The following is a 288,358-nucleotide window of genomic DNA, read 5'->3' on the forward strand; positions in this document are numbered from 1 at the left end:
CTCTTGTGTTCACATTTCATTGGCCAAATGAAGTCACATGGCTAAGTCTATGTCAGTGAGGCATGGAAGTATAATCTCATAGGAAGGGCAGTGGACAGTTAAGAACTAATTACAGCCTACCATATGTATATTTGGAGTAGGGTTTAACTTTATATACTTTCCAAGTGCTCAGCCAATTGTTTCAATAAAACTTAGTAATAGTCTTATTTTCCACGCTGCTCTGTGATGCTATTTTTTCACATGCCACTATCTTACAGATCCTTCTTTTAGTTCCTGGACATTGGGTTGGGTTTTATTGATTTATTTTTCTAGCCTTGCACCAAGACTGGTAGTACTTTTAAAATCATCTCGGGAAAGGCCCACTCTATTTCCCTTCATTAAAAAAGTCTTAAATATTCTCTGCATTGATTACTTGAATTTTTGAAAATCTGTATTTATTTCCAAAAGGAAGTCCTATTGAGATATTGGTTGGATTGTACTATGTTTGTATTAGTTTAAAGAACTGATTTGTTTACAATATGAAGTCCTCTCATTCATGGACACAGTATGCTACTTTACATGTCCAAACTATTTATGTTTTTTTAGAGTTTTGTAGCTTTAAAAAGCATGTCTTAAAATTTTTTTCATGAAATTTCATTGTTTTTGATACTTTTGTGAAATCATTTTCTCCTGTGATATTTTGTAAATGATTATCACTAGGATGTGAAAAAGCCATTGTCTTGTTTCATACATATTTTTAAAATAAAATTAAAACTGAACTCATTTTTAAAAAATTATTTAGTTTTTTAAATTTTAATTCCAGTATAGTTAATACAGTGACATATTAGTTTCAGGTGTACAAAATAGCGACTCAACAATTTTATATATTACTCAGTGCTCATCACGACAAGTATGCGCCTTAATTCCCATAAGCTATCTCACCCATCCCCCCACCCACCTCCCCTCTGGTAACCATCAGTTTGTTCTCTATAGTTAAGAGTCTGTTTCTTGGTTTCTCTCTCTCTCTCTTTCTCACTTTTTTTCCCTTTGTGTGTATACTTATTTGTTTTTAATTGATTCTTTTGGCTTTTGAAAACAAATAGTCATATATACTATTGTAGTTTACATTTTTATTTATTTTTCTGACTTACTGCACTGGCCAAAAATTCCCAAACAATATGGCTAACTGTGGTTATTTCAGGCCTTGTTTTCCTACTCTTGATTTTAGAAGAGGAAATCTTATTGATATTTATGAACTATTCTTCTCACCCTAGTGCAGTAGCATTGTTTAACCAGGCATGCAGTTGAAGTTCATCAAAGTGTTTTCTTATTTTTTTAAATGTTTATTTATTTTTTGAGAGAGAGAGAGAGAAAGAGAGAGAGAGAGACAGAGTGTGAGCAGGGAAGGGGCAGTGAGAGAGATGGAGATACAGAATCTGAAGCAGGCTCCAGGCTCTGAGCTGTCAGCACAGAGCTGGAATCAGGGCTCAAACCCAAGAACCATGAGATCATGACCTGAGCCAAAGTCGGATGCTTAACTGACTGAGTGACCCAGGCACTCCCAAAGTGTTTTCTTATTATCTTTCAAGATCTTCACAGGGTTTTCCTGTTTGGATCTGTTACTGTGGTGAATCAGATTGATGATTTCATAATATTGAACTATCCTTGCACATTTGGAAATAATGTTCATGGGACACAGTGTATTATTCTTTGAATATATGGTTTTATTTAACTTGCTATAATTTTTTGAATGACTTTTGCTTCCATATTTAATATGGTAATTTATCTTTAAATTTCCCTCTTTTGGGGGTACTTTTGTCAGATTTTTTATGGTATCAGAACTATACTGATCTATGAAATTAGTGTCTCCCTCTTTTTCTACATTTTGGAGCAGTTTCAGGAGTATGGGAAATAATTCCTTTCTTAAAAGTACTCACCTGTCTGGTCCTTATACATGTTGGGGAAAAATTGTTTTGACTTCTTACATTGTCGTTTGTGTTTTTGACTTTTCTACCTCCTCTTAAGTCAATTTTAACTATTTATAATTTCCAGTACATTTTAAATTTCATCAAGATTCTAAAATCGACATAGCATCTAAAGTATCTTGTACCATGTAAAATATTCAGAAGCTATAAATTTAAAACAATTTTGAAATTTCAATTTGCAAGATTCTTAGAGGTTAACAAAGCCCAAGCAAAGGTGTCAACTCTGTGTGCCACCAACAGATGGCGATAACAGTCACTTTATATTGCTAATTTTGATTTAAGAACAAATGGACTTTGAGTTCTTCCAAAACCTGATCACTTCAGAACGGAAGACCTTTTTATGATACTTAGCATTATGTAATTGCGCCCTGTGTATTCCTTTCCCTTCCTGCTTCCCTCATTTCTTCCTTCTTTCCTTCCTTCCTTTCTTTCTCATTCTCTCTTTCTTTCTTTCTTTCTTTCTTCTTATTTCATTTGTTCCTCCACCTCGCTCCTTTTTTCCCTCTCTCCCTTCTTTCTCTTGCCTAGTCTTGGAACGTGTTGGTGTTTTCAAAGAATCAGAGCTTAGATTTATTTTTTGAGTGTCCTTTATATCTTTGTTAATTCCTTGGTTTTAAATTTCATATCTTTCCCAGTTTTTTAAAATTAAGTCCTTAGTTTATTTGTTTTCAGCGTTACTTAATAATGAAAGCATTTAACTCCATAAATTCTGCCACTGATAAACACACCTTCCCTGTACTCTATAGTTTTGACACCACCTGTTTTTGCTGTGATTAACTTCTAAATAAGCTGTCATCGCAATTTTGATATATTCTTACACATAATTATATAGGACAGAGTTTATTTTACATTCCACGAAGGGAGAGTTCAGTATCGAGAGTTCAGCATCTAACTCCCTGCAGTTATGAAGTCATAGAGGGGAGCAAAATTGTCATGACATGAAATGTTTGTGGATGAATTAATCGCTTAGGAAATTGGTCTCATCCTCAAGGTCCCTTCACTATTGAGATCAGGAGCTTTACCTGTTTAGCTGGTCAGATCTCTTTGTCCAGTCACCGCTAGCTGATTGTGGGGGTGTTTTCCTGACAAAACAAAGCACACACATTATCTTGGATTAAAAAGAAAACCTGCAGAATTTTGTAAGGTTGGAGGTGATGTTGGAGAACTGCTAGAATCACCGAAATTCCTTTGACAACTAAGGCTGTGGCAGAATACAAGAGAAAGAAGTTGAAATTCTACAAGGTAATGACATGATAGCTTCAGAGGAGTAATGTCCAAATAGAAAAACATTGAAAGGACCCTTGGGAGACTGATAAAAGCTTTCATCTTTCTTTTAGGAAAAACCCGTCTTTTTATTATTCAAACACGAAGGATGTTATCTCAGGAGATCTCAAATTTTGTTGGAACAAATATGCCAAAATCAATATTTTTGTTCTTTAATTTCATTAAATATGCAATAAAATAAACTTACTGTGACAATTTTTTTTGTTTCATTTTTCAAAATAATGTTCCACTCCAACTTTTCTCCAATGCTCATTGTGAAAATTTTGAACTTCCTTTTAAAGGGATTTACTTTAAAAGGATTATTCTCAAGATCAATTATCTTCAGGTAATGTCTGTCACTAACATGTAATTGTATTGAATTTTGAGTTTTATGTTTATATGTTCTATATTTGTCACTTTTATAATTGTCAGAAAAATGTACTTTCTCCTCACCCCACTTTAAAAATTAAACTTACTAATTTTATGATTTAGATTATGTTTTTATTTTTTGTTTATCTTCTAGTAACAATTTATCTTCTAGTGCTGATGCGTCACAAAATCACAGTATTTGTGTTAATTTTTCTTTGTATATCTAACAATTGTTTCTTTATATATTTAAATGGAGTTTTGTCAGAACAGAGTAACTCAAAAAAGTTATATATGTTATTTTAAATTTGAGGAGTATCAAGCGTTCAGTGTTTCATATGTATTTTTTAATTTCTGAAAAGCTGTGGGAATTGATAAGTGTTTGCTGACTGTTGCACCATTCTTCATTTTGAATGATACCCATCACTATTATAATGTGTCCCCCTTTGTCCCATTTAGTTTTCTTGCCTAGATTTCTTTTCCCTCCAGTATTCATTTTACCATGTCTTCTTGTGTTCTCTTATTTTTTGAACATATTATATTGCCATACATATACTATACATGTATGTATATATACATGTATATATGTTATGTGTGTGTGTGTGTGTGTATTTGTGTGTGTGTGTGTGTGTGTGTGTGGCCAATTTAAGAGAATTTAAGCGTGTTTGCTACCAGGGCGCCTGGGTGGTTCAGTCAGTTAAGCGACCGACTTTGGCTCAGGTCATGATCTCTGGTTCAAGCCCTGTCAAGCTGTGCTGAGAGCTCAGAGCCTGGAGCCTGCTTCGGATTCTGTGTGTCCCTCACTCTCTGCCCCTCCCCCCTCTCACGCTCTGTCTCTGTCTCTGTCTTTCTCTCTCAAAAAAATAAATAAACCTTAAAATTTTTGTAAAGTGTTTGTTCCTCTTAAAGGCATTTATCGCATTTACTTTTATTATTATAATAAGTATTATTACTGTGACCTTAACTCCTGTCTTTTTGTTTTTTACACTTCTTTGGTATCTCCTTTATTTTCTATCTTATGTTTTGTGGACTATATTGACTTTGCTTTTATATTTGTCTGTGTTTTAGAGGCTAAGAGATAGTGTGAATTCTTGTAGTGGTTATCTTTAGTGTTTCAAATTTATTCTCTGGTTGCTTTTTTCTAATTGCAGAGTCAGGAGCAAAGGAGTGTCTTTGGGCTTCCCAATCCTTCAGCTCCAACTTGAGACAAAGTATTTAGTACAGTTTACTTCCCCTTTCTACACAGGTTTAAGTACAAGATATTATTACATTGTGACTTTTACATTCACTTTCAGTTTTACAACTAGATTTAAAACAGCTATTTAGACTTAACTATTTTGAATGATTTTAGCGTTTATTGCTGGCCTCTTTATGGTTGTTCCATTCCTGAGGCTTTTATTTTGATTGGAGTATAATATATAATAAGGGAAACTTTTTTCAACAAAGTATGTTTTTTGAATTCTTGTTTGTATGAGAATGTTATTGTTTTACCTTTACATGTAAATGACTACTTTCTTTGTATAAAATGGTTCACATTATAGATTTCTATAAAGTGGGAAGTCTTTAGCTCACCACTGTTTTCTTCTATTATATCCCCAGATTTTCCTTCTGCTCTGTTTTTCCTCTTCTTCAGTTGCACCTTAAAAAAAAATTTTTTTTTAATGTTTACTTTTGAGAGAGAGAGAGAGACAGAGTGTGAGTGAGAGTAGGGCAGAGAGAGCCAGAGACACAGAATCTGAAACAGGCTCCATGCTCAGAGCGGTCAGCACAGAGCCCGATGCGGGGCTTGAACCCACGGTCTGCGAGATCATGACCTGAGCTGAAGTCAGACGCTTAATGGACTGAGCCACCCAGTCTCCCCGCCCCTGCCTTTTTTTTTTAATTAAAAAAAAATGTTTACAGTTACAGTTTTTAAACATCATCTTTTTTCTCGATTCTCCCTTGGTTATCTTACTTTCTCTTTTTATCTTAATCCTTTGTCTTTTTATTTTAAATTCTGAGAGGTATTCTTAAGTTTGCTGTCTACACCACATACTGTCCTTTATTATCTGTAATGTTGATTCTCATTCTGTGACAACATTGTAAGTTTCCTTGAAATCTTTGTATGACTCCCCTCCCTTTTTCTCACTTTCCTTTGCCCATTCATCTCAATCTTTTCCTATGATGCTCTGATCATTACTTATGGAACCTATTACTTTTGCCCTTTTTTTGAGAATCCCAACCAGGTTTTTAAATTTTTCTTCTGAATTTTGGAATAGCTTATCTTTGGAGGCAGGTTCTTCCCTAGATTCTTCCTCTTGAAATGTTTCTTGTTGTTTAGGTAGGTGTTTCCCTCAGATAAATTCACTGTCTTCCCTCCTATTTTGTGATAAAGGAGAATGCAATCACTGCCTTATGGACATCTATATGTTCAGAAAAATGTAATATTTCACTCTTCTTCTAATGAAGAGAAAAATATTCCTCCTCTTAGTGTGTATTTTTAGCTATGTGTTAATTGAAATTAATACAACAATATTTTCCTCCAGAAAAAAACCTTGGCTTTCATGCCTTGTACCTATCCCGCAGAGGTAATTTCTAAAAATGCTTTTATTTGTTACAGAATGTTGCTTAAAAAAAACCTTCCTCTATATCTTAGGATAGTTTTACATTTACAGAAAAATTCTGGAGAAGTACAGAGAGTTCCCATATACTTCTCACCTGGGTTCTGCTATTATTAACACATTACATTAGCATGGTACATTTATCATAATTAGTGACCAACACTGTTACATTATTATTAACTAAAGACCATACTCTATTTATGTTACCTTAATTTGTACCTAATATAGTTTTTTTTCCATTCCAAGATCCCATCCAGGGTACCACATTACATTTAGTCATCAAGCCTCCTTAGACTCCTCTTGGCTGTGACATTTTTTCAGACTTTGGTTATTTATGATGAGTTTTTGAGGAGTACTGGTGTGATATTTTGTAGAATGTCCCTCAGTTGGGATTTGTCTGATGCTATTCTCTTGATTAGACTGGGTTCATGGGATTTTGACAAGTCACAGGGCTAACATACCATTTTTATCACATCATATCAAGACTGCATACTGTTGGCATGACTTACCACTGTTGACCTTCATTTTGATTACTTGGCTGAAGTTGTGTTTATCAGGTTTCTCCACTGTAAAATTACTGTCCCCTCCCACTTTCTATATTGTGCTCTTTTAGAAGGGACTCACTATGTGTAGCCCACAGCTAAGGAGTGGGGAGTGATGCTTCACCTTCTTGAATATGGCATATCTACATAAATTATTTGGAATACTTCTGCAAAGGAAATTTGTCTCTGCTCACCTATTTATGTATGTATTTATTTATTCATTCATTCAATAATTCATTTATATCAGCATTGATTCATGAATATTTATTTTATACTTTGGATATAATCCAATGAGACTTCATTTATTTCATTGCTCAAATTGGTCCAGCTTTGGCCATTGGCAGCTTTTCCAGTTGGCTTCTTTGACTTGCCCTCATAATTAGGGGCCTATTTATTAATTTTGAGCACTTTCTTATTTACTGGTAGCATAAGATATTACAGGCTCATTTTATGTATTTCCTACCTTTGTCCTAGAATCAGCCATTCTTCTAAAGAGCCCTGTTCTTTTATTGGAGAACGGTATTTGAAACCAAGATTTGGGCATTAGATGTGCTCAATACTACTGAGGTGTCATTACTCCTAGGCCCCCTCAGCTGACAGAGCAAAGAGATATGTGTGTGTATACTAATCTGTATATATACACACATCTGTAAATATCTGTATGTAGCTAGTTGTATCTATATCAAGCTAAACATGATTCTGATGTCTCCAACTTCAGCTCATCACCGTATGAATCATTCTAGCCTCCCCGCATTGCTGTTCTGTAAACTCCCACTCCAGAACATTGTTTTACTTTTAAAATACCATTTTCTTTTAAAAAAAGTCTTGGTTTTGGGGGCGCCTGGGTGGCTCAGTCGGTTGAGCGTCCAACTTCGGCTCAGGTCATGATCTCGTGGTTTGTGGGTTTGAGCCCCGCGTCCGGCTCTGTGCTAATAGCTCAGAGCCTGGAGCCTGCTTTGGATTCTGGGTCTCCCTCTCTCTCTGCCCCTCCCCTGCTTGTGCTCTGTCTCTCTGTCTGTCAAAAATGAATAAATGTAAAAACACAATTTGAAAAAACAATGTCCTGGTTTTATAAATATGCCTGTTTAGGTGTGTACACATTATATGCTTATTGTAGAACGTTTACAAAATTCAACAACGTCTATGGAAGAAAGCCCAAATGTACTATATTCAATCAGTGTTAACATTTTACTACACACACACACACACACACACACTCACACACACACAATTTTATGAGCAATACTAATTACACGAGATACACTATTTTAAAAAGCTGTCTATTTATTTATTTTTGAGAAAGAGAGTGAGAGGGGGCAGAAAGAGAGGGAGAGAGAGAGAGAATCCCAAGCAGTTCCATGGTGTTTTCACCGCAAAGTCCGATGTGGGACGCATTCCCATGAACCAGGAGATCATGACCTGAGCCAAAATGAAGAGTCAGTCACTTAACTGGCTCAGTTATCTTGGTGCCCCTAGATACACCATTTTTTAATCTTTCTTTTCCCACTCAATTATGTATGTTGAGCTTTTCTTCCACGTCATAGCTATTCTTAAAGGTCATGAGTTTAATTACCTACAGAATATTATTAACCTTTTGGATATTTACATTTTAATAATTTTTGGTGTTATAAATAATGATAATAAATACTCCTAAACATAAGTCATTATGCACATACCTGATTTTTATTTAGAAAATTTTGTGGAAGTTAAATTACTGGGCCCTAGGGTATGACCATTTTAAGGAGAATGATAAACAATGAAAATTTTTCTTCCAGAAAAGATAGCAACAATTTAGTGTCCTGTCAACATCGTATATGAGCCATTTTCTCTACATCCTTAGCAATACTAGGTATTGGAAAATTTTTTAAAATCATCAATCAGTTAATACATTAATTGCTATATATTTTTTACATTGAATTTCTTGTATTACAAGTGTGTTTGGATAGTTTCTTTTTCCTAAGTTAATTTCCCATTATATATGTTCATTTCTCTATTGCCTATTAATATTTTGCCCATTTTTTCAGTTAGATTAATTAATTAATTAATTAATTTATTTATTTATTTATATAGAGAGACCGCATGTGTGCATGTACATGCAAGCTGGGGAGGGGCAGAGGGAGAGAGGTAATCTTAGACAGCCTCCATGCCTAGTGCTAAGCTTGACGTGGGGCTTGATCTCATGACCGTGAGATCACGACCTGAGCTGAAATGAAGAGTGCGACATTTAACCAACTGAGCCACCCAGGAACCCCTCCCCCCTTTTTTTTATTGTTTCAAAGTGACATTGTAATGTATATTCAATATTCAAAGTAATTCAAAATTATTTATTCAAAATAAAGTATATTCAATGTAGAAAACTTTAAAAACAAGGAAAATACAAAGACATAAATTACCCATGATCTCATCACTCATTGTGATTTCATTGTGATTATGTTCGTTTAAATGTGTCTATTTACATACCAGAAATCAGTATTTTACATTTTACGTATGGTCAATGAGTAAAATGATATGTTGGACTCCTTTTGTAGTCTTCATTAATCACTTAGTGTCATATCATTCATATTTCCTCAGCCAACACACAATGTCCTTTTCTACTTAAAGGGAAAGACCTCTTGGGAATGAGTTTCCATGCATCTATGTGTCTTTTCTGCAACCTTCCTTCATCAAGAAGTCCGACTCCATTCAACAGGTTGATATAGACCCAAATCCGGACCATCTATTTCCATGGCCCCATTCTCCATGCCACAGGATTTCTACAGGATTAGCCTTCACCCTACCTCTTGAAATTGTGAGCCATTGCATTCCCGTGTGCTGCTGCTGCTGCTACTTTCCTAGCCTTGGGGCAGGAGATAGGAGGGATGGCCACTTTCTGCTTTATCACTACATTCCAATCACATACACAGGCTTGTCTCTGAATTTTCCATAGCCCAACTAAGTTACTGCTGTAACATTTCACAAAACCTGTGTAAAGACCTTGCAATGAAAGAAGATAAATTAAACACAGAGAAAATTGAAATCAATTATTGGGCTAATCCTTGAGACCACGGACAAGTTCCTTCCTCTGAGTCCCCAGCTGACACTGCCAGGGCCACTTCCTTGTCTGGGTAATTCTGGTCGTTGTTCAGCTCATTTGCCTCCATTCTCAAAGGCTTCCTAAGATGCCTTTCTCTTTCACGGAGCCTCACGTTCCCTCCCCACTGAAAGTACTCGTTTGTCATCTCCAGATTGAGTCCCTGCCATGACGATTGACAGTTGCAGCAGCCACTCCTCTCAGAAATAGAAATGAACCTAATGTTCTGCCCGTAGTGATGGGGCTTGTTTTTGGACACCTTCTCTCCCAACATTGTAATGATTAGTACCTTGAATTCCAAATAATGCTGAAGAAGATATCCAAGATATAATGTTTAGTGAGAAAAGCAAGGTAGAGAAAAATGTGCACAGTATACTAGCGTTTATCTAGGAAATGACGATATATGAATGTATGTGCAGATTTGTTTATATTAAAAGTTCAATAATAACCCATGAAATAAAATGGTTAGCTACAAGGGGAGGGAGGAAACAGAGTGGAGAAAAAAATGGTAGGAGCTAGACTTCCCTCAATATATCTTGTTTGTAGATTTAACTCTGGAACCATGTAAATATTTGCACAATTAAAAAAATTAAATAAAAATAAAAATATTGTCCCTAAAAATCAAAATCAAAAAGGAAACATGGAAACAAATGAATGTAAATGTGTAGTGAGTTGGTGACTTAACCAAGAAGTTATTTCAAGTGACTCTAAAACAAAGTAAAGTGGGGCACCTGGGTGGCTCAGTCGGTTAAGCATCCGACTTCAGCTCAGGTCATGATCTCACAGTCTGTGAGTTCAAGCCCCACGATGGGCTCTGTGCCGACAGCTCAAAGCCTGGAGCCTGCTTCAGATTCTGTCTCTGCCCCTCTCCTGCTCATGCTCTGTTTCTCTCTGTCTCAAAAATAAACAAAAACATTAAAAAAAATTTTAAAACAAAGTAAAGTGACTGGATATCCCTTGTGGCACATACCCTAAGGGCTAAAAGACCTACAAAAAATTTCTAACTTTGTCCATTGAAAAGGCCCCCAAGGGGCGCCTGGGTGGCGCAGTCGGTTAAGCGTCCGACTTCAGCCAGGTCACGATCTCGCGGTCCGTGAGTTCGAGCCCCGCGTCAGGCTCTGGGCTGATGGCTCGGAGCCTGGAGCCTGTTTCCGATTCTGTGTCTCCCTCTCTCTCTGCCCCTCCCCCGTTCATGCTCTGTCTCTCTCTGTCCCAAAAATAAATAAACGTTGAAAAAAAAAAATTTAAAAAAAAAAAAAAGAAAAGGCCCCCAAATGATGAACTATCTATAAGCACAAGTTGGTGTTCACTTCATGGTAACCTAATGCCATTTCTCAGTAAAAGGAACAATGGATCATTGGTGAAATGGTGGATTCCAGGTCTGGTGCAGGAAGTGGTTAAGATGTCTGAGCATCTTCTCAAACCAGAAAGCAAGGATGTGTTTAATGTCTCAAGAACCAACTGGAAGAGGCTCCTCCTAACTGCAAGAGGCTCCTCCCAGCCAAACTAGGACCAATTTGAGCCATAAGAAGAGAAACATTGGGGTGAAACATACTAAACATGTTAAAATTCACGGGTTCATAAAGACAGTGAAACAAATGTATCCTGATTCTTTGGAGACGTTGGAGAACCAACTCATGATTTGGAAGACTGATAAATAAAAGGAACGAATGAAACTTTTAGCCAGCCTTTCCTGTACAAAAATATCTTAGGACAACCAAGGAGTTGATCAGGAAAGAGTTCATGGCATTATCCAATTGATAAATAAGGAAGACATGATAGATAACACCATTTGGCAACCCCAATGAAATGAATCTAGCCAAGAGTCATCGGTGGCAGCTAAAATCACAAAAGATAAGCAGACATATTCCTTATGGCAAGTACACAACACCAGCTATGAAGCACTCTTGCCCCCAAAATAAACCCAGATTAGATCTAGCTACCCACATGTAGGAACTACTGGGGAAAGAAGTACATGCTAAGTGACACTACTGACAAATGATCTAGTTTCTCTAACAGCACCAACAACAAACTTATAAGGAAAATAAAAAGGAAAGAGATACCTAAAGTTTAACAAAATTTTAAGAGGCATAGCAAGCACGTGCATGTGTAGACGTTTGGATGCTGATTTATACAAACCAATTGTCAAAAAGTATTTATGGCACAACAGGGGAAATTTGCACATTGACTGAATATTTGATATGAAGGAATTAGTGTTAATTTAGGTGTGGTGGTGGTATTGTGGTTACATTTCGAACATTTAGAGATACATATGGACACATTTTCAGAAGAAATGATAGGATGTCTGAGAGTTGCTTCAAAATAATCTAGCCTGAGGGGTGAGGGAATGGGGTGGTAGAGATGGAAGCAGAATGGCCTTGGACTGTTGTTTTTGTACCTGGGTAATGGGTACATGTGAGCTCACTACATTGTTCTTTTTCTTTTGCATAGATTTGGAATTTTCATATTATAAAACAATAAAAAAAGAAGAGAAAAATGAGGAGGAGAAGGAAGGGGAGGAGAAATTTTCCTGTAGGGCTTCACCAGTACATTTGGTTGTGTTTCCTTGGGTTTCCTTGTGTTCCAGAAGCTTGTGGTGGCAAAGGGCCCACTCAGGTCCTGTGCAGGGGGCTCTGGGCCTCTATTCTGGGCTCCTCTGAGGGAACTTTATGAATGAGAACATGCACACTCCCCTCCCAAGATGTAAGAGCAATGCAGCTTAAATGTATTTAGTTAAAAGAAAACATTTCTGTACAATCTTCAAAGATACAATTTTACCTATAACAAAGATAGGTTTTACATGATTCTGTAGAACTATAATTGTCAATGTGTGGTCCAGTCAACCTTGGGGCCACTGAAACCATTTCAGGAATCCATATGGTCAAAACAATTTTTATAATAATTCTAAGATATTTTTGCCTTTTTCACTCAATCTCTCACAGGGTACTGGAGAGTTTTCTAGAAGTTCCATGATTCTAGATAACTTCATTGCTCTCGTAGCTAACAGAGTGTGAGCTTGTGTGTTATTTTTATGTGCGCGAATTCCTGTGTTTTAAAATTTTTTCAGCTTAACAAGTCCAAATTCCTCCTTCTTACAAAACACACACACACACACACACACACACACACACACCTAAAAATTTAATATTGTTTCCTTCCTAGAATCCACTCATCTCCCACCCTAAGATTTCTTAGTTAAGACTCCAGATCAAATACTTGGGTTTTCTTTCTCCTGTGATGGTCTCTGCAAAAAATCTTTCCCCCAGTACACATTGCCCACAGGGAGTCTGGGCTACTTTAGGCCACAGAAGCTCTACCTGCCCCTTGTAAAGCATGTCCCTTGGGTCATGGCCTTTTCTTCTTGCATCGATTAAGATAGGGGACCAATGGTTCTTACCTTGTTGAAATGATAAAATGATACAACATGCATATATTAACTGAGTTCTGCCTATAGTGACTAGAAGGAATGGCAGGTTCACTTTCTTATCAGAAATCACTGGACGTCATGAATAGCTCAACACATTTTCCCTTCTTTTAAGGTCAAAGAATATCTTGGTTGGGTTTTCCAGAAGGTCTTTTTTTCCTCTCTCTCTGTCTTTCCCTCATTTCTCAGCCCCACTCCCAGCCCCAATAACTGTGGTCTTCCCCCCCATCCCCCGCTCAGTTCTCACCCCAGATTCACCCTCTCTTCTTAATGTCTTCAAGGTTCTGAAAATTGATCCTGTTGCCATCCTCCTGATACAACAGCAGGTCCATACAGCATGAGTAAGGAAGCAAGAAAGAAGTGAAGGAAACAGGATGGTCATGCAGCCCAAGATAGTTGCTCAAGAGTGGTTAGCCTTCCTTACTGACTGCCCCATTTCCAGAGTCCTAACTCCATCAATTTTTATTCCAATCCATTGACCAACACCTTGGTTTTTATCCTCTCCATTGCAGCCCCCCTGTTATCACTCCCTTTCCCCTCTCTTCTTCCATTGAACACACATGGCTAATTCCAACCTTGGTTAAACCCAACACCCAGCTTGGCCCTGAACAACTAATGTGACTGGATAAACCACCATCATGTTTACTGGTTGATTAACTTATTAATAAAAATATCCAGTGGGTTTTTAGTACCTTCCCACAATGCCACTCTATTTTCCTAGTCAATCCTACTCTTCTCTCTGACTCAACTTCTCATATTTTTATTAAATGTTTATTTTTGAGAGAGCAAGTGAGCAGGGGAGGGACAGAGAGAGAGGGAGACAAAGAATCCCAAGCAGGCTCCACTCTTTCAGCAGAGCCTGATGGGGGGGAGGGGAGGCTCCATCCCATCATGACCTGAGCTGAAATCAAGAGTTGGACACTTAACTGACTGAGCCACCCAGGTGCCCTGACTTCTTATAGTTTTAGATCTGTCCTCAAACATCAAATACTAGAAACACCATACATTTATTGTCTAAATATGGGTAACTTTGGGAGTGAAAGGGGATACTATTAATAGATTTGGGAGACAACAGACTAAACCAATGTTGTTCCAGGCAAATCACATTCCCCTATCTGATACTTTCCTTTCCCTTCACTTTCATCTGGTGATTTCATGGATTATCTCATGGAGAATACAGAAATAAGAGAAATGGGTTCCAAACCTGCCAACAACTTCATCTACATCCGTGTGCTTGGACTTCCTTGTTCTTTCGGTGGATGGTATATTAGTTTCCTGTGGCTACCAGAATAGCTTACTATAAACTTGGTGGCTAAAAACAACAAAAATGTATTCTCTCACAGCTCTGGGGGCTAGAAGCCTGAAATCAAGGTCTTGGCAAGGCCACCTTGGTGGTTGTTTGCAATCCTTGGCATTCCTTGGCTATACACACATTGCTTCAATCTCTGTTCGCATTGTCACATGGCATTCTCTTGATGTGTTTCAGTCTCTATTTTCTCGTCTTATAAGGACACTAGTTATTGGATTAGGGACAAGCTGAATGTTATATGATCTCATCTGAGCTAGCTACATCTACAAGCAAGGTCACATTCTAGGTTTCCGGGTGGACATGAATTTTAGAGGACACTATTCAACCCACTACAGAGGGACTCCACTTCCAACCCCTCCACTTTGGCCTTCTGCATCTCTTCCCCATTGGCCTTTCAAAGACTCTGTTCCAGCATTGCTCTCTTCTTCCTGTTGCATGACCATTTCTTCCCGTTTAGTGCGTCATTCCTATCATTGCTCAGACGTGCTGTCATATTGTCTATATTAAAAATCCTTCCCACATGTAGTGTTCCCCTCCATCTACTGACCCACTTCTCTGCTCTTTATAGCAAAGGGCCTTGAATGAGTCACCTGTGCTCACCATCTGCACCTCCTTTCTGCCCAAATTCCCTCTAACTCGCTTTAATTTACACTTCAACTTTACTGCTCTACTAAACCTCGTCCCATCAGGGTCACCTGAGATTTCCATGTTGCCAAGTCGTATGGTCAGTGCTCTTTTCACCCAAACTCTCACTGACATTTAATGATCAGCCCTCTGTCTCTCACTTGGATTTGGGACACAGCACTCTCTTGCTTCCTTCCTGTTTCAGTCCCCTCATTTCTCAGATTTCTTTGCTGGCTCCTCACCTTCTTCTTCCTGGTCTTTAATGCTAAATGGCTTTAGGCCCTCTTCTCTTTTGGGTCTTCGCCCAGTCCATCAGTGACCATAACTTGTCCCTTTGCTTGCCATTGGTATGCTGACCACTCCTACCACATGTCCAGTCTGAGTTTCTGACTTACATGCTGAATATTCCTTCATCTTCATTTGCATACCTAATTCACATCTCAAAATTAACATGTCCTAGGAATAAACCGTTGATTCCCCCCCCCACGATTTATACCACCTACAAAATGCACCCCCCCATTTACCCCATTTCAGTAAATGGAACCTCCATTCATCTAGCCTCTCAGACCAAAAATTTAGGATTCTTTTACTTCTATACATATATCCCTGTGTCCCCTCAATCCAACCACTCCCCCCCATCTTGATGCCATCCTTCTTAGGCCATGACACTAGGATCTTACATCTGGACTTTTGTAATGCTGTCCAGCATCCCTCTTGTCCCTCTCCATTCCATTGTTTACCCAGGAGCCAATCCTATCATGGCATTCTCTTATCCACTCCCCTCACTGACCTCTCATTTCACTTAGAGTGGAATCCAAATTCTTTGCCTACAAGTCCCAACATATACCTGGACCTTGGTTAGCTCTCTGGCTTACTTCTTCCTGAGTTCCCTCCTCTTCACCTATATTGGCTTAATTGCGGGACCTCGAACATACCAAGCTTCTTCAGCCTCAGGGCTTTGTCTTTGCTATTTTCTCCCTCTGACATTCTCTGCCCTCTGATTTGATTTGTGTTCTCTCTCACTTTGTTCAGGTTTCAGCTCAAATGTCACCACTTTAGTGAGGTCTTGCCTAACTACCTTATCTAAACCAATTCCCCCTCCTGGTCCCTGTATGCACCCATCTCAGTTCCTCTCTGTCATCTTACTTAGCTTTATTTTTCTTCGTACGTCATATCAATACCTGAAATAATATTATGTATGCATTTTGCTTTCTTGTCTGTTTCCTCACTGTACTGTAAACGTCGTGAGGGCAAGGCGTAATTTGTATTGTTCAGTGAGAATAATACCTAGCATGTTGTACTGGATAAGTATGACTTTACTTCAATTATTCTTATTATTGAAGTAAAATATTTTTCAATTAATGCTAAAAATAAAGGTTAATTAGTAACAAGAGCTTCTGTATGGCTTGAGAAAAATATTCCTTTTGAAGGTTTTGATTTAATGACTTTCTATAGGAATCTTGAACATTCAAGGATATTAGTGATACATATCAAGTTTGAAACTGGCATTGGTAGGTTTTTTAAAAGGTAATTTATTATTCTTTAAAATGTTTATTTATTTGAGAGGGAGAGGAGAGAGTGAGAGAATGTGTGTGTGCGCAAGCAGGTGTGAGCGGGGGGAAGGGCAGAGAGAGATGGAGAGAGAGAATCCCAAGCAGGGTGACCTGATCTGAAATCAAGAGTCAAATGCTTAACTGACTGAGCCATCCAGGCACCCCAGGTATTAGTAGTTTTAACAGTAATTACAACAAACACCATCATTCAGCCCGTATTGTAGTGGTATGTGCTTTGCATGGATTATCTTATCTAATTCTTAAAACAGCTCTATGGGGTATTTATCACTTCAATTTACAGGTGTGGTGGGGTGATTTAAAAATATGCCTACAGATTCTTTGATAGCCCTCCCTTTAAAAGGTGGGAGCCAGTTTGCCTCCTCTTGTGTTGGGGCTAGGCATAATGGCTTAGTTCTAAAGAATAAAATAAAATATGATGGAAGTGACAGTGCTTAGCTTCTAAGATTAGACGCCCAAAGCCATTGTGACTTCCTCCTTGTACTTTCTCTGGGATCACCCAATGTAGGTCTTAGTTTTCTCATCTTTAACATGAGTGGTGTGGACCCGACATCCATAGTCGTACAGTCTGACGTGCTACAGATCGCCTCTGCATCAAACAAGGTTAGCATGGACCAACACACCAGCTTAATTAGGGGCTCTGTTCTAGAAAGACCTGAAGCTTTGGCAGTTTTGCTCTATTTTGTTGGGTTTGGGGGACTAGATGAAATGGTGTGAGGGTACTCAAGCAACGCTGTGACGAGATCTGCATGGTTAGGAGCTGAAGCTCCTTTGTGTGGGCACCATCTTGGAAGTAGAGCCTCCAGATTCAGTCGAGCCTTCAAATAACTGTAGTCCTAGCCAACATTTTGACTGGAACCCCAGAAGAGACTATAAGTCAGAAATTAGTGATTTCTGAAGCTGCTCCTGAATCTCCAACACACAGACACTGTGAGATAAGAAAAACCTTTTGTTTTAAGCCACTAGGTTTTGGGGGTAGTTGATTGTGCAGCAAAAAATAACAAATACATTTGGAAATGGAAAGACAGAATGGTTAAGTCAAGAACCTCACAGCATCTAGCCAGTAGTGGTGATGCAAGAATTCGAACCCAGGCCTTCTGACTCTATGGTCTACATGTTAAACCACCATACTATACAGGCGGTCAAGATTCACGTCTCAAGTCATTGTCACATTGTAATCCGCTGTCAGGGCAGTGAAAACAATCTGTCCTTGGCTATTAAACTGGCTGGTCTTGCTCCATCGCAAGGTCATGTTCTAGGCAGCCACTGACCTTGCTTCTACGTCCTCATTCTGCCCCAGGTTTGTTCCTCCAGATAGTGGATGCCTATCTTCCCACTATACTTTCTCCCATTCCTTTGGGCTTCTGCTCATCCCCACTTCCAATCATGTAATTCCGGTAAAGCTGCCAATCATTGTACTCTTCTTGCCCCATAGGTGGGTGTGTGAGTTAAGCTGGCCAATCACAGAGTACTATCAGTGACTGACTGCAGTAATTGGGCCAAAACAAGAGCATATGATCTACAATCAGCCAAGCAGAGCCTTTGCCTGGGAATTTTATGTGTTTGTTATGTTATGTTATGTTATGTTATGTTATGTTGTTATGTTATGTTATGTCCTGTGAGATCTTGAATCCAGCCAACCCTGAGAGCAATTCTATCCTTTTGTAATCTGTGTGAGTCAATAAATTCTTTGTTTTAAATCAGTTTGCGTTGAGTTTTATCACTTGTCCCTGAGTTATGAGTAGCATGAAGAGCTTATCCCAGTTTTTGGAATATTGTAGGTGTCTTCCATTCTCCATGAGCAACAATGGGTCCATGTCATCTGAAGAACCTGGAGCAGAACTTTCCATTGGTTGGGTCAACCTTCCCACAGAAGATGAGGAACCTTCCCTTCATCCTTCAGGAAGCATCTGGCTTTTCTGGAGGCCAGCAATGGTCTGGAGGCAAGCTCAAAATAGAACAATGTTATGACGGATGGGTCTCTCAGTCACTCAGTTTAAAACCTTAGTCATCTCTGTATCCTTTCTTTCCTTAGTTGCTGACCCCTCCCCCAACTCCCAACACATACACACACGTACACACACATCCTGTTAGTCATCAAGTCCCGTTGATTTGGATCAAATGCTTTATGGAAGTAAGTGGAATAACCATAATGAAAGTTGGTGGCTGGTGAGGTTCTTCCTTGCAAGTCCAGTTTTCTTCATTTCTATTGGCACCACCGTGGACCACGGCAATTGGTCTCCCTGCCTCTAACCTCAACCTCTGCAGTCCATTTCTCATATTTCTTCTAGAATTTGTCTTCTAAGGCACCCTTTTGATTGCCACATGTTTTTGATGGATTTGCAAGTCTTCACCAGTTTTCCACTGCTGACTTGCTAAATTGCAAACCTCTTAGCTTGGCATCCAAGACTCTCCATGACTGACCTGCATTTGCTATCCAATGTCCTATGACCTCCACGGATCAATCTTCTAGTTTTCTAGCACCCCTCCCATTGCGGCACTGACTACCACCTACTCTTACCTCTTTCCCAAATTAAAACAGTCCTTCCTTTCCTATGAGTCTTCAAGATGCATTTCAATTCTACCTCTTTCATCAGCTATCCCCTGAGCATGCCAATCCACAGTGAATATCCTCTTCTGTGAACTCTGTAACAATTGCTGTCTAGACAAGGGTTTTTCAAAGTGTGCTCACATTCCCAGGGAGCATTTGGCCAGCACAAGTCAAGTTTTTGGTGTTTTTATAAAACTAGTGATTATATATTCAAATTTGGCTGAGCAGATTATTTCCAAACCCAGTTTCTTTCTTGTCTTCTACTTCCAAATTACATCCTCATGCTATGGTGGCACGTTTATTCCCAAGTACAAATTAAGGATCATTAAAATTTGTTTTGTGACCTACAGATTGAGAGCTATTTATTATTGTTATTTAAAACCATAACCATTGGGAAAATAGTATAAAAAGAGGAGAGAATTGCTATAACTATTTCTACAGTTTTTAAACCAAATACACTTTGTTATTTCCACACACTCACCCTTCTCCCCCCCGCCCCCACTGTTTTAATATGGGATTTTAACTAGAAATTGGTATAAAATCTGTTGTATTGGCATAGCCTGACAAACATTCATTGTGTGCTCACTCTCTGCCAGGAATAGTGATAGATGCTTGTGATACAAAGATAAACAAGCCCCTGCAGGAAGAGGAAGAGTTTTCCAGATGGATTCCATGTGGAAGGACATTCTAAGCAGAGGGAACAGCATATGCAAACTCACGTATCTTAGAATGAGCCAGACGTGAAAACTTTGTGGTTCAGATTCTAAGAAATTTTTTTTTGAAATGAAAAATTTGATGTCCTTTAAAAGTCTGACAGCTTCTAGATTAAACCCTTTCTCTTTGTCACACATTCTCCTTCAGCATCTTTCCACAAGGGCAGTTCAGGGTCCAGATTCAGACACGAATAACCTTTATTGAGTTCTGCTGCTATATGCCATTTCTTATACACATAGATCCCCTATTTAATTCTGACATCACTTTAGGTGTTTATCACCATTTCCAATTTAGAGATGAGTATAGCGACATGTCCAAAGTCACATACAGAGGAAATGAAGGAGGAAGGATGTGAATTACGTCCATTTCTCATCTGGAGAAAGTAACCAACTAGGCATTTTGGGGGCTGGGATGTGGAAGACCTTTCTTCCGAGTTCAGAACCGCCTGTCTTCCCAGGTTCTGAGTTAACCGTATCTCTTATAGAGAGAAGTCTTCAAACAGAAGGAAGACCATTTATCCAGGATCTTGGTAGGAACAGACGACTTGATTAAGGAGTTTGGACTTCAGGGAGCTTCTTCAATACCTCGAGCTGGAGCCTGGCACATAGTAGGAACTCCTCTGTGTGGCACGACTGAATCCTCCTCACGTCTGTGAGGCCAGTTTCTCCTCTTGGATTCAAAGTCCCTTGAGGGCAGGGTCCCGGTTGAGCCTGTCTACGGACACCCGTGTAGTTGGGTAGACTGGAAAATGTTTGTTGAGTAGTGGATGAGTGAATGAATGGGGGGAGGCGGCTGTTGAAGGGAGGCCACGCCTGGTTCTAAAGACTTTCCAGGGTTTATGGGGTGCTGTCTTGGCGCCTCTGTATGGGCCATGTCGTCCCTCCTCCCTGGGGCCTCCACGTCTTACAAACCAGACTGGAGGGAGGGGCTATGTAGCCGGGGAGGGGCTGCAGAGCCCCAGAGGGGCCAGGTCTCCCGGGGTGGCGCCCACTCCCTCCCTGGGTTGGGGGTGGTAGGTGGGGGGTGGGGTGGGGTAAGAGGTGAGGCCCCCGGTCGGCTGAGCCCAGCTGGGGCCCCTTCCCTGCGACCGGCCACCGCTGCTCTCTACCTGCCTCCCCGGCCGCCCCTTCGCGGCCCCGGGGCCGGGTGCGCCCGGCGGGCACCTGGCCGGTCACCCCCGGGGGGAGCCCCGCCGCCGCCTCCGGAGCCGGCCCGGGGCGGCGGGGCGGGCCCTGGCGCTCCCGGACTCCGGGACCGGTCCCCCGGGGCGCGGCCGGGCAGCCGCCCCCGCCCCCCCCTCCCCGGGGGCCGGGCCGGGCTCCCGGGGGGCGGGGACTCGCCCAGTGGCAGCAGCGTCCGGGCCGGCGGCGGGCGCGGGGCGGCTTCCTGCAGGCGGCGCCGGGGCGAGCCGTTGCCCGCTGCAGCCACCGCCGCCGGGTCGCCGGGTCGCGGGGGCCGTGGCGCTCGGGCCGCGTCGGTGCCTCCCGGGCGCGCTGCGCGGCCGTCGCTGCTGCCCGCGCTCGTGCCGCCGCCGCCGCCGCCGCCGCCGCTGCCGGTTACGCCAGCCCCGCCGCCGCCCGCTCTGATTCTGCGCATAGGCAGCCCCCAAGCCTGTCATTCTGCAAAAACACAGTTTACTCAACACACCACACACACACTCACACACACACGCGCGCACACACACGCGCACACTGGCCCCCTCGCGCACACGCACGGAGGGCGCGAGCGAGCAGACGCGCACACCCGGCGAGCCAAGTTCCGCAGCCTGGCATGGCTTCTGGGGACCTTTACGAGGTACGGGGACGCGGGGGCGCGGCCGGCCCCGGCCCGCGGGGCGGCGGGCGGCGGCGGGCGGCGGGCGGCGGGGACCGGGCCGGGGCCGGGGCCGGGCGCGAGCCGGAGTTGCCGAGCCCGCGGCGGCGGCGGCCGCGGCGGCGGCCGGAGGGCGGCGGGGGCCGGGCGCGCCTCCCGCCCGCCGCCCGCCCGCCCTCCCGCGGCGCCCGCGCCCGCTCCCTCTTTCTCTTTCTCTCGCACACACACTCTCTTACTCCATCTACTTTGCGGCCTTGGAGGGGAAGGAGGAAGCCGGGCGGAGCCGGGGCGGGGGAGGTAGCGGTCCCGGGGAGGTGTTTCTCGCCCGACGAGCCGCCTCGAGTGCAGAAAGTACAGGTAAAAGTCGGCGCCGGACGTGCCGGGAATGCCGGGGGCCGCGCGGCGGCCGGCGAGGGTGCGGGGCGGGGGGTGCGCGGCCCGGGCTGGGCCGGGGGCGCGGGAGAGGAGGGGGGCGGGCGTGGGAGCGGAGCCCGGCCCCGGCCAGGCGGGGTCCGGGGGGCTGGGGGGAGACTGCGTGGGGGTGGGGGCGGCCGGGTGGGGGTACGGGGGACACCCGCCAAACCGCTCCCCGGGGCCACCAGGCCGTGTCCCCCCTCCCCCCACCTGCTGCCCCCGCCACGGGCTGGGAAGCCCTCCAGGCCGGGGCGTGGGGGCGGTCCTTGCGGGTGTCGTGCACGCCGGGGGCGAGAGGGGGCGCTGCAGAGGGCCCTGTGTGGAAGGGAAGAGAACATGGAAGTCAGAGGTGGGTGGTAACATGTTGCTGGAGGACGTGGGATGTGAGCCGTGCTCTCGACGCTCTGCGTCACCCTCAGTGGATACCTGTCTCCGGGTCCACCCAGGTCCACACAGGTAGTGGCCATCCTGGGAGACTTTGAAAGCGTCTCAAAAGTGGTCAAGGAAGACGTTAGTCTGGCATCTGTGAAACAACGGAGGAATAGCCGTGGCCTCCGGGAGCTGGGTTGTAGCTGGCCCTGGACACAGCTGTTCCAGCTTTTGGGTTCCCGACGAGTGGACAGAAGGAGAAATGAGCCCCACACCCCGGGGAGAATGCGTTCAAAACGGTGTTGGCCCCAACCAAGATGGGTGTCAGAATAAGGAAGTGAAGAGGCCAGACGTCTTCAACCAGAAGGCCTAGTGATCCTCCAAGAAACCAGCGTCACCGCTCAGCCTGGACCTATGCTACCTGCGCACGAATCTGTGAACCCTAGCCCTGCTTCTCGGGGCTCCTGACTAAATCGAGACGAGCACCCCAAAAGGGTGAAATTAACCTAGTGGGTAAGAAACTGCAGAAGTGATTCACCCACGAGAGACTGTAGGGGTGATTCACCTACCTTGAGCTTTTCCCCCTGGGCCCTCTGGGCGGCTGAAGCTTTTCAGATGGTAGATTTGCTGGCTGCAGTGGGAGAAGAATGGAGAACGGGCAGATTAGCTCTTGGCGTCCTGTGTGACCAGGGTCTTTGGAAGATTGTGGACTTGGTGAGGCCCAGTCATGGACCACCAGCCAGTGGGCTCAGATGGGACAGATGGGTGATCTTGGCAGTCTTTGAAAGAACCTCTGCAAATTGACCTCTTCTTAGCGCTATTGCCTTCCTCATCCTTTTGCTGATAAGGAAGGTGAAGTTGGGTAGAAAACTGGTGAAGAACTTTGGCAGATCAAGGCCAATGCGTGGTGCAAGCACTTTGGTCTGTTTCAAGATGGCGGAGCAATTTCTGAAACCAAAAGTTGAAGCACAGCAGAATGGGAGGTCTGATTGGACTTTCCTGAGTATCAGCAGCACTGTTAGGATATTGGTCAAGAGTCGATACTGTTCAGGGGCAAAACTTGACTCCTTAGGAGTATGGATTTTTCTGTCCGTTGATACTGAGTGAACCTAGAGATGCTCCCATTGCCTGAGTGCATCCTGAAGGTGTTAAGAGGATGTATGAGGAGCTGTCAGTATTTCTCCATTTAAAGTTTGGAACTTATGAACCTTCTGGGGATAATTTCTTGTTTAATGTTCACTTGAAACTATCCTCCTTAACACTGGTAATCGTAGTCGGTTAAGGGGAATTTTCACACTGGCCTTGGAACTATGTTAGCACCTCAAGAGTTCTTACTGGAGAACAGGACAATAATAATCATTACCTCTGTGACAATAGGTAATTGTACTAGATGTAAAATAGTTTTCCCATAGCTGATTATTGGCATCATCGTTACTAAAAGGGCTAAATTGCATTACAAGGGTATAACCAGTGTCAACATTTTCGTAGTCTGTGTCTGTGTTATATAACCTATACTGAAGAATTTAATTTGTTGTCCAAATTTAGCTTGAAAAACAATTAAGTGCTGGGAGCTGTACATTTCTAGCATATATATTTCTAACTGTACATTGTTGTGTGTGTGAAAAATAGGATGTTGATTTGAGGGCAGATCTTGGAATACCTAGTACGTTGATTGACCTTGAGAGAAAAAAAAGAAGAAAACTGATCTTACTCTCATTTATGGTATTACATTAATTGACTATTATATTCAAGCGTATATAAAATGGCTTCTCGTAACCTCTAAGAAACCGCATCTTGAGTGGGCTGAGAACTATTATATTTGTAATTGATGCACTGTACCTGTGTGTCTACTGACATTATCCTTGACCTTTTGTAGTGAAGATGTGATTTGGATTGTAGAGATTCTTCATATTCTCTTTGGTGCTTCAGATAATTTAAAGAGTCAACCCTCCTCAGATAGAATTTTTTTTTTACGGAATAGGTACAGAAAATGAAAAAAATGTATGTAATGGCACTCTTCATAATGAGGAAATACAGAGTCAAGCTCACTTTCCAAAATTTTGGACCTTGACAGATGGTTCCACTTTGTTTCCCCTGTAGAAGACTTCTCATCTCACCAGAAGGTGTGTTGTAGCCATCACCTATAGAAAGGTGATCTTAAACATTGGTTGATCTTCTTAGAGTCAGGTATCTGGCTACAAAATGAAATGCTAATCCTGATGCTCAGGTCTACATTCTGCTAAATATGACGGTCATAAAGCGGCAGTCTGTGAACAGGTTTGGGCTATCTATTTTTTTTTTGTTTTGTTTTTTTGTGGTTTTTTTTTTTTGCCTCCACAGTAGATAAGAAAAATGGATTTGAGTACCTTTAGATGGTACATGTGATCTCTAGTTTGTCATTGGCCCAATGCTCCCTGGTACCGCGTACCCATTCTGGTTCACTCGTATATTACTTACCCGGCTCGAGCAGGCATTAGAGTTTGCAACCCCAGAAATTTAGTTAATCTATTCGCTAAATGTTTGGGTATCAGGAAGACATAGGGAATTAGGAACCTGGTTCTCTTGTCTTGTCCCTCTCTGTGTCCCTAGCTCCTTGCACATTCAAATACTTGTTGACAGAGTCAGTGAACAGAAGACCGAATTAAGCGTGGTTGAAGTACCTTGGCTGACCTTTCTTATCCTCATATTGAGTGTTACCTTCTGTTCTGTTTTCTTCCCCAGCTTGTGATCTCTCAGTGGTGGCAACACCATGTGTATGGGTAGCTCTTAGTTCTCCCTGGAAGGAAGTGTGGCTGAGTCTCTTTCCCGAGAGCCAGTCTGTTATTCATTAGAAGGATTGATCGCATCTAAGCTTCAACCATGTGGCTTTCCATGTGGCTGTTGGGTGGTGTTTTACACCCCCTCCCTTGTGATTAGCTGACAGTTGTGGAGGCGGTCTCTCTCTACTTCTTGGGCAAAATTGTTCAAAGAGAATGCTGTCTGTCTGTAGACAAAGTCAGTTGTGGCCAAGATGAACTTGACAGTGATAGTTCCTTTTGGGTTTGTCAACATTCAGTTTATGCATCCCAAGGTTCTATCCTAAAAGCAGGAAATGTGCCCTATGTCTTGTTTTTGGGTGGGGGTGTTGATAGGCATGCATGCACCCATCCATATCTAATATATACGTGTGTGTGATTATGTGTATGTTTGTGTGTGTGTAAATACTGCATTTCATTCCAAATAAGATAAATAATAATAATAATAGGTTAATTTTAGTTTTGTTGAAAGAAATTTGCTTCTGTTAAAAATCAACTCTGCAAAAGTGATGACCATGGGCATTTCTGCCCTCGTGTTCTGCAAAATCACACACTAAAAATATGGGAAGATATGGGCTTATTGGGAAAACAGGATTGAGGCAGACTGCTGAAAACTTCTGGAACTTTGTAACCGGAAGCAAAACCAGAAGTGACTCTAATAAAAATACAGCTTGGTTAAATCTCCACCTGGCTGGTGTTTGCCCTCAACAGGTCAGTCTATCCTTCACAGCATTCAGACTGGGTTTGTACCTCCCTTCTCTCTGTAGGTCGCCGAGGGCATTTGCTTCTAAAAGACCCCATTTTCATCAAAATTAAATCCTCCCCAGAGCACAGCCCTCGTCATTCATCTCTATTGGGAGAAATGTTTTCATAGCTTCTTCATCTGTAACTTCTAGCTTCGCCTGGCAGGTTAACATAGTGGAAATCATAGTGGTTCTTAAAGCCACAGTCTGCTACCACTCGTATTAAAGGAAGGCACTGGAATGCATTTCCAGCTTTGTTCTATGATCTTCATACATCATTCAGTCTTTCTTTTTCTCTGTGACAGGGCTTTCCTATCATTGCTTCAGAATATTAACAAGCTAGGAAAAAGAACACAAGAGTCAACACAACTTACTTGTTATACTGACATCGTTTCCCTATTTACCAATCATACCTGAGGCAGTTCCTGTCAAACGCGTAGTAGCAGAATAGATGATCAGTGATACAACTTCTCGAATCTCTGTACCAGTGTTAGAAGGGACAGATCTCTGCAAAGAAAATTTATCGGTTCAGTTGAATCGATTCACCTGGTGAATATTGAATGGAAGTATGATTCTCCCATCTTTTGAAAGTTATTTTAAATTGTCGTCTGTGGGCAGATACCAGCTTATTTTCAGGTAGACTTTTATGTCAAGTCATTCTTCATTGCATGAGATCATTTCTTCAGGGGATTAAACTGTCCTTGAAAGGGGTTTAGATAGCTCCTTGCTAAGGAATGGTTCAGGCATGGTAGTTTTCAAAGATCTGACATATTAGAGACACACATTTAGAGTCCAAAGTTATAGGTCTTTCCTCATCTCTTGGATGGTGAAGACAGGTATAGATGTGGCTGAATTCATAGCACAATCTTTCATGTTCTTTTTACATTCATAGAACACCAAATATATGGCGTGCACTAGGGAAATGGTGAGATTGTGTTCTCCAGAAGTCTGTGGTCTCGTGGAGATATAGTTAAGAAAATGGGCAGTTTACAGGGCAATGGGGAAAGCGTTAATACGGGGGAAGATGGGGTTCTGTGGGAGCACAGAAGGCTTATTAAAAGATGTGGTGGCTACGGAAGAGTAGAAGTTAGGAAATGAATGGTACCCACCCCTCATCCCTTCAAATTGAGGGAAAGGCAGGAGTTGAGGGATAACTCTTTGGTTTTCATTTTGGTCTCTTAGGTGGATAGTGGAACCAGTCATGGAGATAGAGAGCCTGGGAAGAAGCATTAATTGAAAGTAGTGAATCTGTGGAAAGGACAGTGAGTTCGGAGTGTTTGTGGAACATCCATGTATAGATGTCCATTGCCATGGTCATGTGAGCCTAAAGCTCAGAAGGGGCACCTGTTATGGGAGTTTGGGAATCATTAGTGTATAGATCATGATTAGAGCCAAAAGACAACGTGTAACGTGTAAACCTGAGGGGGGCCCAGTGATGGAATATTGGAGAAAATGGACATTTAAAGGATAGAAGAAGAGAGAGCAGTGACACCAAATTCACAAGGACTAGCAAGAGAGGTAGGAGGCTTTGCTGTTACGGAAGGCATTGGGAAATTGCATTTCAAGATAAAAGGTCTACAGTGGCCTTTGGAGTTAACAACCAGGAAGTCATTGGTACCTTAGGGTGCATCTATTCCATAGAGTGTGTTGGTGGTGGGTGAGGGAGGACCTGATTGCAGTATGATGGTGAGCAAGGGGATGTGGGAATGTGGATGCAGGGACGTCTTCTGTGGACAACACTTTTAAGAATCTTGGGCATGATAATGTAGATAGAATGAATGTGATATCCGGGGGTGATGTTAGAGACTGGATCAGCCATCTCCATTCCCCTGGTTCTGCACAAGGCTCTGCTACTTTGGATGGTTTGGATGGCAGTTGTCATGTGGAGAGTGGGTATTGGACTTACATTTGCAAGAGAAGGGATTTTCCATAAACCCTACAGAGCCCTCTCCTGCTGACCTACGACAGTTGGGTCTGACATCTTCAGTAATTTAGCTGGAGAAAAGAGTAGAACACTATAACGTAGTCATGCAGAACCTTTCTAAAGGGGTTGGTCAACTAAAAGATCTCGCTAAGTTGAGTACAAGGAGGTAAGTAAAGTTCTTCATTAAGGATTTTTCATACCAGCATTTTTCCGAGAGGAGCGGTATGGTGGACAGATCACTATGGTGTTATTGGTAAATGGACATGATGGAGTTTGATGTGTTAACTTAGCTGGCTCCAGTCCCTAGTCATTCTGTCAAACGCTAATGTAGGTCTTGGTGGGAGGCTATTTTGTAGATGTGATTAAAGTCCACAATCAGTTGCATTTAAGGGAGATTATTCTGGATAATCTGGGTGGGCCTGATTCAGTCAACTGAAAGGCCTTTAGAACTGGGGCTTACTCGAAGAAGAAATTCCACCTGTGGATAACCGCTTCAGCTGGGAGGAGTTTCAGCTTGCCCTTCCTAATGACCTGCCCTATGGACTTTGGACTTGCCTAGCCAGCCCCCTACCCCCCCCCCCCCCCCCCCCCCCCCCCACCAACCACATAAGCCAGTTCCTTGCAATAAATCTTTTAAGGTGTATATCCTAGTGCTTCTGCTTCCTTGACTGAATCCTGATTGGTACAGTCAGGTTTCTGGTCCACACGCTACCATTTGATAACAGTGTGCTGTTCGCGGTGTCCGCTAGGCCTCGGTGGCCTCTACCGTACGATGGGATCTCTTCTGTGTTTGAAGTCTCTCCGTCCGATTGAGTCTGCCACCTCTTCGAATAAACCTCACTTATTAGCGGGTGTCGTCATCTCGTTTTGTCTGCATGGGTGAAGGGCTTCAGGAGCCCTGCCAGGCCTTGGCATTCTGGCACACGGGGCTCATTCTTGAGCGTGGTGGGCACACACGGCCATGCCAGGAATTCCCCAACCAAGGGGCCACCACCCTATTCTCATTTTCGTCGTCAGGGAATTTTCCTCTCTGGTTTTCATTTCCTTGTCTTCTAGTCCAGTGTTTTAAAAATGGCATCGTCGTGGGCCCTACTAACAAGCCATGGAGCGTCTACAAGTTCTGGATTTGAATTTTATTTAAAAATAGTCGTTTTCTAAATAGTCCATCGATCAAACATTTATTATGTGTCTACTGTGTGCCTGGAACAATGCCAGGTGCCGGAACTACAGCCACAAATGTCTTTCAAACTGTTGTTCAGAATGTGGTGGCTAAAGGCCTAACACCCACATATGGTTGTACACCACGCTTTTAACACGTTGGGCTGTTCAGTACATTAAAAGGGACAGCCAGGTCAACTCTTTTCTTTGGTGAGTAGACCTCAGAATATAGCTTTTCCTGCCATCTCTGGGCATATATTTGAACTTCTGGTAAATGCACTGCTTTAGCAACATTTTAGGTCTGCAGCATTCTTAAAAATTCAGACCTGTTTATATCTCCTCACAGAAAATTATACAGGCAAATATGCTTTTACAACACAACGCACCCACTCAATGAAATACCACTCAAGGTTCAAATGGTGGTGGTTGGTGAATATTCTGGACGTGGTGTCATAATCAGTGTGTGATAATAGCTATCTCTTTGTATTGTACCAAAGGTGATACTGGGGTTTATTGAGAGTTCTAGGCCATTCTGCCCTGACTTTTTAATTTGAGAGAAGGAATGCGGGTTGTTGTTACATGTTAGAGGGTCAACCACAAAACAGACATTTCCTCTGTTTCTTCTTTCAGACTTTAGGGTCACTTAGAATGCAGAATACCCTCAGCTTGTGCGACAAGATCATGAAAACAAAGCAAACCTAACCTGACACTACTCACAACCATTTTTTATAGCAAATCAAAAATTGCTTTCTTATTTACAAGCAGGCCAAATGCAGAAATAAATTGTTGAGGCTGTAATAGGAAGACAGCTAATGTTCTTGGGCCTCATTGAAAAAAATTGTTATTAGTCAAAATAGGCTGGCTTTATTGCTCTCATGAGTTATAAGAAAGTAGCATCACTTAAACTTACAAAAGGCTTCTACATTAAAAAATTATTGCACGTATCTGATTTTATGTTGTTAGGTTTCCTGGAACCATTTTGATTGGGAAAAGGGGTCCATAGCTCAGCTCCAGGGTTTTCTGTGAGGCTCTAAGCTCTCCGAGGGCAGGACCATGTCTGTATTAGTTGTGATGGCATTCCCAGCTCATGGCACTTTACTGGGTTCATGGAAGCTTTTCAATAAATATTTGTTGAATGAATGATTGAAAATGTTTGAAGCTGATGGGCTTCCGCCACCTTGGCCTTCTCTTGAGTGAGCTTCCTTTATTGCTTCCCATATGGTTTTACTCTCTCCCTTTACTAAGATGATGCCTTCAGATTGTCCTTGACGTTCCAGATTCCATTTTGCCTTCCACCAGATCTTGTATAGATTAGGTAACAAAAGTCCCTTAAAGCCGGTTGGAACATTCAAGGCATTGTCCCTCTTGATAACTGAATGGAGAGTGGCCATCCTCTGAATCCGGCCTGTGACAGAGCCCCTCTCACACAGGCACACACAAAACTGTGGTTCGTAGCTGCCCCTACTGTTTGCATCTCTCTGCCTGTTGGCTCTGCTCTAGCCTCAGTGGCTTGGCCCCTAGTTTGATATACACCATGCATTTTAGCGGGGCCACCTGGAACCAGACTCAGAAATGGAGAATTACAGGTGGAGGGTTTACTGAAGAAGGCTCTCATGAGATACACTCGTAAGGAAGTGAGGAAGGCAAGATGGGACAGGTGGAGAAGCTGACTTCCAGTCAAGTTACAGTTGAGATCTCACCTGGTCCCACCAAAGGCTCTGCACCTGTGATAGCCCTTCAGAAATGACCTAAGCTGAGGGCAGGGAACGGGGCCCTTGTATCCCTGTACCATGTAGACACTGCTGGTAGGCTGTCCCACGGTGAGTGGGGAGGGGTGGGGGTGTATTCTTGGGCAGAGGACAGTTCCCTTTGAGGGACACAGCTGTGAACCTTCTGCAGCAGAGATCTTGCTACACGCGGAGGGGATGGGCATGTAGACCCTGAAAAGAAGACCTGGGTGTAATATCACATGATCTACTACACTATCAATTCTTGCCATTCATTGATTGGTGAGTCTGTCGCCAATCTGTCTGTCCAATATGCATCTGTCTCCCTGCTTCTATTTTATGTTTTTGGTGCCTCCCTTGAAGACATGATTTGTCATTTGCCTGCTTCTTGGGCAGCCCAGGTCTTGAGTACTGACAGACCAGACATGTGTTAAGATCGTGCCTGTGGTTTGTTTCCCCACACAGCATGTAGCACAGGGTTGCGAGCAGGGAAGTATTTCAGATGCCTTCATTTCTGTTGGGTCTCCATCCCTTATTCTTGAACTGTTTTCCTTGACTGATTCTCCCACTCCTGAGGTGCCTCTGTGTCCCCATCTTCTGCTGTCTGTTTCTTAAAGTTTGGAGATTCTTACAGTTTTGACCTTGAGTTCTTCTGCTGATTATGATGCAGTGGCTGTGTGGATGATTTCCAAGTCTCTGACACTTGCCTGGATTTTTTTCCCCCTCAACTCCAGGGCTATCCATCTAACTCCACTTGGACTCTTTTCACTCAGAATATCCTAAGTTGAACTTACGATCTTCCTGTGTAAATCTTGCTTCTCTTTCTGGGTTCCTAGCCTCAGTAGTACCTCTATCCGTTGGTCTCTTAGCTAGAAATATGGCCTCCTTTATTTTGCCCAGGCACCACGTATATTCTCTTGGATCAGGCATCCTGCCCGTTTCCTGAATCTGTCCTTTCCCCCTGCATATTCTCTCTCCCCACTTGAATTCAGAAGACAACTCCCACGACTTAGATCACTCCAGAACCTCTTAGCTGACATCTCTGCATCTAGTCCGGTGTTTCTCCAAATGCTTACAAGGATCTTTCTCTAAAATACCAATGTTCTGGGGCGCCTGGGTGGCGCAGTCGGTTGAGCGTCCGACTTCAGCCAGGTCACGATCTCGCGGTCCGTGAGTTCGAGCCCCGCGTAGGGCTCTGGGCTGATGGCCTGTTTCCGATTCTGTGTCTCCCTCTCTCTCTGCCCCTCCCCCGTTCATGCTCTGTCTCTCTCTGCCCCCCCCCAAAAAAAAAAAAAAAATAAAAACGTTGGAAAAAAAAAATTAAAAAAAAAAAATAAAATACCAATGTTCTCATGTCTCCTGATGAAATACTATTAAGTGATGTATTAGCTCTTTGTGATGTGACCCCTTCTCACTTCCTGCTGGTTCTCCGCTTACAGCTGTAGTCTCTTCAGAGGTCTGCTCTTGGTTTCTGAAACACGCCACATGCTCTCTTTACTCATACCTTCCTGAATGGCTGGGGCGCTCTCTGTTACCAACCCTGCCACCTTTTTGCTTGCTTAAATCCCGTTCGTCCTTTATGTCTCAATTTGGATGTTGCTCTTGGCAGACCTTCCCTGGCTCATCAGGGGTTTTCTTTGGGCTCCTGTAGCACCCCATTCTTATCTCAGTAGAGCATTCACTTCAATATGTTGTAATTTATTATCTTATTTTCTGAGTCTCCTACCAGGTTTCAAGTGTTTTGGGGGCAGGGATTCTCTCTGTCTTGTTCGTTCTTTAGCACCCAGCCCATGCAGGATGCAGAAGGCAATCTGGGTAATGAAAGAATGAATGTATACAGGTCTTTCGTTTACATGAACGTTGAAACTGATCTTGACAACCTGTTTTGTACGGAGTTTGAAGGACTGTCAGTCTTTCAGTTTTCCTCAGGGCATCTAACATTCAAATCTGTTTTCTATATCTTTTATTGATCAGTTGATCAGTGGACATTGGTTTCTTATAGGCAGAACTCACGGACAGTGTTTGGCCTTGTAATATCAGTAAAGCTAATGCAGTCTTACAGTCAAAGGACTGCCGAGTCTTGGGTTTGGGTTGCAGTTAAGTCATTTGCTTAGTCTTTCACCAACATCTCCAAGAAAGGATCGAAAGCAGGGCCTCTTTTACTCTACTGAAGGAGACAAAAAGCTTGAAATGCTAGAACTGGCTATTTTCTTCACTAAATTCTGAGTGCATCATACATGAGCTAGACGATACCTTGCCGGACTCTTCCCGAGAGTTGCTTGAAAATCGTGACGTCGTTATTGCTTTCTCATGCAAGACTTACTAAAGGAGGACAGTGAGGCTCAGCACAGCCTTGAGTCGTGTTTAATCGTCTTGGTGATGAAGAATGGGATCAGGACCCGCCTCACCGACTCATACCACAGGCCTTGACATTATGGGAAACATTTGATGTCTAAACTTTTCCTGGAAATCCAAACTTATTTGTGAACTATTGGAAGTCCGACTGAGTAAGGAAATCCAAACCTCCTGTCAGGACAAAAGGTGAATGGGTAAGATTTTAGTGTCTTATTGTTTACATTGCTGTATTGGCTGGTCTGCGTTGCTCCCTGAAACCACATTCACTTTGAAGAGTGTGGTACACATGGTGACTGGTGAAACCGACTTTGGTGAGGGTCTTATAGTTAATAGAAGGATAAAGGGAACCACAGAGTGGTTGGGATGCAGACACATATGGACCTTCTTCAAGTGATAGACCTAATTTTCTCTCTGAATTGGTGTGTATTTTGGTACTACGCAGAAAGTCATAGCTTGTTTTCTTACCTTGATCATCACACATGGAAGAGATTGCAAAGTCTTTGATATCTTGAGGCATTTCTGTTTTACTACCCTGGCCCTCCCACTCTCGTGTGGCCATGTCTATGGTGTTATGATATTTCAGGGAAGCTGGTGCAAATCCCATTTGCTTTTGACGTAATGAAACAGTATGGTCTTTTGAAGAAATCTAATCTCTGGTCCTGGCTGATGCATGAAGAGGTTAGTGAAGTGCAATTTCCTATGATTCTCTTTCAAGATAATATTTTGTTTTAATTTTAAAGTTTTAAAAAATGTTTATTCATTTATGTTGAGAGACAGAGAGTAGGGGAGGGACAGAGAGAGAGGAGAGAGAGAATTCCAAGCAGGTTCACTCTGTCAGTGCGGAGCCTGATGTAGGGTTCAAACTCACCAACTGCAATATCATGACCTGAGCTGAAATCAAGAGCCGGGCACTCAACCAACAGAGCCACCCAGGCGCCCCTAAGATGATCTTAATGGTTAAAAACAGTAACAATAGCATTCAGTGAGTGTTTACTATACATCATACACTGTCTAAATTCTTCACATTATCTCATTTAGTACTTCTTTTGGGATGGGCACTAATTTTTTTTTAATCCCCATTAATGATTCGGAAACAGACTCACAGCTACCAGATGGTAGAACCAAGATTTAAACTAGGTCATCTGAAGGGTGCCTGGGTGGCTCAGTTGGTTAAGCGTCCAATTTCAGCTCAGGTCATGAAGTTGCAGTTCAGGGGTTTGAGCCCTGCATGGGGCTCTGTGCTGATGTCTCAGAGCCTGGAGCCTACTTCGGATTCTGTTGTCTCCCTCTCTCTCTGCTCCTCCCTGCTCACGCTCTGTCTCTCTCTCTCAAAAATAAATAAACCTTAAGAAATTATAAAAAGATAAAATAAACTGTTCATCTGAGGTACCACCACTTAGCTCTTGTTAAGTTATAAAATGCCCACGGTTTCCCTTCCAACTTCCCTCCTTTTCTTACTAGGTGGTACTGTGGCTGTAGCATTGTCGGTACCTGTGCTTTGCGCAGGATCATAGGCACGGGTAGGTGAGTGTTGCACTGAGAACAAGAATATTCTTGCTTGTGTACCATGCTGGTGTTGATACATCCTGCCGTACTTAAATATAGACCTATCAACTGACCTTTAAAAAACCCCTTTTAGGATTTTTGCCAAGAATTCACAGAAAGCTCTCTAGTTAGCAGTTTGTAGAACAGGAAAATCAGGGTATGTGTTTCTGTTCTACGTGCAATTCTTATTTTCCAGGAATAAAAAATACTGGCGGTCATCCTTCTACAACTTTCTTTAGAAGATTTTCAGGTCTTTGGGGCACCTGGGTGGCTCAGTTGGTTAAGTGTCCAACTTCATCTCAGGTCACGATCTCACTGTTCATGAGTTCAAGCCGCGTGTCGGGCTCTGTGCTGACAGCTCAGAGCCTGGAGCCTGCTTGGGATTGTGTGTCTCCCTCTCTCTCTGCCCCTCTCCCACTCATGCTCTCTTTCTCTCAAAAATAAATAAACGTTAAAAAATATTAAAAAAAATTTTCAGGTCCTCAGGCTAATAGTTTTGGGGCTAGAGGTTTGAAATCAGCTACAGTAATAGGTGCTTCTGTGTCTTCTCAACTATCTTAGTTTCTTCTCTCCATTATTTGTTCCCTAATATATTAAAAAATCAGATTATAAAGCACATACACACTCACAGAAAATTTTTAAGAAAGAAAAAGCAGAAAAAAATAGCTCATGATTCTTTAATTTAGCAGTCCACTTTTAACATAGATGTATATCCTAAACTTTGTCTACTTACATAAAGAATATCCAAGTATATGTATGATAAAACTAAATATGGAATTATGGCCATACTATACAAGACATTGTACAACTCTTTTCTCTTATTTTATTTTATTTTTAAGTTTATTTATTTATTTTGAGAGAGAAAGAGAGCATGAGGGGGGGATGGCAGAGAGAGAGAGAGAGAGGGAGAGGGAGAATCCCAAGCAGGCTCCCCACGGGCAGTGCAGAGCCCGACATGGGGACTTGAACTCACGAACTGTGAGATCATGACCTGAGTCAAAATCAAGAATTGGATGTTTAACCGACTGAGCCACCCAGGCACCCCTGTGCAACTCTTTTAAACAATATAAGTATTTCCTTTATTTAATCGTATCCTATAACATCATTTCAACATGCTGTCCCGTATAATTCATCACCTTGTACTCTATTAGATTCCATATTTAGCTTGTTTTTAAATTTTCACTATTTTAAGTCATATATAACTAAGCTCTCTTTAGAAATCTTTGTATATGTTGCTGGTACTTCCTTATGATAAATTTGTTTATGGGGAAGTTCAGTGAGTACACCCTTGATAAAAACTTTTGCTAATACTGCCGATTGCTCTCCAGAAGTGATGTGCTTGCCACGCAGTAAGGGTATTACCAGCCTTGACTGGCATGTTTATTTTACTCGGCTCTTAGCATTACTGGTATTGTTCTTAAAAACTGTAATTTATGAGGTGTTTTTCATTTCTTATTGATATATAAAGATTTAAAAAAACTATTAATTTAATCATTGTCTATAACATTCATTAACAAAAAAGATATTTTTTTCTTTCTGGTTAGTTGTTAATTTCTTTCTGGTTAGTTGTGATTTTTTTTTTTTTTTTTTAATAAGGAGCGTGACTTAAACATTTATACTAGATTAGATATATGTCTATTTAAGATTCTTTCTTTTTCACTTTCTAAATTTCCTCCTTCCTCCTTTGCTTCCTTCTTTCCTTCCTTGAGGAAGAGAGAAAGTTCTCCTTGTGCGAAAGCCTATACCGTTGATCTTAAGCCTCTTCTGTTTCTTTTATGGAATAATTTTTGTACACTTAATATAACCGTAATTTATTTTGCTGGATGGTGTGAAGTAGGGATATGCTTAGTGCTGTGGTTAATCTGTTGTTTCAACACCACTACTTATTAAACGATTCATTGTTCTCTCTCTGATTTGAAATGCTAGGTTTATCTTTGATGAAATTATTGCATATAGTAAGTAATATGAATGTGTTTTTGAGTATTCTCTGTCATATGGTTTTAATTGTTGGGGTTTTAGGAAACATTTTATTGTTTGGTAATTTGAGTCTACTTTCATAATTCTTATCTCAAAATATTGTGATTATTTCGGTTGATAAAGTTCCCAAATAAGATCCAGATGAGATTCTTCCTTTAATTGCACTAGATTTACAGATCACTTTGGGGAAAGTTGACATCTTTGAGATCTTGAGTATTCCCATTCAGGAATCTATTTCTCCTCGTTCACTTAAACTCTTTTCTATGTGTGTTAGCAAATCTTTCTAGTCTTCTTGATACAGATCCTCGGTTTATTATTAGGTAGTTTAAATTGTTGTTGCTTTTGTGAATAGAGTTTATTATTGTTTATGTATTAGAAGAGTGATTTTTTTGTATTTGTTTTTAATTATTCACTTTCTGAATTCTTATCAGTCTAATGTGTTTCAGTCAGGTCTTTCTGGTATTCTGGTCACATAATCCTCAAATAATCTTACTGTTCTTTCTATTAGTTATACATTTCCTGTATTTTTCTACTCTTAGTTTTATTAGCCAGAATTTTCAGAAAGCGCTATAGAATAGTGTGATAGCCAGCATTTGTATCTTATTTCTTTCTTCTGATTTAATAAAACTACCCTTTGTTTCACCATTAATTAAGACAGTGGCTGTTGATAAAAGGTAGATAGGATGTTTCCCATTAATTAAAGTTTCTGTACCTCATTTACTGTTTTCTTTTTAACAAGGAATGGGTATTATACTTTATTAGGTATTTTTTTCATACTTACTAAGGTTATCATGGAATCATTCTCCTTATCATAAACTTGCTATAATTTAGTAACTGTAATTTCCCAAGGCGAAGTTTCCACATTTTGAACGAAACAGACTTGGTGCCAATGCACTTTTAAATTTTAATATTTTGCAAAGTTCGGCCAGCTGCTATGTGTGTTTAGGATTGCAGTATTGATATTCAGAAATGTGGTTGGTCTTTGGTTTCTTTGTGTGTGTGTACCAATTTACTCAGATTTTAATGTCAGGATGATGCTGGTTTCATGAAAGTAATTGATTAACCTTTTATTTTTTCCTCTGTTTTTGGAAATAGTTTATACAACATGTCAATTAAGCTTTCTCTTGAATATTTTTTTGAAAGAAATAAGTTGATTATGATATTTTCTGTGTCTGGAATATTTTTTGGAGACAAAGTTTTTTTAAAATGTTTATTTATTTTTGAGAGAAAGAGAGAGAGAAAGAGAGAGAATGTGCACGCACGCATTTGTGGGGTAGGGGGAGAGAGAGAGAGAGAGAGAGAGAGAGAGAGAGAGAGAGAGAGAGAGAGAATCCTAAGCAGGCCCTGCACTGTCAGCACAGAGCCTGATGCAGGACTCGAACCCACGAATGGTGAGTTCATAACCTGAGCCCAAATCAAGAGCCAGACGCTTAACTGACCAAGCCACCCAAGTGCTCCTGGAGACAATTTTTGATAGCATTTTCCATTGTTGATTTTTTTTTTCAGGTGTCCTCTTCTTGAGTAAATTTTTGGTAATTTATATTTAGTAAGAATACCATTCATATGTCTCTATTTTAACATTTATGTGAAGAGGTGTAAATAGTTTTATATTTTCAAAATCTCTTTCATATATAGTATTTGGTAATGCTTTTCTCTTCCTAAGGCTGTAACTTCATGATTTTCTTCTTTTTTCCTGTTTTTTGGATTGTCATCAGTTTGATTCTTATGTTGATTTTTTCCTATAAAATCAACCTTTAATTAAGCTTTATTTTCCCATTTCACTGTGTCTGCTTTACATGAATCATTGCGATTATTATTATTCATTCCTTCATCTGTTTACCTGTTCTGCTTTTATTTCTGAACTATACTACACAAACAAAACTGTATATAATGTATGTGTAAAATTTAATAATAGTAATAATTACGAGTGTACTAAGCACATACTTTAAAAAATAGGATGTATTTTCACCCCTTTTTGTGCCCCTTTCTCCATGTATATCCATCCCTCTCTCTGAGAGGCAACTATTCTTCTGAATTTCTGGTTATTTCCTTTACTTTCCCTACAGTTTTGCAACATAATTTTGGATCCCTAAAATTTGCATTGCTTCATTTTTCCTGGGTCTGGACCTTATAGAATTGGATTCAAATTGTGTGAATTCTTGTGCATCTTGTTTTTTGCTCAGTATTATGCTTTTGAGATTTATCCTTGTTCATGCGGTTCATTTTTTTATTGGAGTATAATGTTTCTCTGTAAGAATTTATGAATATATGTATTTACACATACACAAAAATCTAGTAAGATACAGTATATGGTATTATATAATATACAGATATAAGGTATGCAAATGTATGGAATTCCTTGACCTGTTTTATTATGGTTGGACGTTTGGCCTTATTTCAGTTTCTTGTTTTATTTTCATGCTTTGCTATTACAAACAGTATTGCTATGAGTAATTTTTGTCGCTTTCTCTTGGTACATCCACAGCAGAGATTATCTGTGGTAAATACTTTGATGCTGGATTCCTGGGTTCTAAGTGTACTCAACTGTTCAACTTTTCTAGATTATACCAAATTCATCAAATTGTTTCCAAGATATTTATGTGTTCTGTAGGCCTCATTTATTCCTAATTTTCTAGCTACTTGAGTTCAATACTTAACTTACTTCTTTTCACATTTGATATTTGAAAATAAGAAACAAAAATATTTATAGCTGTGAATTTTTTCCAGAGTATGGTTTTGACTACAGAAGTTTTATCATGTAGTCTTCTCTAATTGATATTTTTTCTAAATACAATACATTTTCAGTTGCTATTTGCTCTTTTACGCAAGAGTTATTTAGAAGAGTGTTTTAAATTTTCCGTATAATAAAATTAATATTATTTTTTTGATTCTCCTTTTGTTGTTCTTAACTTCAAGTTTTTATGCATTAATTGGAGATTAAGACAGACATTTCACTCCTTTTTGCAGTGTTACTAAATTTTTTGTGACTTAATATGTGATCAATATTTTATTCATATTTGAAAAATGTATAGTTTTGGGAGCACAACATTTAATATCTATATTATAAAAATTAACATGTATTGATAATTAAGATATGTACCTAGTAAATGAAGCTATTTAATTATAGCAAGTAAATTGTTTAGATCCTTATTGACTTTGTCAGGAGACACAGCTTGAAGTCTCAAGGTCTCCTTGTAGATGCATTTATTGGGTAGGTTTCCATGACAGTGCATATGGGTAACATTTATTGTGAATACTAATATGTTTGAAAGTATTTATGGTATCATATTTTATATTTTCTGTTTATCATGCGTCTTTGTCTTCCTTTTCTTGGGATTATTTTATGACATTTCTTTTTTTTTTAGTATTCTGGTAGTTATGTATATTACTTCTTTAAATTCTTTTTTTTTTAATGTTTATTTATTTTTGGGAGAGACAGAGTGTGAGTCGGGGAGGGGCAAAGGGAGAGGGAGACACAGAATCCTAAGCAGGCTCCAGGCTCCCAGCTGTCAGCGCAGAGCCGGACATGGGGGTCGACTCCACAAACCATGAGATCATGACCTGAACCGAAGTCAAGACACTTAACTAACTGAGCCACCCAGCCGCCCTGATTATCTTTAAATTCTTAACAAACTTAAAACAAAATGTTTATTTATTTTTGAGAGAGATTGAGCAGGGGAGGGGCAGAGGGAGAGGGGGACCAAGGATCTGCAGTGGGCTTTGCACTGACAACAGTGAGCCTGATGCGGGGCTCAAACTCACCAACCATGAGATCATGACCTGAGCCGAAGTTGGACACTTAACTGACTAAGCCACCCAGGTGCCCCTATAGTCTTAAAAAACATATTTGGAACTAGTTTTTCTAGTAGCGTCTAGAGGCAAACAAGTGTTACACTCTCGCTCTTGAACAAGATAAGCGACTCAGTCACTCTTTGTTTTCTCTCTGTCCAACCTCTCTCCTGTCTTTTAAATATTTTAATTTTATATTCAGATTTTTGTTATTATTGTGTTTTTATACTGTACTTACTTAGGCATTGCATCTTTAACATTTCCTTAAGTATACTCATTAAATTATCAACAACGACTCAGATTTGAATAGAAATTTACTTATCTCCTTACTTCTTATGTTCTTTTATATTCCATAATTTTCTTTTTTCTTGGACTTGTGTTTCATGATATTGGAGTATTTTTCTCAGATTGCTCTTTCAGGTGGGAAAAATGCATGGAAAAAATCTTCTGATCCCTTGAACATGTTATAATTTTCTAACTTAGAGAATTCTTTCTTTCTATTTTACTAAATCTTCCTCTTTTGATCACTTGATATAATTTACAACAAATTACTGACCGTCTATATTTTAGAATAAGTTCTACTTGGTGGTGATGTTTGTTTGTTTAATATGCGATCAGTTCCTCCATGTATTCTTCCTGTCGTGGCCTCTGCCTGTATCTTACTAACCTTACCTTTCTTTTTGTACTTTGTCCCTTCTGACCTTCCTATTGACCTTTATTGTATCATGTTTCATCCTATGAACTATTCAAAATACTCTCCCATCTTTGCCTCGAGTGCTCTCCTTTTGCTACACGTGTTAATTTATATTCATTTTTTGACTGTTATTTCAGATGTCTCTTTCTGTAGGAATTCTTCCTTAGTATCTGAGACCAGAATAGGTTTCCCTGTTTTGTTCCAGTATCATCCCTTTATTTTTTTTTCCATAGGGCTTATTATGATTTGGAATTTATTTGCATGACTTTTGGTTCATGTCTGTCTCCTCTGAAGTTCGTGAGGGAAAGAGCTTTGTCTCACTATTCCATAATCCTGGCCCCTAGTCCAGTGAGTGATACATAGGAACGTGCAGCGAGTGTCTGTTGAATTAATTCTGCTTTGGCTTGGTCTCTTTGGATTTCTTTTTGTTTTAATGTTTTTGTTCTATTTTATCCATTTATTTTAGCGTGTGCTTATTAATTGCCAAAATTATAAATATGCACCGTAACGTGTTATAAAGTGAATGCCTGTCTCCTTCTCATCGGGTCTTCACATTGTAGAAATGCTGTCAGTCCCTGAAGCCCCCTGTGCTTGACGTGTGCTTTGGCCATTCCTTTACCTCTTTAAGCTCAATAGTCATTTTCCCTTTTTCGTTCCTGAGGCTGCTTACATTTATCCCTTTTCTCCTTTTTTTCCCCTGAATATTCTTGTCAGTGGTTCAATTTTTTTTTTTTTTAACATTTTGGGTGACTCTTAGCTTTGTGGATTTTTCTGTTGTATGTTTTCTATTCCATTTATTTCTCCTTTTATCTTTATTATTTTCTCCTTTCTCCTTTTTCTGTTTTCTTTTTTGTTACAAAAATTCTTTGCTTTAATTAATTAATTTATTTCAATCTTTTAAAGTTTATTTATTTATTTTGAAAGAGAGAGTGAGCGGGGGGTGGGGGGCAGAGAGAGATGGAGAGAGAGAATCTCAAGCAGGCTCCACGCTGTCAGCCCAGAGCCCAATGCAGGGCTTGAACTCACAAACCATGAGACCATGACCTGAGTAGAAACCAAGAGTCAAATGCTTAACCAACTGAGCCACCTAGGTGCCCCTGTTAAAAAGTTCTTAATGTGGTTGTTAGTTCATTAAATTTCAACCTGCCTTTCCCCCTAAGTATATCCATTAAAATCATACCTTTTTATTTAAGCACTGCTTTAGCCATATCTTGAGTTCAAAACATTTTATAGTTTTCCTTTCGATTTAGAAGTGTATTTCTTAATTTCCAAACATGATGGTTTTCTAGTCATTTTATTGAGCTTTAGATGAACTGTGTTGTTAGAGAAAATACTCTGATAGTGACACTTTATTTTTAGTTTTTTCTTATTAAGCTTTTAGTTTTAATTCCAGTGTAGGTAATATACAATGTTATATTAGTTTCATGCTAGTGATTCTGGCAATCAGATTGCTGATTGATCAGCAATCAATACAGTGATTCAGCACTTCCATACGTTACCTGTACTCGTCACGACAAGTGCATTCCTTAACCCCATCTCCTGTTTCACCCATTCCCTCACCCCCCTCCCCTCTGGTAACCATCAGTTTGTTCTCTATAGTTAAGAGTCTGTTTCTTGGTTTGCCTCTCTCTCTCTTTTTTTCCTTTGGTCATTTGTTTTGTTTCTAAAATTCCACATATGAGTGAAATCGTATAGTATTTGTTTTTCTCTTATTCCACTTAGCATTATACTTTCTAGCTCCATCCATGTCATTGAAAATGGCAAGGTTTCATTGTTTTTTTTATGGATGACTACTGTTCCGTTGTATGTATATACCACATCTTGTTTATCCATTCATCTGTTGATGGGTGCTTGTGCTGCTTCTCTATCATGGCTGTTGTAAACAATGCTCCAGTAAAAATAGGGGTGCATATATTCTTTTCAATTAGTATTTTCATATTCTTTGGGTAAATACCCAATAGTAGATTGCTGGATTGTAGGGTAGTTCTATTTTTAACTTCTTGAGGAAACTTAATACTATTTTCCAGAGTGGCTGTCCCAGTTTGCATTCCCATCAACAGTCCACGAGAGTTCTTTTTTCTCTACATCCTCGTCAACACCTGTCTCTTGTGTTTTTGATTTTAGCAGTTCTAACAGGTATACATGATATGTCATTGTAGTTTTGATTTGCATTTCCCTGGTGATGAGTGATGCTGAGCATGTTTTCATGTGTCTGTTGGTCATCTGTATATCTTCTTTGGAGAAATGCCTGTTCATGTCTTCTGCCCATTTTTTAAATTGGATTATTTGTGGTTTGGGGTGTTGAGTTGTATGAGTTTTTTATATATTTTGGGTACTAATCCATTATCGGATATGTCATTTGCAAATACCTTCTCCCATTCAGTAGGTTGTCTTTTTGTTGATAGTTTCTAATCTGAATGATATTGACATGTTTAAACATGTTGACACTTGCCTTTTTAACCTAATATGTGACTACTCTTTCTGTTTTGTGTGTATTAAAGCAGTTGTATTCTGAATTTTTTTGTATAGCATTATGGGTATGTCCTTTGTGTCAAGATTATTAATTGTATATTCAAATATTTAGCTTTGCTGGATTTTTGGTCTGCTTGTTCTATCAGTTATTGAGAGGAGTGTATGAAAATTTATGTTCTGATTATGGATATATCTGTTTCTCCTTGTAATTTTGTTACATTTATATTTTATATTTTGATATAGATCTGTCCATTTTTACATTACATATTTTGAGTTTTTGATGTTAGGAGCACACATTTATAATTTTTATATATTTCTGGGAAATTGATCCTTTTACCATTATAAAAGGATACCCCTTAACTCTAGCCAAGCTTTCTGTTTTAAAGAATACCTTGCCTGAATAAAAAAAAAAAAGAATACCTTATCTGATATTAGTAGAAACACAGCATATTCTTTCCATAATGTTGGCATGGCATTTCTTTTTTCATCATTTTACTTTTAGCTTTTCTGTATTCAAATGTTTTAGATGTGTTTTTATGTGGCATGTTAGGATTTAAAAAAAAAACAATAAACTTTATGTTTTAATGAGAATATTTAGACCATTTATATTTAATATAATTATGCATATATCTATCTGGGTTTAAAACTAAGACTAAGAAATTTTTTTATCCCATTTTACCTCTATTATTTTCCTTTTCTTTTAGTAGTTACTCTAGAGATTACAACATACACATTTGACTTAAAATTTAATGTTAATTAGCATGTTACACTCTTCTTGGACAACGCAGAAGTCTTAGAAATCTTAATGTTCCAGTATGTCCTTTTTTGCCTTAGATGCTATTGTGTTCCTAACCTGACTTATTTAGGGAGGGCTATAACCAATGCAAAGAAAGCTTGTGGACCTTAAGAGAGGTTAGTTTAGTTTAGTTTAGTTTTGTTTTTGAGAACAAATGGGAAAAAAGGAGGTCCTTGTACAACTGTATGGCAATTCAAAATCATCTTCATCACAGCTGATGCCCTTCTTCCATCTCCATTCTAGAGAAAATAAAATCATTCCAGGCCTCAGTTTAGTTCTACAAATTTTTTTTCCAAATACAATTCCAAGACACAGTTATAGGTAAACAGGCACAAGAGGGAGAAGACAACATTAGGTCGTGAGAACTGGCAGAAATACCAGACTGTACAAGCAGATATACAGGGGTTCGAGATGTTGAAATGTCAGACAAAGATTTTAAAGTAACTATCCTTCATATGTTCAAGGAGCTGAAAGACCACACTAAAAATTTCAACAATATATGGAAACTGAGAAAGAACAGCTTTCTAGAACCAAAATATACAATACCCCAAATTAAGGTCTCGGGGGAAGAATTTAAGACATACTGGACACAAATGATTAAATAGTGAACTGGAAGGTGATTTGGAATATAACAAAAATGAAAGAGGAGAAAATGATTAACAAAGAAGACACCGTGAAAAAGGTTTTAATGTGCATTCAGATGGATGCAGAAGGAAAGAGGAAAAGCAGGGAGGGAGAAGGCTAGGCTTCGCCCCTAAATCAGTGAAAAATGTCAACTCCATGAATTCAAGTATCCCCATAAACACCATGCAGCCAGAATACAATGGAATGGCATCTTTAATACACTGAAGAAAAATCATTGCAACCTGAGATTGCTACTCAATAGAAAAATTCCTGGAATATGAATTAAAACAAAGATTTTTAGTTGAATAAGAATGAGGGTATTTGTATTTACCCAGCTTCTCACTAAAGGAAATAAAAAGAGTGTTCCTCAGGAAATAATTTCAGATGAAAGGTTGGAGATGCCTAGATTTCTTAGACTTCCTTCTAAATATTTTTAATGCATTCATTTACTTAATTATTTAAAAAATTGTATTCATTTTTGGTTTAGGTAAATATCCTCATGTACAAAACTCAAAAGGAGCACAGTTACAAATAGGGAAAGTAGTTTTAAATTCTTTTGTTCTGCTGTTTTGTCAAGAATGAAATAGAATTTTTAGTGGTTATCTGCTTTTTAAGCAGTTTTGTTGGAATAATCAACAGTCAGTGGTGTTATATATACATATATGTATTATATACATTATATATATGTATATAATACGTATATATACACACACACACACACACACATACATATATAGGAGGAGCATGTGTATGGGTAATGTAGTTTTATGCGCTCTTACAGATGTGCAGATGGAAAGTATGGATTTTTTTGTCCTTCTGCATGAACAATATTTAGTTTCACTGGTTGTGAAGACTTTGTTGCATGTTTGTTTCTTTGAAAACCATGATGTGGAGGAGAAGTCTGATGCTAACATGATTAAAAAATTAATAACCTTTCTTTCTGGTTCTTCTAAGATTTGTTCTTTTATCTTTTAAATTAAGAAATTTTAGAAGTATATATCTAAAATGGAGCTTTCATTAATATGGGTTATTACCTGGTCTTTTCATCTGTGAAGTCCTTCAGAATTTTGTCATTGGGTATTACTTTCTTCCTTAAATTGTTTTACATTGATTCATATATTGTAGTTTTCCTGGATATACCCTCAGTATGTTTTTTGTTTTTGTTTTTTTTTTATAATTTTGCTTATCATTTTTTTCCTCTTTAATTCTCGGAGAAATTTTTAGCCCGTCTTCTAATTCACTATTATGATTTTTTGCAGTGACTATTGCTGACTGGCCCCATTTGTTTTGTAAAATAGTTCCATTGTTTGCATAAAACCTGGTTCTTTATAGCATAAACAGCACAGAAGCCTATATTTCATTTAATCCTGTTGTACTTAATTTATTCTTAAACCCTTCTTTGCCTGTCATAGGTATCATATTTTCAGTATCATCGAGAATACACAATATATACTGTGTAGAGGCTTGCGAACGTTTCTCATTACTGTTGTACTGGGAAATGGGCAATCCCATTTGTCAGTTTAGTCTTCCTACTTTCATCTATGCAAATATGTTTGTATTTTTTTTTCCAGTGCCCTTACATATGTTTATTTGTCCAGTGTCAGGAGTTTAGCTGAGATTCTGCCAGCAAAAGTCGTGGTCTGTGTTCAGAGTTTTCATGCTGACGTGAAGGGAGCCAGGAGGAGTTTATACTTCTTGCACTTTTGCTTTGCCATATTAGCAGAAAGAACTGTAGCCAGAGTGTTCACATACCAGAAGTTTCTAATCTGTGCTGAAGGATTCCTTCTCTGTGTTCATGGTGACAGCCTCATATCAGCAGGCACAGGGTCCCTTCTCTAACTGACGAGGCTTTCCTCATTAGGGGCCAGCCACACAGTGATTGTTATTTTACCTAGCATGCCAATACTAAGGGATGATAATGGCATCTACCTTTTAGACTAAAAGAATTAGTTGAGGCAATGCTTGTTAAGTTTCAGTATAGTTACTTGCACCTAATAAGTCCTCAATAAATGTTGGCCTCCACCCTTACCTCCGTCAGCTTATGCTTGGGCTAATGTTTTTCTAGTTCTGTGGCTCTTTGATCCATCATCTCGATCACACAACGACTTAATAAATCACAGCCGATTAGAATGTGACCGTATACCTGAATACACGTGACCTTTAGTGCTTGAAACCCTTCCATTTCTTCCATTTACTCATGAAATGTGGAGCCATGGGCTCTAGGCATGGCTGAAGCACATGGTTGGAGTTGTGGGGGGTGATAGTGTAATGAACGTTTGGTGCCTGCTGGATGTAGGCTGTCAAATTTCACGTTAGGAAGTTTGGTCTTGATTCATAGGTAACAGGGAGCCCTTGAAGGTCTTAAAGTAGGGGGATGGTGGTTAGAACCATGCTTTTGAGGGTATAGGCTTTAGGAGTAATAGAATCGTGTTAGTAACAACAGCTAGCATGTATGAATACTCTTATGCCAGTTGCTCATCTAAAGTGCTTTATCTGCATCATGTCTTTTAATCCTCAGGCCCCTTTTTTACAGACATGAAAGCTGAGTCACTAAGAGGCTGTAGAAGTAAGTTACAGAGCTAGTCGATGGGGGAGGCAGGGTTTGAACTCAGGCTCTTGTGCTTCGAGTAAGAGTCCTGGAAGAATGGACACCAGGTAGTGCAGCTGAGAGCTTCCTGAGGCGTTGCCTTTGGGGTTAGTAGCAAGAGCAGCGAGGAGAGGGATGACCAGTGATGCTCCACAGGGAACATGGTGCCATTTGGTGACAACTTTAACTCAAGCTCCTTTCCCACCTTTTAAGAGAGCTCCAGATCCTCCAGTGCCTGACACAGAGTAGGTGCTCGGTAAATATCGGCGGGATGAATTCTTTGGTGCCAGCCAGCGTCTGGTTCTCTAGCGTCCTATGACTGTGTAGACAGAGCAGAGCTTCTACTGAGTGCGTAAGAGTGGCCTTGGCCACCTCTGCTGCTCACGCCTCATCTACCGTGTTCGTGATTTGAAGTCTTTGCGGAAGCCTTGGGCAAGAAAGAAATGATTGGAAACAAAATTATCTGCCATCACATGTTCAGATGTTATGACCACCTGATGGTTTTTCATTTAGATGGCCCATTTTCTGTAAATGCCATTGAATAGTGGAATCTGAATGCGATGAAAACCCTGTGCCAGCATCAAGGGCTGCGGGTATTTTCCCCGTTGCATGAAACCCCTGTTGAAAGTCACAAATGAAGCTTTCCTTCCCTGAGAAATGCAGCGTGGTATATTTAGTCTCCTCAAAGGAAAATCCGCTCAGAGAGTTCTTTGAAAAGTGCTCTGCAGAAACACAGTTGAGGTATTCCTTGATATAGTTTGGCATTTAGGGAACAAAAGGAAAGATCCGTCTATGGATTTGTTATATAGTTGAGTCAAAGTTCTATCCTGCTGGAGGCTGATTGTCTTCTATTTCTCTGCCTTTTGGGAGACTGTAAAAAAAGGCAGTATGGCGTATGGGGGGGAGTGTACAGGTTCTGGGGCCACATGCTTAGATTCAGAACCCAGCCCTGCCACTAAGTAGCAACGTAACCGTTGGAAGATTTACTAAACCAGTCTGTGCCTTAGTTCACTCACCTGCAAGACGGAAGTCGTAATAGGGAGTAATAGCCGGCTTCGTAGGGTAGTCGTGGGGCGTTAAGTGGGTTAGTATATAAATCTCTGTATATAAACAGTGCCTGATGTGTATTAAGCACTTCGTGAATGTTTTATTGTGATAGACGCCTGCAAAGATTGTGTGACTGGTACTTCTTGCATTTTCCCCCATTGATCTCTGTTTTGTGGTGTTGCTTTTATACTTCTGTCTGGAGAGGCAGTTTTGCCTCATGTTCTGGAGCTCAGAATCTGCAGTCAGATGTGTGATGTACATGGAGTCAGCTCCATGAGTTACTAGTTGTGTTACTTTGGACAATTTCTAGACCTGTTAAAACCCCAATTTTCCCATTTGTAAAAGAGGTTAAGTGAGAGTAGTCCCTACATTACTGGGTTGTGTTATTTTTTAAAAGCTTTGATACTGATTACTATCCTTTTTTTTTCTTCTGGAAAGCTTATACCTGTTTATGCCTTCGTTACCAATTGGAGAATGCTGTTTTTAATTAAACACTGACTGACACTATTACTATTAAAAAGCCATCAGTAAATTTATAGTTGAAAAAATGGATTTTCACTTTAATTTTTAAAATAGTTATTATTTATTTGAAGGAGGGAAGGAGAGAGAGCGAGAGCGAGTGAGCACAAGCGCAAGTGAGGAGAAGGGGCAGAGAGAGAGAGGGAGGGAGAGAACCCCAAGCAGGCTTCTGTGCTGTCAGTGTGGTGCTGGACATGGGCTGCGATCCCATGAGCCATAATATCATTGACCTGAGCCGAAATCTAAAGTTGGACGCTTAATCGACTGAGCCGCCCAGGTGCTTCTGGATTTTTCACTTTAAATTTATTCTTTGATAGTAGAGGGTTAAACTTTCCCCTCTGTGTCTCATTGGCCATTTGCAGGTACGTCCCTTGTGATTTCCCTTTCCTTGTCTTTTGCCAGTACAGTTGTATTACGATACGACTCACATAACGTACAATTGACTCCTTAAAGTATGCAATTCAATGGATTTTAGCATATTTACAGAGCTGTGCAACCATCGCCCCTCCGTAAAAACCCATACCTATGAGTTGTTATTCTGTATACTGCCCTCTGCCCCAGCCTCCAGCTGTAGGCAACCCCTATGGATTTGCCTGTTCTGGACATTTCCTGTAAATGGAATCACATACTGTGTGGTCCTTCTGTCTGGCTTTTCTCACTTAGCAGTGTTTTCAAGGTTTATCCATCTTGTAGAGTGTATCAATCCTTATTCCTTTTGTTGCTGATTAATATTCCACTGTATGTAGATGCCACATGGACACGGTGGGTTTATACGTTCACCCACTGGTGGACATCTGGATGGTTTCACTCTTTGCCTATCATCCAGGTACAAGTTTTTATGTGGGAGGTAGGTTTTCATTTCTCTTGGATGTAGTGGGTCATGTGATATGTCTGTGTTTAACTTTTTGAGGAATTGCCGGACTGTTTTCCACAGCATCCCTATTATTACTTTTAAGTTTTATTTAAATTCCAGGGGCGCCTGGGTGGCTCAGTCGGTTGAGCATCCGACTTCGGCTCAGGTCATGATCTCGCGGTCCGTGGGTTCAAGCCCGCGTCGGCTCTGTGCTGACAGCTCAGAGCCTGGAGCCTGTTTCAGATTCTGTGTCTCCCTCTTTCTCTGACCCTCCCCTGTTCATGCTCTCTCTCTCTCTGTCTCAAAAATAAATAAATGTTAAAAAAAAAATAAATTCCAGTTAACGTACAGGTAATATTAGTTTCAGGTGTGGCAGTACCGTGATTCACCCTTGCATACATCACCTGGTGCTCATCAGGACAAGCGCCCTTCTTAATCCCCACTCCTGTTTCTCCTAACCCCCCTCACCCACCTCCCCCCGGAACCATCAGTTGTTCTCTGTAGTTAAGAGTCCGTTTCTTGGTTTGCCTCCTCTCTTTTTTTTCCCCTTTGCTCATTTGTTTTGTTTCTTAAATTCCACGTGAGTGAAATCATATCGTATTTGTCTTCTCGGACTTATTCACTTAGCATCCATGTTGTGTGCAAATGGCAAGATCGAATTCTTTTTATGGCTGAGTAATACGCCTTTGTGTATGTATACCATATCTTTTTTATCCATTCATCCTATTGATGAACACTTGGGCTGTTTCCATAACTTGGCCATGGTAAATAATGCTGCAATAAACCTAAGAGTGCGTATGTCCTTTTGGCTTAGTTATTTCGTATTCTTTGGGGAAACACCCAGTAGTGTGATTACTGGATTGTAGGGTAGTTCTACTTTTGAGTTTTTGAGGAGCCCTTCATATTGTTTTCCAGAGTGGCTGCCCCAGTTTGCATTCCCACCAGCAGTGCAACGAGGTTCCCTTCTCTTTGCATCCTTGCCAATACCTGTTGTTTCTTGTGTTGTGGACTTTAGCCATTCTGACGGGTGTGAGGTCGTATCTCATTGTAGTTTTGATTAGCATTTCCCTGACCTGTTATTTTTTTAATGGGGTAGAAAAGTGCTTTTCTTAGAGGCTGGCTTCTTTCTTGCTTGCTCTTTAAGTTAGGGATTTTAAGATCTTTGTCGATTTGTGAAACATTTAGCCTGTTTGCTTTTAATATATATTTACATATGTATGTATGTTGTACAATTTTGTGTAGTTAATCTAGTATCTGTGGTCTTTGTCATTTCCTCCATCACTTTTAAAACTCAGAACCTTCTGCCAGCAGGGATTCGATGAATGTTAGATGAATGTGGCGCAGGATGTGGCCAGCCTGGCCACCTTCGCCTGTTCCACACCTTGTAGTGAGCTTTTGCGCTGAGGACCCATGACACCAGAGCCCTATTTATTGGGCTCTGCAGAAAGAGGTACAAGGCAGAGGGCACCCCTGTCCATTCCCCACCCTCCCTCCCTTCCAGTGTCTCCCAGGCCACACGCTCTCACGGTGGAAGTGGCTGGGGGAGGGCCTTTCCCGTGGGTGCCCTTTCCAGTTGCTTGTTTTGTTTTCGTGGGAGAAGTCATCAGAGGCGAGTTGGTCCCCAGAGCATCCCTGAAATAACGAGGTGGGTGCTAAGTCCACTTCGGCTCCTGGCAGGGCCTCTGTTTCCTTAAGAGTCCCTCCCCCCCACCTGCTGTCCCCACCTGCAGGTGTCTTTCCACCAGAAAGCAGCTGGCATCTGCCCCAGCCTTTTCTCTCTGAATCCGGGCTGCCTCCTCATGGCCTCACTTCTCAAAACCTCATTAAGACCGTCAAGGTCTGTATGTGATGTTGGTCCCACCACTTTATATTACTCAAGGGGATCAACACAGTCTCCTGACCATGACAAAATTAACTCTGTTTTATTGCACATTTAGATGAAAATGTCCTATCGGACACTAAAAGTAGACAGCATGCTTTTTTTTTTTTATTATTTTAATTCTCGGATGTCCAAAGGGAAACCATAATAGCAATAGCTTGTGCACCGTTCTCGGTTGCCAGACCGACACTGCCCTTTTGCTCATCCTCTCCAGTGAGATGAAAACCAGGGGACCTGTAAGAACTCATTTATGCAATATTAATTTAGCTTTTGCTTGGCGTATAATCAGTATGGAAATTAATTCAGGCATATTCTGTGAGGAGCAGAATTCATCCTATTCCGGGTTCCTAACCAGTTGACACAGCTCCATTCATTTGCCACGTCTCTTTCTCCACTGATGGAGGTGACTCCCGTGGTAGGTACCCGAGACCACGGATGCTGGTGTCTCACTGCTCGTAAATGTGCATCAGCGAGTTTTTACTCTCTCTTCTTTTCTGTACATCTGTTTTTGTCCTGGCAACATACCCTTTCATTCATTATAAATATGTTAGTATTGACACTGCTGTCTCTTCTAATTACTCACAGTAAAAGATTTTACTTCCTGTTTCTCCCCGCTGGATAGGGATTGGAATTGGATCCGTCTTAAAGTTTAATTTGGGGAGATTTCGATACGTTACTCTCTTCGGTCTTCCTCTCTGGAATAAGACACCCAGCTCCATTGTTCCAATCTCTTTTAGATCTCTCAGAACAGTTTTGGCAGTTGTCTTTATATAGGTCATGTATATTTCTTAGGGCCGTTCTTAGGTTTGATACAGTGTCTGAGGCTGCTACCTAAAGAAGGTTTAAAATCATGTTTTATAATAGCTGTTGCTGGAATATAGGACAGTATGTGATTTTTATTTATTCATCTTATACCTACCTACTTTTATTAGATGCTTATTTTTAATTAAGGTGCCTATATTTCACATTATTCTTTTTCAAAACATATTAAATCAGACCATATTTAAAGACTTTTTTTTTTCTTTTTGGTCTTGTCGTTTTCAGCATTTGTAACTGTCATATCTTTTATGTACATCCCTGATTTCTCCAACTGATTTTCCCGGGTACCCTATTTCCATTTCAACACCCCCTCTCGCACCTTGTATCCCCTTCCCTACTTTGTCTTTTTTCCCTAGTTCTGAACACTCTTTGATGTACTATATATTTCCATTAAAAAAAAAACAACCTTCTGTATGGTCTCCCAGGAAAGTGTAAGCTCTTGGAGGATAGGGTTGTTTGTTTGTTTGTTGTGTTGTTTTTGGTTATCTTCACATCTCTAATCCCTGAGACACAGCACAGCTTTATGCCTCAGCAAATCTCTGTTGAGTGAATGAATCTGCATTATTTTGGAACTGCAGATTATAATGTGAGCTCGGAGTTCTGAAACTCTAAAGTGGACTGGTCCCTTCTCTCTGACTCTTTGCTTTACCCTTTCCGATCAGAACGACCCTGGTCTCTACTGGACGTGGCTTTGAGCAGCTCCAGTCGGTTCTCACTGTCATTCATTCTCAGTGCCCACTAATCCCAGCAGTTGTGTTCTTTATAAAGTCGCCCTTAACATGGAATCAGCCAATATTGACTATTCCCCCAGGGGAAATAATAGGGTTTGTTCTTTCCAGCCTCTGGTCACACTTTTGCCAACCTATCAATGTATTTCCTCGTTTCATGTGTGCGTTTGAAGACGCTTTGTTTAATACACATTGTTGATTCATTATGAGCCTTGAACTCACGGCCAGCCGCTCTAATCGCTCCCGCCTGAAAGGAAGCTCATCTAACACACATGGGCGTCCCCACAGGGCCCATCACAGCCTTCCTGTGCTTACGGACACCAAACAGCACTTAAGCACTGTTCTTGGGGCTAAACGGCAAAATCACCAAAAAGCACACGAATGCAAAATGTGACACGAACAGACCCCCACGGAGGACACCTGCCTGCCGTATGAGCCGGAACAAAAAGGCAGAGCCTCACCTCTTCCCACCTCAGCTGGGAGCATGCCAGTAGGATGATTCCATTTTCCCCTTTCTGTGCATGTCCCGGAATGAGCGCTGAATCCCCTGGGTACCGATTTTGGGGGTTGGACACAAATTTTAGTAAGTAGGCAAATTCGTGTATAGGGAATTTGCGAATAATGAGGCTTGAATGTCCTTTCGTTTGCTACGATTGTAGCATCTTTTCCCCATGGTAGAGCCACCTCCCTTGAATGGCCTTTCCGTCTGAAGTGACTTGATTCTGACAAGTCACTGAGTCTTGATTCTGACAGCTTGGCCGCCGTGAGCTTCCCTTTGGGTCTCCGCGTCGCCCCTGTATTTGGCCAAAGTTCTCTTCTGTTCCTTCCCCCGTTGGGTCGTGTCCCTCTGGAGCCAAGCTCACCTCTTGCCCAGTTGTATTCTCTCAGGCACTTGCTTTTTTCTCTTTCCTGAGATTGTCCCCCACCTGCATGGTCAGAATTGCCTTTAGGGGCTCCCTTGAAGTTCACTTGAAACCGTTTTTTTCTTAGCATCCCTGAATAATAGACATAGCTTTGAACCTCAGAATGTTTTCAGTTGGCTTTTCTGAGTTCGGGTTCTCAAATGGAGGCACACATCTAAAATCACCTGCGTGTTTTATGAAATACCGTTGTTCTGGCCTCACCCATACATCCCGAGTCAACAGTGGCAAAGGGTGTGGTCTACGTATGGATATGTTAAAAAAGTTCCATGGGTGATTCTAGAGTGAAACGTGAGAGGCAGTTGTATTGAGATACAGATTGTGATAAAGATGACTATAATTAAAAAACATCAAAACCATGACTGACAACATTTATGATACCTTCAGTAGGTATCAGCCTCCTTATTAATAAGGAGCTCCTTGTGTGTTTCAGTCCGATAACCCTTTGACACAGATACCTGAACCCAGATTTACAATGAGAATATAGATGTTCACTTAGCTTCTAGGCAAATGACTGGAACCCAGATGGCTGCTCAACCTTAGTGGTTCAACCCGAGCTTCTGCCAGAATCCCCTGTAGGGCTTGTTAAAGCAGATTACTGGCCCTATGCCCTGAGTGTCTGATTCACAAGGTCTGGAGTGGGGCCTGAGAATTTGCATTTCTAACAAGCTCCTTGGCTGAAGTTCTTTACCTTCTTTCCTTTGTTACAGTGGATTTGTAGCTTTTCCTTCATTAATAGCTATCTCTATTCTAAAATCAACATGGTGTGGTCCACTGGGTCTAAAATCAGCAGGGTGTGGTCTAGATGGTCTAAAATCCACAGGGTGTGGTCCACATGGTCTGAAGTCTGTAGGGTGTGGTCCACATGGTCTGAAATTCACAGGGTGTGGTCCACATGGTCTAAAATCAGCAGGGTGTGGTCTAGATGGTCTAAAATCCACAGGGTGTGGTCCACATGGTCTGAAGTCTGTAGGGTGTGGTCCACATGGTCTGAAATTCACAGGGTGTGGTCCACATGGTCTAAAATCAGCAGGGTGTGGTCCACATGGTCTAAAATCCACAGGGTGTGGTCAACATAGTCTGAAGTCCACAGGGTGTGGCTCACATTCTCTAAAATTGACAAGGTGTGGTCCATATGGTCTGAAGTCCACATAGTGTGACCCACCTGATGTGAAGTCCACAGGGTGTAGTCCACTGGGTCTAAAATCAGCAGGGTGTGGTCTAGATGGTCTAAAATCCACAGGGTGTGGTCCACATGGTCTGAAGTCTGTAGGGTGTGGCCCACATGGCCTGAAATTGACAGGGTGTGGTCCATATGGTCTGAAGTCCACTGGGTGTGACCCACCTGATCTGAAGTCCACAGGGTGTGGTCTAGATGGTCTAAAATCCACAGGGTGTGGTCCACATGGTCTGAAGTCTGTAGGGTGTGGTCCACATGGTCTGAAGTCTGTAGGGTGTGGTCCACATGGTCTAAAATCCACAGGGTGTGGTCCACATGGTCTGAAGTCTGTAGGGTGTGGTACACATAGTCTAAAATCGACAGGGTGTGGTCAACATAGTCTGAAGTCCACAGGGTGTGGCTCACATGGTCTAAAATTCTCAGGGTGTGGTCCCTATGGTCTGAAGTCCACAGGATGTGATCCACATGATCTGAAATCCACAGGGTGTGGTGCACGTGGTCTAAAATCCACAGTGTGTGGTCCACATGGCCTGAAATTGACAGGGTGTGGTCCATATGGTTTAAAAGTGACACAGTGTGGTCCACATGTTCTACAAGGTGTGGTCAACATGGTCTGAAGTCAGTAAGGTATGGTCCACGTGATCTAAGATCCACAAGAGTGTTGTCTACAGGGTCTGAAGTCTATAGGGTGTGGTCAACATGGCCTAAAATCAACAGGGGTGGACCACATGGTCTGAAAGTCAACAGGGTGTGTTCCTACCACTTTTACCTGCCCAGTTAATTCCTTTTATTACCTTTATGCATTCAGTCCACAGAAGCACTTCCCCTCAGTGATTCTTTAACTTTTTGAGAGAGAACTTGTCATTAGGGTGAGTCCAATCCTAAGTTTCTATGGTTAAAATTTTTTTTTAAATGTTTTTATTTATTTTTGAGAAAGAGAGAGACAAAGTGAGAGCAGGGAGGGACAGAGAGAGAGGGAGACACAGAATCCGAAGCAGGCTCCAGGCTCTGAGATGTCAGCACAGAGCCTGACATGGGGCTCAAACCTATGAACCATGAGATCATGACCTGAGCCAAAGTCAGATGCTTAACCGACTGAGCCACCCAGGTGCCCCCTAAATTTCTATGATTTTGAGACTATGTCCTCGGATAACTGGTCACATCTGAATCTTCTTGCGCTCATCTCATTCCTCCTGTGTTCTAGATGAATTCCTCAGTGTTGTGGTTAGTGACTGGTCTAGCCTATAAGAGTTTTGTCTTTCTGCCAACAACAGAAGTCTACGTGAGATGATACTTACAAGGAATAAAATCATTTGGGCAATGTTTTTCTTTTTTTTTTTTCTTTTTTTTTTTTCTTTTAGCATGGCAGAGGCAATGCACTTTCTCAGGTTGTCGAGGATACTTCCTTAGGGCTTATTTCTATTGACATTAACTTCTTGCCTAGCTTAGTTGGGCCTTGCCTGTTGAGTAGATTGATGCATTCGCAAGTCGGATAATATTGCAATTGCATGAGGGCAACCTGCTAATTTTAAAGGAGTCCTATAGCACACCATCTTTGTAAAGCGATCCGTGACACTCAATTAAAAAATCTAGATTTTCACCTTTTCCCCGAAAGGGAAATATGCCTTGCAGGTTGGAGCCCTGATTTCTGAAGAGAGTCTTTGTGCCTCTGCAGTCAATTTACCCAAAGACAGTGATTTCTAGGAATTCCTGTAACTCTAGTAATTTCAAAATAGTCTGAGTCAATTCTGATAGAATTTAGGACAGGACCTCAAAGAAAAAAAAATAATACACTTCAAGATTTTTCCACATATTTCAGGGAATCTTAGAATTCCCCTGATAGTTTCCCGGTCTTAGGGAAACTTTTGCAAGTGTGGTTACACTCGAAGCAACTTGTGCAATACCTGAGCTGGTTATTATTATAAGTTTGTGTGTTTGTTTTCCTCAGTGCGGTTCCTCCGTCGCAACCACATGTTTGTAGTTAGGCATTAGCTTCCAGGTACCGTCTCATACCCCTGAGTGTGGTCTGTTTTGCTGCCTCAAGGGGAGGATAGGTTGTCACTCCCTGTCCTTTTACCCAGATGAGCGGCAGACACTATCCACAACCAAAAAGAATAATTTGAATGCTGTACTCATAGCCACGAGCACAAAAGTACGCCAGTATTTATAGTGATTACGATTTATTTATTGTTTCCGGGCCATTCTTTCAGCGTGTTGCTTTAAAATGAGACAGTATTCCTTTGGCATATGGGTCACAACCCGAATCAATAGTTAAAATCATTCACTTACCCGAGAGTACACATGTGAGGCCAGTTCATGTTGAAGGGCTTGCTAAAAACCACATTACTTTAGGACTGAACCTTGTTGCATATTTAATAATCGTCAGTACCTATTATATTATATTATAATATTATATTACATAACACCTTTATTTTTATATTGGAAAATTGTATTGACTACACTAGCCCAGTTATCTTCCATATGAATTTATGCAATTAATTTTCAAGTAAAAAAATAAGTACTTGGTAGCTGGGATTAGAATGGGTACTTAATTTATTAAACTTGGGAAGAGTGGACTTATTTATAATAGACCAATTGGCTTATCTCTCTCATCAGCCCAGGTCTCATATATGTCTTTTGGTAATTTTGTTTGTAAGTTTTCTTCATGTGGATTTTACATATTTCTGGTTATAATTTTTCCTATATATTCTGTTTTATTTTTCTTGTTATTGAGAAATATATCTTTATTATATTTCCTGTTTACTAATTTTATAGGGTAAATTATCGGTTGACTATTTTTTATAACATGCCCTAGTTTTTTGATTCTCTTATTAGTCTCCTGCTTAATTTTTGTACATTTGAAAATGTTTTTATTTATTTTATTTGTTTGTTTTATTTAAATGTTTTATTTATTTTTAGAGAGAGAGAGAGAGAGAGAGCGAGCATGAGCAGGGGAGGGGCAGAGAGAGAAGGAGAGAGGACGAACTGTGAGATCTTGACCTGAGCTGAAATCAATGCTTACCTGACTAAGCCACCCAGGTGTCCCCTGTACATTTTTTAAGTTCAGTTTTACCTCAAGCAAATCATGGTCAATTTCTCTGTCCTTCCTGATAATAGATGCTCTCATTTCTTTTACTTGCTTTGGTTACCAGTGTTGAATACTTTTATGTTTCTTTACCGGGGTGAAATACTAATTGTGATAGGTGCCTTACCCATGATTTTAATGGGAATGCCTGTATTATGTCACCTGAAGTTTGATGTCAGCAGGTGGTTTAAGACTAGGGATGTTCTTCTGGTTCTAGTTTGCTATTTTTTAAAAATAGGGAATGACTTATCAGATGCCTTTTATTTATTTATTTATTTTTTTTTCAACGTTATTTATTTTTGGGACAGAGAGAGACAGAGCATGAACGGGGGAGGGGCAGAGAGAGAGGGAGACACAGAATGGGAAACAGGCTCCAGGCTCTGAGCCATCAGCCCAGAGCCCGACGCGGGGCTCGAACTCACGGACCGCGAGATCGTGACCTGGCTGAAGTCGGACGCTTAACCGACTGCGCCACCCAGGCGCCCCATCAGATGCCTTTTAAAAACTATTGAGATTGTGTGATTTTTCACTAAGTAATATGATTCTGTTTATTAATTTATTTTTTCTGGGACAAATCCTTGCTGATAGAGTTGTATTTTCCTTTATTATCTTGGTGGATTTAAAAAATATTTTAGTAAAGAAAAAGAAAACATAAAAAAATATTTTATTTAGAATTGTTTTGTATATATCTCTAAATAACACCAGGCTGTAGTGTGTGTGTGTGTGTGTGTGTGTGTGTGTGTGTGTGTGTGAGATTTTTCTGTCAAGGTCACTAAATGTCATAAAATGAAAAGATCATTCCTTTTTTTACTGCATCTGGAGCATTTTCTAAAGCTTCAGAGATCATTTTTTAGCAACTTCTTCATATTCATATGTAGCTTTTGCTTATTTTGATGTTCTTAATTCTTATTAAGTCAATTGTGTTCATTTGTATTTATTTAGAAAATTCTCTATTTCATTGAGAATTTTCAAATTTATTAAGTTGTAAATAATTTCCGCTCATTTTTGAATGACTGCCATATTTTTTTGCTAATTATCATTTTCTGTTCTTTATTGTGTCTGTATTTTCTCGTTTCCTTTAATTAGACTAGATAGAGGTTTGTCTGCTGGCTATAGTTTTTCTTTATAGTAGTGTTTTTCAGAGAACCAGCTCTTGAATTCTGCTGGTTTTTAATGAATTCATTTGTGCTTTTAACCTTATTAATGCTTTGATTCTGTTTTTCTTAGGTTTTGTTTTGCGGTTCTCTTTCTAACTTCTTGAATTGGATTGTTGGCACATTATACTTTCATATTCAGTAATAAAACCATTATACTTTCATATTCAATAATAAAACCAATAATAAAACCATAATTTTGTTATGATTATAGTTTTGGCCATATCTCTATTCTGGCATATGCTATATGGTCTTATCATTATGGCTATTTTCTAACTAATTTGTAATTTCATTTCTTTCCGCATTGACCCAACAATTATTTAAAAGCATCTTTCCTAAGTGGCCCAGGGTTTTGTGTATATGTTTGTAACTTTTTTAATAACCTCGTAATGAATATTTTACATTTTTTATATCTAAAATTGTCCTTTTAGGATAGGTTTCCAGAAGCAGGATTAGCAGGTTAGAGGTAAGAGTATTTCTAGGTTTTTTTGATGGATATGGCCAGATTAAAAAAAAAAATCTTTTAATGTTTGTTTATTTTTGAGAGAGAGGGAGAGGGAGAGGGACAGAGCGTGAGTGGGGGAGGGGCAGAGAGGGAGACACAGAATCTAAAGCAGGCTCCAGGCTCCGAGCCGCAAGCACAGAGTCCAACATGGGGCTCGAACCCACGAGCCATGAGATCATGACATGAGCTGAAGTTGGACGCTCAACCGACTGAGCCACTTAAGGCACCCCTCAGCCAGATATGTTATTGGCCTTTTTGGCTTTGGAGCTATGCTTCTTCTTGGTTGTAGGTATTAAGAGTCATTCCCATTAACCTTAAAAAATTAGAAAAAAAAAAAAAAAAGCGTCATTCCCCACAGCTACCAGATCTCTGTAGCCTGTGAAGTGCTGAGTGTGTCCTCCACTGTTTTCTTCTCTTTCAAGCGAGGTCTCTGTGGTGAGAGGTCAGGAAGCCCTTTCTGCTCATCCTGACATAGACCAAGATGCCCCGACTCCTTGATAGATGAAAGCATAAGAATTCACAGTTTTCTCCACTCTCCAAATGTGAGCAGCCTCCCAGCATCCCTGCTGACACACGGAAGTGTGTTGACACATGCTGAGCAACCAGGAAATGTGTGGCATTTTACATGTTGTGCCATCCTAAAATACCTCTACGCGTTAAATGGAACGTGGATGAGGAAACCAAGACTCCAGGGGAGGGGAAGTGAGAGCTGACACCTGAAGTGGGCGGCCAGTAGGGATTGGAGCCCCTCACCGACCCCTGCCCCATCCACTTACTGCGGGGGTGGGTTGTGCAGGTGGCCATTGCCCAAGATCAGGAGTACAGTTCTGAGGCTACTCCTGGGAAGTCATGTGGGCTTCTCACCCAACCAGCAGTGTCCCCCTTCCCATCTGAGACCCTTCTCTTCCCTGCTGCGGGAGGGTCCCCTGGTAGCCCATAGCTTCCCTGGTTCTTTAATATTTGGGAGGAAAGAGGGCAGAACCCTGTCACGCTCCCAAATGAACTTTAAAACCTTAACATAGTAATATATTGCCGTGTCTCCCCATGGATTCCCCTGCAGAGTCCTTCCTGGTGGAGGATTCTTCTCACCTGCACTGTACAGATAAGGGCTTAGAGTGGCTCAGTGACTTGTCTAGAGTCATACCATTGACAAGCCGTGGAACCTCATGGCTAACCCTGGACTGCCCTTCTCTATGGTATTATTCCTGGCTGCATGAGGCCACACTTTCTGGATGGGCGGATGTGACAGCTCTCAGATCCTGGCGTATTTTCCAAACTATATAAAGTTTCTCTGCAAAAAATCCTCTTTCCTAATGAGCATCCCTTAACTTCTGATACTGGGGAGGACTTGGCTGTTGGCTTAATCTCCATTTGTCCTGAATCCCAGACTCTTGTCCATGTGGCCCTCAGAAAGCCATGTAGTCTAAATATCTCACCCTGGGCTCTGACCCACCCTGTGTTGTTGCAGCCTTTCTTCCCACGTGGACCTGTGACATATTCACCTCCTTGTTGGCGCATCACAGATGGGCAATGACTGATTACAGCTTGGGTCTAACAAACAACTCCGTCCCCTTCCCTGTGCATGGTGGTGGCTCTTGGGTGTGTGTTAGAGACTAGGTTTATGCCAGGCCTGTAACATGGGGATAGAAAGTGTAGTTTACCTCAAAGGGGTACTGTGGGGATCACATAAGATGATGCGTAAGGCATGCTGCTGTCATCACTGTCCCACCGTAACCCACGCTCCTGGGGTCTCCTTCGTCTGTTCTCCCCAGAAACCTGGGCATTTACCCTGGCTTTTGACAAAATGGATTCTATATTCTGGAAATAAATCCTTTGTCAGGAATATGTATTTTACACATCTTCTCACCATCTATGAATTACCTTTTTATTTTCTTAATTGTGTCTTTTGATGTGAAGTTATTAATTGTAAATGAAGTCTGATTTATCAATCTTTTTCTTTGTGTTGCTTTCATGCTTTTTGGGTCCTGGTTTAAGAAAATGATGATGAAGAGAGTCTCCTGTGATAGCTTCCGGAAGATTCATTGTTTTACCCATTGTGTGTAGATAGATGGGGAGTCTGGAATTGATTGTTTTGTATACGATGTGAGGTGTAGGGGTCAACCTTCTTTTTTTTTTAATGCTGGGAAGCCACTGTTTCTTAAAAAGGCCCTTCTTTCACTATTGCAGTGTTTCCTTTATGATAATTTGATTGACCATATATGTGTGGTTCTGTTTCTTTGACTTATTGAAGACTAATATAAATGAGGATTTTACTATTCTGCAGGGCTTAGAACATTGACTTCATTTGCCCCACTTTTTATTATTAATCTTGTCTCATTTTAATTCTACATCCATTTTTTTGACACTATAAGCCACCGTATTGTTTTCTACCATGAAATCAATATTCATTGATATTTACTCACCTGTTTATTCTTTTTGTTGATTTCCACTTTCTTACATTTACAAATTTCAGTATGGGAGAATTTTTCTTTTTCCTAAAGAATTCTTTTTTATTTTATGTTTTTTTCAGTTTTGTTGGTGACAGTGGTGTCCTCCTGAGAGCTGACTGGGTACCTCTCTTTCTATTTCTGCGTTCGGTGATATCACATTGGTAGCTTAAACTCGGCTGTGGTGGGAATACTTACATCACAGAAGCTGGCAACTACAAATCGGTGCCTTTTTGTTTTTGTTTTTGTTTTTGTTTGCCATTCGTTAAACATTTACTAGCACATCACTGATTGGTAGCGAATTCTTTCAGTTGTGCATCTCAAAGTGTCTTTATTTTACTTCACCTTAGGAGAGTATTTCCGTAGAATAAAACATTCTAATGGTATTTTCTCTCAGCTTTTCTATTTTTTTTTTTTTTAAGAGACAGAGCCAGAGAGCACATGCATGGTGGGATAAGAAGAGAGAGAGAAAGAGAGGGAGAATCTTAAGCAGGTTCCATGCTCAGCATGGAGCCTGATGCAGGGCTCAATCCCATGACCCTGGGATCATGACCTGAGCCAAAAATCAAGAGTCTGACACTCAACCAGCTGAGCCACCCAGGTGCCCCTCTTTTGTTTTTACTGAGAACTCAACTATTGGTTTTACTGTTGCCTGCCTTCCTTCCTTCCTTCCTTCCTTCCTTCCTTCCTTCCTTAAAGATAATGTGACTTTTTTCCTCATCTTGCTACTTACTGGTTTTCTGAAGGTTTTTTTTTTTTTAAATATTTTACTTATTTATTTTTAATTGATTTTTTAAGTGTTTATTTTGAGAGGGGGGTGGGGAGCGCAGGGAGGGGAGGGGCAGAGAGAGAGGGATGGAGAGAGAGAACCCCAAGCAGGCTCTGTGCTGACAGAGATCACTGTGGGGCTTGATCTCATGAACTGAGATCATGACCGAAGCTGAAATCAAGAGTTGGACACTCAACTGACTGAGCCACCCAAACACCCTTTGAAAGATTTTTATTTTTTTAAAACATTTTATTTATTTTGAGAGAACGCAAGCAGTGGAGGGGCAGAGAGAGGGGAACAGAGGATCTGAAGTGGGCTCTGTAATGACAGCTCTTGAGCCCAGTGCGGGGCTTGAACTCATGAACTATGAGATGGTGACCTGAGCTGAAGTTGGTTGCACAACTGACTGAGCCACCCAGGTGCCCCTTAAAGATTTTATTTTTAAGTACTCTTTACACCCAACGTGGGGCTCAGCCTCACAACCCTGAGTCACATACTCTACCACCTGAGCCAGGCAGGCACCCCTGTTTTTCTGAAGTTTTACTAAGGTGTTTGTTTCTAGGTATCATTTTCTTTTTATATATTTTGCTTGGGATTTTTATGACTTGATGTTTGCTTTATTTTTACAGGATTCTTGGTAATTGTCTTTTCACATAATGCTTCTATGCTATTCTTTTCTCTTTTCTTCTTGGATTCCTATCACACCTAGTTAGACTTTGCCTCCACGTTCCGTATGACTACTATTGGTTTTTTTTTTTTTTTAATTTCTTCCTGTTTTTGCTTTCCGTTTCTACCTGGATATTATTTTCTAATCTTTCACTTTACTGATTCTGTGTTTCATATGCTGTTAAACTCACGTATAGAATTATTGATTTTAGCTCTTTTGTTTTTCAGTTTCAGATTAACTCTGCTTGGTTAAATTCTCCATGTGGTTATCCTTGTCTCATTTATTTTGAAGGCTGTGTTTGATAACTCCAGTGTTTCTGTTGCCTGTGGGTTTAATGTTTACTTTGACTCTTGGTTGTGCTTCTTGGTGTGCCTGGTAATTTTTGATTGAGTGGTGGACATTTATTCATGTCATGGGTGATGCTCCCTTTTTACCAAGAAGATCCACTCAGCCTCTCTCCTTAGCGGATTACCTCTTCCTCCTTCAGGCAGCGAAGAGGTAGATCATCTCATTGTAATCAGACCCTGGGGCTGGTTTGTATTCTTTTTAAGTCTTGGTTACTTCTGAGAATCTTGTGTGTTTATTTTTTGCCTTGGTTAATCCTGAACTCCCAACATCATTTCCCCAGAACCACGAGCATCCTGAAAGCTAAGCCCAGATATCCAGCCTCTAAGTTCTGAGCACTTTTAGTATTTCACCCTTTTTTTGGTAAGAATCATCAAATACTTTGAAGGGAAAGTTTGTGCGGAGCCCATTCGTACTTCTCTCTGCCTGCTTTCTCTCCCGGCTTTTGGACCCTCGAGCCTCGGTTGGACCCTCAAGCCCTTGCTAGCTGCTAGCCCCAGTATTTTTCTTCCCATCTCTGGAAGGCTGTATGAAGCTCTGCTTAGCTTCCATGTGCTTCTTTGCCTTCTGTTTGTATTTCTGCCAACGTGTGTAGCATCTAACCCCACACCGTCTAAGAGCTGGTGAATAACCCTTGGGGAAGAGCAGCACGCAGAATGTCAGGCACACCTCTGTGAATTTCTTTCCTGGCATTTTGGTGCTTTAGATCCTGGCTGCCTAGGCAGTTCTTGAGTGTTTCAGAACAGGTAATGGATCTTAGCAGCTTTCCTAGTTGTTCTTGGCAGGGACATTGGTTTCCTAAAAGTTGCTCAGTCTTGGCTGGAATAGAAGTCTAAGGTTTCTTGTTTTTTTTTTTTTTATTTTTTTTTTTTTTATTTTTTATTTAAAAAAAAATTTTTTTTTTCAACGTTTATTTTTATTTTTGGGACAGAGAGAGACAGAGCATGAACGGGGGAGGGGCAGAGAGAGAGGGAGACACAGAATCGGAAAGAGGCTCCAGGCTCCGAGCCATCAGCCCAGAGCCTGACGCGGGGCTCGAACTCACGGACCGCGAGATCGTGACCTGGCTGAAGTCGGACGCTTAACCGACTGCGCCACCCAGGCGCCCCAAAGGTTTCTTGTTTTTATTTTTCTTGCATTATCTGTGTTGGCTTTGTAACTAGAGTTATGCCAGCTACAAAATAGACCGCGAGATTCCCACATTTTCCTGTAATCTAAAATCTGTTGATTAGCTTTTATATTATCCTTTGAAAGTTTGAAAGAACTTAATAAAACCATTTGGGCATGGCACACCCTCCCCCCAGCCCTGCTTATTCGTTGGCAGCTTTTACTAATTTCTTTCCTGGTTATTAGTTTTGTCAGGTCTTTTGATAATTGATTTTGGGGGGGATTGTTTTAATACAGTCATTAATTCTGTATTTTCCAGTTTATTGGTTGCAGATGAAATTCAAGAATTTAAGGTCTCTCTGTGTTTATAGCCTCTTTCTCATAGTGTTTTAGGTTTTGTGTACTCTCTCTTTCTCTCTTTCTCACTCTGGTTTGGTTTGCTAGAGGTTTGTCTTTTTTTTTTTTTTTTTTTTTTTTTTACCAGTCCTTTTATAAAGAACCAATTATTAGTTTTTTCTGACCCAATCTGCCCTTTTTACTTTTTATTTTTTCTTAATTATTTTGTGGTTAAAAATTAATCCTTTTTTCTTTCTTTGATTAGGATCATTTTGGGTTTTTTTTTCAGCTTTTTGTACTGAATACTTCACATATTTTCATTCTTTCTTTTTTTAAAAGTTTCATATAAGGTTATTTTTTTTCACTTTGAGCTCAGCTTTGGCTGAATCCTACACATTTTGTGGTTTGTGTTGGAGTTGTTATCACTATTTTGTATGTATCCCATAATTTATTTGGTTTACCTTCCTTAGCCAAGACTTTGCTATTGACTGGGGTGTTTTTAGGTTTGATTTTATGGCTATTGATTTTGCTTTTTATTATTTTACAGACAGCCAAATAGCTGGTCAATTTCTGGGTTTTGATATTTATTGAGTATTTCTGCTAGTCTAGTACTTGTTCAATTTTTTGGTAAATGTTCCAGGGACATTTTAAAAGACTGTGTTTTGCATTTGTTATTGTGAAAAACCTTAGACTACCGTAGACAAATCACCAATTCCTTTCATATCATCTTTTTAAATGTTGGTTTGTTTTTGACAGAGAGATAGAGAGAGACAGAGAGAGAGATTGGGGGAGGGGAGAGAGAGAGGGAGACACAGAATCTGAAGTAGGCTCCAGGTTCTGAGCTATCAGCACAGAACAGGCTTGAACTCATGGACTGTAAGATCATAACTGGAGCTGAAGTCAGATGCTTAACCAACTGAGCCACCCAGGTGCCCCCACCAGTTGCTGTATACATTTTAAATAATTTCTTTACTTTTTAAACACCTATTTAATTGATTACTTACACTAAATAAGACACTGCTACACATTCAATAGGGTTTCACCTTTTTAAGTCGTAAAATAAAATGTGATTACTGGAGAAAATTTGGAAAATTAAAGTAATAAACCTGAGTGACCCATATCATTACCTTAACATTTCGGCCGTTTCTTTAAGTCTGTTTTGCTGTATATATTTTGTTTAGACACAAAATAGAACCAAACTCTGCCTACAGTTTTGTATCTACTTTGTATTTTAAGCCTTACTAATATCTTGACTATATTTTTATACCTTAAATATTCTTTTTTTAATGTTTTTTATTTTTTTTTTTTAAATTTTTTTTTCAACGTTTATTTATTTTTGGGACAGAGAGAGACAGAGCATGAACGGGGGAGGGGCAGAGAGAGAGGGAGACACAGAATCGGAAACAGGCTCCAGGCTCTGAGCCGTCAGCCCAGAGCCTGACGCGGGGCTCGAACTCGCGGACCGCGAGATCGTGACCTGGCTGAAGTCGGACGCTTAACCGACTGCGCCACCCAGGCGCCCCTTTAATGTTTTTTAAATAATTTATTCTTGAGAGAGAGAGAGCGCGCGAGCACACGCGTGTGCACGCGTGGGGGAGGGGCAGAGCGAGAGAGGGACGCAGAATTGGACGCAGGCTCCAGGAAGGGTAGTTATCAGCAAAGAGCCCAACATGGGGCTCGAACTCACAAGCCGTGAGATCATGACCTGAGCTGAAGTCGGACGCTTTACTGACTGAGCCACCCAGACACCCCCTATATCTTAAATATTCTTTATGGCAATATTCAAACATGTACAGAGAGACCATACAATTAGGTTCCTTTTTTTTTTTTAAATATAGCGTTATCTTAGTTTCAGTTGTAAAACATGATTCAACAATTCTGTATATTACTCAGTGATTATCATGATAAGTGTACTCTTTTTTATACCATAATCAACAGAATTTTAATAATTGAATACATATAATGATTACATATATATGTATATGTGTGTAAATGTATATGTGTGTGTGTATGTATATGTATATACATATACGTATATTCATACAAACACACGCATACACACACACGCATAGAGTGGTTTAGTTCCAAATATCCCTTATAAGAGAAGGGTATTTTTGTGTGTTTTTGTTTGTTTGTTTTAAGTTTTTATTTAAATTCCAGTTAGTTAACATATAGTGTTATATTAGTTTCAGGTGTACAATATAGTGATTCCACAATGACAATACCCTTTCAACAATTAATTAATTCAACGATTAGTCCCCTTCACTTCCCCCATTCTCCACCCACCTCCCATCTCACAACCACCCGCTTATTCTCTGTATGTAAGAGTCTGGTTTTTTGTTTGTCTCTTGTTTTGTTTTTGGTTTGTTTGTGTTTTAGATTCCACATCTGAGTGAAATCATATGGTATTTGTTCTTCTCTATCTGACTTACTGAACTCAGCATTGTGACCTCTAGGTCCATCTATATTGTTTCAGATGGCAAGATTTCATTCCTTTTTATGACTGAATAGTATTCCATTGTGTGTGTGTGTGTGTGTGTGTGTGTGTGTGTGTGTGTGTGTGTATACACTGTATCTTCTTTATCCATTCATCTATTGATGTATACTTTGCTTTCATATCTTGGCTATTGTATATAATGCTGTAATGAACATAGGGGATGCATGTATCTTTTTGAATTAGTGTTTTCATTTTCTTTGGGTAAATACCCAGTAGTGTAATTACCAGATCAAATGGTAATTCGACCTTTAGATTTTTAGGGAATCTCCATGCTGTTTTCCACAGTGGCTTCATCAGTTTGTATTCCCACCAGTGCACAAGGAGTCCTTTTGCTCCACATCCTTGCCAACACTTGTTATTTCTTGTCTTTTTTTTTCTCTCGTACCCCCTCTCTTGTCTTTTTAATTTTTTTTTTTTAACGTGTATTTATTATTGAGAGACAGAGAGAGACAGAGCATGAGCATGGGAGGGGCTGAGAGACGGGAAGACACAGAATCCAAAGCAGGCTCCAGGCTCTGAGCTGTCAGCACAGAGCCTGACGCGGGGCCTGAACCCACCACCTGTGAGGTCATGACCTGAGCCGAATGCCCAACTGACTGAGCTGCCCAGACGCCCCTTGTCTTTTTGATTCTAGCCATTCTGACAGCTGTATGGTGATACCTCTCTGTGGTTTTCATTTGCATTTCCCTGATTGTTAGTTATGTTGAACATCTTTTCATGTGTCTTTTGGCCACGTGTATGTATTCTTTGGAAAAAGGTATTTTCCAATTAGCTTCCTTCTCTGACGTTTTCCTGTGATGCATTTCTTTGTGCAGAGTGGGCTGATTTGGAGCCTGTGGCCCTTCTGGGTCCCTTACAGCTCTCAGCAACGAGTTGGAAGTTAGGAAAGTGCAAGGCAGGGCACAGCTCAAGTTCAGGGCTCCCAAGTTAAGTTGGGGATGGGGAAGAGGGGCGTTGTTTTTGGTGGTAGTGTGGCGCTGGGGCTGATGATGGCTGAGGGTGCTGACAATAATGTGCTGTGTTGTTTTGCTAATGTTATTCTGTGGCACGTTTTGTAAACTCCTTCTTCCATTTGTGCAAACCCCGGCTCTGAGGATTCAGTGGACTTGCTCGGGATTTCCCACCTGAGTTTTAAATGGCGGAGCAGGATACACACCTGTGCTCTTTCCTTTATGCCCTGTGGTCTTCTCAGAGTCACCTACTGGTGTGACTTGACCACATGGGTGACCTCACGTGCTCTGCTTTCGAAGGGCTCCTAGTCTAGTGGGGAGGACGAATCCATGTAGAACAGGATTCAGGAATCTTGCCCAAGAATTCAGGAAAGGCTTCCCAGTGCCTATGTCTGATCAGAATCTTTAAATGTAAGTAAGGGCCTCCTGGGGAGACAGAGGTGGGAAGGGTGTTCCATTCAGAGGGGAACAGCAGAAGTCAGATAAATAGGCATGCATGCAGGAAACAGAGAGGAGATGTGGTAGGAGTCTGCAAGGCAAAGAAACGAGGGTGCACATTCCGTGGTTCTAGAGGAATCTGTAGGGACAGCTCTTGGGTGTGGCCATACCTCTCCCGAGTGCTGCGGGCTTCCCTGGCCTCAGGAGTTGGGAGGGAAATAAACCCGTTGCTGATTCAGAAGGGGCTCCAGAGGGCAAACTAGCATCTTGTCCCTACCAGCTACCACTGCGGCCGCCATCACTCTTGCCGCCGGTGACAACATTAATAACAGCGGCTGCCACTTACTGGGTTCCAGGCCCTGTGCCTAGTGCTTTGTACGCAGTATCTTTTTAAATCCTTTCCTAAGCCCCATGAAGCCTATTCCTTTAACAATGAGGAAGCTGAGGCTTGGAGGGGGTAAGCACATACCCGCGGTCCCAAGAAGTTGCCCCGCCAGGATTTGAACCCAGACACCTCTGTCACTACATGCTGTGCTCTTCTCCGTGGGGTCCAGGCTGGTAATGCAAATGACAGAATGGCACGTGCTGGACCTTTGCCCATTTTTCTTGAAACACGTGGGCTTTTTTTTGTCTATCTTTAGTTTTACTTTTATTTGTTTTTGATGCTTTTGAGTACAAAGAGATATTTACATGTTACAAGAAAATCAGCAGCACATATATGATGATGAATGGCCCTCAGCTTTGGGGCACAGTAGGAAGTAGTGGGGATTGTGGTAAAATCCAGGAGGAGTAATGGTTTTTAAAACCCAGTCAATTGTTGAAATATAGACCCGGGGCTACCAATTTTCCCTTCTCTTAATCCTTTGTTTGTTTGTTTGTTTAAAAAAAATTTTTTTTTAACGTTTATTTATTTTTGAGACAGAGAGAGACAGAGCATGAATGGGGGAGGGTCAGAGAGAGGGAGACACAGAATCTGAAACAGGCTCCAGGCTCTGAGCTGTCAGCACAGAGCCTGACGCGGGGCTCGAACTCACGGACCGCGAGATCATGACCTGAGCTGAAGCCGGCCGCTTAACTGACTGAGCTACCCAGGCGCCCCTGTTTGTTTGTTTTTTACAGAGATGCTGGGATCTGGATTTTAAGTAAAATCTATCAGTTTTTAAAAGTCAGCTTGGGGTGACTGGGGGCTCTGTCGGTTAAGTGTCCCACCCTCTATTTCAGCTTAGATCATGATCTCATGGTTTCCTGAGTTCAAGCCCCGAGTCAGGCTCTGTGCTGATGGTGCAGAACCTGCTTGGGATTCTCTCTCTCTGTGCCCTTCTTCCGCTCACGCTGTCTCTCTCTGTCTCTCTCTCTCTCTCTCTCTCTCTCAAATAAATAAACTTAAAAAAAATTTAAAAGTCAGCTCAGTTTTTAAGTGACTCTAAGCCGACAATAGTAGGGGTTGGAGGAGAGCATAGTCTCCTAGTGAGTGGTGTCTACGCCGTGCTGTCCTGCCCGAGACCCCCTTGCAACCTCAGGGGCTCCCCCACACCAGGGAAGGGGCTACGCTAACCTACCTGGCAGAGTTCTTTCCTGGCATGGCTGGTGGCCAAGCGAAGATCCTGTCCGGGCTGTCTTTATCCAGGAATCGTTCTGAGTCTGTCTTGGGCACTTGACTTCCAGTGCCTTCCATTCTTGGGGTTACTTTTCTTGTCTTCAACACCCGATTCAGAATAGTCAGAAGATTCCAGAACACTTGAGAGGATGCAAGGAAAATTGCTTAGAATCTGCCCTTGAAAAAAATCCGGCTGCGAGAAGAAAATAAGAGGTGACTACCAGGGTCATTGCCAAATGGAACATTTTGAGCACGTTTAAAGAAGCCCTTTTCAAAAGAAAAAAAAAAAAAAAAAAAGCCCTTTTCTTCCCAGTGGCACAATTCACTCCTGAATTCATAGCACTCAGGATTAGAGAGTCACGTCTTCCCCGGCCAGCGGGCTAGGATAATTTTGTGTCCATTTATCACACACTCAGCCCGTGCTTTTGCTCAGCTTCCCATCGTTTGAAGTTCTTCAAGGGCATGGGGGGATCATCGCCCTTCCTTTCACGCTGGCCCGGGAGCTGGCAGAGAGGCGCCTTGTCCCCGAGCCCAGAGGGGAAGGAAGGGGGTGGGGACAGGAGTAGTCTCGTTCCCTTCCCTTTCCATACTGCTCTTCAAGGTCCACGGAATCAGGTGTGGATCAAGCTGACTGAGCTCAGTGGCAGACTTGCTGATGGACAGTGGGAAGTGGTGTCCTAACAGCCAGAGGGCTGTTTCTTCGGGGGTGGGGGGGAGCGACAGCATGCTCCCTGCTTTGGGTAGACCAGCAGCCTAGAAGCGTTTCCAAGCAGAGAAGGACAGCTCAGTGTTTGGAAACCCTGGCCACAGGTGGAGTTGACTTCAAACTCAGTGACGTGACAGTAGTGTCCTCCTGCTGCAGAAAGCCACCTCCGGGAGCCAGATCACCTCTTGTTACACGCTACCAACTTTTGTGGAGTCGTCCCTCTATAGCAACAGTGATGCTAGTCGTGATCGCGAACGTGAAGGGTGCTCGTCGTAACACACGTCGCCTGAAGTGTTTTGCAGGCCTTAGCTCATGTAATCTCCATATGAGCTCCAACAGGTGGCTCTGTTATCATCTTTCATGGATGAGGAGCTTAAAGCACAGAGAGGTCCAATGGCTTTCCCAAGGTGACACAGCTAGTGTTGCGGCTAGGATAATCGATGCAGCCCCGGTGCTTTTGATTCCATCCTGCGGACTGCCTTTCGCCTTGCTTGGGGTGGTTTGAGCGTTTGGTGACGAGGTTTCATGTGACTCCCGGTTTCAGGGTCGCTGATGTCATGGGAGGGGACATGGGGCTTTCCGGGGGTTCGGTTCGCAGAAAAGAGGTTGCCTGGTACCATGCACAGACCCTGGGGGTTGGAATCAGAGAGGCCCAGTGAAAGATCGGAGGCCTCTGTATTCTACCTGCAGGACCCCTAGGCGGCTTGCTGGAGCGCCCTACCTCGATGGCTCCGTTCGATGGGCGGGGTGCTAACAACACCTGGCCCTGGGGGTGCTTGTGCAGGACAGGGAGACAAGTGTTGTAGGTGCCCTTGATCAGCTGGAGGGCCTCTGGAATGGGGATTTTGTTATTTCACGTCTGTCACTCACCCCCAGGTCAGGGATTTTGCACCTCTGTGGCACCAGAAGGGCCCCCCAGGGGGCCCGTGTGCAGAGCTTTCCTGAGGGGGGAGGGGACCAGTGGCTCAGAGCCACGGGTTTCTTTTGCTGGGCTTCTAGAACCCACAGTAGAAGGGCGGTAGTCCGAGACTGGCACCTTTGTGATCACGCGTAAGCGTGCTGCCGCTTGTCACGGGGATAAAGTCACTGCCTCGCTACCCTGTCGGTTGGGAAGAGAGCCTTCCAGCGCTCAACTTAACTTGAAAGTCCTTTTGCTGTGTGGACGTAGGCGGTCCAAATCTTAGTTTGGGTGAGACCGCCGCGTGGCCTTTCACTGGGGGCCTTGGTGAGCTGGTGTGACAACTGTGGCTTGGGCAGGTTGCTCGACCAGGGACTCCGTTTCTTCACCTGCGAGTTGGACACAATGACATTTTCTTGGAAGGGTGTTGGTAGGTTAAATGGCATGGTGGAGGGGAGGTACCTAGTATAGGGGCTCCCACTGCTTCGTTGCCTTCTGAGGTCAGGACTACAGAGCAGGGCTTCTTGCAGGAAGGAGATGTCACCGTGTCCGGTGTCTGGTGTGAAGCAGGTGTTAAGGGATTCGACATGCGAAAGGGGAGGCATCCCCGAAGGCTTTCCGGGGCTCTCCAAGTGGCTTACCGGGTTGCTCTGGGAATGGGGATGTGGGAAGATCAAGGCAGGAAAGGAAAAGCATGGGAAACTGGGTCCCATCTGCCCACATGTGCTACCTCCTTCCCAGAGTGAGTTTCTAGGGGTACCCACCTCTTCTACATCTCTAGGCTGAGAATCACACTGATTTGGTTTGAATCTCTTGCTGCTTTAAGCGTGTGGCTTTGATAAATGGCTTTAACTTCTCTGTGCTTGGGTTCCTTTTCCTTTCTTTTAAAAATTTTTTAAAGTTTGTTTATTTTTGAGAGAGAGACAGAGCACAAGCAAAGGGAGGGGCAGAGAGCGAGGGAGACACAGAATCCGAAGCAGGCTCCAGGCTCTGAGTGTCAGCACAGAGCCCGACGCAGGGCTTGAACCCACGAACCATGAGATCACAACCTGAACCAAAGTTGGATGCTTAACCGACTGAGCCACCCAGGTGACCCTCAGTTTCTTTATTTTTTAAATGGGAAGGATGATCCCTAACACCCGGGGGTTTGCAAGTATTAAATGAGTGAATAAATCCATCAGTGGGGGGTGAAGTTTCCATGTGATGCACTCAAAGACTAGAATGTTCCTTTCCACTCAGGGGTGTCAGCAGGGGCAACAGGAACAGCATAATCTCACCACCAGCCCAGCCACTAACTATGATCACTCGAGCACTTACTAGGTGCCACTCCTGTGTTCAGATGCTTTATCTTTCTTTTGGTTTCTTCTAATCACCAGGCTGTTGCCTTCAGTTACCAGTTCATCCCTAATCTCATTTGAAGGGGTTGAATGTTTTAAAAGATAAATATAAAAAACTTAAACTAATATAATGGTTGTTCTGGAAAACAATCTCACTTGGATCAAGGTAACAATTGAGCAGAGAGCTCACAGTGTTGTATGGTCTTGGGGGGGTTAATGCCAGACCTTCCTCACCTAGGTGAGGCGAGTTCCATTCACTGTACCAGGAGGTAGGGAGCATCTCTTCTGGCTTTGTTCCGAGTCCTCTGATGTTGTTCTGATTTTTACACCATCCTCAGTAATCTTCTGTGTCCCTCACACTCCGGTCCACACTGGCATGCTGGCTTCTTCTATCAGAGCCACTGCATCAGTGCAGATGGTTACCAGACTTGTTGTCTGTGGTTCTTTGAGACCTAGACTTTAAAGATTTCACACTTTGTGACTTCTTTTGAGCTCTCCCTATTTTATGAAAGAGAGAGGTTTTAAGAACTTTGGGAAGAGGACACCTGGTTTGAGGGCTACCTCACAATGTCTGTTCTTGCCATTTCTTCCTGGGAGCAGAAGCCTTCGGTTTTGCCATTTAATTTTTTTCCTGCCAGTTTTGGCAAGGGCTTAATGGTACTTGAAAATTTGCCCGCCATGAAGTTAATGTTTAATGCGTGTGAGTAGAAGGAAAAATGAGGACAGATCCCCAAATGAATGTTTTGTGAATTGAGCCTTCAATGCCCCCACCTATTTCCCTATCCATCCTCCAACCCATACCCATCCACCAACCCATCCATCCATCCGTCCATCCATCATCTCTCCATCCATCCATCCGTCAATCAATCCATCATTTCTCCATCCATCCATCCATCCATCCATCCATCCATCCATCTATTAATTCTCTTATGTGCATATGACGGGTATATTTATTCAATCCCTTATCGTTGGACATTAGGTAGGATTAACATTTTGCTGTTGGTATTGAAGCTTTCCTGTTGGCATCTTAGTGTTTAAGCATCTGGGCCAGGTGGTGCTCCCTGGCCTGGTTTTGAATCCTGGTTTCAGTACATATTAGTTGTGGGACTTGGGAGGATTTTCTTGATTTCTCTGTACATCAGTCTCCTCATCTGTAGAAACAGAGATCATATCAGGATCTAGATACTACTTTTTTAAGGATTAAATTCATAATCAATTGAAAGCATAGAACTGTGCCTAATAAGTAAGTGCACATGGTGCCCATAACATGTGATGATGATGTTGAAACTTTGCACATAGTTCTGGTTATTTCCTTAGGCCATTTTCTAAAAGTGGAACTACTGATCAAAAGATGTGACTATTTCAAAGATTTTTCATGGGCATTGCCAAATTGCCCTTCAGGAATGTTGTAAATTAGCCCAGCATTTACAGCTCCCCAGCAGTATATTTACCTGAACATCTGCCAGCTCTGGTCCATTATTTTAACTTTTGCCAATTTTGCAAAAAATGCCCATTCATTGTTTGATTTTTCAAACTTTCATTACTGGTGAGTTTAAATATCTTTTATAGGTTTCCTGGTCATTTCATGTTTCTTTTTTTCCTCCCATACTTCTTTTTCCTGATATTTTCCATTGATGTGTTTATCTGTTTCTTACTGAATCATAAGATTCACTTCTTTTTTTAAGAAAATTTTTAAAGTTTATTTGTTTATTTAGAAAGAGACAGCATGAGTGGGGGAGGGGCAGAGAGAGAGGGAGTAGATAGAGAATCCTAGGCAGGCTCTGCACGGTCAGCACAGAGCCCAACACAGGGCTCAAACTCCAGAAACTGTGAGATCATGACCTGAGCCAAAACCAAGAGTCGGATGCTGAACCGACTGAGCCAGCCAGGTGCCGCATAAGGTTCATTTCAATATCAAAATGTTTATCTATCACTTATGTTATGAGTTTTTCCCTTGTAACGTATTTTTTCAAGTGTAGTTTATGACATTCTTTGATATACAGAAATTTAAAATATTTATGTGATGAAAGCTTTAAAAATTTCCTGTAAGCTCAGAAAGAACTTGATCCCGAAATCACACCTGTGTGTTAATTGATTTATTTTACATTTAATTCTTGAATTAAACTGTATTCATGTTGATTTTTGACATGATGTAGGCATCTTATAATTTTCCTTTATACAGTTCACCACTCAAACCCACTTTCTTTCCTGAATCCGGAATGTAACATGCCGGTAAAAAAAATTTTTTTTAATGTTTATTTATTTTTGAGAGAGAGATACAGAGTGCGAGTGGGGGAGGGAGAAACAGAATCCAAAGCAGGCTCCAGGCTCCAGGCTCCAAGCTTCAGGCTCCAAGCTGTCAGCACAGAGCCTGATGCAGGGCTTGAACTCATGAATCCCAAGATCATGACCTGAGCTGAAGTTGGACGCCTAACCGACTGAGCCACCCAGGCGCCCCTGTGCCATTTTTATTATATACAAAATCATATGTTTACATGCACATACATGCATATATATGATGTATACATAGATATGTTTCTGGGATTTTTATGCAATTTCATTTTTCATCTATGCTTAGGCCAGTTACTACTTCATTGTAGTTTTATGTTTGAATAAATGGTAGTACAAGTCCTGAATTTATTTTTCTCTTTGCTTAAAAAACTTCTGGGATATTCCTGCTTTTTATTTGCTTAAAGTAAATCTGTTAATTAAAAAAAATCCACATCAGATTTTGACTGAAATTGCCTAAAATTTAATTTTGAGAAATTAATGTGTTTATAGTAATAGAAATGTTTATTTGGTAAAATGATCTTTTTTAAGTGTATCACAGTGGTTTTGTGGATTTCTTCATTTGATATTGTACATTTTTTGCTTAAATTTATTTCTAGGCCTTTTGTATTTTTGTTGCTACTATAAATAGGACTGTTTTCCTATTGTATTTTTTAACTAGTTGTTGCTGAATGTTGATTAGATCTTTATTTTGAAACCAGACATCTTTGTGCATTTTCCTAGTCATTCTAAATTCTTCCAATTCATTCTCTTGGGCTATTTATTTAGATGTATGATGCAAATAACGCAAATAATGTTGTTTTGATTCTTTCCTATAGATTACCTCCATATTTTTGTTTCCTGCTGTATCGCATTGGTTGGAAGTTACTTTTTTTAATGTTTTTTTTTTAAATCTATTTTTGAGAGAGAGAGAGAGAGAGAGAGAGGCAGAGCACGAGCAGTGGAGGGGCAGAGAGAGGGAAAGACACAGAATCCAAAGCAGGCTCCAGGCTCTGAGCTGGCAGCACGGAGCCTGACATAGGACTTCAACCCATTAACTGTGAGATCACGACCTGAGCTGAAGTGAGATGCTGAACTGACTGTGTCACCAGGTGCCCTTCACTGGCTGAAGTTCTAAAACAATATTTAAAATAATGGTTTTGGACATCAGGGCTGCATTAAAAAAAAAAAAAACAAGACAAAACATTTATTTTGTGAGAGAGAGAGATAGTGAGTGTGCAGGTTGGTGGGGGGGGCAGTGGGAGGGAGAGATTGAGAGAGAGAGAGAGAGAGAGAGAGAGAGAGAGAGAGAAAGGGAGGGAGAGAGAATCCCAAGTAGGCTCCACACTCAACACCTGAGCCTGACCTGGGGCTCGATCTTACAAGTGTGAGACCGTGACCTGAGCTGAAGTCTAGAGTCAGATGCTTAACCATCTGAGTCCCTCAGGTGCCCCAGGGCTGCATTTTTAATGGTGGAATTTTATGCATTGTAGTGCTTGAAAGAGTGGGTGTCATAGCCGTACCTCTGGGTTAGGCCTTCCAAGTACTTCCCAGAGTTGTATGCCTGTGCTTACGTCTGGCTGTTTCTGTACTTCCTCTAATGCTCCCCCGACCTCTATCATTTTAGAAGTGAAAGATAAAAAATGAGAATATATCTTTAGGATCATGGGCCTTTAAATGGAAGGGAACACAGCAGATTTTAGGCACCCTGGTTTTTTTGCCACATCTCCCGGGATATGCTCATTCCACATGCTGCTTCGGGCCTGAGGGGGGACACCCAAGGGACAAACATCCTGTGCATGTTAACCCTGCAAAATGTAGTCTTTTTTTTTTTTTTTTTTTCCAAGTTAGAGACCTGGAGGCAGCTCTCCTGTCTTCTGGAATTTCTTCTTAGACCCCTGTCCCGCCTCCTCCAGCAACCCCACGCACAGCCACGTGGGGGAAAACCTAACAAAGGGCAACTGTGAGGTCGCCCCAAAGTCTGATGTTGCTGCACCTCATTGTGACTCAGCTTCATTCTCGGTGAACTTGGCATTTCTGGGGAATTGGGCTGTAGGGCCTGTGCACGGATGGGAGGTCCTAGGTGGGAGTCTTCTGTTCTGGGGAGTTCCCTCGACTGGCAGGGGGTGAGTCGGTCTGTCTGAAAGCAGAGCTCCCGTGACTCACTCTTGATCCCACGCCCCCGAGCTCTGAGCTGGCACGTCGTGCTCCGTGGGCCGGTGCTGGGTGGCAGAGCGGATGGCAGAGGCGGGAGGAAGGCAGAGCGCTTCTGGAAGACAGTGCTGGGGTCTTTCCTGGGGCCGCCGGCGCTGAGATGCTCCAACCCTCTGTGCCGTTGAGGCGTTAGCTCCAGGCCTCTTGTCCTGTGAGGCTGTCCCCAGCTTTCTCCCTCCTTCCCCCAGCATCCCTCTCTGCAGCTCTTACATCCCCCCCCCAAACTTCTTTTTTATTTGTAGTAAACTACCCATAACATAAAATTGGCCTTCTTAACCATTTGTACGTGCGCAGTTCGTTCGCGTGGTCCGCTGTCCCTGTCCGGAGCTCAGCATCTTGCACAACTGAGTCATGTTCTCGTTAAACGCTAACTCCCCACCCCCCAGCCCCTGGTAACCACGCTCTACTTTCTTTCTCTATGGGTTTGGCTGCTCGAAGCACCTCTGTAAGTGGACTCGGCATTTTGTCTTTTCGTGTCTGGCCTCCTCCACTCGGCATCATGGCCTCCAGGTTCACCCACGTTGCAGCAAATGACAGAATTTTCCTTCCTTTTTAGGCTTGAATAATATTCCATTGTGTGCGTATACCTCGTTTTGTTTTTCCATTCATTGTTTGATGGGCACTTGGGTTTCCTGGACCTCTTGCCTATTCTGAATGGCCCCCTTCTTTTATAGCTATCCCTCTGGTTTTCCACAGGCATTTAAGAAATTTTTTTAATGTTTATTTTTCAGAGAGAGAGAGAAAGAGAGAGAGCGTGAGTAGGGGAGGGGCAGAGAGAGAGGCAGACACAGAATCCCAAGCAGGCTCCAGGCTCTGAGCTGTCAGCACAGAGCCCAGCATGGGGCTCGAACCCACGAACTGAGAGATCCTGACCTGAACCGAAGTTGGATGCTTAACCGCCTGAGCCACCCAGGTGCCCCTAGAGTTGCTTTATTTTAAAAGCAGCATTATTAAGATAAAATCCACCCACTTAAAAGTGTTTAGGTCAGTAGATTTGAGTGCATTCACAGATGTATGCAACCATGACCATTTTTTATCACCTCACAAAGCAACCCTTGGGTGCCTGGGTGGCTCAGTTGGTTAAGCATCAGCTCAGGTCACAATCTCCTGGGTCGTGGGTTTCAGCCCCGCACTGGACTCTGTGCTGACAGTGCAGAGCCTGCTTGGGATTCTCTCTCTCTCTACCCCTGTCTCTCTGCTCCTCCCCCAAGAGCTCGCTCTCTCTCTCTCTTTCAAAATCATAAATAAAGTTAAGAAAAAAAACAATAAAAACAACCCCTCTCCCCTCCCTTTTCCTCCCCAGCCCTTGGCAACCACAAACCTACTTTCTGTCTCTATAGATTTCCCTATTCTGGACCTTTCCTATAGATGAAATCATCCACTGTGGCCTTTTGTGACTGCTTCTATTCCCTGCCATCGTGTTTTCAAGGTTCATTCAGCTGTAGCATGTATTTGCACTTCATCTGTTTTGGGGGCCCAGAGTTACTTTCCGAACCCGAGCCCCCGACTTCAACCCCACCACTGCCCTGCCCTCCCTTCTCTCACAGACAAGGTCATGTCTACTGGCTGTACGTTCCCAGCTCCTCCTCAGATCACGGGGCGGGGGCTCAGCCCTGTACTCCCGTCACCCACCGCTTCTGTGGCGCGTCGCAAGCGCTTAATAAAATGAGCGAACGAACAATTAAGTGCTTCGTGTGTTGACTGCTGTGCGTCGGACAGTTTTGTAAACCAGACGCACGCGAGGGGTCATTCACATTAGTATTCTGTGCATGACGGTTATGTGTCATGCTTTACCATTAGAAATGAGAACAGACAGACGAGAAAATGTTCATTAAAGGGCTCTGAGACGAGGTGAATCATAAATGTATGATGGCGGGGATGTGTGACTGTTTGCAATTAGATTCCGGAGCAGACAGATGCCTCCCGGAAGGAGGTTTAGACACGTTGCCCCTGGGCCTCTGGCCAGTGTGACAGCTGGGTGTTCCAGTCTCAAGGTCACTGGCCCGTGCCATGAAGGGCCGGTTACCGAGGGCAGGCCGGGCCGGTGGCCCTTAGTCCAGAGGCCGCCCCTGACCGAGGTTGGGGGCGGCTGTCGAGCCGCTCGAGGCCCCCTGAGCTGGTGGGTGGAGCCCGGGGCCCGGATGCTCTTTTGCTGCTGTCCCTAGACTTTGTCTTGGGCCCCCCTGTCTGTCGGAGGCTGGCAAGGGACAGATATCTCATCCGGAAGAGGGAGCTGATTGAAGCTCCCCGACTGGCTTAGGTTTCTTTTGGAGACACTGTGCTCAGGGAAGGTGTGGCCCGAAAGCAGTGCTGTGGCTCCCAGAGCACTCTCTATGGAGTCCACCTATTATTTCCATGAGGTCCTTTGAGAAAAAAAGTCTCTACGAGCAAAACTTCCAGGGTGCTCTTCTAGACCACACCCCCAGAGCTCTAGTTTGAATCTGCTGCCGTCTTCTGGGGGGTCCATGCTGCCTCAGAGCATTCCCTCCCCACAGCCCGCTGGGCCACCGGAGCCTCCTAACATCGGGTGTAGGGATGACGATCACTCCCCTTCAGTGAGCGCCTGTGTTGTACCAGCCTTGGAGGAAAGTGCTCACAGGAAATATGTCCCTTATTTCTGACAGCGAGATGGTCCTTACCAGTCCCATTTTACAGATGAGGAAAGGGAGGCATAAAGTGGGGGGAAACTTCCCGAAGTTTCTAAGGATGTGATGGACTGCATTTCGTTAGGTACCGCTCTAGGCAGCACCGCTTATGATCTACGTACTGACCCGTTATAATACCGGAGAGTAGAGTTCAGTGTCAGTGTTCTTCCTGGCTTCCTGGCACGTCCATCAGCTTGGGCGTCGTTTGTCTTCCTGGCTGATGGGTTCTAGCACGTCCCTTGCTTTTGAGGTCCATCTCAGTCTGTGTGTTTAATTCACCGGGCCTGGCTTCCTGCCATCGTTCTGTGTTCTTTCGAAGAGTTCTAGCCCTTGATGGTGGAGAGGAGGTGAGCAGGTGGTGTGGCTAGAAGAGCCAACCTCTGTGGTGGCTTGAGGTGGGTGCACCTTTGTGGGAGGGGTGCAGGAGGCAGTTTGAAGCTTGGCGCTCAGTGATCTCTGGGGAGCCTTTGACCGGAAGGGCCTCGGCCATATCACAGTAGCCTGGTGTGTCCAGTGACTGTTGGGGGTTGGAACATGCTTTCATGGGAGCTCCGTCATGACCTCCTGTGCCTTAAATTGAAGAAATGGCAGTGTCTTTCAGGTTATAAAATTGGGGACCAGCTCTCGAGGGAATGTGCACATTCAGGGAAGGAGTTGTCCAGCCCTCCCATTTCCTGGGATACATCCTTTTTAAAAACACTTTTCCTTTAAAGTTTATTTATTTATTTTGAGGGAGACAGAGACGGCATGAGAGAGGGAGGGACAGAGAGAGAGGAAGAGAGAATCCCAAGCAGGCTCTGCACTGTCAGCTCAGAGCCCGATGCGGGGCTTGAACTCCGGAAACTGCGAGGTCGTGAGGTCGTGACCTGAGCCGAAACCAAGAGTCACACGCTCAGCTGACTGGATGCTTAACTGACTGAGCCACCCAGGCGACCCTGGGGTACACCCGTAAACTTCAGGGAGCAAATGTGTATCCCTAAGGCTCATCACAGTGTCTCGCACATAGTTGTAGGTGTGAATGCAGTAAGTCTTGTTGAACGAATGAGTCCAAATCCTCACCTCTGATTGCCAGATAGATTGACCTCCTATGAGAAGAGCTTCCTCTCATGCCCTTTCTCACATCCACTTCCCTTTGCTGAGTTTCTGCCTCATTGCTTTTTACCCACATGTCTTCTCCACCCAGGTGCTCCTGGTCTACCCACTGTGTGCCTGGTCTCCAGCTCTGCCTTCACCCTCGTGCACCTGGAGCACTCCCTTGTCTCCATGGCCCAGATGTCAACTGTCACTACCTCATGCCCTGGTGAAAGGCCCCCCGAAACTCCCTAATAGTGACACATAGGTCATCGCGAGCCCAAAGTTGTACTGTGTGTAGCCTGGCTACCACGGTTGGTAAATTGAAAGCTTATTTTTTCCCCCAGAAAGTTCAATAAGACTTACTCATTGGCCAAATAATGTCTCAAAGTAACACTATCGAAATACCAAACTTTGGGTGATGGCATTTTCATAATCAAGGTCTATGAGAAGGTAACTGCCGTGAAATGTCCATGTAGGTAACAAAATGAAGTATGGCGTTTTGGTATCATTAGGTTAAATGAGTATAACTTTTTTTTTTCCCCGCATATACTAGTTTATCTGTTACCTTCCCTCTTGACAGTAATGAGTTAGCAAAGCCAGTTTCTCATTTGGAATAATTCCGGGAGGCCGAGTATGTCTTGCCCCCGGGAAGGGACTTAATCCTATGGTGAGCTCTTGCAGAGTTTTAAGAGGGGCATAAGAGGGTAAGGTTTAGATTTTAGAAAGCTCAGCCTGGCTTCTCAGTGGAGACAAGATGGGAGGAAGGAGAAGGAGGGCAGAAGGTCATTTAAAGAGCCAGTGCAGTAGCTCTGTGTGATGGTGGCAATAATCATCGTGGATGTGACCCGTTATGAGAGCATCTCGGACCCTTGACAATGTCAGTGCTGCATGACTTGTCCTCAGAGCGTCCAGGGTAGTGGCACCAGTCTCTTTGCTTGAGTTTATTGGCACAGCCCTGGGGAAGAGGCCCGTCCAGGACGCTCTACTTCCTCTTGCTCAGATGGGCACTTCTCCATATTGGCGTCGCAGCAATGTCCCCAGGGGCATGGGGCTTTAGAAACTGCCACGTCCTACTGGACATCAAGAGAGGCCACAGATGCCTTCCAGGAAGCTTCCATAAACCTGTCCAGGGAGCCTTGGAGCATGTCCAGAACTTTCAAAATTTCTGGAACGTAGGAAGAGGCTAGGCCATCCTGTGGCTGAAGTGGCTTTTGTGAAACTATTCCGAGTGCTTTCAGCAGATACAGAAATTGGTTTCCTACCTGTTCCATCCCTGCCCACTCCCCAACCAAGGCTGCAGTATCGTCCCTTTGAGGGTCTCAGGGCATCTTAAAATACACACAGCTGAGGTTCTGGAATAACGTCAGGAGGTTTTTGTCTTCTTGACAGCTGATTTTATGAATCCATTTCCTCAGTTTCCTCCTGACTTCATACTCCTTCTGGTAAACTGCCTTGGTCCCATCATCCACCAGGGACCCCAGGGTGTGGGGGTGGGTGGCAGTGGTTGTGGGAAGAACATTGCCCAGAGACACAGGGTACCTTAGCTTCTTGCTACAACCTTTGCCCTTTTCTGTCAGTGTCTTTGGGTCTGTTTTGGTCAATTGTCTTTTCATATCTTTTGATAGAGTGAATAGATCATGACAGCCTGAGACATGACAAAATTAAAATGTGTGTGTGTGTGTGTGTGTGTGTGTGTGTGTGTGTGTGTGTATGTGTGTGTTTATTCCTCAGTGTTCCTAACTTGACTCTTGTTTAGAGAGAGCTAGCACCAATCCAAGGAACCTTAAGAGAGATTAGTTTACTTTTTTGGGAACAAATGGAACAAAAGGAAGTCCTTACACCGCTGTGTGGCAATTCAAAGTCATCATCTGATACCCGGACTCTTAGGCTTCTTCTGAATGCTTTGTGTATATGCACTTACTTGGTTATTTAAAAACCTCCTTCATTTTTATGATATTTGGTAAAGCATGCTCATGGTACAAAATTCAAAAGGAGCAAAATGGTAAATGGAGAAAGCAGTTTTCCTCAAACGTCTCCCAGGTAAGGCAAGGATGAGTTAGCAGCCTCGTGTAAGAGACTCCGTGCGTATTCCATTATGCCCAGAGAGGAGAGTTGATTGGGCAGATTTGTGTCTTGCTCTGTATTGCAGCCTACGGAGAGCAGAAGGCTCTTGCCAGGATCTGGATGAGAAGGGGCCTCCAGGCTTGGGTGTAGCTACTCATGTAGGGAACATACCCGGTTTCACTGAAACTAAAATGCTGTCAATGACAAGATACACCCCTAAGACAGAAAACAATAGGCGGCCAGTTAAACTACGATACCCCCTCAGTTGTAAGATGTATCCCCGTGTCAGAGATGTTGAAATGTGGAAAAGGTGGTCTCGGCCTCGGTGAATAATGGTGTTTATCTCCTTGTCATTTGGTCCCCATCCATACCCTGATGTCATTATGAAGCTCATCAATGAAAGTGATGGTTCTAGAAACAACATTATGTCCGTTTTTCTGGAGAAAAAGTGGCTCTGAATACAGAGCCTTGCACTATGGGAGGCCAAAAAAAAAAAAAAAAAAGAAAGAAAAAGAAAACAGTCGCACCTGCTCCAGTCTGGACTGCTTCCCCCGCCACCCCCCGCCCCCACCGAGGTCTGCACGGCTGTCCCCTGGGGTCCCTTTACTATCGGTGTGGGGAAGTCTCTGTCTTTTCACCTGTGCTCCATTTCTTACATAGTCTCTTTCTTGATTTGCACCCTGACGGGGAGCACAGTCTCAGGCAGTCCCTTGAGAAGGGTGGATGGACGTTAAGTTTTTGAGATTGTACATTTCTAAAAATGTCTTTATTCTGCCGTCCCCCTTGGTTGCCGATTCGGCTGAGTATAGGATTCTAGAATCCTGAAGTCTTTAGGATTTTGAAGGTACTGCTCTATTGCTGCTCATGTTCATGTTGCTTTTTGAGAAAGCAGCAGCCGCTCCGACTCCTGGTTCTTTGCATGTAAGACTTTCTTTTTTTCCTTTATGACAGATTTTAGAATCTTAACTTGGAAATCCGGTTCTAAATTTCAGTAGGGATGTGTTTTTGGTTAGTCTGTTTTTGCCATTGTGTGAGATACTTGATGGCTCTGTGAATCTGGAAACTCATATTATTTGTTGTGGGAATTTTCCAGAATTTTTTTTTATAGGAATCTCTTCCCTTTGAATTTCTCTCTTCACGTCCTGGAACTACTATAATTCAGATGTTGGATTTCCTGACTCTGAGCTTCTTACGTTAAGTGTCCCATGCTCCTTCTGACTGTATCATTGTCTTAAATTCTGTGTCCCCTTGTCTTCATCTTCCAGTCCTTCTGTTTCTGTCCTTAGGTTTTTAATTGTCACGAACTTTATTTTTATTCTTATTTATTCCAAATAAGAATCCTGTTCTTCTTTTGCATGCAAATTATTTTATCGTTTCTTATTTCTTGGAGGGTATTTACCTAACAGCTTTATGGAGATACAGCTGATATGCAATCAATCATATGTGTTTGAAGTATAAAATTTAATGTTTCAACATGTGTACCTGGGATATTGCCACTTCAGCCAATCTAATGAACATATCCATTACTTCCAGATGTTTCCACTTCTGGAATCATCTGGAACAATCCCTCCTTCCCCTCCCACTGCTTCCACCCATCCTGAGTTAACCACTGTTCTTTTTTCTGTTAGTTTGCATTTCCATAGTTTTATATAAATGGAATCGTACAGTGTGCTTTCCCTTTCACTCAGTGAAATTATTCTCTCAGTGTAATTATTTTGAGATTTACCCGTGTTCTTGTGCGTATCAAGAGTTCATTTTTAAAAAATTTCTAAGTGATAGCCCATTGTAAAGATATACTGCAATCTCTTTGTATGCTTTGATTTCTTTTGGTAGGAACGGAGTACAGAGATCATACAGGAGATGTGTGTTTTAAATTTTTAAGAAAGTGCCAAACTATTTTCCAAAGTGGTTGTATCATTTTACATTCCTATCAAAATTAGAGGAGAGTTCTAGTTTCTCCACATCTAATATTTGATATGGCCACTAATGTTAATTATAGCCATTTTCCTACACGTACAATGGTATCCCATTGTGGTTTTAATTCACGTTTCCTTAATGAATAATGATGTTGAGAATCTTTTCATGTGCTTATTTGCCATCTTTCTACTTTCTTTGGTGAAGTGCTATGCTCAAATCTTTTGCCCATTTAAGAAATTTTATTATTATTATTATTATTATTATTATTGAGTTTTATGAGTTCTTTATTCCGGATATAAATCTTTATCAGATAACATGTTTGAAATATTTCCTTTCAGTCCATAGTTTTGCTTTTTCATTCTCTTAATGGTTTCTTTCAAAGAGCAGAGGTTGTTACTTTGTTTAACTACAATTTTCCAATTATTTTCCTTTATGGATTGTGCTTTTGATGTCGCATCTAAGAAATCTTTGTCTAACCCGAGGTAACAAAGGTTTTCTTGTATATTTTTTTTAGAAGTTTTTAGATTTTTTTGGAAGTTATTTATTTATTTATTTACTTACTTTGAGAGAGAGGAAGAGAGTGGGGGAAGGGCAGATAGAGAGAGGGAGAAAGAATCCCAAGCAGGCCCCGCGCTGTCAATGCGGAGCCCGATGTGGGGCTCCAACTCACGAACTGTGAGATCATGACCTGAGTTGAAATCAAGAGTTGGATGCTTAACCAATAGCCACCCAGGTGCCCCTAGAAGTTTTGTATTTTTAGGTTTTACATTTAGGTCTATGATCCATTTTGAATTAATTTCTGTATATGGTGTGAGGTATGGAGTAAAGTTCTTTGTGCATATGGATATTCATTTGTTCCAGCACCGTTTGTTGAAAAAATTATATTTTCTCTACTCGATGGCTTCTGCCCCTTTGTCAACTCTCAGTTGTCTGTATGTGTGTTTAGATTGACTTCAGGGCTCCTTATCCTATCCCACTGGTCTGTTTATCTTTATACCAATATCCCACTGTTTTGAATACTGTACCTTTGCAGTAAGTCTGAAAATTAGATACTGTTAGCAATTCAAATTTGTTTTTATAATGTAGGTTCTTTTTAATTTCCATATGAATTTTAAAATCAGATTTTGCATTTTTACAAAAAAGCCCATTGGAATTTTGGTTAGAATTGTGTTGATTCTGTAGACAAGTTTAGAGAATTGAAATCATAGCATATTGAGTTTTGGACCTATGAACATGATATTCTTATTTACTTAGGTTTTTAAAAATTTTTCTTGAAAGTGTTTTGTAGTTTTCAGTCTATAAGTCTTCCACATCTTTTTATTGTTTTCTTAATATGGTGAGTTACTTTGACTTTTTTTTGCATGTTAAACTAATCTGGTATTCTGGGGATAAAATTCTACCTGATTATATTCTCTAATCTTTTAAATATATTGTTGGATTATATTAGCTGAAATTAAAGAAATTTTGCATTTATGTGCATGATAGATACTAGCTTGTAGTTAGTTTTCTTTTCTTGTAATATCTTTGTGTGGTTCTGGTGGCAAGATAATGTTGCCCTGGGTAGAATGAGTTGGGAAGTATTCCCTTCTCTTCATTTATCTGGAAGAGTTCGTGTTGAATTGGTATTACTATTATTATTATTATTAGTAGTAGTAGTAGTAGTAGTAAATGTTTGGTAAAGGTGGAGTTTCCTTGTGAAAAGATTTTAAACTACAAATTGAATTTACTAATAGATACAGAGTGATTCAAGTTGTCTGTTTCTTCTTGAATTCAAGAGCCTTGTCTCTGTGTTCCTCCAGGAATTTGTTCATTTCATATAAGTTGTCAAATTTATTGGAAAAAAAGTTAAAAAGATAATATTTCCTGATAATTCTTTAAATACTTACAAAATCTATACTGATATCACCTCACTCTTTTCTGATATTATTGCCTTATTATATTCTTCCTTTTTTCCTGATCAGTCTCCATACAGGTTTATCAATTTTATTGATTTTTCTCATTGAATTGGCTTTTGGTTTCATTGATTTTTCTCTCATTTTTCTGCTTTCCATTTTATTAATATTTCCTCTGATATCACTTTCTTTCTTTTGCTTCTTTGGGTTTAATTTGTTTCTCTTTTTTAGTTTCTACAGGTATAATCTGAGATAATTGATTTGAGGCTTCACTTCTTTCCTAACACAGTCTCTTGCAGCATATCACAAATTTGATATGTTGTGTTTTCATTTTCATTCAGTTTATTTATTTTTAGTTTTTAAGTGTTTATTTATTTTTGAGAGAGACAGAGCATGAGCAGAAGAGGGGCAGAGAGAGACACACACAGATCTGAAGCAGGCTCCAGGCTCTGAGCTTTCAGCACAGAGCCTGACCTGGGGCTCAAACTCACCATCTACGAGATCATGACCTGAGCTGACATTGGACTCTTAACCAACTGAGCCACCCAGGTGCCCCTCATTTTCATTCAGTTTAAAACACTTTCTGGGGCGCCTGGGTGGCTCAGTCAGGTAAGCATCTGACTTCGGCTCAGGTCATGATCTCACGGTTTGTGAGTTCAAGCCCCATGTTGAGCTCAGTGCTGACAGCTTGGAGCCTGGAGCCTGCTTCAGATTCTGTGTCGCCTCCTCTCTCTGCCCCTCCCCTGCTCATGCTCTTTCTCTCTCTCTCTCTCAAACATAAATAAAACATTTAAAAAAATTTTAAACACTTTCTAATTTCCTTTTGATTTCTTCTTTGACTTATGGATTATTATTATTTTTTTGACCTATGGATTATTTAGAAGTATTTTCCTTAATTTCCAAATAGAGATTTTCTAGGCATTGCTGTATTATTAATTTCTAACTTAATTCCACCTTGGTCAGAGAACATACTTTGTATGATTTCACTTCTCTTAACGTTACTGAGACTTGTTTTAAGGCCCAGTCTGTGGGCTATATTGGTAGATATTCTATATGCATTTAGCAAGAATGTTTATTCTTTCATTACTGGGTATAGTGTTTTAGTCAAGTAGGAGTCACTAGTACTGGTGGATTGGCCACGAGGTCAAGTTGGTTGATAGTAGTGTTCAAATTTTTCCGTATTGCTCTTTTATATATGAGCTGAGTTTTTGTGTACTTGTTTTATTGATTTTTTTTGAGAGAGGTATATTTAAGCCTTTGACAATAATTGTGGATCTGTCTTCTTCCATTTTTTATCAGTTTTTGCCTTTGGTATTATGAAGCTCTGTTATTAGGTACATAAATGTTATGCTTATGTCGTCTTGATGAACTGGCCCTTTCAACATTAGGAAATAACTCCTTTTCCCTGGTGATAACGTTGCTGAGTAATCTACTTTGACATTCAAATGGCCACTCCAGCTTTCTTTTGAAATTTAGCATGACACATCTTTCCCCATCCTTTTTCATTTAACCCATTTGTGTCTCTGTATTTAAAGTATGTTTCATGTAGCCAGCATATAGTTGGTTTTTGCTTTTTTAATCCAATTTGGCAATCCCTTTCAATGGGGGTGTTTAGGTCATTTAAATATAATATTGTTATTGGTATGTCTAGTGTTATTCCTGTCATTTTGATGTTTGTTTTCTATTTGTCCTCTCTATACATTGTTCCTTTCCCCAACTTTTCTACCTTCTTGTGTAGTAATTGAATAACTGAAAAAAAATTTAAATCTCCTTTGTTGGAGTATTAGCTATACATATATTTTTTTTGTTATTTAAGTGTTTGCTTTACAAGAAATACTGTGTTGTTTATCTTGGGATATCTTTACTCTGCTTAATTTTTGAAAGTTATCTTTGCTACATATTGTATTCTTGGTTGATAGTTTTTCTTTCCTTTGAATGTGTTGTCCCACTGCCTTCTAGTCTCATTGTTTCTGGTCAGAAGTCACCTATTAATCTTGTAGTTCCCTCATATATGATGAGTCATTTTTCTCTTATTCTTATATTGATTTTTTCCATATCTTTGGCTTTCAGCATTTAACTATGATATATTCAGATGTGATATTGTGTTTATTCTGTTTAGCATTTGTTGAGCTTCTTGGGCTTGTAGATTAGTATTTCTCATCAAATTTGAGATATATTCAGCCATTATTTCTTTTAATATTTTCTCTTCTCCTTTCTCTTCTTTCCTTCTGGCATTTCCATTATGCATATATTGGTGTTTAATGGTGTTCCGCATTTCTCTAAAGCTCAGTTCATTTTCTTCTTCTTTTCTCTTTCTCATTTTCAGGTTGTATAGTGTCTACTGATTTATCTTTAGGTTTGCTGATTCTGTCTTCTACTAACTCAGATCTGTTGTCGAGCCTTGCTAATGATATTTTCATTTTGGTTATTGTACTTTCAACTCCTGGATTCCATTTGGTACTCTCTTTAAAAAAATAATTTCTATCTCTTTATTGATAGTTTCTATTTGGTGTGTCATAGTCATCATACTTCCCTTTAATGTTTTAAACATGGGTTCCTTTAGTTATTTGAACATATTTATAATAGCTGTTTTGAAGTCTTTGCTATATCCAACGTGTGGGCCCCCTCAAAGACAGTTTCTGGTGCCTGCTTTTTTCCCCCTGTGTATTCGACACACCTTCATGGTTTCTTCCATCTCTCATAATTTTTGATTATGGGCGTTTTAGGTAATATATTGTAACAAATCTGGATACTGGTTCTTCTTCTCCACCCCCCACCATGCTTGTTGTTGTTTATGTTTGTTCATTTATTTGTGTGTGTTAATAGGTAGGCTGAGCTAATTTTGTAAAGTCCTGTTTTTCCCTGCATTGTGTACCTTCTGATGTCCTTGCTCAGCTTTTCCCCTCTTATTTTTATCTGTTATCCTGGTTTCCCGAGGATTCAGGAAACCTTGGGTTTCCTTGGGTCAACATAAGATACTTATTGGTTAAAAGTCGTGCTTACGCCCCTCCAACCAGTTAGATTTTCACTCTTGACCATTGGGTTTGTGTGTGGTTTGGAGACTACTTTCACAGCTTAGATGGTTTACGATTTTGCTCCGTGCTGGGGTCTGGTATCTGGGGTGTTCCTTCCCTGGTTGCTTCCGAAAGGGTGTAGCTTAGGCATGCACACAGTCTTAGGCATGCAGACAGACCAACAGGGATGAGTGTGGTTTTAAACCTATCTTCCCAGGAGTATTGTAGTTTATTGTTCAGTCATGTTTGGTCAGAGGTTATACTTAAACCCCCTGAATCAGTAAGGCTCCTGTGCTTAGCTAATGGGTCCATTAGGCGAATGCTTTCAAGTCTGCTCCACATCCAGCTCTGATTGCTTCTGAGTGGGCATAGCCTGACACATATGCCCGGGCCTCTGGATTTCCAGTGATGACTGTGATCCCAGAAGGTCCCTTCTTGATTGTCCCTTTCTCTGCTTCTCTCTTTTAAACTTATGACTTGTCTGTCATTTTGTGTATTCCTACTAGTTTCATGGAACTACTAGTCCCCTCTTAAATGCTTGCCATGAATATCTCCATTGTTTTCAACAATGTCCTTAGGCATGATCTTCTCCATGCTCTGTTCCAAATAACATCAGTTTGCCCAGGCCACTCCTGATGGCCTCTCTCCACTGGGGCAGGACCTCTAGCCCACTGCAAGGCTAGGGATGGGGACAGAAGCTCACATCTCCTGGAGTGACATTTATGCTGTGTGCATGGACACTGGGGAAAGGATGATAACCCCTGGTCTTCTCATTTGTCACAATGAGATTGCTATTGGTAAATCACTACTGATTAAACTTTATACTTTGTTTGGACTTCGTTAGATTTTCCCTGACATGCTTTTTTTGATGTTGTTATTCCCAAATCGAGGGTTTTGGGGGCTGGTCAAGAAAAAAGATAGGACGGTAAGGTGTCAGTAGAACGCACAAGCTTTATTCCGGTGATGCTTTGACAGGTTTGCATGTGGAAGATACCCTTCTCAGCATGAGACTGTCCAGAGGCTATGGTAGACAGAGGTCGCTACTCAAGGGGGAGAGCGGAGAACTCCCAGGGGAGAAGGGACAAGTGAAGGGGTATTGTTTCCCAGCCCAACGAAGTGTCTTTGGGTCAGAGACTTCCAAAGGGCAACAGGAGCCTGTGGTCTTTATAGTTACAGAGTTTATCTTACCTATCACCAGCAAATAATGGGCACAGTTTTGCAGAGTATTCAAAGCAAGCAGACTGTCAATGGCTGGAAACTGCTCATCTGGGCTATATTTAAAACAATTAGATGTGCAAGATTTTGAGTTTTGCACCATGAACTTCACAACCTGCTATGAAGAAGTAAACAACCCAGAGGTCAGTAGACAGACGCCGTCTCTGGCTCATTTATAGAACATAGGATCCCATCCAGGCTAACACATTACATTTAGTTGTCATGTCTTCTTGGCCTCCTCTGATCTGTGAGTTTCTCAGACTCTCCTCATTTCTGATGTTCTTGACAGTGTTGAGGAATACCCGGCAGGTATTTTTTGCATAGTGGTCCCTCAGTTAGGTTTGCCTGATATTTTCCTCATGACGAGACTGGGTGATGAGTTTTTACGAGGAAGACCCCAAGAGGTGAAGTGCCTTTCTCATCACATCATCTCAAGGGTGCCTGCTGTCAACATGACTTGTCACTACTGGTGTTGACTCGATCACCTGGCTGAGGTCGTGACTGTCTGGTTTCTCCACCGTGATGGTTCTTTTCTTTCATATGGAGCTCAGCCTACACTCAAGGGTGGGGAGCTAAGTGCCCCCTTCTTGATGGGGGATATCTACATAAATTATTCAGAATTCCTCTCTATGGGAGATTTATCTCTTCTCCCTTAGTGGTCTAATTAGTAGATCACCAATGTTATGATCAGATTCGTGGATATTTACTTTATAATCTTGGTTATCTGCTTATAAGCCGCCACTGCATTATTTGTCGTGTTTGCTTTGTTGTTTCAGCTTTGGCCCCTGGATGCTCTATTCAGCTTGGCTCCTCTGTCCTTTTGATGTGCCTCTACCCTCTCCCCCCCTTTCCGGTCACTTTTTTACCTGTTGGTGCCACAAGATGCTCAGGGTTCATTTTGTCTACTCCCCGCCTCGCCCCTAGAATCAGCCAGTTCTCCAAGGAGTCCTTGTTCCTTTTATTGGAGAAGGATGTCAGAACCAGGATCTGAACCCTAGATGTTATGAATCTGTTTTTTTCATTTTAGTTAAGCTAAAAATAGCTTCACTTCTTTGTTTTTTAGATGCCTCAGCTGGTCTTTCATTCAATAAATATGTGTCGAATGCCAAGCTCTGTAGTTGAGACTGTGTTTTTAGTTATTTAAAACTTGCTCTAAATAGAATTTTACTTTTTTTTTTTTTAAATTTTTTTTTTCAACGTTTACCTTATTTTTGGGGGACAGAGAGAGACAGAGCATGAAACGGGGGAGGGGCAGAGAGAGAGGGAGAACACAGAATCGGAAACAGGCTCCAGGCTCCGAGCCATCAGCCCAGAGCCCGACGCGGGGCTCGAACTCACGGACCGCGAGATCGTGACCTGGCTGAAGTCGGACGCTTAACCGACTGCGCCACCCAGGCGCCCCAGAATTTTACTTTTAATGTAATTAGAAATTCATCCATAGTTTAATGTTATTTAGTAAAGCATTATAATTACATTGGAGATAGGGTTATACTATTGTTTGTTGTACTAAAAGCAATCTCTTTATTTACAGACTCCTTCATTTCATTGCCATTTTTTTTTTTTTAATTTTTTTTTTTCAACGTTTATTTATTTTGGGACAGAGAGAGACAGAGCATGAACGGGGAGGGGCAGAGAGAGAGGGAGACACAGAACGGAAACAGGCTCCAGGCTCTGAGCCATCAGCCCGGAGCCCGACGCGGAGCTCGAACTCACGGACCGCGATACGTGACCTGGCTGAAGTCGAGACGCTTAACCGACTGCGCCACCCAGGCGCCCCAGAATTTTACTTTTTAATGTAATTAGAAATTCATCCATAGTTTTAATGTTATTTTAGTAAAGCATTATAATTACATTGGAGATAGGGTTATACTATTGTTTGTTGTACTAAAAGCAATCTCTTTATTTTACAGACTCCTTCATTTCATTGCCAGTTTTAAAAACAAATTCTTATTGGAAGCAAACATATGGATGAATATTGATTAGAGTCACTCAATACTCGTCAAATATTTTCAGTGTTCATGTGGAAAGTGTCAAATATACACAAAAATAGGATATTGTACTGACCTTTCAAGGACTCGTTAGCCAACTTCTGCAGTTTGAACTCATGACCAGTCTTAATTCATCTGAACTTGACATTTTTTTCTGGATTAGCAAATCATTTTCGAACTTGAAATAGATGTCACTGCTTTTTTTTTTTTTTTTTAATTGTCACCCATCTTCAGAATATGAAAGCTCGATGTCCCAGCATATTAGAAGCTTGTGGGTGGAATGATACCAAGAATGTTTGGGGCAGGTGAGGATTTGAAAAAATGGGGTTCACCTGCCTGGATCCTAGAGAACTCTGATCTCCACTCCCCCGGAGCAGGGGGACACATGCTTGTCACAAAAGCACACCACCCACATGAGGCCGGCAGGCTTTCAGGAGAAGAATGTGCCAAGTATTTTCCAGTTCTTCCTGGGTTCAGGTTTCTCAGGTTAGTCGGACACTGACTTGCTTGAGCACTGCTGGGACTTCCGATACAGTTTAGGGCACGGTGACTGAGTAAAGTTCCTAAGCGTGAAAATGAGAATTTGACGTTTGTGGGCTGAGATTTGCAGAGAGTAGGGTGAGATTTGTTGACTGAGTCATTCAGTGAGATATCCATTCTTGGATATCTACCGGGGGCCAAGGGGACCTGGTGGGGGACGTGGCGGTGGACAGGACACACTTAGACCTTGCTACATGGGGCGTGCCGTCCACCGGTGAAAGGGGACAGTCACCACGAATCACAGATTGCCCATTATAACTTCAGTAAGTGTTGCAAGGGATAGAAAAGAGCGCTAAAAATAATAGCGTCCCTGATATAGGGTGTCAGGGAAGATACTCCGAGGAGGTGATGTTAAAGTGGGGACAAAAGGGTGGACAGGAGTTGGTGAGGCATATGTGAGTGTATGTGTATGGGAACTGGGAATATTCAAGCCCCTTCTACCCCCAACATAGTCCGTTAATGTATTTACCTCACTTAACGAAGCCCCGTTCAACCCCAGCATCCAAAGGGATGATACCTACCCACAGAGACTCTGGGGTGGCCAAGAGCTCAGCATGTCCCAGGAGCTGATAGAAGGCAGCTCGGTTGGAGTGTGGTACCAGAGTGGGGCAGGCAGGCAGGCAGGCTCCAGACCATGGCTAATGCCATGGGCTGGGATAGGAAACCTGGGTTTAGTTCCTAAGGCCGTGGGAAACCACTCGGGGGCCTTTCGGAGTTGGCCACCGTGTGCCGAATGCATTGGTAGGGGGTCAAGGCCGGAAGCAGGAAGACCTTGCGGGAGGCTGCGGCACAGGTCCAGGTGAGAGGTCTTGTGACTTGGTGTTGCAGAGAAGTGGGTATCTGTGAGATCTAATTCATAGAGTTCTTTTTAGCGTAGTGGCTTGCAGACTTTTTGAGAGTGAATCTCCCAAAAGAAACTTGCATTGTGGGCTCGGTACACAAATGTGTGTGTATGTCTATGTGTGTGAAACAATCGCTTCATAAAACAGCGCCCCTTACTGCAGGCAAGGCGCACATACCCTTCATGCCATGCATGTGTCATGTGTTTGAGGTGGATGGAAGGTCTTACAGGATCTTATGAGCCATGCTAATGAGAGGATCTTCACCTTGAATGAAGGAGGATGTCTCCAGAGTTTTCTTTTCTTTTTTTCAAAATGTTTATTTAGAGAGAGAGAGAGGAGAGAGAGAGAGAATGAGCAGGGTAGGGGCAGAGAGAGAGAGAGAATAGGCAGGGTAGGGGCAGAGAGAGAGAGAGAATGAGCAGGGTAGGGGCAGAGAGAGAGAGAGAATGAGCAGGGTAGGGGCAGAGAGAGAGAATGAGCAGGGTAGGGGCAGAGAGAGAGAGAGAGAGAGGGAGAATGGGCAGCATAGGGGCAGAGAAAGAGAGAATAGGCAGGGTAGGGGCAGAGAGAGAGAGAATGAGCAGGGCAGGGGCAGAGAGAGAGAGAGAATGAGCAGGGTAGGGGCAGAGAGAGAGAGAGAATGAGCAGGGTAGGGGCAGAGGGGCAGAGAGAGAGAGAGAGAGAGAGAGAGAATGAGCAGGGTAGGGGCAGAGAGAGAATAGGCAGGGTAGGGGCAGAGAGAGAGAGAATGAGCAGGGTAGGGGCAGAGAGAGAGAGAGAATAGGCAGGGTAGGGGCAGAGAGAGAGAGAGAATGAGCAGCGTAGGGGCAGAGAGAGAGAGAGAATGAGCAGGGCAGGGGCAGAGAGAGAGAGAGAGAGAATAGGCAGGGTAGGGGCAGAGAGAAAGAGAGAATGAGCAGGGCAGGGGCAGAGAGAGAGAGAGAGAGAGAGAGAGAGAGAGAGAGAGAGAGAATGAGCAGGGCAGGGGCAGAGAGAGAGAGAGAGAGAGAGAATGAGCAGGGCAGGGGCAGAGAGAGAGAGAGAGAGAGAGAGAGAGAGAGAGAGAGAGAGAGAGAGAGAGAATGAGCAGGGCAGGGGCAGAGAGAGAGAGAGAGAGAGAGAGAGAGAGAGAGAGAATGAGCAGGGTAGGGGCACAGAGAGAATGAGCAGGGCAGGGGAAGAGAGAGAGAGAGAGGGAGAGAGAGAGAGAATGAGCAGGGCAGGGGCAGAGAGAGAGGAGAGAGAGAAGAGAGGAGAGAGAGAGAGAGAGAATGAGCAGGGTAGGGGCACAGAGAGAAGGAGCAGGGCAGGGGAAGAGAGAGAGAGAGGGAGAGAGAGAGAGCGAGCCCCAAGCAGGCTCCATGTTCAGTGCAGAGCCCGACGTGGGGCTCAATCTTATGATCGGGAGATCATGACCAGAGCTGAAATCAAGAGTCACGTGTTCCAACGACGGAGCCACCTGGGCGCCCCTATCGCCAGAGTTTTAGAGCAGATGTGTTCTTTGAGAGAAAGAGCCGTCCTAGCACGGAAGTAAGAGCCCTGTGACAGGAATGAGCAGGGCAGGGGCAGAGAGAGAGAGAGAGAGAGAGAGAGAGAGAGAGAGAGAATGAGCAGGGTAGGGGCACAGAGAGAAGGAGCAGGGCAGGGGAAGAGAGAGAGAGAGAGAGCGAGCGAGCCCCAAGCAGGCTCCATGTTCAGTGCAGAGCCCGACGTGGGGCTCAATCTTATGATCGGGAGATCATGACCAGAGCTGAAATCAAGAGTCACGTGTTCCAACGACGGAGCCACCTGGGCGCCCCTATCGCCAGAGTTTTAGAGCAGATGTGTTCTTTGAGAGAAAGAGCCGTCCTAGCACGGAAGTAAGAGCCCTGTGACAGGAATGAGCAGGGCAGGGGCAGAGAGAGAGAGAGAGAGAGAGAATGAGCAGGGTAGGGGCACAGAGAGAAGGAGCAGGGCAGGGGAAGAGAGAGAGAGAGAGGGAGAGAGAGAGAGCGAGCCCCAAGCAGGCTCCATGTTCAGTGCAGCGCCCGACGTGGGGCTCAATCTTATGATCGGGAGATCATGACCAGAGCTGAAATCAAGAGTCACGTGTTCCAACGACGGAGCCACCTGGGCGCCCCTATCGCCAGAGTTTTAGAGCAGATGTGTTCTTTGAGAGAAAGAGCCGTCCTAGCACGGAAGTAAGAGCCCTGTGACAGGAACGTGAAGACGGAAGTCATTTCTCCCAGCGCCCTCACCCTCCTTTTCTTCTTTGTTTCTGGCGGGGATCAGCAAACTGGTTAAGTGGAAGGGCAGAGAGTAATAAATATTTTCAGTTTTGCAGGCCGTTCATTCTTTGTCCGCTGCTCAGTTCTGCCCTTGTGATGGCAGAGTGGCCGCATAGAGACAATATGTAAACAAACGTTGGCGTGACTGTGTTACGCATAAAACTTCATTTACAAAAATAGGCGGTGGGCCAGATTTGCAGGCTGTGGTTTGCCAACCCCTCCGTGGGGAACAGAGGGGAGCAGCCCACGGGATCAAGCAGAAAAGAGGAGGATTTGTGTAGGTAAAGTCAGTGTGCCAGGGAGGGAGGGCCGTTTGTCTCACCTCGTCCCCCAGTGGGATCCCAGCATCTGGAGTGTGGTGGTGCTTCCCAAGGCAGGGTGCATTCTGACCCTTGAGGTCAGCATCTGGTGAATCTGGGGTTCGGGAGGAGTTGGACTTACGGTGCTTACTTAGCCACGTCCCATCTCCCAGCCTGAGTCAGCCACAGACAGGATACAAACAGTAGATTGGATGTTTGGCTCGGCTCCTGAGGGCAGTGAGGCCAAAGCTGGACTTGATAACAGGCCAGGGATTAATTAATACAACCCTTCTGGGCAAAGCTCCCTACTCTCGGGGCCACGCACCGGGAATGCAGCCTTTGTGCCGGGAGACACGGCTCCTAGGAGGAGACGGCTCGAGACGGCCCTTGGGGGTGCTTTTCTTCTCTCCAGGAACTCCCGGACCTACGTCGCATACCTGCATGCACCCAGAGGCAGACGGTAAGCCTAAGCAGGTGCCGGAAGCTGGCCCCGTGGCAGTTCAGGAGGCTCTAGAGGGAGGGTATACAGCACGCCTGTCGACCTGAGCAGGTCAGAGGCCTTCACCCTGCGGCAGGGTGGGGTCACGGCTCCAGGGCCCCTCTGTGCCTTTGCCCTCTCCCTCTGCTGTGCTCGTAGAAGCCCTTCTGATCCTCCAAGGGCCAAGTCCAGAGAGTTCTTCTTCATGGGAGACGACTCTTCCTGTCAAGGGTCAGCTTTCCTCTGTGGACTTCCTCAGCCCTTGGCGTGCTGGAGAGCTCAGGGTGATCTGAAGGATGATGTCTCGGGTGCCGGTCTGCCGCCCGGAGTGGATTATAAGCTCTCGGAGTTCAGGGTTTGTGGCTCACGTACCCTTGGATTCTGTCTCCTAGCCCTGTATGTAGAGGGAACACAGTATATGGCAAAGCCAGCACGCTGTTTTGGAAAGGGCACAGGCTTGGGGACCTGCCAATGACTTCCTCTGTAACCTTGGGCGAGTTCATGGAACTTCTTTGAGCGTCAGCTTTCTAATATGCAAAATGGGCCTTATAAAGCCAGTATTACGTATGTTCTGAGGAAGACAGAGAAAATATACACGAAGCCCACAGAGCCATCCTGTTGCGGATCGTTTCGCTGTTGTTGCCCTGATGCGGTTTCTCATGAAAAGGAGCGGGAGTGTTCGGGGCATCTGAGTTCCTTGGGTAAATTCTGAGCGTTGAGCACAGCCTTTGCTTTCATTGACTCTGAGACACCTTTGATTGTAAGGTGCTCTGTTATTTTACGTACCTGTAAACATTGGAATCACACCTTGATGCCCAGGCCATATCCCAAACCCAATTACATCAGTAATTTGGGGTTTGAGCATTGGTTTTCATTTGTTCATCCATTTATTCATTCTTGCCTTCTTTACTTACATTTTATTGGTATTTAAAAATTTTTAAGTATGTTTGTTTAATTTGAGAGAGAGACAGAGTGCGAGCGGAGGGAGGGACTGAGAGAGAGAGGGAGACACGGAAGCCGAAGCAGGCTCCAGGCTCTGAGCTGTCAGCACAAAGCCTGACACGGGGCTCGAACTCACGAACCGGGAGATCGTGACCTGAGCCGCAGTTGGACGCCTAATGGACTGAGCCAGCCAGGCGCCCCTGTTGGTGTTTTAAAGACTCCCCAGGTGATGCCAATGTGCAGCCAAGAACCTCAGTACTAAAAAGAGTGCTGCTATCGATTATATGACGACTCAGTGCTCGCTTATCCCTGGGCACTTTTGTTTTCATTTGTTTACAGAGCTCTTTTAGAAGTTCCTTGAGCTCCTGAGGAGTTCCTAGCCCCCTCGTCATCAGGGAGCATTGGCACAGCCGGTAGGTACCGGCACTGGGCAATGGTCGGAATCTCTCCCTGGCCTTGCCTGGTGCCTGGCCCCCCAGTGTGGAGTGGGGGTGGGGTGGGAGGCGCTCCTGGCCTCGGGTTCTGTGGGTGGTGGATGGGCGGATGGGCCACTTCCTCCAGTAGGTCCCAATGGAGGGACTCTCCTGCGGGACAGCGTTTTCTCTGCTCAGACCTGCTTGTGCCTTGGGAAAGAGCTCAGGCTTTAGTCAGTTTTGGGTTTGAATCCAGGCTCCAGGGTGTGACTGTAGGCAGACCCCTGAGTTTTCCTGAGCCTCGGTTTGCTCACCTATCAGATGGGAACGAGAGCAGTGGTTACTGCGGAGGATTTCTTCGGGGAATCTGTGAGTTCCTGCACGTGAAGCCTTTCACGGGACCCTGCACGTGGGGACAGCCAGAGAATGGCAGTGATCGTTCTCCTCAGTGTTCTTGTCCTGGGGAGGGGGGATCGTTCTCAACGCGATTTATTGTACTCCTGGTTTGGTTCAGGCCCTGGGGACACCGAGGAGGATGCCTCCGACTGCCTGCGAGCAGGTGACATTTTTCTGGGGTCGCAGCGGAAACGTGTGTGCCGTGTTCAGAGTCTCTTGAGTATGAGCACATCATCTCTCTGTGGCCACTTCCTCGTGATGATAAGATGTGGGTTCTCTCTGGTTATTTTAGTCTGTTCTCTTATTCAAGATCAGTTACCCCCGTAGTGACTCTAAAGAAAGCCTTTAAGCAACCACACACGCTCCATTTCTGAAGTTGGTTGGGCTCTCAGGGTTTAATTTTAAAACCGGAAACGGTATTGCAAATATTACAAGCCCACTGCCGCGGTCACTCGCTAACGAGCGAGTGTAGCTGCAGCCAACCCTCATTTGTGTAGTGGCCCGGGAGGAAAATGCATCCTGGGGCCCAGGGAGAAATGCCCGGGGACTTGCATTTCGGGCAGCAGCGACTTGTTCAGAAGCCACACCGAAGGCACGGGTAGACAGTTCCTGGCAAAGTGCCCTCGACGTTGAAAGACTGTCAGCAGAGCACGGTGTTCCTTTGCTCTTTAGAAGAGCACACACTCCTCGCCCGAGTATTTCCTGTTGGGATCAAATGAAAACGACAACAAGGTTCGTTGGAGGCATTCATGTGCGTGGCTTGTTTGTGCACTGCCCGGTCATTGGGCACTAAATGGTGAGTGTTCGCAAACATGGCAGGAAGTAGCATCAACTCTGCACAGGCAAACCTAGTCCCTAGTCCTTGCTTCATTGGTTTCCTGGCATTCAGAGTTCTGGTGAGTGTCAGTGGTTTCCAGGATCCAGCATGGACCGGACGGGGAGGGAAGGGGAATGGAGGTGTGCTCCCAGAACCAGCTGAGTGCGTTCATCTCAGTCTGTGTGCATGTTATGTAGTCTCGGGGCCCTGGAGAAGCCCCAGTTCCCTCTCTTCCCACCTTTTGCTCTGTCATTAAAGGCTGGTAGCTTTACAGTATGGAGGCATGGGGGGCAGGGAACACTGTTGGGAAATGGTCCAGCACGGGGAAAGTGGATGGTGCTTTGGAAGCCCCCCTGAATTAACGGTGTTTAGAGGCAGAAATGCCAGAGGAGGGCTGGGCTGGGAAAGAAGGTGAGCAAGGAAGACCTCGGTTTCCCCTTGGGCCGATTCTGTTGCCATAATCTCTGCGCAGACAGACACAAGCTGTGAGCAAGGTGCTTCCTGTCCTCCATGACTGCACAGCGTGAAGCTTGTTGGGGACGTCCTCCTTGTTTCCTGTCACTATGTCTAGCCTCCTAGGACAGATGGCAGCACGAAGGGGTTCAGGATTGGGATCCCAGGTGACCGTGGTTTCCTCCAGGGAGCTTGGGGTACAGATACTTGTTTGTCTCAATTTTGAGTTGCTGGCTGGTCCCCATATTGGAAAAGCAGGAACTGTCCACAGAGGTAAAAACAAAATTTATCGCATGCCAACGACTAGTGAGTGGTCTTGTTAAAATGAAGACTTGTAGGGGTGCCTGGGTGGCGCAGTCGGTTAAGCGTCCGACTTCAGCCAGGTCACGATCTCGCGGTCCGGGAGTTCGAGCCCCGCGTCGGGCTCTGGGCTGATGGCTCGGAGCCCGGAGCCTGTTTCCGATTCTGTGTCTCCCTCTCTCTCTGCCCCTCCCCCTTTCATGCTCTGTCTCTCTCTGTCCCAAAAATAAATAAACGTTGAAAAAAAAAAAATAAATAAATAAATAAAATGAAGACTCGTAGACCCTATTCCCAGGTGATGATGCAGAAAATGAAAATGATGGTCATGATGATCTTGGCTTGTATTGAATCCCTAGTTCAAGCTCACGGTGGGTAAGGACTGCATCTGTCTTATGTAAGGCTCTATCTTCAGGGCCTCTCCTGGGCCTGGGACATAACAGGTGCTCATTCACTACTTGCCAAAAGAATGTTCTTCTCTTCAAAGGAGTTCTTTGGGAACCTCAGGAGCTCTTGCTCGGTTCTCTGGGAGCATTTAAGTTGCCAAGCTCAGAACTTTGGTCTTGTTGCCTAGAACAATTCCGCCTGGCTTCCTGATTCTGCTCCCGGATCCCTGCATTGTTCCCTGACCCTAAGTCCTTGCCTCCTCTGTACCCTCCTTGTGTTTCCAGATCCCAGGCCTTGCCTTGCTCTGGTCAGTACCTTTCTTCGGGACTGGCATTCTGTCTCCACAAAGGCCTGGTTTCTGGGACCCTCTTACCTGGGCAGGTTTCCCCATGCCACCTGCTGGCCCACTGTTCTGGGTTCTCCATCCCATGACCCACCACCAACCATCTGCTGCTGAAGCCTTTGGCATCAGGTTAACACTGAACAGACTAGACTTCGGCTCTTTCAGCTACATCTTCGTATGTAGTGGCCAGTTCCGCTCCTGAGCCTGGCCAACTCTCCTCCAACCTGACTTGTATCAGAGTATAAATCAACTGTGTTTATGACAGTCGGGCGATATGGATCTCAGGTAGTGGGGTAGGTAGGCCTGGGTTCAACGGCTGGTCCTTGAGCAAGCACTTCAACCCTCCAAACGTCAGTTTCTACATCTGTAACTCTGGTATGATGGTCCTAACCTCTTCATCAGTGAATTGATGCGAAGAGCAAATGGATTTGTGCATGTCAGGTGCTTAGTGGCATGGCAGCCATGAGGTTGTCACTGTTTTGTCTGTTATGTGACAGTTTCTCATCCATCTTTAAACAAGTTGTGAGTTTTACTTGCAGATTATTTTGACAGTTATTATGCATTAGCACTTTATTTTTTTTTAGCATTTATTTTTTTTATTAGCGTTTAATTTGATTTATTTTTTAAATGTTTATTTATTTTTGAGCAAGAAAGAGAGACAGAGCACAAGCGGGGGAGGGGCGGGGGGGGGGGGGAGACACAGAATCGGAAACAGGCTCCAGGCTCTGAGCTGCCAGTGCCGGGCTGGAATCCACGAATGGTGAGATCATGACTTTAGCCGAAGTCGGACACTTAACTGCTGAGCCACCCAGGTGCCCCAACATTTTATTTTAAATTAGGTCCCTCGGTTTTGTGCAGAGCCAGAACAAAACCCATGTCTCACTCCCTGTGTGTTGGTGTAGCAGTAAGAGCGTGAGCTTGGGGAACAGTCTTGGGTTACCCTGCTGGCTTGGCCATGTGACCAACTCACTTAACCCCACCTGAGACTCAGTTGCTACATCTGTAAAGTAGGGATAATCACCTTTCCTGGGTTTCTTGGGGTACTTCGGTGCCAGTGCTTGAAAAAGCACCCAATCTGCCCGGGACAACAGAGGCACATCACACATGTAGGGAGAGCTGGGCACCCTTTGTGCCTCTCTGTGAGTCCTTGTAGCGCTGTTTGGCCTTTCTGGTGAGAAACTGAATCGAAAAATGCCTTCCCGGTGCTCCCCTCTTTTGCCTTCACCGACCACACGGGAGAGCTGTTCTAACAGCCGTGTCACATTTTGCATGCCAGGGAGTCTCTGGTATATGATCGAGATTCCTCCCCCACCACCCTGCATTCACTTGTATGCCCTGTTATTTGCACCCTTGTAATTAATTAATCACTTAATTATCAGCTTCCTGTCTGTCTTCTACATACCGTGGACAACCCCCAGGGTCAGGGGCCTCATCTCTCCACTCCATGTGCCCAGCATGTCTCATGAATGCCTCCCTGATAGTGGAGAAGACCTGAGAAGGGATCCGGCTCAATCTCCAATTTTTCACGGAGGTTTGCGCTTCTTGGCTCCAAGAGGGGCAAACAGCCTCCTTAGATGGCGCCCTGGTAGAATCTTGGAAGGAGGGCCAGGGGCTTTCGAATGCCCCACCTCAGGCTACCTGTGTCTCTGTTGACCTCTCTTTGAGGCAGTGGCTGTGTTCAATGTTTTACCATTAGGGTATCTTACTGTAGTGCCATCAGGAAATTCAGTCCCCCTTGGACTGTAAGATGGGGCCCACCGAAAATAGTGAGGTGGGAAAGAACCGTTGATGTTCAAGATCATCATAGAAGATGCACAAGATAGTCCAGGATTCTGTGTAATCCCGAAGGTGAAGGTGCTGGGTGTAAGGTTGGTTAGTTAGGAGTGGCTAGCCTCCACACTCTGTCATCTGGACTGTCTTCATCCATCCATCCATCCATCCATCCATCCATCCAGTTACCCACTCATCTGTCTTACATCTATTCATCTTCTCATCTATGCATCCATCTATGTGTCCATTCATCCATTCATTTACTCTTTTATCCATCCATCCATCCATCCATCCATCCATCCGTTATAGGATTTTGAGTATCTACTGTATATCAGGAGCCATGCTACGTACTGGCATATTGGGTGAGCAAAAACAGACATATACTTTTGTGAGCAGTGGGTAGAACCTACAATAATCAAATAGTCCTACTAAAGGTTGCATAATTATGAAGCGGCAAGTGTTTGAGGCAAAGGACGTTTAGGAAGGAATCTTATTATGGGGAGCCACAGAGGAGGCTTCTTCTGTGGAAGTGATATTTGAGCGGTTTAAGAATAGGGAGCTAATAGTTACTGAGTGCTTTTTATATGCTAGGTCCTGTTGCAATTGTTTTTACCTAAGTTACAAGTGTTAACTCTTTTGTCCTCATAATGACCCCATGAAGCAGCAATGATTATCATCCCCAGGAGCAACTGAAACACAGAGATGTTTAGGTCTCTGCCCCGCCCTCCCCCTGGGGCATAACTACAAGTCATTGGCAGGGCTGGACTTTGAACCCAGGAAGTCTGGCTCACAACCCAGTTCTCCTTGAATCTAAGGAGTGGGTTGGAGTTAATTGGAGGAAGAGGTGTGGGAGATGAGAGCACCCTCCAGGGCATCAGGGCCAGGCCCTTAGGTGAGGATGGGAGGTATAGAGGATTCCAGAAAGCAGCAGGCGAATAGAGAGTGAGGAGGCAGGAGGTGTAGGTAGATGTAGATGCCCAACTTCAGTGCCTTGTAGACCATATGAAGGATTTTTCACTTTTTCCTTTGGGCACTGGGAAGCCCCTGGAGTTTTAAGTGGGAATGGCGCAGAGGGGTTGAGTGACAGGATTCGATTCTTGTCATGATAAAGAAATCTCTCTGGAAGCAGTGTGGGGAATGTGGGGAAGGTGGCTGAGATGAAATAGGGATTTCCCTTTTTTTTTTTTTTTTAAGTTTATTTTATGTATTTTGAGATAGACAGTGACATTGTGAGCAGGGGAGCGGCGCAGAGAGGAGGGAGAGAGAGAGAATCCCAAGCAGGCTCCGCACCTCCAGCACAGAGCCCACTGCGGGGCTCGAACTCACAACTGTGAGACTATGACTTGAGCCGAAACCAAGAGTCAGACGCTTAACCGACTGAGCCACCCAGGCGCCCCTGGAATAGGGATTTCGTCTGGAGGGCTGCTGGGAGGCTATGGCCTGCTCTTCCAAAATGGAGAACCGTAAATGTCTTAGAAGGACATTCAGGAGGTAAAATAACAGGTCTTTAATGTGACAGGTAAGGATGGAAACCCCGTGGTTGTCATGATAACTACTCTCCTCCGACAGGTGGCTTCGTGGCAGTGTCAGTGGTGGTGCTTATGGTCTCCCAACGCCCTGGGTGACTGTTGACCATGAAGGTGTCATGACTTGGGGCCCACAGAATCCCTGTGTCCTCCCTCAGGCCTGTGTCAGGATACAGGAAGGTAGTGTGTGCTCTCAAGTCCCTCCCCCTTTGGGGCCTGAGCCAGACACAGCATTTCTGCCTCTTTGCTGCTCTGGTCCGCGCAGCCATAGTTAGCTTACTTGGACCGGGGTCCCGGTTCTGTCGGTGCGACGTTGCTTCGGTTCCACTTACTTAGATCTCATCTCGGTCGCTCCTTCAGGGAGTGAGATGTGTCCACTCAGATGCAGGAGCTTAACCGTCCCTCAGTGGCTATTGATATTCCAAAACTGGGGATTATGTCTGATCCTGCATGCCTCCCAGGGCTGCGAGCCTGTTCCAAGGCTCTGGAGACCTCCCACTTGGCGGGATGGATTGCAACACCGTAGCAGAGCTGCTCTTCGGCATCTTCCTGTCCACGAAGGAGCTTTTTAAATGCTCTCCTTTCATCTGATCTCTACAGTGGAGTTTTTGATTAGATGCGATGATAGTCTGGGGCGCCTGGGTGGCTCAGTCGGTGAAGCGTCTGACGTCGGCTCAGGTCATGATCTCACAGTTTGTGGGTTCGAGTCCTGCGTTGGGCTCTTTGCTGACAGCTCAGAGCCTGGAGCCTGCTTCAGACTCTGTGTCTCCCCCTCTCTCTGCTCATCCCCCACTCACTCTCTCTGTCTCTGAAAAATGAATAAACGTTAAAAAGATTTTTTTAAATGTGGTATCAGACTATCAGTCTATTTTTGGAGTAATTCACCTTTCACTGAGCAGCCTTAAGTGAACCTTAGAGTCAGTTGGATTGAATATGAAGAGCAGAGATGGTATTTCTTCTCAGGGTTTCCAGGTTAGCATCTGTACGAGGTATGTTTGGATTTTATGGAATAGAACAGCTGGAAAGCAGAGAGAGCTGGTGTCAAGGATAGGCTAAATGACTTTTTTTGAAGTGTCCAGAACTTGTTGCAAAGTCTAACCTAATGCCCAAGACGCAGAACAGGTGTATAAATGGTGGGTGACAAACCAGGTCGACAGCAGCCTCTTGGTTTATCTATTTTGTTGGTGTTAGGTATTAAGACCCTAAAAAGTATCTAAGGCTGTAGGAGGAAAGGGCACCCCCTGCACTTCAGGGCTAACAGGACAGAGGCTCGACGTCACGTCAAGGCTCAAGCTAAGTGGTCTGGGTTGGGGACAGTGTTTCAAGTCTAGTGTTGCAATTAACATCGCCACAAAACAAACCATCCATCAGTTAATTGTAAACATTCTTATTTTAATGCTCCTGGATTCTGTAGGTCCGGGATTCAGACAGGGAATGTGAGAATGGCTTGTTCCTATTCCCTGATGTCTGGGGCTTCCACTGGGAAGACCTAAAGCCTGGGGTGGCTCGATGGCTGAGGACTGGAACCGTCTGGAAACATTTTTGCTTGCACGTTTGATGGTTGGTACTGGCTGTTGGTGAGGACCTGAGTTGCGCCGTTTGCTGGAGCACCCACGTGCGGACTCTGGGTGGGGGCTTGCTTAGGCTTCCTCACGTCAGGGCTGCTGGGTTTTAAGAATGAGTGTCCCGAGAGAGCATGGTGCAGATGGATGGCTCTTGATTCTCTAGCCACAGAGCCCCACACAGGATCACTTCCACAGACTCGAGAGAGGCAGGGTGGTAGAACAAATAAATGTCAAGGTCTCGGTCATCTCTAGATGACTATTGACTCCGGTTGAAGCTAATCAGAAGTTCAGAGGGATATTTTGAGCTCTGGGTTAAGCCTCAATATGCGAACGGAACATCTTCGACAGTAACCCACAACTGCTGCTACAGGGCATCTAAGTGGCCATTTGATTTAATTTTAAAATGACTGCCAGTCTCCTGAATGGTTGTTTAACAAACGACACATGACAATCTGGTTGAGCCACCTGAATTATTTCAGACTTTTCCCCCAGTGCACTGTGCTCACAGCCCTCTCAGCTCGCCTCAGAACTTCATCCAGCTAGCTATCCATCAGTGCGTTCGTCCGTAATTCCACTGCCCCTTGCACGCATCCACCTGGCACTTAGTAAGTACCTACTATGCGCTGGACATCGCACGGGGCATTATGAGCAGGAGGCGGAGGAGAAGACAGAGCTCAGTTGATCATAGGCCATACCCTCAAGGGCATACCCACATTGTCTTGGAGAGAGATTCTTGTTCAAGTTTGCATGCAGCCAAGTGCTTCGTTTATGAACCCACACCCATTGGACCTCGGTGCCATTGGCTTCCAATGTCTGTGTGGCCTCTCCTCTCGTCCCTCTGTTAGATAATGGCAGAATGTCCACCTTTGCTACCAAGGAGGCCAGGACACTTTGGGGCTGGATGTCATTGAGCTGGCAATACCCAATGGACAGCAAATTGACGAGCTAGCTGTACATCCTACGTGAATCGGATGAGGGAGAAGAGATGTGTCTGGTGGCCATTGCATTTCCTTTTAGCCCCTCGTCTCCTTTTCCTCTCAGAGCTGTGCCCTGCGGCTCAGGGCTGCGTTACTGTAGGCACCTGCCAGGGTGGGGGCATTCGGAGTTTCCTTCCCAAGCGCCCTGCTCGGACCTACAGAGCGCTCCTTCCTGCCTCCTTCTGGCCGCCCGCCTTCTCCCACGTGTCAGAGGGAGGTGCCACTGCCCCTGTGCGGCTACCAGGGGCAAGGGGGGGGTGGTTTGGGAGTGTTCATCTTCTCGCTGCTGTGGCGAGGCAACAGGGAGACCCGAGGGGCTAGCTGATGTGTGGAGAGGAGCCGGCAGCCAGCATCCACGCGATGCTGACAGATGAATCCGAGAGAAGTACAAGGGCAAATGAAGGACACCAGGCAGCGATAATCTACACCGGCGATTTCACGCACAGACCCCAGGTGATCAAGTGGTTACTTTTGAGGGACTTTCTGGACATGACTTTAAAGCGGGCACAAACTTAATTGCATTCAGTTGAATCACAATGAGCAGGGTTGGATTTTTTTTTTTTTTTTTTTTTGTGAGAAGAACATTGCTTAACACTTAACACTCTCTTGCCTCCCAATCTCACCGTCCCCTACACATACTGGTGAAGCTGGTTGGCCTGATCCAGTGTTGGTTGGATGGTTGGTTGGATGGATTCTCCATCCTGTTGTATTCTCCATCCCTCAGTGTCCTATCAAGTGTGTTCCTTCTGGGGACATCAGGCCTGATGTAAACTTTGGGAGTAGAGGCAATAGGAGTTGTCTCTTGAAAATTAAGCTTCAGTTTTAGTGAGTATTTATTAAGCCCCTCTTAGGGCCAGGTGTGTTTCTCATAAAAACATCTGTTCCACAGAACAGCCATGCGAGAGATACTATTATACCTGCATTTTCTGAAGAAAGGGAGGCTCTGAGAGGTAACGTCGTTTGCCGAGGTCACACAGCAGGTAGCTTCCATTGAATCCCACAGCTGTTAGGATGCAAAGCCTGAGCACTCTGATCTACAATGCATCCCAGGTGTTCAGAGGAGGAGAGAACTCTCTGGTGTGGGAAGGCTGACTCATGAACTGTTCATAAAAACAGGACTTTCTGTTAAACATTCCAAGTAATTCCGCCTTTGCCCCCTCCCAGGTGTGCGTGCAGGCCTGCCTGCCCACCCTCAACCCTCCCCACCCCACAGTCAGCATCTGGTTCTCTGCATGAGACGTTGGGCTGCTGAAGAGATTTTGACCCCAATGGCTCAAGATACGGACTTCGTATTTTTCCATTGGGTGATTTCTCCTGTGCTAAACATGAAAACACCCCACTTCTGTTGGCTGTCTGGTTTGTCCAGAAAGTCGTCTTCATTGGTAATAGCCCTGCTTACATCAAACCCTCCCACCAGCTTTTCTCCTATGAACACAGTCAACGGGCAAGCTTCGAGTTGTTTGGCAGGCATTTGACAAAACCTTTACTTTCTGTTGGTATGTTTTGCCCTGTGTGTTGACGTGTTGCAGAGGGACTATGTTTCCCTATTTACAGCAAGAATCAGGGCTGCAAATTAGTTTTAGTGGACTACTGAAGATAACCAGCTGTGGTTCAGGATTCAGATTGGTCCTGTTACAAAAATATGTATTCAGGAAACTAAATTTCAAATCACTTCCTTCACGTCTTGAAATAAATAGTGCGTTGGGTATGTGATACGCAGTGAGAACTATTTCTGATTTTAGCACAACTGAAAATTAGCATATTTAAAAACCCTTCTTGGTGACTCGGCTTTCTAAAATTCAAAACGCAAATCCCGCTTGTGTGCGCATGTGAGCAAATACCATTGTCTTCTCAGCTTTTGTTTTCATACTATTCAGTTTACATCCCTTTCTCCCCCCCTTCACTTCGCAACCAATATGTTACGATCATTTGCCATTGGTTACACAGCCTTTGTAATTGCAATGTTTGTAGCTGTACAGACACACACACACACACATCGGTATCACAATGAGCATCTTCATGCACACATCTAGTTCCTTTTTCATGTTGGATTATGCCCACAATCCTCACTGAATTATGTTTTACTTGGCCCAAAGATATGGGATTACTTGCTCAAAGGACATGGACAGAACCAGGTAAATGCTGGCAGGTGACTGCTACAAGGGTAGTGGCATTGTGTAATGCTGTGTTACTGCCTTTAAGTAATCAGCCATGAAGAACGTTCTTCCACGTACGGTAGAGCGTGCTGTCATGTGACTTAGGTCTTCCTCAACATCACCACGCTCTCCAGAATCAGGGCTTCCGGGAAAAGCGGGGGTTAAAGGCACAAAAGTCAAAACGTTTTGTCAGGGACAGTAAAGAAAGAAGGGGGCACAGTTTTGCACGTAGGAAGCAGCTGAGAAACCACAGGCCCGCAGAAGGGCTATGAGAAGGCCAGCAGCGTGGGAGTGACCCCGAGGTGGGGCGAGGAGGGCTGCCTGACCCAAGGACGGCGTGGACGGCACGCCAACGGGGAATGGAGGCAGCAGACGGCCGTGTGAGTGGGTGCGCGTGTTGGTGCGTCCTCGGGGGCTCCGTTCGGGACCGGCGTGGGCTTCTGCCTCCCCTAGTATTTCTCGCGGGTGAAAATCGTGTACTAGCAGATGCCAGATTCACATTAGGCCCCAGTTGTCCCCTCCTATGATTTACGTTGGAACAGATTTGTGCTTTCAAAACAAGTTCTAGCAGAACTCACTGTACCTTTCCTATTGTATTTTCTCTTGTACGGCGACTTACGCTTCTATTCCATTTGCAAACGGGCTGCGTGGCCCGAAGAGCGTTTTTATCTTTGTATTTAAAAATAAGAATGTAGATAGGTAATTGCCTCATCTTGCTTGATAACAAATAAAGATTGCCTCAGTTTTACTTCATAATAAAGATTCCATCATTACCTGATTCCTGTCTGCTCTGTCTTCATTATTTGGAACCGAGAACAATTTGTACTCCAAAATGAGTGTCTAGTACTTCCGTTTATAAGGGGAAAAACCACATGTCATTCATTCATTCATTCATTCATTCAATTTAGAAGGAAGTCTGACTCTCAGTGAATATTTATCAATTGCCTCTTGGGTACAATGGTGCCTTTTGCAGTCAAGGGGTAGGTTGAGTTTTCTCCTGGATGGAAATCCTCTCTGAGTCTCATCCTCAAAATGGGGTGTGTTGGCACCCTTGGAGGAGAGTGGTGAGGCTGTCCCCTGATAAGGATGTGACTTTTTCCATTCCTCTTGGATGATTGAGAGTTTCCTCTCATGTATCCATCCCATTCTGCTTTTCCTTTCTTTAAAAAAATTTTTTTTAATGTTTATTCATTTTTTGAGAGAGAGAGAGAGACAGAGTGTGAGTCAGGGAGGGGCAAAGAGAGAAGGAGACACAGAATCTGAAGCAGGCTCCAGGCTCTGAGCTGTCGGCACAGAGCCCGACGTGGGACTCGAACTCAGGAACCGTGAGATCATGACCTGACCTGAAGTAGGACGCTTAACCAAGTGAGCTACCCAGGCGCCCCTCATTTGGCTTTTTCCATTGACCTGACATCTTCCTCAACCTTCCGATGGGATACTGGGGAGGGAAGGGCACTGTCTTTGCCCCAGCAATGAGGAGCTTGGTGCCGGAGCCCTTCTGGAAGGGATACCATCTGCCTTGCTTTCTGGGTAACTGTAAGGTGCTGTGCTGTAGCCTGCTTCAGTATCCTGACGTCCTACTGGAGAGAAAGCACTTACGGTCCAAGGGACATCGACGATCTCTTACTAAAGTTTTCCCAGAAAAAGGTGATGAAATGCTTGTGCCTTATAGTGCCCTTGAAATACCAGTGCTTGACCCATGCCCGGGCTCACATAAACTGCGTTCCCCTAACTTTATGGGGCTGTCTCTGTAGAGTGCTGGACTTGGTCATTCTGTTATAAACAAGGATTTTTTTTTTTTTTTTACGTAAACATGAATTCTGTTAAAAATTAGGAAAGGATTATGACCTCACTGTTGGGTGTGGACATCAGAATGACCGCCACTAAAATGTCTGGAATTTGGGGAAGCCAACCTGAGGAGGCTTTGGGTTCTGGCCTCTCTGAGGTTGCCTTCTTTCCAGGGTATTTAAAATCACACAACTAGAGAAGGTAGCCTTGGCTGTCTGGAGTGTTATACTGAAGAAATAATTCGCTCAGTGCTTTTGTGTACTACATTCTGTGCGGAGCATCTTGGGTTCGTCCGGGGGATTGGGGTGGAGGCTGCGATTGATTAGTGATGTCTGGCATGGGTGAGTGGAGGGTAAGAAAGGAAGAAGGGAGTTAGTTGGTGAGTATTCAGAGAGCACTGCGTGATGTATCTGACTGATCAATGGGGCAAACAAACATTTTGTTCAACTCAGGTATTTGAGTTTTTACTGGTCACTTTCACTGTACAGCCCCTCCAACCGCATGCACACATCTGCCACCTTGTGCAGCTCAAGAAGTCGCCCCATGTGAGCTTGGGGTTGAGTGTAAGGTGCTGTGAGGGGCACACAGAGAGCTGTGCAGCTGGGAAAGGGGGAGTGGGGCCCCTATGCCTACCTGGATGCAAGGTTTGATTCCAGCACGTTGGTTACACAGGGTGAGGATGTTATCCAAGGCTGGGCAAGGCTAGGTGTGGTTCTGGGAGGGGGTTGGGGAATCCCCATCAGGGAGCAGGACTCGGGGAGCCCACTTACAGGATCCAGGCATGGAGTAGACCCTGGCCCCTATGTTCCAGTTCTGGGGGAAGGGCTGGTCACTTGTCTCTCTCCTTGAGCCCGAGGATGATGCAGGGTAACCAGAATGGTGCCTAGAGGACCCCACAGTCCCTATGGCCCGAGCCACCACAGGCTGACCAGGAGACCTTCTGTAGGGCATCTGGGTTGAGTGGCCATTGACCCACGGGCACCTGTCTCCACCAGGGGATGTTAGGGCGATCCAGGGTACGGTGGACTCCAACAGCTGCAGCCCCGTCCTGAATCTGGGAAGGTAACAAGCCTAAGGCTGCCCATGTTCTTTCATTATCAAACATTTATTGGACACCTACTGTGTGACAAGCCTCATAGTTCACGGTTGAAAGACATAGCCTCCACTAACAAGGAATCCACAGTGTAGTTGGTGAGATAACTTAGTTCATTGTAATGCTATAGATGTAGATTTTCTACGAATAAAAGGAAACTTTGTAAATATAAGAGTATAAAGAAGATAATTAGCTCTAATCCTACTTCCCGAAAATAACATTCCTATTAACATCCCTTCTGCCCTTTTCACCCGTGTGTGTGTGTGTGTGTGTGTGTGTGTGTGTGTGTGTGTATTCTACATGTTTGAGATAATTCTATAAATAAGGTCTTATATCCCCGTTAACATTTTCTTCTTTTTGTTGAGGGTTATGTGTGTTATGTGCTACATGACGGAGCTAACTCTGTAATAAAATTTTGTATTGTGGTGTATCAGTTGTAGACTCAGTGACTGAAAATAAGTTCACAATTTCTCATGATCGGTGGGTGCCTGTGTTGGTGACATCTGGGCTCACTCATGTAGCTGGGATGGAAGGTCCAACAGGGCCACACCCACCCTTCTGGTTTGCAGGTCTGGCAGATGCCTGGGTACCTCATGTCCTGTCATTCTTCAGTAGGCTAGACTAGCCTCCTTCATGTGGTAGTTTCAGAGCAGTGAACCAAGGAGGCAAAAGGTAGAAGCTATAGTGTCTCCTAAGGCTTATTTAGCATCTAGAGTTGAATAACGTCCACTTCGACCACATTCCGTTTGGGTAAAGCAAGTCACAAGGCTCGTCCAGATTCAAGGGTTGGAAAACAGACCTCACCCCTGATGGCAAGAGAGGGAAAGTGGCACTGCAAAGGGGCATGGGCACAGAAAGATTGGTTCACTGAAAGCCATTACTGGAACAACCTAGAATTCCCTGCAGTTATGAAAATCACTGTGTTTAATATTTCATCACTTTAATATTTCATCACTATCCACATCATTAAAGCCTATTTGTTAGATACATTTTTAGAGCATGCATGTTCCTCTTAACTTCTTTGTGAGAGGGTTAGGTTTTAGTTAATTTCCCCGTTAACGCTGCAGTAAACACGCTTGATGCTTTGCCAAGTTTTCGGAGTCCTTGAGGAGACCTTGCTGGGTCAAAGCACAGGGACCGGTGAAGACTCGTAATACCTATGGTCACAGCCCTTTCTGAAAGTTGTACTATTTCACAGTGCTGCCTCAAGCGTGCCCATCCCACCTCCCCCCTCGCCAGCTTCAATGCATTATTGATTTTCAAAGAAATCATTGCTAATTTGATGGATTAAACACCACAATCTCCTTCTTGTTTTGTGTACATTTTTTGTTCTTTTATGAGATAAAATGTTTTTACATATTGAATAGCCACTTGTGTATCCCATCTGTGAAACACTTTCTTCCTGTCCTATGCTCATTTATGTACATTTCTTGATGATATTCTGAGATCCTCGTAGGTTGATTTATTAAGTAAGCTTTATCTGACATTGGCCTTGGTTTTTTCCATTTTACTGTGTGCCATTTGATTTTGTTTCTGTTTATCTACAATTTTTTTTGAATGAAAAAGTATTCCTTTTTTTTTAATATTCTTTAAAACGTAGGCTATCTTGGGGTACCTGGGTGGCTCCATCATTTAAACACCTGACTTTGGCTCATGTCATGATCTCATGATTTGTGCGTTCGAGCCCCGCATTGGGCTCTGTGCTGACCGTGCAGAGCATGCTTGGGATTCTCTCCTGTCTCTCTCTCTCAAAATAAATGAATAAACTTTAAAAACTGTAGGATATCTTTCAGCTAAAATCAGATGGCTATTTACCTTTATTCCTTTTTTATTTTCTTGGATTTCATGGTTTTGTGTGTGGAGTGGGGAGTGTGTAGTATTGTGTGTGTGTTTTAACTTTCTGGCTGTTGAGACCACCTGGAATTAATTGGTAAATAAACCCCAACTCTTATCCCTCTACTGTGAAGTGAGGATGTGTTTTCCATCTCATCCCTATTTAATTGTTCCAGTGCCACTAATCCAGGAATTCTCCATTCGGCATTGATTTTTGATGCTACTTTTTTTAAAAAATAGATTTTCTGTTTACTAAGGTGTGTTGTGGGCTTTCTGTCTTGTTCAGCTGATTTTTTTCTTCCTCCGCCCCAATACTACGCAGACAATGATTGCGGCTTTATACTGTTTTATTATGTAATTGTGGCAGTGCTTCCTCATTATCCTTCTTTTTCAAAACTTCTTGACTATTTTTGTTTAATTCTCCCGGAGTTACTTGAGAATCATTCTGTACAGTTCTGAAAATGGGCCCCACTGGGATTTGGGTTGTAACTGCATTATATTTATGACTAGCTTGTTGCAATCTGACATCCTTAATATATGAAGACTTCCCATCCAAACACATTGTACATACTGCTCCATTCATTTGAGCCCTTTAAAATATCTCTGCAGGACTTTGTGGCTTTTCTTCTGGTTTCTCAATATTTCTTGTTCAAGTTAAACTTTGCTATTTTAATCTTTTTGGTTGCTTTTTTAGAATGTGTTCATGCTTCCCATTATGTCTTCTCACTGGTCATTTAAGTTGTATGGGAAATACGTTAATTAAAAAAAAGATGTTTTTGGGGCGCCTGGGTGGCGCAGTCGGTTAAGCGTCCGACTTCAGCCAGGTCACGATCTCGCGGTCCGTGAGTTCGAGCCCCGCGTCAGGCTCTGGGCTGATGGCTCAGAGCCTGGAGCCTGTTTCCCATTCTGTGTTTCCCTCTCTCTCTGCCCCTCCCCCGTTCATGCTCTGTCTCTCTCTGTCCCAAAAATAAATAAACGTTGAAAAAAAAAAAAAAAGATGTTTTTTATTTTTTAATTTTTTAAATGTTTATTTATATTTGAGGGACACAGACAGAGCGCAAGTGGGGAAGGGGCAGAGGGAGAAAGAGTCAGAACCCAAAGCAGGCTCGAGGCTCTGAGATGTCAGCAGAGTCCTGACGCAGGGCTCAAACTCAGGAACCATGAAATCATGATCTGAGCCACCCAGGTGCCCCTATGTATGTATATATGTGTGTATATACATATATACATAAACATTTAAATAAACATCATATATACGTAGATACATATATATGATGATAACATATCATCATGATAAACATGATGTTATCATCATATATATGTATGTACGTATATATGATGTTTATTTACTTGAGAGACACAGGTAGAGCAAGAGTGGGGGAGGGCAGGGAAAGGGAGAGAGGAATACCAAGCAGGCTCATGCTGTCAGGATGGAGCCCAATGTGGGACTCGATCCCATGACCGGTGAGATCATGACCTGAGCTTAAATCAAGAGTCCGACACTTAACTGACTGAGCCACCTAGGTGCCCCTAAAAAAATATATTTTTATTGATTTAAATGTGGCACTGAGGCTACATAAATAGCTTGCAATTGAGAAAGTTTAAACAATACAGAAGATATTGAATAAAAATGAAAGACCCCCTTGGTGCCTCTTTCCCATCCCACTCCCTGCTTGAGAGCCAGCCATTTTTTTTTTAATTTTTTTTTTTGATGTTTATTTATTTTGAAGGAGAGGACAGAGTGAGAGGCAGAGGGGCAGGAGAGAGGAAGGAGTCACAGAATCCGAAGCAGGCTCCAGGCTCCGAGCTGTCAGCACAGAGCCTGACGCGGGGCTTGAACTCATGGAGTATAAGATCATGACCTGAGCTGAAGTCAGACACCCAACCGACTGAGCCACCCAGGTGCCCGAGAGCCAGCCATTTTTAATGATTAGGCAGTGGTTACAGACAATTAGCAGTGGATTATTCTAGACCTTTGTCATTGCATATGCATATATTTTTTTTAACATTTATTTATTTTTGAGACAGAGAGAGACAGAGCATGAATGGGGGTAGGGTCAGAGAGAGAGGGAGACACAGAATCAGAAGCGGGCTCCAGGCTCCGAGCTGTCAGCACAGAGCCCGACATGGGGCTGGAACTCGTGAACCACGAGATCATGACCTGAGCCTCATGACCTGAGCCGAAGTCGGACACTTAACTGACTGAGCCACCCCAGGCGCCCCATGCATATGCATATTTTAACATAAGTGGGATCCTACTGTCCTTTCAAAGCATAGAGCTCTATTTTAGTTCTGTAACCATGCTCCTTGGATAGGTGGTTACTTATAGTCTACGCTTCGTTCTTTTCCCAGAATTGGATACCAGAATCCAAATTTCTGGGTCAAGGGTTTGTTGCAGTTTTTTTTTTTTTTTTTATTCCCAGGGATCAATGCAACAAAGGTTTATTTTCTCAGTCCTCCTGTAGGTGCAGGGATGGTTGGTGGGGTGGTTCAGTTCCACCCAGTCCCTCAGGGGCCCAGGCCTATGTTGGAGGCTGGACTATTCCTTACCTGCAACCAGAAGCAACTCAGGGCATCCTTGGGTACTAACTAGCATGAAAGAGAGAGAGCAGGAAGTGGAATGCTATTGTTCAGAAAAGACACACATTTTTTCTGCCCAGGTCCCTTTGGACTCAGCTAGTATAATGTGACTCTATATACCCTGTGTGTAGCAGGGGGCATTTAAAACATTTAAGATGTCTGTTAACGTGCTTTAAAATTTTCTGTAGGTACCCAATTACCCTCCCTAGAGGAGATACCATTTTACCTCTGACCAAGGGCACGCGTGGTTGTCTTTTTCCCTACACCCTTGCCAACATATTATCAACCTTATTTCTGCCTAACTCTCTCATTGTTTTGTTTTTATATTTCCTGATGAAGGATGAGATCGACCTTCATTTTTAATTTGTTGTGTTCGTTCTTAATTCTTTGAATTTTTTATCTTTTTTTTGGCCCATTTTTATTGGTTTTTAATTTTTTCAATTGATTTTAAAAGTGTTTTTTAATAGTCTGGATATCAACCCTTTGTTATATATGTCAGTATCTCATCAATCTATCATTTGTCTTTTTTTTTTTTTTTTAATTAATGAGCGTACATTGAAACATCATTATCACTCAAGGCCTGTAGTTACATTAAGGCCACTCTTGGTGTTACGCATGCTATGGGTTTGGAGACCTGTATATGACATGTGTCCAGCATTATACTGCACAGAGTAGTCTCACTGCCCTAAACTTCTCGTGTTCCTCCCCCAGCCCATGGCAGCCATGGATGGTATATCTAAGCGTATCTGGGTCTCTGTGGTGTCCATTCGCTCTTTAATTCCTGTTGTAGGTAAATTGTCTTTTCGCTTTCTTTTCTTTTTTTTTTTTCCTGTGTCTGGCTAGAAGTTTACAGTTTTATAATGCTTTCAAAGGACTAGCTTTTGATTTCATTGATATTCTCTGTAATCTTACTGTTTTAAGTTCATTTATTTCTTTCTTACATTATTCTTTTTCTTACATTTATTTTCTTCTTTCTGCTAGCTTTGAGTGTAATTTGTATCATTGTAGTTTTTTAAGGTGGAGGCTTAGACTTTTCTTCTTTTCTTAATAAGCACAGAATGCTATAAATTTCCCTCTGAATGCTGTTTACCTGCCCCGCCATGAATTTGAATATGTTACCTTCTTTTCCCTATTATTTAGTTTAAAATATTTTAAATTTTTGTTAAGACTTTTTTGCCCCATGGGTTAATTTTAGAAGTATGTGTAAGGGTGTGAGATTTCCAGATGTATTTTTTTTACTTGGTAGTTTTAATGTTGTTACGGTCAGAGAACCCAGTTTTAATGATTTCTATTCAGGAACTTTCTATGGTTGTTTTATGGCCCAGAGTGTGGTAGTTCTCTGTGTGCACTATGTTTTTAAAGTATTTTGTTTCCCTTATTGATTTATATTTTCTTCCTCTGTTAATTACTGAGAGTAATGTTGAAATCTCCAACCATAATTGTGTATTTTTGTCTAAATCTTCTTCCAGGTTCACTCAGTTTTGCTTCATGTATTTATAACTTTGTTAAGTGCCTAAAAATTTTGGACTGTATAGATTCGTAGAGAATGGACTCTTTTATTGTTGTGTTATGTTCCTGTTTTTCTTTAGTTTTATTCTTTGTCTTGAACTCTACTTTGTCTGATATTAATATAACCATCCAAGCTTTCTTTCATTATTGTTTCACAGTATATTTCCCATCATTTACTTGTACCCTAGCTATGTCTTTATATTAAAAAGATTACTTACAACAGCATATAATAGAAGGGCACCTGGATGATTCAGTCTGTTAAGCTTCTGACTCTTGATTTTGGCTCAGGTCATGATCTCATGGTTTGTGAGATTGAGCCCTGCTTTGGGCTTTGCCCTGACTGTGTGGATCCTGCTTGGGATTCTATTCTCTCTCTCTCTCTGCCCCCCCCCTGCTTGCTCACATTCTCTCTTTCTCAAAATAAATAAACAACCCCCCCCCCCCAATAACAGCATATAGTGGAGTCTTGCTTTTCATCCAGTTTGACCATATGAGTTTTTTAAGTTGATGTTCATGCCATTTACATTAATGTAATTATTTATAATGGTATTAAAATCTTGCATTTTGCAAGCTGTTTTTTATTTGACCCATCTGTTCTTTTTTCATTTTTTTCTGCTTTTTCTGCCCTCAGGTGAATTAAGCTTTTAAAAGCTTAACATTTCTCATGATGCTTTTTTTAACCTTCACAATTATTTATACCTCCTGTTTATGTTTTCAATATTTGCCCTAAAGTTTACATATCTTTACCCAGTTTACCCGCATGTAGCTTACACTGTTTCACAGTAGTTTTATGATCTTGCAACAGTATATTTCCATTCCTCTCCCCCTTCTGTCTTATTGTTGTCTTTCACATTACTTTCACATTTGCTATGAACATACATATGTCATTACTCTTTTTACTTAAGACATTTAACTTTAGAGCAATTCAAGGTAAGAAAAATTTGTATTTTTACCTTCATTTATCCCCCTCCCAGTGTTCTTTATTTCTTTGTGTAGATCCAAGTTCGTGTCTGGTGTCCTGTTCCTTCATCTGAAGAATTTCCTTTAAAATTCTGTGTAGAGTAGATTTACTGGTGGTGAAGTCCCTTAGTTTCTGTCCGAGAAATCTTGCTTTTTCCTTTATGGAAGATATTTTTGCTGGAAATCAAGTTGTTGATTGATAGTCTTTTTTTTTTTTTTATCACTTTGAAGATATTATTTCTCTCTGTGCTGTCATGCACACATGTTTGTTTTCGGTGTATATATATGTTCATTATCTTAAAATAACCTTTTTCTTTTTTTATTATTATTTTTATTTTTTATACATTTTATTTTTTAATTTATATCCCAGTTAGTTAGTGTATAGTGCAATAATGATTTCAGGAGTAGATTCCAGTGATTCATCCTCTCTGTGTACCACCAGTGTTCATCCCAACAAGTGTGTTGCTCAATGCGCCTTGGCCATTATTCATCTCCTCAACCTCTCCAGCAACCCTTAGTTTGTTCTTTATATTTAAGTGCCTCTTATGTTTTGTCCCCCTCCCTGTTTTTGTATTATTTTTGCTTCTCTTCCCTTATGTTCATTTGTTTTGTGTCTCCACATATGAGTGAAGTCATATGATTTTTCTTTCTCTGACTGATTTTGCTTAGCATAATACCCTCTAGTTCATCCACGTTGTTGCAAATGGCAAGATTTCATTCTTCTTGATTGCCGAGTAATACTCCATTGTATATATATACCACATCTTCTTTATCCATTCATCTGTTGATGGACATTTGGGCTCTTTCCATACTTTGGCTGTTGTTGATAGCACTGCTATGTCATGCATAGTTTTTGATAAGAAATCTGATGTAATAGTTTTTTTGTCCTTTTATATGATATGTTCTTTCTCTCTGATGGCAAAATTTTCTCTCTGTATTTGTTTTTCTGCAGTTCCAGTATGCTATGACTTTGTATATTGTATTATATTATGTTCTTTTTTGGGGGGAGCACTTATGCGCTGTGGATTAGTGGTCTTGTACTATCACTAATTTTCAACATTTTTGTCTATTCATATTTGAAATATTTTTTTCTGCCCATTCTCCCTTTCTTCTCACTCTGGGATGCCAATGACACCTATGTCAGAGTATTTGGTTTTGTTCTACAGATCTTAGATACCCTTCCCCCCACCTCTGTTCCCAACTTTTAAACATGTGTTTCTATTTGACTAATTTCTATTGATCTACTTCAAGTTTTATGATTTTTTCCGTTAGTTATGTTGACTCTCCTGATCACTATCAATTGCAATTCTTATCTCTTTTGTTATGGTCTTGATTTCTTGCATTTTTACTTGATGATTTCTTATAGTTTCTTTAAGAATTTTTTTAGGAATTTAAAAAATTTCTTTAAGAATTTTTCATTAAGAAAATTTTCTTTAAGAAAATTCCACTGAATTTTCCCATCTGATCTTGCATTTTTCACCTTATCCATTAGAGCTGGTATCCAGGGGCATCTACTTGAGATAAGTGTCCTCTTTAGTCTCTCTCTGCAAGCATCTGAGATTGTGAGCTAGTTGTTTTTTTCTCAGTACCTGCTCTCTGATGAGTTTTAGATAAGTAATGAACATAGGTTTGTCTGGATCTTTGTTGTTGTAAGTGGGGAGCAGTGCTTTCTTCTAACTCCACATATTGAGTAGAAAATGGAGGGCCAGTCCTTAGATTTTTCTTATCTATCATTTTTTGTTGATTCATAATTTTATTAGAACAAATTGAGAAATTATGGCTTGTGTTATTTTGTTTTCTAGTGTGTTGACATTTTCCTTGCAGTGTAATATCTCCTGTTTTTGTGAGTACTATTAATGCATTTGAAGAGAATGTGTTGTTTCATTTTGGAGCAAAGTTGAAAGTGAATTATTATATTTTTATACTTAATCATTTGCTAAATTTTATACATTCTGGTCAAATTTTATATCTCATTTTCTAGACATATAAGATATGTAATCATATTATCTACAAATAATGATAATTTTGACTTTTTTCCTATCTTCATGTCTCCTTTTCCTATTTAATATTTTCTTGTGCTGTTCCTTTCACCCAAAATAGCTCAATATTGACTATAGTGGGAGTGCCTATTACATTTTATTGTTAACATTATGCAAACTGCTAATTTAATATAGCTTTTTTTGTTATATATATTTTTAGTCTCTTTTTTTCAAGGGAAGATGGTCTGGAGTGAATTTAAAATTTGGGTAATTGACTGTTAATGCATCTATTAAGAGCATGTCATTTTTCCTCTTTTACCAATTAATGTGAAACTTATCTTCGTACTTTTAAAATTTAACCATCTGTAAGTGCAAGGTATTTTATTCTTTAAATATATTATTTCTTTGAATGTTTGTTCAGTGCATTTGGAAGCTTTTCATTTTTTCTCTCTGCACTAAAATAATCTGTACTATTGGAACTACTATATCTTAAATATCTGAAAGATTTTTGGGTAGTCTTATTTTAGTTAGAACCTTTTCTTAGGAAATTATAATAATTACCCATTTTTCCCTGTAGTTATCATTCTGTTCAGATGTTTAATTTTAGTAACTATATCTGTTTCTTTCCAATTTCAGTTTTTTTCTGAGTCATTTTTGCTAATGTGTATATTATTTTACAATATGCATATCACCAGCATTTCAAACTTTCACCTATTAGAGTACATGGTATTGCATGCATTTAATTTCAATCTGTTATATCTCATTTAATTTATGATTAATTTTATTTGTATTTTCTCTATTTCTTCTTCAGTGGGATTAATCAGTAATTCATCCATTTATTGCTTTGCCTCAAGAATCAGTTTTGTATTATCATGTTTTGATTCCCTTGTCATTCCTTTACTGTACATTTTAAAGATATTTTCTTAGTGGTACTATGCGGTTTACCACTAACATCCTAAGTTTTGATTTCAGTGTAGCTGCAATATCATAGAAAAACTCAGCTTATGTACAGATCCCTCCACCTGTTTTTATTATATCACTAATTATATCTTTATATAATGTACCCATTAACATACATATGTAATTATGCTTTATTCTTTTGTCTTAAATCATATAGGAAACAAAAAGTTACAAATCAAAAATACAGTAATGCTGGATTTTATATTTACTTATTGCTTATCATTTCTGGAGTTTTTTATTTCTTCATATGGCTTCATTTACTACCTTTCATTTTAGCCTAAAGGACTCCTTTTAGTATATATTGTAGGGCAGGTCTAATAGAGATGTCATTACCTCAGTTTTATTTATCTGGGACTATCATAATTTTCTCTTCATTTTTAAAGTGTAGCTTGTCAGATGTAAAATTCTTGGTTGACAGTTTTTTACCCAGTACTTTAGATATGTGACTCCACTGCCTTCTTGCCTCCATAGTTCCTGATGAGAAATTAACTGTTAATCTTGTTGAGGACCTCCTGTACATGATGTGTTATTTCTCTCTTGCTGCTTTTAAGATTCTCTCTGTGAATTGTCTTTCAACTATTTGATTATAATTTGTCTCCTGTAGATCTCTTTGAGATTATCCTACTTGGAATTTGTTGAACTTCTTAAATGTATAGACATATATTTCATAAAATTGGAAAATTTTGGCTCTTATTTCTTCAAATATTCCTTTTGCCCATTTCTTTTTCTCCTCTCTTTTATTGTGTGTATGTTGTTACCCTTGATGGTGGCTTACAGATCTCTTGGGCTGTGTTTTTTTTTTTTTCCATTTTTTTCCATTCTGCTCAGACTGGATAATTTCAATTGAGCTACCTTCAATTCTTCCTTCTGTCTGCATAAATCTTCTAGTGAAACTTTCTGGTGCAATTTTCATTAAGCTGTTATAATTTTCAGATCCCAAATTTCTATTTGGTTCCTTTTATGATTTTTAAAAATCTCTATTGATATTTTCTATTTGTCGAGACATTGTTATCCTTTGAAACCTCCTTGCCATGGTTTCCTCTTGTTCTTTGAGCATATTTAAGACAGTGATTTTGAAGCCTTTGTCTAGCAGTCCAATGTCTATCCTTCCTCAGGAGTAGTTTCTATTAATTTTTTCTGTTAATGAAGGGTCATATTTCCTGTTTATTTGAGTGCTTCATAGCTTTTTTGTTGAAAACTGGACAGTTAGAGTGTTATAATATAGTCACTCTGGAAATCATACTCTTCCCCTCCTCAGGCTTGATTTGTTCTTGTTGTGGGCTGTTTGATGTTTGTTTAGAGACTTTTCTAAGCTCTTTTGTAAGGTTCATATTCTTCATCATGTGTGATTCTGAAGTCTCTGTTCCTTTAGCTTGTGCGAAGTTATTTATAACAGATTTCCTTGTATTCTAGGAGAAATAATATAGAAATAAGGAAAAGAAAGAAATGAAGATAAGAAAGAAAAAGAAAAGAACAAAGGAAAGAAAGAAAAGAACAAAAGAAAAAGAAAGAAAGAGAAGAAAGAAGAAAAGAAAAGAAAGAGAAGAAAGAAAGAAAGAAAAAGGAGGAAGGAAGGAAGGAAGGAAGGAGGAAGGAAGGAAGGAAGGAAGGAAGGAAGGAAGGAAGGAGGAAGGAGAAGGAAGGAAGGAAGAGAAAGAAAGAAGAGAGAAGCGCGACTGTCCTATTCACTCTGTTGGGACATTCCTTCAGTGCCTGGCCAGGCCATTTACAACTGCCTTAGTTGTCTCTTGTCCTTGCACTAAGCCTCGAGATCAGCCAGAAGTGAAAAGTGTAGGTCTGGCTTAAGTCTTTTCTGAGCATGCGTTCTGTCCTGGGCAAGTGCGTAGCTTTCTAAATTTCCAGTATACATGGGCACTTTTGAATGCTTTAATTTTATGAAGAAACTCTCCAGCTTTTCCTCCCAGGCTTTCTGTGCATCTATTGTTTTCTCAACAGCACTCTTTTGCCCCAGTTGGCAGCAGATTGTTCACTTGCCTTCATTGTTTTGAAAGAATGACTCTGCATAGCTACTTTTCCAACCCGAGTAAGTTTCAGGATTAACAAAATGAAAGCAAGTGCTTGTAGTCTTTCAGGTAGCCCAAAGACCAGATAGAACAAGCACAGTTCTTTGAGGATAAGGTCTCTGCTCTCTCCAGAACCAAGGATCATGGTCCTACCCTGGGGATGTGGGCCGCCATGTTCAAGACTGCTGATGAGCTGGAGAATGGGAGGGTCATGGGCAACCAAAATGACGCAAAGCTGATGTTTTAAGTTGTGTTTTTCTTGATTTAGTGTTGTTTGGTGCTATTAACTTTGTTTTCCAGAATTCTGAAAGAGTTGATTCTGATGTTTTGCTTGATTTTGGTGTTCTCTGGAGGGACAGGCTTTTAGAACTGCCTACTCTTCCATTTTTGCTCTTTATTTTCATTTTTTGAATGTCAGTAGGTTCATCTTTGGTGTATTTTCTAGTTTGTTAATTTCTAATTTGGCATTTATTCTTTCTTCTTACTTCCCAAGAGTGATTTTTCATTTACTGATTAGTCAGTGTTGATATTGAACTCCTTCCTTCCTTCCTCCCTTCCTCCCTCCCTTCCTTCCTTCCTTCCTTCTTTCCACATCCCAACTACTTTGATAATATGTATGTGTTCAGTTTTTACTTTTAAAAAATTATTATTATGAATTTTCTTAGGCCTTCATCTGATAATTGCTGATTTTACCAGTTACCATTATTTTTTTATTTGTAAACTGTTTAGGATTTATTTTTAAATTGTGCTTTCATTTAGTGTTGTAGCGTATTTAGAGAACACAGTCTGTACAATATTTTCTTTCTGGCATTTATTAATTTTTCTCTCATATTGTTTATAATCAATTTTTATAAGTGTTCCAAAGTGGTTTTCTGTAGATTTTTTTGGTAGATTGTATATTCTTTACAAATTATGAAGTTAAAGTTTTTGTTTATAAAATACCTGCAATATTTACTAGAATGCCTATCATATTTACATTATTCAGATTTTTATATCCCTAGTTTCCATCTGCTTGATTTCTCCATGTCTGAAAGTATTGAGTTTAAGTCTTCAGTTCAAATTGCTTCTGTCAATTTCTGTTGAATTTTTTAGTGATTGTTTGATCTGTTATTTGCTGTAGAAAAGTTCATGCCTATTATATATTTAGTGAATATTTTTAATTTAAAATGTCTTCATTTTGCTCCTTAATTTTACTTTGATATTCTGTACAAATTTTGGTACTGCCTGGTATGTCTTTGCTCATTCTTTTCATTTCTATCACTAAGCAAATAAGTACATAACAAGTGCTTAAAATTTGTTAGGTTTTATGATCGTGGTTACTATTCAGATTCTTTTTTGTCTTTCGTTTCATTATACAATTGTGTATACTAAATGGTACACTTATACTTTTTAAAAAACATTTGGAGTAATTATAGACTTTTGGAAGAACTATGAAGATGGGGCACAGAGTTCCCGTCTCCCCTTGAACCAGTTTTCACAGTTACTTACATTTTATACCATGCACATTTATCGGAACTAAGAAATTGACATTGGTGCTACATTAAACTGTGGACTTCATCAGGATTTCACCAGTATTTCACGGACATCCTTTCCTGTGTCACAATCCGGTCCAGAATACCACATTGTATCTGGTTGTTACTTTCTCAGTGTCCTCTAGTTGAGACAGTATCTTCATCTTTCCTTGCATTACAAGACCTTCGTAGATAGTTTCTCAGTGTGAGTTTGTCTAGTGTTTCCTCATGAGATGATGGGTTTGGGGAATTACACTGCAGAGGGAAGTGCCCTTGCAAGTGAACCGTGTCAGGAGTATACATGGTATCAGCATGATTTATCATGGACGACATAGCCTTGATCACGGTCTTTGCCATATCTCTCCTCCACTGTAGTTACTGTTTTTCCCTTCACATACTCTACTCATTAGAAAGAAGTCATTAAGCCCTGTCACTCGAGGGGAGAGGAATTAAGCTCCAACCCCTAAAGGAGGGAATATCAGTAGGTGGGCATCTGTTATAATTACCATGGTGGTCAGTAAGTATGTTGGGGGATATTTTGATGCTATCCAAATATCTCATTTCTCTTCAAAATGTTACCCACTAATTTTAGCATCTGTCTGTGGATCTTTCCTATAGCAATTATTTCTGTGGTATTCTGGTGGTGATTTTTCTATTTCCCTTATTCCTTTTTTACATTCCTTATGTGGAATTCTTCTGTAAGGGATATTGGTATTTTCTCCCCTACTTGTTTGTTTCTTCCAGAGTCAGCAAACCTTTTCTGTTATAGGCCAGATAGCAAATATTTTAGACTTTATGGACCTTGCAGTCTCCACTACACAGCTAGCCCTACTTTTGTGGTTTGGAACACCCATAGATGATACATAAATGAATGGACATCGGTACGTCCCAATAAATCTTTATTTTTAAAACAGGCATTGGGCCAGATTTAGCCTGCAGGCAACTTCTGATAAGTAATTCATTTATTTATATCAGATGAACTCATGGATATTTATTTTACTCCTTGGGTTGTAAATGTAGTACTATCACTATTTATTTCTTATTCAAATTTTTCTAGCTTTGGCCACTGGGAGCTCTTTCAGTTGGTTCCTTTTGGCATTCTCCCATCACTTAAGGCTTGTTTATTTTAATTTTTAAGTAGTTATTTTCTGGCACTGCAGGATAGAGTCATTTTTTAAATGGATAGTTATATATATTTTGTTCTTCACACAGGAGATCTTTTCCTCCTTCGTTTTCATCTGAAGGCCCACCTCCCCGGTTTTAGAATTCTAAGTTTGCAATATTTATTTTTCAGTTTGTATCCTGGTATTTTAATGTTCTCTGAAGTCTGCCTAATTTTTTTGCCTACCATTTTGGAGAGTTGGGGTGTGAGAGGGGGGGGGTTTAATTTTTTGAAGTTAAGAAGTTCTGCAAGAAGAGAAATAAAGAAACAAAGTTGATTGATTCTCAACCTCTGCATTCCCCATCACAGATCTTTCCTTTTTTAAAAGTCTTTAATGAGGTAATATTGTTAAGCTATTTTATTATTTATTATATTTTTATTTTAATATGATTATTGTCAAATTGGTTTCCATACAACACCCAGTGCGCATCCCAACAGGTGCCCCCCTCAATGCCCATCACACACCCTACCCTCCCTCCCACCCCCCTACAGACTCAAGATGCAGGGATTTCTTCTGGAGGAGTTGTTAGTGTTTGGCCTATTTTGGTTTTTTTTCCCCCTCTCCCAGACTTTACCTTGGTTGGATCTCTGTTAGCCCTCCTAGATAGATGTCTGTTTGTCATGTTCCTCAAGGTTTTCTTTAAAGACCTCTGTGTCCTTGGAGAGCTTTTCAAGTACACTGTCTCCATCACGGATTTGATTTTCTGCATGTTGATTCTGTCCTTTTCTGGTTCCAATGGGAATTTTATTTCTTTGCTTGTGTTTTTTCCTTTGGTTCCCTTACATCCTTTCTGATGTAAATGAGCCTTCTTTCATTTCAGCTTCCTGCTCAACCTATTGGTTTCATTTCATCTTTTACCTTTCTCTCTTTTCTAAAAACAGGGGTTGTATTTTCTGTCGTCTTTGAAAACATGACACAAATGCTATGTAAAAATGCGCAGTGGTGCTTTTCCTGGTGAGGATTTTGCTGAGAACTTTTAGTGATGTTTGTGTTCGGATGTGTTTTAGAAGTTCTCATAAATATGTCCTGCAGTGATGTTGCTATTGCCGGGTTCTGTCTGCGTGTTCTTGATCAAGGAGCGGTCTCTCTGGTTCAGTGTTTCCCAGGAGAGGGGTGTGGGAATTCCTCTCGGTCCCTCATCACTTGGATGCTGCTGAATTTTTCACTTTAGACTCTCACCTGGAGGCTGGCTTAAATTACGTGGCTCTGAGCCAAAATTCTTGGTCTGGCATCTGTTTCTCTAGTGCTTTGCTGGACTGGGTGGGAAACACTGCCTATTTATACTGCCTTCTCTGATTAGATAATCTGGAGAGCAGTCTTCCAGACCTGAAACAGCCCATGCCTAGTTGCTTCCAGAACGTGTCCTGTCTTTATCCTTCCTGAAGACTTCATACCCCAAGTTGTAGTGACGGGGTCCGCATGCCTTTCTGCCCCCACGGGAGTTATCCCAGGATGTTGGAAGGATGCAGAGAGGTCCTTGCAGATGTGGGCTAGGGGTCCAGAATCTGGGGATGTCTAGGGTTGAATGTTCTGGTGTATCCACGGGTACACAGCAGGCGTGGGCATCTTCCTTTATTCTTTCTTGCTTTGCTCTTGGCATTCAGAGGGCAAGGCATGAATTAGTAATGCAAAGTTTCTCTGTCCAACTCCCTCTGATGTGGGAGGCATTCCTTCGAGCGTCTGGAAAACCTTTGGTAACCCTGGGTTCGTGAGCTATTGTAATTTCATATACTGTTTTCATTTGGTGGGAAGCTAGGGTTAGGGAATATGAATGATAATTGGTCTGTTTCCATTTGAACCGATGGAGAATTGGAGCAGCCGTAGCCGGAGGCCCTCAGGGCAGGCTGGGAGAGTCAGGTGCAGGAGACTCCTAAGCCACCTAAAGGTGATAGAGGTCTTCTGTGACCTTGGCAGTGCTGAGGGCAAATGTCTGAAGCTATACATAAGCTGTCAGCCTCAGTCAGGTTGGGCCTACTGGACAAGGGGGTGATGGATGTAGTGTAGTCACTGAAAGTATGGGGTGGAGCCAAGATGCTTCTGACCGAGCCTTACCTCTCCACTGCCTGTCAGAGGTGAGGCCTTGGCCAAGGACCTTAACCTCTTGGTGCCTCAGTTTTATCCTCTGTTAAAAAATAGAGAGGGGGTGCCTGGGTGGCTTAGTTGGTTGAGTGTCCAACTTTGGCTCAAGTCATGATCTTGAGGTTCGTGGGCTTGAGACCCGCGTTGGGCTCTGTGCTGACAGCTTGGGGCCTGGAGCCTGCTTCGGATTCTGTCTCCCTCTCTCTCTGTCCCTGCCCTGCTTGCACTCTGTCTCTCTCTCTCTAAAAAAATAAACATTACAAAAAAGAGAGAGAGAGAGGTGCCTGGGTGGCTCAGTTGGTTAAGCGTCCATCTAAGTTGGTCTTGTGGTTTGTGAGTTCAAGCCCCACGTGGGGCTCTGGGCTGATAGCTCAGAGCCTGGAGCCTGCTTCAGATTCTGTGCCTCCTTCTCTCTCTCTCTCTCTCTCTCTCTCTCTCTCTCTCAGAAATAAATAAACATTAAAAAAATTTTTTTAAGAGAGAGAGAGAGAAGGGCCACTGGGTGTCTCAGTCTGTTAAGCATCCAACTCTTGATTATGGCTCAGGTCGTGATCTCATGGTTCATGAGTTTGAGCCATGTGTTGGACTCTGTGCTGGCAGTGCAGAACCTGCTTCAGATCCTCTGTCCCCATGTCTCTGCCCCTTGGCACGTGCTGTTGCTCAAAAATAAACATTAAAAAAGAGAATGAAATTACCTGCCTTGTTGGGTTATTTTCAAGATTAAATGAGTTCACATATATAACATATGGTCAGTCTATGGGGATCACTTTCAGAAGTGGCTGGCATTTCGTCAATTCTGGATAAATGTTGGGTGGTGGTGTTTTTCGACTGGCCTGCTAGCAGAAGGCTGAAGAGGAAGGTGGGGAGGGACCTTTCTCCTTCTGCTTGGAAAGTCCCCTCACTTCACCAGCTCAGATTTTCTCCGCCTCTGAAGGCCCATTTTGGTGTTAGCTTAAATCGTTCTTTCTCAGAGTCTGCTACCCTTCTGATCTGAAGTAACCCCATTCCCTCCGCTGTTGTTTCCCATGTGACATTATCTTCACCATCATTTGTTACCGTCATGTTACTTCACGCTCGTTCATTTAAGGGCTGTGTCCCCCAACCCGATGGTTTCCCAGGGGTGAGGTGTGGCCAGGGGGCCAAGGACTTGGGCTGAGGGGTCTGACGAACTAGAATTCCAATTTTGGCTAACCCCCTACTGACTGTGTGATCGAGGGAAGGTTTCCTACCTTCTCTGAGACTCAGTTTTCTCACCTTTCAAAGGGTGAGTATAATGTCCAGCTGCCTGCCTGGGTGCAGAGATCGAGTCTAAAACCTCATGAGTGCTTAGCACAGTTCCTGGAACAGCACGTACCGATAAAGGTGATTAACATCATTATCATTCCTAACGAGACAGCCATCCGCTCGACATCCTGGCAGTGGTAATAACTCCGTTGGAAGTTCCCTGCCATCCCCCCCTGCCACTTCCCCCTGTGGTAGAATATTGTCTCATACTGGCTGGGATCACAGGGAGTAAACGGTAATTAATGATTTGGTTGAGTTGTAAGAAACAGTTCAGGGTCTCAGATTGCTTATCTTTGAAAGGAGCCAGTGGGTGTGTGTGTGAGCATACAAGGTTTTAATGCCGTTCATGTGTTTGTTACTCATTCCAAGGGGAGGGAGTTGATGATTGTTTCCATCTGGAGGGACTGAACTTCAGGTAGTGCAGGGCAGGTAAGGTGGGCGTGGTGCGTCAGGAACAGCGCTGCTGAGACCTGGAGACCCAGGTGCGTGCTTTCAGCAGGTGTGAGGAGTTAGGGGTCAGCAGAGGAGGCTGGGAGAGGGGAAGGGGAAAGAAAGGATTTCCCCAGAGACTGTCGGAACCTGAGCAAGATCAAGTCCTAAATAACGTGGCCGTTGTTATCACCAGCACAGATTAGAATTCTGGTTCTGTTTGAGACTCTCCTGAGAAGAAGTGGAAAAGAGGGTCAGAGAACCTATACAGGGATGTAAGGAAGGGAATTCGGTCCTAGGAGACTGCAGATTCCAAGTATGATGGGAAATTTGGAGCCAGCTTTCCTCCGAGCTCCCGGTGGGTATTTTCATCTTTCAGAAAAAGCAGGTTCATTTTGTGTACCTCTTTTACAGATGGGGAGACTGAGGCCCAGAGAAGTTGGGCAACTTGTTCGGGTCATGTGGATAGAAAATGGCAGGGCCAACAGTTTCCCCACACACATCAGACTATTTGGGATGATCCCGTTAATACTATTTGTTGTTGGTATTGGGTTAATTTAAGTAGAAATGGCTGTCAAGGCACCCAGTGGCTTTGTGGACGGGACCAAAGGTGGAGGCAGACCCACTTGTGACTCTGTGACTCAGTCTTCCGGTAACTAGGAGGGAAGAAACCAAGCCCCCCACTCACAGTGTGGGCCTCAGTAGCCGTGTAGACACTGCACCCTTGCAACTCCCCAGGCTTCTCGAGCAGGACTGCTCTGCACAGCCATCTCCCACACTTGGAAGGACTTATGCAAGTAGGTTGATTGTCTCTTCAGGGAGGAGTTGGTTATCCTTAGGGGGGTCGTATTCTGCAAGATGAGGAAACATTCTGTCTTTAGATACCACCAAGATTTGTATTCACAGGAGGATATGCAAGATTCAGTGACCTTTACTATGGAATGCAAAACTACTTACTTGTATATTCTCCACAACCACCCTGTGAGATAGGTGCTATTATTTCCCCCTTGCCTGGTGAGTCATCTGAGGCCCAGAGAGGTTTCATTTGCTCAGGAACACATAATAAAAGGCTTACCAGGGGATTTAAACCAGATAGTGTTGTTCCACAGCCTGTGTTCTTAAATACTATGCTAAGCTCATTTTGATGAGTGAGTGCCATCCATCATCTGCCCATTCATTTCTGAACTCATCTCTTTACCCTCCTTTCACCCATCCAGCCAGTCATCTGTCCATTTATCTGTCCTTTTTGTCATCCACCCGTCCCATGTGTTCATCTCTCTGCCAGCCAGCCATTTTTCCTTTCCTTCCTCCCTTCCTTCCTCCCTTCCTTCCTTCCTTCCATCCATCCATCCATCCCGTGATCCACCTATCTATACATTCATCCACTCAGCCATCCATTTTCACACATCCACCCACCCACCTATCCATCATGTTGGCTCTTTGTCTAACATGGTTTTCTGCTTTGTCCTGGGGAAGGAGTGTTCTCCATATATTTTCTGAAGCTGGAGACCTCCATGCCAGCACAAATCCCTTAGCTCCTAAGAAGTATCTGGGCTCACTCCTGATACTCCTAGGCTGGTGCTCTTGGGAATGCTGCTCTTTCAAGGCAGTGCCAGCTTGCTTATTCCTTGTTCCCTCTGTAAACCTGCAGAGGGTTTCCCCCTCCAAAGACCTCCCAAAGTGCAAAGGTGCAGGCTCCTCCAGAAATACTCTGGACTTTCTGAAGCATTATCACAAATAAATACTCAACTAGTCCCGTTCCTCGATCCAAAGATTGGGACTTGGATTAGTTTGGCATGGTTTTACTTTTTTAAACTGTTACAGAGTTTGTGTGATACATCTAAAAATTATGTAATGAATCTAAAACAGATGTTCACAGAGCATTTTGTAAGGAAAGAAGTTTTAATAGAAATAGGCCAATTTGATCGTAGATAAATCAATTAAGGAAACCATTTAAATTGTCTCTAAAGAAACAGTATTATGAAGAGGCAGCATGGCCTAGCTATTTACATATTTATTAAGTGCAAAGCAATGAACATCGCTTAATTATTTTGCATAGCCTCTGTTGTACAAAACCATTGGGAGACAGTCTTTTCAAAGTTATTTTTTTTTTATTATGTAAAATTTCAAACAGAAAAATTCAAACACGTAAACATAAACAGTCATATAGCGAACCCCCCATGTATTTGATAGCCATCTTGAAATATGATCGACTGTACGTGTATTGATTTCTCCCTTCTCGCTTTGTTTTCTTTTCATGAGTTTCAAGGACATATTCCTCACTTATTAATTTCATGGGGTCAAAATCCCATGATTTTGGATGTAGTTGTTTTATTTTTTGAATGTAGTTGTTTTATTTTTTCACTGAAATTTAGCTTTTTTAGGGTAGAGCATTGGGTATTTTCTGTCGGTTGTTTTTTTTTTTTTTGTTTTGTTTTTAATTTAAAGAATTTTACATCTAGGGTCAAGTTGACAGGGTAGTAAAGGACCCTCACATGCTCTTCCCCTGGATTGACCAGTTATTAGCATCAAGACTGGCATTTTCCTAACCGTGTTCTTCCGGGAGATTACTCGAAGGCAGGGATTTTCATAACTTTGAAGGTATGTGGACAGTTAGCACAGAGTTTTAGAGCCAGATGGATAGAGGTTCAGACCTCACCTCTGCCACCGCTTAGCCCTGCCTGGTAGGCAGTTTACCTCATACTCAATCACTTCATCTATCAAACAGGAAAACAGCAGTTACACCCATGGGGTTATGCAAGGCATATAATAGGCTCTCAGCGAGTGTTACCTATCACCTGGCCTACCAGCTGTACCCTTCATGTTGTGGGGAGGGGCGGTTGAGTTTTGTTGATGCAAGTCATTTTTGATCAGTATGGAAGATTTTTGTAGTAGAGAGAGTTGGTTTGGCCTGTGATTAAGAAAATAAGTCCGGGGTAAGAGTGGTTCAAATCCCAGCTCTGCCCTTACCAGCTTGGAACTTGGTTAAGTGACTTAATCTCCCTGAAGCCTTGTTTCCTTAAGTATAAAGTGGGGATAAGAACGAATCCGTACTGACTGCACTGGGTTGTTGTGAGGGGAAAATGACATGGGAGCGTCCAAGCCCAGCATTTAGTCACTCCAATGAGTGTGACTAATCATTCCCATTATTATAAATAAGGATACATTAGCATAGTGCCTACCATGTGAATGCTCAATAAATGTTGCTCGCTATAAGTAAGGGTGAAAAAGTCACACCGCACTGGTCTCCAAACGTCTGATTTTACTTCAGTGCAGTGAAAAGAATAAAGATCTTTAGTGAAAGCTCGTGCTGTGATTTCAAGCAAGAGTAAGCCTTGGAAGGACAGGCAGGTGCCACCAGCCAGGCATGGCCTCACACAGTTGTCATGGGAAACAGCCGAGTGCCTTTGGTTCCATTCAGTGATGTCCTAAAATAAACCAGCCTTCTTGAACGCTCCTGGAAGTGTCAGCTTCCGATGTTGAACGGCCTCTCCCCTGGCCCGTGTGTCTCTGTCCTCAGGGCTTTGTGCGGTTGTTGCCTGGGCCTGACTTCTTTCCTCCGCCCTTTTTTTCTGTCTCTTCCCTGACTCTCTTATCTCGTACCTCAGGTCGAAAGGATTGTAGACAAGAGGAAGAACAAGAAAGGAAAATGGGAGTATCTCATCCGATGGAAAGGCTACGGCAGCACGGAGGACACGTGGGAGCCAGAGCACCATCTGTTGCACTGTGAGGAGTTTATCGACGAATTCAACGGGCTGCACGTGTCCAAGGACAAAAGGATCAAGTCAGGGAAGCAGGCCAGCACCTCCAAGCTCCTGCGTGACGGCCGAGGCCCGTCGGTTGAGAAACTCTCCCACAGACCTTCAGAGTCCGGGAAGAGCAAAGGGACTTCCCATAAACGGAAGCGGATCAACCCCCCCCTGTCCAAGCCGAAGAAAGGGTATTCGGCCAAGCCCCCCGCAGGAGGTGACAGGGCCGCCAAGACGGTGTCTTACAGGACTACCCCCAGTGGTTTGCAAATAATGCCGCTGAAAAAGGCTCAGAATGGGATGGAGAATGGGGACGCCGGTTCCGAGAAGGACGAGAGGCACTTTGGAAACGGCTCCCATCAGCCTGGCTTGGATTTGAACGACGTCGGAGAGCAAGACCTGGCGGAGTGTGGTGTGAACCACGCGGCACCGGCAGAGAACGGGCTCGGTACGTGGCTTGTCTTTGTCTTGTGTTCGCTTCTGGCTTAGGTGGCCGGGCACTTTGCATGCAGCCTGGGGGAGTGCTTGAGACCCCGACTCTTAGCTAGGCGGTCATTCCCCTTCCGGCTCGCTCACCGAGAGTCGTGTGGACTTGGTCATAGGCCCACACTGGTTGCAGATGCCTGTGCATGTGTGAAGGCCAAGCCACAGACACTCCCTTACTACTCGAACACACCCAAGGCCACGGTAACCCCTCGAGAGCCCCTGTTCTGGAGGACAGCTCAAAGTCCTCACCCACGGGGACCTGAGACTCATGTCCCCAGAGGGCTGGCCAGTGCCTCTCCGGGGTAGAACGCCTCCTAGAGGCTTTGCTTTCAAACTCATTGAGCCCCCACCCCCAAAACCGTGTAGCCCAGAAAGGCGGGGTCTGCCCCTCTTCTCAGACCCAGTTTGGACTTGAACTTCTCCATGCCAGTTCTTCAACTGGAGCCTCTGCCCCTCCTCTATCACTAGCATGGGTGCTCTGGCCCCATGTCCAGGGTGGGTGTGAGAGCGCCCTGACCCCGTCCTATGCTAATTCTCTGGGTTTGCACCTTCTTACTCCACCCTGGAACCAGCACAGCAAAGGCACAGAATTCCTCTCTCTTACCAAGTCCCCACAGGCAGAGTTAAGGAAAGAGGACGCAGAAGGTCATTAACGCTCCCAAGCCTGACGTTTCCTTAATGGTGAAGTTACTCCTTGACTGGGCCTTAGTGGCCTGGGTCCGCCAGGCCATCTGTACCTGTTTCGTGCACCCCCTCATTTCTCGGATATCCATGTGCCTTGGTGGTGACATTTCCCTCTTGAGCTGCCAGAACCCTAAGCCTTGGCATAAGCGTGGACGACCCGTTCCCGACCGAGCAGGGACCTCTGATGCCCTGGGTGGAACTAGAGTGTGTGTGGGAGTAAGGGAAAGGACGCAGGTGGGATGGGCTGGCAGCGCTCCCAAGAGGGGCTGATGGAGCCGATGCCCAGGAGCGCGACGGGGATTTCAGAGTTCGGAGTGCTCAGGGCACGCCCCGCTGCAGAGAGAGCCCCGCGTCTTGAGGGAATCTTGCTGGGGAATCTGAGGCCTTTCTCCAGAGAGAGGGATTTCACCCAAACAGGATTTATTTAGCAGTGTCTGCCCCAGATTGACTCATGTTTCCGTCTGGGGATCCCTGATGCTGACATGACTCTGCCTGCTAACATATGTAAAAGCTGTTTGTTTTAAAAATTCATCTCTCGGGGAGGAGTGGGCTTGTGTAAATGAGGCCTGGCATAAACATCCGTGTCTGACGTTCCGCGACAGCTGCCGGCGGGAGAGGGATTCCCCGGCTCGGGGAGGGTGGCTGGCGGGCGGTCGTCCGTCTGAGGCTCCTGGGGTGTGGGTGCAGGGGACCCGGGGGTGACTCCTGGGTCCCCGGCCGGCCGGCACGGTCCCCTGTCCTGCTTCGAATGTGGCCGCCTTGGGAGTGGGAGGAACAGCACGGGGGAGGAAGGCTCGCGGACTGTAGCCGCCAGACTGCAGGGGGAAGCGGGGAAGCCGGACGCGGAGAGAAGGGCAGATGGAGGTAGGCCTCTCCTTCCACACGACTTTCCGAAGTTGCCCTCCATCTATGGGCCTGGTCGGTGCCCTCTGGTTTACGATCTGCCGGTGGGGCGTGGTCCTCCCCCACCCCCCCAGCAGGAGGAAAGGCCAAGGATGAGCCTGCTGGGATGCAAGGTGGCCTTGTTAGATCCCCGCCTCGGCTCTACGATGCTTCTCTAGACCTTTCTCATCTCTGGTCTCTTACTGGCCTCATTTTTTTTTTTTTTCCTGACGTTGAACGTTCTCCACCGGGGCCGGTGCCTGGGTGGAGAGGAGGAGGCTACCTGCCTCTGTGTGTTGTTCTGTTTTGGGTGTTCTCAAAGGGCTCTTTTGCTTGATCACATTGCCTAGTGTTGGTGTCCTTGAGATTCCCCTGCAAGGTTAGGGCTGTGACTCTCACATGTTATGTGTGTAAATTACCCGGCCCCTTGTTAAAAATGAAGGTCCCGTGGAGTCTGATTTACCAAGGGTGGGGTGGTTAGGCCAGAAGATGGGTTTTTAAATAAGCAGCCCCACGTGACTCTAAGGCATTTTGAAATGTGCTCTGTAAAATGGGGGTGGCCATTAAGGTTCACATCAGGTGTCAGTTTAAGTCAATTCAGTGTTTTTCTTTTCTTTTCTTTTCTTTTCTTTCTTTTCTTTTTTTTCTTTTCTTTTTTCTTTTCTTTTCTTCTCTTTTCTTTTCTTTTTAGCCCTTCCTAAGAGTTAGCCACCATGCTAGGCGTTTGGAGTAGCACAATAAAATGATAGGGACTTCTGCCTCCAAAACTTGCAGTTTAGGGACACCTGGGTGGTTCAGTTGGTTAAGTGTCTGACTGTTGACATTGGTTCAGGTCAAGATCTCATGGTTTGTGAGTTCGAGTCCTCTGTGCTGACAGCATGGAGCCTCTCTCTCCCTCTCTGCCCCTCCCCTGCTATCCCTTTCTCTCTCAAAATAAATAACTAAACTTAAAAAAAAAAGTATCTGAAACTTAGTTTGCTCTCTAGTTAAGTTGAGAGTGAATGGTTCCATGTCAGTGTTGAGAAGGTTCCTGAGGCTGGCTCATTGGAAGAGGTAATGTGTTTATTTAAAAAAAAAAAAAATTTTTAACATTTATTTATTTTTGAGAGAGAGACAGAGTATGAGCAGGGGAGGGCAGAGAGAGAGAAGGAGACACAGAATCGGAAGCAGGCTGCAGACTCTGAGCAAGCTGTCTGCACAGAGCCTGATGCGGGGCTCAAACCCACAAACTGTAAGATCATGATCTGAGCTGAAGTCGGATGCTCAACTGACTGAGCCACCCAGGCGCCCCAGTAACATGTATTTTATACACATGGTATATCTTTGCCATGCCCACTTTCACATTTTCTGTGGTCATTGGGCTGATAAGTTCTCCAAACACAGTCAGCCTTTAACATTTTAGTTAGAACTAGCTTACTGTGTAGGTCTTGGGGAAATTGGGGAAAGGAAAAGATGGGGAATCCTTGCCAAAGAGAGAAAGCAGTTTGGGGCTCTTAGATAAGACTCAAGACAGAGGGGCTTTGTGCTTCCAGAACTTGTCAGCAAGGGGCCAGAGGTGTAGTCAAGAAAACATGGCTCCACTTAGGTTTTCGACCAGAGAAAAGTCTCGATGAAGCCAGTGTCCCTGCCCACGTGGAAACCTGAGCGTCAGCTCTCCCTACCTCCACCAAAGGATCCAGCTGCTTGTGGCACAAGGTGAGGGGGTTTGCAGCCCCACGGAGGGCTCGTCTTTGCCTGGCAGAAGGCGATGGGGAGATCCTGGCTTCGCTTTCCTGGCATTTGTTTTGGGGGCGGGCTTACTTTTTTTATGATTTCAACTTCTCGTTGGTGAATTAAGGTTCTGCATACAGAAAAGCAACTTATATAACACGTTACTCATTTACTGCTGACTTCCCTGATCTGTGCTGTGGGAACAAATGCTAAATTGGGGCTCCGGCGGGGGGGTGTTTTGGTTTCAGACTGCATTTTCCCCAGCAGTGTTTGTATGCGGCCACTCAGTACTGCTTTGATTCTCACTCCTCTGGTAATGACAAATGGCTCTGTGGTCCAGAACCATCTGCCTCGGTAGCCCTTGGGGAGCTTGTTAAAAAGTGGGCTCCACCCCAAATCGAACGAATCCAGATCTCAGGGGCAGGGTGTGGGTTATGCATGTTCAATGCTGAATTTCAACTATACAGTAGTTCCAGGGGAGGCATTTCGTTGTCGGCAAGAACGGTTCCCGGATCCGTTTGCTGGTAGAGCCCAAGTTACACCTCGGATTTTAAGCTTGTTAAGTGGGAATGTGAACCGGTCCTTCAACGGTTTAAAACATGACATAACTTCTTGCTGCGGATGCACTTTAGTCCTGAGCATCTCTCCCTCCTTCTCCTCTCCTTCTCACTTAAAAAAAAAAAAATTTTTTTTTTTTTTTCTAAAATGCACCGGTTTATCTGTACGGAAAAGCTGTTGACTTAGTTAGCTTCTCCCGAGGTCTGGTCCAGGAGAACTGGTGAGCACGCTCTAGTCTGAACAGATCAAAGCATCCGTGCTTTACTGACTCAGATGAGCCTCTATCCTGTGGCAACCCCCTAACCAGGAGCCAGCGTTCTGCTCAGAGCCCTAGCGCTGCCCACAGACGCCCAGCGTTTTCCAAGTGTCCGTGAAGCCAATGCACTTCTACTGTTGATGCATTCGCATTTCTTTGAATTTTGAGAATTCTCCTCATGTCCTGATGTTGTCTGTCGCTTGGGCACTGCATCTCAGACATGGCTTGATCAGAATTGTTCTGATCGTTGAGTGAGCCGTCCCACACAAACGGGCAACATTTGCCATTTTCTCTCCATTGACCTTTTTTTTTTTTTTTTTTTTAAATTTTTTTTTCAACGTTTATTTATTTTTGGGACAGAGAGAGACAGAGCATGAACGGGGAAGGGGCAGAGAGAGAGGGAGACACAGAATTGGAAACAGGCTCCAGGCTCCGAGCCATCAGCCCAGAGCCTGACGCGGGGCTCGAACTCACGGACCGAGAGATCGTGACCTGGCTGAAGTCGGACGCTTAACCGACTGCGCCACCCAGGCGCCCCTCTCCATTGACCTTTTAAAATGATCTCAGCTTTCACTCCTGTAACGTTTGTGTATCTCTTTCCTACTTCCCTTCCAACATGATTATCCTTTTCCTCTTTATTGATCACAGGGGAATAGCCATCCTTTAAAAGCCCCTCAGAACCCAGCAAGAGCCTGGGTAGTTCCCTGTGGCTTTTAAAAACTTAGGGTTCTCATTCATGGAGCCGGCATCAGAATCCCCTGAAAAGTGTGTTAAACACAAGAGTGTGGGGGCGTGGGTGGCTCAGTCAGTTCAGTGTCCAGCTTCAGCTCAGGTCATGATCTCGCTGCTCGTGGGTTCGAGCCCATGGGGGTTCTGTGCTGACAGCTGGAGCCTGGAGCCTACTTTGGATTCTGTGTTCCCTCTCCCCACCCCTGCTCCCCTGCCCCCCCCAACCCTACTCACGCTCTGTCTCTTTCAAAATTAAATAAACATTAAAAAAAATTAAAAAAAAGACCCACAAGATTGTTATGCCAACCTCCAGAGTGTCTGATTCAGTACATGTGGAGTCCAGCCCGAGAGTCTGCATTTCTAGAAAGTTCCCGAGTGCCACTGCTGGTCCAGGGATCCCACCTGCAGAACCATGGCTCTAGCCTAGTAAGTGCCAAGAGGGTTGAGATGAGAATGACAGACGGTGGTTGTAAGTGCCAGTTGGTGGTTCTGGAAGGAGTGGAAGTACTTTTGCTCTGGACCTGGAGTTGGCATTCTCGAGAATTGTTAAGTTGAAAGTTTGTGAAGTGAAAGGTTATTCAGTTGAATGTTTTAAGGCTATGGGGACTCCCTTACGATGTGGCCTTGGGGTTTACGAAGTATTTTGTGTGATCCTCATAGGGTCTTTAGAGGTCACTCTTGTTATTCTACCCATTTTACCGAGGAGGAGACTACGGATACATGTGCCCAGATTTGGGACTAGGAGAGGAATCCAGGCAGTTCGACTCCAAAGCCGGCCTCTGCATCCCTGCCCTGCTAGCTTGCTGGCAGGATAAGGCAGTCCCTAAACCCTGATCCCTGGCAAACACATGCCCGATTTGGGGGGCGGGGGCCGCTTCATGGACTTGCCCTTGTTGCTTATTATGGGAAGGATAATCAATCCTTCCAAGCCTCAGAGAGTGGGACTAACACTGTGCCATTCAGTTTGGAACCCTGGATAAAATGGTCAGTCTCCAAAAAAAAAAAAAAAAAAAAAAAAAATACAGCTTAATGGAATGGACTTAGGGACGACCAGAAAACCTGCACAGATCACTAAATATTAAAGAAATTATTAACTCCGTCATCACCCAGCTCATAGAAAACAGGAAGAAGGCACACAAGGCCCAGATGGTTTCACAGGCAAGCCTACCAGATATTCTAGAAGAGATAATCCCTCTCTTCCCCAAACGATTGCGCGGAACAGAAACAAAGGAGATACACTCCAGCTCCTTCGACGAGGCCAGTGTAACCTGGATTTCCAAACCAGACAAGGAGGGAAGAGCAAGGAACATTATAGATCAGTTCTACCTAAGGGTATAGTGCTAAAAGACCCAGATACTTCCTCAAAATTGTGACCTCCACAAGCTTCTCACGTTGTGCCCTGAACTTGCCCCCAGTTCGTGACCTTTGAATCACTACTGCTTCTTGAGGTTCCCAGCTTGTCTCCGGAAGCGGCCGAGGGTCAGCTGGCTGCGAGTGTCAGGGTCAGCGGCTCCCTGCCGTGGAGTGAATCACATCGGCGGTGTCGTTGACGCAGGTGTCTGTTTCCCCGGGGCCCAGCTGTTTAACACACTTCAAACACACACGCTCCCAGGCCAGCAGACTTGGACCAACCTTTTTGTTCCTCAAAAGTGGGTCCTCTTCCAAACCAGTAATGACAACAACAGCCTAGGGGGTGTATGTGGTTTGTCTTTCAAAGTGTAGCACGTAAGTGACTCTGTGCTAATGGATGAACTTTTAAAAGTCTCTTCTGTGCTAACATGAAGACCTTCCAGCTTGGCCACTGCCTTGGAGTGCAGACTGCCAGATGGTGATGGAAAATCTGACTATCACCTGACCCGTGGCAAATCCGAGGGGGAGATCAACATTGTGGTTTGCTCCCCACTCCTGGATTTGCTTTTTGGCATCCATTGAGGCTGATGTCAAGATCCGGAGATCGACTCATCACTTTCCTTGTCAGCTCAGACATTTTTTCCTCTCTCAGCTACTTGAAAACAAGTCTCGGGAACCATTTCCAAGTTGCCATTCATCATGGTGAGCCCAAGCACGTGGGGTGAGGAGTGGAAGTGCCCCCCTCCTCCCCCGCCGCGTGCAAGCAGTAAGGGTGTGTGTTGTCTGCAGAGGGTCTCAAAACAGTAATGAAAGTTCCCTTGCCACCTTTGGTGCAAAGCTACTCCTTCCCGTCAGGGTGGACCCCCGCGCCCCTGGCCCACCCCACACCCCCACCTCTCATACGAAAGGTCAGCCGTCTTTAATGATTATGATAGTGGTGGTGCTGAGCTCCTTTTTTGTGTTCAGCACACTGGATAGCATTTAACCCCCTTGGCGTTTCTCTGAGTTAGCAACTTAATAACACGGCAACACAGCAAGGTTTGCTATGATTGGCCTTGCCTCTCGGTGGGGAAACTGAGGCTCAAAGAGGTTGAGACATAGAGGACCAAGGGGAGGAGTTGGGGTGTGGTGCCGGGATTCACTGATACTGAAGCTCTCGGTGGTCTGTGATCAGTTTTTGTCGTTGTTGTTGTTGTTTTTTAAAATTTTTTAATGATTATTTTTGAAGGAGAGACAGAATGTGAGTGGGGGGGTTGGGGAAAGAGAGAGAGAGAGAGAGAGAGAGAGGCAGAATCTGAAGCAGGCTCCAGGCTCTGAGCTGTCAGCACAGATTGGATGAGGGGCTTGAACTCAAAAACCATGAGATCATGACTTGGGTTGAAGTTAGACGCTTAACTGACTGAGCCACCCAGGCGCCCCTGTGATCAGTGTTAAGAAGGGAAAAAAAGGCACTGTAGTGATTGAAGTTCAAACCAGCAAATGTTTCCCTGTGTCCTAGGGCATGATTCTGGCCAGCACCCCTGGGGCCTTCCTTTGAGACATCTTTAGTGGTTCCAAAGATGCTGACCTGGTGTTCCAGGGAGGTAGAATGACGAGGAGTGAGTGATTTCCCTCTGGGCCTCAGATGAAAAGACACGAGCGCACACGCACACACACACACACACACACACACACACACGCACGAATCCCAGGCCTCACGGAGAAGGTGACATCCAAGCAGAGACTGGAAATGGGGAGAACATCTTGTTTTAAGTTAAAAATCCAAAATCCATCTGTGTCACGCATTTGGAGAGCTGCTTCCCCCTTTAGGTGCCCGGAGTTTTCTAAGTGTCCACATAAGCTGTCCTCTCCCTGATGGACGTTTAAGTGGCGTCCCGCGATACCCCTGGCTATAGCCAGTCTTTGTCATGTTTTTCCAAACTCTGTTGTTGTGATTTCAGTTAACAAACGAGGGTGAGCGTCTTCTCATGTTCTTTCCCTGGGGATGGCCGAGCGAGGTCTTGCCGCTGACGCTCTGTGTGGTGGGTGGAGGGTGTTGGTCCACGTCGCCCCTGGCCAATGGCTCAGCCTCTCTGGGTCATGTTCTTCATTCATAAACTTCATTCATACAGATATAATCCTACCTCGTGGGACTGGGGTACAACATCAGTGAATTCATTACTCATAGCACACCCTTAGAATATGACCTGCCATGGGGTAGACATTTGGTAAATATTAGCTGTTGGTATTTCAACGCTTCCCCAGTTTTCTAACTGTATTTTCCCACTTGCGTTTTAGAATACTTTATATCTTGTGAGTATTTTTTTCCCTAAAGTTTTATTTATTTATTTTAAGAGAGAGAGCAGGAGGGTCATCTGAGAGGTTAAGCGTCCGACTTTGGCTCAGGTCATGATCTCACGGTTCGTAGGTTCGAGCCCCGCGTCAGGCTCTGTGCTGACAGCTCCGAGCCTGGAACCTGCTTCGGATTCTGTGTGTACCTCTCTCTCTCTGCCCCTCCCCCACTCCATCTCTCTCCCTCTCCCCCTCTCTCTCTGTCTCTCAAAAATAAATAAACATTAAAAAAATTTTAAGAGAAAGGTGCACATACCTGAGAGAGTGTGCACGAGTGGGGAGAGGCAGAGAGAGAGGATCCCAAGCAGGCTCCGTGCTGACTGATGTGGGACTCGAACCCATGCACCGTGGGATCGTGACCCGAGCCAAAATCAAGAGTTAGATGCTTAATCGACTGAGCCACCCAGGCACCCCATTAATCCTTTCTTATATATGTTAACTCAGCCAGTACTCATTGGGTGACTACCATGTACCAAAAAGCGTTTAGACAGGTAATTTCAGTGCCTTATACCGCGAAGAGATATGCCGGTGATATTGAGGCAGCGGTGGGCAGGGATGCCTAAGCCAAGTTGGGAGTGGAGTTAGGAGACAGGGCTTCTTGGAGGAGGTGATGCACAAGCAGAGTCTGATAGAATGAGCCAGAAAAAAGGCAGGGATGGTGGGGGTGATGACAGTAGGCACAGGGACATAGAGCCAGGGGTCCACATGTGGGTGCCGGGAGCCACATCGCAAGGAAGGTAGCGGTCCAGCTACTTCTGGACCAGCCCGCAGAGGAGGCTGAAGCTCCAGGGAATTCTCTGCGCAGTCGGGGTTGGCTAAAGACCCAGACAGGCGGGGCCTGCAGGAGGGAGGTTTTGGGCTCTTTCGGGAAGGGGCTGAGGAAGTCCTTCCCACAACCCGAGCTGTGGCTCAAAGCCTGCCCGGTCCGGCCTGCCTTGCACCGTATTCACGCCTGTCTCCCTGTGCTCCACATCCGTGTTCCCGTCCTGCCAGCCCTCGTGTGGGTGGTCCACCTCTCCTCCTCCTTCGGGCCTCACCCAAGAGGCGATTCCCCGAGCAAACCCTCCCGGACTCCCAGTGTAGACAGCTTTCAGTTAGTGCACGCTGAACAGTGTCTCTTCAGCGACAGCCCTTACCTCTGTGTCATGATCCCGGCCTGATTAGGTGGATAATCTCCGCCCCCCTCCCTCCAGGAGATCCTGAGCTCCACGAGGGCAGGGCTGCCCTCTGTCTTGCTCACAGTTGTGTCTCTGGCACCTCACAACGCTGGGCACCTAGTAGGTGCTTAAGAAATATCTGCCGAACGAGGGAGTGGATGTGTGAATGGACCAAAGAGAGAAAGCAAGAGTCCGTCACTGCTGTGAGGTGTGGGTCCTGGCCCAGGTCCACCCCCCTCACCCCATTCACTCATGTCAGCGTCTCCCCCCCCCCCCACCTCGGGCTGTCCTGTGTGCTCACACTGGGCTCCCTGCTTCTGGGGACGTGTCACAGAGAGCTCATGTTTTGTCAGGGTCTGTAGCCACGAAAGATGTCTCTCTTTCCTTATCTGTCTGACAGTTGTTTTCACCATCTGCTGTGAGCGCCCTACTTGCTACGCTCCTTCTCCCTTAACAGTCACGCTGTCTCACAGGCTCTTAATTAACTGCATGGGCTTTTCCCCAACCCTCCACCCTGCCCCCCCTCCCCACCAAGGGTCCTGGGGATCCATTTCAGTAGAGTGCATTTCATCTGGGTTGCATTTTCTGTGTTTTGTATTGACCTTAGCCGTGGAAGAGAAAACGCAGTGGACTTCTGAGTAGAAATCCCAGTTGCAGAAAGGGTTAGATTTCTCCTTTAAACTTGCTGTGAACTCTGGAGGCAGCATGGCCAGGAAGACACGGGAAGGGTGAGGATGGGCTTTGGAGACAGAGGGTCTGTTAGTCAAGTATAAAGTCTGCCTCTTGGGGAGCCGGTGACTCTAGGCGAATCTTGCCAGCTCGGGAGCCTCGATTTTCACCTCTGTGCTCTGGGAATCACAGTACGTACCACAGAGGATGAAATGGCGGGGTCTGGCTCCTGGTCATTGCTCAGTGAATGCCGACCTCTCTTCTTCCCCTTTGGTAGATGGTGGTGCTTCTGGGGCATGCTTTTGGCCCTACCCCCAGATGCCCTGCAGCTTTTTCATGGACGCTAAGATATTCATCTTCATTCTGTGTGTAAACCAATAAGGCGAGTTCAGGAGGCCCCACTTCTGGGCAGGAGATGACCAACCTCGTCACTTCCATCCCTGATGGAAGTCAAAGAGTCTTGAGTCTTCTCTTGCCATCTTGGTGACAATGGTACTGGGTTGGAGGCTCCGGTCTCTAGGTGTGTTTTCTTCTATAATATAGAGATCTGGTGGGGGGGGGGGTTCTTTTTTTTCTTTTCCCACCTTTGGCCTCTTTCGCTTGATTCCCTCCTACTTCTCCACCCTGGTGGAGAGTGAACTTGTGCTGCGTTCCTGGAGTTTAAACAAGATGTCCCCTTGCTGGCCTGGCTTCCCACCCACAACTCCTCACCTTCACTGGGTGGGAAAGAGAAACCAGAGTGCCAGACATGGTGTAGGATGCTGGGACTTCCGCTGTGTGTGAGGCATGATGAGGTCCTTGCCCAGCTCACCCTCTTGTGGGAAAGCCTGAGGAAGTATCCAAACATTGCAGTGCATGGTGATGTGGGAACGCCCCGTGTGCGTGAGGGAGTGAGGGAGGGACCCGCCAGAATTAGGAGGTTAGAGGCCAGATTTGCAGGTGGAAGCAGGATCTGATCTGAGACCCGAAGGATGCGTGGAGTGTGGTCGGGCAAACAGGAGAAGGAAGAATGTTCCAGACAGTAGAAACTGGGTCTTATTAAGATTTGTAGAAAATACATAACATCTACTTCGAACATCATCAATAAACTACTCTTGTGTTTTCTTCCTCAAACGTTTAGTTACTGCTGTAAGCCAGGCACTGTGTACCTAGAAGTGGGTCACTGTCCTGGGAATATGATGAATGGCACAAGATGCTGACAGTTGAGGGAAGAAAAAAAATAAATGGGGAAAAGACAGATCAGTCATTTCCATACCACACCAAAATAGCCAGTGTTTGTTTATCGAGTCCATACTATGAGCTATACCCTGTTCTAAGCACCACATACATAGCAACTCAATTAATCCAGGAGGTGGGGCCTATGTCTCTCCCCATTTTACAGGTTAGGAAACTGAGGCATATGGAGGTGAAATAATTCCGTGATCTATCGATTCGTAGATGGCCAGTCCAGGATTCAGATCCAGTTGGCCTGGCTCCAGACCAGTGTTCTTAATTGCTGCTGTTTTGCTTGAGGGATGGAGATACCTGGGAGCTCAGAGGAGAGCTACGTTAAGTTTGAAAATGATTCCGTGAGTGGGGCAGGGGGCACCTCCGGAGCTCAGTTGGTTGAGCATCCAACTTCAACTCAGTCCTGATCTTGCGCTCTCTTTTTCTCTCTCTCTCAAAAATAAATAAATAAACATTAAGAGAAAAGAAAATAATTTCTTGGGGTGCCCAGGTGGCTCAGTCGGTTGAGGATCCAACTCAACTCTTGATTTTGGCTCAGGTCAAGATTCCAGGGTCGTGGGATCGAACCCCATGTCAGGGTCAGGGTGGAACCCACTTAAGGTTCTCTCTCTGTTTCCCCCTTCCCGTCTCCCTGGTTCATGTATTCTCTCTCTCTCTCTTTCAAATAAAATTGAAAAAAAGAAAATGCTTTTTTTTTTTTTTTTTAGCTTCTTGAGATCACTTTTTCTACAATTCAGTTAAAGAGGGGTTTCCTGGTGCCCCCTGTGTGCCGGGAGCTCGCCTCACCTTCCAGAGAATTTGAAGCTAATGAAACCACGTAAGGAATCAGAAGGTCCCAGACGACCCGCTGCAAAGCCGGGTGTGCTGAGAAGTCAGGGGCTGGACGGTCGGCCAGTAGGCACTTGGGGTGGAATGGACAAGCCGCCTGCAAGAGAGGTCTCTCGGGGGGCCCTGAGGGTCCCACGTGGGAAGGTTGAGGGAAATGGCCAGGGTGCAGCTGAAGCAGTGGCCCGGAAGCAGGAAGTGCAGGGGGCACCTGAGGACTTCGAGCCATCCCGGGAGGAGGGTTTTTAGGGGCAGACAGGCGAGGCCAGCTGGCGAGGTTGGGAGCAGAGCCGCGGCAAGAGGATGAGAAAATGGTTTTTTTTTTTTTTTTTTAATTTTTTTTTTCAACGTTTATTTATTTTTGGGACAGTGAGAGACAGAGCATGAATGGGGGAGGGGCAGAGAGAGAGGGAGACACAGAATCGGAAACAGGCTCCAGGCTCCGAGCCATCAGCCCAGAGCCTGACGCGGGGCTCGAACTCACGGACCGCGAGATCGTGACCTGGCTGAAGTCGGACGCTTAACCGACTGCGCCACCCAGGCGCCCCGAGAAAATGGGTTTTAAACAGAGTCCCTGTGCCCTTTGAACACCCTGGGGAGCCCCTCCGAGGTCTAGGATTCTGGCCTGATGGTACTTTGAGGGTGGGCGTGGCTCTGGAAGGGTTTTAGCACCGGAGACGTGATGTGAGCCGTGGAAGAAGTTATTTTTCATCAGGTCTTTTTGCATATTGGATCCATGCTTGGCTCTCCCGTTTGAAGCATTTCGTCATCTGGCCATAAGCGTAAGATGTACGCTCCATCCCTCCCAGCAGTTCTAAGTAATCTTGGAACCTCAGCTTTCCTAAGATGCATGGTGTGTCAGGAGGCATCATTATAACATGCCAGATGATGGCTAACATTGCTATGTGTGATTTTTAAAAATCTACCTGCCATTTTGGGCTTGGCTCTTGAGTTCGGGGACAGTTAAGGGTCAGGACAGTGACCAGCCATGAAATAAGCATACATATATTGAGTTCAGGTGCAGGTCGGGCACTCTGAACTCTCGGGACATCAGTGGGTGCAGTGATTTGGGGGGTCTTTTCAACTGCAGCCCCCCACCCCCTACTTCTGAAGGTCCTGACCTCTGAACCATGCTTCTGTTGAAAGATGCTGCTGAGTCTGATTCCTCCAGACGTGCGATGTGCTGGACACATAAACGTTGCACCTCCCCTCCCCACCCTTCCCCTCTCAGCGTGCTCTCAGAACGGTCCACAGCGCTTTAGGGATCTTGGGTGAGTCAACCACAGACCAGGAAACGGCTCTCATGCACAAGAACTATCACTTTCTCTTCTGAGAACTGCAGCTGGAAAACCCTGATCCTGCAGTCAACGAAGAGGTGGCTTTGCTTAACTGTGGAACTGATGTGTCCTCTCAGTGCCTGCACACAGTGCATGGTAGACAGCAGTGCTGTGCTCCGGTGTGAACTGCCCTTAAGGTGGTCCCAGCCCTCCCTTCTCTCTCTGGAACTGCTGACGGAGACTGGAGCAGTGGGAAGGATGGGCAGGAAGGGCCATGCCCAGGCTTGCATCTTCCTGTGAGGCCAGCAGCACCATCCCTACCCTGCTCTCCAGCCTTTGGTGCCCAGTCTCTCCTTCCATCAGGGGACAGAAACTTCTATAGGACTTCCATTGTATGTGTAGCACTTACTCAGTTATCCACTCGTTCACTGGTTTAGCAATGACTGAGGCACTTCTGTGTGTTGGGCGCACTGGTTCTGGAGATTTAAGAGTGATTGTCTCACACTTGATGAGTTCAAGCCCCACGTCGGGCTCTGTGCTGACAGCTCAGAGCCTGGAGCTTGCTTTGGATTCTATGTCTCCCTCTCTCTCTCTGCTCTTTCTCTCTCTCTCTCTCTCTCCGCTCTCTCTCTCTCTCTCTCTCATATGTGTGTGGTGTGTGTGTGTGTGTGGTGGTGTGTATACTTACATAAAAAATAAACATAAACATAAAAATTTTTTTTAATTAAAAAAAAAAGAATGACCAACACGGCCCTTGTCCTTATGAATCTGGCTGAGAGTGAGGAGGGAGTCAGACATGTGAGAAAAGGTATGTTAGGATTCCCAAGGTGAGCAAGATAATTATGCTGCAGCATGGTTACCTGCACTGTCCAATATGGTGGCTATGGGTCACGTGTTTAGATTTCAGTGAATTGAAATTAAACAAAAATTTTAAAGTTTCAATAGCCATATGCGACTATTGACTACTGTGTTGGGCAGTGCAGATATAGAACATGTCCATCGTTGCAGGATGTTCTGTTAGACAACATAGAATGTGGGATCCCTGTCTGGTTTTGCCCATCAGTGTGTCCCAGGTGCCAGGCACGCCATAGGCACTCACTAATTACGTGCCAAATGGACGGTGGAAGGTAGAGTAAAGAAAGGCTGTAAAAAAAAAAAAAAAGAAAAGAAAAGAAAAGAAGGATGTACAAACAGCCACAAGAAGACGGGGAGCTTCCCTGGAAGAATTGCCAAGCAGGTAAGAGCAGAGCCGCGTTGAGAGGGGCGAGACCTTCAGCAGTTGGGCCTTCCAGTACAGAGAAGGGCTCCGGTGTCTCCACCTCTTCCTTCTGTGTGCCGATGGCTCCGACCGCGAATGGTGTTACTACTTTCTGTGCAAGGGAAGGAACATTCATAGCACTCACACTGCTCTCTTTTTCTGGGCGTCTCAGAAGTGAGATCTCGCTCGGCTGCGGTGAGGCAGAAGGCCTAGGTGGGATATGAGTCATCTAGGTGTGAGATCAACCTGATTTCAGAAAACAAATGTTTTTCTGCACGGGACTAATACACAGGTGTGGGAGCGTGACCAACACATTGAGCAATGAATACTGAATGCGTCCCAACGTCAGAAGCGTTAATTATGAGGTTGGCACGTAGCATGATGGGGTTGCTCTATTTGTTTGTCACTCACTCGTTTCGCCAACGAATGCTCTGCAGAGCCGTTGCTGTGTACCAGGCACTGGGCTCCGTCTTCTAGCCACAGAGGTGAGCAGCTCTCAGACTCATCCCCAAAGAGTTCAGTGGGGGCATCAGGCAAGTGTACAGATGATGATAATCCAGCAAAATGAGCTTGGCTTGGGAACAGCATCACATGACACACGACACCAGGTGTCGTGTCCAAATTTTCCTTCCTGCATTGTTGAGCAAAGACTGAGCTCTTTGGAAGAAAAGCAGAGCCAACACCAGCGGGAGGGCCCAAGACTAGTGTTAGGTTTGAGTCTTGGTGCTTGAATTAAGTGTCAAGTTTGAAATCAAGATGCTGGAGGTTAAACCCTATCCTGGAACTTCCTGATGGCACAGTGACCTTGGCTTTTGGTTTTCTCTTCTGTAAAACAGGGGTAAAATAATGCTTTACAGGGCTGTTGTTAGAATTGGATGAGGGAAGCTACGTGAATCACATAGTAAGCCCCCGACAAAATATAGGTATTGCATATGGTGAGCCATTGAGAGAAAGGATTGAGGATGAAGCTTCCTGACCCTGAAGTCTCCATTTTGGTTTGTTCTGGGCAGGTGTAGATCTCTCCTAACCCCACTGTCCATGATAACCAAAGAGCTGCCTGAGTTTCTGTGAAAGACCACGTTAAGTGTGGAAGCAGCATGGACAGTACATCCCTCAGTTGGCGGTAGCATCCTCTGTGATCTGTCTAAACTGCCCCTTCCTTCTTCCCTGTCCAGAGGAAGCCTGGTGCTCTTTTGTGCCTGAGGTTTGACATGGTCTTGGTGTGGAAATTGGGCAAAGACCCTGAGTCCTGCCTGGCCTGGCTATGTTTCTTGAAAACCGATCCTATATGGTACAAGTCTCCTGTGGTCCATCCCTCATCCGTCCAGTCCTCTGTGGCCCCCTCCAGCCCTTTGCCTCTGCCTTCCCCCGTCCCAGGGCAGGTTCTGTGTTTTTCTGTTTTTCTTTCTGTGTCTTGCAAACTGTAGGGCATTTCCTGACACATCTTTCTTTCCTCCTGCACATTGACAACCGCATGCCATTTCTTGGTACTTTCAGAGTCGTTCCTCCGTTTCTCGGTTGATTGGCCAGGTTTCCTTCTCCCTGTAGCTGAGCTAAGATGACCTTTTCTGGCTTGAAGGGTCCCTCCCTAGGGAATCCTTCACACACCCGGATTCTTTCATCTTTTATTTCATCTGATTATCCATATCTTTTAATATATTAATCTAATCTTCTCTCAGATTAATGTGATTACTAATATATATTTGGTTTTTTTCTTTTATTTTGCTCAACTGTGAAGTTTTTTTCAAACAAATATGATGTCCTCCTATTGAATATAGCAAGGAGGACACTACTTGGCTTTAAATTCTCATTGGACATCTTGTTTTTGTTTTGTGCACCCTATGTTGTTAAACACCAAAGATTATGTTTATTATTTTTATAGCCAGTCATCACATTTATTGAAATTTTTTAAGGCTAACTTTGTTTCTTGTGTCCTATGTCTCCCTTTGAATTAACTGTTTTATATGGTGAAGTTTCTCTTTATAGTTCCTCCAGACTCTGATATATAAATGCTGTTAGCAGTGGGATATCTGAAAATGCCCATTTACTCAGGCCTTTAACTGTTGTTTTAGCTGGGTATAAAGTTCTTGGTTGACATTGTATTCTTAGCATTCCGTTGGTAAAGTTCCTTTTTCTTTCCAGGCTAGTGTTATCGCTGTTGCTATCAGTCTGTCAACCCTTTTTGATAATGTGAGTTTTTTTCCTCTAGGCTGCATTTTAAGATCTTTACCCATGACATTCTGCAGTTTCATTATCATTTGTCTCTTTATCTTGCTTAATAACCAGAGTGCTCTTTCAAACTAAGAACTTGAATTCTTTTTAAAGTTCTAGAAAACACTCAGCTATTGTCTCTTCAAATACTCTTTTTCTTAAATGTTTATTTATTTTGAGAGCGAGAGAGAGTATACGCATGAGTGGTGGGGGGTGGCAGAGAGAGAGGGAGAGATAGAATCTAACGCAGGCTGCAGGCTACACACTTAGCGCAGAGCCCAGCATGGAACTTGATCTCACAATCGTGAGATCATGACCTGAGCTGAAATCAAGAGTTGGATGCTTAACCGACTGAGCCACTCAGGTGCTCCTCAAATACTCTTTTCTTACAGTTACCCCATGTATGGAATTTTAGTTTGATTCTTACTTGCAGGATATTTGTTTTTAAATGTGTATTTAACTTTTTGTTTTAAAGTAATTTGAAGCTTACAAGGGCGGCTGGGTGGCTCAATCATTTGAGCATCAGACTCTTGATTTTGGCTCAGGTCATGATCCCTGAGTCGTGGGATCGAGCCCCTCATTGGGCTCTGTGCTGGGTGTGGAGCCTGCTTAAGAGACTCTCTCCCCCTCCCTTTACCCCTCCCTACAACTTGCATGCTTTGTCTCTCTCTCTCTCTCTCTCTCTCTCTCTTAAATAAATAAATAAATAAATAAATAAATAAATAAATAAAGTAATAAAGTAATAAAGTAATAAAGTAATGAAGTAATTTAAAGTTTATAGAAAGCATTGTAAAGAAGCTCTTTTCAATTCATCAGGCTTTTATTTTTAAAAAAAAATGTTTTAATGTTTATTTATTTCTGAGACAGAGAGAGACAGAGCATGAGTGGGGGAGTGGCAGAGAGAGAGGGAGACACAGAATCTGAAGTAGGCTCCAGGCTCTGAGCTTGTCAGCACAGAGCCCGACGCGGGGCTCGAACTCACAAGCCGTGAGATCGTGACCTGAGCTGAAGTCAGTCACTCAACCGACTGAGCCACCCAGGCGCCCCTCAGTTCATCAGGTTTTTTAATATTTTACCATGTTTTCCCTCTCTTGGTACCTATGTTTATGTACATATATGTATATGTTTAGATATAGACTCACATACATGTTATGATAAATGATTATACAAATTTTATATAGATTATTGTTCTTTTTCTGAACTATTTGAGTATGGATTACATACATCATGCCCCCCATAGTAATCTTTTTTTCTTTAAAAAAATTTTGTTTATGTTTATTTATTTTTGAGAGACAGAGAGAGACAGAGCATGAGTAGGGGAGGGGCAGAGAGAGACACACACACACAGAATCCGAAGCAGGCTCCAGGCTCTGAGCTGTCGGCACAGAGCCCTACATGGGGCCCGAACTCACAAGCCGTGAGATTCTGACCTGAGCTGAAGTTGGACGCCCAAACGACTGAGCCGCCCAGGTGCCCCAGTATGGGTATTTTCTAGGAAAAAGGATATTCTCTTAAGTCAACACGGTACAGTTGTGAATTTCAGAAATTTTTTTTTTTTTTTTTAATTTTTTTTTTTTTATTTTTTTTTTTAAATTTTTTTTTTTTTAATGTTTTTTTTTTTTTTGGATAGAGAGAGACAGAGCATGAACGGGGGAGGGGCAGAGAGAGAGAGGGAGACACAGCATCGGAAACAGGCTCCAGGCTCCGAGCCGTCAGCCCAGAGCCCGACGCGGGGCTCGAACTCCCGGACCGCGAGATCGTGACCCGGCTGAAGTCGGACGCCTAACCGACTGCGCCACCCAGGCGCCCCAAGAAATTTAACATCGATACAATACTTTAATCTGTGATCCACATTCCAAGTTTTCCTGTTATTCCCCAAGTTTCTTGCATTCTAATCCCACTGAATTCTTCCTCGCCTTCCCCCATTTCGTATTCCTTTGACCCTTGTTGCGTCGAGAGAACGCCGTCTGTCCACAACATCACGCGTTTACTTGTTTGCTCAACCCTAGACTGCCTATAAAATAGGAGGTGGAACTGATCCACCCTTGCCACTGTGCAAACCAACACACTAAGGAGAGTTCAAGGTCTGTTTGTATATAAGTCGTAATATTGCATTCAGAAGTCATTCATATCGGCTCTCTATTCTCCCCCTGTGTACCTATGTTATTCATTTGAAATATGATTAAATTCCTTTCTTTTGATTTATGTTCAGTTTCTTTTTCTTCATCCTTATTGATTTTGTTTTCTTGACGCGCTTCAATATATTTCTGGGACTTAAAAAGACACACTCAGAGAAGTGTCAGCCCTCCTTCACCCCTTCTTCTCTTCTCTCTGCCAACCACTTGTGCTTGGGTAACCAGTTTCATTGTCTCCTGGTTTATTCCTCCTGTATTTCTTTTTGAAAAAAAAAAATCAGATTTATCCATTTCCCCTTTCTTCTCCTTTTTAAAGTTTATTTGTTTATTTTGAGAGAACATGAGCACAGGAGGGGCAGAGAGAGAGAGTGGGAGAGAGAGAACCCCAAGCTGGCTCCACACTGTCATTGCAGAGCCGACAGGGGGTTTGAACTCATGAACTGTGAGATCATGGTCTAAGCCGAAGTCAAGAGTCAGACACTCAAATGAGTGAGCCACCCTGGCCCCCCTCCCCTTTTTTCTTACACTAAAGGTAAAGTACTTTTGTACCTTGTCTTTCTCCATGTGAAGATTTATTTTGGAAACTATGTCCTATTAGTTCATGGAGAAAGAGCTCGTTCGGTTTTTTTTTTGTTTACAGCTGCGTAGTATTCCATTGTGTGGATGCACCCTAGTTTACTTCTCCAATCTCTGCTTGGATATTATTTAGATAGTTTCCAACATTTTGAAATTGCAAATAGTGCTGTAAGGAGTCACCTTAAACATATATTTTTGTGTTGTTAGAGGTGTATGTTCGTGTCACATTTCTAGAATTGGATTGGTGGGTTGAGAGTAAGCGCATAAATAGTTTTGTCATGTGTTGCCAAATTCCCTCCTATCACTGTTGTGCCATTTTGCCTCCTACCCACAATTAAGAGAGTGCCCAACTCCTCACATCCTCTCTGGCAGAATGTGGTGTTAGGATTTTGAACTTTTGCCAAGCAGGTGGGTGAGAAATGGCATCTCCATATAGTTTTAATTTTTACTCCATTAGTACGGGTTTTAATTTGCATTATTAAAGGAAGTTGAGGTCTTGTGTTTAAGGGCCATTTTCATGTAACATTTGTGAATCCCCGCCCATATCTTCTGTCTTTACTAAAGGAGGAATTTGAGGGCTTCTGTCTCCAGCCTGTGAAACTTCTTATGGAGGGGGGGCACGTGGGTGACTCCGTTGGTTAAGCAACCTGCTGTTGATTTCAGCTCAGGTCATGATCTCACCGTTCTTGAGTTCAAGCCCTGCATCAGGCTCCGTGCTGGCAGTGTGTGGAGCCTGCTTGGGATTCTCTGTTTCCCTCTCTGTCTCTCTCTGCCCCTCTGCATGCTCTCTCTCTTGCTCTCAAAAATAAATAAATAAGGGGCACCTGGGTGGCTCAGTCAGTTAAGTGGCCGACTTCGGCTCAGGTCATGATCTTGCGGTCCGTGAGTTCGAGCCCCGTGTCGGGCTCTGTGCTGACAGCTCAGAGCCTGGAGCCTGTTTCAGATTCTGTGTTTCCCTCTCTCTGACCCTCCCCCGTTCATGCTCTGTCTCTCTCTGTCTCAAAAATAAATAAACGTTAAAAATAAATAAATAAATAAATAAATAAATAAATAAATAAAAATTTAAAAAATAAATAGGGGCACTTGGGTGGCTTAGTCGATTAAGTGTCCCACTCTGGATTTCAGTTCAGGTCATGATCTCATGGTTTATGACTTCGAGCCCCATGTCAGGCTCTGTGCTAAAAGTGTAGAGCCTGCTTGGGTTTCTCTCTGTCTCTCTCTCTCTCCCTCCCCTTCTCTCCGGCTCTCTTTCAAAAATAAACTTAAAATTTTTTTTTTAATTTAAAAACTACGTAAATAAAACTTCTTACAGCGTGGAATCTTAGCTTTCTATCTGTGGTATGGAAATACTTTTCTCCCGTTAGCTGTTTACTTTTTCATTTGTTCTTTACCTTTTTGTTTTTTCTGTCTGCTTTTGTCTGAGAATTTCTTGTTTATTGTCAATGAATGTGTTTTTGTTTTTGTTTTTTTTTTCCTTGCACCTGTCACTTTGAATATTTGAGGCATTCCTGTTTTAAAGTCCTTGTCACATCATTCCTTGATACTCATTTCATCTTCTTCGGAGCAATTTATGTCACAAGCGTTGATATTGTTGGCAAGGTTTCTAAGCATGTCTTCAGGTTTGGGGATTCTGGTGAATGGGCTCGTTCCAAGAGGGGGGTTTTTGTTTTGTTTTTCTTTGCTTTCTCTCCCCCTGCACCCCTGTAACAGTTGGTGTTTGCCTCTACCTGGCCCAGAGCTGCCGACAGAGCCGTGGTCGTGGACGTGGTCGTGTTGCTGCTGTTCTGCCTTCACGGAGGGGACCTCATGCCACCCCCTGGCATCCGGCCGTGGGCCTGGGTCCCCTCTCCCGTCTCGCGTGGGACCCTGGTGTGTGCCGTCCTCGAGTGTGCTTCCTGCCCGGCGCTCCCGGCCCCACGTAGTGCTTTGTGTTGACATTCTGCCTGTCACGCACAGAGATGATTATCTTGTTTGTGAGTCCAGTATTTATCTGCCACTTCCGCGTGCTTGGAGCAGAGGGGCTGTGTCAGGGCGTGATTTTATGGAAACTTCTTCACGTCAAATACTCCTTTGTGCTTAGTCTGAAGGAAGGAATGTGGGAAGGTTTGAAGGGAAAAGAAGGAAGGAAACTGTCCTATGTCCCAGGAATGCAGCTGACATCACTTCCTTTCATGGGCGACAGTCCCGTGAGGCAGGAATGTTTTTTCCCAGTCCACAGGGGGGAAAGGGGGCCTGGAGTGGGTGAGTGAGCCACCCAGCCTCGCAGCTCATGAGAGGGAGTGTGGGGTGTATACGCTGGCCCTTTATTGGGTTTCACCCTGACTTATGGGTTCACAGTCTGCTCTGTGCCTGGAATGCCACCTCCTGGGTTTGTGCCTTAGCCTTAGGGGCTGGGAGGACATGGCCGGGAGGACTCACCAGTTCATGCCTCTTTTTTGCAACGACTTGGGGTCCTTCCGCTAACATCTGTGACGTGCCTAGGGTGAGCCGGGCACTTGCTAACCCCATATTAGTTCTTCAGCTGAACCCAGAACAACCCGGGGCGCCTGGGTGGCTCGGTCGGTTAAGCGCCCGACTTTTGATCTAGGCTCACGTCACGATCTCACCGTCCGTGGGCTTGAGCCCCGAGTCTGCGCTCACGGCACAGAGGCTGCTCGAGATTGTCTCTCTCCCTCTCTCTGTACCCCTCCTCGGCTCACACATGTGCACCCCACCCCCCCCCCAAAAAAATAAATAAATAAACTAAAAAAAAAAAACCCAACCTCGAAAAGCAGGTACTGTGAACCTCATGTTATCATCAAGGAGACTCGTGCTCAGGAGCTCACGTGGCTTCTTAGCTTCTGGCAGGTACCAAACACAGGCTGGGGTGTCCATGCTTCGGGCATGTTGTGTTTCCCCCGGTGTCTTGCTGGTCCGCCTGCCAGGCTTGGGAAGTGTGATGCCCCTGAAGGGGAGACGCTTTGAGGGCAGAGTCCGAGGGGCTCTGGGGCGCAACTGTCCTCTGCATCTCCGAAAATGCAGGGCCATGTCAGCCACTCAGGTTCCATGTGAATTCAGGCCCTGGGGGGGGGGGGGCGGGGGGCTCTTCTCCTTGTTTTGGCCCAGAGATGGTGCACCTTCCAAGTCACCAACAGAGGTCTGAGCCCAGGGTCCTGACAGAGGATAAACAGGTCTGTTTTCTTCAGAACGTTTTATAGTTTATTTGGTCAGATGGTCTTTTGGGGGTTGGTTTTTCCTGTGCAGACGGCCATGCAGAGAGGCCATGGGCGTTGAATTCAGAGGCCCCTGCCCCTATTAGTTTCCATCTTGTCTCCTGTATTTTCCCATCTGTCACTATTTTATTTAGGTAATAGTTTGCTGGTTTCCTTTTCATCTCCTGGACACGAAGCAAAGTCTGTGAGGTCAGGGTGAATAAATACAATGAGGGAGAGCTGGGCTCCAGTCCTGGCTCTACCATGTAAAAGTTTTGTGGCTTCCTGCAAAGTTACTCACTTTTCCTTACCTGCAAAACGGACACAGAATGGCACTTTACCTAGGACTGCTGAGAAATTCGTAGACCTCACATAGAGCTGCTCACAAAAGGTAAACCCCATCTCCTCCTCTCTAATAGAATTGTAAATTAGCGCCTTGACCTGGTTGGGGGACAGGAGGACTCGGGTCAAACCTCTCCCAGCTCTGGAAGGCGCTGACATGCAAGGGCCCCGGAGCTTCTGACTTGTCACCGGCGGGAACCAGTGTCCTCTGAGAGCCGCTTCTGCGACGTGCTAACATCCGCCAGCAGGGCCGTGGCACGGACCCTGTGCCCGTGGCACACGATCTGCCTGGGCTCTACAGAAACCAGGGCCAGCTCCAATTAGGAAGCTCTGGTGGGGAGCTGAAGATTTTGAGGTTAACCCTGAAGAAACAGCTCCCTCTACACCCGCCTTTTAATTAAATGCTCACGTTTACTTTCCGGAGTTCATGGAGTCGTTTCACCTGCATCGCGGGGCTTGACGAAGCCCGGTTGCCTTGAGTAACAGAAAAGTACAAAAGGAGGAGGCTTCAAGGAAGCTGTGGGACAACACGGGCCTGCTGCTTCTGTGCCCCTTTGTGGCTGATCGCTCACCTCGATAGGGACCCAGCAGGCGGAAGGAGGGGTCCAGGGAACCATTTCTGCTCCCTGCCTTGGCCTTGGTTCTTGAGATCCCGAGACCCACCCAAGTAAGGATGTGAGTCCATCCATAGGGTGACCCAAGACTCCAGGGGCCAAGGAACAATTCCTGTAGACTTCTTGGTGCACAGGTAGTAGGCTGTGCTGTGCTGTGTGTGCCAGCATCGTGCCCTTAAGACCCTTGCAGTATTGTTGGAGAGACAGGGTTCATGCAGAAAATATTACCGGAATACTTTGGTGCTGAGCAGGGTGATAATGACTATAAAGCAAGTAAGAGCCACCATCTATTCATTGCTTATTATATACCGGGTCCTTTAAATATATTCTCTCTTTTTTAAAAAAAATTTATTTATTTTATTAAAACAGTTTTTTAAAGTTTATTTATTTATTTTGACAGAGACAGAGACAGCGTGAGTGGGGGAAGGGGCAGAGAGAGAGGGAAAGAGAGAGAATCCCAAGCAGGCTTGAACTCAGGAAACTGTCAGATCATGACCTGGACCAAAACCAAGAGTCGAATGCTTAACCGACTGAGCCACCCAGGCGCCCCAGATATGTTCTCTCTTGTAATACTCATAACCTGCTCTTGGAGGGTCAGCAAAAGGCATGTTCGCTCTGTCCATGCAGTCGTTTTCTGAGGGTGGGGGCCAGCTTCCGGTCGCGTTCCAGCATCCCTGCCAAAAAAGGTTCCAACAATGGTCCGCACGTAATAAGTCCCTCTGTGTGTCTCCTTGTGCCCCTCCTCCTACACCACGGCAGCCCATCCTACGTGGGTCAGTCACCCACCACCCCGGGCAGAAATGGTGACACTCCGCACGATTTTCAGACCTTCGCCAGCGTTCAAGCATGGGGCTCGCTCGACATGAGGGAGGCGCCTGGTGATGGACGACCCCCTGGGTTGTCTGGACCCTGGTTTTCAAAGCCTGGATGTTGAAGCAGTGGTGGCAGTTTGGGATGGGCCCAGCAGGTGGATTTTTAACAGTTCTTCAGGTGTTCCTGATGTATGTTTAAGCGTAAGAGCCACTGGCCCGGGTTCTCAAACCTGCCTGCCTATCAGAATTGCCTGAGAACTGTTTTGTGGGGTTTTGTAAATTTTTTGTTACTAACATAATTTTAAAATAAAGGAAAACTTTTAAAACCGCTTTAGATTTACAGAGATATTGGGACGATAATACAGAGAGTTCGTCTACACACCACACTCTGCTTCCTCCCAACGTCTTACATTAGTGACGCATTTGCTACAGTGACGAACCAGTAACAGTGCATTGTTATCAACCGAAGTCCATGCTTTATTCGGCTTCCCGCAGTTGTTGCTTAACATCTGTTCCAGAAACCCTTCTTGGGATTGTCGTGTTTCCTTAGGTTCCTCCGGGCTGTGACAGTTTCTCCGACATTCCTGGTTTTTGATGACCTTGACAGTTTTGAAGCATACTGATTCAGTATTCTGTACAGTGCCCCTCAATTTGGATTTGTGCGATCTTTTACTCCTGCCTAGACCGGAGTCGTGGGTTTGGGGGAGGAAGACCGCACACGTCGTGAGGGCACACGCCGTCGCCGTTAACTCATCGCGGTTGATGTTGGTCTTTGTCACCTGGTGGTGGGGGACACTTTGACTTCTCCATCTGCCCCAGTCAGGTGTCCCCACTGTCCAGCTACTGCTCCCGGCCCCAAACTTTCCACACTGTGCCGTGTGGAAGGAAGTCACGGGGCACAACCCGCGCCTATAGAGTGGGCACTCAGGCTCCACCTCCCTGTGGGCAGAGAGTCTCCGTAAACTGTTGGGAATTCTTGTGCCTGGGAGACTCGCCTCTTCTCTCCCATTTGTTTATTAATTTAATGATTTACTAACGACATTATGGACTCCTGGATATTGATTTTGTGCTTCTGGTTAGAATGCAAATACTCCTTTGTTGTGTGGCTCAAGTTGGTGCATCGTTGGCCGCTGGGAGCTCTTTGGATCGGCTCCCCACGTGCCTCATCGTTGGGGAGGTTATTTTTTCATTTTTTATTTTATTTTTTGCTACTTCATTCCTTTTCAGCCACTACAAGCTTATCTCATGTGTTTCCTGCCCCAGGCCTGGAGTCAGCCATTTCTCCAGGGAGTCCTGGTTCCTTTTGTTGAGAATTGCATCAGAGACCACCATCTGGGCCCTAGGTGTGCCCACTGCTGTTGGGATGTCACTGGTTCCGGGCCCTCTCCGCTGACAGAGCAAGGACATACACGCACGTCTACTAACCTTTGTACGCACACATACCTGTAACTATCAATGTAACTGTCTATACCAGTATTGAGCTAAGCGTGATGCCTTCCACTCTGAATCCACTATCCCATGGATTGTTCTAGACCCCGCCCCTCATCTATCTATAACCTTATACTCCAGGCGGTCGGACGTGTGGATCCTACCATCTGCCATCCATTTACTGAATTGTCCAGTTCCAGCATGCCTGGGTAACGGTATCAGAATTCTGAACACTCCTCCACCTCCTTAGGAATCGGCTTTGCCAACTACAGTACAGCATTTCTCTAGCAGGCTGTTTTGCTTTTAGTTTTTACAGACTCCAGTCATTCCTAGAGTTTCTGAGGTGCTGAGGCACTCCTGCCCCCTTCAGTGAGATTGTTTCTTTTCTTTCTTTTTTTTTAATGTTTAGTTTTGAGAGAGAGAGACACAGAGAGAGACAGAGACAGAGCATGAGTGGGGGAGGAGCATAGAGAGAGAGGGAGGCACAGAATCCGAAGCAGGCTCCAGGCTCTGAGCTGTCAGCACAGAGCCCGATGCAGGGCTTGAACCCACGGACCGCGAGATCATGACCTGAGCCAAAGTCGGATGCCCAACCAACTGAGCCACCCAGGCGCCCCGAGGTTGTTTCTTTCATGCATTTGTCATACAGTCAGATTCTTTGATCACATTTCTGTATTCCCTCCTTGGATCCCGCCAGTCTCGTAAACGTATTTATTTTAAATGCATACTTTAAGCCTAACTGTCTGTGCTGCAAAGTTCTTTGGGTTTTGACAGATGCTTAATGTCCCGCATTCACCATCAGGGTATCCTAGAGAATAGCTTCCCCACCCTCAGAAATCCCCTGTGTTTCATTGTTCCACCTGCTCTGATTCCACCTGATCCTGGTAACCACACATCTCTTGCCTGATTCTCTGCTTTTGCCTTTTCTAGAATGTCATGTAATTGGAATCATGCAATGCACAACCCTTCTCACTGGCCTTTTGCATTCTGTGTTTAAGATTCATTTGTGTATTTTCATGGCTTGGTAACTAATTTTCTTTTCATTGCTGAGTAATATTCCCTTATACAAACGTGCCGTTTTGTTTATCCATTCACCTAGTTAAAAGACAGATTGGTTGCTTCCAGTGTTTGGTAATTACGAATAAAACTGCAGGGTGTTTTTTTTTTTGTTTTTTTTTTTTGGTTTGTTTGTTTTGTTTTTCAGCCATCAGATTTCAAAGTAGAGGGTTCCTTGTTGCCGAAGGCCTCGGAACAGAAGCTGAGGCTCACAGGCTATCAAAGATCATATCAGGCCCTCCACAGAGCTCTCTCTCTTAGTTCAAACTTGGAGCTGTGGCAGTTAAGCCCTGGGCCATTCTCCACCCAAGGACAGAGGAGGGTGAATGGGGGGGTCCCAGCCACCTCCAACCCTTTCTGTGAGAATCTGAACGTTCTGTGATCACGCTCTGGTGTGATTGCTCCTATGTTGGTTTCTCACTTTTTTTGTCTGATTTTGGAAGGCTCTGCTCTGACCAACGGGGGATTAAACTTGCACAGCCCCGTGAAGAGGAAGCTGGAAGCAGAGAAGGACTATGTCTTTGACAAGAGGCTCAGGTACAGCGTCCGCCAGAACGAAAGCAACTGTAGGTTTCGGGACATTGTCGTGCGGAAGGAAGAGGGGTTCACACACATCCTGCTGTCCAGCCAGACCTCGGACAACAACGCGCTGACCCCTGAGGTGAGAGACAGGGGACCAGAGGGGAGGGTCAGGCTGGAGAGGGCTTCTTGTTCAGAACGGGGCTCTGGCTTCCTCTTGTGTCCCACACACAAACTTGACTGGGGGGCACAATGCGCTCATCACTTCACCTACATTACCCATTTGATCTTTGTGTTCGGGTAGTGATCCTATCCCATTTTATAGATGAAGATCTCAGCAGAGATCAGAGAGAGATTCAGAAAGAATCAGAGAGGGGCGCCTGGGTGGCTCAGTCGGTTAAGCGGCCGACTTCGGCTCAGGTCACGATCTCGCGGTATGTGAGTTCGAGCCCCGCGTCGGGCTCTGTGCTGACTGCTCAGAGCCTGGAGCCTGTTTCAGATTCTGTGTCTCCCTCTCTCTCTGACCCTCTCCCGTTCATGCTCTGTCTCTCTCTGTCTCAAAAATAAATAAACGTTGAAAAAAAAAAAAAGAATCAGAGATATTCAGAGAGAGATTCAGAAAATGAGTCAGGGTCACACAGTCAGAGGGCAGCCCCAGAATCCAAACACCATATCTTGGGCTTTGCGGCATGTCAAATTTTTTTTTGCTTTGGACAGAATTATGTTCACTCGGCTCTCTTGCTGTTTGTTTGTTTTTTTTTTTCAATTGAGATATAATCCACGTGCCATAAATTTCACCCTTTTAAAATGCACATGTTTTTTTTAGTCTGTTCACAAGGTCATGCAACCATCACCACGATCTGGTTCCAGAGCATTCCCGACACCCCCAAAGGAAACCCTCCGTCCGCCAGCATCCCCTCCCCATTCTCCCTCGCCATGTCCCCGGTGACCACAAATCTCCTTTCTGTTGCTACGGATTTGCCAATTCCAGACATTTTACATAAGTGGAATCGTATGGCGTGTGGTCCTCTGTGACTGGCTTCTTCCACTGAGCGTGAAGTCTCATCCGTGCTGTAGCGCGTGTCAGTACGTCATGACTTTGCCATGGTATGGGTGTGCCACATTTTGTCCCTTAGTCATTCCGTGATGGACATTTGTGTCGGTTCCACTTTTGGCTACTACGTTGTGACTCCTGTTGCCACGAACACTCGTGCACGGGTTTTTTTGTGTGTGTGAACATGTTTTCAGTGCTCTTGGAGATACTCCTCGTCACGGAACCACTGGGTCGTGTGGTGACTCTGGATGTAACTTTCTGAGGAACTGCCAGGCTGTTTCTCACAGAGGCTGTGCCATTTTACATTCCCACTGGCCGTGCGCGAGGGCTCTGATTTCTCTGCTTCCTCGTCAACACTTGTTATCATCTGTCCTTTTTATTATAGCCGTTCGAGTGGGTGTCGGGTAGTGTCACCGTGGTTTTGATTTGCATTTTCCTGATGACTAACGATGGTGGGCATCTTTTCGTGTGCTTATTGGCTACTTGTCTTCTTTGGAGAAATGTCTCTTCACATCCTTTGCCTATTCTTAAAACTGTTTTTAATTATTGAGTTTTAAGCCTCCTTTATCAGATGTAGGGTTTGAAAAGATGCTCTCATCCTCTGAGTTGTCTTGTTTCTTTCTTGATGGTGTCCTGGGATGTGCAATGTTTAAAATTTTGATCAAGTCCGTTTTACCTGCTTTTTTTCCACCTTACCTTCTTAATGCTAATGAGGCTTATATTTTAGGTGAACAGAATGGGGAAACAGTGCATACTTAATGCTCTTACGTAGACAACACCATTTAAGATGTTGTCTGTGGGTACTTGGGGGGAGCAATGAAGAAATAAGATGGGTAATTTTTAAGAGATTCTTGATGGTGCAAATGTGGGAAAAGATGAATCCAAGCAGCCCTCTCCAACTAGACCGACCTGGGACAGGGTGGCAGAGTGGTCAACAACAAAAACAGTGACAGTACCAGCTACCCGTGGCTCTTCATGCTCTGTGTTTGCTCTTTATCTCATTTCCTCATCCAGGAGCCTTCCGATGTAGGGTTGTTACGACCCACCCCTTACAGACAAGATGATGCAGGTTTAGAGACCTTGACAGGCTTAGGATCTTGCAGCTTAATGGAATGTAACCTTCAGGGAGCAGGACCCTTGCTACTTGCGGTCACCGTATTGTTTCTTACACTCAGACCAGTGCCTGGCCTGCGGAAGACGGCGAAGTCCACACCCCCCTTTCCCTGTCCTGCGATATCCTCCCCCCTCTGATTTCCGTAGGAGCAGCAAAGACACAGAGGCTTAACCGCATGGGTGTGTTTTGGGGTCTCTCTCTTGCACGTTCAGGAACCACCTGAGGGTTCTCTGCTGTATAGACCTCTGTCGTTTACCCTGAAGGCTGCCCTTCCCATATTTATACACATGGAAACCTTGTTATTTTAAGCTCATCATGAAATATTCACATGAGACCAATTCTTCTTGGATTTTTTTCTACTTCACTACATTTTAAAAGCATGCTTTTAAAAGGCACAGCGTTTTCCTTCCGCAAGTCGAATAAATGTGAAGTCTCCCAGTTCATTCTGTCTCTTTGGAGCAGCTTTGTGTGTTAACCGTTGCCTACTCACCACGGACGACATGTGGCATCCAGCTGATGTCAGGTGCACAGCTTCTCCGCTCCTGGGACGCGGGCTTGGTTAATTAGGGGTTCCATTCCTAATTGGTGTCTGTCAGTAACAGAACAGGAGGAAAGCGGAAAAAAATATTGATCTGGTATTTTCAGCTGTCTCAACAACCAAAGTGGATTGACTCTACAGATAAGCTGGCCAACTGGGTAAAGTAGCCCTGAAAGAAAGATCCCAGTGAAACGAACAGGCGGTGTTAGAGCAATCTAGATTTCAGAGGCTAGTAGACTAGGCTTGCATCCTGCCTCCGCCATCTCACCTTGGGAAGTTACCTTGCCTCTCTGGAGCTTCCTCATTTGTAGAAGTTATACTATATCTTGCTTGTGGGATTAGAGATCATGTCTGCAAAGAGGCTCACAGAATGCCTGGCACACAGGAAGCGTTCAATAAGTGTTCCCATCGTTGTTAAAATGAAACAGAGGTGATTTAATGGTCTCCAGCAGACCAGCCTTACTTATTCATGGAGCAGCTGGGGTGAGGCCACCCTGCATGTCATGATTGAATTTCTTTTTCTGGTTGTACGTGGGACGTTGGTCGGATTGGCCTCATGGGCAGAAATTCGTACATTACTGGGTGTGTTAACTAGATTCTGAGGCTAGAGGGTATGTTGTAATATTTCTCCTGTCTGTAATATTGCAAAGAACCAGGAAGATAATGAAAATGCCCCTTCAGGAGAGAGCCAGCAAAATAGATTGCCCAAAGTGTTGGTGATTAAAAGCTCATCTACTCCCCCTTTGGGAGACGACCCCAAGCCTTCGCTCAGCTCCCGGTTTTCTGCAGTTCTCCCAGACTCAGAGAGCCGCACCACCGCCATCCCCGGGGGCACAGTGGACACGCGGGAATCACAGCTCACACCCCTGGATCACACCCACCACGTCCATACTGCCCCCAAGGCCTGTTAGCTTTAATCCTTGAACGGCCCGCTAACATGCTTTTTTCTCCCTGTTTCCATCCTGACCAATATGTTCTGGACGGTTGCAGTAACCTGCTAACAAGTGTGCTCTTTCATATTTCCTCCCCTGCAATCGGTTCTCCGCACGGCAGGCAGAGTGATCTGCCGTGAATGCAAATCTGATCAAGGCACGCCTTCTACACACGCACGTGCACATGCACGTGTACACGTGTGCTCCTGCATTTCAGATGCATCTGTGATTTCCAGTTGCACTGATTAAGAATCAGAACGATTCCCGCGGCCTGGTGAGGCCGCTGTGTTCCGACCTGCCCAGCTCTGCGACCCTCCTCGCCTTGCACCACACAGCCTCCTTCCCTCCTCCTGCACTCCAATCAGCCTGGCTTGCTTCGTGTTCACACCTGCACCAGGGCCTTTGCACATACCTGTGCCTCCTTCCCTTCCTCCTTGCCTAGTGGCCTTACACTTCGTTCAGGTCTCAGCTCAGCCTCCACATCTGCAGGAGTGACCCCCCACCCCCACCCCTCCCCACCCAGCTCCCTGCCCAGGTTATATCCTTCTCTCACTATGCACCCCTCCCCTCTGGAACTCGTTACGGTTGTTAGTGAACATGTATTTGTGTGGTAGGTTGTTAAATGTCTGGTTCCCCCATTACACTGCAAACTTCTTGAGGAGGTAAATACTGTGCTACTCATTCGATTCAGTAAACACTAACTAGGTTTTGTTTATAAGCAGGGTTCTGGACTAGGTGTTACAAGGGTTATACAGATGAGTAGAAGACTGTTTTAGCTTTTAAGGAATTATATTAGTTATCTGTCTCTGTATAACAATTTGCCCTAAACTTAGCATCTTAAAACAACGAATATTATCTCACAGTTTCTGTGTGTCAGGAATCCTGGTGTGGCTTAGCTGGATGCCTCTGGCTCAGGGTCTGTCAAAGCCTGCAGTCAAGGTATGTTGTCTGGGGCTGCGGTCTCAGCTGAAGGCTCAGTGGAGGCGGATCCACTTGTAAGCTCACCCAAGTGCTGATGGCAGGTCTGAGGTCGTCACTGTCCAGTGACATCAGTTCCCTGTTATGTGGTTACTTCCTATGGGCTATGGATTTGCCTCTCCCTATGGCAACTCGTGACATGACACCTTGCTTCCCCAGATGAAGAGCTCCAAGAGGAGAGAGAGAAAAACAGGATAGCCAAGACAAGCTGTGCCCTTTCGTATCCCAGTCTCCTCTTGAAAGGCACATCCCATCACTCTTGCTATATTTCACGGTTGGACGTGAGTCACCGGGTCTAGTCTACCCTCAAGGGGAGGGGATGCCACAAGCATGTGACTACCATGGAGGGGATCCTTGAAGGCCATCTTCGGGGCCACCTATCGGGGATTTAAATCAAGCAGGAGGTAGGGTGAGGCCAAGATGCTCACATCCTACAAGGGGGCTTGTCACAAGTGTCTTAGGGGGGATTTAAGACACTTGGGGTGTCAGGAGAAGGAAAAGTTTGCATTTAGTCAGGGATATGTGGGAAAGCATTCATGAAGATGGTCACAGCTGAGATGGGCCCTGGGTGACTGATTTCAGCAAGTAGAGATGAAGTAGAGAGTGGGGCTCTGGTCTACTCCCCCCTTTTGACCCACTTTTTTTTTTTTAAGTTTATGTATTTATTTTGAGTCAGAGAATGCACATGGGAGGGGCAGAGACAGAGGGAAAGAGAAAATCCCAAGCAGGCTCCATGCTGTCAATGCAGAGCCCAGTGTGGGGCTCAAAGCCACAAACCGCAAGGTCATGGCCTGAGCTGAAATCAAGAGTCAGCCGCTTAACCGACTGAGCCACCCCGGTGCCCTTGACTCCCTTGTGATGAATTTGGTTATCTGCTCCCAAGGCATGGCAGATCAGAAGGTGGGGGTAGCAGTGGGGATTGTGCTTTCGCCAGCAGATACATCTGGAGCAAGTGGCAGCTAATGAGGGCAGTCAATCTCAAGAACGTATTTGGGGCTTCAAAATGCGTAGCAGTCTTGGACCATTTGTTACAGATGCATTCCCTGGGAGCCTCTGAGGGGAGTGCTCTGTTACAGGCTAGCAAGGGACCATCGAGAGGCAGTTATGTGTGTGCCGAGTATCCTGTTTGGGAAGGCAAAGGAAGTAATCATTTTAGAATGTTTCACTTTAAGCAAACCGGTTGTGTTGTACAATTTGGGGTCCTTCAAGGAGGTAGAACCTCCAGCCATCTCTCCAAATTGGATTATCAACATGAGAAAGAAAAAGGAAAGCTATACTAACCAGACATAGCATTCTTGAAATTACAACATATAGTTTGTACTTTTCTCACATGAACGAAGCACAGGTCGACTTGGCGCTTAATTCATAAAGGAGGTGGCCGTTTTGCTTGATTTTGTCTTTACTAATTGACTAGTAAATGTGGCCTCGGTGAGAGAGGCCACTCTCTTGAGTCATGTGTAGCATGCCAGTTCGCATCTTTACAGCAGGGTTTTCTTTTATTTGCCTCTCAGAGAAATAGAGTTCATGGATTGTTCAGAGCATGTCTATTTCTGGAGGCAGATGGTTTAAAGGACCCACAAGATAGTGGCCCATTCGCTTTTTTTGATGTTCAAAGGAAATCTGTGGCTTATACCCAGTTAGAATGGAGAATGACTCTCCCACCCTCACAGAGCACCAGCTGGGAGATTCTCTATTTAGATTGACATCCAGCCCTACTTTTGTCCGTGAAAATTCACCCATTTACTGAAATCATCCTACAGTATGGAGTAGTAGAAAGAGAAGGGGTCTGGGGGTGAGATTTTCACCGTGGTTCTGCCTCTTGCTTCTGACCTCGGGTGACTTATGTCACTTCTCTGAGTTTTCCTCGCTCTCCCTGCAAGATCAGCATCCCATTCCCTCCTCTATGGGATTATCGTTTGGAGTAAAATATGTGGAAATTACTCGATGTAGTCCCTGGCACCTCCAAGGGCTTAATAAGTGGGTTCTTTAAAAAGTCTAATTAAAAAAAAACTGGCTCTCACAATATTTTCCCATTGTACCCTATGATGATGCCTAATGACAAATTAACAATGATCCTTTAAAAGCCTGTTCACTTATTGTCTCCCCAGTTGGACTCTCAGCTCCACCCAGGCAAGTGCATGCCTTGTTTTCTCTTACCATGCCTTTTCTGCACTGATTTTTCCCTCCTTCCCTGACTTCTGTTGGATTGAGTGATTGAGCTTTCTTTATTTTACCCCCCTCCCCATTCATTGTAATCCATGTACTTTTAAGAAGTTATCCTTAAGTTACAAACACATAGTGAAGCCTAAATGTGATCATCGCCTCTCCACCACTCCCAGACATAGAACCTTGGCATGTGGTTGTCATTCCTCTCTCATCAGACACAATATTATCGCCTGGACTCCAGTTCTACCCTTGTGCAAACCCTCACCCTCAGTTGGTCAATATCAGTATGATGAATTTATAGTCATTCTTATATTGATTTATCAACACATTCACCATGTTTCTTTGCTGGCTGTTATTATTCCTTGCATGTCAGTCTTTTCTTTCTGAATATAGTTTTCTTCTTTCTGAAGTGCATCCTTTTTAAATTCTCCCAGTGAGGGTCTAAGAGTGGTAAACATTCTTTTGCTGAAAAAGGCCTCATTTTTACCCTTGCTTTTGAATGATAGTTTAGCTGGATACAGAATTTGTGTTTGACAGTTGTCTTCCTTGGCACCTTGAAAATTTTATGAGTTCTGATGCCACAGCCCTCTTCCCACGTGCCACCTACAAGCCATGCAGAAGTCTTAGTTGAATTAAGGACAAGCAAGAGTATAATTAAACCTGGCCTCCTAGAGAAGGCTAACATACTTCACCTGGCTGCTCATAGGAATTTTTTCCCCACACCTTTGAAAAGAGCCAAACGTGTAAATGCTGGAAGAAGATTTGCAGAGACTTACCAGGGATTACACGGCTCCAAGCCAGGCTTCCCAGCCCGTGGCCAGTGACCTCACTGCCACCTTCTTAGCACTCCGTGCCAGCTTCGGGGATGCTGCAGGGGGGCTCTGGTTTTGGTGTTTCTTTGCTTGGTCTGGATGTGGCTTGTATTCAGGGGAGACTTCCTACACAGGAGGAGAACATGTACTTGGCTCTGCCTTCAGGGGTGAGGCCTCTGGCAGGCTTGAGGTCTGAAGGCCCCTGGCTCATAGGTAGACACTTAACATCCCCACAAATCCATCTCTGCCCACAGATTATGAAGGAGGTCCGGCGAGCGCTGTGCAACGCGGCCACGGACGACAGCAAACTGCTGCTTCTCAGTGCAGTGGGCAGCGTATTCTGCAGCGGCCTAGATTACTCCTACCTAATTGGCCGGTTGTCCAGTGACAGGAGAAAGGAGAGTACCCGGATTGCAGAAGCCATCAGGTGAGCTCTGCTCATGTTTGGACACTTTGGGACCTGCCTCCTTTTGCTAAATGTAGCACATAAAAATACAGGCTGCTCAGCAGAATTTGAATTTCAAACAACAAAGAATTTTTTTATCATAAGTACATCCTATGCAATATTTGGGATATACTTATACTAAAAATTTTTTTTGTTGTTTATCCAAACTTGAGATTTTAATTGGGTATCCTGTATTTTCTGCCCAAATTAGGGTTGCCTCTGCTGTCTAGATTAGATCCCACCTTATTGTTTCCCTCAAAAAGAGATTTTATTTCCTTATATTAATTAAGCACAGCATCCGGTAATGCCCATGTGTGAATCCATACTACTCCTGCCCTTTGCCTGATGGTGAAATCTTGGATTTTCTGGGTGTTCCTGTGTCCTGGAGCTGATGTGGCTCAGCCCTGGGGAGAGGATGGAGGGCTACCCTGGGAAGCTGGGCATCTTCAGACCCAGTGGGGTGGGGAGTGCCTCTCCCTCTCTTGTTGCTTTTGGGATAAAAGTTGGGATCCTGGGGTTGACATCGGATCCCAACAATCAGTATCTCTTTTGGGAGCACTGAAAGGTCGTCATTTCCCCATTATTCATAGGTTGATCAAAAGCAAGTGAGTGTTCTTTCGAGCAAGGGCCGTCACTCATCCTCCACCCCGGGAAGGGCTCACGCTTGCTGCATCTTGTGCCGTTCTCAAACCAGAGTCACGGTGCAGTAATGCCTCCTGCTGTCTTGGAAAGGGGCACCCATCTATGTGGGCTCATGGAGGCCGACGCCACATGGGAGGGATTTTCTGGGGCCTCTAATCTCACTGTGCCTGGCAGCGTCCTACGGAGGCTAATTTTTCTGAGCCCAGAGCCAGGGGCTATAGTCTCCATGAGCTGATGTGCAGACACTGTCACTGGTGAAGTTCTGAGTCCTTTCTTCAGGGTGAAGCATCTGGTGAAGTCTGCTCCAAAACACCCGTGTGCTTCATGTTGCCGATTTCTTGCCCAAAGAGACCCCGCAGAAAGGCCGAACACGTTATTAGAAAGAGCACCCTGGTTGCATGATGCTCCCAGGCATCGTGGGTGCAGACAGTCCTGGCCATGTCCACAGCGGTTTTTTCTCTGCTTGGACTCAGCTGTGCCTTTTAGCAGCTTCCTCGTCACATGGTGAGGGGAACAGTAGGGGCCCCAGTAAGCCTCCTTCATTTACGGGACCATCAGAGACGGGGCTCCCATCTCTGTGGCCTGAGGAAAGCCTTGGTGGTAGCTATCATGTGGTTTACGAATTTCAGTGGGTGCATTAGCTGGATTCCCAGAAGTCCCAAATTCGAGGAGAATTGGGAGAATGCATTCGCTCACCTCTCAAGAAATGCAGTCGGTAAGATTCAAGACATTTTCTGTCTCGTCAGGAAGGGGAGTTTCTCCTTGGCAGAGTGGAAGGGAGGTGACAGAGGGAGTCCCTCCCAGTGCTGGAAGGGAGTGGACGTTCCTAATTTCTGAGCCGGCAGAGACCCCGGACGAGTGAGGGGAGGATGTCCCCTAGACCAGTGCTTCTCAGCCCCAACAGCACAGAGAATGGCAGGGAGCTTTTCTACGACCCAGTGGCTCGCCAGCAACCCCAGAAGATTCCACATCAGTGAAAGTGGGGTGCGGCCAGGGCAACTTTGGTTTTCAATTTCCCTCAGTGGTGCTCCTGTGCAGCCGGGGTGGAGAACCCCCACCCCACCCTAACCCAGGGGTTTCTGCACCACTGACTGAGAGCACTGGAAGTTCTAGAAACAGCAAGATCCTTCTTTTTGTGTAACAGAAAAGGTTGTTAGAAGAGGGTGAGGGAGAAGGTGCTGGAAGGAACAAGGGTGGGTGAGGAGCTTCAAGGGCGTGGATGGGGTACAGAGAAGACGGCCCTGTAGAGAAGAATGCCCATGGGGTCGGAAAGCGACTGTGTCCTGCTCTTTGTCACCGGATTCCTGAGGGAAGGCTCCAGCTCCACCAACTTTGGAGTGCTCCCCCCGGCAGCCACACTCCAGAGTCTGGGACACGGTGGAGCAGGGAAGCGTTTCCCAGAGAATGTTCTGGATTTCCCGAGAAGCATCATGAGCGAGGGGCACTGTGGTTAAGTTTAGGCCAGCCGCGAGTCCTGTCCCTGTGCCTGCAGATTTTCCAGGCATATTAACGTATTTGCAATCTGAGAAGTCTCTTGAGAAAGAACTTTTTTCAAAATCTAGCATGGCTGGAACAGATCTTGGCCCCAGAACCTTACAACCCACTGACAGTCCCTTGCAGTTTTCTGGGGGCATGCGTGCTGTTGGCTGGGCCGACCTCCAGGATCCGGCATGCCGCGGGTCCTCAGCGCCCCCCAGCGCTGCTCCCGCCCCATCCTCATCGTGTCCTAGAGAAAACACGCGCACACATGACCCAGGACACCGTGTTCACTCTGCAGATGTTTGTTGAATGAACTAGCAGATGTGAGAAGGGCTCAGATGATTCATTCGGTGCAGGCCTCTGTCCAGGACCCAAACGAGGCTGTCTGCCCCATCCTGAAAGAGAGGGTGCCCTCACCTGAACTCCTCGCAGGTGATGCAATGGCCTGCTGGCAGGTTGCTGGGATTAAGAGTAAGCAGATAACCCGTGTGAAAAACTTGCACTGGCCTGGCACGCAGTTGGTACTTCCAACAGCTGTAAAGAATTATCTCCATCGCTAGTTCTGTGAACGTCCGGCCATGAGTTCTAGCTGAGCCTGGTCTGACTGTGGAGTGGGCTTCGAGAGCACCCCTGTGGGGGCCCCGGGATGACCGTCACCATGTGTGTCTGGTGCGCGTAGGTCCTGTACCGGCTGACTTGGCTCTGAACATTGGCAGTGGGAGGGCTGCACCCCTCAGCTCTGGTTAAAGGGACTGGGTAACCGGGTCACGCAGAAAATGCCAGTTGCTCTGGGTGGAATGTGGACATCCCCGCATTCGGACTATGGCTTCAGAGTCTCCTTTGGGCCTGGAGGGCGGATCTCCGACCGCTGAGAGTGGAGCGAGAGCAGCGCCCGCCCTCCCCGGCAGGTGCACTGACTGTAATAATAGCAGCAGTGACCGAGGGCTCCTGCGTGCCAGGCAGGACACGTTTGTCCCTCTGGGGACAAACCATTCGCTTTGCCATTTGACAAGGAGTAAAATGGGGTTCCAGAGAGTGAGTGACTTGCCCAACATCTCATGACTAGTTAGGGGCAGAGTAGAGACCTGACCCCAAAGTTCCTGCTGTTTCTGCCACATCACAGCAGCCCAGCACCCAGACAGGCAGAGGCCACAGGGCTCAGGCTCAGTGGAGGAAGTGGCAGGGGCCGGGGTCAGCATAACCCCAATCCCAACATATGGACTTGAAGCCAAAGAAGACGGCATGTCATCCCCCCCCACCCCCACCCCCACAGTCCCACTGCCAGAGTCAGGATCAGATATCTGAGCGGCAGTGTCTGTAACGCAATATCCTGTTTGCTGTCTGGCTTCTGTGTCCACTGGGCCCTTGTGATAGAGATCTCCTCTGAGTGAGAGGAAGAGGATGGGGAGAGTGGTCTGTGCATTTGCATTTTCGTATCTAGGACGGGAGCCCACCGCGTGGCTTGGACAGGAACAGGATGGGGTGGGGGTGCAGGGGCAGAGCTGGGCACACTCGGTCCCCTTAGCCATCCTCGGGGTACTTAATGCCTCTGCACAGGGCTCAGGTTGGAGACCGCAGAGGGAAGGGTTCTGGGCTCCAGCGCGGTGTGCTTTCCGTACGGTCGTGAGGGCGGAGGTGAATTCCCGAAGGGCTGCCCTGTGCATATTGGGGCAGACTGGACCTGCAAGAGGTCCAGAGTGGGGAGGCGTCTTGATAGGGAAGAACTTTACTCAACGTGTTCCACAGCAGCTGGGGTCTGGTGCGTCCTCAGGGTGCCCGGAAGGGAATCCTGCACTGAATGGAAGATTTGGCCCCACGACTTCCTGAACTCCTTCCCGGCTCCAAGATGCAAGGTTCTGAAATTGTGTATGAGGGGGTTTAGATGTGGAACGTTGGCCCCAAATCACTCAGACCCTGTGGTTCCGAGGACCGTGTGGTTCCAAGGACCCTGCCAAGAAGTCCCACGTACCGTGCAGCCTCCAAATTACATTTGGTAGAAATCACATGTTAAGGCCAGTGACTAAAGCCTTGAAGTTAGGAAGTCTGGCTGGGAAGGGGGCCACCAGAAAACCAGGAATCCGAGGGCCATGGTGCCAGAATGCAGCAGCATCCTTTTGGGGGTGAGCTGCAGTGGGGCCGGCAGTGGCTGAGAGAACTCCCCCCTCGACTCACACATCGCTGCTCAGGAGTCAGGAGATGGGACGCCTCCAGCCTGGATTAAGGGTGAGACTTACGTGGCAACGTATAGGTCGTGAGACAGTCTTCTCACAGTTGAATCCAACCCCAGCCTATCACTGTGGTGCCCACATCTCTTGGTGAGGACTGGGGGGAAATGCTAATCCTTGAGAAAGGATAAATCAGCCAGCCGTTTGTATTAGTGAAGTATTAGCTGCTGTAACGAATGAACCCCAAATGTGTGTAATGGCTCAGTTGTGATAGAAATCTACTTCTTATATATGGGAACCTGAAACAGATGTTACTTATCAGCCCATGGCTGTCCTCCAAGTGTGACTCAAGAGCACAGACCCCTTCCATCTTGTGGCTCAGCATGTGCCTTCCGAGACTGCCATTGCCTGTCAAGGTGAGAGGGCTTGCAGACCGCATGGCGGGAGGTTTCCGTGCACGGGCTGGAAGTGTGTGTATGGCTTCCATTCACATTCCGTTGGCCAGCATTTCATTCCTTGGCCACAACCACCTGCCAGGGAGGGGGAAATGTGCTCCAGTAGCAGACTCGGGAAGAGGAGGGAAGGGAAATCGGGTCTGGTGAGCAGCTAGTGTGTCCCTGCCGCACGTCTTCCATCTTCAGTCTCAATCAGAGATTGCTCCTCTGTTCGTTCGGCAATCATTTGCTGAGTGTGGACTCCGGTACGTATGGGCACCAAGCCGTGCACAAGGCAGACCTGTAGGTTTCCGTAAGGAGCTGGAGAGGGAGGAGAATCCAAAAACAAGTAAGCAAGCAAGTGATGAGGATAATTGCAAATTGTGAGACTGGTGTTTCCCAAGAACTCTCAGAAGGCCCGTGCAGCTCACGCATCATGAGCAGGCACGAGGGAGACGAGATGTGCCTGGAGCGGTAAGCAGAAGCAGACCAAGGTCATGGTCAGGGGTGTGGATTTTATTCTTTTGAGGTCTCGGTAGTTTCTCGTCTTCTACCTGGGAATAATGAAGGATGCAGGCTTTACTAGACATCTTGGATCTTTCCTCCATGTCCAGATGAATATTAACATTTTATAGATCTTATATAGCAGCTAGGGGAAGGGCGAAAGGCATTCTAGGGCAGAGGAAGTAGAGAGAGGTGTCTCTGCTTAATAGGTACAGATGCACGCAGGAACTTTGCTCACTGCAGAAGGGCAGGGTGATAAAATGTCTCCTGATCCCAGAGCCATGATCCCAGATGCCTCATGCCTCCATGCCCAGTGTCCTTCCCCACTTTTGGTCAAAGCCACCCTAACATGTGGATCCTCATCAGCCCTTGATGAGTCTGGCATCCCTTTGGGTCATTCAGAGTCAGACAATCGTAGGACTGAAAGAAATGTTAAATATCATCAGTCCTCACCTGTGACCACCATCTGAAGCTTGAGTTTCTTTCTTTCTACACCCAAAGTGATCATCCAGCCAAAGTTGGAATACCTCCAATATTGAGGATTCATACTTCCCAACATCAGCCTTTCCACCCTCGGCCAGTGCCGTCAGAACTTTCCTTCTCTCCTTGTGTTCACATATGCCTCCTTTGTGTTGTCTTTCTGGTTCTGAACCTTGACGTTCAGGTTGGCTTCCTTAGGATATTTACAGTTTGTCAATATCCAGGGAGTGAGTGCAGTACTGGGACAATGGGCATGACCTAGGACCATCTGGGCAAACTGGGAAAGGCGGTCACGCCCATGAATTTCTTTCTGAAAACCTGCCACCAACCACCAAGTGTGCCCGGCCTGTGACTGCAGCTCAGTGGCTCAGCGTTCAGGAGGATGAGACGCTTGCCTGGCACCCTCTTCCCTCTGATGACCGGAGGGTGCCAGGCAGCACTGGGGAAGCTTGTCGCAGCCTCGGTAGGTTCAAGGGTGTCAAATAGGTCTCGGCAAGCCTGGCCACCTGCTAAAGAGGGTCTTCTCTTTTCTCCCAGGGACTTCGTGAAGGCCTTTATCCAGTTTAAGAAGCCTATCGTGGTCGCCATCAACGGGCCTGCCCTGGGCCTCGGTGCCTCCATCCTGCCCCTCTGCGACATCGTGTGGGCCAGCGAGAAGGCCTGGTTTCAGACCCCGTATGCCACCATCCGCCTCACGCCCGCCGGCTGCTCCTCATACACCTTCCCTCAGATCCTGGGCGTCGCACTGGTAAGCCTCCTCGGTCCTTGGGCAAGATCCCTCTCTGGGATCCCGACAAGACCCCTTCTGTGTCCTGGGTTTAGGATATGGCCCTTCATATGAATAAGGACCTCTGGGGTGCCCCTCGTGGCGGAATCTGCTGACTGTCTCAGCTTCCCCTGCCTCCCCAGAGCAGCTGGGAGGAGGGCAGGCTGATCTTGGAGCCTTCCCATGCTGGTGCCAGACGGCACTGGCGGGTGTGGCCAAGGCCGAGAAGATGATGGCGATGTTTGCTTACCAAACGCACACTTTGTTTACGTAACCGAGTTAACTCGATTCAGTTAGTTCACATAATAAGCACTTAACTAGTTAAAGCACGAAGTCGTCTGAGCGAACTGAACTAAGTTCAAGCACTTTGCATCCATTTTTTTCATTTATTCCTCTCAACAGCCTGATAAGATCCCGTATCAGAATGGACTGTGTGCTGTAACAAACGATCCCACAATCCTAGGGTCCAAACAACAAAAACTTCTTTCTCCCTCTTGCTGCAGTCCAGCCGTCCACACTGACTGGGAGCCCAGGCGTCTTCCATCTGGTAGATGTACCTCCGCTTTGGCCAGTGGATGTGAAGAGAGAGGCTGGGCATTTTCAGGGGCCTGGCTGCAAAGGGCATCTTTGTCCCCACTCACTTTTCAGGGGCCAGGGTTCCATGGTGTGGCCACACCTACCTGCAAGGGAGGCTGGGAAATGTAGTCTTGCTGCGTGTCCCAGAGGCAGGAAGGGATTTTGGGTGATCACACGGCAAGTTCCACCTGGAGAACCTGTGTTGTGGTTTCCATCACACAGATGGCAAGCTGAACTGGAGACATTAAGGAACCTACTGAGTCCCGTGTCAACAGGCAGAGGGGTGTCTGAGTGAGTGGTGGCGTTCACTGCAGGCTGCGGACAGATTCTGCGCCAATAGCCAGAAGCAGGTGTGGTCAGGGGCCGGTAATAATAACAGCTAACACTTGGAAAGCACTTACCGTGGCCAGTGCTTGATGGCTGCTAACTCAGTCCATCCTCCCACAACCCTGTAAGGTAGGGCTGTTGTCATCCCCACTTGACAGATTGGAGGCTGAGGCTCGGGGAGGGTGAATTGTGCAGGGTCACACAGTGGGAGGGGCAGTCGTGGCATCTGAGCCACAAACTGTCTGGCTTCAGAGTCTGTGCTCTTAACCAGTGTGTCCCAAAGGAGGACCCGCCTCCGAGGAGTGAGTCTGAAATGGGGGCAGGGGTGTGTGTGTGTGTGGTGTTTGTTTGACCAAGACCCTATTGTCCAAAATCAACTTGAGTCTCCTCCTAATGGCTTGTCCCTCCAAGAAGGACCTCCAGACCAGTTCTGGAAGGTCCCAGCACCCACATATGCAGGTGTAGGTGCTCTTTCTTGTCTGATACTGGAGAAAAAACTGGCCACATTCCATTGCATGGGACACCTGTGACCTCCTGTTAGTTGAGCGTGGTGGGCCTGTGGTCACCCCTGACATTGTCTGCTTGCTCTGCCTGTGACAGATGCTCCTGGAAACTCTTTCCTCCATTCTCTCCGTTCCCGGCTTCTTCTTGACCCTCCGGTAATCTATCTGTTTGTCTCTCACAAAGCCTTGGGGGGGGGGGTCTTCTGGTTTGAGTGGGAGCCCTTTGGCAAGGAGCAAAAGGTTTGAATGACCCAGGCCTTCTGGTTCCTTCTCCTGTTTGGTCTCTGGCCTTGATGTTCACATCCCACAATTCGGAAAGGTTAACTCCCGTGTGACCTCCGAGGCCTTGTGGGCTCAGTGTGGCCACCACCTGCTGAGCAGACCAAGGTTCGTGCCTCTTCCATCCTTAGGATTCCGGATATTCTTGGTCTCCCCTCCCCACCCCCCCCCACCCCCGCCTCCCCTCAGGCTGAGGTCCTTGGGTGAAACCCTCAGGCCCAGCTGCCTCCGGGAGTTAGTGGGGCCCCTAGTGAAAGTGCTCTTGGTACTGAACTCCTGCACAGGGAAGCCCGATCATTTTGGCACTCCCTGCCGTCCCTTTGATGCCTGCACTCTGCACAACGTGTCCACTGTGTTGCCATCACACACCAGAAACACGTGGGCACTTTGATGGCAGGGGACTGAGTGGGTTGTCCCAGTAGGATTCTCCAAGCTTGTGCTCACCATCATATGCGGGCTAGTTTACTGGTCACTTTCCACATGATGGTCTCACTCACTCTTTCTCAATACCTGCAAAGGTAGGTCCTGTTGCCCTCCGTTCTGCAGAGAAACTGAGGCAGTGGGGTGATAGCCTAGCAGGTGCTGCTCCTTCTTTGAGCCCACAAACCTCAACGAGCTCCCGGAAGGCAGCAGGCCTTTTTGCCCTCCCTGCTTAGAAGTGCAAAGATGAGTAACCCAGGGGGCTCCGTCCCTGATAATCCTGTCTGTGGGCGCTGATGCGTGGCTGGCGTGGTGTTTCCCTGCTCTCCTGTTGTCTCGTTGGATCCTCACAGGTGGCAATTGGTACCCACTTCAGAGATGAATAAACAGATTCAGAGACGCAAAGAGATTTGCATAGGGTCACAGGGCAAAGCCAGAGGCGGAGCAGGGGTGTCTGATCTGCGGCCCATGCTTCCCTCTGCCCCGGTCCCGTTAACCTTGGCTTTCCTACCTGGGAAGGGAAGAGACTCGTAAGCGTCCACACTGCTATACTGTGGTGAGGTTCAGAGGTGGTTAGGGAAGGCCCCCAGAGGGGGCACCCCCCCCGAGTGAGTCTGCAAGAATGGGCACCCCCGTTGTACACCTTCCGTGTGGGCTCGTTGCTCTCTGATGGTGGCACGAGAGAGGAGGAGCAAGTACGAGATCAGTGGAGACCCCCAACAGCCCATGCCCACGGCACCACCCCGTCCACAGGGCAGGGCCAGCAGGGGGTCGGTAAGGCCATTCGGATTCAGGACCTTGGGGCCTGCTCGAGGCTGCTCACGGTCTCAGCAGCGGCAGAAAAATGAGGCAGGCGGGGAGCCCAGGAAGCAAACACTTTCCCTTTTGATCTCGGCCACTGTGCTCTGCCCGAACTCAGTGCCACTCCTGTTCCTCCCCGTCCTCTGTGGTTGCAAAAATGTGAACACTGTACAGCCTTATCTCTTTCTGTCTCTCTTTTATTTCAACCATTTCTGAAACTCCAAGAATGTTGCTGACTGAGACGTGTTCTTGCCGACCGTGTCCTGTTTGGCTCCTTCTATTGAGTTCCTCGCTTTCGTTTCCCCTTCCTGAGACAGAGGTGTTTCTAAATAAGTATAATGACATATATTTGTCTTCAGACCTCTAACCAGATGCATGCTGTAGGCTCGTTACCGGCCTGATAAATTTCTCTACCCCGGCATAGAAAGATGGTCCTCTGGGTCATCATGACCCATCAGTGACAACCGCAACAAAGGGAAAAACACACATGTAGATCCAGCAGCTGAGAGAACCTGGCATGTGAGCATCCATCCGAGAGCGGCTAAGCATGCAGGGGGCAGGCAGATGGATGGCCGGTCAGGGAAGGGATTGTGTGCTGCGTGCAGGCGGCGGGGATTTATCCTGAAGGAGATAGGGACCCCATCACCTGGCGGTAGCCCTTCCATCCTAGTTATCAGCGGGAGAGTCACTTGGGAAGTCGCAGTGGTGGGTGCACTGTGCTGTCGGTGCCTGGGACCCCCTCCATTAGGCTCCTCCCAGAACAGGTACGGCAGCTGTGAACTACGAAGCAGGAGGAAATTCTTTGAGGAGTGGGGTTCAAAAGGAAACCACAGAAGGCGAGTGGGCAGGGGGAGGTGGGGCGGGGAGGCTGCTTTCGGCTCTTCACAAGTGGGCACAGCCCTGGGCCACTGGGAGAGACGCACCTCTCCGCTTTGGTATTAGGGTATTATTTAGGACCTTTTTGGCTGCCAGTGATGGAAGCACTTTAACTGGTTTAAAGGGGAAGGAAAAAGAGCGCAGTGGTTGTCATAACTTGCGTATCCAGAGGCGGAGCCTATCGCTGGGGTCCAGGAATCCCAGCCCAGTCGAGACTCTTGTTCTCCATCCTTCCTTTCTTGGTGGACCCACTTCTCCAAAGAGTGGGGACACGGCAGGGGGTGGCCCTGGGCTCTTTGACTTGAGCATCGACCAGGCAGGGAGAAAGGTTCTTCCCCCTCACCTCCAGCTTAGGGCTTAATCGCATAGGGTGGATATGTGTTCGGCACCAAAATGGACGCAGCCCGAGGTTCACGCCCACTGCTGTGGGTCCGCCTCCAGACGTGGGGAGGGGTGTCGGGCAGACGGACCCACAGTAGGTACGCGGCTTCTTTTGGGAATTTAAAGAAAGCTGTGGACCCCCTGATCAGAAGCATGTGCACAGACACAGATGTCTTCAAGCAGTTCCCAAAGCTTACCTGACCCTCCCAGCTGATGATGACCCTGCCTTCGGGAGCCGGGACAGTTGTGCATGTCAAGCCCAGGCCTCGCTAGCAGATGTGGGAGGCACTCTGGGCTCTCAGCCTTCCCTTTGCCTTTGCTTTTTTCAGGCCAATGAGATGCTCTTCTGTGGACGGAAGCTCACTGCCCAGGAGGCGTGCAGCAGGGGACTCGTGTCCCAGGTCTTCTGGCCAACCACGTTCAGCCAGGAGGTCATGTTGCGGGTCAAGGAGATGGCATCCTGCAGCGCAGTGGTGAGTTCCTGTGTCTTTGTGTGCTTGTCCTTGCAACAGACCCATTTTACAGATGCGGGTGATGAGTCTGGAAGGGACTGACTGACTTGCCAGAGGTCACGCAGGGTGTATGTGTCACAATGCCGCAGATGCCTCTTCTCGGTGCCAAGAGCTTAAACCCGGAGAGAGAAAGTGCGCATCCTTAGATATATTCCCCATCATCTCCAGTTGGAAAACCACACAGCAGAGATTTATGCTCTGGGGTAGAGTACGTTGCCTTAAAAGAAAGTCCTAGACACGCATGAAAGCACAAAACATCTGTAGTTTTTAAAGAATATGAGAAACAAAGGCAAATAAGGACCAAGGGTTTTAAGCCATCCGGGAGATGAGAGAAACCGGCATATCCGCCCTCGTATTTCACTTCTGCCCACTGAGCGCTTGGCACATTTAAACATCACCACTGGACTCTGAAGACACACCGAGAAATGGATAAATAAATAACAGCTCTGCAGAGGCGCCCGATTTTAATTAAGTGTCGATTTTATCTCATAAAAGTCACTCTGAGCACAGTACGGAAATATCCTGTTGAAAGGTGGAGCGGAGGCTGTTCCTGGAGCCACAGGGCTGGTCTAGGAAATGAGAAAGGTGATTTGGGAGAAAAGGGCCCACGTGAGGGAGAGCCTCCTTGTGTCCTCCAGAGTCAGGGGGCTGCTGGGCTGGAGTTACGGGGTCAGACCCGTGAGCACCCCTTCCTTGTCTCCGTCTGCCCGTCGCCCCTCGCCCCCAGCTTCCATGCTGCTTCATGATATGCCTCATCGGCCTCGATCGGGCACCTACTGTGTGTAAGCTCTGCTCCCTGGAAGCCAGTGAGGATGACGGAGTGGCCCTGGGCCCGCATCGTTGGTGAACACTTACTATGGGCCACACCTTCTGCTGACCTCTTTCTGTGGATTCTCTTTTAATTTTCCTGATAACTGCGGTGACCAGCTCATCCCACTTGGCCGGGGACCCTTCCTGACTTGAGCACAGATGATCCCATGTCTCGGGAATTCCCGGGCAGAAAAAAACCGATGACCTCTAGGATCACCTACCCGGAGACGCGTGTAGAAATTCTCAGCAGAGGAAGTGGTGTGAGTGAGGTCACAGGAGTCCGAAAACTCCTGCGGGGTTTAGGCAGCGGCTCATAGCAGTCTATGCAGGTACACGGGGTGTTGGAGGGACATTGAAGCTGAAAAGGAAGGTAGGACAAAGGCCTCAAGGTTCCCCCCAGCCCCGCCCCAACCTCCGCAAGGAGTCTGGCCTTTGGGCAGTGGACGTACTCAGGGGAACAAGCTGTTGAAGAAATACTGCAAGGAAATGTCTCCTGTCAACAGTCCTGAAATCAGGAGCTTTGGGGTGAGCTGCCCGAGAAAGGAATCTGCCCTACGGCCTGGGAGATGGTGTTCTGCAGGGGAATGCCTGTGAGGCAGGAGGTGGCCTCCAGCCCAGGCCGAGGAGGAAGACCCCAGCTCCCTGCCGGCCGGCTTGAGCAAAGGAGCTCCTGTCTTGCTTCCTATCTGAAAGCACGTTGGGAGAGCGTGAAGCGAAACCTTGACATCAGCACAGGATGGTCGCGGCCGGTGCAAGGATGCCTGGGGCCTGACGGTCCCACGGCGGCTGTGCCCAAGCGAGGCAGCGGTCCGTCCGGGGCAGCCAGGTGACTGCAGGCCACGTCCGTCACGGAGCCCCGGGCACCTGGACGTCCTTTATCCGTCATGTGGTGACCAAAATACTACCTGTTTATGGAGTTATCCTGAGGAAGAAATGAGAGAAAGCAGGGAGAGTACTTCTCATGCAGCCTGTTGGTCAGTAGTGATTGTGGGGGCCTTGCTGTTATTACTCTGATCTGGTCGTTGTCGTTGTCGGGTCGTTGTCACTCCTCACTCTGATGAGGATCATTACCATTATTACCACTCGTACCAACGTCACTGTTCTCGTTGCTGTCCTCGGACATCACGGTCCTAACACCACGGCATCGTCACCACCATTCCCCTTCTCACCACCACATTACTAACGTTAATTACCATTATTGTTGCTACTGTAGTACTGTGGCATTATTGCTATCTGTCATCGCTGTTCTCACCCTTCGCTGCAATTACTGCAAATTGTTATTGATTGTTGCCACGATCGCCACTGATATTGGGCCGATGGATACTTTGACAGCCGTCCGTGTCCGTTCGTTATCTTACTCTGTGGTTCCAGCCATCCTTAAGCCAGGTGTCATTGTTGCTGTTTCACAGGTGACAGAGAAGCACGGGGAGGTGAAGTCGGGTGTCTCCCGATCTTTTTCATGCTGCCTGTACAGAATGATACTGAGTTTGTGTCAGACCCTCGGGGAAAGGACAAAGCTCTTGCGGTCGGGGGTTACATGGGCCCCCGCCCCCGCCCCCACCCCGGCCATCCCAGGGGCCGAGGGCTCAACATCTTGGCATGCCTGGAATCCATCCGTGGCATCGCTGGGGTCACAGGCCTGGGAAGTTCCGGACTACAGGAGGCAGTCTCTTCTGGCTTTGGGCATCGGAAGGTTAGCTGGTGCTTCCTAGGCCAAGTACGTTCTCCTGGAGCAGAGTTCCCGGGGCCGGCTAACGAGGCTCATGCGTTTCCCTTCAGGTGTTGGAGGAGTCGAAATGCCTCGTTCGGAGCTTCCTGAAATCTGTGCTCGAAGACGTGAACGAGAAAGAATGCCTCATGCTCAAGCAGCTCTGGAGTTCTTCCAAGGGCCTGGATTCCCTGTTCAGCTACCTGCAGGACAAAATTTACGAAGTCTGAGGAGCCCCCGGCCGCTCGCCCCCACGCTCGAGGGCACCTGACTTCCAGCTTTGCGCCGTGCCTCGGAGATCGGAGCACAGAGTGTGCTGGCTGAGGGGTCCGTCAAGGTGTCTCTCTCGTGTCCATTTCCTCCTGTCCTTTGGTTGTTCTGCATTGGTTTGATTTTGTATAACAGATGGGAAACTCAGAATACTTGGCCTCCCCCGGGCCCTCCCCCCACCCGCCCTTCCACTGGCTAGAGAGCTATCGAGGGCTATATCTTCCCAGGCCTCTGCCAGTCGGTCCCCACTCGCCGAAATGCACCACCCTGGTCCAGGAAGGGGAAGACCGGTCTCCCCCTTCCTTCTGACTCAGGCTGCGTCTACACAGTGCCTCTGCTTTGGAGACTTGGCTGTATGGCTCTCTCCGGTTAAGTGCAGATCCGGTGACAGGGGACGGTCCATCTTAGGGAATTTCCAGACCGATGAGCGAAAACGGTTGTGTAGAGCCAGCCTCACTGTTCTCTCTGATGCAAATCTGTGTGACTTTTAGGGCTTGGTCTTAAAACCCAGTTGAGCGATTTGCAAACCCAGACGTTGTACGTTTAGGAATGTTTTGTTAAATATATATTTTTAAAACAATGTAAGTGGAAATTCTGATAATTTATGTGTATTATATGTAAAGCTAGTTTTACAAAAACATGAACTACTAGGAAAAATTGTTTTTCTTTAATCAACCTTATTTAATTTATTTATTTTTGTTTATGTATTATGATATCTGTTGTCGACACAGATATTATTTTCATACTGCCCTGGACCAAATCCCATATGAGGTTCATGCCGTCTGGTGCATTCTAGCAATGAACCACGCAGAATTAAAATTCAGAGAGATGTAAGTGAAAGGATCCCTGTGGGTAGAAGGAATAGCTTTGCAGATCCTCGTCATGTAAAATGGTTCTCAGCTGTAATAACTGCATACTTGTTGTTGGGAGAAATTATGGGAGAGTTTTTTTCTTCACTCTGCTGCCTCGAAGGAGATAAAGGGGCCTCCGGCCTGAATGGTACTGAGACAGACCCAGTCCCTAATTTGTGACGTCAGGAAGAGCTGATTGGCTCTGATCAGCTGATCGGGGGGTGAAACAGATGGTTTCCTGTCTCCTTCTGGCCCTTTCTCTTTTAAAGGTGAGCAGATACAATGGGAGGGGATTCACGGCCCCGAGCTTTGTGTTTTAAGAACAGGTTGAGCTTCTACACTATGGCTAGAGACGTGGTCTCGTAGACGGTGCGTGTGGAATTCATCTGGACGCGATCCTTACAATGGTCGTGGTTCCCTCTATGGACAGCCTCTCTCCTTTTGAGTTGCCCGTGACCTCAGGAGGGTCAGGGAAGAGGAAGCTTCTTGCCTTCCTCTCCCTTCTTCTCCTGTCTCTGCTTGGTCCCTGTGGGATCCTGCAGGAACCACAGACCTAGGCCATAAGGGATTACTCTAGGGAAACAGCCGCTTTTGCCCAGATGCCTGCTGTCCCATCTCCACTTGGGTCTGTCTCTTCCTCTGGGAAACCAAATGTATGCTTTCCCCAAGCCCCTGGACAGACATCGTTCCCGTGTGTTGTGGGGATAATCTCTTCACCACTGCTAAATCCTCTGAAGAAAGAGCCCCGTGCTTTCTGTGTACTTTCTGGGGGCAGATGGGTTTCTGTCTATAGAGCAGTTGTTAGGGTTGGCAGAGGATGTTTGGAAGTTCCTTTGGATCAATGTCCACCTCTCTTCTCTGCTGAAAGAACATGAAATCCTGTAGCTTTGGACATATCACAGATCCAAACTTCTGAACATTTGAAGGATCTCTGATGATAAGGTAAGAATATGAAACCGTTACTCAGGTACAGTTCCTGGCCGTCAGTTTGTCGGTTCTGGGTACCACAGGAGGTGTCTTAAAAGACGGTCTGTGTTTTGGTTGTTTCTATACAGTCTATTCGAGGAGGATGTTCTACCAATTGGGCAGAAGTAGGCTAAATCTGTTTGCTGTGGGGTAGACCGCATGGCTGAATTCTCCACTTTCTGGATGGTTGTTTTGATACTGTGAAGATGAAATCGAGGTAACTTTTAGCAATTTGACCTGGGATGGAAAATGCCAGAGCTGTGGATGTGTCAGGGTTTATCCTAACAGCTTTCTCGAGATGGAGCGGGGGCAGGGGGCGGAGTGCTCAGGCTCTCACTTCTTATCTTCGGTCACAGAGCCCTCTCTCCACCCATAGCACCCTTTCTCCCCTCTCTGAACCCTGTTTTACCTCCACACCACCCTGTCTGTCCCTTTCCAGAGCCAGGGCAGGTCTCTGAGGAATTGTGCCTGCTCTTGGCAGACCTAACCCAGAATGACCTTTGGGGTTGGAAGAACAGATACGGGTGGGAAGTTAGTTGAGAGTACTTCTTCAGTCAAGGAACCTTCTAGGCAACCCACTCCTTGCCATCCTGTCAGCCATGCGTTAGAACTCCCCTCCCTTCTCTGCTCCAACCCCTGGTGGTCAGCACCCAGCGTCTTGTGGTGGAACTGCCAGACTTAGTTCCGGTTCCAAGAGGACTTTGTGCGGAACTTTGCCAAGTTGGTCAGAGCTCCCCACCATTCAGAAACCACACTCTAGTGCCCTTGCGCCCAACATTCCCCTTCCCGCGTTCAAATAATGTCTGTGGGCAAAAACTGTCAAGAACTACCCTCTAAGAATGAGATTGGGTAGCTTTGAGAAGGCAGCAGAGAATTGATTTAAAATGTTATTCTTGTTCACTGTAGACTAAACTAGGAAGTGTTCTCTCTGAAGCATGACAATAGGTTTTTTTTCCATATGAAGTTCGGTATGAGGATGGGAAAGTAGTAATCAGAATGGACCCTGATCAGTACAACTGTAGCTCCAAATATCCACGTTTAAAAATAGCCTTGACTGAATGCTGAATGGCGTTTCCCATTAATTGTTGGTTTAGAAAATTTTGTAAACTTTTTTTAATTTGAAATTGAGTCACATTCATGCAATTTTCCAATCTCGTTTCTGTGGAAAACAATTTTTTAAGAGAAACAAAGAGAAACGTCTTCAAACCTTCCTACGTGAATATTTAAAATGCAGAATTGCTTCTCTTCTGTGTTTCTGGATTCAGACACTTAGATCTGTTGTACATATTAGTTTAGACACTCTCACTAATATACACAGTATTTAAGACTCTAAATGAGATTTCTTAAGTATTTTATTTTATTCTCTGTAAATGGTTTTGTATAATCTTTAAAAATCTACACTTTGCCTTTGTAGATATTTAAGGGAAACCATTTGGGGGTTGTCTTGCATGTATATTTTTGTTGTAGATAAGTGTTGCTCAGTTATTTCTGCAAATTTTGGTTGAAATGCTTACAGACTTTAATACAGTATCTATTTTCAGAATATAAACTTTTATATTTCTGTGATAAGTTAGGATATGCGTTTTAGGCAATCTTTTCCATTAATATCACTTGTTCTTTCAAAAAATAGCATACTGGTTTGTTGCCAATGGTTTCATTTCGTTTTCTCATTAGAATCTACTGCTCTCGTGTTGTCAGAGAGCAGGTTTAATCTTCTTTTTCTCAAAGTAGTTGAGTTTGAAGCATCATTTGAAAATGTATTGAATTTGTGGATAAGCCTTACCATTAGGATCAGTAAATTTGCCAACCTTTGCAACTACATATGTAGTTTAGGACCTCCCCATAAAGTCTCACTGTGTGGCAGTTGATGGAGTCTGTGAACAGAGCCTTAAGCTTGTTGCAAAAAAAATAAAAATAAAAATAAGGGTAATACGGGTTGTTTCTTCCAAGCAACGTAAGCCATGTTGATGGACTCAGTGCAGTCTGTAAGTCATGGCTAATCCGAAGAGTTTGGTTGAGCTGATGGCAGCAGGGGCCAGATAGGCACCTTGGTGATTTATCTTTCACCATACGAATGGACCGAGGACAGGTTTTCCGGAGCCACCTTCGTACTATTCACGTGGTTTAGACGTGGTCACAGGGAGGGCTTGCTGGTCTATCATTTGTTCTGAACAAATGGCATTTCCTGCTCTTGACCTTGGCGGTTGACCCTGGGTCCCTTGTGGTTGACCTGGAACCATCCAGCCTGGCTGAGGTCAGCACTCCTTGAGAGGTGTTAACAAAGTTTACATGTGAGTCTTACTGTGTAGACAATCTGAAGTCAATTTCAGTTACGTAATCAGCATTCCCATGTGCCCTGAGTGTCTTATCGATGAACTGTGCGTGTTAAGCCATACTAAACCTGAGTTTAGCAGGGCAAAGGCAAACTAGATGAAGAACATCACATCAGCTGAGTCCTTTCACCAGGGGCCGTTTTAATGGAGTAGAAGTCGTGGAGCTCATCGGTGGTGCATCCACTGTGTCCGAGACCTAAGTCCATCTGGAATTTGGACTTAAATTTTTGTAAAAACTTACGATTCCTTTCAGTTGGCTGCACTTCCGTAGCTACCAACTGATTCTCCTCACGAAGGCTTTACAGGTGACTCGAGACCAGAGCTGTTGTATGGCTGAAGTCAAGTTATTGTGCTCAGCTCTAGTAAGCGTTCACACAGTCTACCATCAGGGTGGAGATTTGCTTCCAGTGTTTGCAGTGTGTGAGGCAGTCAGAAGAACTGACGTCTGATCTTAAGCCTCAGCTCTGGTGTCTCCCTGGGTTCACCATGCCTCATTGGCCCAGCACCTGGCCTGACGCTGGAGCTCGTTCAGGGGGCTCCGGGAAGTTTGGAGGGTGTAGAACGTTCCATCTGGTATTAAATTTGTCCCTGTGCCATGAGTCCCAGCTGGAAGTCATTTTGCTGATGTCCACATTGACAGGATTGTGAAAATATTGCCTTTCATAAAACCAAGGACCAAAGAATTCCATTATTCCAACAAAACCCGAGTTTCATAGACTGTGGGCACATCCAGACAGAGGTGTGCGTGCTTTATGGCACAGAGAAGCTGCTCGCTTCCGCCAGCCTGGCTGGCCGTGCAGAGGAATTTATCACCTTGAGAAGGCTCTGGAAGATGAGTTTCTCAGATTGAAACTTGCTATCTCAGGTGGGTGTTTCTGCTGTGCAGTCCCAGCCTTTATCCATATCATGGAAGGTGGAGGTCTGGCATTCTTCCAGATGACCTGACCAGTGTAGACTGTTCCATCTGAATGGGAACCTCCAGTGTGAGTTTTAAAAAATGTGTCTACACTGTGCAACATCCCACAGTTGCCAAATTTCCACCTCCTTTTGTTCTTCATTGACCCATTCCAATGTCCTGTTTGGCATGAGAAGAATTTCCCTCAATTCTCACACCAAGGGATGCCCCATTTCTCGTTCATGATGAAATCACCGATCCATTAACTGGTTGAGAAATGATCGACACTGACGAAGGGACATTCTAGTGGTAAGGCTTATTACCAAACTTCTGATAATGAAGCAGGCTACCAAAAACTTATCCAGCCCACCCTAAGAGTGTTTGGATTTGATCATGGGTGTAGCACACACACCGAAATCCAAGGAGACCTTTGCAAATTAGGCTACTTGTTTTATTTTGCCAGGTTATCATGGGAGAGTCTTTAACTAGTTCTGAATATTTGTAAGTATGAGTACTTCATAGAATTATAAAGCAGGTACAGCTGACCCTTTCTCACTGCGTTGTAAATATTTCCCGAGACTGGGTGCAGTCCTGAGGGATAATAATCTTCTGACTTATCAAATGCTGACTGTCTAGAGCAAATTGTACACTCTCTTTGTGAATGGTCCTGTAACGTGTATGAACACATTTCTGGGTGCCTTAGAAGTTGTATTTTTCATGTGTGCTAATATGCAGTATTTATACATTGTGAGAAGCTGCTTTGAATAAAAAGGTTGAAACTTCGTCAGCATTTGCTTGTGTGCATGAAACTCACAAACCTGTGGTTTCTGAACAGGGAAGTTTCTGGGCTCCCAGGGGGTTGAAACACCTGATACTTCTAGGTTGTGTCTGGGCTCCCGGCTTGAGGCTTCAATGATTCGGGCTGGTAGCTACTGGGCAGCAACAACTTGACACTAGAGGACTGTAGAATGGGGGTGGGGGAGGGATTATCTTTCATGGGGGGTTGGTAGGAGCATTCATCCCTTCCCTGGTATGCGTGGAAGGTTACTTGCACAGGGCTGCCTCCTCACCAAAGATGACCCCCATAGAGCTTGATCTTGCACAACCGTAGCCGCCATATGTGGCTGGCGACAATTTTTGTCACTGTGGAATTATGTAAAATCCTTCCATGTGCGTGATCTTGTTGCTTCGATCATCACCACGTGGCTCTTATGAGATGCACGCTGGGGGGGGGGGGGCACCAGGCCTCCAAGGCCTGGCCCCGGCGACATCCCAGGGGCTGCGGGAGAGGAAGAAGGAGTTTTTCCAGGGATCTTGGCCAACAGGGGATCCTGGGAAAGGGATTCCCCCAAGGTCAAGGTCTAACCGTCCGTCTGTCCAGCAGCAGTGTTGAGCCTCCTGCTCTGTCTCGGGTGCCACATTGGTGCCGGAAGGCAGGGATTACTCAGTCCCTGTCACACAGGAGCTTGGGGTCTAGGAACGTTGGAAAAGTGGGTCATCTCGCCACGATCCTCAAACTCTCCACGATGCAGTAATGGAGAGGACGCCTTCCCATCCGATCGTGAGTGCCCTCAGACTGGAGAAGATGGTGTACCACTGATCGCTCTTGTTCCCTCGGGCCATCCGTCGGTCCACGTGGGCCAGCCAGCCTTGGCTGGAGCCCAGGATCTTCCCTCTGCTGGCCATCCTGCCCTTTTTCTTTCCGTTGTTTTGGGTGTCCTCTTCATTGTCTTTGTTGTTGCTCTGTGTGCCTCTTTGCCCTTTTCTGCAAGGTCCTGACTCTGTCCTGAGTGGTCAAGATCACGCCCGGAAAGCCCTTTTCTTCTAAATGCCTCTGGTCTTTCCAGCAGCCTGGACGAGGCCTTTCGATGTCCCGAGTGTGAAGTCTATAAGACAAACCTTGTGCCATTGGCTTCCTCTCACAGCTGAACTCTGATGGGACCTTCCTGCTCAAAAACCCTTTCACCAAATAGCTGAGGAAACAAAGAACAGAGAGGGGCCGGGACTCACATGTGGTCAATTAAACGACTCACCGGTGTAGTGAATAAGCAGGAATGGAGTGTAACCCCCCAAAGCAACTTTATTTCTTTTCCCCACGTCCCCTCTAACTCTGGTTCGTGGGGTACCCCTGATCCTAGATGAAAACACAAACAGGCTGCGGGGCCTTTCTGGTAAATCACAGTTCCCTAAAGTCACAAACACGGTCTCAATTCAATAATTATGGGGGTGGGAGGGATAGGCAAAATAGGGGAAGGAGAGTATGAGGTACAAAGTTGCAGTTACAAAAGAGATAACTCACAGGAATAAGAAGAACAGCATAGGGAATGTGGTCAATAGTATTGTGATAACTTTGTGTGGTGACAGTTACTACACTTATCTTGGTGAGAATTGTGTAATGTACCGAATTGTTGAATCATTATGTTATACACCCGAAACTAATCAAATATCATATGTCAACTATACTTGAATTAAAAAAATAGCTGATTAAAAAGTGGCCATGTTCTGTTTAAGAATCAAGGTTGTCGACGTTGTCCAAGGTTAAGGCTTCACTTTAGCTGAGCCTCACTGCCTTTACTGGTTGTGTTAGGGGAGAGCAGGGAAGAGGTGACAGGGACCAAACTGTGCTGTTGCCTGATGGGGTTTTTGTTCCGTGGGCCTCACAGGTATTTATACCTGACTCACTCTCTCAGGGAACTTGTATGGGTTTCTGGACAACCTCCTTCAGTTGATGGTGGCCAGTCTCTTAAAATTGCTGAATGAACCCTATATCATCAGCCTTCAGTCTCTCTCCAGCCCCCCAGGAATCTGGTTCTACAGCCGGTTCCCAGATGAAGTCTTTTGGCCCCTTGAGGGCAAGACAATCCCCAAGGCAGCTCTTTGCCACGCCTGGGTCACATGTGGCTCGTGGAAACGTCAGGCATTTTCTATGCAAGCAGATGCTAACTCCTGAACATCAGCGACTGCCTCACTGGTGGAGTAGCTGGTCAGCCTAGGTCTCTTGTCACAGAATTTCTCAGGCATGTGTCGGATGTCAATCCACTGCATCCTCTAAGTTTTAGGGGGTGCATATAAAAGCACCCCATTCTGAAGCCCCATTCCCCTTTGATTTCAGACAAAAAGGGAGGCCTTCTCATTTACTTTCCAGGTGTGTGCGTGCCATGGTGGGTGGAATTTCCAAAGAAATTCTTATAAAACCCTTCTTAGTAAATGTTAGATGTGTTGCCCCTAGAAACTACTCAGGATCTTATAAGTGTTGAGTTCTACATGTTACTGAGTGTGGGAGGCACATGCTGTAAGGCCTTGTGGGTCGTGGTAAAGACTCAACTTACCCTGTAAGTGAGGATGGGAGCCCCAGGAGGATCTGGAAAGGAGTGGCCTGGACTGACTTGTGATGTAACAGATTCGCCCTATGACGATAGGCAAAAGTGGGGTGAGGGCAAGGAAGCCGGAAGGAGACTTGCAATTGTCCATCTGCCTGTGATGAAGGCTTGAATCAGAGTTGGGGCGGTTGAGGTGCTGAGAAGGAGTGAGGTCCTGAGCTTGTTTTGAAGGCAGACCAAGATCTGGTTGTGGAGTCAGGGAGAGAGAGGAGTCAAGGGCGAACCTGGGACTGGGGACATGAGCAGCTGAAAGCCGGAATTGCCCCTAACTGAGGCAGGTAGAGCTCTGGGCTTTGGGAGAGCAGGTCTGAGTGGGGGGGTACCAGGAGCTCTGCCAAGACCTGGTGTCACATGCACAGGTGTTTGACCTTGCTCTGTCTTTGGGGATCACACCTGTGTCTGCCTCATAGGGATTTTTTTTTTTAATGATTAAATGACATTTACACACACACATATTTGTATTATATATGAGATTTTATATATATAAGATGTATTAAAATATATAAATGACAAATAAAATTGGATTGTATATATAATATTTAAAACAGTTGTTGGCATATATCCTTTTTAATGATTATATCAGATTTGCATAACGAGATTTGTATATGTATAAATGAAATTATATACATCGTATTTAAAGTACTTGATAACATATAGTCACTAATGGTTAAATGAGATTCTTACATATAAGCAAGATTTTATATATATAAGATTTATATAAATGAAATTATATGCAAATATCATTATATATAATTTTTAGAACAGCTGGCAGATAGTCACAAGTGATTTAATGTGATTTACATATATGTGATGTTTTACATATATAAGATTTACACAAATATATGGAAGATATAAATGAGCTTGTATACATACATAAATGAGATTTTACCTAAATATAAAATGTTCTGAAAATTTGTTGGTACATAACCACTCTGTAGTGATGAAATGAGCTTTACGTATATGCGTGAGATTATGTATGTATTAGATTTCTTTAAAATATGAGGTTGGGGGGGGCACCTGGGTGGCTCAGTCGGTTAAGCGACAGACTCTTGGTTTCAGCTCAGGTCATGATCTCGTGGTTCATGAGTTCGAGCCCCGCGTTGGGCTCTGTGCTGGCAGCGTGGAGCCTGCTTGGGATTCTATCTCCCTCTCTCTTTGCTCCGCCTGTGGTCTTTCTCTCTCTCAAAATAAATAGATAAACTTAAAAAAATAAAATATGAGATTAGATAGATAGATACCTACGTAGTACCCCCCTCCCATATCTTCAGGACCACTGTTGGCCCACCATTGCTGCTTAATCGACAGTAGCCGTATTAGTACTTATTCTGGCAACTGCCGTGGGCAGAGGCTGGGGACGCCAGTCAGGGAGCTCAGTGCAGATGTGTTCTGGTGCGAGTATATGTAGGCTCGGGCCCATATGAGCAGGACGGGTCAAGTCCTTCTGGTTTCTCACATGAGGACTTGTTTCTGATGGTAGCCAAATGGAGTGTTGCCCCCAGAGAAGCTCCCTGGCTCTGACACCCTGGCATGTCCTCCTCCTTTGCTGGTCCTTGCTGGCCCCTGTGTCCCCATCTACACACTGCCTTTCCTGGGGTGGCCGCGAGGATTAAATAGGAGCTGCGTGAGACCCGGCACACCTTCCCTCAAGGGTTCCGTAGAGCAGCCCCATCAGAAGCCCTTGGGTTCTGAGGTGTCCAGGGAGACGTGTACCTCTCCATCCTCCAGGTCCTTTCCTGGAAATGCAGATGTGGTGGCACCGGACCAGAGATGGACCGGGAGCCTTCCTAAGCTGTGGTGTGAATGAGTGTCCCTCAGGCACGGAGCCAAGCGGGGAAGTCGGCATCCGGGAGGGGATGAGCCCAATCAGGGCACCAAGTTGGAGTGGCTGGCCTAGGGCCGGCACCCAGTGATAGAGTGGACAGCAGGGACAAGAGCCACTGTGGGAGGTTCAGGATGGAGGGGAGGAGGGGGACTCGGTGCACTGTCATAGGATGACTGCCATCTTGCCCAAGGCTGGGGAGGGCGCCAGGTGGGTGTGAAGTGCCATTGTGTGTATGAATCAACAATTCCTCCTCCAGGACCGTGTCAATTCGTAAGAAACGTGGGGAGATTTTGCTGAGAAGCAACTGCCGAAATCAAAGACCAGAATGTTAGAGATGCGTAGGCCATAGTGGAAAGAGCGTGATTTGAAGTCACGCAATCTTGAGATTGAAATCTCTCATTCGGTTTCAGTGTATGACACAGTCTTGATTTCCTGATCTGTACAATGGACACCGTAGTTCCTACTATAGGTTATCATGAGGCTTATGTGAGCTGGAGGCAGAAGGTGCCTGGAAGAGAGGAGCAGGTGTGTCCCCTAACTGTTGATTCCCTGACATTCACCTTCTCCCCTTTCCCATAAAAGCAATGGAAACATGGTTGAAGAGTGAGGGAGGGCAGGAAGGGGCCACCTGGGAGGCAGAGAGGGTCCCTGGGAGACTGTCATCAGAGAAGACATCCAAGCTGTGTAATTCGAGAAGTGCCAGGAGACCCCTCCCACATGGAAAATCCCCTAGCCAGTTGGTGACTTGGGGGTTGTAACTTAACACCTCCTGGATTAAGGGCTTTAAAAATGATCTGTGACCGGAGGAGGGTTGGGGTCTGCAGGTTCGGCCCCGTGTGCAGAGGAAAACACGTGCACGCACTCCTTGAGCACTGAGGGCCGTGCCTGTTGGGTGACGGTGGGGACGCTGGTCCTTGGAGTTTCCACCGATTGTTGAACACAGAGCCCTGGGCTTTGCCAGGACATTTGGCAAAGGAGGTGTCTCCAGGAGACAGGGGACCTGATGGGTTCTAGCCTCATGACACAGTCGGTGTCCCAGGGTGCCACCTACGCAGCCACACTTGTTCACATTCACTTCCAAAGAGAGGTGTGTGAGCTGCTCTCATCGCCACTTGGAGGGTAACAAGCATTTACTGATAATGAAGAGAAAATGCAGACATTGTTGGCCAATTCCTAGAGGAATAGATCTGTGCTTGATGATTTTTTTTTTTTTTTGAAGTCCTACGATTCTGTCTTTACAATGGTGTCTACACTTGGCCATATTCCCTGTTTGATGGTGGAGTTTCTCTCCCCCTTCTCCTCCTCCCAGAGCCTTAGCTGTGCATTCTGCCTCAAAGCAACAGCCCCAGGGTGGCAGGAAGTGCATGCCATCCGGGATCAAATAGAGCTAGGTTCAGATTCTACCTCAGGCACCATGTGGAGTCATGTGATGGATGACACAACTTCTCTTGGCTTCAGATACTTCTAGGTCTTGTTAAGGATTCAGAAGTAGCACGCAGACTCACTGTTGGATCACATGCACCATGTGAGGTTAGCTCCTTATTTATAAGGTATAGCAGGAATTCCAACTTACTTGTCTATTTGTCTTTTCATTCTGAAATAATTTCAGACTCACATAAAGGTTGCAAAAATGGTACCCCCCCATCTCACCCCCCCTTCACCTCGATCCCCCAAATGATAACATCTTCTATAAGCTTGGCGCAGTTATAACATTCAGGATATTAACGTTAATAACAATATTATGAACTGATGATTTAGATTTTACCCTTTGTCCCATGAATGTCCTTTTTCTGGCCCAGAATCCAATCCAGGATCACACATCATCTTTACTTGTCCTTAGTCTCCTTCTAATCTGGAACCATTCCTTCACCTTCCTGAGATTTTCCTGACCTTGACAAATTGAAGAGAGTATAACAGGCTTGTTATATTTTGTAGGGTGCCCCTAGATTTGGGGTTGTCTCATCTTTCCCCGTTCTGAATTTCAGGCTATGCATTTTTGGCCAGAAAACCACAGGAGTGATGTTATGTCTTTCCCAGTGCCTCATATCCAGAGGCACACTGTCTACTCGTTCCCGCACTAGTGACGCCGACTTGATCCATTTGGGTTTAGATTTCAAGGCTTCTGTTCTTCCTGTTGCTTCATGTAACCCACATTCTGATTTCTGTCCACTGAGCTCAAACTGTCAGAAGTGATATTGCTGTCAAAGCAGTGGAAAATTATATTAAATGCTATTACAACTCAAGATGTTACCTTCACACTGTGAGTTTACTTGAGGGAAAACACCAGTTCTGAATTTCCAGTGTTTTTGTATCTTACGCAGAGAAAAACCCAAGATGAAGTTCATTGAGTGAATAAATAAATAAAATAATGAACAAATGAATGAATGAGATTCTCAGTTCAGTTTCCTCCTTGAGGGCAGGAAAACATACCTTGTTTATCCCTTTATCTTCTGTAAAAAGTAGGTACTCAATTCAATGTGAGTGAATAAAACTTAATTCTCTGGTGGATATTTCCTTACTTAGGGGAGGAAGGAAAAAATGGCTGTTTTATCTAAACAAAAAATTTTTTGCAGCCCTTTTTCTTTTCTAAGTAAAGGTGTTTCTACTTTGATCTGGAGTGTGTAAAAATAAATGATTTTCTCTCTTTGGTTATTCCTGGTGTTTTTGGCAGATGGAGACTAAGACTATTTAGTTTAAGAAGGCTGCTTAATGATCTGGGGCTGTGGTAGGCAGAGTTCTGAGATGGCCTCAAAATTCCCACCCCGTGATGGTCATGCCTTGGCTTTCAGTGTGGGTGGGCCTGCCCCAGTCAGACGAACCTTTATGGGACTAGAGGTCAGAGATGGAAAACTGAGATACTCAGAGCTGAAGCAGATTTTCTCCTGTTGGCCTAGAAGGACCAAATGGAGAAAATCCCGTGGCAGCGAATGGCGGGAGGTCTCTAGGAGCTGAGATCAACCACCAGTCAATGGCTCTCAGCGGGAAAACAAGGACCTCGGTCTTACCGGCACAAAGTGCTAAGTTCTGCCAACACCCTGGATAAGACTGGAAGAGGACTCGAGCCTCAGGTGAGACCCAAGCCCCACGGACACCTTGATTTCAGCCTCATGAGACCCTGAGCCAAGAGCGCCGCTGCGCTGGGCCCAAACTCCCGACCCAAGGAAAAGGCGCCGTGACAAGTTTGTGTCACTGAGTTTGTGGCAATTTGTTATACAACAGTAGTTGTGCCTTTTCCAGAGCGTCACAGAGTTGGAATCATACAGTGCGTAGCCTTTTCAGATGGCTTATTTCCCTCAGCGGCATTCATTTCCCTCCTTCACGTTTTCTCTGTGACTTGGCAGCTAAAGTAAAAGCTTGGATTGTGAGTAACCTGTTCTGCGAGTGTTCCCGCAAGACGAGCAAACGTTTCTAATCCACGTTAACTTGATAAACGAGCCACGTCCCACAATATGAGTCGTACGGGTCGCCAAACGTCACATGATCTCAACCAAGCCAATGATTCTTCTCTTTCTCTCTCTCTGCGGGATTGTGGGTGATCGTCTCCCATGCTCGGATGCTTGGTATCGGGCCATGGTGTTTGGCAGAAATCGGTGATTTTTCAGAGCATTGGAAGGTGCCCACAGCTGGCACCAGTGTGTTTTTTGTCACTTCAAAGCACCTATGGACCGTCCTTTGCTTTTCATACAAGACTGAGCTTAGGAATGCTTTGCTTCATTCTAGGTCAGGCTGCCTGCAGGTACAGACCCTTTCTTCTGCTGCTTTATTGCCAGTTACATTAAATACAGTATACGACAAGAGTTTATTAATACCGTACCGTAGTCACATCCGTGCGAGCATATACAAGGGCCCCCATGCAGAAAGAGATTCCACTGAGCCAACAGATAGCCGTGATTGCATTAGTGATAGTGAAAACCGTCCTCCTCAATAACCCTCCTCTCTCTTGTCCCCCCTACACCAGCCACAAAGGTTTTCAAAGGTAAGTGAATCATCTGAGTTTCCATTATTTCTTACGGGGAAATTCGCTTTGATATCCAAGTGCTTTGGATCACGAGCGTGTTTCTGGAACGGATTATGCTCACAAACCAAAGCTTTACTGTAATCTCTTTTCATTGCTCAGTAAGTAACAAGTAATACTCCCTTGTCTGGCTGTACCGTAGTTTGTTTATCCATTCGCCTACTGAAGGAAGGACATCTTGGTTGTTTCCAAGTTCCAGCAGTTAGGAATAAAGCTGCTGTAAGCATTGATATGCAGGGGTTTGTGTAGACATGTTTTCAACTCACTTGAGTAAAGGTCGGAGTGCAATTGCTGAATAGCATAGTAGGACTATGTTCGGCTTTGTGAGAAACCGTCAAGCTTGTCTTCCAAAGCGGCCGTATCATTTTGCATTCCCACAACAGTGAATGAGAGTTCCTTTTGTTCTACATGCTTGCCAGCATTTGGTGTTGTCATTTTAGGGGGTTTTAGCCGCCGAAGGCACTTTTCAATGTTACTGCTGCCAGGACAAGCCCTGTCTCCCCCTTCCCATATTCCCACTTCTGCCTGTAATATAGTAATCGCCACCTGTGGCTCCAAGGTGCTGTGATGACAGCTTCTGCTTTTTTCTGCCCCTTTTTTCAAATTTCTTCATGGGCAAGGATGACACTCCCCTGATCAGCGAGAGTCCAACACCTACTGGGCCTCATTTTCCAAGGAGAGACTGGGTCCCAGAAACAAAACATGCCTCTGTCCCCCAGGGTTGAGTGTACCCCCTTGGGGAAAGAGCTGCCATTCTTTGAGGGGAAAAGAAGTAGGTTTATTTTGGGTGGCAGGTAGATAGGAGGTCCTGTGGTGGCTTCCAGTCATGTTTTATCAGGGGGCTCCACTTAGAGAGTTGTATCCCATTAGTCAATCCTGACGCGCCATTTTTTACCGCTTGTGTTTCCCAGTTAAGAAACTGAGAGACGTGAGGCTTCCCCAAATCCTCAGTGATATCTGCCACCACCAACAGCCACAATTATTCCTCACACAGTTATTATTTATAGTATGCGAATAACCACTGCCCTTGTTGACTGTCTGTAGTTATGTTGGGCCCCATAGTCAGTGTACGAGCTATGCTGTATCATGAATCTTCACAAGGAACCCAAGATTTGTGTATTATTACCCCAAACAACTTGAGGCTCCCAGAGGTCACACAGCCGAGAAATGGCGGAATCGTATTTTGAACACTGCTCTAGTTGAGTCACAGACCTCCCTCTCTGGAGGTCACAGCATGGCAGGGGATGGGCGAAGGAGGTGAGGGAGGGCACTTCTTTCTTTTTCTCTCTAGTCTACCCTACATCCTTTTCCTTGGATTCCTCACTCAGAATGGTTTTCCTATCAGCTTCTAGTTTAGATTGTTATCAAGGCAGGGAGATCATGAAGTGATAACCTTCCATGTACTGGATGCCAGACTGCTTTTCACTTACCACCCATCCCATTGGGTTGGGTAATATTATGATCTTTTTCCTACAGATGAGGAAATGAAGTCTCAAAGAGGTTAAGTTACTTTTCCAAGTCCACAACTAAGTCCCATGAGTAGACAGCAAGTACTGAGTTTGGAGTGTGGGGTAATCTCATGTGAAATTCTGTGATCTTTACTGCATCCTAGTGGTCCTCATACTTTTTTGGTCTCAGGCCCCTTTTATGCTCTTAACAGGGACTGAGCTGCAACCCTTACTGAGTTATTAGATTTATATCATGATCACTGTTCCTGGTAATTTCACCAAAAAAGAGACAACAAAACATTATTCCCCCTCCCCCCTCCCCATGGCAGAACACAACGCCATTTGCCTCTAAACTGAACTTCCAATGTCCGGGAAATAAAGGGGAGAGAAATATGGTAAACAAAACTCCATCAATGCAATTAGTCAGATCTAGAATGTGGTGGAACACCACACCACAAAGTATTTCAGCATTTGGTACCCTTACCAAATGAATTTCAAAGAAAAAGTATCAATGAGAGGAGGAAACTAGGAGAGACATTTTCTACAATTGCCCTGTGTAGACTATTTCAGATCCTGATCTGAACAAAAAACTGTGGGGTGTGTGTGTGTGTGTGTGTGTGTGTGTGTGTGTGTGTGAATATTATGGGCTTGTTGGTAATTTTTTGGTAGGATAATGTCACTGTGGCTATGCTTTTTAAAACTGTCCTTGGGGTGCCTGCGTGGCTCAGTCGCTTAAGCACCCAACTCTTGATTTGGCTCAGGTCATGATCTCATGGCTCATGGGACGGAGCCCCATGTTGGGCTCTGTGCTGTCAGCATGGATCCTGCTCGAGATTCTCTCTTTCCCTGTTTCTCTGTTCCTCCCCTGCTTGTGCACACACTTTCTCTCTGTCTCTGTCTGTCTGTCTCTCTCTCTCAAAGAAAATTAAAAACTTTAAGCAAAGATAGTTTTAAAAATGTCCTTATTGGGGCATCTGGGTGGCTCAGTTGGTTAAGCATCCGACTTTGGCTCAGGTCATGATTTCATGGTTCATGGGTTCGAGCTCTGCCCTGGGCTCTGTGCTGACAGCTCGGAGCCTGGAGCCTGCTTCAGATTCTGTGTCTCCCTCTCTGTCCCTCCCCTGCTCGTGTTCTGTCTCTGTCTCTGTCTCTGTCTCCAAAATAAATGGATATTAAAAAAAAAACTCTTAAAAATGTCCTGATATTCTAGAAGTATGTAATTAAACATTTAATTAATTTCTACGTGCTTTGCTTCTCACACCATTTCCCCCATATTTTTAGATGAAATGAGAAAAACCCAGAGAAGTGATTTGCCAAGTTCACACCTGGTACATGGCAGAGCTGGGTCTGAAGGCGGGGTGGGGCTGGAAGGAAATTGCTCTGCCTGGTTACAGCCTGGCACCAGACATTTACAGTCTCTGGTCATTGTGTGGCAGCTACAAGACCTGAGCATCGAACCATGAGACAAACATGCAAGTCATGGAATTTTAAGCTGTGGCTTTAGCAGGATTCAGTTTAGGGGTTTTACTATGGAATTCCCTATATACAAGTTCGAAAGATACCCAGAAACAGCTCGATGCCAGGAAAGGAAATGCCAAGAGCAGCCTGATTAAGACCGAAACTCCAGATGTCACCAAATTTCAAGGCGTGTGCAATTTCGTGGTGAGTAACAAGTGCTCGCCAGGGCTGCTGACTCACAGGCTGGGAGCCAAGGGCCTGGGTTGTTTCCTACATGAACATTTCATCAACCGGTAGCCATCTTGATATTGCTGTGTTGGCTGGTCTCAGAGGTCAGGCTGTTTTTGCAGGTTTTGATGGTTGGTCCACACCAAGGGACACTGCTTCATTCCGAACATACGCAGAACTCAGGCACATCTTGCTTTGGAGTTTCTGGTTGACGAATGAGAACCTCACCTTCCTTCCAGTTGGCCCATGGGGTTGGGGACATGGAACTGAAGAGGAGAAGGCATGATTCCGACCTTACGTGAGCCCATTACCTTCCTGATGGATGCGTGAATTCATGATGGAAATGCAGTCTCAGTCATTGAGCACTTATCAAACAATCATCATGAACACAGAAGCACTCCTCATGCTAACCAGTGGCTTCCACAATGCACAGTTTCTGACAATAGAAGAGAGAGGCTGTGGATGAGTCATTGCAAAACCACCCAGGGACTAAGAAGATAACCGAAAGATTTGAGCAGGGTTGCAACTCAGTCTCTGTTGAGAGCCTGAGAACAACAACAACAACCAAAAAGTATGGAAGGCTGAAGACCTTCCATAAAGGTCTTCTGTAAAGGTCACAGGGTTTAAAATGAGACCAGCCCACACTCCAAAAGATGTGTGGTTGGCTGCTAGCTCGATCTTCTCAGTGGAAGTCCCAGCTGGGCAGGACAAACTGTTGTGTTTGACACAACTGTTACATCTGGGCGTCAGAAATGTCTGGGCAAGTCTAGAGGATGAAGGGTTGGCCTTCTGGGATCATTTGCCTGAGGCCTCTGAGAAACAGCCATTCGGAGGGAAGACTGAATCTAGACCAAAGAACTTGGTTCAAGAACAGAGGTCAGTGTGTAAGGAACACACTTAGCTGCTGAACTTCCCCAGGACAAGGCGGCCACAATAAAACCCGAGCACACGTTCAGAGAGTTGCTACACATCAAAACTCAGGGAGGCTTTGAGAGCCCACGGCTGCAGTATTTTGTAACCAAGGAAACAGGATGTAGACAAATTGGGACAGGTACTTTCCCAGTCGGGGTGGCTGTTGAAGCACAGAATGATGTCATGCTAGAGGGCATAGAGCAAGGCAGTGGGATTTGGGGCACAACGGTGACCCTCCCATAGAGACATGAAGCTAGGGCTGACCAGGAAGGATATATGGCAGACTCCACGCAGAATCCAAGGGGGGGCATGTTCTTGAGTTCATGCTCAGTGGCTTCTGTGGACCCCGCTAGGGTGTTGAGTAGCATATTGGAGGGCCGACGTGAGGATTAAATGAGAATAAGAGCTCTCGTACTAGTATTGCTGTTTTATATTTTTTATTGTTGTGTCAAATGAATCTTGGTTCTGATGTATGTGTCTTCTATAATTGAATTAAATTATATATGATAATTTATGTAAAACCTTCAACCCACTGTCTATGCATAGTAAGCACCCAGTGGCTGTTAGCTATTATGATTATGATTATTATTACAATTATTTAAACACATTTTTTTTTCAACGTTTATTTATTTTTGGGACAGAGAGAGACAGAGCATGAACGGGGGAGGGGCAGAGAGAGAGGGAGACACAGAATCGGAAACAGGCTCCAGGCTCTGAGCCATCAGCCCAGAGCCTGACGCGGGGCTCGAACCCACGGACCACGAGATCGTGACCTGGCTGAAGTCGGACGCTTAACCGACTGCGCCACCCAGGCGCCCCATTATTACAATTATTAATGGGGATAGCGGTACTAGAATAACAGGAGGCATTAAAAAAAAAAAAAAAAAAGACTAGATGCTACTCAGTTGGAGACAGGGGCCAGGATAGAGAAATACCTTTTGATTCTGATTACCATTAGCCCTGTTTTTATCCCCAGACTAAAAATAGAGCTTGGAACATACAGGTCATATTTGAATACATGTGTTGTTGAACTCAGTAAAAGAGGGACTTTCAGGTTCCACTTTCCCATCCTGGTTCAGCGTGTGGATTGGGTGCCCCCTCCTCCCCCATACTGCTGTGTTAGGCGCTCTCTCCTTCCCATTGGACTTAAGGCCTACAGGATTTTTCAGAAGGGTGGTTTTCCCCCGCGAAAGGTAGGGAACCTGAAGCTCGGGGACCAGGAGATCCCCAGGGAGGCCCGCTGTGCCCTCGGAAGAGACGGCGAGATGAAGGCTCACCCAGGCAAACGCGCTTGCCCGAGGGTCTGCTCATGCCATAGATGCAGTGACTGAGACAGAGGAGGCCCGAGAGGCTGGCTGCAGATTTCAGGCTGGTTAGAGTCAGCCACGAGTGCCAACATCTGAACTCCAGCCTCCGCCTTCAAATCCCTTTGTGCCGCACGGGGCTGTCTCAGGTGTGAGAAAGGCCCCGGAGGTCCTGGTGCTCAGCGTGATGGGAACAAAAATGGAGAAAAAGTGGGTTGGGATCTGGGCTCCCATCTGTGTCCCTGGCTCTCAGAAGAATGTCCTGGTCCAGCCAAAGGGAGAGATGCTGGGTGAGCCGGAGAACTGGTTTGGCTGAGGGTTCTAAATTTAGAAGGGGACTTGGATGTGCCCTCTGCGGCTTTTGACTGGAGCCCAAGCTCAGAGCGTGTTGGTGTTTTTCCTCTTTGGTTTCCCTGTGGGGCGGGGAAGCTGTTCCTCTCTCAGGTTCCCGAGGGCTCAGGCAGCGCTAGGTTTATAAATACCTCTCCCTTCCCTGGCAGCTCCGACCCCAGCTGATGGCTAGTCATTTCAGGGTTTCTCGTGGAGCCTCTGTGCTCTGATTCCCTGGGGTGATAATCAAGGGTGGTGGGTCACTCCCAACCTCAGGGAGGCTCTGTGGCAGAGGCATGGCGTGACCGGCCAGGGCATGGCTTCAAGGAGCTGCTTTCCTCCTCACCATGGCCTCGCCAGCCTGTCAGAAGTCATATGGGAAGTAACACTTTCCTTGGTCCCGCTCAGATGAAAGGGTTCGGAGGTTCATGTCATTAAAGGGGCTGGGGGCATGGAGAAAAGATCCCGATGAGAGCATCCATACAGTGCTGTCCATGCGCCAGGCTTGTGCTAAATGATTTAATGCTAGTTGACGATGGGAGCTGATACTGGACGTCACGTGTGTGACACTTGTCACATGGACTGTCTTTCTTACTCACCCATGTGATTCCACATAATCTGTACAAGATCCGGCAACTGAAATTGTCCTGTTTCATGGGGGAAGTACCTGAGGATCTGAGAAATGTCCAAGTTGCACGGCTGGTGCATAGTAAGCACCAAAATGCTTCCTCTTTCTGTATGCCATGTTGAGAGCCACTGTCATCTCTAATTTGTAGCATACTGAGCAATTAAGCAACTTGAACAGTTTTGAAGTCATGTAGACTGGGGCTCAAATCACAGCACTGCCACTTTCTCTAAGAATCTGGGCAAATCCTCTAAACTTAGGAGTCTCCGTCTTCTCATCTGTCAAATGGGAATGAGAGCAGAGTTTGTGCGAAGACTGGGGTCGTGTAAGACACTAGCCTGGGAAGAGGTATGCCCCGAATAAATGGTAGTGAATAATAATAAGAGCTAACGTTATTCCATCCTTCCTTCCCATGTGTCAGGCTATGCTCTGAACATTACATATTTTATTTCTCCTCTCAGCCACTTTAGGAAGACATGCTTTTCTTAACCTTATCTTTCCAAAGAGAGAGCTGAGGGTTAAAGGAGGGAAATGACCTACCCATGGTCTCGTAAATGGTGGAATGTGGGTTTGAATCCAGAGAGTGACTCCAAGTCCATATTCTCCCCTCATGTATATTACTTTTGTCATCATCATCATCCCCAACATTACCACCATCATCCTTATTACTATCACCATCATCACCACCATCACCACCATCACCACCACTATCATCATCATCACAATCACCACCATCACCACCATCATCATCACCATCACCATCACCATCATCACCATCACCATCACCACTATCACCATCATCATCACCCTCACCATCCCCACCGTCATCATCACCATCATCATCACTACCATCACCACCATCATCATCACCACCATCATCATCACCACCATCACCTCCATCATCACTATCATCATCATCACCATCATTACCACCTATGTCATCAGCTCCACCCTCATCATCATCACTATCATTCTATCGTGATTATTGTTGTTCTTTAACTACTTCTATCAGCCCCAGACTCCTCCAGAGTAGGGCAAGTTCAGGCCCAGAACACAGTAGGGTCTCAGCCTGTGCCTATGAATTGGCTGAATGACCTATGACTGACTGGAAACACAAATGGGGTAATCCTCTATGAACTCAGCTCATCCAAGAGATTTTCTTACCCTTGTACCCAGAGAAGTCGAGGCCTAGTGGATCCTAATCCTGAAATTATTAAATTAAATAAAATGGAATAAATTAAATAAATAAATGGAATAAATTAAATTAAATAAAATGGAAAACTCAGTTCCACAGTTATACTAGCCACATTTCAAATGCACCATTACCTGTGGCTAGTGGCCACCATATTGGATGGTGTAGATATAGAACATTAGTATTGTTGCAGGATATTTTACTGGTACTATTCTAGAAGGTCCTGATTTTCAGTCCCCTCTGGGTGCACGAATGTTTCCAGGCCAGGAGGCTGATCTGGGGCTTAGGAAAGGTGCTCATTGTGGCCAACAGATCAGTGGGATGGAGAGAGGAGCCAGAGAGAAGTTTCTAGGGGACCCATCAGTCTTATTAGTATCTCTCATTAGCACTTCTCTGGGCTTGAGGTGAAGTGGTTAAAGTTGCCAGCATTGGGGCACCTGGGTGGCTCAGTTGGTTAAGCGTCTGACTTCAGCTCAGTTCATGATCTTGTGGTTTGTGGGTTCAAGCCCTGTGTTGGGCTCTGTGCTGACAGCTTGGAGCCTGGAGCCTGCTTTAGATTCTGTGTCTCCCTCTCTCTCTGCCCCTCCCCTGCTTGTGCCCTGTCTCCCTCCCTCCCTCCCTCTCTCTCTTTCTCAAAAATAAAAAATAAATATTAAAAAAAATTTTTAAAGTCGCCAGCATTGGAGTCAGGGCCCACATCTCCATTTCCCAGCTGTGTGACTATGGGCAAATTAATAAACCTCCCCGGGCCTCATTTTCCCAGTTGTGAAATGGGTATGCTAGGCCTCTGCCGACTTCACAGGGGCTTCTGGGAAAAATTGGATGAGCTTGCACAGAGCAGGTTGTGAAGAAGTGTTAGTTCTCTTGCCCTGCACTGGAGAGAAAACTGGGGTGGGTGGGGGTTAGAGCCAGGTGGCCGTGTAAGCTGCACAGAATCTCCATCACCACCACCCCCCCCCCCCCGCCCCGACTTCAACCTGCCTCTCTCCACCTCGTTGGTCCTGTTCATTTTCTTACAACTATTTTTATAGGTTTGGGTATTTGTTGAGTCAGAGAATCAATTGTACCTTCGCCAGTACACAAAACACAGCACTTTCTCCAAAGGAAGGAGTGAGAGGAGAGTTAGGGGCGAGACCCCTGGCAGTCATAGCAATGGGCTCCCTCCACCCGGTCAGGCCTTCCCCTTCCTACCCTCCACCCTCAGCTCACCCTGCTGGCCCCACACCGCCCCCACTTCTCTAATGAAAATCGGTACCTCCTAGGTTCTGAATTGCAAAGTCGATAAGTAGCAATCGTAATCAGAGGTACTGTTTGTTGAGGTCCTTTCTCAAAGGTTCAAAGGCATGTAAATACACTGTCATAAAAACCCTCTGGTGAGCCCCACTGTCAGCCCATTTTACAGAGGAGGAAACGGAGGCCCGGAAAGTGTAACTCACACACCCAAGGTTGCCTGGCAGGTTAAATGGCAGAGGAGGGAATGGAATTCAGGTGTATAGGAGGCCAGAGGTCCTGCTGTTCCCACACTTCCTGTGGGGCTCAGAGGCTGCTTATGTGAGAGGGTCTGGAGCAGGGCAGGGTTTTATGACTGTGACGATGGTCCGGCTCGGGGGCAAAAGCTCAGGCTTTGTGGTATCAGTTCAGCCTGGAAGTCTGGCTCTGTTGACCAGCACGGAGATCTTGGGCAAGTTGCCTAAAAATTGCCCTCTCTGTGAGACAAGGATGGTAATTAAACCTCACCATGATGTTTTTAGGATTCGCTCCTCAAGGTCTGTGTGTGACAAAGCGTTTGGCCCACATTGGGTGTCTGGGGCACATCAGAAACTTCTGCCCTTGCAAGTTTCCCCTCGCCCCACTCAGAGCCTGTCCGCCTTGGGACTGTTGGCATTCTGGGCAGAGGGTTCTTTGCGGCTGTTCTGTGCATTGCAGGACATCAAAAATGTCTCCAGACTTTGCTAACTTTTCCTGGGCGGGAAAGTGCCCCCTCCACATCCTCTAGGTGGGAACCTGTGCCCGAGTCACACTCATTCTGATTCACTGAAAATGGCACAGGTGCCCTTCATGCTGGAACTCTGTGCCCCTTCCCCAAGCAGCAGACCAGAGCGGGGACCCCAGCTCTAGCCCCATCTCCCAGTGAGTGACCGGGCCGGGAGCTGTGACCAGCCTGGGGTGGCCCGGGCTGGCGTCTTTTGAGAATTGGCACCCGGCTCACGGTTTCAGCTGGCAATTATCTGAACAGAAGTGCTCTAATTGCCTGAGGATCAGGTTTCCTCTGGGGGTCATTTCTTTCAAGGCTTCTGTTGCTGTTTATTTATACTCATCCCAATAAAAAGCATGTGCTCTGCGGCGTGGGGTATTAACGATGGGAGGGTCGCTCCAGACGGCGCCTGGGGAGGCGCATACGAATCCACCCTGCAGAGGGGTTCCTCATTTGATGGATCTGCCTGGCAGGGCCCTGGTGGGGGCAAAGTGTGTGTGTGTGTGTGTGTGTGTGTGTGTGTGTGTCCCATGTGCTGAGAGTGGGCATTTGTTGCTTCTCTGACTTAGCTCTTGTGATAACGCAAGTGTTCCCCGCCCTCCCAAGGAAGTTTCTGCCCTCACATCTGGCCACCAGATTGGGTCTCTGCCAGCTCAGACTTTCTGCACCCCATCTCAGGCCTCCGTGGCTTCCAACTTGACTCTTGGGGATTGCTGAAACCCAAAGCCATCACAGCTCGCTGTCCCCCTAGAGGGGGCTAATGCAGTCAATGAGGATGCCACACGTGTGCGGGGCTCCCTTACGAGCAACAAGCTTTCTGCTGGTGATCATCATGATAAGGATAATATTAAATGAACCGTTATTGAGCACCGACTCTGTGCCGACCACTGAGGTGCTGATTGGCTCATTCATTCATTCATTCATTCAGATATTAGAACAGACAGATACTGAGTATTGCTCTACCCCAGTCATCACTATAGTGCCACGGCGGTGAGAGACAATCAGACAATTAATAGCTCCCGGGATGCTGACAATTTCAGGAATGTAGAGGGGCGACTGAAAAACAAGTCCCCTCCCGCAACCACACAATTGTAGGCAAAAGAAAAAAAGAAAAAAATGAGCAAGATAATTTCAGTTACTGATAAATGCTGGGAGGAAAATAAAATGGGGGAATAGAACAGAGATTTGCTTAGAGGAGAAGCGCTTCTTCAACATGAGGGTGTGGTCACAGAAGACCTCAGGGCAAGCCCTTAATGACAAATGACTAAAGTATTCTTGGAAAAGAAACAGCACAGCAAATGCCTTGAGGTGGCAACAAGTTTGGATGACTCAAGGAACAGAAAGGTGCCCAGAGCAAAGTAGAGTCTGGAGATGTCTCAGGAAAGGGGAGGTGGCCAGAGAGACCAGCAGGGACCAGGAACCGAGGGACTTCTTGGGCCACGGTAAAGAGGTGAAATTCAAGTCTAAGTAAAGCGGATGCTATTGGGGTTATTACGGACCAGACGATGTGATCTGATTTGTGCGTGTCGAGGCCCAGGCTTCCTGCTGTGGAGGATGGACTGAAGGGGGCAGAGGGATCCTGGGAGACCAGTTAGCCGGGGGCTGTGGGGAGGTGGGGAGGTGGGTCGAGGTCCTCTTGCTGCTATAACAAACACTGCAAATTTATTATCCCGCTGTCTGGAGGTAGAAGTCCCAAGTGAGTCCCCCTGAGTAAAGTCAAGGCTAGTTTCTCTGGAGGCTTTTGAGAAGAACCTGTCCCTTGCCTTTCTTTCCCTGCTTCTGGAAGCCACCTGAATTTGCTGGCTTGGGGCCCCTTTGGCATCTTGAAATCTGGTACTGTAGCATCTTCAAATCTCTCCCTAGACATCTACTCTCTGACTCTGACCCTCACACCTCCCTCTTCTAAGGATTCTCTTGATGATGTGCGACCCACCCAAACAACCCAGGGCTGTCTACCCCCGTCCCAGAATCCCTAACGGCATCATATCTGCAGAGTCCCTTCGGCCATATCAGGTGACACATTCACAGGCTTTAGGAGTTTGGACGTGGGCATCTCTGGGGGCCGTTATTCTGCTGAGCACAGGAAGTGAGCCATGATGGTGCCTGGGGTGGTACTGGTAGGGTGAAAAGAAGCGAGCAGATTGGGGGTTCTTTCCAAGGAAGAACTGACAGAGCTTGTCGATGGATGGGGTGTGGGCTGCGAAGAAAAGCAAGGCATCAAGGAGGCTTCTTTCCCGAGATGGGAAGGCAGCAGCCTTGGTGTGGGGACTGACCGAGAGGTTCTCTTGGCCGTCCTTGTGTTGAGACGCCCACTAGACAGTCGTACAGAAATATCAAGTAGTCAGGAGTATGGATGAGCCTTTGAGGGTGGAGGCCAGGGTGGTGATATAAATGTGGGAGCCACCAGCCTATAAATAGAATTTAACCATGGGATAGGATGAGACCCCCTATGCAAAAAGTCTCAAGAGGAGCAGAAGGTAATGGGCTTTTAAAGATGCAGTAGAGGGGATTCCTGGGTAGCTCAGTTGGTTAAGTGTCAGACTCTTGGTTTCGGCTCAGGTCATGATCTCACGGTTTGTGGGTTTGAGCCCCGTGTTGGGCTCTGTGCTGATAGCATGCACCCTGCTTGGGATTCTCTCTCTCTCTCTCTCTCTCTCTCTCTCTCCCTTTGCCCATCCTCCTACTCTGTCAAAATAAACAAATAAACTTAAAAAAAAAAATAAAGATGCAGGAGAGAAGGAGGAACCAGCCAAAGAGCGATGCTCCCAAACACAGAGCCGCCCACGACGCCCTGATGCCCATGCACCTCCAGTTCTCTGGGCCTTACTTGCCACATCTCCCTTGGGAATAGAGAGAGAGGCTATCTCACCCCAATGGGGCGCTCACTCCAGACCAGGCAGAGTGCTAAGTGCTTCAGACACCTTGTCCCATTTCGGCACCACAAACAGCTAGTTGAGGGCATAGTACCTCCATTTTACGGGAAGGGGGTCCACCTGGCCGAGCTGGAGTGTGTGTCGCAGGCCCAGGACTGAGTGGCTCCCCGGCCTGGGCTCCTTAGTCCTCCCTCAGCAGCATTTTGCACACCTGGAATGCTTTAATTCATTGGTTATCTTACATTTTTGGCGACGTTTCTTCCCTAGCACACTGCAAGCCTCGGGGGACAAGGACTATCATGGGAGTGCTCTGTTCCCAGCACCGCTAGCCAGCCGAGTGACTAGCTCTGTCCCCGGTTCTCCTGCCCCGCCTGCCAGATGGGCTCAGAGTGGGACCTGACACGGAGTCAGGGCTGCTGTGCCCATTGTGAGCTCGGGGGGACGAGGGCAAAATCCTGTCCCCTCCTACAGCTGTTCCAAGCTCTGTCCCCACCCCCCATGACCTGCACTGTCCACACCACCTGTGGGGACATCTGTTCTGCTCTGGGGAGTCCCCAGGGCCAGTGAGCACAGGTCCTCCTGTGCCCGGTTCCTCAGCAGGCCCTTGGAATCTTCCAGGGGCTGGGACCGAGAAAAGCAAAGCCATAGCTTCTTTGTGCTGGAACTGCATCCTCCTTAAGGAGGCTGCCTGTCCTTCCTTCTCCCCTTTTTCTTCTCCCTTCAAACGCCCTTCCCTTCACCCTTCCTTCCCCTATCTCCTCTTCTCTCCCTCCCTTGCTTCCACAAACACAGAAGCAGAGCCACACGCTGGGGCATACAGTGTGGGGCGGAAGGCTGACCTCTTCTCGGCCATCGTGCTGAAGGTCAGGCTCAGTGGTTCTCTTTCCTGGTGGAAAGAGCAGATGTCCAGTCATGCCCCAGACTGACTGCATTGCAAAGGGGTGGGGGGTGGTGTTATAGTCAAATTGGTGGGGGGGGGGTGGGGTCAGGCTTCTGTACTGTTTGAAATGTCTCTAGTTGATTCTAATGCCCAATGGGACTGAGAAGTCTGATCTAGGGGTCCAGTGGATTAACCCAATGTCTCTCTAAATAGTGTAAAGGCTGCAACCCTGGTAACTGCTATGGGACGGGGGGTGGAGTCCAGAGGGGATATCAGGAGGGTTTGACGTGGTTAGGGAGTCAGGGAAGGCTTCTCAGAGGAAGTGACTTCGAGTTGAGATCTGAAGGACAGAGAGATAGGAGTGAGCCAGGTAAAGAGGTGAGGAAAAAGCATATGCAAAGGCCCTGTGGCAAGAGGCAGTGTAGTGAGGACATTGACAAGGCCCTCAGGAGGAATCGGTGTGCCTGGAGCCACAGAACCGGTTGCAGGGGGAGGTGAGGAGGGGGGGGGAGGGGAGGGGAGGGGAGGGGGGGGTTAAGGTGGGGGAGATGGGGGATGGGACAGGTGAGCAGGAGCCAAACCACTCAGGCCGTGTTGGCTTGTCAGCCAAGGTAGGAGCTTTGTCTTTACTGAGAGATCAAAGGGAAAGCATCAGGGCATTGATCAAGGGCTGGCACGCCCACACTGACGACTAGGCCGCAGGCTGCGCTTGGAATGTGTGAGGTGTTTAGGGTGCGTCTTAGGAAGACCCGTCAGGAGGCCGCGCTGTGGTCCAGCAGGAAGGCCAGGAACTTGGATTCTGGCGCTAGCGGTTAAGAAAAGTGGCCGGATGCCAGAGGCTAAGTCACTTGGCTGGATTCACACGCCAGCAAGTTCAAAGCCAGTTCAATTGTCCTGCGAAGCCCATGTACTAAGCCACCGAAATTCTAACTGCAGATTTTCCCCTCATGGATTCTTGACATCATTTCTGCGGGTCAGAACCAACATTTGCAAAAAAGAAAAAAAAAAAAAGAAAAGAAAAGAAAAGAAAAGAAAAGAAAAGAAAAGAAAAGAAAAGAAAAGAAAAGAAAAGAAAAGAAAAGAAAAGAAAAGAAAGAAGAGGGAAAACAGGATAGGATAAAATACAGCACAGGGTACTACAAGTTGTAAAGCAAGGACGCTTCGCGCAGAGGTGTTTCTGTTTTGTAGGCGCATCTGTAGATGGGTGTGCCGGGCTGTATTCCTTGTGTCTGGTCACAGCCGAGACAAGGTTGGAAGTGGTACTCTCGAGTCCGCCCTCCACCCCCTGTCTTGCTGACGCTGGGTCCGGGAAGGAGTCGCAGGAGAGGGCAGCCCCCCCCCTCCCCCGCTCTCTGAGCGCCTTGGGGGAAGGCTGGGGGCGGGGCAAGTCCACCATGGCAGGGGCGTCCAGGGGAAGGGGAAGGCCCCGAGAGTCCTCCGTAACTCAGGCTCCGGCTCGGGCTCTGTCAAGACCACGTCCCCCGAGAGCACAGGCTACCCCCCCCCCCCCACCCCGTTGAATCTGCTGCAGGATTCAGGGCTTCCGCCCCCTGGTGATGAGTCCCGGTGGCCCCAGCAACATCTCTCCATCTCTGGCTAGGAGGCAGGAGCGGAGTGCGAGGCCGGGAGGCCTTTAATTTGTTTGATGTCAGACTTCTCTGCCGGACGGTGCGCGATGCCAGCAAGGCCTGGCTTGGCCTGGCCCTCGAGAAAGCGTCCGCACGGATCTCACAGGACAGAGCCCGGAGGACGAGCCAACCAAAGAATGAGGGCCTGCTTCTGTCTCCCTCCCCGGCCACCCTCTCCCTGGGCCTGGCCCCGGGGAGGGGACAGAAAGACCTTGAGTGAGCTTCTCAGTCCCCTGGAGTTGGTTTTGAGCCCCGACTGTGTAACTTCAGGCAACTTGATCTGCCCCGGGCCGTGGTTTCCTCCTGTGCGGGCCTCTGCCATTCTCTGTTAGAAGTTATCACTTTGAGAATGATACGAACGATGGTCGAATTCCAAATACATTCCCAGTTCTGTTGAAAAGAATGAGAAAGGAGACAGGTCCCCCCCATCCCCTGCCGAAACTGTATCTGGCTCTAATCCTCTATTTATTTAACTCTCTTCTCCCCCGTTTAAATATCCAGCACCTCTTGTAGATAGGGAATCTCAGACAAAAGTTCCTGGAAGAGGCTTCCGCTCTCAACTAAAGCCTGGCTCAGAGAAAACCACTGGTCACTCCCCTCTGCTTCCTGCGGATGGGAGCATGATTGATGTCTGGAGGCACGGCAGCCATCCTGAGACCACGAAGGTGCGTGAGAAAGACACTAAGAACGAAAGCAGCACATTTGTGGCATCGTGACATAGATGTCACGTCTGCTCACCTTCAGACTTCTTACCCATTTAAACCCTGAAATCAACTTCTTTTGCTTGTAGGCAAATACAGTTTCTGACTTGTGTAGTGTTTTATTCACGCAGGGGCCCGATCCCTGAATTTATTCATTCGACAGACATTTGTTGAGTCCCTTCCATGTGCCAGAGAGTGGCACTACAAAGGTCAGTTCAGATTTTGATACTCACTTGAAAGGGCTCAAAGTCTCATGTGAGAGGTAGGAAGTGTGGAATCGTCATAGCAAAGGGGGCTCCCTGTCCCCCAAGATCTAGTTACAATCAGCTGCAATGCCTGTTAATTCCAAGGCAGTTTTAAAACCTCAGATTCAAATAAGATCAGATTTCTGGCTTCTGTTAGGAAGTCCCCATCTCTACATCTTATCTCTGTTGCTTGATTTCTGCCAGCATGGATCCAAATGGAAAACATCTTCTCTTATCAACCAACCAAATAGTCCTTGCCAAAAAAAAAAAAAAAGTCCCTGTTCACCCAGAACCTTTGTTTGTGCAGGAGACTTGGCGAAAGGTTTGGGGAGGCGCAGCCCACAAAGTTAAAAATTGAAAATTAAACATTCTTGTTCTTAAAAGTCATTTGCTCTCTCTCCGCTAGCTCCTCTTCTACCCCTTTTCTTCGTGCCTTGCCCGCCCCCAACCTCAGTTACCCTCGTGGAAGGTTACATCCTTGTCTAAATATACTCAAGAAAGCTATGCTGGTGGAGATGGCAGGGCTTTGAAGTCAGACGACCTACATACCAATCATCTAGTTTGTCTGTGGCTCACTTTTTGCATCTGCAGAAGGGAGATGATAACCCCACCCCCCACCCCGCCTTGCAGAATTGGGGGAGACGATTCAGTGGGGTGAAATCTGGCACAGGGTCTAGGGCATTTGTGGTATAATCCATATTCTAGTTCTTTTTTTCTAAAGATTTTTTTCAGTGTTTCTTACTTATTTTGAGAGAGAGAGAGCAGGGGAGGGACAGAGAGAGAGGGAGAGAGAATCCCAAACAGGCACCACACTGTCCGCGTCGAGCCCAATGCAGGGCTCGATCCCACCAACCGTGAGATCATGACCTGAGCTGAGATCAAGATGCTTAGCCGACTGAGCCACCCAGGTGCCCCCCCCCCCGTATTCTAGTTCTATATGACTTACCCCTCTAGTGCCCCCAAAGAAGCCCTTTAGAAAAGGAGTTTCCATCTCAAATAGAAAACCATCACCACTAGGCTTTATATTTCTGTAATCCTGAGAAGAAATAGCAAGGAATATGTGTCTTCATTGTGATCTGATGAGCAGAGAGGTAGAGTATTTTCCTAGAAGAAAATGGGATGTTTGGGACCGCTGACGTATTTGGCCCCCTCTGTTCCATTCGCCTAGACCAACACCTGTCTCTCAAATTCGGTTACCATCATGGGAGAATTTAAGGGAATGCACTTCTCCCCATATGCACACGTCCCAATGCCTGTCCCGTTTCTTTTCTTTTTTCTTTTATTATTATTAGCTTTTTAATGTTTATTTTCTTTTTGCGAGAGAGAGCACTAGTGGGAGAGGGGCAGAGAGAGAGGGAGACACAGACTCCGAAGCAGGCTCCAGGCTCTGAGCTGTCGGCACAGAGCCTGATGTGGGGCTTGAACCCACGAACTGTGAGATCATGACGTGAGCTGAAGCCGGATGCTTAACCGACTGAGCCACCCAGGTACCCCTCATTTATTTTCTTTCAAAAATGTTTATTGAGAGAGCGGGAGAGAGAGAGAGAGAGAGAGCGAGCAAGTGGGGGAGGTGCAGGGAGAGAATCCCAAGCAGTGATAGCATGGAGCCCCATCCAGGACCCAAACCCGTGAGCCAAGAGATCATGACCTGAGCCAAAATCAAGAGTTAGACACTTAACTGACTGAGCCACCCTAGCGCCCCCCCATTTCTTTTCTGTAACCAGCAGACCATATTGAGGGGCCTGTATTCCTCTCTGAGACTTCCTTTTTTTAATTGAGATATAAGTCACATAACATAAAATACAGCCTCTTAAAATATACAGTTTGGTTGTGCAACGATCACCACAAATTCCAGAACGTTTTCGTCACCTTAAAAGAGAAACCCTGTTCCGGTGAGCAGCCAGTCCCCATTCACCCTCTGCAGCCTGTGGCTCTCTCTATTCTAGCTTCTTTCTGTGTCTGTGGCCCTTCAGAAACTTCTGGCACCAGTATCTCAGCTGTGGCCCTGCCATCCCCACCTTACCTTTGCTCCACAAGAAGCAGTTTAAATCTCACCTAAGAGCCATTTCCCATTGTTTGCCCACCATTTGGATGTCCTTCCCATATCTGTGGAACTCCTTGGCGTATGGCTTTCTGTAGGAGGCGGAGGCCTCCTCTCTCTAGCAAAGCTAAAAAAATAAAAAAGCTAGAAACGTGCTTTCCCAGAGTCCCTTGCAGCTAGACCTCAGATGTGTCAGCTAGCAGCCAATGACTTTAAATCTGGAGCCAGCGGCCCCAGAAAGCAGGGACAGTGGAGAATCTTTACTGGTAGCTGTGGTGACCTCAGCAGTGATATCTCAGGTTATCGGCAGCCACGGCAGTGGGTCCGTGGCAGTGAAGCCATGCTCAGTGGCACCAGTGTCCTCCCTGGGCTGGCTTTGACTCTGAGTGCAGGTCTGGTTACCTCGTAGGTTCCCTCCTTCCTGCCTGCTGTTCCCCTTCCCAGCTATCTGGTGTGTTAGACCCTGTCATCAAAACAGATTCCCTTTTAGCTCAAATCATCCAGAGTTTGTTTCTGTATGCTTTCAGTTGAGAAGCCTGTCTCCGTTTGAGGCAACGTGTTTCGTAAGAGTTGAGTTTTAACCTGAGCGGGCTCACGGGGGTTTTGCCCGGGAGGAGGCATCACGTTTTAGAGATCCACCCTCCTCCCCTGTGTTCTTACTCATTCCTGCTGAGCCGGACTTTTCCTCCGGGGCCATCTCCTTAGTAGCAGGGTGACCAAACAGACACGTTGACTGAGATCGGAAGCACAGAGTGTCCATTGCGGCGTCCCCGAATACGAGAGAAGTCCCAGCCTCTCCTCACCCTGCACCTCCTTGTTTAGGAGCTGTGTTTCTGCCTGCTTGTCCTCTGCCGTGTGTTGAATTGTGTCCCCCCGAAAGATACATTGAAGCACTAAAGCCCTGCTACCTAAGAATGTGACCTTATATGGAAGGAGGGTTATTGCAGATGTCATTAGTTAGGAGGAGGGCGTACTGGAGCAGGGTGCGTCCTTCATCTAGTGTGACTGGATGTCCTTTTAAAAAAGGAAGACGGCAAAGACACCCAGGGAAAAAAGCCACAGTGTGACAGAGGCCCAGCTGCAAACCAAGGATCCCCAAAGACTCCCAGCTACCACCAGAAGCTAGGAGACAAAGAAGGACTTCAGCCTCCAGAGCTGCAAGAGAATAATTTCTGTTGTCTTAAGCCATGCACTTTGTGGTACTTTGTTACAACAGCCCTAGGAAATTAAAACATCCTTGGTACCTAAGCTCCTGGCAATGGCTTTGTTTAAGCACCCAGCCTCCGAGGCTACACAGGTCCCGAGAGGCCGTTTACCTCCTTAGAGTCTCCGTTTCCTCATCTGCAAATCAAAGGCGAACACATCTCCTTCCAAGACTGTTCAACACGACAAGCAGTGCCTGGTCCGTAACTGAGCACCATTGACATTAAACACCTACCCCTTGTCAGTATCTGGCTCCCATGGTCCCGTCATGTTGGGGGGCATGAGTCTAAAGTGTTCTCTGAACACAGATCAATGCCATGGCTTTATTAAAAAACAGTGAATGTCTTTTTCAAAAGAGAGGATAATTCCATGCATGCCATGTTCTCTCTCTCTCTCTCTCTCTCTTTTAATATCCTTTTGCACTTCTTAGCTTATGGTGCAGGAAGACCCCCTTCTAGGCAAGAGTGAATGCTAACACACAGGGCTGCCCACCACTGCCCAAGGACAGAGCCGCCTTCCCTGCCAGCCAGGGTGGGGTCAAGGGGGTGCAGATGCTGGGGAGCAGTTGGTGGGGAGTCTGGCCTCCGATCTGGGGAAGCTCAATGCTGCCGGGGCTTTAATATCCGCTCTCCACAGCTTTATCTCCCCTCAAGATGGCCATGCTGATTGTAGCCCAATGAAGCTGGAGTTCTGGAGGGGGGCCGTTCTGCTGTCCCTGGTTATTGCATTTAGAGGCTACTGTAATACTCTTCAGGGAGAGATGGCAGTGATTCAAGGTAACTCAAGAGTCTAGGAGTCCTGGATGTTTATGGTTCCTTCTGTCCCCAGGGATTTTAGGATTCAGGGCGTGTGGCCACACGGCAAGGCCAGCTGGCGGCTGACATGAGGAAGAGATTTAACAGAGGCCAGTACCTCCCGGGGTGCCGGGTGGTTTATACACGATTAGCCGTGTATACCCCACAACGAACCTTAGGGTGTCCGAAGACAGGTTCCCTAGAAGTGGGCCCTCCACAAGGATTCCTGTGCGTGTGATGGATGCAGGAGGAGCTCCAGGGAAGCCAACAGGGAGAGGCGGAGCTGGGTGGGAGGGGAAGTAGCCCAGCAAAGATGCTATTTCAGGCCAAGACCATTTTGGGGGGCACACAGGGGCCGCTGGAGGGTGAATTGCACCTCTCCTCGGTGCACGGGAGCTGGACTTCCACACTCCTGCACCCAACACTCACTGGCTGAAGGCCTTGAGGGTCAACGTGAGCGAACGCCCAGGCACTAAAGGTTCTCTCTGTGTGCTTACAAAGTGGCTCCCGTAACCCCAGGGCAGAGCAAACCTACCTTGCAGGCCAGCAGAAGGATACACAGAAGTGATTAAAAAAGAAAAAAAAAAGTATTCAAGGGCATCTGGGTGGAAGCCAACAGTGTCTGCTACAGGGAACAATTAACATCTCCTATCTTACAGATGATAAAAACTGAGGTTCAAAGAGTGAACCGGAACCAGCATTCCCTGGAGAGATTAGCGGCTGAGTCAGGATTTGAACCTATGTCCTTTGCACTGCGTGGTGATGGTGGGCCTGTTGGTGGCTGGGAACCAATGGCTGAAAGCGTTGATCTTTCTTGTCGCTTTTTATCATCTCCCTGAGATACCACATCCCTGGCCTCACAGACCTGCTTCCTGCAAGGGGGAGAGACTCCCTCTGCCACCAAAGAAAAAAACATTCCAGTAGCATTTTCTATGCATAAAAAAAGCAATATGCAATGATGAGGATGAGGGCTTTACCACTCACACACAGCACAGCTGAGTCTTTCCATGGATAGTAGGGAGAAACTGGACACAAGAGTCAGATTCAACTTACGCAAAGTACACAAAGAGGAAAAACTAACGTCTGGTGACACAAGCCCGGCCCTGAGTGCTCCTTGGGGTGGGTGAGAGGCCAGAAGGAAGCCCAAAGGGTACTTCATTCAATTGTTTTTGATTTGGGGTGCCGGTTACACGGCTGTGTTCAGTTCGTGAAAATTCATCGAGCTAGATACTTTGTGGATGATTTTTATATGCATAGCATGCTCCAGTAAAAATTGGAAGTTGCCGGAAACAGTGAAGGAAACAGAAGATAAAGAAGGGCAAAAGGGAGAAAATAAAATAAAGCATAATCCCACCCACTCAGAAATCACCCTTGTTAATGTCTGGTGTGTATTCCTCAACATCTTTCCACGTGCGTGTGCACACATACGCAAACACGTGCGACAGAATTCCTGGCTGTGTTGGAGCTGATTATCCTAATCTTGAGAGTAGGACAGGCTGTTTTTGGTACTGACAGCAACAGAAATAATGATGGCAACCCCAAATCGGGAATCAATATTCTGGCGAGCGCTGGGAAGAAAGAGGTCTGACAGAAACCTTTGAGGTTCGATACATCTGGGAGGTGGGGACTCAGGGATAAATCTACCCTTATTTATTTAAAGTCTGTGTCCCATTTGTCCCCCAAAACTGGAAGCGTGGATTATGCCACACACACAGTATTCTTCATCCAAGCTGTCTATGCGGTGTGTAGACTAAATGCTGACTCTGAATCATACGCGGGGCTTGCAATGATAAATAACGCTGGGGTTCTGACCTCAAGGGGCTTTGAGTTGAGTACTGTAACTCTGGGCAAGACACTGCCATCTTGTGAGCCGCGTTTTTCTTATCAGGAAAAGGGGGATAATAAAATCTACCTCTGCGTGGAAGAACCATCTGATTACTGAATAAGGTCTGTACCCGGGTAAGGTTCTTGTCTGTAAGAACTGGAAAGGTGGACTTCCCATGGAGCCCAAACAGAAGGACTCCAGAAAGGGAAGTGAGGCATTTCCTTCCACTACTCCCGAGGAGACCTCGCGGGTGGTGCATTTGTGCCTGGCGTGGGAGGGGATGGTGACGGGTAGTGCCTACCGATATGGTAGCCCCCAGAGGTATCTGTGACGTTCAGAACACGGTAGTTCTGGTAGGAGCGCCATCATCCTGGGGACATGGCAGTGCGGAGGGGAGAGGGTCAGAGCAGGTGAAGGTGAGATGCCACGTGGAAGGCAGCCGGACTGGCTTATGCAGTGCCCGGGGATCCCCAGATGCTTGGAGCGGGAAACCTGGCTGGGGAATCAGCTTCGGTTGGGTTTTACAGGGCGTCTCTTTTCTCTTTCTTTTAGTTGGGATTGGGGTGACACCCTTTTACTTATCTCTTGGTGGTGGCTTTGAGTGGCTTGGGCTTGGTAATGGAGGAAGATTTCAAGAAGAGACGAATAGTATAGTGGGAGTGTTCCTAAACCCACCCAGTCATAGCCCCTCTCCCTGGGGCACTTGCTGGGGGAAATACATTTCTGCATCCTGGGGTAGCACTTGGAAAGCCTTAAGGAGAACAAGAATCTGCTGGAAATCTTCCTCAATGCAGATCTCCATTCAGCAGGTCCGGGATGCGCCCCTAAGGGCCCCCTAAGGACCCCTGGGTATATGTGTGGGGTGGGGAAGGACAGGAGAAGAGGAAAGAATGGAAGGGGAGCCTGGCCTCCTTTACGGAGAGCAAACAGCTTTGCTCGCCTCTAAATTAAGGTTGTGTTGTGCATGAAGGTCGCGATTCCTAAAGCAAGGTTTGAAAAGCACTGGCCTAGAATAAGCCTGGTTCGCCAGCTCCTTCCAGCCAGATCACTCACGCCCTCTCCTTCACGCTGTAAACTCCTATTGTGCCTTTCACATCCAGCTGAGGTGTATCTGCTTGAATGCAGTGTTCCTTAAACACCAAGCCTTTATCAGCCCCTTATCTGTACTGCCTAGGCCCTCACACACGCTGCACTGGTTGCTATTATCTCAGTGTACTGAAAATGTATTCTTTGCACACCTATCTCCATTATACACTAGGAGCTTTGGGGGCAGGGATGACATCACCCACGTCCGCTCCTGGGCACAGAGTGTGCCCGGCATGAAGTAATTCCTGGTTAAATGCTTGCAGAATGGGCACTACCTGGTTAATGCTTCCCTGATTAAGAAGCACACCTTCTTTCCTTTAAACTCTCAAATGGAGCCTGTATTTTTATTAATCTGAGATTTCATAAATGGTTATTAATCTTTGCTTGCATCTCCCGGAAATTGCATGGGCTTGGCAAGAGCAGGTAAACATGTTCAGATACTATCCTCTTCCCCGGCCCCTGACATCACTGATGGTATTGTGCTTTTTTTTTTTTTTTTTTTTTTCCCTTGGAGACGCTAGACATTCACTTTCCCGCTACTTCCCTGAGACATGATCAAATACCCACCGAAAGGTCTGGGGTTTGTGAACAACATAAAGTTCACGTTGGATAAGGGATCTGGCCGACGGCACCATTTGGGCCATTGTAATTTGATGAGGCTGGCACCAGCCCATTCCCCAGAGGTGTGGGATTTGCCCGTACACGCCTCCCAGCCCCGCTCCACAGAGGGTGCAGCTGTGAGTTCTGGAACCTATTCCAGGAGCCAGACCTTCTGGCCCCTGGCACTGATGGAGAGGCCCCAGATAGCTCCTTGGGGCGACTCAGGAAGCAGGAGTTGTGCAGGAGCAGAGAGAGAAGGAGGCCCCTGAGAGTCGATGACCTGCCTTCACTCATTTCACGATCTGAACTGAGAACCTCATCTTGCCATTTGAATTGAGAAGTTCTAAAGCTTCTAATTGGTCGGAATCCCATCTTGAGTATTCTTGGGGGATGTAGCTCATTATGTTTACTTCAAAGGTGCTCATTAACTTAGTGAACCCCTTTGCAACTAACCGTGTGATCCAGGGAACAGTGTTTCTAAGATAGGGCTGGGAAGGGATAGAGATATTGATTATTTGCCCCACAGACCCCGTGTCAGATTTTCTCCCAGGCACTGAGGTGTGTGTGTGTGTGTGTGTGTGTGTGTGTGTGTGTGTGTAAGAATAAGACAGTTTGTGTTCTTAAGCCTTACAGACTGTCAAATGCACAGCTTCTCTTGAGTGGATTGTTGGGCAAATGCAGCCAGTTAATACGGACTAGAAATTCAGTCTTATGGATTGGATCGACTAATCGACTTATCAATCCAGACTAAATAGAAAAGCTGGTTATACGCGTAGGCAGAGTGGAGAGGGGGAAAGAAAGAGTGGTTCAAACTGGTTACAAGTGTAGACGGAACGGGGAGGTGGATAAAGCACAGGCTTGGTGAACACACGAAACAGTAGATGTGCTATTGATGGGGAGATTAGTCCTCTGAGCCATTCCCGATACAATGGGATTCCACAAAGGGGATGGTAGTCTGACATCCTGTAGACCCGGATGGAGAATTGACTGCTGGGGATTTGAGGGGTTCGATCAAAGGATTAGGAGCAACCACTCTATCCGATGGACTCCATGGCAATTGTCAAATGTCCACGTTGTGACGTGGATCACATTTATCATGATAACCTAACACCTGGGATGGCCATCTTCCAGCACTTTCTGGTTCTCCACGCAGTACTGATGAGGGTGATGATGCTGGTTGTGACGACCCTTTGCTGAACATCTGCTAAGTGTCAGGTGCTTTGTGTAATTTTTTCGTGTCTCGCAACAACTTGCAGTGTAAGAATTATGGTCTGTACTCTTCACAGGAGGGTTCTAAGGCTCAGCGATTTTGATTTCCTTGTCACAGGTCTGGTGAGTCGGTGATGGAAGGGAGTGGTTAAGAGTGTGTGCCCGAGTCAAGTGTTGAGGTTGCCGGTGCCTCCTCTGACACTTAAAAAGCTTGATTGACCTCGGGCAAGCTGTGAGACTTCTCTTAGCCTTGGTGTTCTTGTCCGCAAAACGAGTCTGTTGTGAAACTCCACCGTGCCCGTCACATAGGAAGTGATCAACAAATGTTAGCTCCTGCTGCTCCTTCTCTTTTCTCTTTTCTTCCCCTCCCCCTCTTCTTCCTTCCCCTCTTTTCCTTCTTCTTCCAAAAATCATAATAAATTATTATCATTAATATTATTATGATTGACGGCAGGGCTGGGAGTCACAGACAGACCTGTCTGGCTACAAAGCAGTGTTCTTTCCTTGATGCCACGCTGCCTTTGGGCACAAGGGGAGAGTTGACTGCCAGGTGAGTCTGTGCCACACTTCTTTATCCCTTTGTTTCTCCTGTGGCTCTCCGCCACTCCAGACGCCCGGGGCCAGGTGGAGTGATGCTTTGAGAATTCACCTGCCCAGAATCCAGGTGGCCACTTCTCCTTCCAGTCAATGTCAGAGGCAGAGGCCACTCAGCAGGTGGAAGTGAAGTAGAGACCCCGTGCCTCGGTGAGAGGGAAGCCTCAGTATCTGTTTCCCACCCACAGCTCTGCTCCGCAAGAGCCCAGCAATGGCTTCTTCTCCTGTCCAGCCAGAGCCATGGGGTGCGTTTTGAAGCAAGGGAGCGGGTGGTCACAATCCATCTGTTCAGGGCCTCTGATGAATACACACTTCCTCGGGAGCCAGTGGGCTCCTGGACCAGCTCTGATGAGAGCAGCCAGGGGTGACCCAAATATAGTGCAATGGCTAGGTAAGGACTTTTTGGTGCCAGGCAGCAGATGAAACCCACTCCAGTAGAGTGTACAAAAAAGAGGAAAACTTACGAGTGGGCTTTGGAGGTGCTTCATAAACCCGAGGGTAAAAATACAGCTGAGGACCTGGAACATGGCAGAGAACCCACGGAATGAATGCTGTGTCCTTGCTCCGTGGTACAAAGCTTGGCAGCTGTATTCCTTCCTCCTGAGAACGGGCTCTCTCTGCTACTCCCCTGTGGACATTGGGGTACCCCAACACCTGTGCATCGGTGTAGCCACACGGGGGCTTCCTCTCTGTCTTCCAAATCTAGGTAGCAGGGAAGCATCTCTCACTGGCCTCCTCTGGGCCACTGAGAAACTTGATGGAATTGCATACAGATTTTAAGAGAAACCCTAGGTAGGAATATGGAACTCCTTGTTAAGTGATAAATAAAGGAATGAGAGAAAATTGTGTGCTCCACAGGATTATAACTCTTTAAATCTATTTATGCATGAGGTTAAAGATTAGAAGAAGCCACAGTGAGGTATATTAAATGGCTCGTATTCTGGTAAACTTGGTTTATGTTGCCAATATTGCTAACAACAACAACAACAACAACAACAACAAATGGCATCTATGCTCTATAGTTCAGAATGTTTGGCCACTGCAGGTGGGCACATCTGTGGGCAAGTAATCTGAGGTCCAGAAAAATGTGGACCCTGGTGATCACTAAATCGTAGAGTCAGGGTCTCAGGCTCTCTCTCCTGCACCATGTTGCACCTCATGCTGTGAAGATGACCAAAGAATGAGAATTTTAAAATCATTTTTGTGTGCAGTAGGGATGTTTAATGTTGGCGACATCTAGAGAGTGAGTCCCAAGGTCATGTACGGTGAAGGGAAAAAAGGCGTGGACGTTTCCTAGAGAAAGAACCTAGGAGGAAGGAAGAAGTTCAGTCTTCTTTTCTCTGTGTTCAAGGAATGGCTGAGTACATGGCTAACTCAACCTTCTAATCAAGTTTTCATAAGAATATACAAAAAAGTGTTACTAACCTGAAATATTCAAGACACCAAGAATATTTCAAGCTGCCACGCGGATGCCTGAGTTTCCATTTCTAGAGTTGATTTCCTGTTAGGGGAGCACTCTTAGCCCCCATGATTCTCACAACTTCAGATACCAGTTTATCATTTGTAAGGCTCCTGATTGAAGATGTTACTACTCTGAAAGCTCTGTTGTAGCTCCAAACATGTTCTAGTTTTTTTTTTTTTTTAAGAAATAGAATATAAGACCCAATAGTGGTTGACTGAATGAATATCTGTGGCCATTTCACGTAAACATGCTCTAGTTCCCTATTCAAGGATGGTGCATTCTTTTCCAATGTCAGAAAAGTAAGGATATTTTGCCCCATGTCAAAGACGTACTAGGGATCATTGTAATTTGTCAAAGACTGATCCGAGTCTTAGTCCACGGTAATTTTTGCTTTGGAAGATGATAGGTAATCTAACTAAAAAAACCAGAATGTACCCTATAAAAGGGACTGTGAGAGGCTGTGCCTGCTGGAGCCTTGAACAGGCTCTTGCACATTCTCTCCTGGGATGGTCCTGCTATTCTGTGATGAAGATTTGGGGGCTTGTAACGCTAATGAGGTATAAAGGCATTTTCAGCTATTTTATTAAGCTGGCATTTCCAGGTTCGTTATCATTAATATTTATAGTTGGGATATGTTCCCCCAGAGAGTCTGCAAATAGCTCTCCCATTTGTTCTGGTAAAGTTTATAGCAAGATGGGGAGGTACCATTGAGCCCAGGCTTGTACTTCTCATAGGAAACAAAAGCTTTGGCACTGGTTTTACATGGATGTGGGTCTTTTTAGTCTGTGTGTTCAGGCACCTTTTAAATAGAGTTAATTAATATGCTGTTATGAATCCAAGGGGGAATGTGGACGTCTGTGTGCTGGAAGGCAGAGAGGGGTGGTACAAATCCCCCAAGATCATAGCCTCCTCCGTTGCGACTGGTGTTGGCAAGTTCTACCTTTTGTTGCCACAGTCTCTGTCTCCAACCAAGGGTTACAGTGTCCTCTGGGTGCGGAAGTGCAGGCAGGATCACCGCAGAGTTCCCTACCCAACAGGATGGAAGGGTTTTCTTCCCAGGAAGAGCCCACACAGAGCCCGGGCACTTGCAATGGTGTCATCTGTACCTGCCAGAGACTTCCCACTGCTGCATCTCAAATGGGGCTTGAAATTTCTGGCTGGGCCAGGAGGAAGGAAGTGGCTTTGCCACTCAGGCGTGCGTCTGCTGACGAGCTGTGGGTGGGCTGGGAAACTATGGGGAGATGACAGATTTAGGTATTGGAATCCAATGTTACCTCTGGTACATTTTATAACAATGAGCTACTTTTTACTTCCTAAAAACAATTTTTTTTTGGAAGGGGTAGAGCTTATACAAGAGCATAAGCCCCCTGAAAAGATCATAGGCACCAATTCCATTGGCATGACCAGTCCAATACAAACCCACATACCCAATTCCTGAAAGACACCTGACCCATGATTCAGGCGAAATCCTCACCTGCAAAATCAAGGGGTTGGATAGACCATCTCTGTGGTCCTCTCCCTCAATGATGCATTTTCTTGCCAGTTGAATTCTAACAAGCCCTTGTTTATGTTTGGAATGCTCAGCAGGTGCTGAAGCTGTCCTTGGGTGAGTGAGTTATGATACCTACACCTCCTTGGGCTGAAGGATGAGGCTGGGTCCGGCATGGTGTGTCTGGTCTCCAAGTCATGGTGTGGAAGGAAGGGAAAGCCCGTGACTGAGATCTGCTCTTCAGCTGAATTTCCTCTATTTACAGGCTGCATCTGGGTCCTGGTGGGAGGGGCTTGGGGGTGGGGAGCAGGTGGCACTGGGGACTCTAGGGACAGGAAATACAAATTCGATACCACCTAGAGGTGGAAAACAGAGAACAAGGTGTTGTAAAAACAGCTAAGAAATTGGAGACATGGTAACCAAGAGCAACATGTGACCCTTGTAGAATCCTGGATTAAAAAAAAAAAAAAGCTGTAAAGGACATTATTGGGACCTTTGGGGAAATTTGAATATGACTGCGTATGAGATGGTATTGTATCAATATTAAATGCCTTAAGTATGAAATTCGGGTTATGGTTGTGTGTGTGTGTGTGTGTGTGTGTATTTTTTACAGGTATATCTAGACAGAGAGAGATGAAACAAATGTAAAATATTAACAGTCGGTGAATGTGAGTGAAGCTTAGGTGAGTGTTGACTGCTATTCTTTCTGACTCTTTTTGACTCTTCTGCAGGTTTGAAGTTACTGAAAATAAAAAGTTGTGGGAAAATTACTCAAAAGGCAAATATGCGCTACCGTAGAGGGAACTGGGTAAAAGGCACACAAGATCTCTATGTTATTTCTTACAGGTTCATGTGAATCCTCAGATGTATCAAAATAAAAGGCTTAATTAACAAAAGAGAGAGTATGAGGCAAATACAGCAAAATATTAACATCTGTTCTAACGGGTCTTGGAAATCTGTTCTATTTGTTTTATTATTCGTTTCATTATTTTCTGAATGTTTGAAATATCTAGTAAAAAAACACCCTCTGGAGTTGTGGGAGGAGGCGCTCAGCTGTGGAGCTGACCCTGCTGAGCGCCATGCCTCTGACTTTTTACTTCCCTTGTTTAACCTGGGAAAGCATCTAGCGCCCCTAGAGGATGAGGACTTCCTACTCCCCGGTCGCTCCCGCCGTGCTCCGTGGAACCTCCAGGACGTGCTAATGAAATGGGCAAAAGGATACAGCCACGTTGATTCTTGGCACACCTCTAGACTACAAGGACTGTTGCAAGGAAGGCTTGCTAGGATTCCCAGTAGAATCCTTCAGTCTGGTGTACTATAAAAAAAAAGAGACCTCTATACCAGAATTCATTTATTACATCACTAAATCACAACACTACAATACATTTGAAAGGGACTAAATGAGACGTGCAGAATAGTTTGTGAAAATAGTAAATAATGTCTGAAAGATCAGATTGGAATATAATCTTGGTAATAACTAAGGAGTAAATAAAGCATTTGCAACTGGGCATCACAGGACAGGATGGGCCGTAGCAGATCTATTCACATGGATTCTGAATGACGATCAGAAGATATTCCTTATCTGTGGAGAGAGACGGACGAAGTTAATCCACTGGAAGAATTCAACTTACTAAGTGAATACTTCGGCTAATCTGCGTTTCTCTTCAAAACGTCACTTGGACTCTCTGTAGACCAATGGTTTCCCACCCTGGTTGCACATCAGAATCACCCGCTGAGCTTTCAAAAACTACCACGACCCGGGACCCAGTTCCAGAGGTTCTGAGTTCACCGGCCTGGGGTAAGGCCTCTGGTATCAATAACTGTTTTTGTAAAGCTTTCCAAGTGCTTGTGATGTGCAGCAGGGTGAGAACACAGTATATGGGTAATTCTGATGTCATAGATGTCCTCTAGAGAAGTTTGTTCCAGACTAGATTTGGGAGCACGAGTCCTGTGTTACACAGACATTGGTGAACACTGTGAATGTAATTCCTTCAAGGAGAGGAGTGTTTCTCTGGCTGCCGTCTTGAGGCAGGCCCGGTGCATGTGTTCTCTCACGGGGAGGGTTTAAGACCCTACAGGGCTTTGATCCACTCCCTACATCATCCCTATTTTGATTACTGGTAATAAATGCAAATGGGAAAAATTCAGATTCTTCAAAGGTTAAATCTGTCGCTAATTTCACAAAATTTCCAGCTTGAGTTTTTCAGATTCCAACGTCTTTCATTTTGTAATTGGAGAACACTACGTGCCATATTGCAGGTTAAAATCTGTGTGTCCAGTTCCTTGAAACAGAGCTTTTATCCAGTAAAGGAGAAAGATGCTTTAAATATGAAGTGAAACGCCACATTACCTGGGGCTACCATGATTTCATGTTTCTTTGACCTGATCCTGAGAAAGGTGAGGTCATTCTGAGGATCAATGTCACGGACCGTGCTCTTGGCTTTCATTGTCAGCTGATGAAGAAGACCCGCGTACTGAACCGTCGTCGAGTTGTCCAAGGTTGTTCGGATAGGAATGCCTGTTACAAGAGTCACTTTTGGGTTAAAAGTTTTAACTGTCAAAGGAATGTGCACCCTGTGGATATACCGGAAAACACTGATGATTTTAAAGAGGAAGAAAAAGTTATGGCCGACATCACTCACTGGTAACAATTTCAGTTTCTTTCCTTCCGGTCTTTTTGTGTGTACGTGGGTCTTAAAATGTAGTTGTGACAAACCATCATGACAAATTGGACTACTGCTTTTTTCTTCATTTAAGTGATAGCATACCCGAGCTGTTCTTGTCAGTGACACGGTCCTCAAATTATTTTTAACGGCTGTGCACTATTTTATAACATACCGTCATTTGACCAGTCCCCTATTGTTAGACTGGTAGGTATTGTTTTTTGGGTTTCGTGCACACATTATTTGGAAGCTGTGCACTGATTATTTCAGAACTGAGTTCACATATTAGTCTACCTAATGCCCTCCTCCAAGCAGTCGGTCTATAGCCATTTTGCTTTGAAATGCTTGGTCCGTGACGTGGTGCTAATGTCCTCCCCTGAGGCCAGCAACAGAAGGGGATATCATAGCACACGTTGAGGAGTGTATCCAAAGGGGATTTTAAAAATTATGCTGTGGCTCCTCATACGGTATTTTGCAAACCTTACATTTTATATTAGAGAATCCAGCAGCAAAGACACTGTGGTTTTGCTGGGCATTCCCTGGTTTGCGCTCACTCTTGGCTTAAGCATTCTTAAATTTAGCTGCTCGTGTGCTCTATTGTTCCATTATGCGATTTTAAAACTGAACCTATTAATTTAACTGGGAAAATCTAGCCAGACAAATATGCAAGTATAATTCAATTCAGTTCAAATCAATCCAGCTCAATTCTGGTCACTCGGTGCTCAGCGCTTACTTGTTAACAGGTGCCGTGCTGGGTATTTTACGTGTATCGTGTCTCGTCTGAGAGGGCTTTCAGATTATTGTAAGAACTAGCAGACAGCCAGGGAATTGCAAGGATTCCATTTGCACACGTGCCTTTAATTTAGGGGGACACGTGAAGGTGAATGTGGGGTGGCTGTCAGATCCCACAGGCACCTGAATGAAGGCCGATCAGTGGAAGAGGCTAACACAACTCTGGGTCGTCCCTCAGAGAATGCAATTCCAGAAGCTGTTAAACAAGAGGGGATTTCAAGAGTGGAACGCTCTTACAAACTAACGATTTTACCAGCTTTTCATGAAACTCTTTGAGGACCTCCATTCTGACCGTGAAACAGTCTCTTTTAAAACAACCGTTCGCTCTGGAATCGGTCTTGCCAAACGATACAAGGACAATATTTACAGGAAAATCTGTTCAATAAACAAGGTTTTATATCAAGTTTGTTAATTTCTGTATTATTATTTCTTGGCCACTTTCCCCCGAAGTCAGTTATGTCTTTCACACCAGATGAGCCATCACAAGGCATGTGTCTTTAATGGGCAGGGAGCTGAGAGGTAGCAAGCACTTACCTTTTAAGGGCACTTTCTGAGGACTGGTTTTATTTTGCATCCTGAATAGTGACTACCTCCAAAGTCTGTACTGCTCGGTGTCAAAACCAGAAATACAGCCAGAATAAATTATTTAAAATATAGATGACAAGATTATGAATCCAATGCTCAGGCCTGTTTAGTTAGTCTATTCATGATCCAAGTCAATAAATAAAACAGCTAGCCTTTCTGAATAATAAGTGCACACTGTGGAAGCTCTGGGAGGTTTTCATATCCATTACAGACCACTTGAAAAAAATCAATCGACAAATATTTATTGAGCTCTTGCTTGGTACCCTGCAAGGTAATTAAAAAATAATTTATTAAGGAGCAATTTTAGCACATGGTATAAAATTCACTCATGGCCCCTTCTGCGAGGTGACCACTGCTCCCAGTTTCTTTGGGAACCTTGCAGAGATATTCTAAGTGTGTTCAAGTATCTTTTTGTTTGTATTCTTTGTATTGTTTGTTCTCTATTCTGTAAAAAAAATTTTTTTTCATGAAATACACTTGGAAACTCCTTCTATTCAGTACACATAGGGCTAAGGCTAGGCGTGTTAATGACTGCATCACATGACTGTCGAATGGATGCCTTGTGACACACGTAACAAGTATATCCTCCTGGCGGGCATTTAGGCTGTTCCCAGGCTTTGACTTTAATAAGCAAGGCGACGGAATATGTCCGTGTGCATGCCATTTCACATTTGTGTGTATGTATGGTATAAATCCCCACGATGGAACTTCTAGAACAAAGAATATGAATTGGATATTGCCGAATTTATGGCACTACTTTAAAATATGACTCTTTATGATCCCAGTAAGCTGGTACTCTTCAACTGTGTATTTGTACTTTGGTTGATTGTATTTCAAAAATGTAAGGAACGGACTGGATGGCTGATAAAGTCTAATGAAATTCAAATGATTGATGGTTAGAAATGTCAAGAATATGTAAAATTAAGAGCCTCTGGAAATCAGGCTTATATACATAAGAATATGGGATAGTTATGACCGTCTGAGAAATAATATGTATTCACCAGTATCTAATTCAACAATCAGTGCTGCAATATTGTAAACTGTGAATGGTTGTATAAATGGGAAACCGATGTTAGCAAAGAATCTAGTCTAATAAAAACCTCTGCTGCTCAGCAGTGGGCTAAATTGGGAAGTCTGCTTTATTGTCATGGACAGGGTGCCTTGGTTTCACTAACGGTGAAACCAAAGGACTCTGTTTTTTTTTTTTTAATTTTTTTAACGTTTATTTATTTTTGAGACAGAGAGAGACAGAGCATGAACAGGGGAGGGGCAGAGAGAGAGGGAGACACAGAATCTGAAACAGGCTCCAGGCTCTGAGCTGTCAGCACAGAGCCTGACGCGGGGCTCGAACTCACGGACCGTGAGATCATGACCTGAGCCAAAGTTGGATGCTTAACCGACCAAGCCACCCAGGTGCCCCCAAAGGACTCTGTTTAACATGCCATATGAGATCTAAATGTAGAAACATGGTAGAAGGCCCACCTCGCCACAAATAACACCTGGAGATATGTTAAAATGATTTGCTGAGAATTACACTAAACCCACTAGTGGTGTACAAGAACACGTGAACGCCATCTTAGTTAAATTTTTTTCAGCATTTACGTTCCTGGGTCTTCTGAAAGCTGCCGGGCTGCACCATAATAAATGGCACTTTCATCTAAAACTGAGTAGGCTGCTGAAATGGAATATTTTATTAATTCTGTTCACACAACTTATACCATATGCTATTAATAAACATGCTTGTCGTACACTCTGGTTATTAATAATCTGACCACAAAAATAAGACCCTCATTTATATTTTTGGGAAAATGGTTAATTTGGTGTTTGGAAGGGTGCCCCGAATCCTAACATAATCTTATCTTAGTAAGGGTTAATTAGAAGAAGTTAACGGGTTTTAAAAATCGTACTTTGCCGCCTTTGGATAAGAAAAATATTGAGAGACTTCAGGCAAGTAAAAGCAAAGTCAATTGTAATTCCAGCGCTCAGAGATGATCGCCGTAACATAGCCCTGTCCTTTCTTCCATATTTACTGTAAGTGTGTTTGTGTGGCTGGCTATGTTTATGATTAGAAAATGTTGGCTACTGCTTTGTTCCATGCTTTTCATCTAATATTGTTTCCCATGACTCTAAATATTCTTCAACATTTTCAACAGAGTAGTGGCTCACCAAGTAAACATTACATAATGAATGAAAAATTTTCCGTACCGCTGGGATAGATTTATTTACTTATTTGTCTGTTTCTTCACTGCTTTTGTACATGATGCCTCAGTGAGTATCCTTTGCACCTAAATCTTTTTCTTCGTCACTCCTTAGGATAAATTCCTAGGAGTGAAATTGCACGTCACAGGCTATGGACATTTTCAGACATATGATGCATATGGCTAGGATTATACACTTTTGACTAAGATCTTCCAAAGTGACTCGTAAGACGAGTTGTCCTGGGTTGAAAAGTATCTTTTCCCCCCAAATTCAAGTCTATCCTAAACCTTAGCATGTGAAATAGCATGTGTTTGCAGATGTAATTAGTTAAGATAAGGTCACACTAGATTAGGGTGGGCCTGAATCCGACGACTGCGGTCCTCACAAGGAGAGAAAACAGACGCAGGGAGGAGAACGCCATGGGACGATGGAAGCAGAAACTGGACTGATGCCTCTACAAGCCAAGGAATGCAAGGACTTCCGGAAGCCACCAGAAGCTAAGAGAGCAGCAAGGAAGGATCCTGTAGAGCCTTCAAAGAACAGGCTGTCCTTACTGACACCCTTATTCCAACTCCCAGCCTGCAGACCCGAGAGTAACTTTCTAATGTTTTAAGCCACCGAGTGTGTGGTACCTTCTTGCGGCAGCTGAAGGAAATGAATGCATTACCTTTCTGAAGCCCCACGCGTAGCCCGTCCTAGGGGGTGTGTGGACTTGAAGAGCGTGCCAGGAACGAGACTCATTCCAGACAGAACAATGTGCTCGCGCTGCACCGCTTCCTGGAGATACTGGGCAGAACTCTTTCTTACCTATAAGGCTGATCTTAAATCCTTTCCCTCCTGATCACTCAAGCTGGGTGAATTTATTCATTTGGTGTTATTTTTCATTTAATTTTACTATTTGCAAAACACATCCAATGGTCTATTTACACATCAAATGTTGACGCTGTACAAATCAATTAAAAATGTCCGCATGCTGAGAACTATTTAATTATAATTCTGTTAAGTGTTGGGTACTGTGCTAGGCACCCAACAATTAACATTTCATCCAACTATCATAAACCCTCAGTGAAGTAGGTTGTGTTCTGTCTTTAACTGCTAAGGGATTGAAGTCTGAATGTAAACAGGCGGTAGTATGTAGTTGCTCAATAAATATTTGCTGATGGATTTGTGCCAAAAATAATGATTAGCTGTGAGATTCTGTTGCAAAGCACTCTGTGTGCCATGGCAATTCACCAATTCTGTGGTTGCGCCGTGAGTTATGTGAAGTAGCTACTCTTATTTCCACTAATGATCTGGGATTTGTGGTATTTCTTGCCTTTGCAAATGCCTGAATTAGCAATGAAACTAGCAGGATTGCCACCATAGCTGAGCACATAGCAGTGTGCCAGAGAAAAGGCTTTGTGGATTGTTAGCAGGGATTGTGGGACGAGAGAGAGCAAGTTTCTGGTATAAGTTTACGGATCTCCTAGGTGGAAATGCGTTGGCCCTTTTATACTATATCCACAAAGACTATACTGTAAGTCGTATTAAAATTTATTCTCAAATATTTTATTAAGTGTGGTAAAGGAACGATTTCACTTAAAAGGAAGACTGAAACTCTGCACCCTTTATAATGTTAAAATAAAAACTAACTGCCAACAATGATATTCTCCCTATCTTCAATATGATACTTTCAATGGTATCCCTGAAATATTAGAGGAGTTACCAAAGCTTTAAAAATTAGACATGTATAGTGTTTCTTAGGAATACAGAGATATTTTTAGACATGTTTGATTCATATTTATATCTTTAACTCTTAGCAGAGTGCTTGGTATATAGGAGGTACTCAATAGATATTTGGTGAGTACATGTTATAGCTACGACACAGAAGATAAACTTTACATTTCAAATTCTAAGGTGTCTGTCTTAGGCGAGGCACAGCCAACAGGTCCTTGTTTGGCTTGTGTCTATCTAGAAGGCATAATGTGATATATTTACCTTCTGCATTCACGACCATAGTTCCCATCACCCCTTTATGGCTCTGGATCCTCTTTAGGGTTTCTTCCACCTCCGCCTGAAGAGATCAAGAAGGCAACTAACCAAAGGGGGTCTTTGCGGTAACCCTAATCCTAAAGTAAATGTTTAGAAAGACACCTACTCCCCCGTCCCCTTAACCTAAGGTACTGCATACTATGATCTCAGACCTTCGGAAGAGACCTTTGAAACTGCCAAGTCCCGTCTCCAAGCCTGCATTAGACTCCTGCATACAACTCTGACACATCTCTTGGTGTGAACTCTTCTAGAGAAGGAGAGCTTACTACCTCACAAGAGCTCACTCAATTTTTAATGTCTCTATTTGCTGGAAAAGCATTCTCTATATTGGACAGAAATCTGCTCCCATTCATGTTTTACTCATTGATCTTTCTGTATTTGTATGAAAAAAATCCTTTTCTGTATTACACTTCTTTAAACAGTTACAGAGCTATTGTCATTATCTCCCTCTGTCTGAAAGTATCCCTTAGGGGTGCCTGGGTGGCTCAGTTGGTTAAGCATCCGGCTCTTGATTTCTGCTCAGGTCATGATCTTATGGTTCGTGAGATCAAGACCCATGTTGGCCTCCGTGCTGACAGTGCACAGCCTTCTTGGGATTCTCTCTCTCTCTCTGCCCCTCTTCTGCTTGTGTGCTCTCTCAAAGTAAATAAATGTAGAAAAAAAAAGTATCCCTTAATGAGAAATCTTATTCTCACTCCTAAATGTTACCTACTTGGGAGTTCAGATGATTAAATTCAGGATACTCTGTAAACACAACATATCCCAGGATTCTCTTGGTAACGTGCCTGGGTCTCAGTGCAAGCTGAATATTCACCCATGAATGATTGTGTTGGAGCCCCACTGGGTTTTAAACTCAGCTTTCTGAATTAATCTTACGCACAGACTATCTTGTTACCAGTTTTATTCCCTTCTGCAAATGCTAAAATCACAAATAATCTTTTTCAGACCTGCATATGACTCCTGAGTAATCACTGGATATTCCGAATTCAAGCAGTATCCTGCAGAGTGTCTTGATGAGGGTTTGTTTTTTTTCCCTTCTAACCTCAAATGGGTAAACACTATGCTACTTTAGTCAAAAGACAGTTTTCTTTCGGAACGGCTAGGTGGCTCAGCTGGTTGAGTGTCTGACTCTTGATCTCGGCTCAGGTCATGGTCTCACAGTTTGTGATTTCAGGCTCGGCACTGACAGTGTGGAGCCTGCTTTGGGATTCTCTCTCCCTCTCTCTCTGCCCCTCCCCTGCTCACACACTCTCTCAAAATAAATAAATAAACATTTTTTTTTAAAAGATAGTTTTCTTTTGCCTTTGATGTGGGCAGGAACACTGATTTCCTCTTTTCCACACCTACGGCATGTGCTTGCTGAATTTCAGGCGTTTGTGTACTGGAGTCACATTTTTTTGCCATTACGAATATCATCTATATTATATACCTAGCATGTTCTTTAAATTATCTCACTACTCAAAGCTACTAAAAAACAAATGGATTTTTACAAGGAAACTACAACTACACATCACTACCACAAATGGAAAGCTGCTACTATTTGTCCGAGACAGAAATGACCGTTAAGAACGAACAAAATGAAGAGAGTGCATATTATTAAATTCTACCCCAAAGAAAGGTCTGAGCCTGAGGTCTGATATTCAGGTGAAACATGGAAAATACCAAATGACAGTGGTACTCAGGACCTAACCGTGCCAGGAGCTTTCTTGGATACAGTCTCCAGGCTGGGGGAAAAAAATGGAAGAGGAGTAACTTCCTCAGGTGTGATTCGCTCTGTGTGATTTGTTATTTCTGAGCTATTTTACATAGCAACTACTGTTTGCGTCTCACTTTGGGAAACACTGCACCAAAGCACAAGAGTGATACAGGGGATCCAGTATCACATTTTGGCCGTCTTTAACACAATGTGCATAGCTCCCTACAACCACTAACCCCCCTTTATCTTTTCTTTTTTTTTTTTTACTTCTTTCCCAAACAGCTCTTTCTGCTGTCAGCCTCTCCCTCTCTCCTTCCAGTTGTTTCTTCCGTGATTTCTGCACCCCTCCAATACAATCTCTTAATCCCCATCTCCAATCCCCTTTCACCTCTCTTAAAAAACTCACTTTGCTCCTCTTCAAGCTATCCCCAGTCTCCGCTTTCTGTCTGTTTACTGATTTATTTATTATCTCTCTCCTCCCTTTCCTCTTTATTTTCTTTTCTTCTTTCTCAGTATCGCCTCCTTCTCCCTTCTCCTCACCCCCCTGCTCTCCCTGGGGCACCTTTCTTCCTTCCCAGGATCTGACTTCTCTCCCTCTCGCCTCTTTCCTTTGCAAACTTCCCTCGCTCTGGAGCTCTCTCACCCCCTCAAGATCTTTCATCCCCCAGTCTCTCTCTTCTCCTTCTCGGCATCCACACCCCGCAAGTTCCACTCGCCAGAGCCACCCCCCCTTGATATCTATCCCTCAAGACAGCTTCCCCCATCTAAGCATCTTCTTCTCCCCTCTAAGGTCGCCGTCTCCCTCCTTCAGGGTCTCCCCGTCGCCTCTCCAAGAATCTTCTAGAGCCCCCAGCCTTCGCCACGGCCCCCGGACCGGCTGGCGAGGGACGGCCTCGGGGGCAGGGCAGCGAAAGTCCCCCCCGCCCCGACGTCGGCGCCCCTGAAGCGCCCGGTCGCAGACGGAGGCTCTAGATTTACCATCGTGCGAAACGCGGCTCAGCCCGGCGTCAGCGCTGCCCGGGAAGTCAGCAACGCTTCCAGCCGTTGCTAGGCGACGGGGGAGGAAGTGACCTCCCGGAAGTGCGGGTGCACGCGCCTGCGTGTCCGCGGGTCGGTCGGCAGCCCGGGGCGGCTCTTCCGCCCTGAAGTGGCGTTGACGCCTCCCGGCCGCCGTAGGCGGAGGTTGAGGGCCGGTGGCCCCGGGCGCCCACTTGGGTGCCCCCAGCCCCGCGGGGCCGTGGGCCTGAGGACGCTCGGCGGGCACAGGCCTGGTCATTCGTTCGTCCATTCATTCACTCACGCCTTGAGGTACGCCTTAAGGTAACAGCCACTTCCTCACTCACGAGCGTTTTCTTGACCGCCTGCCACGTGCCGGGCGCTCTAGGCCCGAGTGCATTCTAGCTGGGGGAGCCAGGCCAAATGCGACCGGCGAAGCAACACTTTCCAAGTGTGATACGTGCTGCGGCGCAAATAAGCAGGGGATGGGTCCGTCTGACTCCCGAGCTTGGGCCGCCTTAGAGATTTGGTGATAGGCTCAGCTGCTTGGCGAGGCCCAGTGTCCTCGCTTTCTCGGTGCCCTGTGCAGGCGGATACGTGTCCCCCCCCCCCCCCCCCCCCGTCCCCCACCGATAGTTTCTTTCCGGAAAGAAAAACATGTTGCAGCATCGAATTGTACAATTATATATATAGATATATCTATATATATAGATATATATCTATATATATATCTATATCTATATATATCTATATCTATATATATATCTATATATATATATAATTATATGTTATATATAATATATACTATATACATACATATACATACATATTATATATATGTTATATATAATATATACTATACATACTATATTATATATTATAATATATATTATATATAATATATATAATATACATTATGTGTATATATTATATATATATAATATATATATAATATTGTTGATGTGTAACTCCTTACTCCTTACCCCCCAAACAGTAGGGTAAGCTACATCTTAGACTCTCATCAAGCGATAGCATCCCCTTATCTGCTCCTCACTCAGTTGAAGAGTTTATACTCACCAGTGTATTTGCTGAATCCCTTAGGATCTTTCTTTTTTTGGTCACTATCTGCTGGAAGTTCTGAGTTGCTGAAAAATGGCAGGTGGTAGTGCTGGAGGCTCCACAAATTGCCACAGAAGAGCATATGGCTTGGTATTGAAGGACCTGATGGAAGGAACCAGTTAAAGATCACTTAGGGATGGTCAGAAGTCACTCACTTTTGAAGGGCATTGATGATGTCTTTGCGGCCCGGGGAGGCAGAGACTGACTGTTTTGTGACGGGCAGCAGAACGGTGTGGTGGCTGGCGTCATGAAGTCCTGGGGTTTGAAGAGGGCAGACCCTGATCACTAGACACAAGGTATAGGATGGGAATTCCTCCCCCACAGGACCACGCTTTAACGACTCCCTGTACTGCTGATGCGGTTTGTGCTTCCGTTTCCGGAAAGCGGTCTCCAGCCGGACATGGCATGCTTACTGCTAAGAATGTCAGCTAGAATCTGAAGGGGCCCTCGTCAGGGATGCTCTGAACCAGTTTTGAAGTTGGTGGTTTTGGGGCTAATTGGTCCATTTCAACTTAGAGTCTGTCATTTCGTGACATTATGGACAGAAATACTCTGAGAAGCTCTAGCCTTGCTTCCTTTTCTTGACGGTGGGGGAGGAGATTCTGGTCACTGGCAGTCTCTTCTTCTGCCTCCAAGAAACTTAATGCCTCTCCAAAATCCAGCTCACAATAGCTAAATGATCCCCCTTTTAACCAACCCCTGTAACTCCAACCGAGATTATTTGGAATGGACAGCTAAGATTGTAGGGGAGGGGTCAGGTGTGTGTGTGTGTGTGTGTGTGTGTGTGTGTGTGTGTGTGTAGCTGGCTTTTGACTCACTGCCCATATCTACCATTTTAAGTAAGCGTAGGTATTTCCAGTAATACTGGCTGAGCTGTATAAAGACTGATTCTTGCTCTCTCTGGGTGTTTCTGATCAAGGAGACTCTTCCTTGATTGTGTAGCTATTTGTTTTGCTTATAAAAATCAGTGGCAGTGCACCATATCTGTTATGTCAATCAGCTTTAATGAAGGAGCCCACTGCATATGCATGCAGTGTGAATCCCCTCGCTTCTGGAGTCAGGGTGTCAAACTCGTTCGATAGCTGACAGCTGTGATTAGAGCCAAGCAAGACTCCAGCATGAAAGGAACTGACAGGAGTACCCAACTGCTGAAAAAGTAATAAGAAGTAGCCAAACTGACTTCTAACCAACAGTCAAGTTTGACTCACTGTGCATAGGAAATCAATGAGGAGAATATGAGCCATTTTCTCCTTATTGATTTTCACTTCTAATTATTCCTTGGAGGTAGCTTGGTTTAATTTTTATGCCCCCCCCTTTTTTTGGTGAATTATCCCTTTCCCTTCTCCCCCTCCCATCCCCTTACCCCTCCTTTTAACCTACAGTAAGTGCTAAATAACTTTGAACTTAAGTGAGAGAATTAATGTATATTCCTTTTTTCAAGTACTCTGAAGTGACCCCCAAATTTGTGGCACATACAAAGTCCACTGTTTTTCACAGAATTTTTGTCAAAGTGAGATGATTTTTTTTCCCGAGGTCTCTCTTTCTCACTGGTGGTTTGCTAGTACTTTCTGCTTAGCCTGAAGAAATTTGGGTAATTTGATAATTTTGAGTTTTCTCTTGGAATTTTCTCTAGCACCCCATACATCTGTCTATCTTCGGCATTCATGCTAAGTTGGTAAATACTATAAACTGGACCATGGAATATACTTTGTGCCCATTTTCTCATAAGATAAGGCATTCTTTGTCAAACAGAACGTCTAGTACTTTTTTCACTCCAGAAAGTGAAATATTAGATTCTTTCACTGGATTCTTTGAAAATGCCCCTTAGTAGTAAGGCAAAATTAGAGGATGTCAATGATCTCAAGAAGTATTCCACATAATATGACCCGATGCCATAGAATTGCAGAATTATAGGCTTAGGGTTTCAGAAGATCAACTATTTTCTACTTATTAGGACAAGGGCACCCTCTAGGGTAATTCTTTCCAGGACTCAAGTGTCACATAAGCATTTGCTTGCCATAAAGGAATTCTCCCTGTTGGAATTAAAGGGTTTCCTTGAGCCCAGAATTTGGAGTTGCGTGCAGCCAGGGTTGATGTTCCTAGGTGTGTTTCCTTGACTAAAATAAATTCTCAGAGCTTTCATTTCCTCATTTATAAAAGAGGAAAGATAATATATACCTTACAGCGTTGATATGAGATTTAAATCATATGGGTAAATGCTTGGCTTCTACCAGGTGCCCAATAGGGATCATTTTGCCACATTTCTTTCTTGTGTCTTTTCCTTTCTTTAGTCCATCCTTCCTTTTTCTTTCCCTTCCTTTTCTCTCCTCTCTCCCTCTATCTGATCTCTTTCTCTAACCTCTTCCTCCCTACTTCCCTCCCCTGTTTGTTTCCTCTCTCCTTCTCTTCACCCTCCTTTATTCAACCTCTTTTTCCTTCATGCCCTTCCTAGAAAAAAATATCCAGAATTCATATTGTTGAATTTCTCACTAAAAGACATCTTTCCCTTTCTTCTCATTCCCTTCCTCCTGTCATTCACTTAGAATTGTAGTTCATTAACCTCTAATCTCATTTTCCCACAAGTCCCATTTTTATTTATTTATTCAGTTATTTGTTTGTTTTAAGTAATCTCCACACCCAAGTGGGGCTTGCACTCACAACCCCAAGATTAAGAGTCACATAATCTACCAACTGAGTCAGCCAGGCGCCCCAACAAGTCTCATTTTTCAACTTCTGGCTCCAGTAAGCAGTTCCCACCTCAGTGAATTGCACTTAGTAGAAATTCTCAGTCTCTCAGGGTTGAGGACAAACTGTACATATTTCCCCATCTATTAATTTTGTTCAAAGAAGGTAGCACTGAAAGGAGCAATAAATCCCATGTACTTTATGTACCCCTTCTTTTTTCTGATAATCCATTCCCAAAGTCTCCCATCTATTTTTCAAGCTCTTGGATCTATTTAGTTTCAAAATGACTTTCATTGGTAGGTATCACATACAAAAAGTTAGATGCACAAAACAGAAGTTAGGTTGGTGAGTTACTACAAAGTGAACTCTTGTGTAATTCTCAACCAGGTGAAGAAATAGAACACTGTCTACATTCCAGAAATGTCTACATGGCCAATTCCAGTCATTAACTTCCATAGTACACGGTCTGAAAAGCCTAAAATATTTATCTGGCTCTTTACTGAAAAAATTTGCTAATCTCTATAATAGCCTGTTCCTTCTCTCTTTAGTTTTCAAATGATAGTTGAAAACAACAACAAAAAATTATCTCTTCTCAGCCTTTTGGCTAAGATCAAGTGAAAACAAAAATAATTATAATATTATTCAGAGTTTTCAAAGTATATAAATATCATATGTAAAATAACTATCATAGAAAGTGGGGGAGGGTGAAGGGAATCTGTCTTAAGAGTGAAGATCTTATATTCCGCTTGAAGTACTTAAGTATTGATTCTAAGTAGACTGAAAAATGAGGGATATAATCCCGAGAGCAAGCAATAAAAAAGGATACAAATATGTCAAAATAAAGTCCTAAAAATTGTTCAAATAGTCTAAAAGAGAAAAGGGCAAACAGTAAAATGGAAAACAAGTAGAGCAATCAGAAAGCAAGTAGTATACGTGTAGCATTAAATCCTGATATATTGATGATCGCATTAAATGTAAATAGTCTAAATACATCAGTTAGAAGACAGAGATTGTTATAATTAATTTTAAAAGATTATCAATGATTTTTGTTTCTGGAAATTTGGAGTAGATGTACTTTCCCCTGTTCCTCCTATTAAATATAACTAAAACCCCTAGAAATTATACCAACACAAGAAGACTCTGAAAGATAGAGGGAATCAGTCACACTGTCTAGCGACCTTGGGATCCAAGGAATGACATGATTGTAAGTTACCTGGGTTTCCTTTTGCCTCATGTATTCTAGACCTGGAACTGAAGAAGCTGGTAACCCCAAAATCTGACAAACATGGAAATTTTAAAAAGCCCCAACAAATGCCTATTCTTTAGCCAAAGGACCAGGAAAAGGCCATTGAACAAGGCATAAACTTGTAGAAAATAAACATTCTACTCCAGCTAAATAGCGCGTGCATGCACACACACACACACACACACACACACACACACACAGACTAGAAAGGCCAGGGCGAGAGTATAGACTTCCACTCTCACCTTGTTATAACTGCCCCTCATCCTCTACCAGGATGGTGTCAAAGAAGGCTCAGTAAGGAATCAGTTCTTTCATCCTGTTCAGAGTTAACTAATTAGGCACCTCCCCACCCTCTGCAGCAGTTTCAGTGAAGTCCATTGGGGGAGCCTGGACTTCCATCTCCACTCTAGCATATGAATAATTAAATATAAACAGCTAAAATATACCAATAAAAAGGTATAGATAATTCGATTGTATTAAAAGAAACATGACAATTGTATGATGTCTATAAGTAACTGACTTCAAATATGATAATATAGGCATATAGAAAATAAAAGGAGGGAAAAAGATATATCATGCAAACATTAATCCAAAGAAAGCATGAGTGGTTACATTAATATCAGATAGAGTTTAGACCAAAGAAATTCACCAGGTACAGAGAGGACCATTATATAATGATAAAAGGGTCACTTCACTAAGAAGATATAGCAAATCTAAAAATATATGCACCAAACAACAGAGCTGCACACTATAAAGCAAAAGTGACAGAACTGAGAGGAGAAATGGACATTTCCTCAGTGTTAGTTGAAGATTTTAACACCTCTTTCTCAATAGCTGATACAAGAATCAGGCAGAAAATCACCATGGATGGAAAAGTCAACATCATTAACCAATAGGAACTATTTGACATTTATAGAACAATCAATATCAGGAGAATCCATATTCTTTTCAAGTGCCTATATTCTTGAATATTCAAGAATCCATATTCTTTTCAAAGCATGTACTAAGATAGACCACATCCTGGACCATAAGACACACCTCAACAAATTTAAAAGAATTGAAATCCTACAGAGTATGTTCTCTGACTACAGGTAGGCTAGACATCAATAACAGAAAGATAATAGAAAAATATCCAAACACTTGGAAAATAACACTTTCTAAATAATCCATGAGTCACAGAGGAGATCTTAGTGGGAAGCCAACAAATGAGCAATGAATTAAATGAAAATGAAAATACAGCATATCAAAATTGGGAACAATTAAAGCAATGTTGAGAGCAAAGCTAGCAATACATGCTTACATTAGGAAAGTAAAACATCTTAAATTAATAATGTGAGCTCTCACAGGAAGGGCGTAGAAAAGAAGAGCAAAATCCAAGTCAGCAGAAGAGTCTAAATCATAAAGATAAGAGCAGAAATCAATAAAATTCAAAACAAAAACAATAGATAAACAAGGAGTCGGTTTTTCGAAAAGATCAATACAATTGACAAGTCTCTAGCAAGATGGTCAAAGATAAAAATGGGAGAAAATACAAATTAGCATTATCAGGAATGAAACATGGAATTGCACTACGTACTCTACAGACATAAAAAGGACAGGGAATGCTGTAAATATCTCCACATACATACAGTTGAGGACTTAGATGAGGTGGACCAATTTCTTAAAACTGCCTACCACAAAATTTACCCAATATGAAATAGGTAATTTGAATAGCTCTGTACTATTAAAGACATTGAATTCATAATTTGAAAATTCCCCAAAAGAAATCTTCACTGGAGATTCACTATACAATTCTGTGAAATGTTTGAAAAATAATTAATATGATATATACACAGTCTCTTTCAGAAAATGGAAGGGTTTGGAAAACTTCCCAATTCATTTTATGAAGTTACCATTATGCTGATACTAAAACCAGACATTGACAGTACACAAAAATTAATAAAGGGAAAGAAAGAAACTATGAGCCAATATCCTCCATAAATGTACATGCAAAATCCTTCAGAAAATATTAGCTAATAGCATTAGCAATGTATAAAAAAATTACACACCATTACCAACTGGAGCTTTTCCCAGAGATGCAAAGCGGGTTCACCATTCAAAAGTCAGTCAGTGTAATCTGCTGTAACAGGCTAACAAGAAAAAAGCATAATGTGATTCTATCAATTGAGGCAGAAAAATAATTTGAGAAAATTTAATACTCATGATTTTAAAAAACACTTAGCACACTAGGAATGAAAGAGAACATCTATAACTTTACAAAGGCCATCCCCCCAAAAAGCTACAGATAACATACTTAATGTTGAAGGACTGAATCCTTTCCTCCTAAAACTGGGAGCAAGTCTTCTTTCATTACTGTGGTTTAACACAGGGCTGGAACTTTTAGCCAGTTCAAAAAGGCAATAAAGGGAAATAATAGGCAAACAGATGGAAATGAAGAAATAAAACTGTCCCTGTTTGGAGATAACACGATTGACTATGTAGAAAATGCCAAGGAACTTACAAACAAATAGAAATGAAATTCCCATGTATCAGTATAACAAAACATGAAGAAGACTTGTATGGTGAAAACTACAAACTTCTGATGAGAGAAAATGAAGAAGATCAAAATGAATGGGGGAGAGTATAAATTCTCTTCAAATTAATATACTGACTTACCACCATTTCTTCCCAAATCCCAGCAAGGTATTTTATAGATATAGAGAAGATCATTCTAATATATATATATTGAAAAGCAAAGGAAATATAATGGGTAAAACGATTCTGAAAAGAAGAATAAAGTTGGAGGGATCATGGTACCCGATTTCAAGACCCATTACATAGTTACAGTAATCAAGTACGTGTGGTATTGGTGGAGGGATAAACATACAGGTCAACGCAACAGATAGAGAACTCTGAAATAGTCCCACACAAATATGCCCAACTGATTTTTTGACAAAGGTGCAAAAGCATTCAGTGGAGGAAATATAGATTTTTCAATAAACGGTGCTGGAGAAATTCAATATCTGTAAACAAAATAAGCAACCAAACCAAATCAAAACAAAACAAAATCCTTGACTTCAGGCTCACACCTTATATACAGATTAACTCAAAATGGATCACAGACTTACATGTAAATGTAAAATTTTTAGTGTAAGAAAAATAAAAAACGTAGGAGAAAATCTTTCTACTGCAGAGTGAGGCTAAGAGCTTATAGACTTAACCCCAGAAGTGCAATATGAAAAAGAAAAAATTGATAGATTTAATCAAGGTTAGTAACTGTGAGAAGTCTTGTTAAGAGAATGAAAGACAAGCTACAGACTAAGAGTGAATATTTGCACATCATATATCTGATAAAGGATTAGTATCTAAAATAATTAAAGAACTCTCAAAACCCAACAGTGAAAAAATGGATGATCCAGTTAGAAAATGGGCAAAAGACATTTCATTGAATAGGATATACTGACAACAACTAAGCACATAAAAAGCTGTTCAACATCATTAGCCATTAGGGAAATGCAAATTAAAACCTCAATGAGGTAGCACTATACATCTATCAGAATGGCTAAAATAAAAAATAGGGACAACACCAGTGAGGATGTGGAGAAACAATTACTAATATGCTGAAGTTTCATTTTGTGTGGTTTTCTCTGTTTTTTTGTTTTGTTTTGGCGTGTGTGTGTGTGTGTGTGTGTGTGTGTGTGTGTGGCTTTCTTTGTATTTATCCCCCTAGGGGTTCCTTTTGCCTCATGAAGCCTTGGCTTGATATCTTTTGTCAGTTTTAGAAAATTCTCATCCTGTGTTTTGCTAGTTTCCAGTAATTTAAAAAACTTATTTATTTATTTTTTTTTTGAATGACCAAAGACTCTGAGATTTATGTAAGGGACCTGGCTGAAAAAAAATTTTTTTTTAAACGTTTATTTATTTTTGAGACAGAGAGAGATAGAGCATGAATGGGGGAGGGGCAGAGAGAGAGGGAGACACAGAATCGGAAGCAGGCCCCAGGCTCTGAGCCATCAGCCCAGAGCCCGACGCGGGGCTCGAACTCACGGACCGCGAGATTGTGACCTGAGCCGAAGTCGGCCGCTTAACCGACTGAGCCACCCAGGCGCCCCTGAAAAATGTTTACTTATGGTACTCAGCATGTATGTTCCTGTGTGCACAATTATAAGTATGAAAGTAAACAAAATAACAACTATCTATACTATTTCCCCTTTATTATACCCTAAATGATCTCTACTTGGTTCTTACTCTCAGGATCTACTGATTATCATTTCATGTATGTTAGGCTAATTTGGCTAGAAGTCTTATCTTCCAACTAAACCTAAGTCAGGATGTTAGCAGTGAAATATTCTCTTTAGATCTTTAAAAATTGAGGATAATGGCTATGGGATGATGGGGCAGTCTGTGGTCGTTCTATTAACATTAATAATCTGTCATTTTTTGTTGGGTGGGCATAGTTTTCCAAGCACTTTGTTAGGGCCTGTCTCAGTTGCCCTCGCAATGACCCCTTGAGCCTGGCAGGTTTACTTCCATTTTGCAGATGTAGTCTCAGGCGAAACAGATGACAGAAAGGGATCCAGAGTGGTAAATATATTATTTCATCACGGTCTGGAACTTCCCAGGATGGTTCTGACTCTGTATTTGGGTGCCACACTATACTCTTCAGGTTACCTAGATGGCCCTCTGTTCTTCTAGTTCTAGAATATCATAGTCCTTCCATGGACACAATAAGTAGTTGAACCAGAAACAAAGTTGAACTTCCTTGTTTTCCTTCTGTGCTATTATGTCAACTGCAGACAGTAGAGAATAGGACTTTGTTACCTGCTTGGAAAGACGAGCCCGGGGGGGGGGGGTCTCATCTCCCTCCCAGTTGACTCTCGCTTCATTAGAGCTCACCAGACGTCCCAGAAAGATCCCTACTGTAAATATTTTGGTTGACCGCTTCTCTTGCAGCTGACTCAGGAATAGAGATGGGTTGTCTGCGGATCCTAGAACAAGTTCTGGAGGTGGTGAACAGATGGCCAAGCAGAATTGCCATAATCCTCGATAGCAAGAGGCAGCTTACCTTGTGGAAACTTGGGCCTCTCTTCTGACGACTGTAGGGAGTAAGAGAACAAGGTAAGTGAGGAAGAAAAACAGTGGGTACTGAGGCCCATGTTTTTGGAAGGCGAAGAAATGCAGGCTGTGTGCCTAACATCAGAGTCCTCCCCAACATAAATCATACTTATATAGGGTGATCATTCCTTGATGGAGGCTTTGAGCTGAGACTATGGGGATGCAGGGAATACAACTGTGAATAAGATAGAAATCCCCCCAGCTTTGATGGCATCTGCAGCCTAATGGGGGACATAGTTAATAAACAAGTAATTACGTCAAGCTTCCTCATGGAAGCAGTATGGAATGCAGTTGAGGCACGTAGGAGGTCATCTTGACCCAATGTAAGGGAGTCCTGGAAGGGTTCCTGGAGTTAGTGACATCTGAGCTAAGTCACAAACGAGAACCAGACACTTACGAAGTGAATAGGTATGGAGGTAGAATAGAGGGAAAAGCCTGTGCAAGAACATGAAGACATTTGAAAGAACCAAAATTATTGCAGTTTGCTATGACTTTCAGGGATGGCTTTAGCATACAGCATGGGGAAAAGGTTTCTCTAGGCAAAACCTCGTATTCCTTTGGTCAGTTGGGCCCAATTGCATTTATTTCAAGTATAGAGAATCACCATGAATGACCCACTCACTGCCCATCTCTGACCCTTTACTAGAGCGCTCATTTGAGAACCCTGACTTCAGAATGCATGTGAACTCAGATTTCTACAAATTGGCCTGGCAAACTGTGACTCCGTCCCCTCTCCCCGAGGTGGACAGTGCCCCCCAGTGGAAATGAAGGTGAGCGCTCCTCCCGTCCCCCACTGGCCGGGGCCACACTGAATGTACATGTTTGCCATTTCCCTGTGAGGTTGCAGCCGACCGAGGGTCTGCAAAATTGCCTGAAATTCTGAAAGCAAATAATGTAAGGAGACGACTAGTTCCTATGAATAGCAGACATATTTTATTATCTCAATTGTAATCCTTTTAACATGACTCCAAAGCAGTTCTCTGGTTCAGAAAAGTTACAGAAACGATAGGGGAATGAGAACTATAAAAAAAAAAAAAAAGTGAGATGTTTTATTATTTCTCTTTCAACCCACCCCAGGACATTGATTCAGCTTAGGCCAATGGAACGGAATTAGTAAGTGGATGTGCTGGTGTAAACAGTTTTAATAATAGAAAGTTTATTATTTTTTTCTCAACTCACGTAAATACACAGTGGACAGTAGCTCAGGAATGGTATGATTTTGAAATGTTACCCATTGTCCAGTCTTTGGCATGGATATGTCTGGGATCAAGATAGAATAAGGGAATAAGGAGGTGTGTGTGTGTTGGGAGGAGAGGGGAGTCATGGCCCAGGTCACAGTGTCCCAGGGCCTGGGATCCTTCAGCACACACCCAGTACTGCCTCCCCAGGAGGACAGCTGGGATCCTTGTTCCAATTGCATTACGATTTCGAGAATATTCCATCTCATTGAGCTGTTCCATAAACATTTCAAGATTTAAGATGATGCTAAATGATGTGGACAGAATTAAAATGCTTTAAAAAGACATAAGATGGTGAACTCCATAGCTGCCTTTCTTTTCGCCTAAACAGGAAGGATGGCAAGTTGGGGGAATGACCCTGTGTTACTTTTCAGAATCCTCTAGATGGTGCTGCTGTGATAGCTATTGGCCAGACTTTCTTTCTTTCTTTCTTTCTTTTTCTTTTTCTTTTTTTTTTAGCACTTAACTATCAAACCAAATATTTAACTTATTAAATGTCTTATACTTATAGTTAATTGCTAATATGATACTATTGGTAATTTATACCATCACATTTACATTACATTCTCTTAACAATAGTCTATGCACATAAATCATACAGCAGAGTAATTTCAAGAATTGAAATACATGTACTTCTCTGGTCATTATTCAATAAAATTAAAGACTTGCATGTGTGGATGGATTTTTCCACACACATTAAAACTGGCTATAGGATTAGCTCTTGACTACCTCTCCTTGTGTTGGACAGTACAGGACAGTGGCTTGTACATAGTAGTTGCTAAGTTAATGTTTATCAAAGGAATTGATTCTAATTTGTTTTTTCCCTTCCACTACTGATTGGAGATGAGGTGACCAACTGGATTAAGCTTTTCAGAACCCCAGTTGGAGATTGCTGCTTATCTTTGCTTATCTTGCTAATGAAAAGATTGGGAGGCCATTTTTTTTCTGTATTTCTGAAAATGGCCCGGTGGGGGTGGGGGGAATGTGTGTATGTGTATAAAATCACTTCTTTATTTTAAAAGCAAATTGGTTTTCAGGTTGGTTCCATTGAAATGCAGGAATGGTATGAAAATTGTGTTTGATAATTGCTCGAGTCTTAATCAAGATTTTATTAAAATCAATATTTGATATGCTGCTCAATTTAATTAAATTAAACCATAGAGAAACGAGTAATAAATGAGTTTGAAAATCAATCACGGATAAGGTATGTTTCTTTTAATTAGTTTAACGTAGAGAATGTTGGGTTAAGCAATTGCTGACCACAGAAGGAACAACAATGAAAAAAATCACCACTTTTGTTTATGCAGTATGAGCAACTAATATTAATGAGCACGTTCTCTGTGCCAGGCACTATGCTAAACATTGTTTATTAAGTTTCTTCATTAATTTTGGGACAAATTTTAGGAGGTCTCTCTCCTTAGTTGATGATTCAGACCTGGGTTTGAGCTATCATGAGGGTCCTGGGCCATTTAGCCAGGAAATGGCAGAGGTAGATTTTAACACAACAGTCAAGCTTTTGCGTCTACCTGGAGTCACTCAGAAATAGGAAGAAAGAACATACTTTTATTAGGATGAATTTTAGAGAAGTGCATTGGTGGTAGTTTTCTTTCTAAAAGAAGTGTTGCCTTTATAGACGAGCGATAGATGAGAGGGGGGAGAAATCCTAAATCAAAAAGCATGAACGTTGACTTAGCAGCTCAGAGTCTCATGAAATACCAGAGAAAGGAAAAGAAAGAAAAGAAAGAAAAGAAAGAAAGAAAGAAAGAAAGAAGAAGAAAGAAAGTTTTATTTTTCTGGATAGACACAGAATACAGTTATTTACCATATAATTTATGCTTATTGGGAAAGGCAGAGATTTATGGCTTTAGTAAAAAAAGCGTTCTAATTGGGATTAGCTAATGAAAAAATGGTGGCACTGGAGAGGGAGGAAGGAGGAAAATGTGATTTTGGTTGAGGTGTTTCTTCTCTCCTGGGATGTAACAAAAGGGCTAGTGTTCCACACCGGGGCAAGAATCACACTTTTAATTAGGCCGTCGGAGTTGGTGCCTGTATTTTTGGTTCTCGGTCTTTTTAGTCATCCGTGGAATCAGCTCTAGGAAACTAAGGCTATTCTTGTTAAATACTGTCGGCGATGAGGACGAAACTTCAGCTTGCTGAAAAATCTCCCTCAATTTTATTCAGCGCTTGTTTGGTGGGATGAAAATAAAACCCAGCAACAATCACAACCATACAACTGCACAGCTTCCCTGCCATAGACCTAGAAGAATCTGTCTCAAGGCACTGCTTGCTAAACTTCAGTCACGATTTTTGCCATCCCTGCGCGTCTTGTGTTACTTAATATTTTCCTTGAAAATGGCTCATTATAAAACATCAAAACTAAATACGGTTGTTTTCGAAGGAAGCTTTGTTTCAATGCCAAGAGTGGGAAACCAGAGTTCCTTTCTCTAAGAAGGATAGGAGTGAAAAGAAATACAGTCAAATCAAAACACGTTATCAAATTTTAACTCCAGGAAAGTGTCCAGAGGTCATAAAGACATACTTGCACCAAACTGAGACTTCCTCTTTGACTATATCTGAGCAATAAAAAAAGATTGGAAAAGGGAATAATGTTATCATTATGTGAATCAATTTCATCCAACAGTGTCTATTTATCACCTAAAATCATATTTCCGGGCCCAGGTGCATCCGTTAGCTTTTGTGATCAGTAGCCCATGTATCTTTGTCTGTTGCTCATGCGAAGCTTTGCCCCCTTTCTTTTCTTCCCTGATTCCCCCCCAGTCACATCTGAATCTTGGTCTCTGCCCAGATAATTCCTCTTACCTCATTTCTGAACATATAGAGAATTCTGTTAAGCTAACACACGGGATGGAGGGCAGATCATAAAATGAATAGTTTCCATTGCTGGTTAACGCTACTTTTCTCCATCTATACTGTTTGAGATACTTTTTCTCCAACTAGATGTGGCAAATTTCCAATAATAGTAAAGTAAATGTAGTGAGTGATATGTCTCATTACCACCCTGACCTTCGTACACCTGGTTCCCCTACACAGGTGACCACCTTCGTCATGTTTTACGTATTCTTCTGGAGATGGTCTGTGTATGTGAAACTTTACTTGAACCTCTGTGTCTCTCCCTAAATTTCACACAAATGGAAGCACACCCGACATGTCATTCTACAGTTCACTTTTTTTTTTACCCAACGATATTTTTTGGATGTAGTTTCATATTAGTATATGTAAGCCCTCATCCATTCTTTTGAACGTTGCATAGAAGTACTCCATGCATGTAACTCTTCCCCTTTTGATGTGTACTTAGATTATTACTGTTTTACAAATAATGCTGTAATGTGCCTGCATAATTCTCTTTGGGTCCATGATGGGCAGTAAGAAGTAAATCTGCTGCTGGACAGCACTCACTCAGATGGTTAGAGATCTAATTACAATAATTAGAGAGGGCAAACATGATCGTATTTCTTCCCATGAGAATCCCATGCTCTTTCTTCGTCCTCACCCATAATATGAACTTGTCTTTGTCACGGTGCCCCCCTGCACAGCATGAAGCATCCTGATTTGTACATGAAGTTATGGCCTCTAAGTTATGTTTGTTGTGTGCGTCTAATCCTATTTAATCTTCCCTTGTCGCCATCACATTTGAAATTAGTTGTGTAGTTTTGTTCTCGGTGCCTGTCTTTGATGGATGACAAGCTCCATGAGGTCAGGGAGGGACTTGGTGTTATGGAAAAACCTTAAACTTCTCTGGCCTTAGGAAAAATGACCGCAATATCATTTTAATGGCAAAGAGATGCACGTTCCTAAGGGAGCTTGAATGGGGAATATGGAGGGAAAAAAAAAAAAGAAAAGGAAAACAACCCATGAGAGTTGGGGTTGCTATTTTTGATCAAGTTGGAATTGGGAAATACCAGGAGTCTCCTAGGAAATCTTGATCTCACTGGAAGATGATCCCGCTCTCTTGGCCAAAGAGCAGGTCTGTATTTCTGTGCACAGAAAACTTGCAGACCCAGACAGAGGGCCAGTCTACCTTCTGGCTTCGCCTGCCATTTATTATCATTCACAAGGTGGTGTTAGATGCTCAGCTTTTAAAAGAACTGGCTTTTCAGCAGTATTTTTACCCTTGAGAGTATATGGAGAGAGCTCTGTGTTGTATATTAATCAGAGCTTCCACGACTCTTTGAATGGTATTCGAAATGTGTCTGGGAGTGTGGTGAATGAACTATGCCCAAAGTGTTCTCTATTATTTATTACACAAGAGTCTTTCCATCTGAGACATAGGCTGAAATTAAAGGAACCTAATACCTACTTTAATAACTCAGCGTTCTTCCCAGTTTCTGCTCCTTATGCACTCCTGCCCCCAAAAGCTTTCTAGGATTTGATACCTCTTAAGAGTCCGTTTGTCTCTCAAATCGTACTAAAATTTGTATTTCTAAATTCCCCACTCTTTCTGTGGATGTGTAGCTCTCAGTGCACCCCATGCTGTGCAAACATTTAACAATCACGCCTAGAAGCTGTTCCTTCTAGAACTCCTTCCATCCCTTTTCCCAAATGGCAAGTCTTACTCATCCTACAAAACCTGGTTCAAATGTCATTTCCTCTTCTGCCCTCCCTGACTGTCCCAGGCGATGAGTCACCCTCTTCTCTGTGCTCCCACCATCTTCTCTGTGTACCTCGACCGCAGGCATCTCAAGAGAGCAGTGTTGTCCCCAGGAGGGCAAATGTGCATTCTTGGGGAACAAAAAATATTATTCTGTTTATGCATAAAACACAAATCCACACAGCACACAGCCAGACAGCATATAAATTTCCATGCTGGCGGACAGATTAGGAAAAAGATGTCTAAATATGCTTATAGAAAACACAAAGCGTACATACATGCACAGCCCAAACATCTGCCGGCTGCCTCGGTTCACCTGGGTGGTACCATGCACCCATCCCCTTTCTCTTCGATTTGGGTGGCCCTGCTTCCTCCACCCCAAACCAACTCACGAGCCATAGCCCTTCCATTGCCCGTACTTATACAGGCAAACCTCAGGTCTTCTTCAAGGTCAGGTGCATCGTTCTGTAGTACCTGCGTGTTTCTTTATTTAACGTGTATAAAACCACTTAACATGCAACCACTGTTATTAGGTTCTTTTTTCTGTGTCACTGTCAAAGTCACTCGGTGTCGTGCCCCCTTGTTCCACCTTCCCCGTAGGCCCTGTGGTTTTGGCTGTGCAATTTTGTGGAGCGAGCTGACTTTTTAGGAATGTGTATGTTGTGTTACATCAGAACTGACGGTACTTAGATGCTGGCAACTCTGAACTAATGACTCAGTTTGGATTTCAGAGAAGTAAGTTGATCTTCAGCTGAATAGTATTGAGGCTTTTTTTTTCCTAGGGGGCGTTTTGAAATAAGGGTGAAATAAGTACATTGATACATATGCCTAGAATTGCCTCACTGTAGCAGCTCAGATGTGGACCAGTGCAGCTGAGCCCTGCTAGTGACACAAACAACCAGCAGGGGCACTGTTACAAATGATGCGGGGTTTCTAAAAAGGTGAATACCTTCTAAAGTTCTGAACAAAACAAAGTATACCTCTGTAGTTGCTTTCCCGGAAAATTCATTTAAATTAACCCCGTGCACCCCCCCCCCCCGTATTCATAACTCAGATGGAATTTGCTTCTGGCCGGTTATGTATAAACATACTTTTCATCTATAGGAATGGCATGGGGGACAGTCCCCTCTAGGGCACAGGCAAGCCCCTGCCCATCATGTGACAACCCACCTGCCCCCACAGATTTCCAGCACGCCCTCTGGTGAACCACTGGCCCATTTCCACGCACTGAAGATAAGCTATAACTATGTAAGTTCCTCACGCAGGCTGAAAACATAAGTATACAGAGAAAGGAAGGGAGAAAAATGATTTAGCACAAGGAAGGGTAGGAAAAGTTCAGATGTTTTTGCTGACAGTAAGTGAAATAGGAGTAACTAGTTTTGTATGACCTAATATCCTTAGGCTGATTGGAAGAAATACAGCAAGATGAGTGCTGTCCGCTGGATGTGAGTACATTCGTGACTTCAGACTTTCCGGTAGCCGCATTTAAAAACAAGGTGAAAAGAAACATGTAGAATCAACTTTGCAAATGACAGTATTTAGTCCAACATACCCAAGGCAATGTTTTGTCAAGAATGTAAGCAATATGAAAAGTATATTAATCAGCTAGTTTGTATATATTTCTTGTAGGAAGTCTTTCTAATTTTGCACTTAGAGCACCTCTCACTTTTCAAATGCCCAAGAGTTCTGTATTTGCTCCCAGCCAAGGGGCTCCCGATCTTATTGGGTTATGACAGTGCTTTAAAGTTAAAACATTAATTCTGTAGTTTCTAGGACACTATTAAGGGTGAGCTGAGAAACCCCGACTCACGCCGCCTTAAACAGTAAGAACGTTTGTTCTCTTTCTTAAGTCAGGAGGGAGGCTGTGCCCCAGGGGTGATTGTTCAGCAATTCGTGCCTTCATCAGGGATGTGGGTTCTTTCCGTCTTTCTCCACATGGGCTGTTCCTCTCATGGTTGTTACGATGGCATCTGGGAGCAAGATGGTGGCTTCGGTTTCCCTGTTTGTGTCCAAAAGGGGGAGTGTCGCTCTCCCGCAACTTGAAATATCCCTTCTTTCCTTCAGTCTTATTGGGCCCAAATGCCACGTCCCATGTGGCTCACACAGATCACCAGGGTCAGGCTATTGGCCGTTCTTGTGACGGATGCGGGGATGCCTTTGGCTGGGCATTTTCTCTTCATTTGCTCACAAAAGAGACACCGTTTCTTATCCTATTCTTGCTTTCTTCACTCATTTACCGTACCTCACTGTGTCTGTGACGTCCTTGTAAAACCTGGACTCCCATAATTTTTGGCCAAGCCACACGTGCAACATTGCATTTGATTCTGATTTCAGGGGATAGAAAGGATAGAATGCATTTCAGGGACAAAGAGAGATGAATCATAGTATGTCAGGAATGTTGAAGGGAATGGGGGTGTAGACCCATGAGAAGTGGGGGCTGGATGTGGGGATGAGGCATCTTCCACGTCTTAAGACGATGTGCCTGCTCGTAGCAGTGTAGCTGCCTCTAATTTGTTCTGGAACTGGAAGCCAGATAATTAAGTCTGTTAGAATAACGCCTATGAGAAGAACAAATAAGCTGTGACCGAGGCCAAGGTGCTTGTCTAAGAAGAAAGTATTTCAACATCAGTCCGTGAACTTGGTTACCCTCCTTCCATCTCTCACCTGTTCCCTCCTCCCATGGCTTGAGGCCTTGTGCTTAGTTCTGGGCACATAGTGCAGTTCTTACCGTTCTTTAGAATGATAACAAATTTATGAATGATCGTTAGCAAATGACAACATTAATTAATCTTTATTGATGATCTGAGCTAAGTACTAATTTATCTGTTGTCTTCTTAAGTCCTCACCAAACCCTATGAGGTAGGTGCTATTTGTGTCTCTGATGTAGAGATGAGACACTGAGGCTTGTGAGATAAACGAACTTGCCTAAGGTCACGGAGCTGGGATCCATGCCAGGACTGACCAGCCTCTGAACCTAGGATGTTAGCTAGCCCGGGAGATACTAGAGGACTCTCTGCCCTCTCGATGTGCAAGGTATTAGAAAGAACAAGTGTTCTTCCTGATTCCCTGTGATGCTGGGGCTCGTGGCTGAGACTAAGGGGTCATGACTTGGATGTGATGGGGCTTCTTTTTCTTTTTCACTTTCAGAGTGGCCTGCTCCTCTCAGGGATGTGCGGGATTATTTTACCAGGGGTGACGTTCTTAGTTCATTTTGTGGGCTCACACCTGTCTTTACTCTTGTCCGGTTCTGCTTCTTTGAGCCCTGTGTGCCCTCGTGTGCCCTCACAGAGTAGTGCACACCGTGGAAGCGAGTCCACGTTTATGAAATCAGGCTTTATCTGAGGGCAGTGGGATGCCAGTAGTACAGTTTTTAAGAAGGGGAGCGCTTTATAATTTATAAGCATTGCTCTGGCCTGTTTTGGGGAGATGGAAGGTGAGAGTGACCAAGGGTGACCGAGTTCAAGAGGAAGCTCTTTCTTGGGGGATGTCACTCCATCATCTCCAGATCTCAGTCCTGTTCCTTACAACGCTGAAGTCCTCTGCGTCATATGTCAGGGAGATGGAGAGAATGTGTTCAGAAGAGAGGGGATAAATCAGCCAGTGCAAGCTCACCCTTTGACCTGGGAGATGTGTGTTCATTTCCCTAAGGCACTCTTCACTTCTTGTGTCTCTGCCCATCAGCCCTGAAGCACCCAGATTTTAACACTGTTTTGGCAGTTCATGATCCAGTGAATAACTGGGGAGAAATGAGAAAGTAGAAATGCTAGGAATTAGGAGCGTCTGGGTGGCTCAGTCAGTTAAACGTCTGACTCTTAATTTTAGCTCAGGTCATGAACTCAGAGTTTGTAAGATTGAGCCCTTCATTGGGCTCTGTGCTGACAGCCAGAGCCTTCTTGGCATTCTCTCTCTTTCTCTCTCTGCCCCTCCTTCTCTCTCTCTCTCTCTTTTTAAAATGTTTTAATGTTTATTTATTTTTGACAGAGAGAGAGAGAGACAGAGCATGAGTGGGGGAGGGGCAGAGAGAGAGGAAGACACAGAGTCTGAAGCAGGCTCCAGCCTCTGAGCTGTCAGCACAGAGCCTCATATGGGGCTTGAACCCACAAACAGCGAGATCATGACCTGAGCCGAAGTCGGATGCTCAACCGACTGAGCCACCTAGGCGCCCCAGTCTCTCTTTCTTTCTTACAATAAATAAATAAACATTAAAAAATCCTAGGAATTATAAATCCTTCCAGGGCAAAACTAGTGTAGGCCATTACTATTTTATGGAAGGAAATTGAGGATAGAAGGATGAAACCTTGCTCAACTCCAGAGCAGTTATTACAGCTAACGCTGACCAGGCACTTACTACATGTAGAGCATCTCATACACATTATTTTACTTAATTCCCACTACAGACATGCGAGGGACTATTCCTGTTCCCTTTCTTTGGTGAGTGTTTTGAGGCCTTGAGAGGTCAAGTGAGGTTCTCAAGATCACAAGGTAGTAAGTGGCAGAGTGTAATTCCAACCCAAGCTGTCGGACTCCAGAGCCAATACTTTCCACTCTGATGACTTTGGATCCCCCAATGTTCAATTCAAGAAACCCGAGATCATCCCTTTCCACAAAACAGTCGATGCCGTGCTGTGAAATGTGTAGCAATGTTGCGGCTCCTGCCTAATCGCCCGGTAGCCCTGGCCAAGTGTCACGTAATCCAGATCACATCCAACATGGACATCCGTGTAAACGCGTAACGTCGACATTCCAATGTGAGGAGTGCCATTGGGCAGCACCATCAGTTGTCAAGTGAATGGCCTAGCGATTGAGTGCTAAAGCATCTCTACAAGGTCTAAATAAATAATAATGTGGAAAGAGAGCCGTTTGCTGGATGCAAGACGCCAGCTGTAGTTTCAAGGAAATGTTGATTGCATGCTTCAGGAGCTACTCCACAAAGCCTTGCTCCAGTGTGTGTTTTCCTTGTAAGGTAGCAGGAGAGAAAGAGACACTTTTATTTTTGCCTGCAGTTTATTGTTTCCTCCTCAGCAGCTGTGCCGACGTGGTGTTGATTATACAGAGAAGAATTATTTTGATTATTGACAGTTGGCATTCTTCTCGTAATTTGGAGTTCTTCATCTCTGGTTCACTTCCTCACCTCCTCTCCTGCCCACACATGTATAAAAACCTTGGAAGCTCTCGCTAGGATTCTTACGCATGGCAGCTGTGAGCAGCGATGGAGTTGAAAGTTCAGGGGCAATTTGACACGACACTCTTCCTCCTGGTCCGTCCCTTCTCTGAGCATCGCTTCAGAGCAAGGGAGCCGGTAGGCTTGTGAGGTTCGTGGTGAGCGTCGGAAAGGCCTGTCCGTGAAGAAGCCAGGTTCCCTCGTGGGCCGCCTTGCCCCTGCATCTCTGTCTGCTGGCGGGCGCCCCCTCTGTCCCAGCCACGTCCATTCAGAGCTGTGTGCCAGTCGAGTGCTGGTTGGGGCTGGCTCAAAGGAATGGCCTGTGGGAAGGATCCCGTAGTTTTCCTTGGAACAAAGCCCGCTTAAGAAACAACGATGATCTCAACAAAACAGAAAAGATCCCCCGTAGAGGTAATCTTCACATGGTGCATGTGACTGATTCCTGTGGAATCCTCTGTCACCTCCCCTTGCCTACCTGTATTTCAGCCTCAGATAAGACACACTCAAGTGGCAGACTCCCACCTCAAAAGCTTTCTCTCTCGGCCAGGAGTTAATGCCCCTGGGGATAAACCTCCATGAAGGGGATCAGAAGAAACCAGTGGGAAATGGCCCAGCTTCTCTTCCTTCAGGTGGGGAGTTGTGAGAGGCACTTTGTTTGCTTCTCAGACACCCTGGCCAAATCAAACCATGTTGCCTGCAGCAGTGACCCCAATGCACTTCCTTGTCTCAGCTTTTTCTCTTTCCCTGGATCACCTCCCAAATGAACGACATGTACCCGAGTCCTTGTCTCAGGCTCTGCTTTTGGGGAAATACAAAATAAAGCAGTGACAGTGAAAAGATTATTCTTCCCTGAACTTATCCCTCTTTTTTCCTTTCCCAGATCTTACTCATTTGTATTGTTTTGGGGTAAATACTGAAATCTATTCTTAAAAAAAAGTAGGAGTAACATAGGTACATTGAAAAAAATGTTTTCTCTATTTGTACACATATGTATGTGTAGGTTTTTATTTTAAACATGTTTATATATGTATGTATACGTGTATATATATTATTTATGTTACAATCATCCCTTCGTGGAGACAGTACATCATGGACAGAGCACAGTTTTGGATCAGACAGACCTGAGATTGAACGGTGGCTTCGTAGCATTCAAGTCTTACGAATTTGGGGTCATTATTTACCCTCCCGAGGCCTTAGTTCAAGCTCCTGTAAAATAGAGTGAGCATTATTTACAGGGTTATTATGCATATTAATCGATGTTGTATAGGTAGCACGCTAGCATGTCTCTGAGCATTTTGCAAGCACTTAGTGTATTTCAGTGATTATTATAAAAAGCAAAGCAAAACAAACGTCTCCACCAAGCTGTACATACTCCCCCTACTCCCTGAGGGGTTGGGGCAGGGAGGAGGAGGAAACCACTGTATCTGCTATGTATCTCTCCAGAACTTTTCCCATGTTTATACAAACTTTCTAAAAATGGACGCGCGCGCGCACACACGCACACACACACACAGGAATCAATAGGGGAAGCATTAATACATCATACATTAATAGAGGAGAGGGCAAAGCCATGGTGAATTAGTCAGGCTTCTCCAGAGAAACAGAACCAATACATATGTGTCTCTATGAGGGGAGTTGGTGAGATGTCTGTGGTCTTGTCATGGAGACTCTTTGACTCTCTTGATTCACCAGAGACTTTCCCATTCCCACCAGCACCTTTAAATAGATCAGGCTTCTTGGGCTCAGTCTTCCTTCTTGATATCCAGGCTCACAGCCTTCCATTTAAGGACATGATCCCCAAGGATACCCTGGTGATGCAGGATAGAGCCCCTCTCTGGATAACAGGCCTGGTCCAAAGCTGACCCAGGGAAGCTCTTAGAACAATGCTCTTTGGAAGTGCTTGTGCCTTCTCTGAAGGTATTAGGCAACCAGGAGCTAGACACATTTGCATAACCTCTTACCAATATGCAGGTCCTTCAGCATAGGCTTTCTGAGGACTGTAGACAGACTACCCAAAGCCAAAACTCTATATATGTGATTTTAGCTCAAAATTTTGTTCTGGATGTATCTCATGTCCAGCATCAGCAAGGACCCTGGACATAGGAGCTTTCCCCCTCAAGGAAGGCAGAAGTTAAAAGGGAACTATGCAAATTTAGGATTCCCTAGCTCCTCTCCTACCTGGAAATAAAAGGAGATTCCTGGTGTTGGATGCTCTGAACTGAGGGTCTTCTGGGGAGGGGGGACTCCTCCACTGCTGAGTGGCCCTGTTTTGATCTACAGTCCAGCATGAGCTGCTGTGGCTGTCAGGGACCAGCTATTCAGACAAGCCCTCCTTTTGAATTCTGCAAGTATAAAGAAATGATAATATATCAAAACAGATGTCGGGCATCAGTTTTCTTCCATTCTTATCTATGCTGTTGTATTTAACTACTAGACATTCTAGTCTATGCAGTTTCTTTCCATTTGAACTTGTGACATTTTATTCTATATTATTCTGCTCTATTACTTTCTATTTCATTCCATTCTGTTCTACAGCCATGTATTGAGTTCTTGCTCAATGCAAGGGATTTTGCTGAATGTTACAAAAGAAACTCTTGCGTATGTGTGTGTGTGTGTGTTGGGGGGGGCAATGCACACACGTGTGTTTTGAGGAATAGTTTTCAGAATATCATTATATTTGACAAAATTTCCACATTTCTTGTACCCCTCTCTAGAAATACTCAGGAGGAAATCTCAGGTGAATCTGAAATATTACAGAATAAGGCTTTACCTAGAAAGCATTGGTACCAGCAGTGAGTTCAGGAGAATTCAAGGTTTTAAGCCCTTTGTGTTTCTCTGCCCATCGTTTTTTAGAGACCATATTTACTGACAGTGCAAATACAAAGTAAATTAAGATACATCGAAGTCTTTTTTTGAAACTTGGAAGCTATCATGCAACAAGACTACAAGGTGAATAAAAACAACATCTGCTTTCAGATTTCTCAACCATCTTCCTTCAATGTTGGCTGTGATGTGTACCTTGACATCTTTTTGTCAACTGAGAGTCAGTTATTCTGGGAATAATGTGTTCTTGAGAGCCAGTTTAGCGTCATGGTTAAGGTCACGGGCTTTCTAAAGAGCTGAGTTAGAATGTCAACTCCACCAGCTCCAGCCATACGAACATGGGCATGTTCTTTAAGCATTTGGATAATAGTAGTATCTCCTTCATGATGTTCTTGAAAGAATTAAATGATATAATTCACATAAAGTGCTTAGGGTCACACTTGCCAGTATTAAGTGGTCAATAAATGTTAGTCGTTAGTTGGGAAATAGGGACAATGTAATACTCTTATGGGGATTTTGAGGATTAACTGAGATGCTTGTAAAGCATTTAGGTCATCATCTGACACAGTAAGCACTCAATAAATGTTCATCATTGACATCATTGTTTCTGCTATTATGTGTTAAGTGCAAAATGTGGATAGTGTAATTAACTAAGCATAGTTATAAATACTAATTGAGATAATGTGAGTGAAGTATTTAGCACTGTGCCTGGCATGGTGTGAGAACCAAATAAAAGTTAAGTTCCTGAAGGACAAGAACTATGTCATTGGCTCTTTTATCCCCAGCATCCTGGCCAATGCTCAGTACATAGAAAGTATCCAATAAATATTTTGTAAATAAATAAGTGAATAATTGTATTATTAATTAGGTTCTACTCTATTGCAAATGTAAAAGGAAATCTTGGAAAAGAGTTCTGGTCTCCTTTAGAAATCTGATGACCCCTGAAAAATGGGGAATAAAATAAACCCGAGGAGACAGGATGTTCCCAAACTCTGAGATCATCGTCATAATCCCCTACATTACAAAGGTCTTTATGGTTCACAAAGAACTTTCACATCCATTATGTCATTCAACATAAAAAAAAAAAACAACAAAAAAAACAAAACAAAACAAAAAAACAGGCAAGAAATGTCCTTAGGGTTGACCTGGACAAGGAACTCAGTCTCTTACAAATGATTTAAAACCCATTTCGTCTTGCTACAGATATTGCTTACAGAAAACTTCAGGCACAGCAATGCTACCCAGCTTGATTTAGCTTAAAGAAACCTTTCGTGACCTTATAAACAAACACAGCCCAGTGGGAACCCAAGTGGAATTTCAGAATTTTGAAGATGAGCTGAGAGAATTTGCTCAGAAATGGGACATATTAAAACAATCTCTACCAAAGGAGTGAAACAATAAAGAGATTGACTCAGAAGAGAACAAAAAGGCCAGTGCCACTTACTGGTGAGCAGTGAGCTCCTGACTCATTGTAACTGTTGACTGCGTAGCATAATGTTTGGGAACATTGCAATCTTGAGAGCGGGCTTATGATGATGTTCATCTGCTCATATGGATGGATGGCCTTACATAAACTCTGATTGTTCATGGAAAGAGCTGCTTCTCCTGAAAGTACACTACCAGAATTGGAGTGAGCAAGGCTGATTAAAAAATATTTTTATGAATATAAATGTCAGCTTTTAAATGCCTGTTCTCTGATATAATGCTGTGTGTTCATGCATATGTTGGGTGAATGTGTTTTGACCTTATGTCATGAGTGAGTGGGTTAGGCTAGTTGATTAACTAAGTGAGTTACTGAAGTACAGACAAGGGCTGAATTGGTCAGGGCCCCGGCAAGAAACTTGGCTCAAATAGAGTTTCAGAGGGTTCAGTTGGTGGGACGTTGTTAACCTAGATATGGGCAGGGTTGCTCCCAGATGATTCAAATGGAGGGACAAAACAACTGAAATATGGGCAGTGTTACAAAAATGGACAAGGGATGGTGAGTGAGGTCATTACTGACTAGCCATAGGAAGAAGCTCTCTCAACCCCTAGGATGTATATAACATTATGGGAACACGGTGAAAACTGGCAGTATAGATGGGGAAGCCATCTGGAAGGAGCTGTGATAGTAGGAAGACAGGTACCATTGTAGATTTGGCAAAGCAGGGAAGAAATACTCTGGCCCCCCTCTCCTTCCACCCTCTGATTTCCTGTAGGTACTTCCCATTGATCAAACCCAAGTGGATGCTGGCAGGAAAGGGAATCTGGGAGTTGCAGTCTGCTTGGTCTCCTAGGCACAGATTAGGGCAGAAAAGGGTGGATCTGGGTGTGGGCCTTATCATCTTTGTTGCAGCTACTCACCTCTGCCATTATAGGGTAAAAACGGCCTAGATAATAGGTAAATGAAAAGGCGTGGCTGTGTGCCAATAAAACTTTATTTACAAAACAGGCAGTGGGCCAAACACACAGTCATAGTTTGCTGACCCCTTGGTCTCAGAAAATCGTTTATATGTTGAGTCCAGCATAAACACAGTCATTCAGTTTCGGGTAGCCGCAGTATCCTCAGATGTTTTTGGTAAGGGCTTGCCTCCATGGTTTCTGCCCTGAGTGATGCATAAATCGAAACAGTTGCGCCAGTATAGGCTTAACACACACCAGGGTAAATTTGGGTGGGAGCCTTTAACAAGCTTGAAATGAGGACATGAATAATTCAGTTGAATACATAAATGATTCAAGCCAAGTCTTCCAGTAGTGTGTGTGACATACACAAGTGTATGTGTTATGTTGTATGTCATGAGTGAAAGGACAACCTAAAAATTATGTGCAGATAGATCACCAAAGGCAAGTGATCTATCTCCTACTTAAGCCAGTGGACTTTGAGATGGATGTGGGCCCTGCTCAGAATTTTAGGCAGTTTCAGATAACAGTAGAAATAAAACAGTGACCATCCAAATGAGAACAAGCAGAAGCCCAAACTAGTGTTGGGCAGAGGCTCCCAGGCAGGCAGGGGAGAAGGGATGTTGTATAGCGAAAACAAGGGACGTTTCAAGTATGCCCTTCTTGGAGGCTGTTCTTATGGGGAAGCTGGGGGTGGCTGGAAGTCAGGCAGCCTATGTGATTGGTTTCCAGAACATATGTGGCTTTCTGAAGTTGGTCCTGAGTTGGAGAAGGAGAAAAAATTAGGGAAGCTGGGTGTTGTTGACCAAGCCCTGAATGTTTTGGATTGATAGTTGCAGTTTGTGGTTTGGCTCCCTGGTCTGGCTGCTGCAGAGCTTGTGGGTCAGAGCTCTCTTGTCACATACAGTCTGGCCATCGGTTGCTGTATATTCACTCTCTCAATAGGTTACCGTTGACTCCGTGTCCTAGCTCAGCCACATCCTGGGTGATGCTCTGCTTTGCTCTTCTCCTCTTCAGGCCACCATGACAGTGAGCACTTCCCTTTCTATGCACGCAGCGCTGCAGGGACTCAAAATGGATCTGTGGTACCTGATTATCCCAACCCTGGCTGAATTATCACAACAGAAGTCACAGCCCAGTTCTCTGAATTCCTTACGAAACTCAAACTGCAGTCAACCCTTCCACATAAATCTCAAATTCTTCTCTTAATGACCTCGTCCTTGGTGGCATATCCCTTCCCAGATCTCGCTATGAGGGAGACCCAGCCAGGTAACATGTGCATTCTTCTCCCGTGATCCCTTGCCTCATTTGCACGTGGGTTTTCTCATTACACTTTCATCACCGGAAGAGGCATCCTTGAGCCAGGAGGACCCAGAGTGGAGTGTACCTGCGGGACTCTCCATTCAGGCCCAAACAGATGTTCCTCTGAGCCCCAGGTTGCTGTCTTCTATGCTGTGAAAAGATTGCAAAGCCTCTCACAGAACTACTTTTCCTTCATACCTTAGTTCTTCCTTCCTCCAGGGTTTACCTTTCTTTCCTCAACCCTCAGCTGAACTGTATGGTTTGTTGTGAATTTGCTCAACTACGAGAAGTCTTTCTCTCCTTCTAAACTAAAATGTATGACCTTCTGAATTTTGTTTCTGATCAGCGCTTCTCTCTCAACAGAAACTACCCTCTCTGCTCTGAAGCAGACAAGCCCTGTAGGCAGTACGTTTGTGTGCGTGTTCATTTGCTCACCTGAGTCAAGTGATAAAATTCTTTTTCATAGACTTGCAAATCCCTGGAGCAGGAAGGGAATCTTAGAGGTCAGGGAGGCTAATATTCTCCAAATGTGATACATAATCCATTGGGGTATGTAGGATGATGTTAGCTAAACAGTAAAAAAAATTTTTTTTCATGTTCTTATTTATTTTTGAGACAGAGAGAGATAGAGTATGAGCAGGGGAGGGGCAGAGAGATAGAGGGAGACATAGAATCTGAAGCAGACTCCAGGCTCTGAGCTGTCAGCACAGAGCCTGAGGCGGGGCTCGAACTCACAGACCGTGAGATCATGACCTGAACCAAAGTCGGACGCCCAACCGACTGAGCCACCCAGGTGTCCTAATGTTAGCTGAACATTTTAAATAATTTTAGTTGTTTTATGTTTACTTTAATTCTGTTGGAAAAAAAGTGTACAACCAGTACACCAAACCACATGAGTTCGTAAATATTACTGTTCAGGATGAGGCTGAAGCAGATGGTACCTTGGAAACCTATTGTACTCAGTATATGTGAATTGCAGGTGCTAACAGGTAATGCCTGGATGTGACAGAGATCGTGAGAATCGAATCTTTGGAAGCACCAATCTGCTCTGATCTCCTCCAACAAGAGGAAACGGAGGTTCTGGAAAGGGAGAAAGTTTGTCTAAGGCTACTCAGTGCGTGGAAGCAGGACTAGGGGCAGGTCATGATTGCCCAGATTCTCTGTGCTCTTTCATTCGGTTTCCAAGGACTCCTTCTTGGCCACTGGAAGTTCACCTGGAGATCGGATACCATGATCAAGTCCTCAGAAGGTGCCTTGAGGATGAATTTTCAAAAGCACAAGAAGCTGGACAAAAGCCTATTCTACCCACACGGTGAATTACCTGAACGAATCTAAGAGCCTCATTTTCAAAGACAAAAATTGGTCGTTTACTGGATCTAGAACAACTGAAACTTTGCTGGATAACAAGGTAAATGAATGCATCGCACCATTCACCAAAGTGGAGGCCCTCAAGCTGCTGGTTGTTTGGCGTAATGGGAGATTCAGAATGCAGTTAATGGGTTAGTGTAGTTTTTATTGTAAAAGCAAACTAAATTAAACTGATAGTTTTAATTAAATTTGAATTGGCTTTGATTTTACTCAGTTTTACAGGCCACTTGAGACACTAGTGTTGCACTTAAAATCTAGTGTTGTAATTAGTGACATCTACATTTATTATAATGGTTACTGCACTTTATTGAATTTATTCAGGAGCAAACAAAAGCTCAGCATCTAAAGAGCTTGGACTCCAGGCTAGGTTGGCTTTGGGAGCCTGTTTTGTTTCTACTGGAATGTCGGGCGATGATGCTGATCTTGAGAAGGGAAGTTGGTGAATTAGCCGTCCAGCCACGGGGTTAAGACCTTGGGTTACCTCGAGTTGAAACTGTCCCAGAACATCGTATTTATGCTTTCACTGTACTCTTTCTTCGTCTGGAAAATCCGCAGTGGTGCATGTTTGAGCATCCCTCATTCCCCCAGTACCTTTAGAGTTCAAGGTCCGCAAGTCTAGATTTGGTGACACTGTCAAGCAACCATTAATCTGATCTGTGTGCCAGAAATGCCGTCTGGAGCTTTGGCAGGTGTCAAGCAGGGAGGCCGCCGTCTTCCTGAGGAGGGAGGGCAGTGCCCCACCGGCACAGTCCTGGCAGTCGTCTCAGACCGAACTGGGCTCCGATGCAGTGGTTCACACAAGTTTGGTGTGCACGGAATTACCAGAGAGGCTTATGAAGATGCAGCCTCCAGAGCCTCATCTTGAGGAATTCTGGGTATGCGGGCAAAACCTATTTCGAGAAGCTCCGCCCTGATGCGTAAATTCAGCATAATGGAGTCCTCAGAAAGACCAGCTGACGGACAGAAATAGGAGTATATTCGCAGAGGGTCATCATATTCCGTGTTTTGTTGAGAGGTCTGTGTGGCAGTGGTCTCCTGGCAGTTGTTTGAGGAGAATGAGTTAGAGCAAGGATTATATTTTTATTTCAAATTAATAAATGCTTATCAAAATAGTACAGGAATGTATAACATGAAAGATGAATTATCCATAGGTAATTCATCCAGTCCCTCTCCCCAGAGGCAAATAGTTCACTGTCAGGTGTGTGTTCTTTCTAGACACTTGCCTTTTTACTTGTCAGCATAGATATGAGTAGATGCTTCCCTTCTAGATTTTCTCTGCTTATTACTTTGTTCTGAGTTTTGAGGGATTTCCTCTACTGTTTTTGTGTTCTTGGGATATTCCTTTTATGTAACATCCCATTCTTGTTTTATGGATATAAATAAATACTTTGCCTTTGTCTTTGAAGATGGGGTTCTGGGGTTTTTTTTTTTTGGTGGGGGAATAGGGGATACTATCTCTATTTTGTCTGTTACCACATTTTAACAATTTATCTTGATCTTTTTCTGGCAGGCTGTAGGCATGGTGGTTCTCATTCATTCATGTGTAAGAATGAGGCTGCGAGAAGCCTCAGGGGGACTCTGGGATCGCTGGGATGGTTGCTTGTTGGGTTTTTCTTTTAAGGCGGTAGGCAAGAATCTGGACATTCTGGTTTGGAACTTCTAACACCAGCATGTGGAGTGCTGTCTACGTCCACACTCATCCTGGCTGCCCTGGTTTTTCTGTTTATGTAATATTTTTAGGGGAAGAGTCCTTGTTATCACTGGTGTGGTGTGTGTGTGTGTGTGTGTGTGTGTGTGTGGTTATTTTTATTGCAGGTAAACACTTGCCTTTGGGATGTTCTGAACATGAGGGAGGGGAGTTGACTCCTCCCAGGTGTAGAACTGTAATTAATCCTACTTTCTTCCTTCCGGATCTCATTTATGGCCTGATGTTTATGAGTTCCCAGCCTCACTGGAGTTCTCTCCTTTTGAGATAGTGTAGTTAAAACTCAGAGTTTTTCAAGACAGTACTCACAGACTTCCTAAACAATCTAAAATTCAAACAAGTTGATTAACAAACAACACTACCAGGAAACAAATCTGTGCATTTTAATAGTAACCAAGGGTTGGGATAGTCTCACATCATTCACATGAATTTGAGGTTTGAATCTTTAGGAAGTGTCTACAAAGAACAGTGACTTTTGAACCAGGATGAAACAAATCTGAATCATTCGCATCTGATTCCTTCAATTCAAGCTCGTTGATGACTTGGAATCTATAGAACCTAAGAGTGCTTAATAATCATCAATTAAACAATCAAACAAACAGCAAAGAAAAATCCCAAGCTCGATGAACATGGATGTGTTGGGAAAAGAATTACGTGTGATTTCTTTTTAATCAATACAAATCCAATTACTCTTACGCCTGTTGTCAATGTAAACCTCTGATGCATTGAACACCAATTTCAGAATTCCACACTTATTCACAAAAGCTATAATATCAAAATATTTTAGACCTTGAAAGGGCCTTATAGAGCAATTAAAGTAAACTCCTACTTACAGAGATAAAGAAATGAAGGAAGCCATATTGGGAAGAAGTTAAAAATTTGGGCTTTGAATTTAGGTAGGCCTGGGTTCTCATCTGCCTTGGTCTGTGCCTGTTGCCTGTGTTCATGGTCTGATGGTCAGAAATAATTACATGGCCGTCCCTTAGCTGCAGGAGAGTTTGGGAAATATGGGGTCACACACAATGGTGATCAGAAGTTCTCTTTACCAGTATCATCATCATCGTCACATCCAAAGAGGTGAATGCCTTTTGTCTAGGTTTACGGTCCATTTGGCAGAATTAGGACTAGAAGCAAGATAAGTTTTGTGCCACACTGGAGGATTCTGTCCCCAAAAGTCTTTTATCTTACAAAGCGTTATGCTTGGGTTCCGAGAGGCTGAGCAGACATCTTAAGATGGTTGAATTAGGAGCAGAACTGAATTTTGTTCTTTCTACCTAATCACGCTTTCTCTCTTCTGGAGATTTCTGTAGTAGTACCCTCTCACCATTATTTCTGTGACGTTTTTCCTCCAAATTACTGAATTGTTTATTATCACCTAGAAAGAATCAGTCTTTCATGAAATGTATGAGCATGTAAATTTTATGATAATGAGAAACGTTTCCTCCTAAAAGTAGGATAGAGCATCTGGAAACATAAAATGCACATTAAAATGACTGAAGAGACCCCCCCTCCTCTCAATCAAAGTAATTAAAGTTTGGTTTCAGAGATTTGTGTTAAGATCAGAAAATGCTTCTTTAGATTCTGTAATGGTGAAGTCTTGTCACAAAACAGTCTTCTAACACGTGGATCCCATCGATGCTTCACTGGTGAAATGCATCCTTCTGGCACAGTGATTCTGAGCTATGAGGTATCAGTAAACTTGTTTGAAGTTAGTGGGCACCATCTCCAATCTAGGTTGGACTTCCACTTTGGTGGTTAGAAATGGCCACGGATTCTTAACCATACTCCCCAGTAAGAGGTAGGGTCCCAATGAGAGCACGGGTTCTGTGTCTGTTTAGACCAGTAGAATATGGTGGAAGTGACCCCGTGTCAGTTCCCAGACCCAGGTCAAGACCGTTTCCATTTCCTGTTTCTTAAAATCTTGTTCTGGGATCTCTATGACCTTAACCTTCATGTGGACCAGCTTGAAACCATGTGGAGAGACAGGGCTCCAGCAGTGCCCAGCTTTCCAGTCAATCCTGCCAAGACACCAGATGTGGGAAAGACGAAGCTGTCTCGGAAGCAGATCCCTCCAGCCTCGATCGCCCCACCTAAGGCCACGTGAATCAGAGACAAACTGCCTGGCTGAGCCCTTTCTGAATTCCTGGCCAACAAAACTGTGAGCCAAGTAAAATGGTTGTTTTGTAAGAGTGCTTGGTTGCATGGCAATTGATAACTTGCACATCTGTCATCTGTGGTTCCTATCTAGTTATAAGTATAAGCTCTGGATCCAGACTGCTTGGGTTTGAATCTTGCCACCAACGCTTAGTAGCTGTGTGATCTCAGGTAAATTATTTTAATTCTCTCTGCCTCAGTTTTTTAATCTATAAGATTAGGATACTGGCATTTATATTGAAAGGCAGTTGTGAGAACATAAAGTACATAAAGCAGTGCTCAATAAGTATTCGCTCAACAGGTACTTTTTTGAGGACCTACTGTGTGGCAAGTACAGGTTCTAGGGACACGTCAGTGAAAAAAATAGGCAAAAAGTCCTGCCCTTATGACATCTACCTTCTAGGTAAATATTATTATGCCATATACATTTAACATTAACCACATGAGCAAAACTGGAGCTCATGAAATCAAGGACCTTTTAAGACTCAGGATACAGCCGTCAAATGTGTGATCCCTTGTCACGTTTCTGTACAGCCCCACTTTTTAATGTGGATAATCTTTGAATAAGTGATGGTTAAGTCACTACTGTAGTGATTATGGTGACTTACGGGGACAATCAGGAACAGCCTTCGAAGGGAAAGCCGCTGTGTAACCATGGCCATATTGACCTTCCTGAGTCTGTTTCCTTACCTGTAAAGTGGGCCAGGTACACTGAAGGATATTTAAGGTGTCACTTACCCTTGATAATTTGCATGTTCAGAAAGGGAAGTGGTAAGAGGTCATCCAACGGTTGTGTGGAGAGTGAGGTAAGGGCACCCTGCCCGTTGGCAGAGGTGAGGGGCCTAGTGCTACGGGAACCGTATTTTCTAAACTCGGAATCTACATACATGGTCAGATATGTATTAGTGCAGTTTCACGGGCAGTAGGAAAGTGTTTCTTAAATTATGTTATTTTATTTTATATTTTTCATCATGATCATAGTACTCCTTAATCCCCATCACCTATTTAACCCATCTCCCCTTCCCTCTGGTAACCATCAGTATGTTCTCTATAGTTAAGAGTCTGTTTCTTGGTTTGTCTCTGATTTTTTCCCTTTGCTTGTTTGTTTTGTTTCCTAAATACCACACATGGGTGGGATCATGTGGTATTTGTCTTTCTCTGACTGACTTATTTCGCTTAGCATTATACTCTCTAGCTCCATCCATGTCATTGCAGATGGCAAGATTTCATTCTCTTATATGGCTGAATAATATTCCATTGTGTATACATCACATCTTCTTTATCCATTCATCTATCAATGGACACTTGGGCAGTTTCCATAGTTTGAATACATAGGCCCCGGACTCTGTGAGGGCTGGGGAGAGAGGCTGTCCACCTGGCCTAGGTGGCTCGGGACAGGCGTCAGGACAGCTGTTGTTTTTGTCTCTCTAGTACCTCTTCCTCCTCTGCAGATAACAGACCTCCTTCCAGTGAGGAGTAAATCCTACATGTTCCAAGTGGGACTGACTCAGCAACCCCTGGCCTGCGACCCAGACAAATAAACATCCCCCCTCAGAATTTTATGACACAGCCATTGGTGGAGACTGATTTTGTCAGGGTTGTATACCCCAATCTGATGGGGTATATATTTGGGGTGGCCACTGTCATCTTTCCTTTCATTTGGAGAAAGTCTGCCTGTGAATGGAACATATATTAAGACAGCCCCCTCCCCCCGCCCGAGTCAATCTAAGGTAATTAAAATTTGGCTGCAAAGATTGATATCCAAATCAGAAAATACACCCTTAAATTTTAGAGTGCTATTGTCCTGTTACAGTGATGACACTCTGAAACAGTGGGGACATATGCTTAAGAAGGAAACCAGAGAACTGGGGAAAACAGCCCCAAGAGAAGGAGCGATTGACAAAATCTAATATCATCCAAGCTCCTAGATCCATTCATACCTGAAGCTAGGCGATAGGCCTGTACATATCTTGTTATCTGACAAAATGAATTGCTTCCTTCCCCCACCTTTTTTCTACCTTAAGCTAGTTCAAGAGAGATTTCTGTTGCCTGCATTTACAAAGGCTTTCTAGAATATATAATGCCTGAGCTGAGTCATAATGGATGAATAGGAATTCATCAGGCAAAATGGGGATGGCAGGTGAGGTGGGTAAGATTTTGCAGGCAGAAGAAACATATAAACAAAGCCTTGTGGAAACAATTTCTAAGGAAAATATCTCTGTAAAGTAACTATACAATGGGCATTGTCATTAGCCCAGGCTGTTCTTTTGGAAAAATACTGTGATGGAGTGGCCAAAATTAATTTGGAAACAGTACCCACAAGACCGTGGCCTTCTGAGTAAAATCCACAAAGCAATAATGAGTTGGGAAAACTCTAGCTCATAAGATTCACTCAGTAGCCTTCTGGGATGAAGTTATAAGTGTGATAGACACAGAAGAAGTGACAGAAGAAAATACCTTTAATCAGAAGTTCAATTCAGTCCATTAGCATACTCACAGAAGTTGGGGGAAATCAACTGCATTTACTGTATGCTCTTGTTTATTTAGAATGGCTGAAAAATGAGAGGTTTCTCCATAATTGCTTATGAGTTACAGAATTGTTTTCACCTGAGTTCTTCCATTTTACCAAAGATGCCGAATTTAATAATTTGATAATTAAAATGAATCCTCTATATGGCTTGCTCAGTGATAGTAAAGTCATACTCAATATGAGCGTATCATTCTCCTTGCTTGAAACGAGTCTTTGTCTCCTCCTCTTCCCTACTGTCTAGATTGACATCTCCTTTAATACCCAATTTCAAATTCTATTTCCTCCAAGTAGTTGTTTCTGAGTATTAAAAGAGAATCAAGCCCATCCTCTTCTGAATACATGTCTAAGTTTACCACGTGGTCTACAAACTACTTATTGTCTCTTTATGACATTAACTTGAATTACAACTTGACTTTGGGTTATAGGTCTACTTGGATATAGCATCTGGGGCAAAGGGGCTTTAGTACCATTCATGAATTGTGTGTGTGTGTGTGTGTGTGTACTTTGTAGACACAAAGTAGATTCTGTGTATAACTCTCCAAGAGTCCCACCAATGTGCCCCTGCCTTGTATGAAAGATATCTCCAGGAATTGTAGTTTCATGAGATATTAATAAGTGTTATGAAAAATGGCTCTGTGACAAAATACATTTGGGCATTTCATGTATTAGATGAAATACTCTAAATTCAATAAGTCTCTGTATTGCAGGACTTCTTAGAGATTTTAATATGTTCTATTATTCCTCAAAGGAGGATATAGTATATAACTTCATATATTGTCTTGATCGACCTGTTTCCCATAGAATTTATTCAGGAATACTGGACTCCTTGGCTTTCTAGAGGAAGATGTGTTACTCTTCTGTTGTTGCTCAATGAATGACTTCTAGAAACATCTTTTCTTCCCAGATACCTGTTTCACTTAGAAGGCAGAATATCTCAGGCTTCTCATTTTACAATAAGAAGCAGTCTTGGCCCAAGAGACAATGAGGTGTGTGCCATGGTCTTCTAGTCTTTTCCTTTAGGGTGAGTCAGCAATTAACATTGGAAAAGCTTATTTCACTAAATGCTGAATTTTACCTCCATCATTTACCAGACAGATTCTTTTTCTCCTCTTTCAAACCTTAGTTCAGAAGGAGGCCAAATGTTTTGTTTTGTTTTTGTCTTTTTCTGCTGAACCCATTCAATCATATTTGAATGTAGGAACAGTTTTAAACACAGAAATTCACTACACCTACCCCAAGTTCTCTTCATGGTGTGTAAGAGTTGGGCATATTTTAAGCTGATTTCATGAACAGTGGTTTCTGTCCCTGTATTTGGAAATGCCTCGAAAGACTGTTCATTTCTTCTTTTCATCCTTAGAACTGGTGGCTCTGGGGGCCGTGATGTGGAAAGAGTGGGGTCAAGAACACACTGAACTTGAACGTGAATGGCTGCTCTATTTCTTACGTTGTGGCTTTTGGGAAAGAGTTCACTTTTCTGAACCTCCATTTCTCCACCTGCAAAATTAGAATGTTAACATACACTGGCCTCACCGGAAAGTTGTGACCTTTCCCTGTCTTGTCTTTGCAAGCTGAAATGCCAGATGATCCAAAGAGAAGTTATTCCCCTTAATCCAACTGTTGCTTGTGTTGTTTCCTTCTCCCACATAGGTGACACTTTTGTCCCCATACCAACCTGCAGTGGCTGCTCACATCAGTTTAGCACACAGACCTTTCCCACCTGTCCTCTTGCCAGTTTGTCTAAACATGTGATGTCTACAAACAGCAGGTGCCATCTGACTATTTCAGAATATCTTTGGTCAACCATCATCTGAAATAAAATCTTGGATTATTTCGGTCAAATGAGTTACGACTACCCCAAATTGAGTCTTATATGCCTAATATAAGATATATTTATATTAAGATATATATTAATATAATATAATATAATTATATAATTATATATATAATATAATATAATATAAGATAAGATAAGATAAGATAAGATAAGATAAGATAAGATAAGATATATATTATAATTCTGAGATACACCTTGGAAACAATCTTGACCGTAAGAGAAATCACCCTACATTTATTCCGTCAATCTTTATCCAAAGCATCAAAGTCAAATTCTTGATCCCCTCTCTCTCTTCTGATCTGTCTTTCTCTCACCTTTTTGATGAATTTATTTTAACTTCCATTATGGAAAAGTTCAAACATACAGAAAAAGAAATAATAGTATAATGAAGTCCCACATACCCCGCACCCAGCTTCGACACTTGCCAGTTTATGGGCCATCTTGTTTGATCTGTGTCTTCTACTGTCTCCTCACTGTTGGATTCTTCTGGGATAAGTCCAAGCCATCTTGTCATTTTATCTACAAACATTTCAGTATGTATATTTCAAAAATGATAAAGGCACCTTATAAAAATATAACTACAATACAATGATCACATTTAAAAAATTTAAAAAAAATGTTTTAATGTTTATTAATTTTTTGAGGGGGAGAGAGAGAGAGAGAGACAGAGAGAGAGAGAGAGAGACAGCATATGAGTGGGGGAGGTGCAGAGAGAGAGGGAGACACAGAATCTGAAGCAGGCTCCAGGCCCTGAGCTGTCAGCACAGAGCCCAATGCAGGGCTCGAACTCATGAACCGTGAGGTCATGACCTGGCCGAAGTCAGATGCTTAACCAACTGAGCCACCCAGGCGCCCCCACATTTAAACCATTTTAAATAAGGGTATTTATTATGCCAATTATTTTGAATGGCAGAGGTGGGGGGAGACAAATGGTATAGTAGTTGAGATTCAGTCCTGAGCCATCGCAGATTGAGAAAACATTGACTCGGAAAGCCTGAGCACTTTGTGATCTTGGCCTCCATGCCCTCTGCAGATTTAAAGAATCTAGGAATTTCTAAAACTGTGAAAAGGAGAGAAGTGAAGTCTATGGAGTGAACACATAGTGGTCCTGAATTCCTACCCAGCGAGGTTACCAGGGACCAGAAGTTTCTGGAGACCAGCAGACTCATTTGCTGGGCTGCACCAATTGTCAGTAAATACTGTATCATTGGCAGAAGGTGATTTCTTCTATTTTGCAATTGAAGGGGTTTGCTGCAGTGTGGATTTTGGACCCAAATGGGAGATTCAGTATGTTTATGATATTACTATACCTTTCAGGAGCCAACAATTAAGAAATAGGAAGAAAATCTCCCAGAGAAGTCCTAAGTGTGCTGAGGACCAATAAGTACCCCCAAGTGGCAACATTTCCTGTCAAAGTGTGACAGAGTTCTTTTTTTTTTTTTTTTTTTTTTTTCAGAAAGGTGCCAAGTTAATTAGCACCTCAGAGGACCTTGTTATAGCCCAGAACGACTTTCCATCTGCTGATAATTTAATCGTTATACATGTGACACAAGGAAATCGAGCTTCACATTCCGTTACATAGTGTAAATTGACGGTGAATGCCGCTCAATAGCTTGATGTCATTACTAAGGCTGTTTCTTAAACTCATAACAAATATCAAGTTGTTTTCTTGTAGGTTAAAAAAAATAGACCCGGGGCGCCTGGGTGGCGCAGTCGGTTAAGCGTCCGACTTCAGCCAGGTCACGATCTCGCGGTCCGTGAGTTCGAGCCCCGCGTCAGGCTGTGGGCTGATGGCTCGGAGCCTGGAGCCTGTTTCCGATTCTGTGTCTCCCTCTCCCTCTGCCCCTCCCCCGCTCATGCTCTGTCTCTCTCTGTCCCAAAAATAAATAAACGTTAAAAAAAAAAAAAATTAAAAAAAAAAAAAAAAAATAGACCCAACGCGTGTGACAGTTTTGTGACGTGAAACAGCCCAGGCACATCTGTCGTACTTCCAGAAGTTGTGGGCTACAGATGGGAAAGATTGTGTGGGCATTGATCTTTGTTTGGAGTCAAGAAGTTTCCAGAAGGATGAACGGCAGGGGCAGGGCAAAGGGCCGTACAGCCACTGTTCTCCCAGGTTGTCTTTGGCTTTTGACCAGGGGGTGAGGGCGGGGTCCTGTTCCTGCTGTAGAGGACTCCTGCCCGGCCAACGTGGACATGTGGCTGAGGCAGCGCCATGTTGGAATGAGGGAAGGAGAGCTTTGTGAACAGACGCCAGCGGACAGGCTTCCTCTGATGCTTCTGTGGCGTTTCCACATTGGGTCACAGGTGCCCTGGTGAGCACATTCTTGTTGCTTGAGGGCTTCACTGTTACTGCAGAGCGGCCCAGGAAGTAACTGTACAATCTGGGGATAGTAGGAACCGTGTCTCCATTCTGACCACCAGCCCAGGCGGCTGGAACAAGTTCACACAGAGTTAGCCTGCCTGGTAGGCCCTGTGTTGCCTCAGGAGGAGGCTTTCTCTCCAGCTTGCCCCATAATGCCACCCTAACCCTTGCTCTTGCCTGGAGTTTCTCCATCCCTGACTTAGTTCTATTTCTCCTGTCAAGCATCCCATTGTAGGTGAACAGTAGAAGCCTTTCCACATCTGTCAGGTGGGGTAGGGTTATGCTTGGAGGTAGGAAACAAAACCGAAGCAGACAGACACAAACAAAACGCAAGGCTGGCCAGAAACGGGGGGCGGGGGGCAGGGGCTGGGGGCAGCGAGGATGCTAACTGTGGAAGGTTTGGGATCATGGAGCAGAAAGGCTGAAGATACTGTCAGGCTGCTCAGGGAGGGGCTTACAGACAGCAGGATTCTGGAAGGTCTGAGGGGAGGGGCCCCACATGCAGAGGATTAGATTTGAGGAAGGGGGTCTGAGCCCTGACTCCTGCCATGTTTGGAGAGTGGGGATTGGAGCAGTGCTCCCCCTCAGGGCTCCTGGGTTAGAAGGGCCCAGAGGAGTATGTCTGAGTAACTGTCCTCAGAGAGGTGGGCACCACGTGAGCAAGTGCAAGGCAAGGTGCAGAAGCGGGCCCCATTGTCAGACTGGCTGCCAGAGGGAGTCCTGGACACCGGTCACTACCTCAGCCTGGTTTTCAAAGTGTGAAGAATTAAGTCGCATAGTGGGAGGTGTGGTGGCTAAGTGATCAAACTAAGTAAGACAGACTCCGAATCTGGCTTGTTTTGTGTCTTTGGAATAAGGAATCGCCTAGCTTTAAACCTAAGGTTCCTACCGCGTCCTTCTTAGTAAACAAATTCATGGCATTTATAGAAAATCAGAAACTTTAGGTAATAAAAATAAAGAGAAATATAGATAGGCAACCCCCAGTGCTCTATACTTATCTAGAGATAAGTCACTATGATAAACTTGATAGATTCTTCCTCTTTCCTCCTCCCTTCCTCCTCTTCTTCATGTCTCCTCCTATATGTATGTGTGAATATATAAATACAAACATATATGTATATAAATACATACATACATATATGATACTCTATTTTGGAGCATACATTTTCTCTCTAGTGCTGAAAATAACTCTTCATGTGTCTACAACATTTTCTGTGACGGCTGAGTAGTACTCCACTGGGTGAGTGCATTCAGTCTGATTGCCTGATGATTGACGTGATGCTCTTAGTATTTTCTTTTGGGGGGACTGTACTGCCTGCACTGTGCCTGTGACAGTGAACTCCTATGGTTTTCTGGGGAGAAGAAAGGAGGAATGCGCCTAGACTCACGGACTCTCAGGGCGGGACGAGAACTGGCCTGAGGTTTTGGAAATCCTCAACCTTGTTTTACTTGGTGCCATTTGTAACCACTTCTCCCCTTGGGTGGTCCAGCCTCTATCTGACAGTGGCTAGGAATTCACTATGTCAGAAAGCCACCGATGAGCTTATTAAATCTCCATCATAAACCATTTTTCCATGAAATGGTCCAGAATCTGCTTTAGAACATGGGGGCCAGGAGTCAGATAGATTGAATGTGGAGTCCTGGCCTCTCCACCTACCGGCTCTGTGAACTTTGGCAAAAGTCTTAACCTTTTTGATCCTCTGTTTTCCTCATATGTAAAACATGTATAGTAAAAGAGAACATGCCTCAGACAGTTGTTAGAAATATCTAATGAGGGGCGCCTGGGTGGCTCATTCGGTTAAGCGTCCGACTTCGGCTCAGGTCATGATCTCACTGCCTGTGAGTTCGAGCCCCGTATCGGGCTCTGTGCCGACAGCTCAGAGCCTGGAGCCTGCCTCGGATTCTGTGTTTCCTCTCTCTCTGCCTCTCCCTTGCTCGCACTCTGTCTCTCTCAAAAATAAATAATCATAGGGGCACCCGGGTGGCTCGGTCGGTTAAGCGTCTGACTTCGGCTCAGGTCATGATCTCACCGTTCGTGAGTTTGAGCCCGGCGTCGGGTTCTGAGCTGACAGCTCGGAGCCTGGAGCCTGCTTCGGATTCCGTGTCTCCCTTTCTCTCTGCCCTTCCCCCATTCATGCTCTGTCTCTCTCTGTCTCTCAAAAACTGAATAAAAAAAAATTTAAAAAAAATCATTGAAAAAAATTATCAAATGAGACGAAGAGTGGGGAGTGCAGAGTAAGAGCTCACCAAAAGTCAGCTTCAATGATGATAATGCCTGACATTATTGTAACAGAATGTGTTTAGTCCCTGCCTCTTGGCGGGCCTGTGGCAAAGCAAAGCAGCTGCATGTGGCAGGTCTCCTGTGTCAGTCTTTCTTCTCTTTTGGGAGCAACTTCATCGGCCAGCTACTCATGACCCTTCACACCACCCAGCTCCTCTCTCCTAAATAGACTAATGTTTTCACCCATTTTGACTGGCGATAGCTTTTCTCTTTGTCTTCTCCCCGCCCCCTCCACACTTCCCTGGACAAAAACCTACCTTTGTGACTTGACTCCCAGTGAGTCCTCCACTGACCGCACAGAGGTGTTCCCTTCCCAGAGCCTCCACTCCAACCTCAAGAGGCGGAGTTGAGGGATACCACCGTGCAGATGACATGTGAACGGTTTGGATATTCAATATCATTTGCTTCCCGTGTCCTTCTTAAGGGTGGATTTTGGTGGGATTATCATCATGAAAACATTCTGTGTATGGAGATAACACCGAACTTCTTGAGATCAGGGACCTCATTGTGCCCCGTCCTTTTTCGTTCCCCTAGTTTATGGAACGTGTTATTAATAGTCATTGTGTGTGGAGCACTTACTAGGTGCCTGACTCTGTATCAGGTGGCTCAAATACATTGTAATTCTTCCAACAACCCTCTACTGTCCCCACTTTGACAGTTGAAGAACCTAGAATCCAGGGGGATTAAGCAAAATATGCAAAGTAAAACAGCTGTTAGGTTTTGGAATTTTTAGCAGGTCAATAAACGGCAATATTTTCTTGCCCTCACAAATTCAGAATGAACTGATAGACACAAGAGTCAAATGGGTGAAGATAAAACACTTACTACCTTTAGTTCTTTAAAGCTGACCGGGGGGCGCCTGGGTGGCTCAGTCGGTTACCCGTCAGGCTCACGTCATGATCTCATGGCTCGTGGGTTCGAGGCCCGCATCGGGCTCTGTGCTGACAGTGCGGAGCCTGCTTGGGATTCTCTCTCCTTCTGCTCCTCCCACACTTGTGTGTGCTCTCTCTCTCTCTCAAAAATTAATAAAGAAACTGAAAAAAAAAAGTTGACTGAAGGCTCTTGTTGTAGATTTATGGCCAAGAGGGCCTGTAGACACCTTCTCCTCCTCAGGAGTTAAGATTTTGGGAGAGCCCACTCAATGGAAAACTTGGGAATGAAGAGCAGTTTGCTATCCTGCATCGATCTGAGATCAGGGAGGAAAGAAAAGAGAGAGAAAGAGAGGGAGAAAGAGAGGGAGGGGGAAGGGAGAGACGAGAACACAAGTTCCCAGAACTTGCTTCCTTTCAGTAGATTGACTCTACCCCCACCAATCCCAGTGACTCTTGTGTGGGCAGCACCAAGAGAAGAGGGAGGGCCCTCTGGAATTCTCCACCTGGATTTGAACCCAGACCAGTTTGACTTTGGGGGGCTTGCACCTATCAGCAGGCTTCCTTGCCTCTCTGTGATTTGCTTACTGAACAACTTTGATTTCCTGTTGAGAATATTTTAGGAGGAAAAAGAAATCTTTGGAGGCTTTTCCATGCATCAGTATTTTTAAGCAAAACGAAACACACAGTATAGTTTTGGTTGGCAGAATTCCCGCTCTTGACCCAACGGAGGCCTCTGCTTGTGCCAGCAACCCAACGTGTTTCCACAACCCATGTGACTGGAGCTGTTCGCTAAATACCATTAAGTGACCAAGAAGGTTGACAGATTTTCCAGGTCTTCCCACCCTGACCAGACATCTTCTTGGCCAGACTGATGTCTCGCTCCCATTAGAATAGATCAGAGAAAATGGTGTCTTGCCTCTAATTAAATTCTCATCTTTGCCCAACTGTTTGAAAGGGCAACTGTCTTAAACCTTTGAACTTTATTTGTAATACAAAACTTCAATTAGATAAAGGACAATAATTAGCAGATCTTTTATCTTTGGGCATAATTAAATCTTTAAGAAGGGACGTTTTAATCAATGAATTGTAATGACAAGTTCATAAATTAATTAATCCCACCAATGGAGGCTTGGCAGTAATCAATGAGTCTTTAAAGAGGTTCAGGGTGAGGGGATATGGCTGTGGGGACACAGATGCTCACTCAGTTCGGTTTGGTGTAAAGATTCTAATTTGTTAAGGATTAGCTGGTTCAAAAGATTACCTATTTATTTAAGGGAAAATCATTTAAAATATTAACTTTTAATAGAAGAAAAACCTTCTTCTTGCAAGTTTTTGCCTTCAAAACTTTCTTCTTAGAGCTCTCAATTCAGACCATAGCTGTGGACGTACATTTGTACCCTCGTCTTAGAGTTGTTGGCCAATTTACTGATTTGATAGCTAGCTTGAATTAGAGAGAAACCAAAACTAAAGTTGACTATCTTTAGCTCCTTAAAGGTGTTTCTTCTAAGACAGGAATCAGCAAACTCTGCCCCCCTTGCTAAAACTGCCTGCTTTTTATGAAGTTTTATGGGAACATAGCCACGCCCAGTTATGTCTGTATTGCCCATGACCGTTTCACACTACAAAGGCAGAATTGAATAGTAAATGCAGAAACGATATCACCTCAAAGTTGAAAATATGTACTCTTTGACCCTTTTTACAAAAAAAGTTTGCCAGCCCTGGTTTTAAAACATTATGTCCTTCTCCCAAATGTTGAAGGTTTTGATGAAATTTTAATTCAATATAGCACTACGTAGACAGCATTTAGTGTAAGAATGTAAATTAAGTATTTTCACATCTGAAGTTCTGTGGCTTTAATGGCCCATAAACCAGGCTCCTGGTATTTATCTGGGAAAAAAAACAAGGGAAAAATGATTTGGATGAGGGAAAGGAACTGGCACATGCAAAGGTCCTGTGGCAAAAGGAAGCGTGGCTCTTTCAAGGGATGGAGGGAAGGTCCAAATGGCTTAAAAGGAGCGGGGGGGAAGGTTGTATGTAAAGGCCAGAGGTTAGGCAATATTACCAAGGGCCGTGAAGGCCATTATAATAATTTCATAGTGCAAGTCCAGTCAGGTCCTCCTTCCCTCAGGTTAAAACCCTTCAAGGACTTCACCTGTCTGTATGATTAAACCCCCGAGAGCCTTCCTTAGGTGGGATCCAGATCGGTCTGCTTTGGGGCTGGGAAGGGGAGTTTGGAGGATGGTGGGGGAGGGAGCATGGAGGTAGGGGAGCGCTGACAGTGTTAGCAGGCCTCCTCCTCTGAATCCTCCACGTGCTCTGGGGACCCCCCGTGAGAGAACATGTCTATATTGGCTTGTAATGGTCACTGTTCCTATATTCTTCCCGAATCGACTTAGCTTTTCCAGGACAGACACCTGGTCTTGTTTAGCATCACGACCCAAGCAGCCGCGGTGGAGCCTGGTGCTTGGTGCCTCCTGCTTAAAGCCGCCGGAACCTGCAAGAGGGGGTGTTCCAAGATGGCTGCCTGGCGCCCCACCACTCTGGAGCGGGATACTCCCGGTCAGGAAGAGGTCCTGCCCAACCTCTACTCTCCAGGAGGTAGTTCCCATTACCGCCAGCCCCCGCGCCCGCTCTCACCTGTGTCAGCCCTGTCGCCCCTGTTTCCATCAGCTCTCCTTAGTAGCTCTCACTGGAGCAGAGAAACACTCACGTCTGGAAACAAACGGGGGCCCTTTTCACACCCCTCAGACAGGTATTTGTTCCCAGAGGGCTTTCAGTTATGGATGGAGAACATGTCGATACATCCTTCGTCCCATACACCATCCCTGAAGAAGCAGAAATAGAAAAGAGAGAGGAAGCGGGGCCCCTTTGCCTCCCTGCGAACGTCCAGTCCATGGGAATTGTCTCATTAAGTCTTGACAGTGTCTCTGGAGTGGGTTCCTCCAGAGAAACAATACCAGGAGGAGATTATCTATCATTGGATCGATCGATCAATCTATCTGTCTGTCTATCTCAGGATAACCCCCAAGGTAAGGTGCTCCTCCTTGCTGGAGGGGCATACGAGCTGAAGCCTGAAGGAGGAGTTCAGGGAAGAGGGTTGTTGATGCCGTTCGTGCTCTGGGCTGGGGGACGTCATGTGCAAATGCCCCGAGGCAGGAGCTGGCTGTGTTCCACAGAGAGAAAGAAGGCCAGAGTCATGAGTGGTGGCAAGCGGGTGGGTGGTAGTGAGGCATACATTGAAGCTGAGGCTGCTGTCAGGGGTCAGGCAAGGAGGTTGGAATCTGTTCCAAATGGGAAGGGAAGCCATGGAAGGAGTCTAAGTTGGGAATATTCATTTCCTGGGGCTGCCACAAAAAAAAAAAAAAATCACCACGCATTTCATGGCTTACGACAACAGAGATTTGTTGTCTCACAGTTCTGGAGGCCAGAGTCCAAAATCAAGATGTCGGCAGGTCTCTGCTCTCTCTGAAGGCTCTAGAGAGGATCCTTCCTGGTGGCTCTGTGTGTTCCCCAGGTGACTCTGTCTTCACATGGCCATCTCCCCTGGGTCCGTGCATCATCTCCTTGCTCTTTCTCTAATGCGGCCAGCAGTCATTGGGTTGCAGCCCACCTGAAATCCGGGTTGATCTCCTCTCAAGATCCCTAACGACCTCTGCAAAGACCTTATTTCCAAATACGGTTCCATTCACAGGTACTGGGGATTAGGACATGAACTTCCCTTCTTGGGGGATGCAATTTAACCCACCATACAGGACATAACTTGATCTGCTTTCTTGGGGCAGGAGATTGGGCTGAGGATGCCCAGGCACAGAACTGGAGCTGAGAGGCCACCAGGAGCTTCCAGATGGGAGGTGACAGAGACGCCCAAGTGTGGCGGCCCCTGCCTGGGAGGTGCTGTGGGTGGGCGTTGCTTTCTTGGGACTCCTCTGCGGCCTAGAGGAAGTTACATCAGGTGGGTCTTGTGCAAAGTTGGGTGATGTTTCCTGCCCTCCTCTGAGAGTGTGTGCAAAGAGTAGGGCCGAGGGGAGCAAGAAGATGCTTTCTTGGGGAAGGGTCTGACCCCGTACATAGAAGATGCTCTACATACAATCAGCATATGCTGCTAGAATAAGTACAAGCAGAAGACTATTCCAGATGCATTCTTCTCTGAGTGTGTGTTGGCTTTGGGCAAGGATGCAGGTCTTCCCTTTCCAAGATGTTAAAAAAAAATAGCAAACTCATTTGAACGGGGCTTAGAGGGCCTTGGCAGGGAGACATTGGACACTTGGAAATATTACTATTATTTCTGGAGCCAAATTTAGCAAAGGACAGTTCTGTCTTTAATTACTAGTTGATGCTGAGTTGTACAGGCAAATGATTACATGCACAATTAGTTGTTCCCACAAGTAGCCAATTATGGGAACGATTATTTAAGAAAATTGTGGCTCCTGCTAAAGGGACTTTACATCGTAGCCTCAAAATACATTTCTGTATAAAAATTCCTCTTATTGCATGTATTATTATTTTTTCCTCTCTGCCTGGGCTGCAAGAAAAAGTGGCCCTTGTGGTCTCATTTGCGGGGAGAGAGAGTGCTGGAAACCCAGATCTTTGGGGCACTGTGAGATCCGGGAAAGAGTGAGGTTGAGAGCTAGAAGCTCTGCCAGGACCCATCTCGTGCCGGCGACCGTGTCTTAACCCCAGAGATGCAGTCTAGGGTTAAGGCTCAGGCCTCTGGACGTTCCAGAAGGGGATCATTCGGAAGCACATGGTGCCCGATGGCATAACCACGTGCCACTGCAACTCCGTCTTTGCCTTTGGCCCATCAACATGCTTTCCATTGCTTCGTGATGACTCTGCCTCTTACTAGACCACTTCTGCCACCAGAGCATTACAGATCCCTCCATGTGGCCACGTTGTCATAAAATCCTAAGTTCTCGGAATCAGAAGGGACAGAAACATCATCTGGTTCATCTGTCTCATTTCAAAGATGGTAAAACTAGGGCCAGACAGGCAAAGGACTCACCCAGTGGTCAGAAGTCCAGCTCAGGTGTGACCCCATCTTGCTTGATTTCAAGCCCTTGGCTCTTTCTCCCATGCCATGCCTGCTGCTGAGGGTACAGCGAAGGGTCAGCACACTGTGACCATTATGGCCAAGAGGCAGCCTAATGTCTGGCACACACTGGAAACCATGCCAAGGAGAGTTGGAAGGGACTCCAGAGAACCTTCTAGCTTAGTCCTCTAATTTTGTATCTGAGTGGAATTTGGAAACTGTATTTATCTAAGCTTCTCTTCTCTCTTTGAACATTTCTCACTGTGTAGGCCTTGGAATCTCCATCATCAACCCTAACCTCACTCATGTGGGAGAAGCCACAAGTCCAAATGCTGGTGTTTGGGTTGGTCCATATAAACCCTGTTCCCTGCCCCCAAATATACAGTGTGCTTTTGTGTTACTGTGTTAACTACTATTGACCAAGAGTCGGGGTTTTTTTTTTTCTTCTTATTTTCATAGTGATATCCACTATTCAACCTTAATATGGTATATTCTACATCTGGTCCCAATTCTTCAGTACTCGGTACTAGTATTTTATAGCCATATCCTTGCCAAGACCTCATGATGGGTGAAATGTACTTTCCTGCTTCTTGGGTTTGGATTTGGCCACGCACTTTGTTTTGGCTAAAGAGTTGTTAGTACATGTGACATGAGCAGAGCTTTGAAAAATGCTTGCACCTTTAGGCTTGCCCTTTTGTGAGTAGGCTATATCCTTAGTCAC

The 288,358-nt window shown here is 44.6% G+C and overlaps 2 protein-coding genes across 2 annotated transcripts; one reads left to right on the forward strand and one right to left on the reverse strand.

Moving 5' to 3' along the window:
* The first annotated feature begins 21,553 nt into the window (after positions 1-21,553).
* On the forward strand, positions 21,554-192,345 carry CDYL2 (chromodomain Y like 2). The gene is made up of 7 exons (XM_030298569.1): positions 21,554-21,792; positions 136,122-136,710; positions 164,470-164,687; positions 172,394-172,566; positions 178,826-179,036; positions 183,547-183,690; positions 186,319-192,345. Exons 1-7 carry the CDS (start codon positions 21,769-21,771, stop codon positions 186,475-186,477), a joined length of 1,518 nt encoding a protein of 505 aa, XP_030154429.1. The 5' UTR covers positions 21,554-21,768; the 3' UTR covers positions 186,478-192,345.
* Positions 192,346-230,219: 37,874 nt separating this feature from the next.
* Positions 230,220-239,886, reverse strand: DYNLRB2 (dynein light chain roadblock-type 2). The gene is made up of 4 exons (XM_030299638.1): positions 239,826-239,886; positions 237,098-237,173; positions 231,232-231,399; positions 230,220-230,463 (listed from the first exon to the last, which is right to left on the reverse strand). Exons 1-4 carry the CDS (start codon positions 239,826-239,828, stop codon positions 230,420-230,422), a joined length of 291 nt encoding a protein of 96 aa, XP_030155498.1. The 5' UTR covers positions 239,829-239,886; the 3' UTR covers positions 230,220-230,419.
* Between the last annotated feature and the right edge of the window lie 48,472 nt (positions 239,887-288,358).

Source organism: Lynx canadensis, chromosome E2, assembly GCF_007474595.2.
Source record: "Lynx canadensis isolate LIC74 chromosome E2, mLynCan4.pri.v2, whole genome shotgun sequence".
In the NCBI taxonomy this organism is placed as follows: Eukaryota; Metazoa; Chordata; class Mammalia; order Carnivora; family Felidae; genus Lynx; species Lynx canadensis.

What these genes read in the sequence shown, in the direction of transcription:
- DYNLRB2 (XM_030299638.1), bottom strand. An exon ending in TATGGTCGTGAATGCAGAAG is followed by an intron (nt 231,400 to 237,097) that starts GTAAATATATCA and finishes CTCTTGTAACAG; the next exon opens with GCATTCCTATCCGAACAACC. An exon ending in TGAAATCATGGTAGCCCCAG is followed by an intron (nt 230,464 to 231,231) that starts GTAATGTGGCGT and finishes CTCTCTCCACAG; the next exon opens with ATAAGGAATATCTTCTGATC.
- CDYL2 (XM_030298569.1), top strand. Translation starts at nt 21,769, where the DNA reads ATGGCTTCTGGGGACCTTTACGAG. An exon ending in CGGATTGCAGAAGCCATCAG is followed by an intron (nt 172,567 to 178,825) that starts GTGAGCTCTGCT and finishes CTTTTCTCCCAG; the next exon opens with GGACTTCGTGAAGGCCTTTA. An exon ending in TGGCATCCTGCAGCGCAGTG is followed by an intron (nt 183,691 to 186,318) that starts GTGAGTTCCTGT and finishes GTTTCCCTTCAG; the next exon opens with GTGTTGGAGGAGTCGAAATG.